The sequence below is a fragment of the Aquila chrysaetos genome, chromosome 3 (assembly GCF_900496995.4).
Source record: "Aquila chrysaetos chrysaetos chromosome 3, bAquChr1.4, whole genome shotgun sequence".
NCBI classification, from domain to species: domain Eukaryota; kingdom Metazoa; phylum Chordata; class Aves; order Accipitriformes; family Accipitridae; genus Aquila; species Aquila chrysaetos.
Window position 1 is genome coordinate 73,348,314 of NC_044006.1, and position 228,303 is coordinate 73,576,616.

Sequence of the window (228,303 nt, forward strand, 5' to 3'; positions counted from 1 at the left end):
GCACTCAGGAGGATCTCAGCTGTGCTTCAGAGCAGGCGATACTGGAGAATTACATCCTTTTGACAGACATTGAGTTGGACCTGTAATCCAAAAGCTGTCACTGCTACAGAAACTGCTACAAAGGAAAAAAAGTCGCGCGGCTGTTACCCTTTAGCACTTTGGCTTTATCTTCACAGTAACTTGCCTTCCTGCTAATATAGATTAGATCAACACTGACAAGGAGCATGATGGAGTCTAACAACGTCAGACAGTCAGAGAGCTGCTCTGATGATGTTTAAACCACCCAGTCCAATGTTTTGGGGTTGTTTTTTTTTTGGTTTAATGCAGAGGACTGGGCCAACCGAAAGCAAATGGCAATAAGGGAGGTACCTGGCAATTTCCAAGCATCTTCACCTATATCTGTATTTTTTTCCCATGCATTTATATATGCATTTAAAGTCTGCAGCCAAAGTGGGAAATTCCTAGAAATTCCTCTTACCCATTAGCATCTTACAAATGCAATCACTAACTCCATGGTATTTTTGCCTGCACAGGGTCACATCAGCAGCTGGATTACATGGAGCTACACTTGGATATCCCACTGCAGATGCAGCCCCGAGCCCTTTCAGTGGTAGAGATTGGCCTGTACAGTAAATTCACGCAGGCTGGTTACCAAAGAGGGAGGGTGGTTGTTCCTTTTGAGCATTAAAAGTGTCCTGGGCCCTTTGAGGGGATCTGTCTATCGTACATTAGGTCAAACGCTCTAATGAAGTTGAACATTTGCTGCCTTCAGAAGAGTTGACTGCAGTAACCAGCCTTGAAGACACAGCTGCCACTTCCCAGCTGGTGGAAGAGGTTATCAAAGATGACCATCTCTAAAGTGTCCATTCAGTGGAATTTGTCCAAGTTGGGCTTCCAAAAATGCTTCTGTGCTTTCTTTGGATTTTAGCCACTAAAGGGAAGATCCAGGTTGGCACTACTGTACTGCATTTAGCATTATTTTGATGTCTGGCTACAGTCTGTTTATAATAACTGTTCATGAAAGATGTGGCCCTGATCATATGTTAGAGTTATTCTGGTGTTGGCCAGTGGAAGGAGGATTAGGACTGGCCTTGGAAACGCTTCTTTTTTATCCTTCTTTGCTGTTACTGTGCCAGGCAGTCTTTGTAAACTCACTCAAAATTTCTGCCCCATCTCAATCACAAGATGAAGATTGCACTAGTCCATCTTTCCAAGATGTGTCCTCTTTCAGTGCTAGGCTTTATTATCGTTGATAATTTTCCTGTATTGTCAGGTAAAATGCTAAAAGGCTACATCTTGGGGGAAGAAGGGGCAAACCTCTTGCATACTCAACAATTGGTGTAATTTAAATAAAAGATGGGGCTGAGGAGAATTCCAGCCTAATTACACATTACAATGGTGCTGTGCTGCTTCTGGGAGAGCAGCCAGGCATCTGGAAAGAGGTTCAACTCCCAGCAGGGGGGAGCTGACAGGACAAAGGAGAGAAGGCTGGGGAATAAGCGGAACAGAAAATACAACTAGAGGAGGGTGGCCCAGCTTCAGCCAGGAAATGGCAATATGACCAACACCAGGCAGCATGGACACTGCAGCCATGTGGCCAATCTCGGAGGTAAATCTGGGCCATAGCAGTTTAAATCCAGATGTCTCAGGCTGCTCCTTAACCTTGCACCAGGAGCACATGCAATTCACAGCTGAGCTTCTCAATTGCCATGGGCCACCTTGGAGGCCTTTTCAAAGAGTCATCCCAACATACTGCCTAAGAGCTCTGCTCCCTTTGGGCCACCTTGGAGGCCTTTTCAAAGAGTCATCCCAACATACTGCCTAAGAGCTCTGCTCCCTTTGGGCCACCTTGGAGGCCATTTCAAAGAGTCGCCCCAACACAGTGCCTAAGAGTTCTGGTCCCTTTGGACTACCTTGGAGGTCATCTCAAAGAGTCACCCCAACACAGTGCCTAAGAGCTCTGCTTCGTCTCCCATCAATGCAACAGCTCTACACGCTCCATGGGAACAGGCCTTGTCTGCACCTCACTCGCTTTCAAGACACTGTTAAAATCACCTCCCAGCTTCTCCCCCTTGGACAGATCACCACTCCTTCTTGCACAAATTCCCAGGGCAGAGGTCCCTGGGACTACAGGACCACCTTCCCCACATTTCCCCCGCATCCATGAGGCTTCCCTGGCTGAGAGCAGCAGCTGGGAATGGTTAGTAGACATTGAACTCATGTCCTTTGCAGACAAGGGGTGGTCTTCTCTTTCTTGGCATACAAAGCAGCAGAAGAGGGTGCCCTGGCAGCTGCTGTTTGAAAACACTGCTTAAGTGACTGTGAAGAGCCAGATGGACTTCAGCCCTGAAGACTCGAGTGCCCTATTTAGCCACAGAGTGGGGACTCAGCGAGTGACTGCAGATTTTGCATCCAGGCTGTCTCAGTATTCTCCAGCCCTGGTTTGGAGGACTCCATCCAGGCTGGATCTCCAGACCCATTCAGACCTGCCAACGAACTGCCGGAACAAGCTTGGGGAGCTGAACAGCGAGGAGCCAACCCATTTCACCAGCCTTCAGACGGTAACAATCCTTCCCAGCCCATGAGCCTGCGAGCAGGAGAGGGGAAAGGTTCCAGATTTCATTCTTAATCCTCCAAGTTATTCATACTACCCCCGTTCCCCAGCATTAGGAAGGGCAACGTTCCCTTATATGGTCAAGAAAAAGTGGAGAATATCTGCAATACATTCTCACATCTGTGCTCAGCCGAGCCTGGCCAGCATGTCCCTGTGAATGCAGAGGCCGTAACTGCCAAGAGCTGTGGAGCAAAATGCCTCCGCCCTGCTGTGAAAAGGCAGGCAAGGGGGATAAACAGATATGGGTGGAAACATTGCAAAATGGATCACATTAAGCAATGCTGCTCATGGGTTTATGGTATCTGATCTGGGATGTTTTCCCGTGCAAGCCTGGAGTCCAGTGGGAAAAGGCAACTTGCAAATGTGAAAACAACAGTAAGAAAATGCTGCAAGGCCAAGTGCTGGAGAAGTAACTAAAACGGGGCATGTAGACCCCCAAAGGACCCAGAAGAAAACTGGTCCTGCTTACTAAGACAAAAACGTGCAGGTTCTTCTAATCAAATTCTCCAACATCTTCTTGCCTGATATGAAAGTCAAGGTTTTAAATTGTGGAGGCTTAGAAGAAAGAAGGAGGGTTCAGACAGGTTCTTCAGGTAAAAAGGGACGAGACCATTGGGAAGATCCTTCCAACAGATAGCATTAGGGCTATAAGGAGGGAGATGTTGCCACGTTTCTCTGTTGGTGAAGAAATAAATGCCATTTTCAAATTTTAAATACCAATACCTGTGCCACCTCGTGTGCAAGAGCATGACCCATCTGAAAGGTTGCCCAGGCAGTGTTTGCCTAATGATAAAGTTTTTAACCACATTGATTTGTTTCACCTAGATGTCCTACTTTCTTTCAGAACGGATCAGATGTTCAACAGATGGGTTTAGTTTTTGCAGGACACTTATATGCACATTAAGGAGAACTAAGCATGTTTTCAAGTGTAATCCCCAAGTCTGAGAGGCCTCTGGGCTAATAAAAAGTCAGTCTGTAGTCCTGAAGACTTGGCATGTATTGCATCCATATAGTGAAACCCAGAGCAATGCGGCCACATCCAAACCAGACTCAAGCATTCCTGGGGTCGTGCTACCCCGGGGCAAAACAGTGCCAGGGTGCATGCTGATGATGAAAATGTGCTTGGTTGTGACCTGCTGGTCTCGAAAAAGGGTCTTACCAGGACACAAGATGTCCTGCTCTGCCCTCCTACCACCTTGGCCTTGGTTCTGTGGCCAAAATCCCCCAAGGCAATGGTGCAGGGAGGAGGCCGTTAGGCAGCAGGGCAGCAACCTGGGCTCAAAGATGTCTTGGTTTTCCTTCCTGCCTCCCACCTCCAGCCCTATCAGAGGATGCTCTAGGCCCAAGGACCAGGCTGGGATCAGAGGTTGCCAAAGTTGGGCTGGGGCTGAGGAAGGGGGGTGAAGCACAGAGAGGAAGAGACAGACACAACTTCATCCTGATTGCCCCACATTTCTTTCTTCTGATGAACATTTGGATTTGACCTGGGATGAAAGAGTGGAGAAGAATCATCTGTTTAAGTCACTAGTAGCTGGCTGAAAAGGAAGCACACAGTTACAGAGCCTGGCAATGCGGCTCACAAGCCCCCTCACCAACTCCATCCCCAGAAGCTATGGATGCTCTGGAAATCAGAGCCTTTCTGTGTCAAGCTCCATATTTGAGAACTAAACAGAGGCACTTTGCTTTTCAAAGGGGCCAAGCACCTTTCGTTTCTTTTTCCCCTAATGACTTTTGTTGCTCCTTTAAAACTTGAACACTTTAAAAAAATCCTTTAAAATGTAACTAATGTTTGGGCAGCATCCTGTTCCAGAACACAGCTTTACACACCAGAAAATGGTGTGATTTTCAGGTAAAACCTTTCCTCCCATATAGCAGTTTCTGCAAAAAAAGCATCTTAAAAGCATCTTGATACAATACACCCAGCACTATCTTTACATCCTAGAGACTGTGCAGCCTCAGGAAAACCTAAAGCCCTACTGTCGTGATGAAAAATACCCCAGTGCTTTGATTTTCTCCTGAAGGTTGTATGAAGAGACATTGCTGGCAGCATGCTCTGTGCCCTTCTCCAGGTCAGCCCTGCTCTTCTTATAAACATTTTGCCCCTTTCCGCCAGCTCTGTAGCAAAAGCATCCCTGTCCAAACACATGGAGGAAAAACTGCTTTCCCCATGGTGAAACAGAGGTGATGGGACAAAGATGCACAGGAAATGCTGGGCACTGGCTAATTGGGCTCTATTTATGAGTAGGTAATTAGGTGCAGCTGCAGTACAGCTCTCTTAGCTGCAATGAGAGACAAAACATGTTCCCATTGCACGGATGTCCCTTAACTCTGTGCTCCTCTGGGGACAGCCTGTCTGGAAACAGCCTTACAGCATCCCTTGGAGGGGGATGGAGGAAGGAAAGCAGACTCCAACACAGGAGACTGCTTCCAGGTCCCAAGAGTGAGCTGACACGGGAAGGGAATATCAAAACTGCCTGTATACTATCACTGCTGTGCAGCTTGGACATCCAGGCCGTTGTTCAGACACCAGGTATGGAGCAATTGGATATAGCAGCGAATAAAAGCACCTTTTACTGCCAGTGTCATGATGTTTCTGTGCACTGCAGGTCAGCCTGGAGGTCAGGGGTCCCGTGGTCTCTATCTCCAGAGCATGGCTGGGATACAGCCAACAGCAGGTAACAACCTTCTCATGAAAAGAACACTAGGGAGGCAATTACCCTTATTAAATGGACACAGACAGGGTGGTTTCCCAAACTCTGGCGGCTTTCTTACCTGTTCTGCCTCCTCCTTGGTGGTGGGGAGACCAGATGTTTGCTGTGCTCACTGCATCCCCTCTGCCGCTGCATCCACTGGGGCAGTGAGTACAAAATCTGTTCCCTCTCCCTTCACAGGCTCCCACCTCCTATTTTTAAACCAAATTTCCCCTGGATCCATCAATTCCATTACAGTCAGAGAGGATCCTAGCAATGCCATTTTGATATGTCTGTGTTTCTCGCAGTGAATGATCCATGACATATCTCAGAGCCAAGCTCCTCTGAGATACCCTCTGAAAAATCTATCACATCCTGAAGTGGAGAGACCCCCTATTTTGTATAAATAAATAGGATTTAATTACTCTGTGGGAGTGTCTGGAACTCCTGCAAGGATGAAGCTCCCTTCAGCTGAGTGCCTTGCAAACACATACGGAGACAAGTTCCCTGCTTTAAAGACCTTCACCCAACCTTTTCCAGCTGATGGGGTGAAGAGGCGAGAAATTCTTGCAAATGAGGAAATGCTCCCCAAAAGTAAGGTGGAAGCGCCCTCTTGTGTCCTCAGAGCAGGCCAAGGGGGTTTGTGATGGAAAAATAGATGGGTGCCCGCTCCTCTTCAGACTTTTTTGCACACGTGGGGAATACCATTGCTACCTAAAAGGTAGAAGATGGGGGAACAGGGAGTTGTCCCAGTGTGACAGCGTAGAGGGAAGGACCATGCACGATCTGCACCACACCATCAGGAATCCCAGTACAGAGCCCACCAAGCTTCACTGACATGTCCTCGAGCAGAGAGGTGCAGGGAGGAAAGTGCCAGATGGAGGACAATAGTGAGGGGATTTGGGAAAACAAACTGCACAGAAAGTTAATTTTAACTGGAAGGTTTTTTTTAAAAAAGCACATTTTTGCCTTCTAGATCCTTTCCAGAATGGGATGTGATTGAGAGACTGGCTTAGGGCATCTTCCAAGGAGCTTTTACTACCTGAACAAGCCAAAGTACTTTGGTGCTTCCCACTCCCCAGATGTTTTCCCTCTGCTTGGTATGATGCTCCTCTGAGGATGAGGACAGCGAGGAAGTGTAGGGCACCAACAGCATCCATCCATGGAAAGGGGCTCTGCCCAAGGTGCCTTGACCCTGGACACACATACTTTTGCAAGCTGGACCCCTGAGCCTCAATAAAAGAAGTACCTCTGAGGCTCTGTCCCCTTTGCTCACCCAGCTGTGGGTGAGATGCACCAGGGAAAGCAGGTGGTGGATGCAGGTCTCCACGCATGGGCAGCGGGCAGCTCTGGGCAGGTGGTTCAGGACAACCCCCACAGGAAAAAATCTATTTGGAATAGATCTATTTGGAAACAATAATTCAACAGTCCCCCAAACTCTCCATCCTCAGTGGACTGCCTTCTTTGGGTGGACAAACTCCCCCGATGCACTTTGGGGGTACCCTTGGCCATTTCACAATAGATCCCTTGAAATTAGGGGAGCAGTGAATCTCAGTCCTTCAGGGCAAAGTGTTTACAACAGCCAATATGGAGGAAAAATACTGATTATGAAAAACACATGTGAACTGCATGACAAACACCATATTTAGAGTATTTACCTTTGAAGATGTGAAGACGAGACAGAGAACAGGGATGTAAACAAGGAAATGAAGCTCAGAAATGGAAAGAGGTCACAAGCAAGGAAAGGGGAGAGCACAGTTTGAGCCTCTGCAGCTGAGGGTTTATTCACAAAACAGCTGTCCACAGGTAATCCTGAGTTTCCCGTACAGACAGCAAAAGTAAGTGGTTGAGCAAACAGCAGCCAAATCTCCCCCCCCCCCACCGTGTGTGATCTGTGCTCGCTGACTCTTTTCCGCTGAAATCCTGCAGTTCCCACGGGGTTTTGTCTTGTCAGAGGCACGTTAAGCTCCTGAGGGCACACGGTGTACCGTGCCTGCCGACACACTCTTCCCTATGTCCCCACGTTGCTGTAGACAGATGACTTCTCTCCTGGTGGGGACATCCCCGGGGCTCCGTGCGTTTGACAGCTGCGGGATGTACACAGGCAGCCTCTGAATCCTTTAATACACCATTTCTCATGGCTGGAGACCACTTTCTGTATTTTCAGTAAATGGTGGCACCATGGGCTGGGAGGTTTCAGGCTTCACAAATCTTTCTCTTTACAGGAAAAGAAGGGCTGGAAGAGATCTCTTATTTTTACCTTTTCTGCCTTTCAGAGACTAGCACACCACTGTTAATAATAACAATAATAATAATAATGAATAAATCTCACTCGGATCCCACTTTGGTATGCAAATGCTTCCTCCTTATTGCATCTTTCCAAAAGACCATGGAGATATGAAGCCAGATCTATTTCTTAACAGTCACATCAAGCTGACAACGTGAAGACCTTCAAGATAAATACACAGGGCTTGGGAATACAGCTCCTCAGTAAGGATTTGCAGGCACTAAAGTGTTATAAAACTCATGCCCAGCCAGTTCACCTATAGCCTGCAAGCCCTCGCAGCCTGCCGCAAAAAAAACCAACACATATCTGCACCTTTCAATCTACGGTTCATCTGATCTTGAAGTTCAGATGAGGCCCAGTGGAAAAAAAAAGGCTGTTTATAAGGCTAGAAAGAGCAGTTTGGAGTCCTGACCCATGCAAGACTAATGCAATTCTGCCCCAGTCCCCTGGCCCAAAACCCTTTCCCTGCTCCTAACCGCGCACCGGGAGGGAACTCGGCGTGGGGACCGAGGAGGAGGCGATGACAGCCGCCAAGCGCCCCAGCCAGCTGGAAAGAGGCTGAAGATGGAGCAGGGCTGTCGGGCTGGTCCCTGGGGAAGTGCCCCACCCCCCCCCCCCCAGCACCGCTGGGTCCTTATGCAGCCGTTTATGCTCCAGATAACGCTCAGGGCCAGACCCCCCCCCCCCCAGCTGAAAGCGATGGAGCGACACACATTTTCCTCCGCCAAGAATCGGAGATGAGTAGAGCCGGGCTTGCCGCTTGCATCCAGCATGGGTTTCGGCAGCGGTGCAGTGACGCAGGACTTTTGAGCTGCTTCTTGGCCCCTTGCCCGCAGTGCCGAGCCTGAGGCGGGGAGCATCTCCCCCTCACCTCGATTTACGCTCGCTCACGTTCCCAAGACAGATCTTAACAGATTTCCCACGCATCTGTTGGAAGGCTCGTGGTCGCGGCTGGCAGGCAGCAGTGCCATTCGGCCAGCTCCCCCTGAGCTGCTCTGCTGTGGTCCCTTTCCTCTCAGTCAACACTTTCAGGTACAAAACTTTGCAGTGCCAAGAGCCTCTAATGCAGGCATGGAGAAAAAAAAAAAAGACACCCTAATGGTCACCAAAGCTTTGCACATCTTCCAAACAACCCACAAACACACTGCAAACTGTACACAAGGGTGCGTTTGCCACGCAGGAGAGGGCAGAGATGCAGAGGGACTGCTGTTGCCTTTCCCCTTCCTCTAGCATCAATCAGGGCGGTGTGTATTCTCCAGCTTATTAAAAAAAAGGGGAAAGCAGAAGATTTTCCGCTGTATTATGGCTGCACCCAGCTCTGATATATGCCCACAGAGTACAACAGCACAGAATATGCATGCTGTGTAGTTTGCAGACACACACAGAGCCTCACAGTGTCTTAGAGGCAGCCAGGAAATATTTCCTCCTCACAAGAAATGTATTTTTGCTGGTTTTAATTTTCAGAGCTTCCCGGGGGGGGAAAAGATACTTTTCAATGAGAAACCGAAGCCTGAACAATCTGTGGTTTCGCATTTTGCTGGGGAGGGTGGAGGAAACATCCACCTCCAAACACTTTCATAAAACTATCTCAGGCAATCACCCCCTTTCACAGGGAAAAGCCTGTGAACAAAAAACATGATCAGCCCGAAGGGACACTGCAGTCCTGTACAGTCAGAATAAGACAGTTTATACACTAAAGATTGAAAAGACAAAGTCTTTCCTTGAGAAAAAGCAGTGCATGAGACAAGCAGAATGCTCAGGGTGAGGAGAGTCACACAGCTTTTAGTTGCATGGGCTTATTCATACTCAGAAATTAAAGGTAACTCTAGTTCTCCCATTTTCTTCTTTCTTTCTTTCTTCCTTCCTTTCTCTCTTTCTTTCTTTCTTTCTTTCTCTCTCTCTTTCTCTCTCGCTTTCCACCTTTTGTCCCACTCCAGCATTCATTTTTCACTGCCACATAAATGGGCAGTTTCTCTTTTGCGATAAATAAGTGAAACGAAGAGTTAGGGGATGTGGCTTGTATCCACAGAAAGGCATAGGAGAAATCAGGGAGATTTGGGGAAGGGTCATTTGCCTTCGAGAGCAGCTCGGGAAAGCCTGGGACGTTGCTCCACAGGCACGGCTGCAATGGTGTATCCTGCTCTGCAGGGGAAAACCCACGTCCCCCTCCTCAGCACCAGTATGGGGGCCCCGTGGTGCAGCCGGTCACATCACTGGGTGCAAGAAGGGCAAATTTGGCTCAGGATTCACCCAGCTGGAGACAGCCATGGGGAAGGGTACAAAATCCACCTGGGAACAGGGCAAAGCAGGTTTTAAGCAGCAGCATTTTGGGGAAATGAGTGATGTCCTAAAAGGCAGAGCTCACACCCCTGCGGTTAAGCTGCACGACGAGAGGCTGTGAGCATTGAGCCCATCTAGGTGCAGCATCTGGCCATAGCGAAGATGACTTCAGGATGTTTCATGCAGAGGTGGATGCTGCAATGTGTCCTGGGGAAGCTGTCGTCGGGCCAGGTAAGGAAACACGACCAGAAAACTTCAGTTTGTCAAAGCAGAGGCCATTTCTGGGAAGGGTTGGTTGCAATAATAATCTTGACTTGAAAATGTATTTTAACAGTCTCACACGATCAAATTGTTTCTCTGGCATCTTCAAAGTGCTGTGGGACCTGAGACCTCATTCCTCTACCTGGAGTTTAAGTGACATTGTTCATCTCAAGAAATCTTGTAGCTGGAAGTTCAGGTTGTTTTCCACCCACAAACCCCATCGGGTCCTACAGGCAATGCCAGTGCTATTCTTAAAATCAGACCCCAAAACTCTAAAATAAAGGCCATCAGAAACCTGTCCTTTTCAGTATGTTGGGACCAGTGTTTCATTTTCTTACAGCCTAGGGTGAACTTCACCTTCACACACTCTGCAGTGGTGGGTGCGCTTACCTATGGCGATGCTGATGTCCTGAGGGCCACATCTTAATTTCAGTAAAGTTCAAGGTGCCCCTAATTTGCTGCATCTCATGTCAAGGTCTCTGCAAAAGCTGAGGCCAAGCAGGAGCTGGAGTTGGCCTTGGATGTCCCCATATCCTCAACCCTACAACCTTGGCTGTCTCTGCAACCCAGCCTCCACCTGAACCTGAGACTATGGAGTCTGAAAAACTTCAACTTTTGGATCTTTTTCTTTCCTTAAGGAAGCCAGAGGCCATCCTACTTCTTGAAGTTGGAAATCACCGAATTTCCTGCCACAGTATGTCCAGCCCTTGTAAAACCCAGCCACTACAGAGGTCTCCCAAGAAAAAACAGTCTCCCAAGCTTTCCACCCTGGTTCCTAAAATGAAAAAATTGGAAAAAAGACTAGTCGGTCTGCAGCAGGAAACATTCAAAGGGTCTGGGCATCCCTGGAGGTTCTTGCAGCAGTTTTCCCGTGCTTCCCCCGCAGACCATGCATTTGTGTTTCAGCGCACTGGGGTGAAACTGGAGCCCCACAGGCACGAGGGGCACAGGCAACCCAGGGCGAGCATGCACATGAGCTTCCTCCCCAGCACATGCCAATGCCGTGGAAACTTATTAAAAATGGACTGAGTGATGCGCCAGCTGTAAATGCAAAGACAGGTCTTTTCAAATAAACCCCATTAGTTCCACATGTGCGTTTGATAGATAATTTTTTGGTTACTTAACATGAAACCAATAATTATGGAAATGACTGCGAGGATCCAGATACTCTCCACAAGAGAAAGACGGAGAGCGGAGAGAAAGCAATACCAGAGACTTTGCAGGGATTTTTCCTCCCCTAATGCACCCATCCTTAGTAAACTGCTAGTGCAGAGCCCTACCCAGTAGACCAAAGGAAAGAAATCGGCTCTGCCAGCATCAGCTCCCTGGAGCTGTGCAGTGCCTTCAGCTACAGGATTAAACGCTCGCTATGCAGCCACACACACAACCCTGAGGCCGCGCAGGCAAACAGCTCTCCTTACTCCCAAAAAATGGGGAAAATACGCTGGAGAGAGTGCAAAACCTGGCTCTTTCTTCCACTGCCTGTAGCTAGTTTGCTGTAAATTCCCTGACAGGGGATCAAATCTGGAGGGCACGCACATCACAACCAGTATTTTTCAGAAAACCATTTATGCATCAATCTGTTTATAACAAATAGCAGATCTCTATTCACACCCAAATTGATTTATTCCCTCTCGTGCTCGCTCGCACCCTGCACCATCCCACCATCCCCGCACACAGCCATCTGAGAAGCGGGGCACACATGCACGCAGCAGAGCAACACGGGCTAGGCACATGGCGGGAAAGAGAGAGGAACGCACACGTTTTTAGAGGGAATACAGCTATCAAAACAACATTACACAACTGCAAAAAAAGAAAGAAGAAGAAAAAAAATAGAGGTGGTTATGTAAACCACTGTCCCTGTCTGGTCAGCACAAATCTCATGTGGGCTTAGGTCAGTCCTTTTGACACAGCTAGAAATAATTGTCTGTGTTAACCATTAGTAGTTCCCAGTTCAAAGTTCCCCGCTAGCTGCTTCTGCGCCCTGCCTGTACTCCCTCTGCCTGCCTCACATGCTGCCTGCCTGCTGCCTACTGCCCAGGCAAGGCACAGGCAGCGTTGCCCACTCCTGCCCACGTCCATTCTGGAGAGCTCAGCGCCTCGGCAGGGGATGCAACGCCCAACTGCAGCGTCCAGCCTGGATGCCCTGCTCTGCCCTGGATGGCCAAACCAAGTGCCCTCAGTGTCCCCACAGGGTGTCTGACCGTAGCAAACAAAACCAAAAAGCAGATCTTATTGTTCCTAGTGTGGCGGTCAGGAGATGTCCTGGGCAGGCAATAAAGCTTCGTAGTGCCTGGAATAAAACTCCAACGCCCTACCCTGGAGAAGGCCTGTGTTGCAATCGCAGGACAAGGAAGGATGGATGGCTCTAACAGGTAGAGTTGTGACCCTACAGAGGAACATGCCAGCGGCATCACTTTGCTGCCCAGGATCATGGAAGCATCTGGAGGACTTTCCAGCTTCGTCCTCATTTTCTGCAGGCAAATTCCCATTGCTTGAGGGAAAATGATGTGACTTGGTCATTTATCACAATGAGGAGAGAAAGTGCAGCCTGGCTTCTTAAAACCTCTCGGCTATCTTCTCTCCCAGGATGAGACCCTATAGAGGGTCCTTGGGATGGAGGCACACGTAAGTAACATGGTTGTTTCCACCTTTCTGCAGGAAACAGAGGAGGTATTTGTGGCTGACTGCTCTTTCTAGCTTGGCGTACTAGGCCACCACATTTTATTTAGAGTTAAGGACATCTCAAAGGCCCTTGCAGGAGCACAGTCAGTGCTGAACGGTTTGCTCCCCTTGGACTACAGGAGCAGAGCAGCCAAAAGAAAATCGGTGTCCCAAACAGGGCAAGGGTTGCTTGGGCTGGTGACTGGAAAGAACATTTGGGGGCCACAAAGGAACATGAACAGAAGGGTCCTCGCAGCACTTCTTTACCCCATCTCCTCCACCTGGGGAAACTGCTGAAACCCAAAAATCACGTCCCATCAAAGCTCCCAGTTTCTACAAAAGACCTCTTCCAACTTCTCCCAAGGCAAGACGCAAACGCCAAGAGTCTTCAGATTAATGATTTCCCTTCCTCTGTTGTGGGAGGAAAAAGTGTTTTGGGGACTGCTACATTCAGTCCCTCCATCCTCTAACTAGTCCCTCACTGCTGTGATTTGGTACCTGGAGGTAAGTCAACCTGATTCAGGCACCTTTCTATGCAAACCAGTGGAGCTACTTACAGCAGCATGAACGTAATGCAATGAGAGGAGAAGGAGGCAATAGGACTTGGAGGATTTTGTCCTGGACATTCGGGACCAAGGGGACCAGACGGTGCAGCTCAGCGGTGGGCAGGTGTGCTCAGCTCTAACCCATTTCTCTGCCTCTGGACCGGGACTCACCTCTTCTTCTCAGCTCACAGAAACTGCTCGGCATGAACAATTAATTCCCGTCTTCCCACAGATGCTTGCCAACAGAACAAACCCAGTGCACTGCTAATAGTGAAGACTAAAATCACTGTGAGCTGAGCAAGGCCCCCAGCAGAGGCAGTAGCTGAAGAAACAGCCTCAGGCACTGTAATCCTGGCAAAAACAGTTTCAAAACACACTTTATCTAGTGAGTGTGCCTTAATGCTATGCAGAGAATTGTTTCATGCAGCCTTTTTCTGGAGAGAGGAGCTGGATAGCAGTAGTCCCCAAAATAATTCACGAGTTTTTAGCAGCCTCTATTACTCACTATTGGATGGACTGCAATGTTCATTGTTTCATTCTGTCAGCCAAATCCTTCTCCTCTAAATTAAATAACTAACAAGGATGCATCCGAGTTTCAGAGCTTTGTTTTGCCCATGCAACTAAAATCCTTCTAGCCTCCATCAGATTTGTCTCTTGGTAGCCCAGCAGCTACTAAAGTCACTGGTATTTTCCCATTACAGGGCAGGGCATCCTGCACAATCCTCCAAGAATTGAATCTTCTTCAGTGGGAAACATCCAACAGGTCAGGAAGACCCTGGGAGCACAGGAGAAGGGTGAAGGGTTCAAGTCTGGCACAAATCTAAGTATGTACAAAGCCAGGGTTGTGCTCTAGGCTGGTCCTTAGGCACTGCTGCAATGAACACGACTGATAGCATGAGAAGAGTCTACCATATGAAATCAGACTCACTGTATCCACAGAATAGAGAATTAAAATCATTAACGCTGCTCAGTTGTTTTTAGATGCTGGAATAAAAGCTGGCTAAAGAGGTTTTGTTTCAGTAAGAAGTTAATCAGAAGACATGGAGAAGCGCGAGTTATTATTTCACAAAGTAATGACAGAGACAGTCAGTTTGTTTATCCAGATCGCTGCTTTGCCCTAACTCACTCACTCCTCATCTCAAAGGTTTCTTTCCTAGCTTAGGCATTTCTGGGTAAATGATTTTCCAGCTTTTGATGTCAAATGCAGCCCTTCTTGTTCATTATAAACCAGCGCACTGTTATCTGCTCTTATTCGTGCACTGGCTTTGTTGCTCGGTCAACTTTCTGATGTGCACAGAATAAATCCCCAGAAAGAACTTCATAGAAACCCAGTTATCGTTCGGTGCAAAAGCAGCTCTGTTTATGGCCATGATGCTTTCTGAGAGGGCTAAGAGGTTACCTTTGCCAGACTGACTTCAAGCAGACTTAGACGTTGCCTAAATCGGATCCCCTCAGACAGCCCTGCCCTTTCTTGCCCCCAGTAGTGAAGCATTTCGATTTATTTCACCTGGACCCTGCCTCCCTTAAGGTCTGGCCCACCTTTCATTTTTGCCAGGAGGAGCAGGGTATTCCTTAGAGCTGCCAACACCCTGGAGAGATGCTCTCTCCTGCGGCTCACGCAAAACCTCCCCAGTAAAGCCACGAGCACAGGGGACCACAAGCTGAGCTGAAAAAACTCGCTGGTTTGGAGGATGAATGTATGACCTGTGCCAGAAGCATCCATTTAAAAATCCCCATGCAGAGGAGCTCATTTCTGCTCCACCTGACACAAGGTGGGGAGATGGATACCAGCAGATTTCCACCTAAATCAGAATCTAGCTTTGGGTCTAGATGGCTGTTGGTGCCCCGGCTGTGATATGAATTTACCCAGTGTTTTTATGGGGAAGAATGAGACCTCAATAATTGGCAACAGGCTGACAGGAGCAGGGAGGAGGCTTCATCTCCTCCGCTCTTCTGTGCCAGCTCTCCAATTCACACCATCCCCATTTGCACATCAGCTTTTAATATTTAATTGCAGCTTTGCCAAGGGACTTTGCCTCCTGTCTTGTAAAGAAGGGGGAGAGGAAGGAGCCAGAAGCGTGGTACTGAAGAGCCCCAAGGAGACTATCGAATGGCAGATCTCGGGTGGAGGAAAGCGCTCTAGCATGTAAGTGATTTTACACGAAACCCCTCCCAGATCACAGAAGATGGAATGAATTAATATCAGAAAAATCCTGTGAACCCTTAGCAACTGGGGGATGCTGTGCTGATTGTGGGAACTGTTCAGGGTGGGCTGAGAAGACTATTTCTATCGACTGCCTGTACTGTATTTAAGCAAAAGGGGGGATATAAATGGAAAATCAGGGAACGCTTCCCTCCTAACAGGCTCATTCTGCCACAGAGTAAATCCCTCGGGGGCTCATCACCTGGAATTGTTTAATGTTAGACACCACCGCAAAAATGGAAAACAATCCCTGGACTGTGGGAGGTGGAAGCCTGTGATCTAACAAATCTGTCTCTTCTCTAACATCATGGGTAATGACCTGGAAAACAAAAAAAGGAAATTTCTAAAACAACTAGTGAGAAATACATCTCCCTTCCTCTGGTCGTGATTTCAGATGTCTTAAAGGCATGAGAGGAGAGGCAGAGATTCATAAACTGCTGAATGATGTCCCTGTCCCCCAGAAAATCTGCCCCTCTTAAGTGCATCTGGAAGCGGACACCCGCCAACACGGGTGGACGATGGCTCTGGGCACAGCCTAATATTCAGGCCAGTGCAACAGAAATCGCTTATGAAACGTATTTTGCAAGCAACATGGCTTTTAAAACAAGTACTTTCAAAATCTAAATACAAGTATCTAATAATCCTGTAGTTCAAATGTCTGTGTCAGTAATTAAAGAGCAATTACATATAACTTGTATGTCCCTAGAGCTCTGTCTAAATTCAGAAAGTGAACCCCAGATGACCTAATGTACTTCCAAGTGTCAGATCAGTTATTGCAAATCCAGTGCCTGAGACTTCTGCTGCACATTTCTGATGCCTGGAAAACAAGAACGTTTTTGGCAGAAGAGGCCAAGAGGTGCTTAATTCTCCAGTTACTGCCTGAATTCAGAGCTGGTTCAGGTCTGTGCAACACTGGAAACGTAAGAAAATTTTAACCAATAATACATATGCAAAATTTCCATCAAATAATTTTTAAATTATTTAAAGCTAATTCTTCAGGTTCTTTCCCTCTCCCTGTCACAGAGGCGAACTGGGTGATCTAAGAGAATTATAAAAGCGGTAGGCAGAGGTGGAAAAGACCCATTCCCTGCATCAGGAGTAATTTAATTTAAATCATGTCTTCTTTAACCCTATTTTATTTTTTCAAAAGTGAATTTATGTGATGAGGTTTGCAGATGTATCAGCGAAGACAGCATTTGTTCCACAGCCCTTTACTGATGCACCGATCCCATGAGTGGAGATGGATGCACTGATTGTTGGCCTCTTTTCCCTGGATCATCACGTCCAGCACCGTAACCTTTACTCTCTCACTCCAATGCCAGCAGACAGAGAACATGGAAAAAACTGAGAAGCTGAGGCCAGCTCAGTCCTTTCCTTTTCTGTGCCATTATGCAAGGAGCAGTCCAGAGCGCAGAGCAGTTTCTCTGAGAAAATCTGTGTCCGTCTCTGAACTGGTTGCCAGGTGGGTGGTTAATCTACTGTTGTAGTTCACCTTAGCCCTGGGGGATTCCAAGGTGGACTCTCCCTCTCCCACCTCCATAACAAACAAACCTCACTCAGATAAGGTCTTTCCCAAGGACAGCGTCTCAGCATGTCAGGTCTTGAGCTAGAGAGAAGTACTTTTCTGTCGTAAGTGCTCTTAGCTTTTATATATTACCAAAGTGTTATTTAGTCTGGGAAGGCAAGTCCTGATTTAAAAGCCAGATCCTCTCGACACACTTCCCCAAATACAATGACGCAGAAGAATTTGCCCTCAACCCCAACGACTGGAGCATTCCCAGATGGATAATTAAAGCTTTTAATCTTGATAGTCTCTAAGATGCCACGAGGGAAACCAGCAAATGAGGGAGAGATGAACTGAGGAGGAGACAAGAGGGGTGTGGGCATCTCATCCCCTCCCGGTTTCTCTCAGCTGTTTCTAACCAAAATGCTCCAGGGAGAGTCACATTTCAACCCAAGCCCTTTAAGGGCTAATTTCTCTTCTGGTTACAACCCGTAACTGAGATCAGACCACAATTCTGCCAAGAGTGAGACAAATAAGATTAGCAACAGTACCCAAAGTGCATCTCCCTCAACATAAGAGTGACAGAGCAGCTGTCAAGACTGTCTCTTGAACTTCCCCTTGGGACAGTTTAGTTCTGAATATCCCAAACTTGATCAGTTTTCACTGTAAAAAGTCGTCTATCTGACAGAATCTTTGGAGAAAGCTGAAAGTGCACTCGCCACAGCAAGGAAGAGAAGGAAGGTGGTTTCTTCTGCAAAGGTCTCACTCATCACTGGTGTTATATTAGGTCAGGTAGTGGCTTAATAAGTCCCTTTACATTAGGTTAAAGCTGAATAAATAAACAATGCATTGACCTTCTAGAAAGTCTGACTTCATCTGCAAGCCACATACTATGAAAGTGCAATAATACACCACTTTCAGCCAATATAAGCCCCCAGCACATCCACCACCAGTGGGGAGACAGGGTGCTCTAGGGACACATCTGCACGGAGCTTGGGAGGTGAGGGCTCACACTGGACCTAGCGGCACTGCACTGAACTAACCCATTAGACCGAAAGCCAATCCTCTTTGGGGCATTTTTCACCTCTCTCTCACTCTTCAATATTGCTTTTGAAGTCTATTGGGTTTGATAATTTCCAGAGGGTAGGGGAAGGCAGAAAGTGCCTGTCTGCTATATAGAAAAATACATTCAGACTAAAAAGGGATTAAGGTGCCATCTCCTGTCTTCCCTACAGGTACCAGAGCATCCTGGACTGTGAAAGCAGCATGTCAAAGCAAGAACATCCCAAGGTGAGAACCAAAGGCTCAGACAAGGTGGCACAGAGCATGTACTAACAATATAATGCTCCAGTTCTTGGCAATTAGAGACTGGAAAAAAAAAAAAAAACCCAGTTGGGGTTTTTTTTTTTGCAATATCTGGTGCTGTTTTGAGGATATCTCAGGGCAGGTCAGATCCAATTTCCTTTTAGTATGTACAGATAGACTGACACATAGAAGATGCTCCAGGATGGGATGGAAGCTTCATGGATAACATTCAGATTGCTCTGGAGTGAATAAATTGTAGGGGTAGAGACTGATGGAAGACCATCAAGAGGTGTAGGACCTGGCAGAGGATTTAGTACCAGTTAGAAAGTGAGGGAAGGATCCAGCCTGAGGCAAATGCATACAAAGTTATTAAGGCACCCAGACAGCCACACTGGGATGACAGATATGACACTGAGGCATCTCTGCCCTCCTGCACCAGAAGCTGGAGGTTTTTGAGGTTACCCTGTGTGCCTCAAATAACACTTAGCACCTACCAAAGAAGGTAGGTGCTTAGTGTCATTTCTGTCATTCTACCCTAGGGTGCAGAAATCACTTTCCTGGTGCTTTTGACTGTAATGGGACTTAGACATCAAGTTCACAAGTAGATTTTGCTCACAGCTGCATTTAGATGTCTACATTTCAGCACCTTAAAGTGAATTTCCCCCTAACTAGAAGCTGTGACTAATGTTCTCACATCATGGCAAAGGTGCACCTCCCACCTACCAGTGTCCCTTATATCATAGTTTGATTACAAACTCATTGGCACAAGGTACAGTTCTCGGCTCTGTGTTTGCATGTTGGGCCTTGCTTTGTGATAAGGGCCTCCTACAACCTGGAATAACAATGATAAAATCACACACTGGAAGCCACATCATACTCTAAACTTCATCCAATTTCCCTGCTGAAGACAGGGTTGATTCCCACTGACCAGAGAAAGCTGGATTGAACCTCATTAAAAAAAAGGCAGAATCTGAAAATTTTTATTTTCAGTCTAGGTTTTTAGGATGAAACTGGAGGTTTCCCATGCAATGATAGGGGGGATTTACTGACTGTTTGGAAACACAATTTCCTAGAGGAAGAGGATGGAGATGTGGATAAAACAATAATCCAAGAGGGAAGACAACAAGTGGTCATATTTTTTCTACTCCAAGGCTTCCTTGCATGACCACGGACAAATCAGGAGGGTGCACTGGAAATAGGCAAGACAGAAACTTCTTCCACACTTCAAAAAGGGCTAGAACATGTTTAGATCATGTCCCTGACATTTATTCTAGAGAACATAGAGCAGAAAGTGATGAGACACTCTTTCATCCCAAAAAGCTAGAAAGTCAACAGATGTGACCTTCCTGAAAAGCAGGAAATAAAAATTTCAGAAGTTTTATTACTGAAGTTAGATATGAGCCTATTTTGATGCTTGTGTTTTTTAGCTCATGGAGAGAAGATATCTGTCACAGACTAATGTCAGTACAATGGGGAAAAACCATGCCTTATTTCAAAACCATCCCAGCGATATGTGCTCAAGCAAGTCCATGGAGCATCTTCCCATCCCTAACATCAGTGGCCCAACAAGGAATCTCAAAGGAATCCTGACCAGCTTTGACACTCCTAAAGCCACTCCACAGTGTAAGAGTTTACATTTTGCTCCACTGAAGACACCAACTCCCAATGGCATTTTGAGGAAGAAGGAGCCTGATGCTAGAATCATGACAACAATCGAACCCCTGAGCACGGAGACCAAACTCCATAAAGACCCATCCTTCCCTTCCTCTCTTCAGAGCATCCAGAAGAAGGCACAGTGGAGTCCTGCCACCATCAAATGGACAGAGTCTCCTGCAAAGGTTAGTAGGTGCTCTTCTTCGAGAGCTCCTGGAAATTTATTTCCTTTGGGTACCCAGAGTCATCCTTATAAGCAGTTGGGCTTCGTGGTGGTGCTTCATCACCCACTGATGCCAATCCCTGGGCCTGGGGACTGCCCTGTGGAAGTCTAACCTTCCATTGTTAGGGAAGGAGGAGCAGGTTTACAGGGGAGCCATGTTGTGACTTCGGAACTACCGTTAGGATAGAACTTGCTCCGAAATGTGGTGAGGGTGAGCAACACAGCCTACTACTGCAGAAACCCCCTTGGGACATCACCTCCCTGCAGCATGGAGGCCACCTCTCTTTCTGTATTATTAAAAGCTGGCAAACACCCCACCAGATCCTCAAACGCATGTTGGGTGTCCCTCAGGCCAGATTCTGCAATGCCACAGCGTCCAGTGGAAAAGGGGTACCATGTGCTGTGACAAGTGGAAGATAGACCTGACTCTACTGTTAAATACCAAAGCGCCAAAGGAGCTGGAAATGGATGTTAGTGCCAATTCATGCAAGCAGCTAACAACGGCTGGAGCCAGGCAACATCTAAAAGCAAGCACAAATTCATAATCACTTACGGCTTAAACTTCCTTCCACCCCTGTTACTCTTCCCAGACACAGCAACACATCTCCCTGGCCCAGTCCTCTCAATCCAGACACCAATCTTTCTTTCTGTGCTCACACATAGTTTATCTCTAGTCCCATCCAGCTCTGGGTTATTTAATGGTATCAGGGGCACAGGTCGTATGTTCAACAAACTATTCCTTGCCATGATCCTTTTCCTGGAGGGAAGGAGCTGGTAGGAATGGGCAGCCTAGATTGGAGAGAGACCTACATCAAGGAAACAAGAGAGTGCCATGAAGTTGTTGTCATCTGAAATATTAATTATGTATGAGATCCTGTCTGAAATGGTCATGTCCATCTCACCACTGTATGATATCACGCCAGTGATTACTGCTCCACAGGAGGGACTGGTCCCTTCACCGGGAGTATAGCAAAGGGCAACACCAATCATTACTGGGTTTGAGACACTAAAATCATTGTGGGAGCTGGTAGAGGAAATGGCTGGATACTCCTGACTCCAAAAGAGCAGCAACTGTTCCTCAAAAAAAAGGATGGGTATAGAAAACATCACTTAGCTCTGGAAACTGGGGAGGGGGCGGTGGGAGAGAAGCAAAAACGTATGCAGCACTGTCCTTGGAGAGAACAGAGCAAAGCCAAGCCTGGGTCAGGTCTACAGGAGAAAAGTCCAAACCACACACAATATGAGGAGGCAATGTCAGGGCCACCTTTGCCTCTGGAAAGTCTCTGGTGCAGTCGCCTTCCCCACAATGGGGCTTTGTGCAGTTCCTCTCCTCTATTTATGGGTATTTACCTGTTTCCACGCTGTCGTTCCCACACAGGAAGGGAAGCTGTTCCGTGAGAGGCAGGCGATCATCTCCTCGGCGCAGGATACAGCCGATGACTCAGCCGCGGGCAGAAGCTGTGAGTTGGATTTATTTTGGTTACCAGTCCATTGCAACTCTGCTGCCAGCTCTATAGTTGCAGCTGGGAAGGGTCTATTCGGTCCTTGTGCAAAGTTGTATTTCCCATGTAATCCCATAGCAGAGACTGACCAGGCAATTCTGGCTGGAGATCGTGTGGGTACTGCCAGGACTGGCCACGCAGGAGCGTGGCCAAGGATAGGGAGCGCAGAGAGCAGACAACCCCACGACTGCAGCCATATCCCTTCCAGCCCTGAGCGGTCCCATTGCACGGAGCTGGCAAATCCCAACACGGTTGGGATCTGGGCCAGTGATGAGTCCACGCTGACTCTCCCTATGCTGTTAACCCAGCATTTAAAAATAGCTGGTATTACCAAGGCAGAAGTACGGCCACATTTAGTTTGGGATGAGTAATATCTCCCTGCACCTCAGCCTTGAGGGTAGGAAAAGGGAGAGGTTCCTCTGTACCTAGTTAAGGAGTCTTGGCTGGGCTCCTTTTTGAATTGGCAGTGATGGTGTATCAGACACAGCCATCCTTGGCTTAAGATAGGACATGTAAGTGATCCCTAACGCTATGATATCATCGGGACTAAAGCAGGTCAGGGATCTTTCAAGGCAAGAGGCATCTGTGAACAGTGAGAGATTCAAGCTGAAGCTTTGCATGGGAAAGGGTTGAATTTTACCAAAACTCACTGTCAGGAAGGTTTTGTAGATTTGGAACAGAAAGAAACAACTCTCCAACAATCCCATGAGTGGATTTGAGACCATCCTGACTGCTTTGGGCCTGGATCAGGAATCCAGGGACCCCATATCCCATCTATCTAGGATTTGTTCTCTTTTCTTTCCATTTCTTCCTTTTCTTTCACAAAAGAAGGAGGGGGAGGGGGGAAATCACATGCTGTCTGGATTTGAGACACTGTATTTAATTACCCAGCTGCATGGGAAAAGAAGTCTCTTACATGAGCACACAGACAAATAAAGGAGCTGAAGCTTCCACAGCGTTGCTGGGATTTTTGTTTAATATCGAAGCGCATGAAGTCACCATGCTATCTTGCTGAACACGATCACAGTATCAGCTGCAGTGTGCCTTTTACAGCGCGAGGAACATCTTTTCTTCTGGCTGACGTACGATGAATCATGGTCTATCTTAGAGCCTTGCACCACTCTCCAGCCCCTGACTCAAAGGCCTTGCAATAGCAAAGACTTCACGTTGTCTCCAGCACGGCTTCTTTGGTAGGGCTAGGGTTTATGTGGTATGGGGTCCTTCTAGGGAGGCAATTGCAGCCAGGGAGCTGGGAATATGACAGCAACCTCTGAGGTAGGTGCCAGATTTGCTCAGAGACAGGAGTTGTAATGTTTCCTAAAAAGTCCAGGAACCAGCTGTCCCTTATCTCTTCTGGGACATGAAGATGTGTCTGGGACTATACCTGTGCTGTGCTTGGTCATTCCCATCGAGTGAGAGGGACATCAGTGCTCCACGAGCCCCAGCAGTGACCAGGGCAGGTCTTCTACAGGAACCTTCTCACCATCACCCAGGGACTGCCCCACAGCCCTTCCCCAGGGCTGAGGAGGGGACACCCAGCCGATGCAGTGACCTGGGATGGGGAAGGCGATGTTGAGTAGTTTGAAGCCACACAATGTTGTAAGGTTCTCAGGTTTGGGACACCGTGACAACAGCTTGGCAGTTTTCAAGACATCTCTGCCGACTGGCATTTGGCTTATGAGCAAACACATGTCCTTGCAACAGGTCAGAGCTGAATAACGACACATGAAGTCAAAGCACTGGTTGCTGTACCTTCTTCCAGACACAGCATAGTCACCTCTGAGACACTGCTGGAGTCCTGAGCATTGCTCAAAGGGGAAGGCCGCTACACCCCTTAGAAAAGCCCCTTTCCAGGCAGCTAAACCAGCTGGGCTACATCCCCAGCCATGCTGATGATATCAGATGATCCGGAGGAAGGTGCCACTAAAGATGTCACCAAGACACTAATTAAAGAGGTCCAAGCGGCTGTAGTTAGCAGTAATGAGATTAAACTGAGCAGTGGAAGACTTACACGGTAGAACAAAACACTTCCTAGGGAGGAAGACTGTAAATCAAGGAACCATTTTCCCCAAAGGGGAATGGTTGAAAGCTTGAGTCCTTTAATATTAAAGAGGAGAAGGCATCAGCTAATTTGCTGCAGGTAGAGTCTCCTGAGTACTCTGGGTTTAAAAATTAACAACTTCTAGATTAATTTTGGCAATGAGAGAGAGGAAAATCATGGCCAAGAATGAGAAAAGAGGGGCATGCATGTGGGCATGCCGGTCCCTCAGCTCACACACATACATATATGCTTGTGCATGTATTTATTAATATAGCTCCATTATTCAGTGCTTTCAGCTGAAGGGCACACGAGGATGTTACCTCAGTGCAGTGCAAAGATGAAATGGGAGTCTGACATGGCTGCAAATTACAGAGCATCCAGACAGCCTCCAAAATGCATTTAATTCCCTCCTCCCCCTCCCCTTTCTATTCTGTACTTGTTTCAACCTCTACTCACGGGGAATTTTCAAAAGCAAGGAGAGGAGGCGAAGGAGAGGGCAGAAAACAGTGGGTTCCCCCACCTTGCATGCAGGGAGACCCAGGCTTGGTGGCAACACTTGCTTGGCAGGGGATGGTTTTTCCCCTGCTCTCTGTAGCACCCACACTTTCTTCTGCAAGGGGGTGCGGTGCCATCTAGCGACAATGAAACCATCCCACTTAGAGCCCAAAATTGGTCACCGCAAGGATGCTGCTGCACAGCTGCCACCCAACACCGTGCCTCAGCCTCAGCGGCGGAGAGAGGCTGTCACCCTCCATCTCTCCATGACCTGGGGCCTTGCAGCCAGCATTCCCTCTTCTGCAGCACACTGTTCAGCAGACGGGTTTGGGTGAACGTCACTAGTGAACTGGAAAGGTCTGAAAGGCAGTGGAAAAATGCTGATTTAAGATAAAAGGCTGTGCTTGTGCTCACAGACGGCTCTGAGTTCAAGGCAACTCTGGCACCGGCAATGATAGAGGCTCCTGCAGTCAAAATATTCCTTAAAGGCTCATTTTCCTTTCAACAGTTGCTTTTCATGAGCATGACAAGCGGGAGTTGAAAGTTGGGACTCCTGTAAGTGCCCAGTCTGCCCAGTTCTAAGTGCTTTGTGCCTCTGTGACTCAGCCAGGAGGGAAACTTGGGGTGTTTAAGCATGAAATCTCTCTGCCCCCCTGACTAGAGCACCCCACATCACAGAAAGAAGGGGCAGAAGCAAGTGTCATTCATCCCCTTTCACCTCTCCCAGCCCCTGTGACAGCCAGTCAGGGATGCTGGGATCACAGGCACCATTTTTGGGGGCTGCCGGAGGAGCGTGCAGTGGTTCCAAGGCAGTTGTGGAGGGCAGGGGAGCCGGCCAAAACCAGGACACCCTATCACACTCTCAGTAAGCCCCAGTGCCCCATTAATTAGAGGGGTTTTTTCATGTCCTGCTTTCTAATTAGTTGCTCTCTTCCAGACAGGAGGAGAAAAACCCTTCCCCGGGAGCTGTGCAGAGCTGTCAGGTAGCTCAGATTGTGCAAGCTTGCAGGGAGATGCTCACAGGAGCGGTTTGCAGGGGCACTGATGGTGGGGACACGCGTGAAAGTCACAACCCATAGCAGACCACCTCCTCCACCTAGGGATGGACAGAGAGACAGCAGGAGAATGAACAGACAGCCATGCGTGCAGTCAGACCACCCCCCGCATACGTATGTATGTTATATGTTACAGTTAGACAGGCGAATGCATGTTGCAGATGAAGAAAGAGCTCCACATAAATACATGCCTGCACCCTGTGTGTTCCTGCTGGGCACACGCATGCCACAAGGACACACACACACGCGTGTCGTGAGCTGCTGACCGAGCCGATATGCTCTGCCCTTCACCTCCTACCTTTATGTCCCTCCACCCATACGGAATAAGTAAGATACCGCTGTCCCCAGGCTGCCGCTGTGTTTGCTGACAGCCCCTGCCACCCCCAGCCCTCTGCCTCACAGCCTGGCTGGTGACCAAAGACCTGTCTATCACCCTCCTAACAACATCCCTCGCTTTCCTGCTTCGCATCGTTGGATATACTCAGCGCGGACCACTTCTGTCTGCACCTCCTTGGCTGCTTAGTGCTGCCTCGCTCGCAGCCGTCACTCACAAGGTACAGTATTCTCCTCAGCACGCAGCAGTAACAAGGGTGGCTGTATTTCCCCCCACCCCCAGAATGTTAAATTTCAGCCCGTTGTAATTTAGCTCTTTTCTCTGATCCTCATTTATTGAAGGAAGCAACAAAGAACATGCAGACCACTTCCAAAGGAGGGGTGATGATCTTCCTAAGCATCAGGTTTAACACTTCGTAGCCTTGCAGGATGTTTAAAGAAACTGGGCTATGGTAGGGAGGAGGCAGGCCCTTCCAGGAGCCTTGGTGAAAGCAGATGGTCGTTTGGAGCTGGACGTGATGTGATGTGATGTGATGTGATGTGATGTGATGTGATGTGATGCGATGCGATGCGATGCGATGCGATGCGATGCTGGCGAGGAAACCTCGTCACATGCTGAACTGCAACCTTGTTAATGTGTAGCATCTTCTCCAGGGACTGATACCTGCAGATCCACAGGAAAAAGAGAGGGGCAGCAGCCCCTCCAAACACCCTTGTGAAACTCCAGCAAAGGTGTTCAGGAGGAGGAAACCAAAAAACTTAGCATCTCAAACTGGAAAATCAGCAGCAGTGAGTTGTTTGGCCCTTTGGAGCAAAGAGGATGGAGCCCCTTTGGGGACTGGGGTCATGCTTCACCTACTCAGCACAATGTTACTGAGATCTTTATGTGACCAGTAAGCCCGGCTGAAATGGGGATGTGCCTGTGCTACACACTGTACAAACACATTGCAGAGGGGCTAAAAGACCTTGGGGAAGTAACCCTACCCTGTATTTCTGATGGTGCATTGGGGAACAGGACGGCTAAGACAGCTTCTGTGCTGGCAGATAACATAGATAAGATTTTTGCCCCAGGACCATCTGGTCGAGCACAGCTCACATCTGTGCATCTCTCTGCCCCGTGTTGTCTGGCATTGGGTGCTGTGGGCCATGGGCATGGCCTGGGAGGTTACAAGCAGGGTGGGACGGAACATCGGTCTCTTGTGGCCCTCGCCCTGTGTTTTGTGATCCTAAGTACCTCTGAGTGAATGTTTTATCTCAGGTGGTGGTGACTTCTGGTACTGGCATAGCCAACCCACGTCTCCTTTCATTGCCACATGGTGATTTAGTCAAGCATATGCTCTCTAAAGGTGTCAGAGAAGTAAACCAGAGAGAAAACAGCTGGACCTGATTCAAACATTACTGGCTACCTCAGCCGTATCGCTATCCCAGACTGGTAAAGGTGGACTGTTAAAATAAGTCCCAGAGCTGTTGGTTATGTTTGCATTTGTAAATCAGCATGCCCAGGCCAGGGTCCCCAGCTCTGGCACACAGATGTACCCACCATTAATGTGCTAAAAATAGCACCCATTGCCCAGCTAAGCCTTGAGGGCATTTAGAGCCCTCTGGGGCTGAGTGCTTTATCGTTATCCCTCTCCAAACACCGTCCAGAGCAGCTACCTGCATTGCTAGCAGAGGGACTGCAAGGATGGGAGTCATTCCCAGCTGACCATAAAGCAGGTAGCTTGATCATCCTTCTTGGCATACATGCTTCCCCTCACTTTCCTAAAATATTTTTTTCTTTCTTTCTTGGTTCTAAAATATTGGAACTGATGAGGAAATAGGGAACTAGAAAGCGTAGCTAATACCTGTCACCCTCCCAGCTTTTCCCTTAAAACTTTGGCTGTGGCCAGAGGCAAAGGGGGGCTGGCCGTGCAGATCACAGCCCGAGGACATGACAGTGAGTCAGGGAAATGCCGGTTCCCCATTGCTCCACAGCCTGGAAGCATCCCCCATCCCGTACTGGGTTACACCAGGGGTATTTTGAATGAATAAGTTCTGAAAATAAGCCAGGCCCCCAGACTTCCTCAGGCTCCGTGGGATTGCTAAAACTCATGATTGACTCAGCCCGGTGGAAGAGCAATTTCACTCTTCCCTAAAAATAGACCAAGTGGTTCATCCTCTCAACATAGCCCAGCGCTCGGTGATAAAACCAGCTGCCAGAGACCACTGGGAGGCAGTGAACAGGACCGAGGGTGTGGGGAGTGGAGCAGGGCTCCTCATAGGATACACTAAGGGCTGCCCAGCTGTGAGTTTCACGTAGATTTTCCACTGGGGCTGTCTACGGCGTGACACAGCTGTTGGGACTACCGAGACCTCCCTGTAAGTAATTTGGGGGTAGATTAGAGAGGGGTGAAGTGTTGCATGAATATGAACTTCAGAGTGATGCTCGAATGCAGGGCAAATGAGGATGCTTAGCGCTTCATGCTATGAAAACGGTGTTGCAGCTCATGGAAAGCCATGGATTTTATTTTGTTGGCCCAGAGTTTGGTAAATCCCACCCTCTGCTGCAGAAGGTGCTGTCTCTGTGTTCCACGGATGGTGGCTTTGGTCTGATTCAGCACCATCTTCTAGGGCGCTTGGGCATGTTTAAGGCAGAAACAGGGCATTGTACGTGTATGTTTTTCCCCTGACCTGAAATATTGAAGTTCCTAGCTTTGAGGCTTAAATTCATGGGGCCAGATCTCGGTGTTTACTCTCTCTCCCCAAAATACTCTTATTTACCATGACTCTGGTCACTGTGACCAGCAACAGGGGAAAGAATCTGTACGGGATTCGGTTGAGCCAGACGGATGCTGGGGGTAGAGGACATCTTCCAGATCTAAACCGTGTCCAGGACTGGTAGGCAGTAGGCAGCAAAACGTGGACTGTTCGGAGGGAAATGAGCTTTGCTTCATCTTACATCCCTAGGGAAGAGGAGGCAGAGTAGGATTAGTTAAGGAGGGAATTTCTTTCCCTCCCTCTTCTCTCCTGGTCTCCAGGGAGGGCTGAGAAATGTGTTTGAGACCCTGAGCCAAATAAAGGGCTTCAGGAGCCTGTTAGGTCAGCAGCATTAATATGGCGATACCATTCCCGATTTGTGCTCACGTATGGAAAGTAACTCCAAAAAACCAGCACGACTGTAAGATGGAGCAGAAATCTCCTCCTGTGAGTGCGTGTGTGCGTCTCATACCTGATTATCCATTTGCTGAAGCCTTTTAGCTCTAAGGTCTGTGTCGTGGCCAGTAGAAGAGAGCCAGGACTCCAGGTCCAGGTCTCGGTGCTGCCCCTCAGTCACTGTGTGATGGCCTGACCCCAACAGCCTGAGCTGAAAGCAATATTTTCCTGCTCATGCATTTGGCGGTGGTTAATGTTTCCTTCTGAGATGCACGTCCTTCTGACTGCTGCGAGAATGACAGAAATTCCTTAACTTTCCCCAATTCCCTCCAGGTCTCCAGTTTTCACCCAAATCTTTGCTGGAAAATATCTGAAGTAGCTTCAGGTTTTTATTAGAAAACAGGGATTTGGGGAAAGAGACATGGAGCTGATGCATCAGGTACAGATAACACTTGATAAGAAGAGGCAAAATATGAAAACCCAAGTTCTTGTCCAGGCAAAGTGGTAGATAATCCACTAGTGGCAATTAAAGGATCCAGCATAGGTGGAAATTCATAGGAACATCCTACAAAGGCCATTTTCAGTTCTTGAATAGATGCAGTATTTTGCAGGATACAAAAGCTTCCTTTTGGGGGGAAACCAGGCGAGGATGCCCTAACCCTGCTGCTAGGGGATGAAAATCCTTCTTCAGCACTGGCAAAAACTCCAGGTCTGGGTCTGAACACGGTAGCAGGAATCTCTGCATTAAGTACTGTACAGTCTGGTATTTTACTCTTTTAAAGCCAACCATTTCTCTCCTCCCCCATATTATTACTGGCAATTTGCCTCATTCAGAAACAAATGGAAATGCCGGGGAAACTTAATAGCTACAAGTGGGTTGGGTTTTTCTCTTTAAAGCATACTGCTAAATTTTTTTTGGCTGTGGCTGTTTCTTCCAAAACAGTATTAAGTTTTCCTGGTTGTCAGTGATAAAGAGCTGACAGCAGCATGGAAACACCATGATAAGAATAGAAAGCAAAGGCAGGGTCTCAACAGCTCCTCAGAGCCGCGCGGTATCCGTGCAATGCCCCTGCGTAAACACCATGGCATGACGAAAAAAAAAAAATGCTTAAAAATGCACGCCACAGCCCTGAGCCCGGCTGTGCTCTGCATCCCAGGCGGGATGTGGAGCCGGTGATGCTCTCAGGGCTCATGCCTGCGCAGACATTCCCAAGGTATCTCTTCACGGTGGTTAGCGAGGGCTTCCCTTAAAAGGTCTGGTATTCACGGCATGCTGAGAAGCCCTCTCCCCAGGCAGAGGTTATTCCAGTGGGTAGCTTGGTGTTGCTTTCCCTGGGAAAGGGGATTTTAGAGGGAGGGAAGCTGCTATCGTGAATGGTCATCCTGCATTGAAGCCTGCAAGCGCTGAGATACTGCTCTTCGGGAGAAGGTAGAGCACACAGAGGACGTGGAGCCTGGCAGAGGGGTTAGGGACAAAAATAGTCCTGCTGCCAGCCAGCGTTCAGGGACAGGTGAAATAGAGAAACAGGGAAATAAAAACAGCTCTCGTTGGATGTCAAGCAGGGGAGTTTATCACCATTTCAGTGAAAAAAACCTGTATAAATAACAGATAAATAGTTACTGGAGAGTACGAGGACGGTGCCGGCGTGAGCGGGGCATGATACACCATCCCCAGCATGTCAGAGGGCCGTGCTGGATACCGAGATCCCAGCGATACACAGCCTGGGGCAGCGATTTATTAAACATCTGCTCGCCCTTTATTAACCCTTTGCAAATAGCAGAGGAGCATGGAGAACGAGGCAATGCTGAACGGATAGTCGGGGCTGCATCCACCTTGTCTAGGCACTTTGTATCCCAAAAGCAGGGGTGCCGACTCGGGTGATGTTGAAGACCCTCTCTAAGGAAAGACAACCCCACAGCAGTTGGCCCACTCGGGAAGGCCACGTCCCCAACCAGCAATGCCACTCGCAGCTGTCTCTCAGCAGAACTTCTTGGCATTTTTTGGTACCAGGAATAGAGTCCTCCACATTCCTGGATTTTTGCAAAGCCCAGAAATAGCCCCGAGCTGCCTTGGGGCAGATACTCAGCTTCGCCTGAGGCTAAATTTTCCCAACTCTTCTCTGGAGCTGTTTAAATTACCTGGGGGTTGTGATATTGCTCCGGCAAAGGAAAGTCCAGCTGACACTGAGGAGCCAAAAACGTTTGCAGAAGTGACTAAAGATCATGAACCTTCAGTTTAGAGGTGCTGGAAATTGTAGAGATCTGATTTTGAAACTCAAGTGCAGGATACAAGACACTCTTCAGTTGCTGTTTTTTCCTTCATCCCCTCCCACTCCCTCAGATCTGCAAATGCAACTTTATACACATGCAAAACGTTAATTGACTATAATTTAGTAGACAATTCCTAAAGCATGAAATGATATTTTAAATCTTATTTCCTCTTCAACACAGCTGCTTTTTAATTACATTATTTTATTTTACTTATTTGTTTAGCACCTTCCTCTGGTTCTGGCGCTTTTCTTTTCAGCCTATTTCCCACGCCAGAATTCATATATTAGCTCTATGCGCCAGAGCTGCTCAAGTGATTGCAACATATGGCTTGCAGACGGCGCAAAATCTTTCTTAAAGCTTTTCAAAAGAGAATGATTTATATTTTTTGATATGCGTTAGTCATTACATCTATGATCTATACCAGAGATGCCCCCCACCTCCAAATCAGGGATCCATTGTACGTGATGCTGTACAAACTTATTTGAAAGGACAAGTTCTATTCATGAAAGTTTGGAAGCAGAAAAAAAGTGTTGTTAATTTGTATGATTTTTGTTAGTTATCTAACTGTAATCAGTGGTGTGCTTACATCTGAGTTGGTTAGGCGAGCCTGTGAAAATCTCAGTTTCCACTTTAAAAGATTGATTCCTAGCCTAGGTACTTACAACAAAAAGGTAACTTGGACCAAAACAGTCAAAAACCAGATGACTTCTTTTAAAAAAAAAACATGTTCACAATTGCCACTCTCTCAAATAATTGGCCAATCAGTGGCAAAAAGAAAAAGCTTGAATTTCAAATCCTCACGGTCCTTTGTAGAACTGAAAATGAGAGAAAACACTGCAGTTTGCAAACAGAGCAAAGTGTGATCCGGGAGTCAGGAGGGAGTACCCGTAAGGATAAACACGATGTTTTGGAGCATCACTGGTTCTCACTCTTTACTAGAGGCTGCCTAAAATCCCGTTGATGCTCCCTGCTGTAGCCTTGTCCCATCTTTTTTCCCCTTCCTTTGGAAAAAAATAGCACATGACATTTTAAAATGCGCTAAAAGCCTCAAGAGTGGGTCAAGAGGCCAATGAGAAATAGCTAGAGATGCTCTCCCTTCCCCAAACCCTCACGCTCTCAGGACTACCCTTCCCCGCACACCCTTCACTGCAGCATCCCGGGACCACTCACCTTTTCGGCAGCCTCCAAACTGGGGCAGCAAGGAGCCTGCCCCGCTTCCCACACCACCTTCGGCGTGTGTCTCCTCTGGCAGAGCTTCCCCACGGACCAGGACCGCCAGCGCAGGGGCTGGGGACAGAGATTTAAACCTTTCCCCGCTGACCGAGCACCCCCAATGGGCTGCCAGGCTCCCAGATTAAGCAGCAGCACTGGTTTCCCAGCCAGCTTTTATGGGTGCTTACCCATCCGCGCAAATTCCCCCAGCCCAGCCATGGAGCGGTGCCGGTATTTAGGAGCCCCTTTTGTCAGGGGACTGATTCTCCAGGGCGTAAAGCTGGGAGGAGGATGGGGTAGGTGTGATTCAGCACATGCAGCTCCTACGTCCAGGGACAGAGGCTCTTAGAAATGAGGTCCCCATCCGCGGGGACAGGTTTCCAGCTTCGTGAGGGGGACGGTGAGTTGCTGAGTTGTCGCCGACATGCACGCTAGGGACAAGCAGGTGGGAATGGGGACACACATCCAGCCACACAGCCTGAGTCAGGGGACTGAACTGGTAGTGACCATCCGATTGGGAGTAACCCACGATCTTCCCAAGCAGGGAGGAATAGAAGAAATGGCCCCAAATTCCCAGGAAACAGCCAGCCCAGAGCAGCACAAACCCAGGAGCATTTCCATGTCGGTTCACCTCCATCCCCTTGGAGAACAGAGTCCCTATCACAATGTGAAGAATTGCTCTTTTCCTGCCCCGATTCCCCCGGTGCTAAGAAGCTCCAGGACACGGGTCCCCTTGCTCCCACTAGCCTTTGAGTATCGGGATTTGGGTCCTGCACCGTGGGATGCTCCCAACATCTTGCAGCACCCAAGCCGTGGCACAGCCAAGGGGTGAGACACGTCTGCGGTCCATGGCATAGGACGTGCCAGGTCCAGCAGCCGTCGTGACAAACCCAAAGCTGATCTGCAAAGGAGCAACATCAGGCAGCCACTGAGCAGGTGATGGAGGATGCCGAATTCGGCTGGCTGGGATGGGATGCTCTCCGGAGCACCGCTCCCTTCGGCGAGCGATGGAGAGGGACGGGACCCTAGCACAATTTGCACCGGTGGGCTATCCCTTTCCCTCCGGCTCGTGCAAGCCCCCGACTGATCTCAGGCCCCGTTACACAACCCCCCCGGTTCACGGACTGCCGTGGGGCACCCACGGCGACACAAAGGGCTTTGCTTAGCAGCTGTGTTTGCTCAGGGCGGCTGATTTTGGGAGCAAAGCCGATGACATGTGGTTGGCCAGGCGACCCGGGAGACTGGTGCTGAGCTTGCAGCTTCCTTTTTTAATAGGTGACTCAGGCGGTCGGTAGCTCACTGGGGTTGGTGGTGGGAGCCAGGCTGCGAAGGAGTGCCAGCGGCAGAGGTGGTGGACACCAACAGGTGGGTAGCGTTGTTTCTTTATAGGATAAAGTGGTTTAAATAGAAAGCCGAGCAAGCCGGAGCTGCTGTGTTACTGGTGAGATGGGGTTTTCTCAGGAGAAGAAAGGGGAAGGGGTTTTGTTAGTGATTTGTTTTCCACTTGTCGGGAGCTGGCTGTCAGATGTAACACGATTACAGTTCAAGAGACCTGCAATATTGTCTTCAGCAGGAGACAGAGCAGTTGAGTGATTTATGGGCTATAACTGAAGAGGAAGTGAGTGAATTTTTACATGAATATTTAAGAGCTTTTTTCCCCCTATTCCCTTGCCTTTTCCCCTTGTGTCTAGAAAGATCAGTGAGTACAAATGAATGTGAGGAATGATTTTTCCCCCATTGCAAGTTTCCAGGTCCCACAGCCCTCCCTGCCCACCTGGGGTGCAGCTTATGGGGCAGAGAGGCTGTAAACTGAGCCCGAGCTGCACATATGTGGAGCAAGGGAAGAGCTAAAGAAACCCCGACAGCTGCTCCCTATGGACAGTCCTAACATTGCAGCCCCTCACATGAAATGTGCAGATTCATCCGGCGCCAGACGCTGGCACGAAGGACATTTTGCCGACAAATCCCAGCGGGGAGGAACATTCCCCGTATCCTTCCCTTAGACAGCAGCGCTGTCGGCCGAGGTGCCAGCCGCTGGGTGGGACGGGAGGAGGGGGTCCTCAGGAGATCTTTCCTTCTATTTTAGCTCACAGGGGATGCTTTAATGCTTGAAGTATCAGGTTTAAAATCCCTGGGGCCGCAGTCAGTGCTAGTCAATCAGCGCCGAGCGGGATGCATCATTCAGCGCTGGGACGGATGCCGAACGTACCAGCAGAGCCCTTTTGCTCGGCAAGGCAGAAACGTGGAGCCCAGCACAGCTCTCGAACTGGACTTCCATGCCCTCCATCTCATACACAACAAATAACAAATAACAAATAACTAAGTCCAGTCTGCATAACATCCTTTGGCTTTGCTTTAGCATCCCCAGCTGGGAAGTTTCCCCCTCCCTCCCAAGGGATGCTGCGCAGCGGCACCGTGCTCACAACTCTTCAGATGTCCTAGGTGCCGCTTGAATGCAACAGCTCGGCTTTCTCGTTAGTGGAATGAACTGTTGTTCTTTTGCTCTTATCTATAATTAGCAATTTAGAGGGTGGCAGCAGCCTGTTTCGTCAGGCAGAGCTGCGTGGTGAGACCAGACTTTCCACAAGCGCAGAGCCAGCCGTCTGCCCGGAGGGTTTGAGCAGCCCCCATCTACGGCAGGCAGTTTTGTGAGAAGCGATAAGCAAACAGAGGGCTGTGCATAGCCTGTGCACTGCAAAAATGTCAAAAAGGGGAAGAAAAAAAAAAATTAAAACAAAGGCAGCAATAAGGGGAAGGCTTTAACAAAAACCTTACATCTAATTACATCCATCATTAAAACAGAAGCCCTGTGGCCTTTCATCCAAGCTAACAGGTGAAGGACTCGGCAGCACTAAGGCTGTGCTATTTTCCACTGCATGGACTGGGAATCTTCCTTCAGCTGCATTATTCGTTCTTGGCTGGAGGGGCACATTGCACTTCTTTGTGCAGCATCTCAACCCATGGGCCCATGGGCCAATGCAAATTATATCAGCTCGGCGGTAATACCCATAGCCTGAGGTGGGAGGAGACCATTAAACTTTACCAGCCCAGCTCTAGGACATGGGGATGCTTTTGCTAAACACTTAGCACCGAAATGGTTAAGCACAGCAGTGCTTGTGTCAGCCCTAGGCAGGGTCCCTGCCTTGCTGTGAAGTGCTCCCATCTCCTAGAGGTAGTTTTTAAGGGAGTTTTTTCAGCGTGGCCATGCCCTTGCCAAGGGCTTGTGTTCATTCACCCAACCAGAAAGGCTGCAAATCTGTGCTTGGTTTTCTTTCTGCTTTAAAACTAGCAAGGCTGACTCTCCCAAGATCTCCCCATTGCTCTTACTGGGAGGCTTAGCCAAACCTCATTACCTTGCAAGGAAGAAAGCTTCTGTTTTCCAGACTGATTGGACCCTTTTGCCTTTCCAGTAGGTAATTCAGCAATGTAAGAGAAAAGAAAGAGATTCCCAGACGAGATTTTTCAAAGCCCTCTTCAAAGCTTTCTGCAGATAATTCAGCACATGCTGCAATGCTCTTCTCACAGGGTACAGCCATAATATGGAAAGACCATGAGATCTGAGGTACCTTTGCTGGCAATTACTTCACTTTCCATTTTTACAGAGTGGGCCCCTTCATATGTGTGCCTCGAGCCTCCAAATGAAGGGAGAAGCTCACTGCAGCAGATAGACTGGTTTGTGTTAGCAGATATTGGCACCAGCTCCTGCAAAAACAGTGTTTCAGCCATGCCTTGACCCTCTCCTCCCCATTTCCAGGGTGGTGTTCGTCTCAAAAAGCCAGGGACCTAGTCAAAGTTTGGGATCTCTTGAGCAGAATGGGGAAAAACTGATGCAATCAGAACATGGTTGCAACCTCGCAGCCCATCTTAAGATGCAGCAAATCTGCCCCAGCAGTGCCACTGTCTCCACTGGCTGTAGATGGATAATTCCTTTTGACTCAGTGTTTAAGCTCTGGACAGCAGAAATCAAGGACAGAGGTCCCATGTTTACACGGTGACTTAGCAAAAGAAGCATGAAGGAAATATCTTCTGTTTCCTCCCCTGGTGTCCTAGTGACCTCTGGCAGAACTGGGCAGCTAAATCTTTATTGCATCCCACTGCTTCCTCATGTATCCAGCCTCAGTTCTGCATCAAAATGCCTGTACATCTGCAGGAGCAGCTGGAACCAAGGACAAAAGAAACCTTGGGGTTTGGCACCTTCCAGCAGCACACTGGCCAGTATCCGACAAGCTCACTGGGGACCCTCTGCTCCTATCTTTGTGGCTTTTCGGTGCCTGCTTGTCCCTGTAGGAACTGGTATTTAATTTGAAGCACCAGCTCCCGGAATCCTGTTAGTATATAACATTAGCTGTTGTCACTTTAAAATAAAACCAGAGTAAATCTCCTTCAGTATTTCAGAGGAAAAACTTGAAAATCTGAACTCAAAATGCAGAAAACAAAGAAAAAGAGTCTTTAGGTTTGTTATTTACAAAATCTCATGATTTAGGGGCTGAGATTTGAGGACAAAAATGCTAGAATTGCTGCAGTGCTTCTAATGTGCACATATTAAAAAGTACATCAGCCCTTTCCTGGCTGTGCAATAGCTGGATTTGTGGAGAGAGAGCCCATTGTTCAAACAGAAAGCATTGCAAATACCGCACTAAATCCGAATGCAGCAGTGCAAGTCTGCAGATAAAAGGAGAACCTTCTCGTGTTTTTACAGCGGTAACAGAGAAATTACAGCTCTGACTAACCTGGAGGACTAAGATGCACCATATAGGTGTAAAGCTCTATATAGGTCTGTGTTGGGAAGTGGAGATGGTCATCCTGCTCACACCTAGCAGAGTAATGCAAAAAAAGAAATTTCTTAGCTAGAATTTGGAGTTGCCTCTTTCTTTGAAAACTGAACCCATCTGCATTAGAGCCGTTAATTTTGACACGAACCTCTCTCAGGGGATGGACACAGCTCTCATCCTCAGAGGGAGGGGAAGCCCCCGCTGTTTAGGGGGATGAGGACCAATGGGGAGGGAGTACAATAGATGGGAATGAGGGAGCATGGCCCGAGCATCATCCGAAAGTACACGACCGCTCCAACCATCCAGCCCCTCTGTGTACATACACCTCAGGAGGTCTGGCTAATAGATCCCCTCCTCCCAGAGCAGCCATTTCTCCATGAACCAGAGAGGGACATCCTCAGCTGTAGTCATCTCCATGGGAGGCATCTGAACAAAGGTAGGAGGAACGCTGAGTATCTCGAATATCTCAGCAATGCCATGATGGGGCCCGGTGGGGGCCCCGTGGGAGCTGGTGCAGCTCAAAATGTCAGATCTCTAAACTAAGAGCAGGGTTTGGTCCTCTGGCTCTGCCAAAGACTCCCTGCTGCATCCCTGGGGAAGTCTCGTAGCCTCTTCATCTCTCCGTTCCCTGAAACAGGCTCCCAGGGCAGAGGTGAAGACAAATAGATGTAACTGCTTGTGAGGCACAGCGACAGGAGAGCGGTGCAGCCACGGAGCAAAAAAAAGTGGGAATTGGTTCAAGCTGAACATGCGTAGCTCCTTCACGTCCTCCTACTCGCTCGTGTTTGGTGACGGCCTTGCCCAAGGATGCAGGAATGGGTGCAGGCTCTGTGCCCCACCGGCAGGACGGTGGCATCAGGTCACTGCCCGATGTGTTACTCTCATCCGGGCTCAAAGTCCGTTTCAGCCATGAAAGAGGTGGAAATGTCCATGTTTTCTCCCTGAACCAAAAGGGCATGATGATAAGTTTTGGGGGACCGGGGCGGGGGCTGCCAGGGGAATCGGTGTGCGGATGGCGGAGGCGCCTGGCAGAGCCCTCGGTAAGCGATGCTCGCGCTCCAGGCTGGCCGTGCCCTCGCGTCTTTGGCGCATAGCTCACCGCACACGTCTGTCCCTGTTTCAGATGAGAGGACGCGGTCATTTTTAGCCATATCAGACGACGCTAGCCACATACCTCACCAAGGACGAGGGAGGTCCTCTGCGCCCTCCGTGAAGGAGCTGTCGGCTCTCTATCTCTCCCAGACAGCTGCTGCTGCTGCTCACGCCGGCAGCCCCGCACAGCCGGTAAGCATCGCGCCGCCGTCCTCCCCCTCGCAAATCACCAGCGGCATCCAAACTATGTCCTGTCCCAGCAAGTGGCTGTAAGAGGGTGAGAGAGAACATGTCTGGTTTCATAAATCCGGAGAAAGACAGCATTTGGTTTTCCAAACATGACCAGCTTCCCTTTGTCATTTGCAAATATTGAATAAATGTTATCAGAGGTGCTGATAGGTATGTATATGATGTATAAGCTGCATATACATACACACTCATACACATATACACATTATATTCACACATGCACGCACATACCAAACACACACACACGTCTACATCCACTAGCCCATAGAAATTTTTATTCTTACGTAAGATTTCCACCTTATTTGCACATACATATTTACACACTCACATCCATGGAAGAAATATTCAGCACACAGCAACACATACATCTCCATGCTATACCCGTTCCAACACACACGCATATATATATATGTCCATATATATCACACACAGGCATAACTTTACAGTGCAGCCTCCCTCTGTTCCTCTGTTTATAGCCCTTGGTCTGGGATCCAGGGATTTAATCACCCACTCCGGGCTGATCATCGGGTCATAGGATAATTCAGGTTATAAGGTTTATGAAGCACTGAGCTATATTTTTCCCCTTTCCCCAGCTCCACTGGTGATCCAGGAGTAACACGGGATGTGATTTCACATCTGGACCTTTCCTGCAGGCATGTTCATGCTCCCTCCCACTCTCAGTCTTTTGCAGGGTCCCTGTCCAGAGATGCAGTCTCTCAAGTGTGTGTCAGGGATCTGTACTGGCAGAGTCCAAACTAAAGCAGTCCCAGTTGAAAATAAATGAGTGGAGACTGTAATTGGAAAATCACAACTGGTTAGAAGTCTAAGGAAAAAAAAAAAAAAAGCCATTTCGGAACAATGCATTACACAATCCATAATGCAATTACAAACGTAGATCAGTTTTATTTTAAAAATATTGAAGTAGAAACAAAAATATAGGCTAAATCAAACTTTGGAGAAATCAGTGCTCGTTTTGGTTTTTCCCCAACTCTAAACAAATATGTTTAGGGTTTTGTTTGTTGACTGAGACTTTTAGAAACAAATATTTTTGATCAACCTGGAATAAGATTGTTTTTCCCAGCTGTACAGAACTGCCAGTGAACCAAAAAAAACCCTCACCTGTAATGGTTTTCAGGTCTCTGTAGCTGATATATATATATATATATATATATATATATATATACACACACACACACACAGATAATGTGTCTTCCTATGCAGTTTGATGTCATTTCTTCTCCTGTCTTTTCCAGAGTACTGTGAAGGACAACTCCACTCACTTTGCCCACAGACAGAAAAAAAGCAAGGTAAGAAATGTTAAAGATAAGCACCATTATCTAACCAAATATTTGTGGACTGTGGTGGAGTGTGATTTAAATACCCGCACAAGGCAGCAAGGAGCGCTTTCATACTGAATATAGCTATCAGCTGCTTGGTTGCCCTTCCCCATGTTCAGAAGTTCTTCACAGATCCAAAAAAAAACTTATTTTAAAAAGTGCATTCAAAGTACATTGGCTCATGTGAAAGATTTGCATTTTACACTTGCTGTAAAATATGCTGATTTTGGTATTCTTGTGTTTTGGGTTTTTTTACTAATGTTCAATACTTATTTTTAGCCAGAACAATCTGTGTGTAACAGAGTGAAATAACACCGCGCGCCATTGCTTTGAGCAACAACTAATAATATTCCAGGCATAACTCTACAGACGTAACTCCACAGGCATGCCAAGGGTCAGCAGATCTGTTTACTGAAAGGAAAGCCACCAGGATTACAGTCTCTTTTAGATAATGATTACAGGCCTCGGCTACCTTCCCTTTGGATAAATGCCAAGCTAGTGCAGGTTGCAGGTATTCAGTTCAGCATTCGGCACCCAGGCTTCCCAAGCTAAGGAAAAAAAATGCAGAAAGTGAGGCTCAAAGGTAGGCTAAACAACCACAGTCCACCCCGTCACGACTGTACCCTCTGTTCACTTCTGTACCAACGCTGCTGCCAATTTTGAGTTGAGCTCAGGCTGACTGAGTCTAAACAGGTCTAACTTTTGCTGGCCCCCAGCTATGGGAATTACCCCAACCTCTGGTCCTTCAGCCTTGCTTTTTCCTCCTAACAGAGCACAGAATTTGGCCTGCTGATTCCAGCAGTTTGTAAAACTTAGTTAGTCTCATGCCTGTACAAGTCTGCAAGTCAAAAGAGCTTTATTTAAGTCTCTAATTGTATAACTGTGCATCTATTCTTATGCAAATGATGACGTGGGGTACTCTCCTGAGTCCAACAGAAGAAATCATTAATCAGACAAAAGCCCTTCCCCAAGTTCTCACTCCTGTGCAGTGGGCAGCCCATGGTGCTAACAAAAGCCCATCATGCTAGCTCACTACCCAAAAATAGGCTGTCCTCATCAGCTCAGTTAGACACTTTGGTTCCCTCTCCCCATTTTCTTCTTGGGACCTCTTCACCAATAGCTCTTTGGCTTTCTCCTGCACCCATAGCCTATGTTCCCGGGCTCTCTGCAGGTCCTCACACTGCCCTGGACACTTGGGAGCAGGGAGGGAAGTTAACTTTTAGCTCACTACTCTAAGAAAGACAGCCTTCTTCATCTTATTCTTGTGATCACTCCCTCTTGCTGACAGCCCAAAGCAGGTATCTCTGTCGAGCTGTAGCTGAACTTAATCCTGGAGACTGTAGACTAACCACCATACATGCCTGGATTAGAGACCTTGCTTTAGAGTGCGTTGCTGTGGCACCGGAGCTAACACCGAGCCTGGAGCGCGTGCAGTGGTGTGATGCTTTGGAGTGCTGTGTGCTACTGAACCAAAGGTATGGAGCTTAGTAGGTGCATGGATTTCCCTTGTTGGCTGGCTTTTTCCTTTGCCGTTCTCACTATTAACAGCCATGGGGTTGGAGGGTAAGAGATGACGCTGACGTTTAAAACTGTTTCCCTAAAGATGTCAGAAGCTCAGCAATCATCTAAAGTTGCCATCAAGAAAATGGAAGACGACTTACCTCCCCCTCCCGCCCTTGGCTCAGTCCAGGTCATCGCTCCGGGGAGCCAGGATCTCAACCCACTCCCTGTGCCTCCTCCAAAGCAAGCCTTCTCCAAGTTCTACCAGCAGCGTCAAGTGAACGAGCTAAAGAGGCTCTACAGACACATGCATCCTGAGCTCAGGAAGAACTTGGAAGAAGCTGTGACGGAGGACCTGGCAGAAATGCTTAATACTGAAGATCCCAATGCCCAGGCATCTGTGAACCTGGACAAAGTTCTTCCAGGGGAGGTTCAGTCCATGCGCTGGATTTTTGAGAACTGGGCACTTGACTCCATCGGGGACCATCAAGCCACAAAGAAGCTGGCAGAAGAAGAGATCATTCCCGGTGGGGATGTGAAAAGTACTTCCCTGAAGTTTGAAAGCCAGTCAATCAACGGGGACAATCTGTCAACTTCAGCCAAGGTATCAGAAACAGACCTTGCCAGAGGGGATGTGCATACTGCCCGATGGCTGTTCGAAACGCAGCCACTAGACTCATTAAACAAACTGTATTCGGATGAAACTGAAGTGCAGGAGGCGGTTCTCAAGGAGCCTGTCCAGGGAGGTGATGTGAAAGGTGCCAGACAGCTCTTTGAAGCGCAGTCCCTGGATGCTATAGGACGCTGCTGTTCAGTGGAGGAGAAAAGCATCCTACAACTCAAGTCAGAAATCCAGGAGCTAAAAGGCGATGTTAAAAAGACTGTCAGGCTCTTCCAAACAGAGCCCCTCTGTGCCATCAGAGACAAAACTGGGAACATCCATGAAATCAAGTCTGTCTGCCGAGAAGAAATTCAGAGCAATGCAGTCAGAACGGCTCGCTGGCTGTTTGAGACTCAGCCCCTGGATACCATCAACAAGGACACTTCCAAAGTGCAAATAATCCGTGGGATTTCGCTGGAAGAAATTGGAAGGCCAGATGTCAGTGGAGCAAGGTGGATATTTGAAACTCAGCCTCTGGATGCCATCAGAGAAATCACAGTTGAAGAACAGGATTTCAAGGCTTCAACGGATTTTGTCACAGGGGCAGATGTCAGTAAGCAGCGAATGCTCTTTGAGACCCAGACTCTTGACTCTCTGAAAGGAGAAGCATCAGAAAGTGTTGTAGCCAAAGAACAAGTCATTGGAGGTGATGTGAAATCTACACTCTGGCTATTCGAAACCCAGCCAATGGAAACCCTGAAAGACAATTTTGAGGTGGGGCGTTTAAAGAAAGTAGAGCTTTCAGCAGAGGAGAAGGGCGATGTGAAGCAAAGAAAACACGTCTTTGAGACCTGTCCCCTTGGCAGCATCTCCAAGGCATTTGAGGAAGAAATTCCAGCCACCAACATGGAAGAGGTAGTGAAAGGGGATGTGAAGTCTTTCAAGACCCTGTTTGAGACTCTCCCCTTAGACAGCATTAAGCAGGCTGATGCTGAGCCCATCACCAAAGAAGAGGAGAAGATTCCAGCTGGCAACGTCAAAGCCAACCAAATCCTGTTTGAGACAACACCTCTGTATGCCATCAAGGATAGCTTTGGCAATTTCCATGAAGTCACCTCTGTAAGCAGAGAGCAAATCATCAGTGGTGATGTCAAGAACTACAAATGGATGTTTGAAACCAGGCCCCTGGACCAGTTTGATGAAAGCACCAAGAAAGTGGATATAATACGGGGGATCACAAAACAAGAGGTGGTGGCCGGTGATGTCAGAACAGCCAAGTGGCTCTTTGAAACTCAGCCCATGGATGTCATTCATCACCGAGCCATGCAAGGTGAGGAGCATCCCTCGGTGAAGCGGGAGATCTCCCAGCGGGGGGATGTGAAGACCTGCAGGTGGCTTTTTGAGACCCAGCCCATCCACACCCTGTACGAGAAGGCTGAAAAGAAGCAGGAGGAGGATGGTGGTGTGCCCCAAGCTGATGTGAAGTCATACACATGGATGTTTGAGACCCAGCCCCTGGACTCCCTGAAAGGCCAGGAGGAGCAGTATTTACAAATCAGTAAGGCATACAGTCAGGAGGAATTACAGGGAGTTGACGTCAAAACTGTCCGGCACCTATTTGAGACTGAACCCTTGGGTAGCAGTGTTGTCGGTGAAGCTGACCGCAAAAAAAACATGCGGTACTCCAGTCGTGTGGAGATACAGTCTGGGGAAGTGTCCAGAGTGAAGGAGTTCTTTGAAGCTAAGCCCTTGGATACAGCCACCAAACCAACATCCCAGAAGGATGATGGGACAATTGAAGCCGGATCTGTGCACAAGTTCACTTGGCTCTTTGAGAACTACCCCATGGACACCCTGAAGGATAGCTCTGAGGGCATCCAGGAAATCCCTCCAGAGAAGGATATCAAGGGGGGAGATGTTGGAGGCAAAAGGTTTGTATTTGAGACCTATTCCCTTGACCAAATCCATGACATAGTGGATGAGACAGAGCTCCAGAAGATCCAGAAAGACACCATGAGCAAAGCTAATGTCAAGTCCTGCACAATGCTCTTTGAAAGCCAACCCTTATATGCTATCCAGGACAAAGAGGGGGGATACCATGAGGTCACCTCAGTGCAGAAAGAAGAAATCATGAAAGGTGATGTGAAAGGTGCCCGGTGGTTGTTTGAAACTAAGCCTCTGGATCAGATCAAGAAGGAAGAAGAGGTGTTTGTGATTAGGGCTGTCACCCAAGAGGACATCAAGAAAGGAGATGTCCAGGCTGCCCGGTGGAGGTTTGAGACAGAGCCTCTTGACTCCTTCTCAGGGGGAAAGACGTCTGTGCCCAGAACAGTAGATGATGTGCAGAAGGGAGATGTTCAGTCCAACAAGCAGCTCTTTGAGTCCCAGCAAGTGGGCCAGAAGAAGTACGTGAGGATGGTCAGTGTCAGTGATGTTCAGCGGGGTGATGTGAGGACATCCACTTGGCTTTTTGAAAACCAGCCTGTGGACTCCCTGTACGGGGATGCAGAGAGAGGATCATCTATCAGTACGGTGCAGAGAGAGGACAGCCAGAAAGGGGATGTAAAACGCTGCACCTGGTTGTTTGAAACCCAGCCAATGGACACCCTTAAGGACCCAGAGGCGATGACCAGTGTTGGGGCCCAAGAAGCGATCCCTCGCGCAGATGTGAAAAGTACAACGTGGCTCTTCGAGAGCACACCCTTGGATAAATTGAGTGCTTCTGAAGGTAGTACAGAAACAGAACTGAAAGAAAGGACCATGAAGGAGACTTTAGAGACACTCTGCACTTGCCAGGCTATTCAGCACGATGGGATCCTCATCGAAGCCAATGATATGGAGAGTGTGAAGATGGTGAAGTACCAGCTCAGCAGCCCAGGTGCTCCAGAGATCCTGAAAGAGGAGATTGTGGGAGGCCATTTGCAAAGGATCATGCTGCAGCTTCTGCATAGAACCAATGTGGAAGCACAGAGTGTGCTGGTGGAGGAGGACAGAGAGGGCAAGATCAAAGTAAGCCCATTGCAGCTACTGGACCAGCGTGAAGCTGTTAAAGGCAAAGAGGACTTCAGCGGAAATGTAGCTAAGGCTTTACAGGGTCTCCTCAGTCAAGACGCTTCCATCAAAAAGGGGATGGTCTTACAAGAGACAAAGTCAGGATCAGTGAAGATGACTCTCTACTCCCTCCTGTTCCATTCTGTCCAGCAGAAAGTTGTCAAGGGGGATGTGAAGTCAACGATAGGGAGCCTGTTGGCTTCTTCTCAGGAGCAGAAAACAACAGCAACCGTTAAGCGTGAGGACAATGAGAAGGGAAATGTCCAGCTTTTTGCGAGCTGCATTGAGAAGGGAGATCTAGACTATCTGAAGAATCTCCAGCAGGAGTCGGAGATACAATCCCTCATCTCTTCCCAAGCAGAGCAGGGAACAGATGAGAGTGCCCCACAGGTTGTGCAGGGGGCTAAGATACATATCTTACCAAATAAAGAACAAATAGAGAAAGTAATTGCAGAGCCAGGGGCTATGGAGGGAGCAAAAAAGGTATTCGCATGTGAAAGCATGGGCAAAGAGGGTGCATTAGAGAGAGAGGCTGTGTGTGCAGCAGGTGTGACAGGCACAACTGTGCAATGTCTTGGGAAGCCCTTGCCCACAGTGATGGGAAAGGAAGAAATTCTGTCAGGAGGGCTTAAAGTGACTACAAAGTCAATCCAAAGGGTTGCAGATGTCAGCAAGAAGGCAGAGAAAGAAGAAGCCACCACTGCCAGTTTGAACGAACCCAAAGCTATGACACAAGGTAAATTTCCAACCCAAGTGACGGCTCAGAGGGGAGAAGTGGCTGGGAAACAGCAGAGTTTGGTGACTGGGGAAGCCAGCCAGATGCAGCCAGAAGAAAAGGCCCTTGGGAGCGACCTTCAGGCTGCAATGCAAAGCCTGAGGCTAGCAACAGCAGAAGCAAAAAACATTCAACACCACGTCCAGAGCAAGCTACAGAGGAACAGGGAGGAGGTCCACACGGCCTGCAGGCAGCAGGCAGCCAGCACACAGGGGACAGTGACCCTTCAGTCAACCGTACGCCAACAAGACTCTTCATCCACCACACAGGAGAGCACCAGCACTGCCATCAGGACCACCACCACCACTAGAGTCCAGGAGGCATCCAAGACCCACACAAGCGTGTCTCAGAAGAGCATAGCATCACACAAAAAGGTCAGTGCTTCAGAGGAAGTACAGGGAGGACAACTATTGAGCCAGGAAAGCCAAGTCATGCCTAGTAGAGATTTTAGCATTAAGGATGGCCTTTATACTGCCACACCCGTGAAAACCTATATAAACCCTTTTGTTGAGTCTGATTACAAAGAGCAATCAGTGCAAGAAGAAAGAGATGTTATTATCAGAGGGGATGTACAGACAGCTATCAGAGCACTGCAAAGTGCCGCCACAGAACAGCGCCTGGTAGAAAAGGAGGATGTTGTCCGAGGTAATTTAAAAGCCACACTTCAGTCGCTGGAAAAGTCTAACGTTAATGTCTCCAGAGGGGATTTTAAAGCCGCTATGATATACAGAAATGCAGGGCAGTCCTATTCTGTGTGTAAAAAGAAAAATGAGACTCCAGTCGTTAGTAACCAGACTGCTGTAGTGGCTTCAGGGTCTCAGGCTGATAATGACTTTCCTCCTCCTCCCTCAGTTGCTGTGATGAAAGCAGAGCATTGCCCACCCTCAACTAAAGCAACAAGAGAAGGTGCCCTTCCACTACCAACCAGCAAAGATGAAGCCCCAGGATGTTCTGCACCACTCCAGACCCCTCTTCTTGCCCTCCCTTCTCTGTCCTGCAAAGCCAGTGATCAGAGTCCTGCAGAGAAGCCCAGGACGCCTCCAAAACCAGAAATTACTGCCCCACCCCGGAAAAAACCTGTTCCCCCTCCAAAACCTGAGCACCTTTTACACGAGGCACATTCTGCCTCTGCAAATAACAGCACAAGCAGATCAACCAAACCCATCCCTCCACCCATCCCTCCAAAACCTTCAGGCCTGAGGGAGATCAGCAAGCCAAAGCTTCCCCCCACAGAGCTGGGATTAAACTGCGTGGAAGTACGTGAACAATCAGGCCATGGGGAGGTTCAGGCAAAATGCTGCACTTCGGAGACATCTGTGAACAAACCTGTCACAGTTCAGGGTACGAGCCCTGACAGAAAGCTGCCAAAAAAGACTGCCAAAACCCCTCTTCAAATGGCAGAGGAACGGTATAAGGCTAGCAAATTAGGACAAGGAAAGGTGGAACCAGAGAGTGCTAAGACTTCAAAGCCAATAAAAAATGGAGTGGTTAGTTTTGAAGTCGAGCATGGAATGATGAACGGGAAAGCAGTAGCTCCAAGGCGATGCCCAGGTGAGGTGGTTCAGAGGCATATAGAGCTGTGCCAAGATGAGAACGGGTGCTCTTCAGTATCACATCCAACCTGCCCTGGTAGAGCTCAGACACTTCACGTGTCAGGACAGACTGAGCCAAGCACCCCCCCTGTGGGCCACACCACTCCTCCAAAGAGAGGAGATGACATTGCACAAAATGCCTCATCCAAGGTGGAAAGGGAAAGTGTGTCTAATTCTTATGGATCGTGGGACAGTCAGAGAGTCGTGCAGCAGGTGAATGAGAGGAGGCAAATGTGTCATTCAATGTCCTTCCATCAGCAGCCAATGAACTCCTTTGAGGAGCAACAGCAGGGGAGTAGTGGGCAATGTCCTGATGGGAGGGCAGAGACACCTGCCCAGGAGAAGCCAGCAGTTGTTATGAGAGAAAAAAACAAGAGAGAAACAGAAGATGAGCGTCGGAAGAGGCTTTCAGTACACAAAGAGGAGATCATGAAAGGCAATGTCAAGGAGGCTATGGAGATCTTTGAGAACCTCAGGAGACAGGAGGAGCTGCAAGAGATCTTGACTCGAGTGAGGGAGTTTGAGGAGGAGACAAGCAAAGTGGACGTGAAAGCTCTGAAGAGCTTTTTTGAGAAGGTCCCTGACTGGGTTGTTCGTCAGAAGGCCCACCAGGCCAAGCAACAGGACAGGGCTGAGACACTGGCAAAGGGGGACACCGACAGTGTCTCCTCAGTGGACCTGGTTTTTGGGGACCTGGAACGAGCAAGTGCTGAGATTATCCACCTGAAGGAGCAGACACTTGCCCGGCTCCTGGACATCGAGGAGGCCATCAAGAAAGCTCTTTATTCTGTCTCTAGTCTCAAGTCCGAGTCAGACATCGATGGGCTTTCAGGGCTGTTCAAGGAGTCTCTGGGGAACACCCAAAGCTCTGTGAGCAGCAGCAATATCCGTAAAATCAGTATTGTCTCAAGCAAAGCCAAGCAGGAAGGAATCACACTGGAGACAGGGGAAGCAGCATCTGCGGAAGGTACAAAGGTGGCAGAAAAGACCGAGGTAACAAAGGCAGAGCTCGAGGTCCCTCACCTCATTCAATCTCGTGTCAGCTCTCCCTCCTCACCTTCTTACATCTCCATCGAGTCTGCTGCCAGAAAACCAGCAGAATCACCCAGGACAGCACATTCCCCCTGGGACATCCCTTCACCAGACTGTCCTGACACTGCAGGAAAAAGGGATGCTTTTGCGAAGGACAGCTTTAGCTCCTTTAACCATCCATCAGCAGGGTCTACTGGGCATGACATGACCCCCTTTGAGAAGAGACCAGAGCCCGTCCAAACAAAAGTTGGGCTGAGCTCAATGAAACAGCACACCCTTGGCAATGCCAACCATCCGATCAGTGAGAAAGAGAGGTGCCCTTTGGACACCTCCAAAGGCAGCTGCCACTGTGGGATGAAAGGCGGCTTTTCGGACTACTGCTCCCTGAATGTCCCCAGCCCGCAAAATCCACGGAGGCAGAAAAGCATCTTGGAGCTGCAGACAGGGCCCGATGGGTCCAAGCTCTATGGAGCCACCCGGACTGTCATGGAGCAGTACGAGGAAATGGACCAGTTTGGAAACAAAATCATCACTTCGTCCACCACAGTCACCAAGCAATCTGAGACACAAACATCTTCCACATGCAATGTGGCCTCTCATCCCCAATATGAGGTGTCTGCCTCACCTGTGTTTCGGAGGTACTTGAAGAGCCCAGGCGAAGACTTCCACACCAACGGCAGTTTTCAGGAGCCGGGAGTGGTCTTTGTCACCTTTGGCAACTCCAAGCCAAAGAAATAGGAGATTCTGGGGAGCAAGAGAGAACTGTATAAGATAAAAAAGAAAGTCCACAATAAAAAAATCTCCTGGTTTATCCACGTTACATACAGGGATTCATCTACACCCTAAGGACTTCTCAGGGTCATCGTCTTGGTGTTTGCGTACAGACAAGACAAATGCAGTCTGCCTTGACACTGGAGGAGAACAGCCCTCACCTGGCCAACCCAACAGACTTGGTGCTGCACCACAACCCAGAGCCCTGACACTGTTAGAAGCACAAGGGAAAAATCCATCCATGGGCAACTTAGGGTAGCTTCTTCCCCCTAGAGTGTTGGGGAAGTGGCAGGGGGCGGTTGTATCAGGCTTCTCTGAACAAATGCAGAAGAAAGGATAGGTAGGATCAATTAAAGAACAAACCAATCTGGTCATTGACGAACACCTTTACGCTAGCTTCTTTTTCTAATTTTAATATAGACTTTCCAAGAAGGGCATCCTAAACACACATATACACACATATACACACATGCTCATATTGATGGGTGAGTTGGATAGGTTTTCTCTTAGCAATTAACAAAAGAAAAGGAAAAAAAAAAATCTCAAATTGCTGTCATTGTTGGGGTTGGGGGAGGTATTTATCAGTTTATTTTTCAGTTCCTGGAAAGTACTCAATGCTACTGAAAATTGTCAAGCCAAGACCTACAGCGATTATCAGTGCCATTCCCCCAAAGAAAGATGCTATGAAAGATTCTCTACTTGAGTCAGAATGGTTACTGCTTTCCTTTCTTTATTTTTTGAATTGTAATTTATTATTCAATACATACAAAAACCTTATTTTAGATTTTCCATGCTTTCATACATGTTTACTGTTTAAATTCATTTTGAGACTTTGTAAAGCAATTTTCTTTTTATTATGACTTTGTTTTGTACATTCTCAACTCAAGATTTTAGATATTTTGTGGCTTTTTTTTTTTTTTAACTTCTATTGCTGCGTTCTAAAGGTAAACATTACCTCTAAAAATACTTTTGTGTGGTTGAGTTTCTTTTGTTAAGTGCTTGGTTCCTTTCAAAGTACCTAGAAAGCATCCCTCAATGAATTAGTTGAATCACATATTGAGAGCATTCTAAATCACTGGAGGGATTTAGTCTACATCTTCTTTACAACGTGGGCAGATTAACGGCCCTGCGGCAAGCAGCATTCATACTCTTGTCTGAAAACTGAGTTGAGTCCAGGATGATATGCACCACCCAATCCAGGACCCTGTGCAGGTGTGTGGAGACTGGGTAGGATGTGTACGCCAAGAAAGGTCTGAACACTTGCCTGTACCCATTTCCTCCATGTGAGAAGGCAGCAGAGGTTTTGTGCCTCCATAAGCCTTACAAGGAGGGACAGTCGATGAACCAGCCATTGCTCAGCGCTGTGCCTCAACCTCACATCACAGGTTGGCCTCAGTTTGGGAATGAGGCGAGCAAACACGGGGTTTGCTCCAAATGTGGGAGAAGGCGAGGAGCCTACAGAGTGACTGGATGGCTTCTCAGGGAGCTGTGTCCTACTGCCTGGCTACTGACCCCTGAGTCTGACCGTAGACCTTCTGGCTGGTCTATGGCAAGCCACTTCATCTCTCAGTTTACTTTTCTGCAGAAGGGGACAGTAACCTTATTCAAAAAACCACCATGTTTCAGTAAGATATTGTGGTTAATGTTGTCTTTTTTTTCCTCCGAGGGAAAAGAGCTCACATTGATGACTGAAGAGCAGGACACTGGGGAGGAAGGGACTGTTTCAGCGTCTACCACTTCACATACCTGAGTCCATAGCTAGGTTTTTAAACAGCAAATAATGTCTCATATCATGCAGTACCTTGTTCAAGGTGTTGCAGACCAAGTAGAAGTTCTGTTTCAACCCCCAGAAAAGCAGGCACATACCCAGAGCTCTTTGGTTTGCCTCTAGGACCCCATAAATTTGAAAGTTAGGTATGCCAAAAGAATATAATTATCAGTTCCACCAAAGAGTACACCGAAGGTTGAGGTAGAAGAACAGATCATCATAAACTGAGTGTATGGTTCTCTGGTTTCACAGAATCAGAAAAAATAACTGCTTAGACCTTCCCAATTGTTTTAGTAGGACCAATTGTAGAAACAGGGGAGAATTAGTAATTTGGAGCTGCTCTTCAAAATTTTTCCAACACTGCTTTCTTATCCTTGATTGTTTCTCATCTTAGCTTGTTTCAGGATGCCCGTAACACATGTTTGTTTCATTTCTTTTTAAGGACAGCTGCAGAGCAGTTTTAGTAAGTTGCAAACAGGTTGCTTGGGCAATGAAAATTATTCCACAGGAACTCAAATAAACCCAAATATCCTGCACTGCCAGTGCTTAAAAATACTGATCTTATTGTTTGTGTTTCTGGTTTTACAGGATTTCTAAATGTCTCAATGAGCCATTTATGAGGCTAAGATCATTTGAGATGTGTTTCTTTCATGGTATTTCCATCAGCCAGGAACTGAAATGTCATGAGGGGACAGATGCTGCATTATTTCAGGACCATACATGGCTCCTTGAAGCACTGAAAGAGCTGGAGAAAAAAACAAATGCAAAGATCTGAAACTCAAATACAAGCTGACGGATCAGCTCATATCCTCAGACTTTGCAATAATAAACCAGCAGAGCACATACAAACTTTCAAATCCCAAATGAGTTGTCATAGTTTTTCTGCGATCTTTGGATACAAGACATGACATTGTTCACCATTCTTTGCCCTAGTGGGTCGCTACATTCTTACATGGTGCTAGGTAGATATTTTCAAGAGCAAAATGGCTGGAAGAATTTCCTGGGCCAGTGGACAGAGGACAGATGGCCTTGTCTTAACTGTACCTCCTTGAGTGGTCAAAGGAAAAATTCAGCTACAGATCTGGTTCTCTTGCAGCAGTAGACATGAAATATGCCACATTTGAAGTGCCTACATCAAGTACTACCCTTCCCAGCTCCATTTCAGCCACTGGTCTCCCTGAGGATACTCAGTCTTAAGTTAGAAAGCTTTGTGGTCACCATCTTCTTCACCTGTCAATAACACAGGCATGTTCAGGCTGACCCCTCCTACTATAAAGATTTTAATTCACCTACAGAAAAAAAGGCAACAACTGATAAGCCATAAGCCAGCTGCAACTTTCAGCATGGCAGTAATCAGCAGTGTGCTAGAAGTGCCTTCTAGGAACACTCTGTAACTGCTTTTCACAGAAGACTTAAGATAATTTCCTTGCCCACAGTGCCATTCAATTGCTGCTAATCACCTCTCTATCTTCCAAACCATTAGGAAGGCTTATTCCTGGGGCTGATAAAAATACCTCTGAAGAGCAAGAGTATTTGCCATGCATCAGACTGTGAGCACTTAAAATAAATCCCCTGGTGAAAGAGACCTATAAAAGATTATCCCACTTTGGAAACACACTCCAGGAGTACATGCACTCATTCCCATCTAAGAGTAGAGAGATCTTGTTTGTTTGCTAAACAGCTCTGCTTCCTTCCTTGGGATGAATAAAGGAAAGCATTTTTTTGTTATGCAACAGAGACATGTCAACCATTACTCTTTTCTCTGCCAGGACACACACCTTCGTGCTGTATGAGAGCTTGTCACTGTCAGAGGAAATGCCTGGCAGAGTATCTAGAAGTAACTGAGATCTGTACTGCCAAATACAGCAAAGTTGATCCATTGACTGAGATTTATTATCGCCAGGACTGGCACTTTGTTCCATCGTCACAGATGATGCTGTGTTCGTGCAGCTGCCCATCACCACTCACTGTTCTTTGCCAAATAGCCTGTTCATTTCCTCCAGTGAAATGACATCCATGCCAAAGGTGCAGAGCTTCAATTTCTCTTGGAGAGACCCACTAACATGGCATCACTTTCCACCTTGTTTCTGCTACCATTTTCCACTTGAAGGACCTACCTTATCTTTGCACAAAAACATATTTCTGCTTCACCTTCACCAGCACTGCCCTCCCATTGGCATCAGCACAGTTCTGTAGTCACATTGGTGAAATTAATCTTGCCTAACTGACTGATTTCGTCCAACTATGTGGGCCTGTTTTAGGATAGATGCATCACCTTCTAGATTCCCTTAACCGGACCTCCACTGAGTACACTGGGAGTTTAGACACTCATTACATATGTAGACACTTACAGAACTACGGTCTTCTCTCTGTAGAGGACTGGAATAGCAGAGGTATGCTGAGATCATTGGAGACTGAAGGAAAGACAGGGGGTTTGTTTGTATACCTCCCTCTAGAGAGAGGGAAGAAACCCAAAGATGTTAAACTCTTCTTCTAAGTGTTGTCATAGCAAAACAAAGATGACCTAACCCTACTGGTATGTTCAGCCAAAATGAAGGTAATTAAAAAAAGATTGGTGTCTGTTGCAAATAAAAGACAGGGTTCTTGTTCCCTTGTCAACTCATCTCTTGAGATACAGAAACACCTTTCATGTTTCATAGAATCAGAATCATAGAATCACAGAATGGTTTGGGTTGGAAGGGACCTTAAAGATCACCTAATCCCAACCCCCTGGCATGGGCAGGGACACCTTCCACTAGACCACGTTGCCCAAAGCCCCATCCAACCTGGCCTTGAACAATTCCAGGGATGGGGCATCCACAACTTCTCTGGGCAACCTGTTTCCTCTGGTCAAAGCTAAAATCTGGCCATCAGCCCACTCCACATAAGAGCAGAAAGTAAAGTTGCCTTTTCTCTGAGCTGACAACGCTGCAAACCAGGGTGACCTCATATTGAACGGGATCAGAGAGCACCAGCAAAACTCTATCGAATCAAACTGTGGCAAATTACCCCTAAACAAAGAGGCAGAGATGCCCTCATGTGAGGGAGTATCAGTACTCAGAGCACTGACCTGGTCAGTCAGAGTTAGGTTAGGCTCAGCTGTGCTTCTTTGGGAGCTTTGGACAGACCTGACTTGCAGATGGACTCACCAGGGAAGCTGAGCCTCTGCTTTGCACCACAGTGAAAAAGAGTGCACAGAGATATCCGAATTGCCACCAGCATCCTCTGGATTACTTGACCGTGAAGACAACCTGGAGCTATTTCAGCAGCTAGGCTGATGTCCAAGATTCTTTATTCCCATCCTCTTTCCACTAATAAAATAGCTGGTGTTGGCAATGCTTTCCAGAGAGATTCTCTGGGCTCTTCACATAAAGTGGTGTTTGGGGAATCAGGTCACGGCATAAAAATACAGTCCACAGAGTAAACCGCCAGGTTTATGGAGCTGTGGAAGCTTTAATGCTGCGATGTGCTTCCTTTTTAGGGTTTGGACTATGTGATCTGTGTGAGCAGCCACATGATATCAGTGATTTCAGGAGCTGCCTGACCAGAGTTTTTGAGTCAGAGCCTCTGAACAACGTTTCTTACCTCACTCAAGCCTTTTAAATGATTCAACTGAGTGAATCATTTGCTCTAATCAAATAAATAAATTCTCTCATCAGGGCTTCAAAGGTGTCTTGTCATTCTGTCCTGACTGAAAATTAATGCTGACCTATCCAAGATGACAAGTAAATTGAGTCAGACAGGAATCTGAATTCTCACAACAGATCTCCAAAAGAACATCAACAAGAAAATCCAACACAAGCAGAGGATCCAGCAAATTAGCTTGCAGCTGCATTTCCAAGTGGTCATGATTCAGAGTTATTTAACTTCAGTTTCTCCTTCTTCTTCAGCCCATGTTGAAAGAAGTGTGTGCCTCATGCCTGCAGCCTGTCTACGCCATGGAGCGGGTGGTCACTGACAAAGTCTGTGTGCACCGCTCGTGTTTCTGCTGCCAGGTCTGTGGAAAGAAGCTGAGGTGAGTGGTAGGACCCAGGTGCATTTATTTTTAAGGAATGTCCAAGTAGTTTCCATCACAATAGTCCAAGGGTAATTCCAAGAGGGCAGGCTTCAGGAAATGAGAAAGGGTAGACAGTTTCCCTGATGCAATCTGCCTCTCCATCACTAGAGTCTGAAGACTGCTCACCTCAAGCTTGTAGACATCTGTGGGTCAAGAACCTGCATGGTGGTGCAAGCGTGAGCTGAAAATACAAGAAATATTTACAATTTGGGAATGATGATATAGAATTTAATTGGAGGAATCATTTGAGTGCGTCACATGTTCATGGAGTCAGGTTTGAATGGCTCCAAGGATGGAGATTCCACAGCCTCATGGGTGGGACCCCTCTTTCAAGATTTGACCACCAGTGAAAAGGTTTTTACTTATATCTCATCCCAAATTCCCATGTTACAACTTGTTCCCATTGCCTCTCATCTTGTCACTGCCCACCTCCAAGAGCACTCCAGCCCTGTCTTCTCTATAACCTCCCATAAAATAGACACACACAGCTATAAGTTCCTCCCTCTTAACCTTCTCCTTATAAGACCTAGCTAACTCAGCTCTCAGCTTCTCCTCAGATGACACATGTTCCAGGCCCCTGCCCTTTGCTGGACTCCTTCCAGTATGTCAACGGCTTTCTTGCACTGAGGAGCCCAAAACTGGACAAAGTACTCCACACATGGTCCTACAAGTGCCAAATGCAGAGGAACAGTCACTTCTCTTGATGAGTTGGCTGGGATCTTGCTAATGCAACCTAGGATGTAGTTGGCTTCTTTATCACAAGGGCACACTGCTGGCTTGTTTTCAGCTTGTCAGTCACCGAGACACCCCAGTCTTTTTCTGCGAGGCTGCTTGCCATCCTCTTGGCCCCCCAGCTGTACAGAGACTTTCTCCCACCATGCAGTTGTTGTATTATGGGAGCCCTGTGCAGTTTTACCCATATGGTCCATGCTGTGCATACAGGGGGAGAGATGAAGTGCTGGTATGAAGCCCGGCCCATAAATGAGGAAGGGATTGCACATAAGCTGGACTACAGCTCCCAGAGGTACTGCAAGGAAATGTTTAATTTTTCACTTTTTGGTTTTTGAAAGAAATATCAAACATATCCTCAAAAAAATGACACTACTTTTGAAAGGTTTCATTCTTCAAACCCCCTCCCTTCCCCAACAGTTTCCACTGAAGAACAATTTTGCTGAAAACCTGTCCATCAGTGCTACTGTTAATCCTTCCCTCCCACACAGCTACTAACAGCTATGCCAACGTGTGTTTTCCAGCTTGCAAAACTATGCTGCCCTCCATGGGGTGTTTTACTGCCAAGTCCACTACAAGCAGATGGCTGGAGCTAAAAGCAGAAGTGAGACAGAAAGACTGGAGCACTGGCTAGGAGACCAGCAGGTTCAGCAAGTCACGATGGTAGGCAAAGGACCACAGCCCCAGGACTGGTCTAACAGGGCCAAAAAGAAGACTGAAACAAGAGAGAAACTCACACCCTTCGATGCACGGTGCAGCTTGCGGCTGACTGAGCACAGGCAAGAGCTGAACAACAGGTCTGTCCTCTTAGGGAACAAGCTCAGAACATGCTGGCCGCCTTCAGAAACAGCCTTGTTGGCTGTAGATGGAAAAGCTGGAAAGGGATCGTGTTCCTGGGAAAAGCCCACGCTGAACCTGCAAACCTACCAGGCTGCAGGCAGGAGGATGCTCAGGGGTCAGGAGGGAAAATCAGCGGAGGAGGCAGCAGTGGAGAAGGGAAGCTTCTTACCTGGTGTCACCTATACCAAGGAAAGAAAGCAAGCGAGTTCCTGGCCCAAGACCGGAGAACAGAAAGACAGTGACAAGATTGGGGATGGGGACGTGCCCAAAGGGAAGCGAGGGGGCAAGGTGTCCCAGCGAGTGGCTGCAATCCAGCAGGGCAAAGCCCAGTTGAAGAAAGGACGTGCCTCTGCCTCCTCCCCTCTAGTCCTGGAGCCTGTGAAACCCCTGCCTCGTGGCTCACTTGCTGTCTACCACACCACACGTCAAAGCACTAAACCCACCAACTGGAGGTACCTGGGGGGCACAGGGGACTGCATCCTCTCTGCTGCAGAGCTCCCAGTGAAGGAAAATGAGGTCTGTGGGTCTATGAGCACATCCAACGAAGGACGCATAATGCCCGCAATGACAGATGACGAGCCTGAACTGACCACAGCCACTCCAGCTACTGCAGGAGACAAGCATCATCTTGGAGAGAGAATGAACAGCCCACAGCCCATCTGTGTGCCAGGAGAGCCCGAAAACAGAAACACTACAAGTGTAGAGCTAAAACGTGGAGCTGAGGGTGTTGATCCCCCTGAAAATGAAGCTGAAGAAGCCCATTGCCTCTCCAGTGTGTCAGGGACCCCTTATGTACCTCCTGGCTCCCTGGAGCCAGGAGAGCTGAGTGTATCACCTGAGATCGCTGAGCTAGTGAATAAGAAATCAGAGGCAAACACCAATGAGTTCCCTGGCAAAGAGATACCAGTAACTTTGGGGGAAAACATGCAGCCATCCAGCAGAAGTCATTTGCGTGGAATGGAGAGCAAAGGGGCAGAATTTGAGAAGACAAAGGAAGTGATACCAGTAAGTATGTCAGGGTTTCTGGAAGAGCCTAGTCCTGAGCATACATCTCAGGAAAACAAAGCAGAAAAGAGCAGAGTCTCTTCACCTGGTTTGCCAGATAAGACAGACGACCACAATGTGTCCTGTCTACAAGAAACAGAACCTCAGGGCACAAGTGGCCCACTGATAACTAAGCCTCATGAGGATATTTTAAGACGTGATATAAAATCACCTGACAAGGATTTTCCAGTATCAGCAGACACACCTCTGAAAGGAATCTGTGCCACTTGGCCCTCACATGATGAAGTCAACAACTCCAAGCCAAAGGATCCCAGAGAAGTTCTTAGTGGAAACTTCTTTCACATTTCTGAGCAACCAGCCAAGACATTAGACTCTTCCAAACCAAATTTATCCTTAGACAAATCCGGAGGTCATCCAGTGGGTGAAGAAAAAATTGGTCTGAAATTCCCAGGGGAAAGCACTGTGCATGCCTCAAGGCCTGGTGCCCAGAGCAAAGAGACCAGAAGCAGTCAAGCCTGCAGAGAGATGCTAGGTAAAGGTTTCAGGCTTGGGAAAAACCCCTTCACTACACTTTTTGGTTCTGAAGATACAGGCAGCACTCCCAAGAAGGAAACAACAACCCAGAGGAAACCCACTAAGCCCCAGTCAGCCCTTGTCACTTTGTTTGGTTACTCCTCAGAGAAGAAGCAGAGTCAACAAGAAAAAACTGCAATGTCCTCAGAAAAAACAAATACTGATGACAGGTCAGAAAAGCCCCAGGTCCTCCTCAGCCCCTCCAGCCAAGCAAAACAAAAGGCCTCCAAGAATGATCAGCTGCCACAGCCAGGAAAGATGGAGGTCTTCCCTAAACATATCCAGGAGAGCTCTGGAGGCTTCTCAGACTCTTCTGAGGGCAAGGAGACTGACGTCCTGTTGTTAGCTCCTGGCACAATCATTTCAGGTGATGACAAACATGAGAGAACTGAACTTGACATTCATGATCAACTGGTTTTAAATAGTCAGGTTCAGCAGCAACAGGACAGCTGTTGGTCCTCTCTCATGCCAGCACAGGAAAATCAGAAAGAAGCTGCAGTAACCTTGGAAGGTGGAACAAACCCTCTACATCCTCGTCCAGAGCTTATGCCTGCAGCTGATAACAGCAAAAATCTCATCAGGGAAGGAAATCATCATGATGACCATCTACTAGAAATTCAGAACCTATTGAGTTTGGATGTCCAGGATGCAGTGATAGAGGGTGGGATATTTTTTTCACCAGGCAATTCAGAAAAGTTAGCCAAGGAAACTGAGCTTCAGTTAGACAACATGGATTTTCTGGAGGACAATAACTTGTTCTTTTCTGGAGGACAAGATTTTCCCAGCATAGCAAGTAAAACCCCAAATTCAGCCTTGCAAAATTCAGAGGCAGAAACTCCACCTTGCTTTGATCCAAATCCTTCAGAATTGTGCCAGGAAATCCCAGCAGAAACAAATGTCCCACTAGTGCTGTGGGATACCTCCAGTCTCTCACTTCTTCCTGCGCAGGGTGAGACTAATATTAGAGACCCAGAAGGGATTCAGAGCTGTGCACTGCTGCAGCAGTTGGATCCACAATGCCGGGCTCCAAAGCCTGCAGACGATACATTTGGATTGGGTCTCAGTACTGAAGGCTCAACAAACAAGCATCTCTCTACACAGGAAGACAATTTTCCCCCAACGTACATGTTCCCCAGCCATGCTTCTGAAACCTTTTATCAGGGTGTCTTTGATCCTTTCAATGTTGATTCAACCAAAATGGGCCAGGAGGCTCCTGAAAAAATGAACACGAGCAGAAAAACATCAGCTGAAGATTACAAAAGTCTGTCTTCTGCAGACCTGAATGTGTTAAATGATGGCCTTTTAGACCAGGAGTTCTTTATATAGTTGAAAAAAAAAAAGATTAAAAAAAGCACCTACCCCTGCAGCACAAGTTAGCTGATATGGGACAAAAATTGATTCATCAAATCAGTTTAGAAATCCCTCACTCCTCTGGCACGAAACAAATTCAGTTGTGCGTAGGCTGGTTTATTAATGGCTTAAGGAGCTAAATTTAAGATCTCTATCCTGGTCATAGTGGGTCAGTGCTCAGTGCCCGAAAAAGAACATTGCAAGAACTGGCTTCACTGTGAGGAACCTCCAAGGAGACACCAACCAGCACCCCGCTCTCTGCACCCGGGGTCTTCCGCAGAGGGGATCTTCTGCAAAATCTACTGCTGAGGTCCCTCAGAGGATGTCTGCATGGCCACCGTCTGCATGGCAGAGGGGAGACAGACCTCCAACCAGCAAGCAGCCATGAGCAACAAGGTAATCAAAAACTAGAAACTCAAATGAGAAGAGAATGCCATTATCAGGAAGGAACCGAATCCTTGGCCACAAGGAGCAGAGGCAAAGCTGAGAGGGGCAGGGTGAAGATTTGTCTCAAAATTAGGTTTAGGTGTCTGCAATATTAGTGTTTTAATGTAAACCAGATGCTTAAGCCTGCGTCAGAGTCAATGGAGAATTGGTAAGTACAGTCTGGGGAGTGATTCAGCCCACCCTAAAACAGACAACTGCATTCAAAAAGCTAACAGCTCTCTGGACTCTATTAACTGTGTCGATCCATCTTCACTAACTACAGTGCAACCTTAAGTATCTATATTTCACATATAGACAACTACATTTAGACATCCAGAGATTAATCCAACCCAAAACATCATACACCTTTTCACCATATGGCTTGCCTACACTTAATAATAATGATATCTCACTCCCCTCATTATATTTTTTCCTTCAGTACAGTAGACTGCAAAATCGCTTCACATAGGAGGTCGCCATCATTAGCCTCGTTGTAGGATGATAAGCAAAGATAAGTGAAATGACCTTGCCAAGGTCACACGGTCAGAAGGGCAGAGGAGGAAAGGGAACCGAGGTCTCCTGAAGTCTTGGGGTGTGGGGACATTACTACATCTGCTCTCCCTGTGCGGTTGCACTCTGACCCTCCCTGACTGCCCTTTGCTGTCATAACATAAATGTTATAGGAGTTAACAATTATACTAATAATAACCAAGCTCACCAGAAACCTCAGAGGGTCAAAGAAAGAACACATGTATTATGAAAAGGATTGTGTAGCTTATCACTTCACCTGTTTTAATCAGCTGTCTGTAAAAAAAAAAAAAAAAAGATGAAGATGTTAAAATAATTAATTTTTAAAATAAAAATTAAAAAAACCCAAACCTTCCTGCCTCTCCAGTTCTGAAATAACCCCGGCTCTGTCAGATCTGCTGGAGGAATAAAGCTGCTTAATGACTGCCTCTGTTGCAAAGCAGTGTGTCAGTGTTCTGTGCAGGGAGACTGTTCAATCAACATGAATCAGGGAAAAGAGAGATGTCCTTGAAAGTTACATGACTCATTAGATGCTGAAGTCGGTCTCACCTTGGGATGGGGCAAGAGACTTGAGACAGAGATGCCATCGCACAGACCTGCCTGAAACCTGGTGAAGCTGTGTTTAGGGATGGAGAAATGAGACCTAAAGGCTTGCAGGGATCAAGCACCTTTCGCTGAAGCAGTGGGGAGGGGGTGGCCTGTTACAGGGGTGCCAAAGACACTCTGAGTGACACCCCAGACCAAGTTGTCACTAGCGCATGACACCCATAAACCTGACCTCTCCCTGCCAGCACTAAGAGGAAGAGGGAAAATACAGGAGCACCACAGCTGGTGGGTACGAATCCATTCTGGCCGCGATTCACCCCAACATGTAGGTGTCCAAGTCGGTCTCCAACCACAGTCACTCCTGATGTTCAGAGCTGTGTAAGAGAAAAGCCAAGTCCGTGAATTCGTGCATCAGTGCCCTACTGCCCTCACCAGCCTTCCTTCCCAGGCAATGGTTTCTTTTTCTGAACAACTCTCTTAGGTGCACCCTCTCCCTTCCCCTAGTCCTTGACATTTGTATGTGGATGTACAGGCTTTCCAGTTGTCCATCCGAAGTCTTCCCTGAGACCTGCTGATTTCTCAAGCCCTCTGATAGAGGCTTTTCCATTTTCAAGAGGCTTTGGTGCATTAGTAATCCACCTGGGCAAAACTGTTGGCCAGAGAAAAATAAGCACAGAAACTCTAGCAGCGGGGCTCCAGGAAACAGAGGTTTGCAGGGCTGACCCAGCCTTTCTTTGTCCCTGAGAGATCTCCACCATGCAGGATTGACCCACTCAGCCCCAAATGATGAAGACAGTCATAAGAACAATGTCTTTCAATGAGAAATGTCATTTTAGGGTGACAGAGTTTACAAGGGACTGAAGATTTTCCAGGGCTTCAGAAGAGGCAGTCTGGTGACGTTAGGAAGAACAGCCTCAAGAAGTCACAGCTGTGTTAGCACATGAGACTGCAGTCATCTCTGGGTCACCCCCAAGGAGTTTTTTTAGTCAAAATCTGAACTCTTTGCCACAGGAGATGCTGGTGGCTGAGGAGTGGGAGGGAAGACCATGAACCACACACAACAGGGTAAGCTTGAAGACTCCAGCTTGTTGCACACTGATGGAAAAGGCACCTACTCCCTGTTCAGCAGGACAGGGTCAAAATGCCCCTGCCAGGGTGGATTTCCTTGGCCAAGTCATCCCATGACCCGGCCAGTGGTGGATTTAGGGTAAAAGGAACCTCTGGAGGTTGCTTAGCTCAACCTCCTGTTCAAGGCATGTCTCTGAATAATAGCAGGTCTTCTCATCCAAGGACATAGATCCAGAGCCCGGTGATATGCTTGGGTGTGTGGAGCATGCACATGATACAGGCGCATCGTTGGTGCAAATTTACACAAATCTAAGTAACATTTAATCCTCTCTTCCTTTACTCCCAATAGCATCAACCAGTCTGACCTCTCTCTCCCATGCCAGCTTAGGGGGTGATGTTTTAAGACCCTATCTTCTACCCCTCTTCCCACTTCCATAAGCATGCCAGTGCCATACCCACTCATGAAACACCAGCCCAGACTTGTGTGATCCTTCAGTGACTTTGTTGGGGGCTCAGACATACTATCTGGATTGAGACTGAAGGACAAAGAATTTGAGAGGAGACATGAAGTGAGCAGGTCAGAGTCTAGTGACGCACCCTTATCGCTCTGGTGAAAGCGGCCAGGAGACCTTTGCCAAATTCCATGCTGAATTGCATACACTGACGGCAATCCAGCTTTGCCGTTTCCACGAATAAAGATATAAAACACTCAGGGAGTCTGTCCAGGAAGCGGCTCAGACATGCAGCAGAAATCAGGTCAATCTGCTTTTCAAGTGACATCAGAACCTCGGGTAAAACCAAGCTGGTGTCATTTCTTATGCCCCAATCCTGTGTGCTCTGTATATCTGTGTGCATAACGTGCTATGTTTTTCTTAAGGGTACTCTCTAAACCAAATCTATTTTAGGATTCTCCCCAAGACACTGTAGTTTAGATCTAGTTTTATGACTAACCAAGGTTTCTACATGGAGCAAATGAAACTGACAGCTTGGGGGACAGTTGTCAAAGCCAAGTCTTCTTGATAGGAGAGGGTAGAGCTGAGCCCGGCAGCCCAGCTATTAGCGGAGTTGTCCTCTGCTCTGCCTCCTCTTGCCCGAGACCCGTGGCACCGACCCGGCGGATGACACGGGGGATGGCTGCCCCCCACCACAGGTGGGGACCCGGAGCTCTGAATTTAAGGCAAAAAAAATCCAAAGCTGAAAATTTAAGGCAAAGAAAAATATGTCAGAAACCAGGATGGATACAATATCGTCTCTTCCTCTCTCCTTCTTGTCTTCAGCAGCAAGAGACTGGAAATTTTGTCCAAGAGAGACACCAGAGAGGACGGAGTAGACTTGGAGAGGGATGTCTACAGATGCTCAGAGAGCAAGTGATGAATGGACAGGCATATACTAAAGTTTTAGTCTCACCCAATCTTTCTTTAAGCAGACCAGTGAGGCATTGCTGTCTGGAAGCTGGTCTTTCAGATGATCAACAAAATATTTGTGGTCAGAGGGAGAGGAGATCTGTGTCACTCTGCGTTTGGAAAAGATGCACTTCGAACTGTTCCTGAAACCCGGTCTGTTATGCCTGGCTGCGCGAGTCCTCCTCCCGATGTGTTTCCCAGTCCTTTGCAAACTGGTACCCGTGGAACCATCCCTGTCATGTTTTACAGCAATAAAGAATCGCCAGTAGAGTGGTAGTACTGGGCAAGCGAGCACCGGGCTGTGTCCCTCCTGCACTAATCGCTTGGGTCGTCAGCCTTCTCGTCGGTCCAAGCCTCGACGTTTGATCAGGATGTCACCGAAACCCTGTCACACACGTATTTAGCTTTTATTTCTATGTGGTGTTGAATTTGAGGTTCTACATGAATAATATAAACTATACTCTGAGTTTGATAAGAGACACTTGTAATGCAATATGCGAATAATAAATGGTGTGGATTTTTTTTTTTTCCCTACTGTTTCACAGTTGGCCTTTGTAACTGCTATTGGCTCTGGAGTGTTTTCTACACAGAAATTGTAAGCCTGTAATTTAACACACAGATGGAAACGTGTTTGGTTTCCATCAGCCACACACAATGCAGAAACAGAGTGTTAAAGCAGAATGGCTGAGTTCAATTAGGACTTTTTTTTTTTCCAAGTCTTCAGATGAACGATCTATATTTATTTGCTCTAGTAGCGGCTGTGGAAGCTTCCTGAACTGTGTAGTGCACACTACAATTCAATGTCAGTTAAACTGAGTGGTCATCTGGACAGCTTTCCCCAGTCATGGCCAGTCTTTAACAGTGTCTTTGGTTGGCTGCTGCCAGCTCAGCCGCAACATTTTAGTGTCATCTAGTGCCACGCAAAAGAAAGAGAAGGTTGGCCCCTTCTCCTGCGCTACTTGTTTGCAAGCAGAGAATGTATTTGGTGTCCATTCATGAAGCTATCTCCTCAAAACACAGCACTGCTCTTGGTCAAAGAAGAAGGCTGGTCAGTCAGGCTTGCAGCAACATCCTTTTGTTTCCAATTGCTTTGCGCTGTAGTAAATGGTGTTTTGAAGGCTGCGGTGTCCCAAGTCCGGGCTGGACGTGCCTGGAGGTGATATTCATTTTCTGCTTTGGCTTTGGTGCACAAAATCTCCCCAGTGTCACGTGGGACCTGGCCATGGCTGGAGATGGGCCAGGGCATTTGCAGGATCTGGGCTTTGGCACTGACCCATTGCACAGCGTCATGAGAGCAGCACGAATGCTGCTTCTCCTCACCTCCTCAGCCATTCCCTGCTGGGTCCCTTTCTGCAAGCTTTGCTCTTGTCATGGACCTGGGACCTTCCCAGTACGGGGTCGGGAGGAAGGAGAGGACAATGTCCTCTAGTCAAAGGGCAAGGTCCAGGATCCTGACACCTCTGCCCCACAGCCAGGAGTCAGGGTTGCAGCATCGTTTGTTGGTGTCACTGACACCGAGGATGCGCTGATTGTCTCAGCGGTCCCTGTGGGACTCCTCTGGCAACAGGAGCTGCTTCGCCCCATAGCTCCTCGCCTTACCTCAGGGAACAGGACCAGGCCAGGCTCTGCTGCCCCTCCAACGCCTTAGATACCTCTGGCCTTGCCTGACCAGCTTCATCGGCAGTGGGGAGGTTCCGATACATGAACCCGGGTCTCCTCCGAAGAGGCGATGGGGGTCAAGGGGTTCCGACGTGAACACAGACAGGCATAAGTGAGGGTGTAAGCACAGGAGCAGGGCCTCGCTCTCATGTCTGATATAGAAGGGCCTGAAGAAGGCTTGGACGTTAATCGATATGCTTTAGCAAACCCTTCACGGTGTCTCTGGCATTTGCTCACCGCTGCCACTTTCAGCACCTTCCCACAACTGGCCCTCCAGTCATGGCTTGGTAAGCCACTCTACCAAGGTCTTGCATCTGCTTTTCCCAGCTAAACCTCGCTACCCCATTTTGTTCTCACCTTCTCTTCAGCCGTTTGGCTCCCTCCCCTTGGCTATGGCGTCATCCTCTTCCCTTAGTTATCCCTTCAGGTCACCTGAGGCACTTTTTACGCTTGGCCCATAGCCTCATCATGGTGAGAGCCCCAAACATCCAATTTTATATATGAAAAAGTGTATTTGCATTCTTACATGCTATTCCACCACACCTAGCTCAACCCCGTACTGTGAGGTCTATTTATTACAGTGCAAGACCGTGCGTGGACCAGGTAGCAGTGACATTAAGGCACAGCAAAACCTTTGGATATCCTCCCATTTCTGCTGAGCTGGGCAAAACACCATGAATCAAGCTATTCAGGTGCTCTTCAGCCAAAAGTGCACCGTCCAGTGGTCTTCAAACTAACCAGGTGCAGTGATCTAGAGAAGAGCAGATGAAATGGATCTTCAACCTACTGGACGTATGAATGAGATGGAAGCAGAAGTACATCAGATGTGCTTGGACACCTTTATTTTTGAGGCAACCTGAAACAGAGCATCTCAGAGCAGAATTCCCAAAAGGAGCCGTGGTTCACTCCTTTTGCTCCAAGCTCTTCCCTCAGCCTTTACCCTCAACATTTTATTTTCCATAAAAGCCCAAAGGAGCCAGCCCTCAGCCTTTGCCAAGGAAAAAGTGCCCTTGGGCAAAGGACCGAGCTCCTCTATACTCAGGGCCACTGAACAGGAGCACCACAGCAAATCCTTTGAAAAGCAGTGCCAGAGAGAAGATGGCACCACAGACAGCCCCTCCTGGTGGGGCATTGTCCCATGTCACTGACTTTATCCAAAACTCTGTCTTCATCAAACTGCATATCTGTGGGGTACTTTGATCCATGGAAAACATGCAGGCATGACAACAGGGAGAAGAAATAAAGTCTGCTTGAAAAGCTTCTTGACACTACCAGAAAATAGCCTTTGAGCTGTATACAGACAAAGCTGGAACACCACCACTGCCTAACTTCTGGGCTTCATCTGTACCAAGCCAGTGGTAAAAGAAAGTCATCTTGAGGGACAGGAGACAAGAGGAGGGGAAGCACAGGAAAAGCACGTGTTTTTTCATCACAGTATAAGACAAAAGTGGTCCTAAACCGTTTAAAGACAGAAATGGATACAGCAAGAAGCAATAGACTAGAACAGAGTAGGATAGACCTGATAGTTCCCAGAAAGATTTGCACTTTCTTCTAAGAGACCAACTGCCACAACATCTCTCGGTTTCCTGGAACAGACAAATTAATGCTGTCCTACACCACAGCCCGACAGCGCAATTTTCCGTGCACAAAGCATCATGACATGCTTTAATTCAAAGCCACCAGCACTAAGGTGAAAATTCTGCTGCCTGTTAGACATCCTTGCTCACTGCTTGTTGTTTCTTCCAAAGCATCTCTTTTTTCTCAGCTGAGTGTCTCAAATTTAAAAAAAAAAAATAAAAAGGAGTGTTTTTAAGAGAAGGTGAGAAGATCATGCTAGACAGTCAAGAGAAATCACTCCTTCTTGCAAGTGTGAGATTGTTTTCCGTGCTGCATCTGCTCTGGCTTTCTCTTTAGTGAGCACAGCACTCTGTTGCAAGTCTAGTCAATGCTCTAGCATGTGTCTCGCTTGGGCAAAGTTTGCAGACTCAAAAGGAAGATAAAATGTTGCCTCCACCCTGGTTTCTGATTTCTTTCTTTTTTCCCCTAAATGAAAAGCATCAGATTTTCTCCAGCGAGAGCACTGTTGAACACCAGAGTTAGCATGCAGTGCCTGAGGACAAGCTATAGAGGGAGATACAGGAAGGCAAAAAAGAAAAGGAAAACTAAGAATTGGCAGTGACCGCTTGAGAGGTGGTGGTGTCCTGCAAACGGAGACCTGCCTGTCCTCAGTGCCAGCCCAGCACTAGGCTGCCTTTAGCTACAGCTGCTTGCAGGCCCAGCTAGAAGTGAGTGGTCTTTGTGCACTCATTGTCTCGGCCACCTCCTTTTCCTTTTATGTGTCCATTTTCAGAGCTGCTGTTGGCATTTTCACAGACCTAATGAAAGGGAAAATGGTTTAAAAGCAAAGAAAGACCCATTATGAGCTGATGGCAGCCTTCTCTGACACACGCAGCCTTTAGCAACCTGGCTTGCCGTTCAGCACTCGCTCTCTGGGCCCCCGTGGACACCCTTCTCCCAGCACGACAACAGAAGTATCGGGGTGCAGTTCCACCCGGTCCCGCAGGGAACGGGAGCTGGGAGCGACTAGAAGCCAAAAGCCAAGAGGACATGGCTCCGAGCACCGGCCCTTCCCCGGGGAGGGCAGCGGGAGGCGAGCGAAGCACCGGCCGTTCCTGGATCCCCTCCATCCCATGGGCAGGACCAAAGGGATGACCACCGTGGGCACGGTTACGGGGCCTCCTCCTCTCCCTCCGCAGCGGGGCGGCCCCGCTCCCTGCCCTCCCACCGCCGCCGGCCCTCAAAGGAACCCCCAACCCACGCGGGGCTGACGGCCACCCGCGGCACCGGCACCCCACATCCCTGCCCAAGAGGCGGCACGGGCGCCGCCGGGTCCCCACCTGCGGCGGGGGGCCGCCATCCCCGGTGTCGTCCGCCAGGTCGGTGCCGCGGGTCTCGGGCAAGAGGAGGCAGAGCAGCCCCCCCACCACAGGGGCGCTCCCGAAGATGGCCATGGGGACGGCGCGGTGGTAGCGGCCCAGGAGTCGCGTCAGCGGGGCCGCGATCCCCGCCAGCCGCGCCGACATGGAGCACAGTCCCACGCCGGTCTGCCTGGGGAAGCGAGGGGCGGCGGGAGGCGCGGGAAGGGCTCGGCGTTCCCCCCACCGCCCCGGGGCCGCCGCGGGACCGAGAGGAACTCAACCGGCCTCGGAGGGAAGCTCCGAGGCGGGGGGTAGACCTCACCTGACCACCGTGGGGAAGAGCTCCGCCGAGTAGACGTAGGAGGTGGAGAAGGAGGCCGAGGCGGCGAACTTGCCGAGGACGGCCAGGACGGTGGCGGTGGCGGGCTGGTCTGAGGGGAGGAGGAGACGCCGGCGCTGTGGGACGAGGGAGGACGCGGCACCGCTCGGGGACGGAGGCTGGGGACGCACGGCAACAGGCCGTCGCCTCCGAACGGCGCCTGAACGCGGGCCGGGGAGCAGCTCTGGCCTGGGAGCCGCCTCCAGCGCGCTTTGCGTCCGTCGTCTCACCGCCCCAACGTGGCAGTTTTCCCAGAGGACAGCTCCGCTAATAGCTGGCCTGCCGGGCTCAGCTCTACCTTCTCCCACCGCATCGGCAAGCGATAACAGCTCGCTGATCGGAACGGGCCTTGGGGAGTCAACCAAGTCACCCGTGGCCATGGCACCAGGGTCAGCTCAAGCCCTGAGAGAGGCGAGCCGGCCTGGTTGGGAGGACAGGAGCTGCACCAGCAAGGGAAGGGCTGGGGCTCCGTGCCTCCCTGTCCCAGAGGCTGTCCTTTCAGCATGGGAAGAGGTTGTTCACCTTCAGGGATGACAGTGATGATCAGGCACACCAGGCCGCTCAGCAGCAGGAGAACAGCCTGGCTTTTCTTCCTCCCGAACCACTGCAGAATGAAGATACAACCAATACGGGCTGGGATTTCCACTCCTCCGAACGCAAGCTGAGTCAGGTAGATGTCCAGACCAAAATTTGTCACGTTCAGACTCAGCCCGTAGTAGACAAGGCTGTTCACAAACCTGAAAGATGGGCACAGTGGCACTGAGCATGCATATCTATTGGCCATGAGCAAATACAATGTTAATCTCCAATGACAACATTTTGACCAAGCCACGGCGTTTCCAAGGGGACATAAAGCCAGACAAATACCACAGGACTGCCAAAGCTGGAATGGCTCTAACCTTTTGCACAAACCGCATAGGATCTTGAATAGCCAGAAGCAGAAACACCCATCAATAACACCCAAAAACCACAAGGTGAATTTACAGTTATGACTAACCATCAATCCCTTCTTTTCTTCGCCTAGAAGTTAGGAAAGAGGGGACCAGGGGATGTCTTACCAGGCGCACGACATGATTAAAGTCACCTTCCGGAGGTGTTTCTTCCGAAAGAGATCCAGAGGACTTCCAGACTTGGTCTGTTTCTCAGGCTTCAACTTCAAAATGCAGAAAGTCAAAGAGTCAAACCAGGCAAAGGAAACCCATGGCTAGCTCCTTTTCCATCTGCAGTCCAAGGAAAGCCTCAGCGGGACAGGCTTGTGACCCCAAACTGCTCCGGGAGGGAGGGCAGCCCAGTGGGACTGGGCTCCTGCATCTGCGCTCTGGGTCCCCAATGCACTGGTTTGATGACTAAGGGGTTCCTAGGGAAGAATATTTCCCCAATGCAGGGACTTCGAGGTGAGCAAGAAGGTAAGACCCCTTCAGGCATTTATGCATGGAAAACCACAAACTAAACAGAGACCTCGTGCTCATCTTCAACACTCCTGCAATCCTGACAGAAGGAAAGCCAGGGAAGCATTTAAGTCCTTTCCGTATCCCAAGGTGGACTCCAGAAAGCTCCAGGCTCAGCCTCAGCAGAAGCTGTGCCTCTTCCCTGACCTTGTCTCTGTACAACGCAGCTGAAGCTGGAGTTGCCTACAGTCCATCCCCAAATCATCCCCAGCAGGCATGGGAAGATGTTTATCAGAAGACCTCAGCTCCAGGGGCTGCTACAAACCCAAGCGCAGAGGAGAAAGGCTCTGAAGACAACAAGCAGTTCCCCATGCCATTACAGGTACCTGCTCAAGGAGTCCTGGTGAGATGGTGCGCTTGTTGATGGATGCCGCCTTCTGAAGGACCTTCTTAGCTTCTTCTATTCTGCCTTTTGTCACCAGCCACCGAGCTGATTCTGGCAGCACCCTGCCGAGGAGGTGACATCAGGAGATGCTGCTGTGACCTGCTGAGTTTCCCCACAGCCCATCTCCCTGCAACTACATCCAGCAAGCAATGGGCATCACATGTGATGGATGGATCTAAATACCTCCTCAGGTCAGGTTTTCCAGGCCTACATTTAGGCTTCAAAGGCCACATTTGAAGACCTGAAGCAAAGCAGCTGCTGCTCTCAGAGGTCCAGTGCCCCAGGGAGATGTGCTGAGCTCCACAGAAGCCCCTCCAGCATCTGCACTCTGATGGGAAAGACCCAACCTGCTCCTGAACTGCTGCCTTCTCACTGCCATCCCTCATGCTTGCTGCTGTTGTGTCTGCAAAGAGCTCTGCCCACATCCAACTTACCAGATGTAGAAGAATAAGGCAAATATAGGAGCAGATCCCGCAATCTCCAGCAGCCTCCAGTTGCGAATACCATAACTCAAGCCGGCCAAAATCATCTGTCCGATGGCGAAACAGCAGTGAGAAATAAGCACTGCCTTTGGCCGGGAGGAGACACCAACCCATTCTGTGGCTGAAAAGAAGAAAGAAGGTTCAGAGTCATCCATGCAAATGATTTCCCCTGTTGCAAATAGGGTGTTTCCCCTGCAGAAGAGCTCTCCTGGAGGTGAGGAGAGATGGGTAGTCAGAGCTCTGGCATCAGTCACACATGCGAATCACCAGTGTTTCATGAGATGCTCACCTCTCCGTATCGTCAGGGTGTCCTGGTCCTCTGCAAGAGGACATGAAGCTCAGGTATGTCACCACTTGGCTCTCAGTGTCCACAGAGCCCCTCACTGGGGCAGAGCTGGGGCCCAAATCAATCGTGTCCCAGACCCACTGGGCTCTCTCCCCGCACTGACCTCCTGAGCTGGGAGGCTGTCCCCTTGCCCTCCTCGGAGCACTGGCATGGGAGAGATTCTCCCTTGGGGCTCTCACTTAGGGTTGAGGAGATGCCAAAGTGCCAAAGGACAGCGCAGAGCAAGACCTGTCCTCACCGTGGTGTTTTTCAAGTCACACATGATGATTTTTATTTCTTTACAGACCTTTCCTGTTGCATCTTGAGAGGCCACATCTGTCTGCCTCAGGGCATGGGCATCCTACTCACCTAAAGCCAGTATCGTCATGGTGATCCCTGACACAGAAGCCCCCACGACACATCTGAAGGCCATGTACACATAGAAATGGGGCACAAAGGCAATTCCTACGCCAAACAAGCCCTGGAGGAAGATGGAGATCAGAATGACTGGCCGGCGGCCGATCCTGTGAAGGAAGAAGGAGGACACAGTCAGTATCTGGAGAGACCCTGTGGAGATGGGGACGAGCTCAGCGGGTTACTCAGCGACTGTATCCCCCGCTCTTGAGGGTGGTAAGGTTCAGACTAGACCCTGGGTTGACTTGTGAAGCACCCTGCGTGCACGCTGTGCCCTTCTCCCTTCTACTCCCTGCGTTGCCACATCCTCACGGGACCTGAGGACTTTGGTCAGCGTCCCTGTTAGTGAGGAGCGGTGACAAAATGCACGGAGCGCAGTGCCCAGGCAGGCTCGGAGCAGCGTGCCGCTCTGTGCACCGCCGGCTTTGCACAGACCCCGGACGGGTGGTTGCGTCTCCTTACCTGTCACTTAGTGGCCCAAAAATCATGGATCCCAAGAACAGGCCCATCATGTAGATGGACTGGGAGATGTCGTTCAGGTCCTTCCTGTCACACACCAGGTCAAACTGGAGGAAGGAAACACAGATGCTTTTGTTCTTGACAGGCTCCAGATGCTTTCTGATACCACCTCCAAGGATGCAAGTCTCCACAGTATGCACATAGCCCAGAAGTCAGAGGTGGGACAAGCCCATGGGACAGTCAGTGGTGACCTTCTCCCAAGCACTGGGACCCGCAGAACTAACCCCCCAGCCCAGGCACCGCCAGGGGAGCCTCCTGGTTGGAAAATTTTGCTTAAAGTGGGACTTGGGACAGAAGTCCTGGCAGATTGCTTCATCCTGGACTGCCTGCCCTCGCAGAGGAAAAAGGATGCGTGCAACACTGATTCCTGGGCCGAGCAGTTTCTGTTAAAGAGATGTTCTGCAACTGCCAGCATCCAGAGGGCATCTATAGAAAGAGTCACATGTATGGGAAATACAGAGAGGTCAGCATGCACTGAAACAAGTTTAGCGTTGCTCACTGGAGCACTGTTGCTGTTGCTGAAGCTCCTGTTGACCTGTTAGATGCGTGGCTTTGCAAGCTTTCCTCTCCTTGTCAAACCTGGTGGCTCCGCACAGAGCGAGGAGCGGTGAGGAACTCAGGCTGTTCGCGACAGCCCTGAGCTGGAGTCGCGACATCGAGACCCCGCGGCAGACACCCCACAGCTGCTCGCCCTGAGAGTTCCCCAGCGTGCGTGGAAGCAGAAAGCAAGTGCTGAGCTCTGCCTCCTCCTCCCCCTGGCCAGGGTGTCCAAAGCACAAAGCTGGGCACAGGGACAAGATGGAAGGTTACGCCCTGTCTGCAGAGGGGCAGCTGGGGCAGGGAGACCCAAACCATCCCACCAGAAGCGAATAATCTCTCCGCTGGCTCTGCCTGTGGCATCGCTGACATCTATATTGCAGCCTGCTTGCATGCAACCCCTCCATGACCACACCTGGGGGCCGGGTGGTGGAGCCAAGGTCCCCAAAATACACCTGATCTAAATCTCAGCCCAACCCAGCTGCACCATGGCCGGCACCAGCTTTGACTGAACTCCAGGACAGGGCGGCCGTTTGGGTGTCCCATCCCTTCCACATCCCCAGCGCGTCAAAAGGCGATTACAGACCTCGGTCAGCAGGGACGGCGGTTGCGCTGAGGGGTACACCCAGCCATCGCTGCACTTCTCCGTGGCGTTCAGGCCGTACAGCATGATGGAGCCAAGGTCCCAGTCCACCGGCGAGTACATGGAGCACTGCTCGTACGCACCATCCGCATCCCGGGGCAAGGTGAGGTTCAGCTGCTCTTCCTCCGTCAGGTTGGGGCCGATGGCACGGATCCAGCTGGTGTCGCAGCGGTGCGGCACGTGTTGAACCATAAAAAGTTGGCAAAACTGGTGGAAAGCCACACTGAGGCAGGGAAACAAGGTGAGCAGCACCAGCCATTTCTGAAACGGCCCAAAATCACCAACCGCTTTCCAAATTTCCCCGACGCCTGACATTGGCAGCTGCATCTGAAGCGGGACAGCGCTCGGACAGACTTTCCACAGGGCTTCAATTAATGTTTAAACCTAAGATAAGCTCTGCGGTCGTAGGCAGCCACCACAGATATGTAAAGTCAGGATAGACTTGATGTTTTACCTGTCCTAAGTACACTGTGTAATACATTAATCATCTCTGTGCAACTCACAAACATACGGTGCTGGCTGGAACAGAAAGACCCCTGTTTCAGGCAACCTGGGTCATCGCTTCTGCCAGGGCCAGGTGGCATTGACAGGGGAAGAGACTATTCTCCAAAGCAACTGCAGGAGCTGTATTTGCTGAACCGCTGAGACGGTCCCCAGCGGTTCCACTCGGGCAAGCAAGGTTCAGAGAGGCCGAGACAGCTCAGCAAGATGCAGAGCTGGGAAAAGTCCAGGGGAATAAAGGGAGTGATGCTAACGGATGGGCAGAGCCGGAGACGAGGAAGGGTGGCCAGTTGGCTGTGGCCCCAGGTGACAGGGGACTCCATTTCCTTCATCTTTTGCAGCTTCCCTGTGCAACCACGAGCAAGCCATGGACGGGACATCCACCGTTCCCACCAGTTCTGGGCCAACCCACAAGCTGGTGGGGGCTATATGCAGGGAAGACTTGGGGAAGGCCTACAGGGGTGGGAGAAATCTGACATAGGGCTCATCCACTCTTCTCTGACATGGTTTAAATGGGGAGGTCCAGGAGGGTCAGTCAGACACCAGCCATGGGGCTCATGGATCTGGAGAAGCAGGAGCCACAGGACTGGCACAAAACGCTGCCAGAACTTAGGAGAGAGAAAATGGGGTCTGTTCTGCTCTGACCGGCATTGGAGAGCCTGAGCTGGGCATCACACTTACAGGAGGCTGGAGGATACCGAGGACCAAAGGAAGGAGCGGGAACCCCATTGCTGGAGGTTTTCAACAACAGGTGAGGAAGCAGCAATGGTTGATAGGAGCCAAGTCACACCTCTGGGCTGAGATGGCCTCCTCAGGACCTGACCAGGGCATGTGTCCAGGACACACCTTTCCATGGCTTTTGGTAAAGATCAGGAGGACTCGATCGACCTGCTGTAATTTGGGAAGATCTTGTACACCAAAGCCAAAGCACAGAATGAGAATTGCCTCCAGGCATGCCCTGCTTGAGCTCAGCACGCTCCAGCCTTCAAAACACTATTTACCACAGCACAAAGCAATCGGAAGCAAAAGGATGCTACAAACCTGAGTGACCAGCGTCACCTCATGGTCTGAGGGGTACACCCAGCCATTGCTGCGTTTCTCCGTGGCGTTCAGGCCGTACACCATGTCCCAGTCCACCGGCGAGTACATGGAGCACTGCTCGTACACACCATCCGCATCCCGGGGCAAGGTGAGGTTCAGCTGCTCTTCCTCCGTCAGGTTGGGGCCGAAGGCACGGATCCAGCCGGTGTCACGGCGATGCGGCACGCCTTGGACCATAAAAAGTTGGCAAAACTGGTGGAAAGCCACACTGAGGCAGGGAAACAAGGTGAGCAGCACCAGCCATTTCTGAAACGGCCCAAAATCACCAACCGCTTTCCAAATTTCCCCGACGCCTGACATTGGCAGCTGCATCTGCAGAGACAGACTTTGCAGAGGGTTGGACCTGGAACTTAAGCCCAAGATAAGCCCTGCAGCTCTAGGCAGTCACGAGTATGCAGATTTGAAGAAAAAGCAATGTTCTGGGTTGGGATTTGTAACCACGCTGCATTCCCATTAAGTGAAACAGAAATTTCAGGAGGTGCGCACCGTCCAGGGGAGGTCACTTCCCATTTGGAAACTCATCAACTGGGAGGAGAGACTTTGAGAAGGTGATCGGGATGTGGTAAGAAGAGCAGGGAAGCCCACAAGCATGGGCAATATGAGACACCTCGTGGTGAGCACCCACAAAGGGAAACATCCAAGGATGATGGTAACTGGAGTGAACTATTCAGTCACAGGAGGACTGTGAGGCACTGGACTAAGGCAGCATGGGAAGCCTTTAGGAGAGTCCATAAAGGAATTTCCTACAGAGGCAGGAATGGGAGACAAAACTGGGATATAATTCTCTGGGGCTTTTTAAGCAGGGTTTGGCCAAATACTGGAAAGATAGCAAAGAAGTTGGCTTAGATGCAGAAGATGGGGTTCTGGAACTCAGAACGTCCCTTACTATCCCACGTCTTAAACTTGGAAGTTATATTCACCCAAGATAAAAGTTTTCTGGGTTTGGGAGTAAAGAGGAACACCTTAAGAAAAATAAAGAGCCAGAAAATGGCAAACTAAGCCCAAGAGCCTTAGAAAGGTGAATGGAAGAGTCAGCTTAGAAAGTGCCACCGTCCAAGACCACAACTTTCTGTTTTGGTGGGGTTTTTTGTTTGTTTTTAAGCAAGAACATGCATATGGGTGCATCCCAGCCAAAATGCCTCGGGACCATGCCTAGAACTGGACCATCCCTATCCCCTCGCAAAGGACACACACCTTGCCCTTGACAGTTCCTGAAGCTTTAGAGAAACTTCTCTGTTCCCACACACTGAGCAGGGAGACCCCTTCTGCTTCTGTTAATGGAGACATCATGACCTCGCTCAAACAAAACCCCACTAAGCTCTGGGTAAATGATGTCAACAAAGCTGTCAGAGTTTGAATGAACGGGGCACCTTAGGAACAGAAGCCATATATTAAGAGAAAATTTTCCAGGAGGACCTCCAGTGAGAAATACTAGGGTTTTTTACTTCTGTGTTAACATTTCCCTTCATTTCTGAAAACTTCCTTCCTTTGTGGAAGATGGGCAAGAAATATTGAAGGATGTGAAGGAAAACTCTAGGGTTTCTCCAGTGCAGTGCTTCAGGGAATTGGCTTTCCAAGAGGCAGTCAGGCAGTCTGCTTGCAACCAGGCACTTCTCTTTTGATGACACTAAAAGGTTGTGGCCAAGGTTGCTGTTAAAGGATGACCACAACTAGGGAAAGCTGTCCAGATGCCCACTCAGTTTAACAGACATCGAATTGCAGCATTCGCGGTGACAAATCTATTGCCGCAACCATGGCAGCGGCTCAGTGCCAGGTCACAGAAGTATTTTCAATCTCATTGCAAGAGGTTTACTGACAGTCTGCCAACAGCCTTGTCACCTGCACGCTTGGACAAGACCTTTCACTTCAGGCACCTCCTTGCTCTTGCGGCTCAAAGCATGACCACTGGCGCACAAGTATGCTGCAGCAAAGGATACTGGTGCTTCCAGAGAGGAATGGCCTAGCTACAGCTAAGAGCTGTCAGGATGACAAGATGGCAGCATGCCTGTGTTCTACCTCTCACCACCAGTGCATTTTCTTGAAGTCCTGGCTCCACTACAAATGTAAAGGGAGAGATCTCAGAGGCACCTCTGGATCACAACCGCCCTGAAGCCTCAAATTCAGAACGAAAAAGTATTGTGGACATGGAGAGGAGGGAGTGCAGTTCATGCTCCAAACGCTTCTCAGGGTATAAATCATCCCACTTTAATACCAGCCTGTGCCACCCTGAGGTGTTCCTGGATGGGGGAAGCTCATGCCCAGCTGCACAGGGCACACAGAGCTTCGAGCAAACTGTTCAACCTGAGACAAGCCCTCAGGGTACAATCCTAATTGCCATCCTGGCTCCATTTCTGCACACAACTCCTGCAGAGCATCCTCACCCCTTCCCCACTGAGTCCTCCTGGGGTTTGTCAAACCTCCCACCTCCCCAGACAGAAATGCCCCAGGGGCTGCAGACACCACTCAGACAAACCCCTTCCCCAAGATACACCATCCGACCCAATGACACGTAAACCACACACCAAACACACGGCAATGGACAATTTGTTCTTTATTGATTAAAAATTAGAGACATGCAGTAAAATACAAAGTCCAAAAAAGGAAAAAAGCCTGAATATTTTACATCTTTCATTATAATCTACAATACACCAAAGTTGTGAAGAGGATCCGTTTTCATTAACAGAGCATTGTCCTTAGAAGTAGGAACTAAAAATTACTACCTGCTTCCAGGTTCAAATCAGAAATTTGCACAAAACCCAAATTCTTAATGACACTGGAAAACAATTATGAACAGCATTGGCACTTACTGAACAACATCAGAAAAGACAGTTGTCTAGAACTGTAATAGCCCAGGTAAATATTTTGGATCCCTACCCAAAACATCTGGAGCTCTATAGAACAAAAAACATCAGTTTCTTCCTTACTTATTTTCTCCATTAAAGAACTACAGAGCCTTGGGTTAGTTTGAGCTCAAGCTCTCTAAGTCCTGGCTTTGGGAAGGTGGGGAATAACTTAATAAATAGATGCTGCATTGTTCCATTTGAGCAGTTCAAGTCCTACCCTTCTCAGCACCAGTACACAAATGAACAAGGAGGTCCCCATGGCATGCGGGCAGAAGGGAAAATAATACTGTACCAAGACTACTTTGTCTCTGTATCCTAAGGGTTTCCAAGACATCCATACCGACCATAGGGTGACCTGAAAATCGAGATGCCAGCCTGCTCTTCCCAAGCCAAGAAGCTTGATGGGGGACACCGCAGGGAGTGCTTTGTGTCAGACAACAGGAGAAAGTACCAGAGGTGTCACACACACGTGTATGCACGCACTTGGCCAAACCCAGCCACCACCAACTCCCCGGTATCCAGCACCCACTTCCTGGGCTCTTGAGAGCTTCTGCTCAGCACCCTGGGATGCTCTTGCTCCAAAACCCTCTTTCTCCTCTCCCTCCCCTTCACACTCACCAGCCATGGGGCTGCAAATAGCCCATGGGGACATACCCAATATCCACCTATAGGCTAAAAGCAACAAGGGCGGTATAAAAAGAACATGCACAATTCAGGAAGCTTCCACAGCTGCTCATAGAGAACAATATATAAATACAGATTGTTCATCTGAAGACTTGGAAATAAAAAAAAAGTCCTAATTGAACCCAGTCATTCTGCTTTAACACTCTGTTTCTGCATTGTTTGTGGCTGATGGAAACCAAACACGTTTCCATCTGTGTGTTAAATTACAGGCTTACAATTTCTGTGTAGAAAACACTCCAGAGCCAATAGCAGTTACAAAGGCCAACTGTGAAACAGTAGGGAAAAAAAAAAATCAACACCATTTATTATTCACATATTGCATTACAAGTGTCTCTTATCAAACGCAGAGTATAATTTATATTATTCATGTAGAACCTCAAATTCAACACCACATAGAAATAAAAGCTAAATACGTGTGTGACAGGGTTTCGGTGACATCCTGATCAAACGTCGAGGCTTGGACCGATGAGAAGGCTGACGACCCAAGCGATTAGTGCAGGAGGGACACAGCCCGGTGCTCGCTTGCCCAGTACTACCACTCTACTGGCGATTCTTTATTGCTGTAAAACATGACAGGGATGGTTCCACGGGTACCAGTTTGCAAAGGACTGGGAAACACGTCGGGAGGAGGACTCGCGCAGCCAGGCATAACAGACCGGGTTTCAGGAACAGTTCGAAGTGCATCTTTTCCAAACGCAGTGACACAGATCTCCTCTCCCTCTGACCACAAATATTTTGTTGATCATCTGAAAGACCAGTTTCCAGACAGCAATGCCTCATTGGTCTGCTTCAAGAACAGACTACATCTAAGATGCAGAAATGAAAGACGTTTTGAGGAAGGACTGCTTAATGTAAATTAAAAGGTTCAGCCCTCATGCCACGCCTGGCACTCATGTGGAGAGAACCAAAATGGTAAAAAATAAAATAAAATAAAATAAAATTAAGGCAGTTTACAAAGGGAAGCTGACTTCTAACACCTCAAAGTCAAGGAATTTCTCAAAAACACAAACATAAGGGAAGGCAGCTCTCCCTCCCGTGGGTTAAGACTTGGCTTGCTTTCTCAGGTGCAAGCGTTCAAACCAGCAGTTTTGAAAAACACAGAGGAAGAGAAGCGGATTTCTCAGCACTCCAGGTGACCCAAACAACATGTACATTGGTGTTTCAGATAGGAGAAGCAGGTAAAGAACAAAAAAGATCCGTTCAGTATTAAAACTTGTGCAAAAATAGCAAGTGAAAAAAAATGAAACCACATGTAAGCAAACATTTAGGCAAGATCATCAGAGCAGTGGAACCCCCTGCTTCGTACTCAGTAGTATTTTTCTTTAAAGTAAGGCAATAATAAAATGAACATGCAGGCAATGACATGTTGGAACTGCATGTTTGAGATGACAGATACAAAAACATGAGAGTTGTTTACAAAAGGTGTAAACGCCATCGGTAATTTCAGGAAGGTTTGTGATCCTATTAAGGAAAATGTTAAAGCTTCTAGGAAGGGGGCTGTAGTTCAATTCTTTGGCAGTAGTGGTTTTTTTTAGGCTAACAGAAGCATTACGAATATGCACATGTGGGTTCTCAGTTGGGAAACATCTCCTGGGACCATTGTTTAGCTGATGCTGAGCTGTGCAAATCCTATAAGTTTGCCATCATCAGGAATATCTGAGCCTTCCACACCAGATGCCTGAAACACAAGGAACAGAGATCCAAATAGCAACACGCATGCTCTACCCTCAGATACATACCATGCTACATATCGCAACAAGGTGTACCAGATACAGTCTGGGGAGGGAGCAGTCACAGGACAGCTTTGCACTGTATTCAGCAGCTTGTACTACCTGAAGTTAAAATTGAGCATGTTTTTTTTCTTTTTTTTCCTTCTTTTTTTTTTCCTTCTTTTTTTTTTTCCTTCTTTTTTTTTTTTCCTTCTTTTTTTTTTTTTTCCTTTTTTCCTTTTTGAAGCTAGGAAGGGCTGGGACTGAAGTTTTGCCGTGCACTAACTGGGGCAAAGCAAGTGAAAACTCCTTCAGAAAGAGTCAAAAATAATGGCACTCACTGCTTCACTACCAATAAACTGGCTACACCTTCATTTTGCCACTATAACTACCTCTGAATTTCACCACCTCTGAAGGATTCATCTGCCTTTCTTTCTCCTCTCCTAGCCTATCTTCTCTTAGTTTTTGCTCTCTTCTTTTGCCCCCCCCTCCATTCCCTGCCAATCCCCTCTTCATTTCCTCATTTCCTCCTCAGAGACAGCGTATCTGGACCCTCCCCATTCTCCTCTACGAAAGGAGTCCGTGGCATTTCTTAGGCCACTTACCTGACCTGAAGTATTCCTGCCCTTTCTGGGCAAGTGTACATTCCAAGCCCAGAAAATACCCTTTCGTAACATTTTGATATGCTTATTAGCCAGGATAATGGAATGTTTGTATTGGCACATCATCTCACACTTATTTAACCCCGGTGCTGCTCAGAAGACACAAGCAAGGAGCCTGCATTGCCTACTGTTAGACAACCAGTAGGAAGCTTTGGGAAAAAGGAAGGATTTAGAGTGCATACATTAGATGCCTACAGTAGACATCACAGGCATCTATATGCAATGTCTTCTCTTTGCAAGTGACAACTTGTTCAATTAGGGAACAGGAATAAATACCAGTTTGAAAGTGACGGATCTGTTTGCTTGGGGCTCTTCCACAATTTTCTGCAAATTAGCTGCAACTGAAATCACACACACACACAAAGAAAATGGGCAAATATTAGGACAGGCTAGAGAAAAACATCCCAAACTCATTAGGCCTCTTTCTATTACTCAGCAAACTTAGAACTTTTTTAAATGATAAAAAAGTTTAGGTCTCAATGAGACTCAAATCTACTTAAATCTAAAGCTTTAAACTGTGAAAATGCTGTCACTTGTTACTATGCTTCTTTTTCAGAGGTAGATATTTTTTCCTGGATGTGGTGGAATTAGTAATAATAAACTGCCCAACTGCACCTGGAAATTCAGTTAATTTTGCACTAGCAGCCTTTCAAGATGTTGCAGCCTGTGTACAAGGAACAGTTTTGCTTGCTGTAGTTGAAAATATGTAGGGATTGCTGACAGTTTAAAAGTCTCACCTGCTGCACAGAAGGACACATTTATTTAGCAAACTGTTGCTAGAGGTAGCTGTTCATACTCATACAACATGTGTACTTCACGCTTCCTTCCCCAGCCCTACTTAAAACAAAAAAGCCTGGCTGATTCCAGTCCCAGACCTCTCTTGCGCAGGACCTGTGAGCAGTACAGGCTTGTGCAGCAATTTAGCAATGCATATATGTCAGATGATAATGATTTAGCTAATGCATCGATTAGCCTTCATTTTGCATTACAAGGAACATTTGCTTCATAATGTTTCCAACTAGATCACATTCTTGTGGACTGAGGGTTGCCTAAATGTACTGGTACAGAACTGTCACCAGAATTAACAGCAGTTTTGTAGAGCCACCAGGGTAGAAAACCAAGGCCACAGCAAACTCTCCTAATACCCACTAATCAGGTCATTTTAAACATGCAAAAAAATGACTGAAATGGTTAGAGCAGAAAAAATAATATGTAATTACCTATTACCAGATCTCTGCCATCAACAAGACCTGCTGAAATGAGTTCTTGAGACACACCATCAGCAGTATCTGTTGGGGATAAACCCAAGAGCCAGTCACCACATAACAGAAATTGCCAACTGATGAAGGCATCACATAGAAACCTAAAGGAGGTTATACAAACCAAACAGCAAAAGCATTGTTTACACAAGACAGACATTAGGGTGTACACCAGGTGCAGTCAGACAGTTCTGAGCTATGCTGTCAAACCTGGAGCTGGAATTCATCAAAGGGCTGCACTTTGGTCATATCCACAAACAGTTTTACAAGAAAGGTCTTCTCAACAGCAGTGCTCCAAGCCCAACCATAAGGCAAGCCCTTTAGGAAGGCACTGTGGACACACTCATACAGGGTTTCCATACACACAACTGCACAACACCAAACACAAAACATCCCCTTTACCAAAACCACCTTCACACACTGGAATTTCCCACCAGCTCACCTCTCCCCGGGGTAAATTCAAATCGAATATCATTGAGCTCTTTTTTTGAATTCCTGTGGAAAGAAGAGATTTTTATATAGAAGAGACCATTTCATTGCACTGATAGGTGCCCCAAAAAAAGTGCTGTCATTAACTAATCAGTCTGTAGAGTGAATTCATTGCACCCTTCCCCTCAAAGGGCAGAAACTAATCATTTGGGTGTGCATCTGGAAGCAGGGCTCTTGGCACAGTCTGCCTCTCAACTTGACAGAGTCCAAATGGGCTGAAGTCCAGGATAAGCAAGTACCACCTCTCTGGTATAATGCCACACTGTTCCACTGTCTTAGCAACTCATATCTGTCAGCAGATATATCCTTGGAGCACATCTTTCAGAGGAAGGAAACACTCACTGACAGCAGATATACACACATTATGCAGTGTCCAGGTATGACTGGGAGGTGATGCTCAGAAGTCCCCATCCAATGCCTATCAACAACCAAGATGCCTACAGAGATGAGAGGCGAGTTCCTTATACGAGAAATGTCAATATGTGTAATGATAGTAGAATGCGCTAACAATCCTTTTTCTACCTATTTCTAGGGACGTAGACCAGAATCTGTGCCTAAAAGCTCTTCACTTTCAGAACTGGCTGAAGTCTGAAGTTGTGCCTGAATAATAAGATGGTCCATCCCAAGGCCAGAACCTCTGGATTCCTGATCCCCTTTAGGGAACCCAGCTAATTTCTCCTTCCCACCCCATTAGAGTTTAGGAATATTTATACAAATATCAAAACGTCTTTGAATCTACAGCTCTTGCCAAACCGAAGAAGTGGATGAGATAAGCTGCGTTTCTGAGTCCCAGTTTCGGAGGAGCGGTTGAAATCCAAGCTGACAAACAACATATAACCACGACCCTTTTAACTAAAAGGCAGATGGCAAGACGCACTACAGCAGTCTTCCAGTGTCCCTCTCTACAAAGGCTCGCTTTCACAGAACAGGTCAGTTTTGTGTCCTTACCTTAACCTTAGTACAAGGCTGATAGGGACTTTCGTATCTTCCTGTACCGGAGCTGCAGCAGGGGCAGGTGGGGCCTGCAATAGGATTACATCATTTTAAAGCAGATTAGCACTTCCTTTCTCTGGTTTTAAAACCAGAGATAACCTTGATCAACTATAAATACAAATAAAAGTTTAACTCATCACTGGAATCATGACACTACAGTGAAAAAGAAGACAGACTAATGAAACAGGAGAACTTCACGCTTAAATAGTAACCCAGGAGGTTCTCTCCGCAATTGTCTTGAAAAGAGTAAAAGCTACACAACTTCAAGAAATGTCAAAATGTCAGGAGACTTCAGAAGTGCTAAATGTACAGACTGCTTGCTTTGCATCAAAACTCAAGGTTTTTGGGCATTCATGACAGCCTCAAGACCTCCTGTGTTTTAATCCCTGCCCCAAACATCTGATTTAAAAACCTGATACAATTGTGAAGAGCAGCTAGGAAATAATTTAATTGCCAGATTAGCATATACTCTCAGTTACTTTTTTGTGAAATCAAAGGCTTTAAGAGCATCTAGCAGCAATTTTATAGCTGCCTATTTTCACTTCTAAATTACTTCTGAGTAATTACTGGAACATGTAATCAAAGCATCTTATATTGGTCAGCAGCAGATTTCCAGTAGGAAAGATCCAGGAGGTGTCCATCTTTATAGTACTTGTGATACTTCCAGTAAAGGGCTAATTGTTAATCAATCTCCACTAAAAAAAACCCAAACAAAACAGAGAAGGGTTGGTCACTCTTTCACTGTGCAAGTCATCTGTACTGCACACGTTGAGGCAGGGATTTTAAATCTGCAGTAACAAGACAAACACAATGCTAGGCTGATAATTTAAGCCTAGAAGTCTTGATCAAGTTTTTTCATCTAGATCACTTGCTTTTTCATGAGAGAAAAAAAAAAATAACCCTTTGTTTAAGACTAGTATTTTACTCCATCTGTTGGTGCTCTTGTGCCAGCAATGCAGCTCAGGGCTTCTGATCACAATCTTGTTTCTGCTGAAGCTGAAAGCTTTACCAGGTCAGTGAAAACAAACAAGAGTTCATAGAGAAGCCCAGAGGTCTGCAAAACAGTAACCAACGAGCTACAAGAGCCAGAGGGGAGCTACAAAGAATAACACACTGATACAAATAGCTGTAAAGAAGAACATACTGACACAAAGAGCTATAAAGAACAACACACTGACACAAAGGCATGAAGTTCACCTTAGGACAAGCTACCAACAAATAAGCTATTGGGCACTAGTGGCAGGGAGCAAGACACTCTGCTAGTGCAAATCAAAACACTTTCACTGAGACCAACACTGCTACATCATTTTACCAAACTCAGAGTCCTGGCCTTCACTGCTGCTGGTGTTTCAACTGCTGCATAAAATTCAGGGATTAAACACTGGCCCTTTTTCAAGAGATTTGAAGGGCTTTGATTTAAGCATTAAAGCTACTTTTAATGTAGCCAAGAATATGTCAGACCCCAACTCCACTATTTTTCTTTAATGACTAATGCACTGTCTTTAACGCTTTTGTAAACAGGAACATGAGCTGTCTGCAGTGAAGTGATATACGTATCTTTCTACATTCTTTACAATAAAAATAATGAAACATTTCTAGGAAGGAGTAAGTCTAACAGCTATTTTTCTGACCAACACTGCCAAGTCTCTTCCCCTTGGATCTGCCAAAGGATGATGGTAGCTTGGCCCCCTCCAATAGTGACAACCTCTCCCCACCAATGAATATGAACATCAGTGTCTGTTTTTTAAAAGAGGTACCATCATTCAGGAGTCTGGCAAACTCTGCAATGCTTTACTCCAGCAAACCACAAGACATGTTCCAAGTGTCTGAGTAATGATTTGGGTTGGCCATTTTTCTCTTTTTAACACAAGTCAGAGCTTTTTCTTGACTTTGCTATGCCTGCCTATCTGATGTATATCCTACACTTTGGGGTGATGCAGCTAAGAATTAAACACAAACTTGTCAAGTTTTCACATTCCCTGTACTTCCCCTCAAAGGTCCATTTTCCCCCTCTCTGCTTGAAATGGAAGTGTTTGAAAGCACCACAAAGTTCAGAGCTTCCCAAAGATGGAGTTTCTCCGCAATTTTTGACTGCTATGAGGACCATTTTAACCTAGGCTTCATGTCTCTCTTCTGAAGTCTGGAGAACTTGCACGTTCTAGTTTCTTCCTCTGACTTTTCTCTCCACTCTTATCCCAGAGATGCCAGTGATGCTGAGACACACAATCAGAGCCTGTTCTTGCTGCACCTTAAATACCAGGAACAAGCAGCTGCCAACTGAATGAGACTCTCCTTTTTTCTTACCTTTAACCTTGCCTCAAGCCAGAGTCCACTCTCTAAACAGCATAAAAAGTCACTGCTCACCCACAGAGTAAGAATGAAAAACTATCACACCCACATTGACTGTCTTCCTTTTACAAGCCACCAGGCCAGCTGTCACTTCTGCATAAGCAGCAGCACTAAATCAATTCCAGACAATTTCATGGCTTCAGATCATTTTAGCATGTCTGGAATAGAACAGCTAAGTGCAAAGCTGAAAGCTGGTATGTAGGGTTTCTGATCTTACCTGGGCTGCTGCTGGGGCTGCTGGAGGAGCCTGACTAGGTGGAGGTACAGCAGTTTGAGGTTGTGCAGGTACTTGTCCTGCAGCCTGAGGTAGTTGACTAGGTGCCTGTGCTGGAGCATTGAGTGAAGGACCTGGAGGCTCAGCTGATGGGAATAGCTGCAAGCAAAAGAAGCATTTTAATGAGAAAAGGAACTCAAGAGTTATGACTCAAGCACCAGCTTTCTAAAAAGTGCTTGTTTGCCACATAAATCACTTCGAGAACTTCAATGCCAAGGGCATTCCCAGGCCTCCAGGACGCTAACACTGATCCTAAGTTGGTGTTCAAGGAGTTTAATGTTTTCTTTTGTCCAGGGAGCCCTTCTGCCCTGACATTTGCAAGTTCTACTCACCAGTAAAGAAGGATAAGAAACCAAGATAGCAGCATGACTGTGGATGTTGGACAAAGTTACACTCTACAGCTAGCAAGGCTGGATGCATACAGATCATATCCTAGCTGGATGAGAGCGCCCTATCCTTTATTTTCCCCCCTTCCCGGAATCCGAGTCCTATTTATATTTCCAAGCAGCCATGCAGCCACAGCAGAACAACTCTGCTTTGACTTAGGCTGTGTTCTCTGAAAGGAACCACATCAAAGCATTAAGATAACTATCAACAATTTCTCCATTTGTAAAACAAGTGTCAGAGTCAGAGCTATCTGGATATTCAACTGAAAAGTAAATTCAGATCTTAAGTTTTTCAAAACACACAAGACAAGACTGTTTAGGACTGGACTTAAAGTTAGACCCTTGCAAAAAAAAAAAATCATATGCAATTAATCTGAGGGTGAGGGGAAAATAGCTAAATGAAAGTTTGACCTTTTTTACTTCTTGTATTATTCAGAACAAAGAAACTGATTTTGGCATGGTAGCCAAAGAACTGTAAGCTTGATGGCACTTCTTCAGTGTGCCCTCCAACTTACTCTGCTAAGTTGTAGGAAATATAAATCACCTTGAATATTGAAAACCTGGGCAGAAGACCTCCAAATCACAATATATATTAAGGGATGTATCACAGTGGGGAAATTAATCCCAAAGGGATTCTGGTTTTCAGCTTTTTCTTTGAATTTAGAGTTTATGTCAAATTACAGTGCCAGAACTGCAGTCTTTCTTAAGATCTCGCTTTCTAATCAATCCTTGGAAACAGATGAAGGAAGAACAGGACAGCCTAACCCAAGACTAATTTCTAGGAGACAGCTCTGTTTATCTTTCCACACAGATAGGGAAAACAAAGACATAACACAGTCTTTAGAAGATAAGAAGTCTCTATCACTGAAAGATAAGATATACTAATATTCCTAACGTAGGAAACACAGGACAGAACTGAAGGCAGATTATAAATTACAACTGAAGTTTTGTTTGCTATCAAATACTACTACAGATTTATTTCACAATTCTGAGCATAGGTTCCAAAACAGTGAATTAGACTATGCAAAACACACATCTTAAAACTGTGTTTTGTTGGGTGTTTTTTTAAAGAGGAAATTGGAACACCATTGTTTTGCTTAGAATATTTTTGTGACTATTTCATTATCTTACAACATACAGACTTTTACCATAGCAAGTAAAGCTGAAAAGATATACACCAAACTTACCTCAGGAAGACCTCTTGGCATTACACAGTGATTCCTTTTATAGGGAGGTTTTCAAGCAGAGCACAGCTAGATACTAGTTTCTACTTCACACAATATTCTTTTCAAAGGCTAATAAAAACTTGTTCCTTGAAACAACAGCAATAACTAGGAGTCATCATTTTGGGAATTATAACTTACCTCAGAATTCTGTACAGGTTCTTTCACTCTGGGAGACTGAAAAACAGAGAAAGAGCTGTCATTGCCTAGACAAAAGTGAAACTTATTGACTAGAAGGACTTGTCAGAACCATACTGAACATATGAAATCTACATAATTGCTTTTAAGTTACATATATGTATTCAGATGCACAATAAAAGGGACATCACACAATTTGTTGGCAACCTAATCATATCATACCACCCAGAAACACACAGTCGTGTTTCAGAACTTGCAGTTGATATTTACACAGTGGCATACAATACCCTAAGCTGCTATCATTGTTAACCATTAGCAAAAGCCAGTACTCTTGAAGATCATTCAGACTGGATCAAATTACTTGCGCACCAAGATGGCAGAACCCATTTTAAGCTACTGAAGTCTTGCAGAAAAAGATAAGCCACACAAATCTGCCTTGCAGAATTCTGCTAGGAAACAAATCTCCTTTGTATACTTAGGGTACTAGTTTGCAAACCAACTTGCTTAAACCACGCAAAACCTTGGGGGCGGGGGGTGGGGTGAAATCAGCCTTGCTTGTGCTGCTTTATAGAAAGAAATCTCTCGCCGGCTCTCCTTGCCCTTGGACACTGCATTATGCTATGCTGTCTGTGAGCGAATGCAGAAAACTGACATCTGTACACAAGTTCAGCAGTGAAACAAAGAGATCAGTGGAATGGAGGGGAAAGTGCAGTCAAAGTAATGCAACCAATCTTTGCTTATCAGTAAAACAAAGATAACATGCATTAGCTATTTCACATGAGCAGGAAGGAATTGCCAAGTACTCCTGGAAAGCCCTGCAATTAAGAGAGCCTGCAGCTCTGACTTCTAACAGGTCCAATTACTATGTGGAGATAGACAGGTGGGATGGCTTGGTCCATGCTGGGATTAATAAAATAGATGTTCCTTCTCCATATAATGGTCTAAAAGACAGGTTGCAATTAGGACAGTACAAGTCTCATCATGCCACTACCCTGAGCCAGCTTATGCACTAACCAATGCCACTACCTTAACAAATGCAGATCAGAGCATTTTGTAACATATGACCCAGAGGCTTCTCATGAGAGAAGGTTAAAGAGTCTTACTCTCAGAACGGCATGCTGCAATAAGCCCTCTGGACAGCAGGAGAAGGAACAGTTCTTCACAATGACTATGTGCAGACAGTGTCAGGAAAAAAGTCATGCAGCTGGAAAGGTAAAGCCTGAAATCCATCTCAACGTGCTGAGCCTTCCCTTGACAGTTACCAGCCAAGATGAAAAATGTGGTATTGCTCCCAGAGATAAACAGCCGTGCTCCACATCTGCAGGCCACAGCTGCAGCACTGTTCTTTCAGGCACAAAGCTCATATCCAAGAGTACCTGGATGCTTCAAGGAATAACTCAAAAGGAACTTGTCTGAAAGATCACAGTGTGCTAGACACTGTACAGACAAGTATGGAAACACTGGCCCTGCCCCACAGCTAACAACTAACCCAGATAAATGGCAAACAGAGGTAAACTAAGGAAAAACAGACAGAAAGGAAACAGAACAAACATTAAAAAACATTTACCTAATTAAGGCACGAATAGGACAACTCTGGGTATGTGCTGAAATATATTAGTTCTAACTTATTTTTCCTTGTGTAATCAGAGATGATGTGAGTAACCAGTGAAATGTGACCACACGGCATACCACTGCATGGATTTATTGAGTAACGGAAGGTGATTGATTTAAGAACCCACATAGCACAATTGCTTTAATTTGAATTCCAGGTTTTAAATGCAGAGAGGAAAGAAGTTCAGTGAGGCTTTATATCCAAAAGGTAATGTTGAGCCAGCAAGTCACCATATTCAATGAATTGAACAGATATTTCTGGCTCTGTTTATAATAAATATTTGTCTGCTTCCAAGTGCAGTCCTAGGAAGAGACTCATATAATGCACATTTGTACACATTAAATTCACCCTATTTTTTCTGTAAAGTGGAGACAAGCAAAAAAGACAAACTTTTCATTTATGTAGATGCTTTTATGCAGGTTAATACTTAAGCATTTTAGCAAATTAAGTCAATCTGCAAGGCATACTTTTACTTTAAGGCTGACAGCAATAAAATGCAGATATAGACAAATCATAGAATCACAGAATGGTTTGGGTTGGAAAGAACCTTTAAAGATCATCTACTCCACCCCCACTGCAATGGGCAAGAATAAAAAGTGACACTTAGTTAACGTAAGTTATCCTATCCTACAACTTGGTTAAAATCGCAGAGGGATTACAAACAGGTGGGATTTATACCCTGTGTTTGAAATATGGCCAAAACCACAGGATAAACACTACTCCTCGATAACACCACCATATTCATGCCAAACACTGGCAGTCTGGATACCTTTTCAAGTAGTCTTAAGATGTGTATCAAACACAAGAGGTGCACAGTCGTTCCTATGCTTTTATCTTTGGGTTGAAGAAAATGACTCAAAAGCTGTGCGGAGGAAAGCCACCCAGGGCAGGATTCAAGCACCTAGGCAGACATGTAGCAAGGTCTAAGATGCCATGGTGCCCTTCCATGGTCTCCCAAAGTTCTGTGTTGTATCTACACAGGGTGCCTCCAAAACGGCAATATATGTCTACATTTAGGTAACTGAATTGAGACCTACTGCTTGAACACCCATCCTAAAGGTTTCTTGAATGGGAGACCTAGAAGTAAAGGCCAAGCACAGCCCAAATTAGACTGATCAGAACACAGACAGCAGTACAAGGAAATATGCCAAAGCTCCAAGGAAAAAAAAAAAAAAAAAAAAAAAAAAAACCTGGCTTGAAAAGGAGCTTGTAAACATATGCAGAAAAAAGCAGATTGACACACAAGAGGAATGAAACAAGTTAGTACTGTTCAAAACACAGTAAACACCGTTAAGTCTTAGTAGGCTGAGCTTAGAGACAAGATAGAACAAGTTCTAAGTAATCTCTGAAATAGAGTTAGGGTGTTTTACAATATTGCCACCTAAAATTTGACTGTATTTTAACCTACAAAATGAATTTAGAAGATTTCAGCTCATAAAGCATCAAGAATTTCAGTAGTAGCCACCTGGTACCAATAGTTCCTCCTTGACCACGTAATACAAAGCTGGATATAGTAAGCTCTTTAAAAAGTCACAACAGTTGTTGCCACAAAGTATGGAATTACTATATCAATAGTTGCCTTTAAAATCCCAAGCATTTGAAAGGAAGCTAAAAAGATGCAAAATCTTGCGTTTAACATTTAAGTGTCTATACAGAACACCAGTAGAAGAAAGACCGATGAAAGAGAAATGAGAAAAGTTAAAGTTGTAAAGTGATAAATGCTTCAAACCAATACTGCTTTTTCTCCCTTTCATACTGAAAAAGCTTCCTCTAAAAATCCTTCACTGCCTCACTAATTCAATTACAGAATGATTAAAACACATAGTCTGCTTCAAGGTACCTGCTGTAGTGAAAAGGGAACAGGTAAGCCATTACAGTCAAAATCCACACTGCTGACTACCAGGGGAAGACAATCTGGAAATTTATTGTAATCTTTTAGCTGATCTTTATGCATTACTCCTCCGTGTTTCTGGGGGTTAGTCTGGGTTTAGGGTTTTTGTGTATGTGTTGGGAGAGGGGGAAGTATTGGGTTTTGGAGCATTTTTCAAGTGCTAGACCAATCACTCCTTGTGACTTCAGGGACGCCGTAACATTTTCTACTAGACTAATCGATTTCAGTGTAACTGAGGGGACAGAACCAGGCCCTGTGTGTTTCAGATGTCAGCCACAAGCACAGGCCCTATTGATTTCAGCTCCATCCTGGAGAGGGCAGTAGGACAAAACCTCTCCTGACACTTCCACAAGAAAGCATCTCAAACAGTCAGCACCCTTAAAAACAAAGAGAATATCCTAGCTCAAGTGAATTAGTATGCTGAACTGGGAGCAGACCATCTGAATTCATGTCCCCAATTATGCTCAACATCCCTGAATGAGACCAGCTGTGCCCCAGAATGATGACAGAAGAGAGATCAATACAATTTCTTCAACCTTCAGTCTGCTTTCTCTGGTTTGGCTACAAACTCGAGGGCAGGGATTATAACTTACTGTGTATCATACTTAAAAAACAAGGCCACATGCTTCCCAGGGATATTTAGATATACCACAGTTAGAAAACAAAACACAGACAGTAGAGCTACCAGAGTTTGAGGACCCACCCTGAGCTGTGAAATTGCTGCTCTGCCTTCCTCACTTTCTTCATCTAGTTCATCATCACTCCATTCCCAGCCACCATCTTCAGTCTTATGAAGACGTCCGCTGGAACCTGGAACTCTCCGGACCTGCTCAGCAAAAAGAAAGAGAACTAGTATGTCAAGCAGACAGTTTCTACAGTTGATCTTTTTTAGGAGAAACAGCACAAGAGCATCTTCAGGTCGCATCACCTACCAGGGTGCTTGAGTATTTTATTGAAACATCTAGCTCTGTATCCAGAAAATGCCATACTACAGTAATTATCATTAAAAATATGAACACAAGCATAAAAAACCTAGTACAACTAACAGCAAGAGCCCATGAGGTTTTCAGTACCTTTTTGGATCTTTCGGTGATTGTTGGTGCTCTCTGCAACATCTTCTCTTGTAAAAACTCTTTATTCTGCAAAAGAAGAAATACCAAACATTTGCATTGCTGAAAATGCCCTTTGATTCCTTCAGTGCCTCTGATAAAGAAACTGTTAAGCTATTTCTAGCAGAAAGTGTTTTACATGTTTCATCCCCATTCTCCCAAAGATATTAACCACTTTCTTCCTTTGCACTACAGTATATGATATTTCATCCTAAATACCTTTTCAGTTAGTGGTGGCACTTTCCCTATGCAAAGTGATATGGAATTAACAATCGAAGAGTTGTATACTGTTCTGTCTGATTTACTGGGGAACATACTTATTATATTGCAGCATCTGACACCCTGCTGAGACATTTGGCATTCTTCCATTTGCAGATACTACACCACCTGGATCCAGCCCCTTTGCTTTATCTTACCCCTAAATTTATGCCTGTCCAACTGTCAAAGGCAAACCTCAAATGTCAGGCAGGCCAGGATGCAGGAACCCCTCTATGCTGGAGTAATAAGACTGAGGAATTGGGGCAGCAGGATTTAAAGGGACTGAAAAAACATACAGCACGTATGATGTTTAGAGAGAAAGTAAATGCAGTGATCACAACAGATTAAATACCGGGAAACTGCTGTGACGCATTACGGTACTAAATTTCCTCTTCAGCAAGCTACTCTGGACTGGCTAACATGTGTGCTCCTGAGCATACAATTTTCCAACCGCTTGACTGCAGAGCCAAACTGCTGGCGGCAGGGGAAGCAGACCAGGCAAGCACCCTGGCATAAGCACTGGGATCTGGCTGCGTATTTCACACCACACAAGTGAGGTTGGATAGCCCTGCCATCTCTGCCCATGAAGTGCTCCCAGAACTTCCCTGTAATGGTTTCTTGCATGCAGGATGGAGAGCCTCAAGACACACGCTGTCCCTTCCTGCTAAGTGGCTCTCAGCATTATCAAAACATACTTTTACATAATACAGACTGTATTTAAATATAAGGTTCAATATAGACATATAGAAGTTGGACTCTTCTGTCCTCAAGTTACAGCTGTCAGTTTGGCAGTGGCTGATGTAGGAAAAGTAATTTAACACTGTTAACTGGCACACATTTTCACTTTGGGTGTCGATTTAAGTATTGCCTCGCTTACAATAATGTTAATTTTCTATCACCACATATGCTAATATGTTACTCTGTGGAAGCTTAACGAAAGCATGAAGGAGATTTTACACACAATGAAGTATAACATGAACCAGAACTCGCACAACCAAACGGAGAAAGGTCAGCAATGTGTAAACCATCTTGTCACTTTGGACACCAAGTGTGCATCCAGTATACAGATGCAGAGTATTCAGCTGCCTAAAATCCCATCATGGACAACGAAAACCTAGTTAATACTGTCAAGAGCCCAGACATCAGTTAAACTTGCCCTAAAGCAAACTCCTACATTTCATAAACTGGATCTCTCTCTAGACTTCCTCGGTTGCACTTGTTAGATGATTTCTGTCAACTTTAATAGGACATCCAGCTCCTGCACAAATACCTAGATGTGGCCACTTCCATTTAAGCATCTTAATCTGGGAGCTGAAAACTACTTTGATTAATTGGTGATGCTGCTGTGCTATCCCAGGTATCAGACATCTTTTTGACAGTTTAATCTGTGTTGTGCTATAAAACCCATGTATTTTGATCACAAATATGCCACAGAAAAAATAAGCAAACAGAAAACATCTTCTTATTCCCATGGAAATATAAATTCTCCCTTGTATTATTTCTGTCTCCCTCAATAAGACCTTGCACATTGCATATGCACTAATCTCCAGGAAGTAATTACATAAATGCTCACTGGCAGCTCACTTCAAGGCTAGAAATGGGAGTTTCCTACTATTTTGTATCACAGGATCTTCACTTTCCGTAAGGCAACACAGGGTGAAATAGTTTTATGTAGCCCTCTGCACAGTGGGCCTCATTCACTGCTTTGCATACAGACCGATTATAGAGTTTACTAAAATATAAGTTACATTTACTGCCACAGAGACCTTTACGGTTGGACAGGCAGCCAGAATGGCACCATTACAAGAGAAGAAAAAAAAAAAACAAAACGCAAAAGCCACTGAAAGACATTTAAATGCTCAAGAATTTCTAGGTAATTTCTTTTAATAGCAGCATACACAAGGAGGTACAGAAGAGGGGTTTCATTCTGTTAGTTCACAATGACCCATTCAACTCACTCAGCTATGCTGCCCCTAAGTGAAACAGCCCACACTCATGCCAATAAAGCTGTCACCATACTTATCGTACTTCTGAAAAGTCCTCTCCAGAGCCTCTGCACAGATCAGTTTAGGAAGCATTTTCTTACCTTTGCTTTCGTGAAAAATTTGTGTCTTAAGAGTTCTGCTGCTGTCGGTCTGTCAATAAAAACAGATGTAGAAAAGACAATTAAAAATGCTCCCTTTCAACACAACCATCTTTCAGGTTGCTGCAGCTTGTTGTAACATTGCATAAGGGCATCGGCTTCTCCTGCACAATTCCCCTAAAAATCAGTCAAGGTATTCCAAGTAAACTTCACATCACCAGTCTTTTAAATACTCAGTGTATTCTGATCAAAGCCTATTCTGTTCAAAAGCAGTGAATAACTTGAGGGTGGGGGGGAGAAGTTGCTCTCATTTTGATGCTGAACTTGAGCCTCTCAGAGCCAGTTCGATAGGATCACAGAAACAATTTGCTCAAAATTGAAATGAAGGATCATCACCTATAGCAGGAGTGCAGTACTTGCCATGTGCAAGTAAACAAAGTTATTTCAGAGATACTTGATTATATGTGTGTAATTAGTTCTATTAAACACAAGTGAGACAATCAACCTTTCTCTAATAGAAAAGTAACAAATACAAACTATTCTCCCCTTCAAGTTAGGCTTTAGGATAAATACTGGAAAGTAAAAGACATCCCTTGGTCATTTTAGAAGGAGTTTTCTAAAGACTCAGGCCTACATGAGAAAGTACCAGCTTACAGCATTTCCACACTGCAAACTGTGCTTAAATAGTAACAGAGTTTAACTAATGACTTGCAAAGGCCATTCGTAACAGGGTTTATTTCACCTCGGACTACTCTAACAAAAATCATCCACCTGCAAGGCAGCCCCCAAAATAATTAAAAAGCAACTGCACTAAATTCTCCTCTTTGAGAACCTGTACAATATGCATAAGCATTATCTGATTCTGCTAGTTGCTCCTTATGGGCCGACCTCCTGCTCCCATAGTCAGGATGATGACAGTGGCTGTTAGTGGTGCTTGAGAAGAGAGAAGGGGTATGTCACAATTCAAACTGATTATGTTTAATTCTGATCAGCACACATTCTAACCTGCAGGGATAGGATATGCTTTAGAAAGGAGAAAAAAACATCATGCTGGGAAAAAAAATGCCTGCTATCAGCATTTATCAAGCACTCCACTGGATTCATTAAGCATTTCAAGTGTAAAGCTTGTTAGAAGAGAGAGATCCCATCTCACAATGCATGAGAAGCCTTTGTTCCTGGATCTGTCACAAGAGGGAACTGAAAAATGTCTTCATTATTATTATTTTATGAAGGGACTTTTTCCTTTCCAGAATTAGTTTGCTTACTGAGTAAAAAAGAAAACTAAGAGGTATAAAAACTGATCTGTGGGAATGCTTGTTTCTTTACCTTTGCATTTTAAGGAACACTATTTTTAATGCAGGATGAATATTCCTTTAAACAGCTTCACTCACAGACTGGCAAATGCTATGACTGTCCTCCACAGAAATATATCTGAGCCATCCTATGTGACAGGCTGTGGATTTTAAACAGTGCCGTAGACAGCCAGACCCTCGTGCAGCTTTGAACAGCGCCATAACATAATGATACAATGCTGTCCTGGGAACGACAACATATGCACCACCCCCTTGGTAGTATTTCTAACATCACTGAGTAGTCAAGCTACCATTAAAAGGAAGACTGAAAATGTCATCAGGTCACTTAAGCAATCTGTATTGATGAAAACATGTTGGTAAAATTCACCGGTGTTTTTCCTGATTTTCCCCCCAAACCAAATATTACTTATAATTAAGCAAGTCAAAACTACACTGAAAGCCTTCTTCGCACTGGCAAATTTTAAAAAGTTTATTTATGAAGCTTTGCAAGTAAACACATATTGCCCAACATGTAATTTCGGATTTATAAACACAGAGCAGTTTTGACTGGGAACAAAACATGAACTGCAGTCACCTGCTGGAGGTGGCAAGGGGGAGAATAGCACTACACACACAGTGGACTGGGATGCACTCTCATTAACCCAAATGGAAGATATGTGCCCCAGCCAGGCACAACGCCAGACATTTATCCTTAAAAATAAGGACAGCCAAGAGAATTTGCTGCCACACAGCAAGATTGCTGTGTTCATTGTGACTGAAAGGCTGGATGGGCAGAGAGCGTACCGGCTTAAAAAAATATGGAATACAATGAGGTTTGCGGTTTTGTTTTAGTTTTTTTTTTATTTAGTTATTTTAGTGTTACCTGTTCTTACCTTTTTTCAGGGTCTTTTTGTAGGCACGATGAAATCATCTTCCTAAATGATTTCCCATACTTCTTCAGCATCTCCTTATCTTGCACACCAGTTTCCAAAGATGGAGGATCATTTTGTAGTGTCAGCATTAAAACCTGCAAGAATTATGTCTATTGGCAATGAGATTTTTCTTGACCTTTGTTAGAGGCAGATCTTGGGAACACTGTATTTTAGACAAGCATTTTCCTCAAGCATCTGAGTCAACACGGACTGTTTCATTACAACAGCTCTCTGAGGGTAGCTTGAACTCAGAGTGAAGTTTCTTACAATTTAGACTGTCTCCTCGCATTCACCGGACAGCAAAAACTCACCTACCTTTTCCTCAGGGCAGTTACAAGGTCCCTCCTCTTCCCTCTGCTTCCCACATTCACTAACTTTATAGAAACAATTATTTTCAAAACCTTTACACTTCTGCAAATTCTGGCTGTCAGCAGAGAGGTTCAAGACTCGTACAACAGGATCTAGAGAGCGCTACCTCCACCAGCTTTCCTTGGGAAGCCAGGCTAATTTATACCCAACAATTTAAGCTACCGTTTTCCATCACATGTCCTGGCCCACAGTGCAGTCCACGAGCCAAACACAAGGTTGGAATGCACTTTCAGGCCTGTCTGGTGTGATTAAAGGTGTAAGCATAGCAGAACTTCTACCAGCCTTCCTCATTTGAGACAAGGAGTTGTGCAAGGCATTTGATTCAAAGGCTCTGTTTAGATCACCCTGCAGGTATTTCTTAGCTAAAAATGAAACTAACGTACAAGCAGAAGGGCAACATAAAACAAAAAATATGAGGGTTCACTTCCATGTACCAATGCAACAGCAGGTAAAGACATTTCTCACACAAACACCCATCAAGCCAAACTGATTATTTCTTTCACATCACTCAGATATTCTGAAGGAAAGGAAGAAAATTACTCATTTCCATTTTCACTTGTCACCTACATACAGATGACTATCTATTTTTAGAAAAGGAAGCAGCACATAGCACATTTAAATAGCTTTCCACAGCTATATCGCTTAGGGCAGCAAGAGCCCATCAATCTAGCTGAAATTATACAGTCCATGACAGAATTCCCTGCTTTTTTTCCCCCTCTCCTTGGAGGTTCACTTAATGCATGGGTCATTTTGCTGCGTAACAAAACTAATTTGCAATGAAATACAGTTACATTCAATAAATAAGACACAGAAGTCCTCTTGCAGGCTGCACGACTGGAACCCATACCTAATAGAATTGGAGACTCAGAATTATATCTACCATATGACAACACACGATACTAAATAGGTGATCTTTGTATTCAAAGCTACAATCCATATATTCAAAACACAATAAACAGAAGTACAGCTTGCAGAAGCTACTGCAAAATGCTACCAATAGTCACAGCACAGAAGGAAGTATCAATGAAAACAGCAACAGCTAAACCAGCAACACATTTCCCTGAACTCCTCGCTGCTCTGCCACAACCACTGATACAGTATGAACTTTAACAGCATTTCTAAACCACTCAGTTATTCAACAGTCCCTGCACAGAGATGACACAAATCTTAAAATTAATTCTGTTCCACAGGAGTTAAACTAGTGCAAAGTCCTGGCATTTAAAGCAACACATGGATGAGCCTATTCTAATGAGTTAGGAGCTACTGGATTCCCAAATGCTACTGTAATTGCAGGGTAGGAGGGGATGGACCCAGGTCCTAAAGAGGTGACACCCAACTTGCATAGCACTCCAGCAGTTAAAAGACTCAGAAAAGGAAAGCTTGACCCATGGTATGCCTAAAATTGAGGGACTTGGCACCCATAGGCCTCATATCCCAGGTAACTAGTCTAACCATAAGCTATGGGATTACTGAAAGGGCTCTCCACCCCCTCCTGTTTGATCTGAGTGAGCATGCATCCCAGGAGTAGAGGCAAAGCGGCCTTCAAGAGGGTGGGCCAAAGAGGCTCAAAGTTTTGTGACTGAGACAGGACCCCATCAGATCTCACAAAGGGGCTAAGGAAGAAGATCTCAAAGCTCAGCAGAAGGGCAGGATGCTTCAGACCTTAACTGACGGGGTCAACCCAGTTAACTTTAAGATGTAGCCTCCCTGAAAGAGCAGCATGCTGGAAGTAGCTCCTGGTTCAAAAGTCAGGAAATAGGAAAAGTTAGCCAAACTATAAGGCGATCTGAAGTTCAAGATACTTAAACAAGATTTTTTGAAGTTTTGTCAGTCAGTGTTTAAACAAGAACATTTCCTCCACCTCAACTTCAATAAAATATTTATGTTGCCAATACCACACCATTTCATACTGATGCGGTACTTTCCACTGGTTCAGTAATTGACAGGACTGTTGGCACTAAACAAAGACAGACATTCTTTTGGATAACTGGTAACGTGATTTCTGGGAGGTATCAAGAAGGATTATCAGTGCAGGAGAAGGAATGGCTCACCATCCCAGTGTCACTGGATGCCAGATAGCATGCTCTGAATCATTACTTATAGCCTTAAAAACATCTGCTGCCTTCAGAGGCTCCACGATTAAAACACACAGCACCTTCCTCAAGAACGGCGACTCTGGCAAGACTCAGGACCTAAATAAGAACTGCACAGTTTCAGACAATGCTGATTAAGTTGCATATTTTTAAAAGGTGACTACAGATAAATCCAAGAACATTGTGATCCACAAGTGCAATTTGAGCGGACAAACTCTTCAACTAAGCATGCTGGCCAAATTCTTGGAAACACCCAGAGAACACACTGATCCTTTATCTTGCACAAGTATCTGGAGACCTGCTCACCTTCATGGGCGGGTATTTATGGTAAGGAGCTGCCCCTGTAGCCAGTTCAATAGCAGTGATCCCAAAGCTCCAGATGTCTGCCTTGAAATCGTATCCTCTGACCTGAAAAATATTAGAGGATGTTAGGATAGCAAGAGGCACATGCTACACTACAATCCCTTTCTTTAGCCTATTACACATCCTTTTGCCCTTTCCTTCCTTGCCCCTCGAAATTGGAAAGAGCAGCACTATAGCGTTAAAGAGATGGAAAGAACATTTTCTCCCTCCTCTCCGCCCAGCTCCTTATACCTTCAAGAAGGTGTTTTTGAAGTCATAGTCTGATGAAAATTATGATTGTAGACTGTGCAACTAGGACGGCTCTGCCATAAACCTCTCCATGTGTAGAACATAAAGGGGCACTGGGTTAACCCAGACTCCGACTTCTACACAAAGACACAGAGAGTCATTAAACAGTATAATGAAACTCTCATAGTTAATAGATGGACTGTTATCCCCTTGGGACATATGCCTCACTACACTTTTAGTCAACCGCTTAATCAATCTGACTGCAAACATGCTCAATCCTGAAACTTCAGTACACACCAGCTCAGTAAAAATCCCCTCACTCCTGTCTACCGACTAGTATTTCCCTCCACTAATTAATAGTAGCTTCTGTACTTGACATTAAACACAGACTTGTTCAGGAAAATTTATAGCATTTACTTCCCCTCATGCACAGGAAAAAATATTTCATATGCCAAAGCGGTTACTTCCTCATTATCATTAGGTAATATTTTGGCACTTGTTCTCTCCACTGCAGGAGAGAGACATTATGTACTAACTTCAAGAGCAGCTACAAAAATCAAAGCATTTTGGCTGCTTAGAATGGTTTGTATTTCTTCTCGCTAGACTCTGGAAAAATGAATACTGAATCAGAGCAAGGCTAATAGGGATATTGTGTTCAGCTAACCTAACAAGCTTTAGAAAGACGCTCATTGTGATAAAGCAAAAATCTTTACCAAACTACCTTTAAGATGATCTTTAATTTTGACAAACAAAAAACCCTCTTGCACTGTTTTTCATATAATACTATAGTTGAACTGAAACTTATTACAGCAACAGGAGTTTTTATCTTGCACTAATTTCTTCAACTCTGTAGACATCATTTTCATGAGCCTTAAAGGTCTGAAAGGTTTCTTGAAGTGCCTCAGTTTATGGATGCAATGATTATGAACAGATTTCAAGTCATTTAACTGAAGAAGCACAGATATCTAGTATAATTTAAAAGAACATAGTAGAGGAAGAAATACACTGTAGGGGTGGCGTTTTTTTCCCCTCATACTATTTTTAGGTTTTGAGAATAACTTTGGGACATTACTTAGCTTTATCTTTCAGTTAGTCTTGCAGCACATCTATATATACTGTGCAACTCCCCATTCCCCACCAGGATTTTAACTGTTCAGTGGTTTGGGTTTTTTTTTTCAATTATATCATATAATCCTACTTGCAAATGAAAGCTATGAAGTTCAAAACTGTCTACAGCAGTTCATCTTGACATCTGTCCAATCCACATTAGTCACCACCCTGCAGTTAGTTTATATCAACAACATTTATTTTTCTCCTCAGCTTTTTTTTTTTACCATAAATCTGTCAAGTGAACGAATGTACATTAAAAGACAATGCCAGGCTATCATGTATTAACATGTTAAAGGAACTTAATGATGCTGAAGTAAAGCAAATGGAATTGGGTCGATAATATCTACATAGCAAAGGCTAACCTACAGCAACCCCTTCGTCCTTTTTCCCGGGTTGGATATAGTGGCTCAGAGTGACACCTGCTGGAAGACAGCAAGATGATATAAACGGACATTGAAGGATTTCACATCAGCATCCAAAATACCTCCTCACCATCTAATATTTGCAACAAGTTAGATGTGCACAGCCCTCATGGAAGTACTGGACTCCCTAGAAAATCTACCTCCTTCGGAAACACATCTGTTGCATCAAGAACCTCCGCTTTGTCACCAAAACCTTCATTTCCCCTTTTTAGCACCCTCCTTAAGATCTTTTTTTCCCTGTTGTCCTGCAGACTGCAGCCACCCTAACTGCAATGAACCTGGAGCAGCACCATTAGGTCCTGGCCAGCCTGCTGTGCCCTGTTTACCAGGACAGGACACAAAGGACAGAAAAGCAAGGGACAACTCTGATCTGGTTTTGGAAACACTGAACACTCTATTTTTTTATTCATTTTTAAATCAACATAACAAAAAAAAAAATCCAGAAGTACATGACAGTGAAGCAGTTCAGAAGCAGGTTTGCAAAGACAGCTCCTGACTTGGGGAGTGTGTCTTGTACTCTATGGTGTTACGACTTGTACTCTGAGGAGGTTGCAGGAGTGCTTTAACGCACCAGCCCCTCAGTGCCACCACGGGGAGCCACTGAAAAGGCCAAACATTGAAAAAGCCGTTCAGCAATAGTATATTTAAGCTACTCCAAAATTATCTCAATCCCTGAAGAAGTTTTAGATATAGGAAAAAATGCATTAATGTTCTACCACCGTTTTAGCTGCATTTCATTTTAAAGATATATATATTTGTTGGAGTCCTACTCAAGCTCCTCCTAAGCTTCAAAATATTTTATTGTGAACAGCAAGGAGAAAAGTAACAAGGCGGGTTTACTTGAGTAAAAACAATGTTTTCCCAAAATATTCTTGTTAAAAAGATTTTTTGGAAGGAAAAAAGGAAAAACAGAAAAACATTTATAGTCAGTTTTATTTCTGCTTGGCACACCTGTCAAAAATCAAACCCTGACTCCAGCCCTCTGTCAAACTGTTTTTAAGGGGATGAGGGATAATTTTCAGAATGCTTATGGCAATGAACATCAATGCAATAGACAGCTACTGCAAATGCCCTGTCAGGACTGTAGCATAATTTTGTTTGTGGATCTTGCTCAGAAATGTGCAAAGATATTTTACATTAAACAAAGTTTCCAGGTGGCCTTCATCAGAAGTCATGCAGACAAAGCTTCTGTAGTTTAGTCTAGAAGTAGTGGAGGACAAAAAGTGATATATCTCCACCCAACGGGAAGAAGTATGACATCTTTTAACTAGCCAAAAGAGCAGAGTAGGAAGGGGGAAGAAACAAGCATTCCTCAGCATTTACAATCCAGATTCTCACAAGCCAAGAGAAACTGAACATCCAAATAAAGTCAACTGCATGTTATTTTACTGTAATAACTCCCCACTCTGACATCTTGCAATTAGCTACCCCAAATTCTTCTATTTACAAATGCAGAAGAGCACATTACCAACCCATATATGTGCATATTCACCATGTGTGAAACTATTTATATTCTACCTCACATTTATGCAAGAGGGAGGGGCAGGTTAATCATCTTTATGCAACAGCTGAGCTGTCTCATCCTCACCTTAGGTAGGAGCCTGAAGAGAAGCAACAGGGCAAAAATCTACTGAACACTTAATATTCCCCAATACAAGCCTGGCTGCAATAGGCAAATCGAAGAAAATCCTGAAGTTTTAAGAAAGCCTGACAGGATGCCAAATTATCATCTTAGCTTCAAGTAAATATAGCCCTTGCTGACAACAAGGAATTCCAGGTGCAGATCAGCTAAGAGGACACTAGGAAAAACAATTCACCTGTTCCATAACTTCTGGTGCCATCCAGCAAGGTGTGCCCACAAAAGTTTTCCTGACTTTATTTCTGGTAATGTCGCCACCAGTGGCCAGAAACGCGCTAACACCAAAGTCTGAAAAGAAAACAAAACCAGATTGTATTAAGAACACATCCCGAGCAAACTGAAGGGTTGTCCCCTCTTTCCCCTCATATTCCCAGCCATCTATTAAGTACTAGACCATAAGGTTACGCATGAGGAGTTTCCTAATAAATGAAGAATGATAAAACAGCTAGCTAGGAGTGCTGGTACACGAACAGTGTGTAGTCCACCATTCAATTACTGGGGACAGCAGAGCTTTCAGTGCTGGCCGGCAGAGAGGAAAATTCCACTTTCCATTACGGCCCACTGGTCACATTACAGCATGCCTGCACTCCCCCCCAGCAGACCTGCTACTGTACAAACCTGCCTCTAACAGCCAGTCCTTTATTTACATTTGTATACATGCACAACAAGTAAGAACTGAACTTCTATTAGCATCCTGTTAATATCTGCAGCAATGAAGTCTGGTACATAAAATGTTACTAGACTTTATAACATTTAACTATCCTAACTGCATCCTGCAGACGGGAGGTATCAGCCCCTAATTCTGAATGGTTTATTATCAGAATATGCTTTGCTTGGTAATATTCCATCGCTGAGATGCTCAGTGCTTTAACAGGAACTTGGACTGGCTCCCAGTGATACAGCAGCGTTACTGAATCGAGCAGCACATGCCGCTAACCAGCCCAACCATCCCAGAGGGAGCCTTGCAGAGAGGTATTCACACCCTGCACAGCATTATCCCCACTTGAATCATCTTTCACAAGCTGAAGGACGCTCAAGGATGCCCCATGCACTTGCTGGTAATTGTCTTAAAGTAAATCATTCTTTTACATGAAAACTATGCTTTCAAAGATAACACTGATGTTTTATGCAAATAAGAATGACATGGAAAACAGGATCTGTGAACAGCAGCAGTAGTGTGCAGGGATAGCAATGGCGTACAGTATATTTGTTCAGAGAAGAGCATTAAAAAAGATTCGGCAACCAAGTCATTCAAGAGAGGATGACAGACTCCTTGGAGAAAGAAAAAGAAATAGATCAGGTGACAGGGAAACTGTAAACACAAAACTGTAGAAGTATTTCTTCCTAGTTTGCTCCAAACTACACTGCTTATGTATTGCAGAATTATAGACCTGCAATGGGTCATTCTCCATAACTCAATTTTATCCACACACACACCTGCCTTTTTTTAAACACAGTACAAGCAATCAAAATCTTGAATGCCATTTTTGAGATTGGTGACAGGCTTGGAGGATAAGTCTCTGAAATTCAAGGGCTATTTCACATAAAACCAGAACATTATTGACCACAATAGGTTTGAAAACTTTTGAAACTCAGCTGACACAGTTAACTGCAAATGCAAAGTCTTATTGAGAGGAGCCATAGAGTTACTCCATGGCTTAAGGGTGTTATCCTAACTGAGGAATCAACTGCAACAAAAGATCCCTCTTTACAATTTTCAGGCAATGGCATCCAAGTGAGGACAGTCCCAAGCTTCCTTCTGTATCATGCCAGCAGTGCAATGAGCCCCTTCTCACCAGTCTTTCCATATTTGAGAAACACCACTGAAATTATCACTCAGAAGAATAAGATGCTGAAAGCTTCCAGCTCACTTAGGTTAGAGGCTTCCAAGTACAGGAACTTAACGCTCACTAAAATACAAGACATGGATTAGTGAAAGTTGACATTAAAGAAAGTTGCATAGAAATCACAGGGCTAAAACAAGCACTAGCAAATGCCTATCATTATGGCTCAGCTTCTCCCTGATGCGCTGTCCTGTTCTCTTCCCTGTTCCCGGAGGCATCTTGTCTTCCTGCTAGCCTTGAAGTTTTAGCACGTTTAGATGGATCGCTATCCCCATCAGCACTGCAATCTGTATTTTTCTGAAAACCCACTTTTTGCAACAGTGATTTTGCTTTGAGATCTTCCATGTGTGTATCCACCATTCTTGCTTTTCTCAGAAAACCACATGAGCTTCCTAAAAAGTTCAGAGTAAAATTACTTGCATTTTACCGCTCATTACAGGAAGTCTCGCAAGATCTATTGTTCTAGAGACAAAAGCAATTAGAAGTTCTTTTAAATAAGATAATACTAATAGAAACTTGTCCAAGTGCCATCAGCATATTGTTGTGATGTGCTGTATTTGAACTTGTGTATATTATCTTACCTCAAGTTTCCATGCAGTCATTTTGAGGGTAAAGGAAATGCCATTCAAAGCAAAAGCATTCCAGCAGTAAAAACACAAGTCCTTTACACAGCGCACACAGCATTCACCACATTTCACATCAAACGTGGGTTTATAAATTCCAGTTGGAAATTGTGCCCCTACATCTGCTATCTGAGGTCAGCAGAAAGCTTAAACAGAATTAAATTGTATTCAGTTACATGGTTGATTTATTCAATGTTTTCCCAATTTCCCTCATTTACAGTGGGCTAAAATAGGCACAACCAGTCTGTGCTACTCTGCTGCAAGGAATGACTTTGAAACCATCTTCTCAAATGTCATCTTACTAACTTTATCCAAGTCCCAGCTATTAAGATAAGAATGTGCATGCTCTCAAGAAATATCTGTAAAGCAATAAAATAAAATCCTAACCACAAGTTAGCGTTCAATTCTTACTTCTGAGCAGTTGGTACAACCTGTGTCTCATTCTCTCTGCCACTGTTAACTACCCTCAAAAAGGCTAAAATGGCACTAGGTTATTGCAAATTAATTTAAATCTAGAAAATAGGAAAAGTAACAAAATTCAAGAGGCACGATAGCTCAGAAGTGCTTACATTCATACTCTTCTTTAGCAGCTTTTACTTTATATTGGCTCACTCTGGTGATAACTGGAAAGGACTGAATCACCAGAAACAGGGAGGAATTGGAACTGTTTGGACCTAGCTTGCAATACCAGTAACCACCACTGCTGGGAATCCAACGACTGTCACATTCTAAAGGAGCCCAAAAATTGAAGACTTCCAGCAGTCTGCTAGCAAATAATAGTCTGCAAGATGTCTTGATACAAGTTGTAGGATCATTTTTTTAGTAACTTTTCTGAAGCAATGTACAAAAGATTCATCTGCTGGACCTGTTTCAGTGATATAAAACAAAGACGACTTTAAAAAAAAAAAAAAAAAAAAATATATCTCCAGACTCTTGTATCACAGCAAAACCAATCCAGAATGGAAATGACAATTCTGCTGATGCAGGCTCTGCAGAAAATACGGCCAACTTGTCTTTTTCAGTAGAAAGATCATGTGTTGCAAACCACATACCCTACAAAACACTCTAGTGGCAATGAAGTTGCAGGCTAGTGTTTGAAAAAGCATGGTATTAGGCAACAATTCCTGCTATTAAGGTATGCAAGTTGTCAAACTTGAAAACTATTCTAGCCACTCAGGAAATGCAAAAGCTGAAAGGAAAATTTCCTCTTACTATTCTGCGTTGCAGAAACAAAGACCCAGTCTAAACAACTCACCAGTGCAAGAACGCTTTGGCAGGACCACATCACAACAGGCACCATTGCTGCTATGTATGTCAGAAGATACATTTCTACAGTATCATAAGTTAGATTGTTTTATCCAAATCCAGGAAGTCAGCCATTAAAAATCATCTCTCCTTGGCCGTCTCATAGTGTAACATTACCTTAATCCTAAAAAGCCTAAGTACCTGCTACCTTAGGTAGCTACCTACAAGGTAGGAACAAGTGAAAGAAGACTGTGCACTAACTAGGACCCAGGACCAAAGCCTACTGACATCGGAAAGGCTCCTACAGAGTTTGGTGGGTTTGGATCAGACCCTAACGCAGTTCCCAACTTCAGTGGGACAGAACAACAGAATAAACCAATCTTGACTTCAAACCACTCAGAGTTGTTTTTAAACTCGTGTAGCCAAAATATTATCTCTCCTCAAGCAAAAATAAAAGTACTTCAGAAGACAGCACTAAGTGGTTTTTTCACTGGTCACCTTCCTTCTTGTTCAGTTGTTCACCATCAGAAAATATCCGCAGTTGTCCTTAGTGTTTTTCTGCAAACCTTACAGCTTTTAGAGCACTGAAGATGAATAAAGGCTGGCAGGAAGAGGAGGAAAGCAGTAGTAAATAGCAATTTTGTGCTGAGAATGCAGTGGGTGGTAAGACACCAGAGAAAAGGAAGATTAGTAAAGTACGAGAATCAAAAGCTTCTTTCCTTTTAAAGATTATTTGGTTATACAGTGGTACTGGATCTATAAATACACACTTGTTCTCCCAAATTCTCATTTGGAAAGGTAGTTCTCTACAGTCACATATATTTCTAATCAATTCACATGCAGAACGGCAGCTTTATTGTATCACAAGTTCAGCCTTTTTGCAATAATGTCAAGGCACATAGAAGGTGTATAAAATCCCTTTGCCGAGTAAACGTAAAGATCAAATCTGAAACCGAGCCCCAACAGTATTTTAATAAAGATACACTAATACTGCACAAAGTAACTTAAGGATGACACAGTCCAGGCCAGGTGAAGCCACCGCCCTTGGAGAAGTTCACAAGTGGTTTCAACAACCAAATAGCGCAACATCTCTTCAGGAAACACAAATATTACAAGTGACACACAAAAAGTTACTTCACATCATGCTGCTGCATTGGAGGCACCAAAACTCTCCACCAACCACAGAGAAAAATACTTTAGCCCCTTTTTTGAAAGAGAGAAGAGGCTCAGAGGTGTCCGTGATACAACACCAAGTGCTCAAGTCAGCCCTGCAATCGGCACTCCTCTCCCTGAGTTAGATTTGTGTCTTGTCCTTTGTTAAGTCAATTTAATCTCTCAAAGTTAGTTTCCTAAGGGAAAGTGGGGGAATGACACTGCCTGCATCATAGCTCAATGTTTATGTAGAGCGCTATTTTAGTACAATGAATTAAGAGCAGTCAGGAACACAGCGAACCGGTGACAAGCTGGCATGGATTTGTGGAAAGTTACACAAATTCAGTTACACAAGTTTTGCCTGGCCTTAACTATCCCCATTTTATAAATAGATAAAACGAGAGGGGTTAGGCAATTTGCCCAGTATCAATTAGCAAGTCCTGAACGACTTCGTGAAATCTTAATCTACTTCAACCGCTTGGCAACACGGCCTGCCTGGGACACGGCAGGCACACTGAGCGCCTCTTGGAGTACATGTTAATAATCCCAACTGGTTTTAAAACCTGAAGATATCGTGTTATAGTCCCTACAACAGAAATATCCCACACATGGAAGGATGTGTGCCTGTAGACCCTTGCTTCTTCAGATTCAATCATGGAGGGGTGGGTGACAGCATTATTTAATATCCCAGTGGATAAAATCAGGGAAAAAAAGATTTAGCGTGCACCCAGTCTCAGTAGGATGCTAATATTATGCCATGGTTGGAGAATGGTTCATACTGAGCAAGTCTCGTGCACCCTGGGGAGAGTTTCCCCTCAACCTCTCCCACCCCTTCCCAGCCTATCAAGACTCTCACTTCATTTCACAATAATTTATAGGGCCTGCACAGTTAAATAAACTGAAGAATATTAAGCCTCGCTTACTGTGAGAAGTCTCCTGGTTTATGCAGCAATATTGGTGCCGATGCAGTTTATATTGACAAAGAATGTTTTTATGCATGCAGCTCTCAGACTCCAGGGAGCCAATAAATGCTAGGGCAAAGAGGTTTTATGCTCTGATTAAAAAAAAAAAAAAAAAAAAAACAACTTTACAATAATTGCCATGTAGAGGCTGGAACACAAAAGAACACTGCTATCTCAATTTACATTGCAACCACCGTCAGCACGGCCCAGAACAATGGTATCTGGGAAAGAGTCCTGCTCTCTCCAGAAGATAGATTAATTCAATGTGCAGGAAAACACTTCAAACTGAGAAAGCAATACTCTCTGAATTGTAACAGGCTCCAAAAACTTGGTGCCAAGCCACAAACCCAAGCCAGTGCCCCTGGGGGAAAAAAATAAATAAATAAATTAAAAGATGTTAAGATAGAAGCAAATAGCCTCAGTTTAGGTCTCCCTGGTCAGCTAGATCTGTTAAAGGCAATTTTATGTCTTGGTTCAGTGGATGCACATTTTGAAAGCAAAAGGAGCTACATAGTTAAAAATAGACAGAGCTGTGAGTAAAAATACCAAGGCCCAGGACTTGGGGAAGAGTTTGAAGCTGAGAGTTTGTACAGGCCTTTAGAGGAATTTTTAGAATTCCTACTTCCAGCAAATGCCCCTGAGCTCACAGATTTCTCCTCCATCGCTTTACCTGTGCCCACCTCAGCTCGCAGTGCTCCCACAGCGGCTTTCACGTCCGATGCACAGCCACCAATTCAGAGTTACAAACAGAACCTGAGAAACGTCGGACACACATTCATCAAGTTGCTTTTTCTGTTCAGCCTTAACAGAATTGTACAGCCCAAATTAACAGAAGAGGCTTTAGTTTTCACTGCTTAGAACTTATAATCCTGCAGCAAAATTACTACCATGAATTCTATACACTGAAAGTTTCCCACGTGATTAAATTCATTGACATGTTGTGAAGGTATAGCCTGGCAGTGGGGTTTCCTCCACTACAAGGTCGAGCATTTTTTGATAAACCTTGAAAGCAGCTTTTTTTTTTTCTCTCAAAGGATTTCCAGTTTGAGATTTACATTCCTCACATTTACATTTAAGATTTACATTTCTTCTGAGACAAGAAACATGAATTGTGTCAAGTAGTAGGAAACATGCAGGAACACAAGGTTGCAAAGGCCAAATATTGAATAAGGCCTTTTTAAAAAACTGTTCACAGGCAGTTTTGATAGAGGGATGGCAAAAGAGAAAGGAGTTGTTATAAAAGAATTGAACTCATTCTTTCCTGCTACATTATTTGCATTTTTTTATGTACACCAAACCAGCACCTTCAAGGGAGGTGCCCCATTCACCCTCAGGCTTCATTCCACAGCTGATCGATCTTTTTTTTTTTCCTCATGGCATCACTTTGCAGCGAAACTTAAACACATTTGTTTCATGGGAATGCAGTGATGTCATCCAGCTGATAACTGAAGCACTTAATGATCAACAGAATTATCCAAAATATGCATTAATATTATTGTCAAAGCCAAGTGCTTTGATCTCGCTGAAACAAAACTCACTTTATTGGGATTGGTCTGCTTCCAGCATTTTTTCCTCCTCAAAAAATTCACAAGAAATTCTGCTATTTCATCCTGGGTCAGGAGGAAAGGAAGCTGAAGTGTCAGAAATTCCCACAGAAACAGAATCTCATGTTATGACCAGGTCAGGCTCTTCTCTAATATTCAGTCATTTATTTTTGTTTCTTTCAAGTCATCGGCTGCCTTTGCAGAAATGAAAAGTGCTTCCTGCCACAGTGGTGAACTTGCTGACCTTGGTTGAGTTGAGTCGCTCTGCTGTGTCTCATGAAAGGTTACAGCGTTAGACGTTTCGCACGTTCAAAGAAAAAATTTGTAAAGAGGGAACTTTGCACATCTCGCAATGTTGCTTTCACAGGATATGCAGAGAGGTGGATTTCATCATTTAGATATTGCACATATAAACCACTAGTAGACATTTCAGTCCAGAGGAACGTGTACAAATCACAGACAAAACAAATCCTCTGAAATTCGTACAAGTAAGACTAGTCAACTTTAAAACTACTTATCAACTAAAAATTACTCAGCAGAAAAAAAAAAAAAAAAAATATGCGAACAGGTACCTATTACCAGTGAGCCTTAATAAAAAAAAGCCAAGACCTGGCACCCTTGTGGAGAAGAAACACAAGTAGACTTCTGCTAGCCTGGCAGAAACACTTGAAATAACACTGCACTGCTCTAATGCAATGGCTATTTGCAGCCTCTCCTGGAACACAGTCTAAAGCTCCATACAATGATAAATCAGAAGTGTTACATCTTGGCCCCACTATGGAAAAAACTGTAGGATTTTACTGTATAAATTTTGCTCCTTTGAGCATTTTAGAAGCCACTCCCTACCTTCCATCAGCTGCTGCATGGGATGAATTATTTACACCTCATGAGAAATATAACAGCAGTCATTAAGAGCACTGGGAGACTTAAAAGCAAAACCAAAGCAACTTCAGGTTTTAGACAGAAGTCCTGTATTTTAGGTGTTATGTCCTGCAAAAGGGTTTATTGCCTTCTGCAGAGGGAGAAGAGCTACCTATAAAAAACCATGCATTGCAACGCATTCTGCCTCCTGGTGGAAAATCTACACCTTCCATTCCAAGATGCAAATCCAGGCATAGATATACCAAAAGAGTCTGTATCTCTCAGCACTATACAATGCAACACCCACTTCTGCCTGACATGACAGTCATTGCCACAGGGCTTTGTCCCTTAACCCCCAGCACACTGGCTTGTCCCACTGCTGTGCCTCCACCATCAGGACAGGGCGCTAAAAAAAAGAGACCTTATCACAAACAGATATGGCTCTTTCCAATATGGGACTGAAAAAGTTAAACATGTACAAGGATGTTTTTTTAAAGATGGCAGGACCAGACGTGAGCTCTGCCCTCCAGCTAGAGGTGGCACAAGGACTGGGAAGGCACCACAAGATTCGTGGGAAGAGCACAGTCCTGAGAGAAAGGACAGTCGGAAAGGAATTGCACTGAGGATAGGAAAAAGGGGACACTGGAAAGAAGAGGAAAAACAAGCCCCAGGTTCTAAATGTACTCTCCAAAGATCTTGTCTTACTTAATAGTCTACAATAATAATAATAATTATTGATTTCTGGAAAGAATAGCGAAGTCTGTAGGAACATGTATGAAATAAAAGACTAGAAGAGTAGTATCGGCGGGGTGGGAACCAACAAACCACACAACACCCTTTTCCACAGACATATGATCCATCCACACGAAGGACTGTTTCTAACATACCTGTGTTGAAGCAGCTCGTGACAGCAGTGACTACAACAGACATTTTCTCCAGGCACATCTGTATTAGCTAAAGCAACTGCCTTTAACAGTTTTCCCTACCCTTTCCCTCAGCTTGCACAACTGCTTCCAAGACTTTTAGTTCATCCCAGTTTGGGCTGGGTTAGGGCAGTCAGTTAAACATGCACTCTGCCGCTCATTCAACTGAAGCGGACTAGGGAGCATCCACACGAGCAGTTTGACCAGCGGATCTTTGGTTAAGGCAAAGTTGCAAGTGACTTTTACCATCAGACATACTAGTTTCCTTCTGATGAATCTATTCACTGATCACCACAATCCTTTTGAAAACCACCTTACACATCGATGATAAATCAGTGACGTCTGTGCAGTCCACTTCCAAGCCTATGAACTTGCTGTTTTAAAAAACTGACTAGCTTATGCCAAGAATTTTATCTATTCTATTGATTCTGAGGATTTAACAGTCAAAGGATTTATTCATGCTGACTGCCATAATTCCAAAGAACAGTAATTTAAGATAACAAGATGTAATAAACTCTGGGTTGGGGTTTTTTTTTGTTTTGGTTTGTGGTTTGTTTATTGTTGGGTTTTTTGGTGGTGTTGGTTTTAGTTTGTTTGTTTGTTTTAAGAACTGTGGGGCTTCTTGAAGCTAACATTTTCATGTAGGCTTGTTCTTGATCATTAAACTGTCTCCTTGGATACACAGTTACACCTAAAGTTTATTCAAAGCTACCAGGAAAGTTACCTGCAATTTGCACTGAGCCATCTTCTCCAAGAAGAATATTTCCTGCTTTCACATCCCTGCAGAAAGATAAAGCAACAATAAGTGGAAGTCATTAAATCTTTCCTTCAACTAACAAAAATACATTATAAGGTTATCATTTCTTGTATTTCATTTCTGGCATTAGCACCTCCTGCTTCCAATCATGCGGAAACAGTAGGGACTTAACAGCAATTGTAACTTGAGTACACAGACACTAAGTGTTATTTGTATGATTTATAGCTGGTAGCATTTTAAGTACTATACACAGAAAAAAAATAATTAAAAACTTAACAGAAGGTACCCTCAAAAATACAAGGAAAGTGGTTTGTCCCAGGTTCTTAAATTAGCTAAAAATGTGAAAACAGAACCTAGCACTGGTCTCATACTATGTACTCATACTTTTGGGGGTGGGGGGGTGGTGCGGGGGGGAGACTTGAAGAGACGGTGAGTTGATCTAGTCTCACTACCACTGAATGCATCCTATTCTTCCCCAGCCCCATGTCTTGCTACTCTCCAGCCCTGGAGAAGTTCACATACTTCCTCAGGAAGTCAGTTTAGCCCCATACACTGGTGAAAATCCAGACAGAAGAAAAACGTCGTTTGCTTGTGGCTTAGTGAACTGAACCACATTACCAAGGGTCAGGTGAGCAGAGCTGGTACAACAGAGATGGTGAGAATGGGAAAATAGGGCCACTCAACTGTTCTGTGAAGTCTCAACTTTAGTAAAAAAAGTCTCCCTGATTTTTTTTTCAACCAAAGTCCACAAACACACAAGAACATCCAGCATGAAAGTTATTGTACTATCCCCTTTCTACCCCCAAAAAAAGCCCTGGTTTGTTAGGTTAACAGCAACACTTCTCCATCCTCAAGGGGAACGCTACTTTCACTCCAAATATGCTTTGAAGTTTTACAGCTTATTTCAACAGGCTGCTACCCATGCAAAGCCAAGAGAAGCACCTTTGTAGTTGTCACCCACTTTCATCAGCATGGCTGCTAAGCTTGCACTGGCTAGGAAACCATGCAGACCCAGAGCACATGCAGGTGCTGCCTCAAGAAAGGCTGCAAGAAAAGCAGCTGCCTGGGGAATGGATGCCAGTGAATAGATAGCAATTCAAAATGCACCTCAGCTTAATGGCAACTACCTGCATGGAAGAGAAAAGAAAAAAAGAAGAAAAAAAACCACCACCAAAACAAGCAGACTCTCCCTCCACTGCCTTCTGCAAATATTCCAAATCCTTTCACACACACACCAAAAAAAAAAAAAAGGTCAAAAGCTATTTTTTCTCTCCTCCCTCGTGCATCATGAGAACAGAACTGGCGTGATGGCCTGGCCAAAGAGCCCTGGTCAACCCCTGGAAATCTCCTCCTTCCTGGCTTTGCTCTTCTGAAGAAGAGCCTGGGCCACTGCCAGTTCCAGGCCAGGATAATTTTAAACACATGCTCTCCAGCATTAGCATTTGTTAGATTCTTCCCAATACCCAGTCTAGGACATTGGCATGGCAAGGCTTTCCCCCAGCATATAGCAGAACAAAAGTGAACAAAGACTGTCGATAAGACAGTCCCACTAAAGATTACTTTAACAGCAAACCCTGGCTGACAGCAGCCTTTAGCCTTCAAAAAAGTATTTAAAGTCCTGCCAAGTGTACACCTCTTGCTAGCAGTGACCACCTTGGAGCCTAATCCCTGTTTAAAGCAGAAGTGTAAGAACAAGTACAGGAAAATACTAATTTGCCTTAATGATTGAGAACACTTGGATAGATCTATATGGAAACACCAAAGTTGTATGGCGAGATAGCCTTGAGAAGCTGACTTAATAGCAGAATAGGATTCAAAGCACTACGGAGCTCTGACCGTGATGCCGGAATAAGTAGACAAACATAAAACAATCGCTGCCAGTCAGCTCCAGTCCTGCTCATTTTACATTGGCCAAATACGTGAACATCGGTTTAGGGGCAAGTTGGCTTCCCCTCCAAGAAGCATTATTCTGTTTGCATCCTGCAATTAACAGCTACAGCTGTTGCAGACATGAAAGCATCAGCACTGCAGTGGATGGAGACTCTTAAGTAGACAGAGGGACCCTGAAGGGATTAAATACAACATTAAGCACATAGCTACGCTACCCCCGCTTAGCATCCATTGGCCAAATCCAACACAACTGGAGTTGTAGAGAGTTAATCGCCACGAGGGATACAAACCTGGCTAACCCCTGCACTCCCACAAAGCGTTCACAGTCCGTAACAATGAGGGAGTGGAAAAGCTCCTTGCCAATATTTAGGTAGAAGATGCCTTTAGGATCCAACCCCATGACCACGTGGAGCCATGAGAGCACAGCGCCCAGGTCTGCTGCTTCCTAGGTAAGGAGCTGGCTCACATGGTGTGAAATGTGCTTGGCACAGGCACAGCCATCTCCCGGAATCCCCCCTCACGCTAGCACTAATTCAGAGGGAACAGAGGGTGTTCAGGAAACTCTCCAATCCTACTGGAAATGTTTATCCAGACAGTCGGTTCTCCTGCGACAGCCAGGACGCACGAGGCCCTTTCAAAGCTGCCTGCCAGTTCCAGGTTATGGGGAAAGGAATAGCATGCACCAAGGTTGCCTGTTGAAGTTATTGTTCCTCTTACTGAAGACGGATGCAAGTAACAGTAATTTCCTCTTCCATCTGTATTCCAAGGAAGCCCAGGATGCTGGCGCGTTGCCCCAGTAAGCTGGGCCATGCAGTATTATACAGCCTTTCCAAACTTCCCCTGCCGGCACGACGGCGTGTGCAGCTCACCGAGCCCCCTTCAGCAGTGAAGGAAGTGCCAGGGAAGTTTTTAAGCAAAACTAAGGATGAAGTCTCAATCATCATGCATTTCAGAGTCCAAAAAAACTCAGGCAGGTTTCACTGACGCAGCAACAGCGGCCAGAAAGCAGCACGCATTCAATACCACCAGAGAATCCTACCGTAACAGAGCAAGCTGGACAAACTTGGAGTGCAGAAAGCAGTAAAACAAGCACTCAGATTGAATCCCATAGAAAAAAAGAGCCAAAGGACTCCAGTCCCTTAACCCCCTCCAATGCAGAGGCTTGTTTTCTTTTTAACTTCAGCTTGGATTAATTAAAATTTACGTATTTTCTCATTGGAAACAAAAGTCAGTAAATATGGTGCTTCAAGTTGGTTCAAAAAATTAAAACAAGTCGTTGCTACAATAAGAAATCCAGGAGGCCAACAACAGCCACTGCCAAATATCCAAGTCAAACTGCAGAATTAAATCACCACTTGATGTGACATTTCCTCCCAGTGACCAACCCTCTGAAAAGGCCATTACTCACCCCAGCCTGGTATACTCCACCCCAGAGCAGCAAAATGGATAGGCAGCAAGCTGTTTGGGGACACTGGCTCTGTTTAGGAGTTACTGTACCAGAGAGGCAACTTCCAGCTTTCCCATTCCTCACCCCAGTGTATTGGCATCACATCACCCACGACAACAGCTCCAGGTGAACATCAAGCAGCAATAACACTGGGTGAACACAGATCCCTTCCTTTAGCACATGCTGGTGTCAGCAGTAGTATCTTCAAATTAGGTCCTCCTTTAAAACCATCTTTAGGATTAATTAATTGCATTTAAAGCAATGAGGTGAGGGAGAGAAGAACAGTGCTTTCCTGTTTATTCTCATCAGGAGATGCTTATAAACTCCCAAGCTGAATGGCAAAAAGTTTGTTACTCCAGGATATAGTTATTGCCAAGTCTAACAATTTGAAGGTACTTCCTATTAATGTGGTAAAGACCATATCCTGGGCTGATACACTCGCAATAAATGGTGTGCCTCTGGCATTACTACTACACTGGAAACAGGAAGCAGCTTTAGGCTGTAGCGTAAACAGCAATTATATCACATTTAAAATGAAGTTACAGAATGCTGGAGTAAACTCTCTCTTGCCAGTAGCTTAACAAATGCTATCGTAGTTCTGGACATTGCCGCGCCGTAGCTGTCATCTTCCTCCCTTCTAAAGCCTCCAAAAGCCCTTCCACAAAAAAACAATTATGTTTTTATTTACCTCATACTTCACAACCAGAGTGGGAAGAGGGGTTTGGACTGGCTCCAGTACAAAGCTGGATTCTCCACATCAGCCTTGAAAGGTTTCGCAGCATGGCAGAAATCCCTCCTCATCTGCATTTCAAACTGGTTTAGCTTCCCAGTGCGATCAAACACTAACGATCAAACACTAACGTACCAGTTACATCACATTAATGCCTCGAGGTTAGGGCTGGGCCATAGGCATTAGAAGCTATATAACCAAAACTGATCACGATCTAACAAAATTACAATCAAGCATCCAGCTACAGGAGACCTGGGAGGACAGGAAGGCAATAAGATGATGCTCCCCAGTTTTGAGTGCAGTGTTCCCACACCTTCCCACAATTAATTTTTCAACGGGGCAGGTGGGGAACTACAGGAACTGTATCTTAATGGCTTGTTCCCACTACAAAAAGCCTACAGGAGTCCTTAAAATCCTGCTAAATTTATCAGATTTACCTCACCCATAGCCCTCAATCCTTGGCACTACCATATAATGGCTGTCGTTGCAGTGACAACACTAAGGGAAAAAGAAAGACTTGCTAGTCTGTAATGGAAAGCAGCGTTATCAATAATCAGCTGCAACTTTGCAATCCTGGCATACGCAATAAAACTTCATATTACAGACTTAAAAGAACTAGTGTTTGTGTCGTGGTTTAACCCCAGCCAGCAACTAAGCACCACGCAGCCGCTCACTCACTCCCCCCCCACCCAGTGGGATGGGGGAGAAAATCGGGAAAAAGAAGCAAAACCCACGGGTTGAGATAAGAACAGTTTAATAGAACAGAAAAGAAGAAACGGATAATGATAATGATAACACTAATAAAATGACAACAGCAATAATGAAAGGATTGGAATGTACAAATGATGCGCAGTGCAATTGCTCACCACCCGCCGACCGGCACCCAGCTAGTCCCCGAGCGGCGATTCCCCGCCCCCACTTCCCAGTTCCTATACTAGATGGGACGTCATATGGTATGGAATACCCTGTTGGCCAGTTTGGGTCAGGTGCCCTGGCTGTGTCCTGTGCCAACTTCTTGTGCCCCTCCAGCTTTCTCGCTGGCTGGGCATGAGAAGCTGAAAAATCCTTGACATTAGTCTAAACACTACTAGCAGCAACTGAAAACATCAGTGTTATCAACATTCTTCTCATACTGAACTCAAAACATAGCACCGTACCAGCTACTAGGAAGACAGTTAACTCTATCCCAGCTGAAACTAGGACAGTTTGCAAGAACCAATGAAGCATGTTAAGTTACTGCTTTTTAACAAGCCTCTTAATATTGTTTGGAAATCAAAAAGGATTCACTTGGCTTGTGTTCAAAAGTCTACATTGGGAGCAATAGCTAGGACAATTTGTTAAGGGCACTGCAACCGTGATACAAGTGACCTGAGCAAAGAGTGGCATCCCAGGACTTCTGTAGCCTAGCACTGAGAAGAAAACTGTCACATGAAGGCGGAAATGGAAGATAAACCCTGTTTATTGTGCCTTTGCTTCTAACCTGCTCATATGTGCCTTTAGGATGCAATGCTGGCTGTCAGCACAGCCATGAGTCATCTGCCCATTAGATGCAATTTACATCAGCTATAACAATAAATTTTCATGGACTGAACTCTATAGTGCGTAATCTGGCATGAAGAAAGAGTGGTTGGTCCTGCCAAGTTCCATTTAAAAAAAAGAGAAGGTGCAAGATACAAGAATTACTATTTTCTGTTAATGGTAATGAATAACTCAAAATATTTATACTAAATGCAACCAATTGCTGGAGTTGACATTGTTCCCAGTAATTTGCAAAGTACTTCCTGGACAATATCTCTACCTACAGTTAAATATGAAGCAATTTGTGACATTATACACCAAATGAGCACTATTCTCTCCACTATCAAACATTACTCTCCCTTCAGTGATATGCTGTTACCTATGTCACCTCTTCCCTTTGCCTTATAAGCCAAGATACAAAAAGCTGGCTATATTCAAGAGCTTTAAGATTTGAGAGAGCTGCAAAACAGAAACTAAGCTTGGAGAGTGCAAGCAGAGTAGTATTTTTACACCCTCAAATGTCAGCACGTTCAGTACAGCATAGGAGAAGGTATTCAAGACGACTGTATTAGAAGTGCTGTACATTAGCATGCTCCCTGTACCTGCTCAGTAAAGCTGTGTGTACTAACATTTTCATGCCACAGGGTTGAGCCTTAAGTCCCAAACTCCTGGGTGAGACGCAATTACTGTTTGTTACAGTGCTGTACTTAACTCTGCAGAGCTGGACCTGGGAACATCTCCCAAAGCTTGAAGGTCTTCCAATGGCAGAGAGCTGGCAAAGCAGCTTCCATACCCCTCTCTCCAGCCTCCCTGCTGAGGCAGGCATAAGCAGGGGGAAGAGAGAGCCAAGTCCACAGCTTGCTTCATCCCTGCTCATCCACAGCCCTCTCAGCAGGCCCTTGCAGCCCCTGGCAGCCAGCACCAGCAGCAGCAGCCAGGCTGCTATAAATTACAGTGGGGGACCATCCCAACGACACGCTTTACTGCTCAGGATCAGGGAAGCACAGCGACTGCTTCTACCCTCCTCTGAGCTGCTCTGCCAGCTGCTGGGCCATGGTGAAAGATGAGGGCCTCAACGCAGGAGCTAAATGCCAGCAGCACAAGGCAACTCATGATTTACTCCGAGTCTCAAACAGTAGATGCATTTTTAAAGCCCCAACTTCATGGGGGACAGGTAGGTAGGAATATTTAAGGCTTTTTAACTGTCATTTTAATGTCTGGAGAAGGTTAGACAAATAATCCAGTGTTATCAGGAATTTTAAAAAGTTCTTTTTGGTTCTTTTAAGCAGCGTGAAGCAAGGCTTTGAAAGGCAGAAGCGACTGACAGACTGGCTTTGCAAACAGAGGGGTGTGTAGGCAAAGCCTACTGGAAAGGATTGTCAGCTTCCAACAAGACAAGCTATACAAGTACATCTAGTACTTGTTTTCTCCATGCCCTACCCTTAACTTCCAGGCAGATCACGCTCAGCACAGTGAAGAGACCTCTTGGGAGAGATAACTGCATCCGGTCTCCTGGCATAGGCAAACAGAAACCCCAGTAAGGGCTACATGAGAAATGAATCTCCCATTGTACTTTATTTTAGCTAAAACATAAAACACGTTTCAGAGGATCCACGATGCACTTGATAGGTACAATTCCTCCTGATCATTTGCCCTCCAACGCTGCAGAAGTAGACTGCTGCTTTAAGTAGAGGGTTTGGGGCCCAAAAAACCATGACTCAGAAATTTGATTCATTTTAGGTTAAGTCGCTATGTCAGCTCAGACAAGGGAGGGCACACCAAAGAAAGCTGCAGGACATCCTCCCAAAATTCACTCTGTCATCTTAGTTATCTGAATAGCTCCAGGGGCTGGTAAGATGCTGAGGCAGTGAAGAAAGAGTTGCAGACCTTAGGCTAACTTGGTGCGAGTCTCTGACATGAAGACAGACAGCAAGCAGTGTGTCACATCACTTACTGCATTCCTGTCTGTCACACAGTCGCTGTTATCACAGCGCCTACAACTTTCCTTTATCTCAGCAAATTATGTCCAGCTTACACTTTTTGTTCCTGTGCCAACTTCGTCTTTGATGGTTTTGTGCTCTCATTAATTCTTTCTCTTCCCACATGTTTACAAGCCTAACGATGGTTAAAGGGAGGCATGGCTCAATGACAGATCCTGTCTGCCTTGGACTTTACCTCCCATCCAACACCATGCCTCCAGCCCAGTGCTCAGGTAACCTCAACTACACACCAGTATGGGGGAAGTTGCTCCAGCTAAAACCACAACCTTAAAAAACAGTTTTCAGACAGATCAGCTCCTTCAGCCAGATAATAAAGTACTACAAACACTAGACCTAGCCCTATCTCCCAACACGGAGACTACCTAATCATACCAACCCTCATGGCCTCACTTCTTCCTCCTACAAAAGAGGCTGTTGCTTCACATATTCACCCCAATGCACATCATTGTTGTAATATCAGCTTATGGCAAGGTGGATTTGCCAAGCAGCTAGGGCTTCTGACAAGCTTCAGCCCTTCAACAGTCAATGCAAGAGAGAAGCTACATCTCTAATCTCATACACCACTTTTTAAAGTTTCCCCTATTCAGTCAGAACTTCATTTATTTTCTCTTGAATCCCCATTCAGGAAAGGGCCCTACCCAGCAGGCTTTAAAATCAAGTTTTCATACCATTGAACAGCAGCTAAAAATGTACTAGGATTTCTTCCACAAATTCACCTATTCAGCCCTTCCTTTTCCTGATCCTACTTCCTAAGGACTGCAGTGGGGACGAGGCACAAAGCTCCTTTAACAGCTACTGCATGAAAAGCAACACACACAGCAAGCTCTGAAGTCACCCCTGGAGGCCCAGATATTTTTGGGAAGCCCTGACTTAGTCATTGGTAACAGAGGAAAATAGTCAAGTTATAACATGGCCTTATTTCAATGTTTCATTGTCAAATTATTTAACATTCAAAGAGGTGGGCACGCTTCATGTGGCAATACTAGTGATGCATGCCACCATGCTGCAGTATCTCCTGCATGCTAAAACATGTTCCTAGTGTGCTCAGAAATAGGAATTTCCCCAAAACTACCACATGCAGATCACCCCAGTTTGAGTACAAGATGGATCAGGGAGCAGATGAAACAGGAAAGCCAGTGATTCACTCATCTCCCTGCCTTGACCCTGCCATGATGGAGAGATGAAAGTTCATTCCAGTAAACACAATCAATTTGGATCAAATAAGGCCCCAAAACTCTGATATAGGGCGGCTCAAAAAGGTGTTAATTTCCAAGAGGCAATAAGCACCCCTGTTCTGGAGAAGCGGTATGTATATCTATACACACACAAGGTCCAAGGCATTCCACTACACAGCCAAGAGCCGTCCATATCTACAAAGCCACCCACAGCTCTTGCTCAGAAACATTTGCAACATGACACAGAAGGAGAAATTCAAGACAACCAGGACTTGTGAGAGACTTGCCAGCTCAACTTCCCTCTCCAAAATCTAGAAGACGACAGTTTTAAGCATGGCCAGCACAGGAAGAGGAAAGAAGATATCCTTATTTCATCCAGCTATTCCTATAAAATGGAGAAAGCAGTTATAAAATTGGGTATCTGTACAATGGAAACAGTCCTCCTGGCACTCACAGCCTAACTTGGTGATGCTTTCCAGGCTGCCATGATATGATAGATTTCTCTGTGGCAGTTCCCTATTTGTTGTCATAAATGTGTGTGGGGTTTGTCTCGCTTTTGTTTTTGGAAGTATTAAGTTTTACTTTTCAAAGTTTTATAAGAACCCTGCAAGACAGGATATAATTTGATTTAGTAAACATGCAAAAATAATTTCTGATGCAGCCTCACAAAGTTTTCAAGAGTGCTTAATATGTTACCACACGAATTTAGCAAGTGACCTTTTTCTCATGCTTTAGCATAAGACATGAATGAAAAGACTGCAGTGGTCTGAATAAATGCTTAAGGCATCTCCACATATGCAGCTTTTAGGATCTACAAAGGCCAGAAAATCTGCTGCATTACAACAGGGGACAATATTCAAAGCCATCTTTTTGGAGTGGGTTATTCACTTGATGCATCACAGTAGAAAGGATGAACACCAGTGATTTAAACAATTACTCACTCTACTGCTGGAAAGATGCTGCAGGAGCCTATACTGGGTGATCTAGTAGTCCCAGTAATCGACACCAGATAAAAGCATCAACATGAGAAGGATGTCACAAACAGAGCAGTTGTTTGTACGTCCAAATGGCACTTGGTCTCTTCAAAGTCGAAAGCTAAGACAGTCTGTTATATTTTCACCTGATACAATTAATACTGCAGTGAATGAAGATTATTCCCCTGGAAACACATCAAATCCAAATACTCCTGACAACTTGGCAATTGCTAGAAACCGTATTACTTGAGTGCGCAACTCAGTCATGGATCACTGACCGAAACCTGTCATTGCTCTTGAACCTTTCAGAGATCACCCCGACCTCTATCTCCTGCTCTTCATGATATTTTTCCTGCTTCTCATCTCCACATAACAAAGTGGGGAGAAAAACCTAAAAACTTATCTCCTTTTTAATGTGGTACATAGTAGTTATACCAAAAAGTTGTTTTTCCCTTGGACTAAATTGAAGTTACTTTGAGTAACTGCAGGACATCCAGTGACAAAGTCCAGAGACAGCACCTGGGTCCGAGGACAATGACATGGGGACAGACACCTGAATGCGACAGTCATACAGCAAGCGCTCAGCTTCAGGCATCACTCTGCAAGCCACTACATGGACCCTCGTAACACACGGAGCCCCTGAGAATTGGAGTACTGACATTAGCCTGGAGACACTGCAGGGCCCCCAGCACTCCTGTGCTTTCATCAGCAGTGATATTTACCATCAGAGTTTTAATTGCCAGGTTTTTAGGCTTTAGAGCAGACACTGTCTTTATCCACTTCGAGGAAAACTGTCTCCACAGGAGCTATTGTTTCTGGCTGTCTGCAGATTTGGGATTTACATCTGGTTCATATTTTCTCTCTGTAACCACAGGGAAACTTTTTTTTTTGTTAAACAATGAGTTTCTGGATGATGCAGTGGAAGAAACAGCCACCAGGAGAACATGCTGGTTCGCTAAGCCACCACAATATGCCCCAGTCTGACTGCTGTGTACAGAGTGGAGATTCATTGGTCCTTGTGCCCTTGGTGCTGCGCAGCAAGGTGTTTATTTGGGGGAACAAATTGCCCAGTACCATCTAGAGCAGCATCTTTTCTTCCTTCCCACCAAGACACCAAGAGTAACATTTCTATTGTTCTGGCTACTGTTTACAAGTGAAAGCTTTAAAATTTATATTAACTACCTCTAAAGGTTACTTGTGCCCATGCTGTACTATGAGAGAGAAGAGACCACAGTACACTTCGAGTATAAAATTCCACTTCCCACAGCTGAGCAATAGCTAGCTTTCAAATTACTAGTCTCCTGTCTTAAAATCAAACTGGCAATTAGAGATGAAAGGGTCCACATCCCATTATCCATTCCTCAATCCTCCCCTACTAAAGTTCAGTTCCAAAATGCACTCCCCAAAACAAGATTATAGCCCTGTGGAGAGAAGGGCTGTGAAGTTCTCCTGCAGTATTGCTACAGAAACAAATAAGTACAGTATTTCAGTCATCAAAATAATCAGAGGCATACTGGAATCCAGTTTAACCACAATAGCTGCCAGCACAGCTATCAATACATTAATCAGCTACATGAAAATTAAGCTTGAATCCTGTAGGACAGCTGAGTTCTGCCAAAATATATCCATCAGCTCCTTCATCTTAAATCCGAAACTTGCTACTGGAGGAGCACTCCTGCAACCCCCCCCAAGTGTTGGTGATGTGTATGTGCTCACATAGAGGTATCCATTTTTCAGAAATTATTTTCTCTTAATATAGGTAGAAGAGGCAGACAAACTTTGATCCTGTGTCAAAACCATCCTAAGGTCCAAAAAAATAAGCTAATATATGTAGCATAAAAACACAGCAAGAATATTGTTTCCAGGGTGTCTTCAAAGCAACATTCAAACAGCTGCCACAGCACCCTGCTGCCCCACACTCAGAAAACTGATTTTGAAAAGACACCAAAAAACCCCCGAAACATTCTGTATGGGGGCACAAGCTGATCTAACTCAGCATATCAAACATGTTATTGCACCTCCGACCCCCTAAGTAGAGCAGCAAACAAATTAACAGCTGGATCACTGCCATGCCAATATTTCAAGTGCATGCAACCCTAAACCACTTCCTAAGCTTTTTTGTTTTTACAAAAAAGCATACGAGTATCACATTTATTATCCTGCAATAGGAGAATCTGATTATATTTGAGCAGCATATCATTTCACCTGGACTAACTGAAATATTCAGTTACACAACAGCTAATCATGAACAGAAGATAAGCTCAGAGATAAAAATAGGGAGAAAGACAGAAAGACCTTGTAACAGTTAATCAGCATGATTCATTTGTCAGACTACCATAAAGAGCACCACCTGAAAAAGCCTTGAACTTCCCTCCAACAAGTCTTTTTAAGCAATAAAACCCCTTGGGTTGGTTTTGCTTTAGTTTTATTTTCAAGTCATTCATCAAACTCCTGCTAATCCCCAAATACACAGAGAAATCAGAGTCCAAATGGGAAAGAGGTGCAACATACCCTGTGTGTCACCCAGACAAGATTAGCCCAGGAGCAACCCCTTGCAGCACGTCAGTCTTGCTCGACTTCCATAAAAAAAATGGGTCCGAGCAGATTCCTGCAGGACAGCTTCATCCGAAGGTTTCTGAGTCTGGCCCTCTGTCCTCAGCACACTGGCTGGTGCCCAGGTATTTAACTCACTTAACATGAGCCGGATCACTAGGATTTCAAATTGTCATTGGGATCACCATGCTACACAGAAAACCGCAATGGGGACAGTGGCAGCTGCCACAGGAGAGACAGCCAGGGACAGGCACATGGCAATGAAGGCAGAGAGCTGCCAACTCTGAGATACAGGAGGCAGTGGTGATTTTGGAGGAAGACAGAAATCATTTGTAATCATTACCTTGGTATAGAGTGTTTCATGAAAATAAAACTGATTCTGCCTTCTCCTTCGTCTTTTCCATAAGGCCTCAGACTCTGTCCCCAACAGCCCTTGCAAGACAAATGCAAAATAAAATATCGCTTTGGACATTGTGGAAGACCTAAGCATTTGTGGCTGAACAATGGCATCTATTCAAGTCTCCGCCTTGCTGTGGTTGTTAATTAGGAAAGTAAACAAAAAAAATTATAATTTAAGCCTCCACTAGATATTTGGCTTTCTAATCTCCTCTAGAGAATACCGTCAAGCTACTCTCCTGTCCAAAGCAGGGATTTACACTTCCACACGAAGCCAGCTCCCCAAACCTTAATTGGAAGTGGCATTAAGTTCAAGGCAGGCTTACGCAGAGTAAGATTCAGCAGCAGCAGAATTTCATTAAGCCAGTCTTCCACGTGCTAACTTAATTTACCCATTTAAGATGATGCATAATTTAAAAGAATCAAGCAGCTCCACTGTCAGACATATATTCTCTGAACTCACTGATGATTTACAGCAGTAGCAAGCTGTCTCTGCTTCAGGTCAACAGCACCCACAAAATTACATCTGGGTCCAGATATTCATCCTTCAGGCTTTGCCATCAGCCTGGTTGTCCAACTTCAGATGTGCTAATTACATTCATTCACCCATACCGTGTCTCCAACTTCATTGTTTTCTCCTAGGTGTAATACAAATGGAGTTGGGATATTTTGTGTAACCAGCTGAACACTTTGCTCTGCTGGATGGCTGCTTGCTTTGGGTTGGCTGTTCCAGGTCTAACCCAAGCCCTTCAATTTTGACCCTTTACAGCTGATCTTGCTTTGGCCTGAAGTTCACCCCAAATGCAGCTGCCCCACATTGCAGACATTATATTCAGCAGTTCAGCCATCACCTGATGCGGTTTCCTTTAGAGCCAGATACTTTAACATGACCCAGGGGATCAAAGTTTAGTTATTTTAAACACTTCCTCTCAGAGCATCTCTGGCACAACTGCAAGATTTCCACCTGCCTTTCCCATTAGGCATGACCAATAATATGACCCCTAGCATTAAGCAAAATGGGAAAACCATACAGATATTCCTATGTATGAGGAAAGGTCCCATCTGCACTACAACTTTAAACTGTGTATTTCTCAGTGTACACACATCTGGATAAAATATGCAAGACAGCACGATTAACTCCATTAGGGAAACATGTTTCATCCCTCAAAGGCATGTAAGCTTCCTTTCTGCCAACAGTTAAAAACCCATCCTTTGCATCACAGGTAGGAAACTACACAACTTTCTGTATCGTGAATATTACCACTTCTCCAAATTTCCCAGACCACCATGCCCCAACACAATGAGGTAATCCAAACGCATTGTTCTGATAAATCATTACACAACTGTCAGAGCAGCCCCAAAATTTAGGGATGCAACAAATGCAAAGTAGCTGACACACAACCGCAACGTTAAGCTGCAGCAATGACACAGCTTTGATTTCTTTGCTGAAGTTCCCTAAATATGGGCAAAATGCTTCAACAAGCAGGACAAGAACGGTCACAGCAGGTTTGGTTCAGTCCGCTTCCAAATGATTCAATATGAATCACATTTTCTTCAGACCAAACAGTTTGAACTTTCTGTGAACATCATATTTTTGCTGAGTGCAGTAAAAAAGCCACACCCCACACATGAATATATCCTCTATAATCTTTACCACAATTACCAGTTTTGCTTTTTCACTACAGCAAGTCAAATGGAGAACCACCTCTCTTTCAATACAGAAATCACTGTGACATCTTCAGAAAAACTGAAATGTTAACAGGTTACTGCTGCTTTAACATACATATTTTGATTTCATTAGACCAGAAGATGAACCAAATCAGCCAAGCAAATCAACTGCAAGTCACAGATGAACATGGTTTTGTCAATTACTTATGGCAAGGGTGAAAAATTACCACATCCTCAGCAAGTTAAGTTGGTCTATTACTTTACTCTAAATTCCCAGAGCTGCCTGAAGTCTTATCTCTAAAAAACAAAGTTAAGCAACTAGCTATGAAATCAAAACTGTCTTCAATGAAGACAACCATTCTTGTTAAATCGGAATTTTAATGGAGACTGGAAACCGAAATCTGAGACTTCTTTCAGGGAAAAGAATTCCACCAGAACTGTTTCCAACTATTTTTTTCTTTTTAACCCAAAATAACCTATGAAAGCCAGTCAGTTTGACTAAAAATATGAAATAAATATTTCTTGGATTTTCTAATTAAAATAACATTTTGGCAAAAAGAGTTACCTCTTCTTCTGCAGCTGTCATAAGAGGACAGAAACTTACTCCAGCACAGCAGCAGCAATGCTTTTAATGGCATTGTACCAGAAGACAGCCAAGCTCACAAAATTCCCAAGAAAGAAGAGGCTGTTGTTCCCAGCAGCAGTCTGTGGCTGGGATGATGTATATTACCCGCAAGTAGTATACTCTATTTTCAGCACATATTTAGGATTGCAAATCTCATTCTTTTTAACAGCAGAACATACTGACTTAGTATCCTCTCTTTCTGAACTACACCACACCTTGACAACAGGGGAGAGGAAAACATAATTTAAAAATATCTCCCAAACGACATAGCAGCAGAAACCCACACATTTCAGTGATCCATCAAATCACAGGCCATTAGTTAACTGGGTTTTGCCTACAGAGGTTTTTCCACTAATTTTGTTTCCATCTTTTTTTTTTTTAATTAAACTACCCAAATTCAAATTTCATGATGTTGATCTTGCAACTAGACTTAAAAAAAAAAAAAAAAAAAAAAAAAAAAAAAAAAGCAAGAACAGCTTGAACAGCTCCTTATTAAATTGCTCAACACCTCCTATGCAGTGCTCTTGGTCATTTATAGCTCTGCAAGAAACAAAACCAGCTGAAGTTTTCCAGCTCCAACAGCTATACTTCACAGCTGGATGTTGACATTTGGGAAGAGGTTCTCTATATCAGAACTTTCAATACCCCAAAGTTTACCCAAACTTGGCCTAGTCATAGTATTTCCTAAAGCAGCGGCAACTATATACACATTTAAATTCTGAGTTTTGATTAAGCTCCCACCTTTACTTTCCTCCTTCCATACCCTCAGAGCTGGTTGTGGGATGAGACTGCATGTGCTCAGCTACTCTGTTTCAGTGACACACATTTCAGGACAAAGATGAGAAAAATGGAAAATACCTGTGGATTTGTCCGTTTTTATGCAGGTAGTCCAGCCCCTCCAGCACCTCCTTAAGGATTGTGGCTATACAGGCTTCATCCAGGACACCAGTCTTGTGTTCTCCTTTGGCCACAATGTGCTTTATAATATCCAAAACAGAGCCTAGAGAAAAAAAGAGTTAAACACGCTAGTTTAAACTAGAAGAACTGATTCACAGCTAAGTGTACTTTATAATCACTTAATACACAAGTCCAAGGAATTCACTGGGAGAGGAAGCAACGATGGTCACGATCAAAGTCAGCAGCTGAAGTCCTTGCTGCAGGAAAGCAGAGGCAACGATGCATGCCTCACACATGAGTCTTAACAGGGGTGCAGATCTTCAAGGTGGGCTGTAAAATCCCTGTGATCACAAGTAACCAAGAAGTTATTTAAACAAGCCAAAATGTAAAGTATACATACACAGGACTCTTGGAAGGTTTTTAAGTAGATACTGATGCTACAGCTGTTTTAGTACTGAGTACTGGAGAAGCAGGAGGGGGAAATGGAAAAAGCAGGGCACTGCCAGGACTCACAAGCCGAAGGCAACAAGCTTGATAAAATTAGACTCTCTCTTTTAGCTCTTACAAACTCTGTGCAGAGGAATAGCAGGAAAAATCTAATATGTTAAGGGATGACAGAGCCCTAACAGAAAAAAAGTGGAAATAATTAAATAGAGAATAAATGAGGCTGAATTCTGACAGCAAGTCTCTTCTTCACTGTGTACAGAACTGGAACAGCTTAGATCCTTCCTTAGAAACATCACGCTTAGTCTCTCTCCCAACCATGGTGTGAATTACATCATCTTGCATGACCAACCACGCTTTATAGAGCAAACCACCTTTGAATTGCGCGCAGGAATAAACAGAATCAACGACTAGTAACACGCCTCCCATGCAAGGTCCTGTTTTCATGATATATTGGGTACTATATTCTTGATATTTGCATCTGGACTGAAGACAGTCTTCTCAGAACTGTATTTTTATTGCTCCAGTATGGGATGTCTAAGCCTGTTTCCAGGCCTGTGCTATTTAGCCCCTTCGAACTTGGGTTTCTATGGTTTAATGACTGGATAGTCAGCTAGTAGGATTTTTACAGCTATGGGCACAAAGCAATGTCAGCACTACTGGGAAGTTCTTAAGAAATGAGAAAAGCAGGCATGACTGCAAAACAAATTCCAGCTTTGATTGTCTTTGAACAGTAAGCTTCCAGGAAAAGAATAATTCAGTACTAACTCAGCTAGTTTAGAAAAGCTGAGTTAAAAGTTTTAGAAAAGTTTGGAAAAGTTCATTCTTCCTAACTCGCAATCAAAAAAAACTGTAAGAGAAAACATTTTTTTTGTATGTGAAGAACAGCAAAAGCTGAGAAACTTACTCTCATGAATTTGGTCAATGGGGAAATTACAAGTTCCACCTTGTAAATTTTTGAAGCAAACAGAAAAATACAGTGGAGGTTTTTGGGTTAGGTTTTTTCTTCTTTTCATCCTTCAGCTTCAGGTAGACAAAAAACCCTTCCCCCTTTAAAATTTATTTTATTAACTATCCTATTTGAATTTCTAGGCCAAAACAATTGCATGGATAGGTTTTTGCTTAGCAAAGTATTTTATTTTTGGATTCTCACGTGAAAGCAAAAAGGCTTGCAAGGTTTGAATACGAATACTATGTGGAAAGGCTTGTTTTGCACAATTCAAACTGCACAGGAAACAATTACATGGGTGCACGGTGTCCCTTGGTTTGTGGGAAACGGTATGTGCTGAGTTCATCTAACAGCTTGCTGCAGTCAGGAGAGCCACTATTCCCCACTCTGCCGAGCCGCACACTTTCCATCTTGTCTGGCCCACCAGCACCAGTCCTCACGCTGTACACCAAGCCACCCACTAAATCCACCAAAAAAATAAACAGGGGCAGGGAGAGGCAGGCTATGCTTGGTTGGTAGTGAGCGTAACCTCCGAACAGATGTGTTTCAGAGCCAATGAAGAGGAAAAGGAGGGTAAGAAGGAGGGAGAACACATTTGTGAATGGGGGAGGAAACCCCTTTTGTCAGCAGCAAGTGATTAGACCAGCTCCCTGGCTGCCCTGAATGGCACCTCCAGCTTCCTCTTACCTTCCTCTTCCCAAAAAACCTTTGCCTGGTTAAAGGTATTTGCAGAAGACACAATCTTAACACACAGACAGTAACAAAACAGAAAAAAACAAGGAAAATTAAGAAATATAGAAATGAAGTTGCATAACATCCCCCCCAACATTTTATGCAAGAATACTCTTAGCAGTGTTCAGCCTTCCTTTACCCTATTCAAGCATAGAAACACACTCATCTTCAGTGAGTTTTGACACGCATCTTAACTACTTAGCCAAAGGTTTCACCCAGTCGTCACTCAGGTTGTTTTGACATACGCTGGACTTCCTGCATGGGACCAAGATTATCTCTACCGAATGAAACTGTAAAACCCCAGACACCAGAGTATGGTCCTCTTCACTGAAATCTCGCCTTTAGGTTCTAGAGTCTGAGAAAAGGATCCTCTGTTTTGTGTCATGAGGACTCACCTGGGATTCAGCCTGTCACGCATTCATATTTGAAAAGTACGTGCTTACAAGCCTCGATGCTTCTTATTTTGGACAAGAATTTTTGTGACACCTAAGAAAAAACCACCAGAAAACCACTCTACTTTCACTGTTCAGGTTTTTCCTCTCAAATGTGCCTTTATCTGAAGAACAAACTGTCACTTGTTTTAGAAGTCCAGTGAAAATATGTGGTTCTCCACGTACTCGTTTTGTCCTCTTTCCACCCACAACTCTGTTAGCAGACTTTGTTCACAAACATTTCCCTTCTCCTGCAAAGGGCTCAGGGAACATGAGGAGGCAGATCATATGGTGCTCAAATTCATTCAGTCAAAAAATCCTGTATTTAGCCATGTTAGAGGTTGTATTTAACCCAGAAAAGGGGGTGGGGGTTAGACAGACAAGAGGTCAAGCACATAGCCAGCCTTCGTCGTGAAAAGGCTGATTCACACCCATACTATATCTGCTGCCAGTCTAGCCTAGCACTTTTTAAGCACATTTTTTAAAAACCACTTTCATATTGAGATGTTCAAAGAAGTGGAGGAATTTGCCAGTCTTCTACAGAAAGGAGAACAGCAAAAAGGCTATCAGCAAAATGCTTAGTTCGGGAAACAGCAGAAAAGCAACCCAAGAGCCACCTTCCTGTTGAAGATGGATCATCCCCACTTAGTTTGCGGGGGCAGGGGGGGAGTTTTGTTACTGGCACCGCAACACAATAAAGTCGTGATTTTTTCCACCTCACAAATCAGTAAGTTTGGGAGTTGGTACAGACTCCCAACTCAATTGCAACTTCATAAAGCACAGCACCACGGAAAACAAAGAATGAAGCCAAGCTGCATTTCCACACACTGCTTCGTGCTGCATTCAAAGTCTTCTGGCATTCTGGCTCAGAAAGCCTGACATGGAACAACCCATGTCAGATCCCCAGATCCAATACCCAGATCCCCAAACAGAAACCCACAGCTAAGCACAAAGCTACTTTGAAAGCAGAAGTCATGGGAATTTAGCTATTGAGGAAAACACTTTCTGCTAGAAGATAGAGATTGGATTTCAGCATCAGCCTGATAAATTCAATGCAGAGTTGTTCCCAAGGTTCTCAGTTAAGCATGTGACACACTAGGGTAAGACCTCTACTGCCTTAGGATGTAGAAAAATTTTCTCACTTACAACAACTGTGTTACACTCAAATAATAGATTAGCAGATCAGAGCCCTATCCTTTGCCTAAGGGGAAAAACGACTGTTCTGCACAAAGTGGCCTGTTCCTGACCCAGCAATACATTAACTGCTAGAAATTAACTGGAAACGAATTCAGCTGAACTGGAACCAAGATCCCATCTACACAAGAGCATGTGCTTTACAGACTGATCATACTGTTTCAAAACATGATGATTCCAGATACAGTCAGTTTCTGAGCCAGCTACCAAACCAGTTTAAGAATAACTGGGGAAGTGAGAGTACATCTGAACATAGTTAGATCTCTGCTTAAATGCAGTTTCGATATGATACGGATTTGTGCTCCATGCGCAAACTGTTCAATCTCATTGTGTAAGACAAAAAGTCTTCCATAATCTAGTGGCCAGAAGATGAGGTTCACACTGAAAATAAGGCACCCAACTCCATATTAGAGAACAGTTACAAGATTTTCAAGAGGAAAAAAAAAAATCCATTACAATGTCTTTAAAAAAATTTTTTTTAAAAAACATTTGACTCCTCCCTAGAATAAAACTTTCATTTTAGGTAACGCTGTGAAGTACTCTGGTGTGTATTATATATGGCACTAGGTTTGATTACAACAGTTCCCTCCTGATTTTTCTCATTAGAAATGCATGAGTAGAAGCTACAGATACACAGAACAGGAGGGTCTGCCCAAGTGAGAGAGAAAAAGAAATTAAGTTTTGCTGAGGCTGACTGGAAAGCTCTTCTAAGCCCAGAAAGGGAAGCATATCAGGAAAAGACAAGACAGAGAGAAGAGCCATAACTGGAGCCTAAATGTAAATATAAATAATGCTGTCATTAATAAGGATGTTTAAAGAAGTCTGGTCATGAGCAACTGATCTCAAAGCCAAACAGAAGACAAAAGAAAAGAGAGGACATTTAGAGATTGATGCGGAAAAAATGTGGCTATAAACAAATTCCTGCCCATCAAATATACACTGTACAGCATACCAACAGGAAGCCTACAAGATATTATGCAATCTGATAAAGCATTTAACATTATTTATCATTCATCATTAATTAAAGTGTCTCAGTATATTCTGACACAAATCACAAACCATATTACATCTACTTAGTAAAGCACAATCTCTCAGTTCGAACTGTACAGCAATTGGAAGTTAAGTGGTTTTCTGCTCAAACTCACCAGCTTCCTGGACTGCTCTGAAAGCTGCTAATGTAATAGCTCCTCATGACAGCGAAAGTCACCGGGATCTAGCTGTACATAGACTTACCCTCACCTTATAAAACCCAACCTGGAACTACTGCGGGTCACAGACAAACATGCAGCAAGCGACTTTTTCTCGAGTCCTTACTGCTCACACCAGTTCCGCAGCCAACAGACTGATGTCTGTCTGGCTGCACAAACGGAACAGACATCCCATTGCTCCCTCCACTGCACCCCAGCAGTGAAGAGCAGGAAGCCCCACAGTTCCCCTTTCCCATTTTGACATGGTTAGAGAATATCCGATTAGGCCTGACTCAATCCACAGAAGCCAGTTCCAACTTCCCAGAAGCAAGTATTTGATTTCCACCCACGACGGCAGTATCTGAGCAATGAAGACACAAGAAACCTCCGGGCAGGCCAATATCCTGAATTTGTAAGAACGGGATATTCAGGGTTTGTATATTGACATCAGGCAGACCATTTGCAATGGACTGTCTTGAAACCTAGTAAATATAGTCCTGTCTTGCACTCCACACACGTCCCCAGTAAAACTGTCTCCTTCAACACCCTGTACTATGAGCTACTCCAGTGTTTTCTTCAACAGCAATCGAGATTTAAAAGAGTTCCATGGTTCACCACCTCCCTGCTGTGCCAATGCATCTGCTTACGAAGCCATACTGTAAATGAGATCACTGCAGTAATTGGTAATCCAGTTTTCCAGGCAGGGTGGAGACCAAGCAGCCAGCAACTTCTTAAACCAGCTTTGCTGCTGGAGAAAATTTTTGTGTAATCACACCCTCGGGGCAAGAAGTCCTAATTGTTCCACTGATTCAGTTTCAACAGCAAGCCACTGCAAACATCGATGCTTCCTGTTCCAAATCCAGAGCTCGTTTCTTTGACCTCACCTACATCAACAAGCATGCATAATGGCATTTAGGAAGCCTGCTTCTGATGTTCCTCCTCAGGAGAGGAAGAAAGTATCCACGTGACAGTCATCAGCCATGCTGCTTAATGCTTCAGAGCATGGGGCTGACATGGAGAAGGGTACGAAAACCTGAGCAAAAAGGAAAGCTTGTTTAGAACAAGATTACAGATAAATGCAGGGCTATTATGGCTGGAATTTTACATGCCCCCAGAGGCAAAAGAAATGTACAGCAGAGCTAGTTGCTGTGGGAACCACATCTTGCATGTTATACTATAACCTAAGTGACAGGACAAAGATACAGGATAAGTTAAATGCAAAGAAAACTCCTTTAAATTTCTCTGGCAAGCAGAACAAGAAAATTTAATACTCGTAACTAAATTTCCAACAAAAAAAAGCAGGTAACAGTACCCACATTGATTTGCCATTTAGAGGCCTGGCATAAATAGGCTGGAAAACAGTACTGGGGATCACCACACAATTTTGTGAGAATCAAGATCTGCCCCAAACCTGATGGACACTGATGCTGAACATGCTGCATCTTTGAGAACTGGGAGTTGGCAAGATTCATTGCTGCTTCTTTTAAGAGATTTCAGCAGAAGCCAGCAGTTTCAGTGAGCCTGATTTGCCATCAGAGCCAAGAATTAAATCTGCATCTTGTCAGCCTCTGACAAACAGAGGAAGAAAACGCAAAAGAAGGAACAGCTGCTTGGATTCAGTACTTCTAGGGCTGAGGAATACAGATACAGCAAAAGAGCACCGAAGTAAAGGAAAGAACAAGTTACACAAAACAGAGGAAAAGACATCTAAGCAGATTGCTGGGGTTTCTGCTTTTAAAGTTTCTTAACCCTGGATAAACCACCTCAGTACAGAGGGAGAGTTAAGGAAACTTCCGTTTCTTGCCTCCTTCCCTCGAGAGCACTTGCATGGATGCATAAGAAATATGACAAGATTAAGGCAGGAAGAAAGATGATACAATAAAGGGGGCAAAACAGCTTATTAAAGTTGAGACTGAGACATTTATAGGAGAAAATCTGAAGATAAACTATTTTTTTCATGCTCTTCCTATTACAGCTGGGAGTTGCAATGTATCTACACACTCCGCATTCTGCAATCATGTACAGTCCCTACCATCTCCTGCTTCTGACTTAGCCCATCTTTAACTGTTAGAAATTGTGTCTCTACAAATAAAATTAAAACCACTCCAGATGTACTCAAATAGCATAGTGTTCTCCTAAAAAATACTTCAACATAAACACGAGGATTTCTATGAACCTGTGGCTTACGCTTTGATCATAACTCATTGCTGAATTAGGAGTGGCCAGATCACAGATTAACATGGCGGAAGTAGAACAAGATGTCCTATCTCCCTGGTGGAGACCTAAGACTTGCCATACCTCCCTTTTGGTCTGACTGAACTGCTGGCCAAGCACTTCATCAGATAATCAAGATCAAAGGTTGAAGTAAGAGCTTGATTACATAACCTGAAAAAATTTGGGAAAATAAAAGGTTTAACTATTTCAATACAGTAATCTCCTTAGATTTAATTAGGAGTCTTCAAGAAGGCAGAAGATGCAAGAGCCCTATCTGGAAATGTTTCAATATTTAAAAGATTTACAGAGTTTAAAAATATTTTGGAGGTCTCAACTGCTGTAGGCTAGGTCAGTAAAAATTGTTGTGTGGTGTAGCAAGCCACCACAGACAGCTGTTTCATACAAGCAACTGTTTTCTAGAGTTAGCCACGGCCTTGGGTCACCTGTGAAATGAGAGCTCTTGTTAAAAGCAGTGAGAATTTAGAGGGGCACACAGGTCACAATCAGAAAAAGCACAAGAACAAAAGGACAGCTGCTCCTCTTCCTACTAAAAAGCCGCAGGAGTTGGAAAGCGGGACTGGGCTTCAGATGGCTTTAAAAAGGCATGAGTAAAATTCACGACAAGGAAATGCCAGCGGGACACAGAGCAGGTCAGCAGTCATCTAGAAATAGCCATTGGGAGTTTAGTTTGGAGTAACACTGGACCAAAAGGCTGGGGTGCCAAGTTGACATTGCTAAGCTTAGATCCCTACAAAGCGGTTTCGTCATTGGAGGAAAGGGTCTGAAATTTCTACCAAAGGGAACAGAAACAGCAGATACTTCACAAACCTGACTCAGGCACACATCACCAGATCTGAATGAGGGTGCCAGAGTAACTGGACACACCAGCACCTCTTGTCACTACCAGCTGGACATCATCACAGCCACATTTCTGCCATCAGCAACAACTACGCTCTACATCTGCTTCAGTGTCAAATCTGCCAGTTCAAACTGCTTTCGGCAGTGACTTCAACCAGCCTGTCTGACTTGGCTCTGATGCAGATTAGCATTTCATGTGTTACTCCCCAACAGTACGCTACCTCCTTGCTGCTGACGGCTTTCAAAGATGGAAAACAGTATCTTCCACCACGACAGTACTTGCAAAGCAGAGACAAATAGTTCAGTTTCAGCAACAATGCTGGTCAGGCAAGTAAGCTACCTTTGAGCATACCGGCTGGCTGCTCAGAGGAGCAAGGCACTGTTATCAGACAATAACGCTTCATAGATTTAGAGTATTTTCCCTTAGAGACATTTCTAAAATACTTGCATATATGACTATGTTAAGATTTCAACAAAACGACTGCAACCAGAAAATAGATTAAATTGCACTTACAACAACAACAACAACAAAAACGCTTGCATTACAGACCAGTCTGTCTTGTGGGCTGTTTATCAAAGTAATAAGGTCAGTGTAAGTAGGCTGAAATTAAAACTAGTTTCAGCCTGAAAACACATGCCAGCATAGACTGACACTGATGGAAGAGAAGCAGAAAGATCCTGAACTTTTACCCAGAAGAAATTCTCAAGTACAAAAGCCACAATCAACATGCAGAATGGACATCAAAAAAGTTCATATGTGCTTACTGGGATGTACAAGTCTCAGTCCATGCTCTCTGAATAGTTAGATGGAATAGAAGAGCTAGGCTGCAGCCTGTTAATTTTTTTTCCTTTCCGGTTTATAAAAACAGCTCAAAGGTTTTTCCTGTTGAGAAACTCAGATCATTATTTTTCCCACTGGATGACAGATGACCACAAAACTAGCCACTTTATTACTGATAAGTAAGCTGAAAGAAATGAGAAGCAGTTTTAAAAGTGTCTCTTGTTACATAAATCACTCAGCCTAAAAACAACTGGAAATAGCCTCATTAAAAATGAATGAAAAAGCTCTTCAGTCAGAAAGCTCCAATACACAAGTTTCTTCGCCCATCTTCAAGATTGTCGTGTAGAATTTGCCTATGAAATCTAAAATGAGATTTCTGAAGTATAGCCATGAAAAAAGTATAAAGTGAAAACAGCTCAAAAATACCTCTCAAGGTATCCTCCTGCATAAAAAGTAGTGACAGGTCATTCTCAAAGTCCTTCCGTCTATTTTAGCAATTCCCCCAGACCCCAAATGATTCACTTTAAGTGAGAAAATTTAACACTGGCTCACAGAAATGTTAGGGGGGGCGGGTGGGTTTACACTGCTACTAGTGCCTCTTTTATTGTATGACCCTAGGCTTCAGCATATACAACAGAGTAAGCAGCAGTGAGATTTCATAGCGCTACTTTACTGAAAGTACCCTACTTAATGCCAGAGCTGCACAAGGGTCAATTATCAGTCTGTATAACATAGAAGCCCATTCAGAGTGAATATTAAATGAAAAGCAGGTCATCATTCACATAACCAAGAGGCTGGTTCTGAAGCAATGATTATTTTTCCAGAAATATTCCAGTGTGGTCTTTACATTTATGGTACATTGATATGAAAAGATGGTCCATAGTTTGATTTTTTCCCAGTGTACATACAAAAAAACGACACAAAAATGAGGACAAACAGAAACAACATTTGGAGTTTCAAGGATGAGCCTAATCCTGACTTGGTTCTGACAGAAAACCACTGTGAAAACACTAGCTAAGGCAGCTGTGCATTTTCTTCAAAGAGGTTGTGTACTCCCCTGAAAAAGGCGAAGAACATTGCTGCTGCCTCTCCTGCACCCCTGAAATGCTATTTCCTTATGTTGTGGAAACCTTCCCATAGATACACTTTTTATACACACAGCAAAACTACTTGCACTAAGCTGGCAAGGGATTCTTTTCTACACACAAACAGCCATTGTATCTTTAATGACCTGTTATATATCCCTCCAAGAATAGAGAGGCTATTGCTTAATGACACATGAGCACATGAGACATTAAAAAACCTTTAAGACAGACTTAAGCTGGCATGAAATTTCATTGTCCCCAAGAGAACTGCTAAAATTCTCTAAAGAATTTCAAAGACACATGTTTTATGGTCATTGTCAAGCTCTTGTGGAAAAAGCCAACAGGTTTAGCCAGATTTTTCCACATCTTCTTCTGGCATTTTACAGTCCTCAGTATTAAGCCAAGAACAGAGAATCCAAGAAGGTTTTTTTTTAAAAAGCAAGAAAACAGGGTTTGGTTTTTTTCAGCTTTCAATTCATTTTCACTAGGGTGCCAGGAAAATCAAGTCTTCCTAAGGACTGTTGCTAAATCTTAGGCCTGTCTTCTGTGTTATCATCCAGAACTTGATTCCATTTCTTGTCTCGACTGTAACTCAAGCAGGGATCCTGGAAAATATTATGACATCAAATAAAGCATTACTGATAAGTTTTCAAACTCTCTTTCTCTCTCTCAAAAAAAAGTGTTTCTCCAGTGTCAGAGAATAAATCCAGAAAGGGGAAGTTTCCCTAGCTCTGTGTTAACTAGGCAGTAATTTGGAATTGCCCCAAGTATTCGCAGTTATTTTGTCAACTAGAACAAGTGTGCAAAGTAATCCAAGCTCTAAGGATTGACACTATACAAATCAAGCTGCACCCACACTGATGTTCTCCTCCCTTTTTAAGGCCATATACTGACATTATAGGAGTAGCTCTGCCCAAAATACAGGTGATTTAAAGTTCCTCATAAGGGCAGCCAACATGTAAATAAGTTAAAATCAATAGAATGGCTGGTTACCAACAAGCCATCAGCACCATGCAGGCCTCCAACCTGGAAGTGAGAAAAAGGTCAAGGAACCAGCCTTGCAAGAGGAGTTGCAATTCTCACGATAAAGCTAGTGGAAATGGTTGGGCTCAGTGGAGTTAGTTGCACACTTCTCTAGTTCAAAAGCTTATCCTAGGCTTACAGAGCAAGATGAAGAAACTTTTGCTAACATGACCTGAGAAGCACTGTTTCAGATCCATCATTTGAGAAGATGATAGTGAGATTTATTTTCTAGAAGCTTAGGATGGTTTCAACTACTACACCTGCACTGAAGTTTCTCTAGTCAATGTCTGAAGTCATACACTCCAGTTTTCAAATATTCAAGTGAGTCATTCAGCAAAAAAATACAAAATAACTCTACGAAATACTATCAAATATACAAAATAGGAGGGGAAAAAAAGCTAGCACCAACATGTAGTTAGGTGATACTACTAATGTACATAACATGAGAAGCTATTTCTGAGCTGAATGGGTTGAAGTTAAATATTGTTATTCAAATATTTATTTGAAACATTTATTTTATTAATATTTACCCAGCCTCCTGAGCTGGAAGACAGGGAGCAGAAAGAAGCCCCCATAATCCAAGGGGAAATGGTTACAACCTGCTACACCACTTTGACACACACAAGTCGTGGGATCCATCCAAGGGTACTAAGGGAGCTGGCAGAAGTGCTCACCTAGCCACCCTCTTTCCATGATTTATCAGCAGTCCTGGCTAACTGGGCAGGTCCCAGTTGACTGGAAGTTAGCAGATGTGACACGCACCTGCAAGAAGAGCTAGAAGGAGGATCCAGGGAACTACAGGCCTGTCAGTCTGACCTTGGTGCCAGGGAAGGTTATGGAGCGGACCATCTTGAGACCATCACATGGGACATACAGGACAACCAAGTGATCAGGCCCAGTCAGCATGGGTTTATGAAAGGCAGGTCCTGCTTGACTAACCTGATCTCCTTCTATGACAAGATGACCCACTTAATGGATGAGGGAAAGGCTGTGGATGTTGTCTACCTAGACTTTAGTAAAGCTTTTGTCACCATTTCCTGCAGCATTCTCCTGGAGAAACTGGCTGCTCAAGGCTTGGATGGGTGTACTCTTCACTGGGTAAAAAACTGGCTGGATGGCCAGGCCCAAAGAGCTGCAGTGAATGGAGTTAAATCCAGCTGACAGCCAGTCACAAGTGGTGCTCCCCAGGGCTCAGTATCTTTATCAATGATCTGGACAAGGGGATTGAGCACACCCTCAGTAAGTCTCCCAATGACACAAAGCTGGGCAGAAGTCTTGATCTGCTCGAGGGTAGGCAGGCTCTACAGAGGGATCTGGACAGGCTGGATCGATGTGTCGAGGCTAATTGTATGAGGTTCAACAAGGCTCAGTGCCAAGTCCTGCACTTAGGTCACAACAACCCCATGCAGCGCTACAGGCTTGGGGAAGAGTGGCTGGAAAGCTGCCTGGAAGAAAAGAACCTGGGGGTATTGGTCGACAGGGAGCTGAACGCGACCAGCGGTGTGCCCAGGTGGCCAAGAAGGCCAACAGCTTCCTGGCTTGTATCAGAAACAGTGTGGCCAGAAGGACTAGGGAAGTGGTTGTCCACCTGTACTCGGCACTGGTGAGGCTGCACCTCGAGTAGTGTGTTCAGTTTTGGGCCCCTCGCTACAGGAAAGACATTGAGGTGCTGGAGCATGTCCAGAGAAGGGCAACAAAGCTGGGGAAGAGTCCAGAGCACAAGCCTTATGAAGAGTGGCTGAGGGAACTGGGGTTGTTTAGCCTGGAGAAAAGGAGGCTGAGGGGAGACTTTATCGCTCTCTACAACTACCTGAAAGGGGGTTGTAGTGAGGTGGGGGTCGGTCTCTTCTCCCAATTAACAAGCGATAGGACAAGAGAAGATGGCCTCAAGTTGCGCCAGGGGAGGTTTGGATTGAATATAAGGAAAAATTTCTTCACGGAAAAGATTGTCAAGCATTGGAACAGGCTGCCCAGGGAAGTGGTAGAGTCATCATCCCTGGAGGTATTTAGAAGACGGGTAGATGTGGCGCTTAGGGACGTGGTTTAGTGGTGGACCTGGCAGTACTAGGTTAACAGTTGGACTTGATGATCTTAAAGGTCTTTTCCAACAATTCTATGAAATGCCTTAATTCACAAGTGGGAAGCTTAGGAGGTAAACAAGGGAAAGGGTATTACAGGAAGACAGCATTTTACATTGTCTTTTAGGGTAAAGAAATTCGATCACTCACCTCCACTAAGTAACTTCATCACCAGCCAAAGCTCATCTTTCACCACGAACGATGTGTAGTAAGATACAATGTTGGGGTGATGGCACTGACTCATGGCTTGAATTTCTTTCTGCAGAGACAAATAAAGTATTAGCAGTTGGACCCAGTTATTACTGTTCCTTGGGCACAGAAGTTATCTTCCTCAAGACACAGCGTTCAAAGAAGGTACAAAGAAAAATTATACCTAGAACCTATAAGTAGAAAATCCAGAAATACTCTTAACACTCAGCCTGCATTGTACTAGGGCCCAAAGGTATTTTAGGGTACTCTTCCCATCTGTCTAGAAGAAAGAAAAAGCTGACCAAAAACCCCTTGGCAAGGGCAACAAAGTGGTCGTAACCAAAACACCTGCATGGAGCTACAGCAGAATATTCCCGAAAATTCACACCAGTTTGTTACCCAAGAAGTTCATGATGACTCCTTTCAGCGAGATATTACACAACAGATGCTTAATCTGTTGAAGTCTATCATTTGGATGAGAAAGGGAAATATTTGCCTCTGGGAAAAAAAAAGGCCTCTTGTTCCTAATGTTTCTTCCCAGCAGGAAAGCAGATGGCTTAGCTCAATCAGGTTGAAGGCACAAAGGACAGCTATATCTTTTGTCATACTGGAAAAGAGAAATCAGTTCAAGATTAGAAAGTTGTTAGCTACTACAGATGGCATACAATATGAAATATGCTCAGATGTTAAATTGTTTGAGTTTTGACTGTGCTTATTCTTAGATTTGGTTATGGGTTAAGGGTTGAGGTTTTCCAAGTTATGAGCAGAACAACACCACAGAAAGCATTGACTGATTTTTCATTATGCAAGCACAAATCACCAGTTTGGACAGAAAGCCTCGCAGTTCCTTGACTGTCCGTAGACAAAAGCCATGTATTAAGCCAAGCCTGGCACCCTGCACTACACCCAGCTGGGTCTTTGTGCTTCAGCCAAGCTGGTAGCTTCAGCCAAGCCCCCCAACCTGTCAAGTTGTACCCTCCAGCATCACCCATGCCAGACACTCATCCCCTGATATCCTGAACTTCTGCTCTCAACTAAGGCATTCCTTCACTGAACACGTGGATGCCACTTTTCACTGTTAGCCCCCTTCCCATGACACAGACTCAGCCGAGCGCCATAATCCCAAACACACAGGGAAGGAGGAGAGCAAGGGCCCTTCACACCCTGATCCTTTCCTCCCTCTAAGCACAAGACCTCCCTGGTACCAAAGTATGACAGAAAGCTCTGAGAAGGATTCACCCATGTCTAGGACACCCCACAGATGCAGCATATACTTCTCCTGCTCATATGCAAAGCTCTGCTTGTGACTAAGTATAGTGTAAAGGCACATTGCTTTCCCAGCTAAACCCTTGCCAAGGGGGATCACAGCTACAAAGAAACATGCTAATGTTGAATTATCCACTTCAGTATTGTTTTTCAGGGAGCAGGTACATTTGAGGAATCAAACACAATTAATTCCTCCTTCTGCTTTCCCCAGAAGCACCAACTTTCCAGGAAACTCCAATAAGCAGATTAAAGAAGAGCCCTTCTAAACAGGAACGGATATTTGAAGAGTAGGGAGTAGGCTATTCACCTCAGTGTAGCATACTCGCTGACTAAAAACCACTCCGTGAAAATAAATACAGCCTGAAACAATATCCTTTGCGTGCTGACAGCTCCAGCTCCCTTCCTTGCAAGCACTCACTTGTATCAAGCTATTTTTCTAAAAGGAAATAAATCAGCACCTTTGGAGTTTTCTAATGCCTTCTAGTTAGGGGTTTTCTTGCATTGTGAAGAAACCTCGACAGACAAAGCTGGCAACAAAAATGTTCTTTTTACTTCCCTGCTTCAAACTCCTAACAGGGGATGGATGAGAAGTGGGGCCATGGATACACAGGTCAGACTCAGTGTTGGTTTGTGCAACACTTTTGATTCACACAACCTTTCAAAACTCATTAGGCTCAGAGTTTTGAACTCATGCGCTTACCCTAGGATCATTTTGGACTTGCTCAGAGCACTGGACTGAGTCCCTAGTTAAGGGATCCATAAGCCTGACACAATCTTTGTCCCTGAGCCTGAAATTAGCATTCAGCCTAAAGGTTTAAATTAATTTTAAAGATTTTTTTTTTTTCCTTTTAAACATGCAAGCAAATCCAGGTGCCTAACTTTTCTCTCCGACAATTAAAAAAAAAAAACCAAACCACACATGCACAAGTGACACCAGAGTGGAAAAAAGCAAGCAGGACACCGACGGGTTAATCATCCCATCAGCCAGACCTGCCCCAAACCCACCACTCAGAAATGATCTAGAAGAGCTGTTTTTATCTTTTCTTAGATAGACCACTCACAATATTTTGAACCAGCTCCCTGGGAGATCAAGAGAGTAGTACAAGAAATATACACAAACATTGCATATTTTATACATATTAGTGTATCCCACCAGAATTCAGGAGTCAGTGAGACAAAGTCTGGACCAAGTTTAGTTAAGAGCCTAGACCTGGATCAGATCTTTGCCATTCGAGCAGCTCTGTACTACAGCATTTTGCAGGCATTCTGTGATGCTTAGTTAGTATTTTATTGTTTTCCAAGAACTTCCTCTCCCGTTCATTACCATAGTCTGCTCCCCCAGCTGCGAAGCACAGTTTAAAAAAAAAAAAGCTCAAGTCCATCATATGCTTTGGTGCACAAAGAGGGAAAATAAATAATCACAAACTCGATCTATGCAATTAAACACCTCCATCAGCTAGTGGATGTGTAACACAGGCAGATTAAACCATTTCTCACACAGTGTAGCACAGCTCTGAATAATTAATTGCATCACAATTCCAGTGTTTTTACATTATTACCAGTAAGAAAGAGCAGCAGTCAGGCAGACTTTCCCCTCTCACCCACAGACCCCCACCCCATTTTCAATAGTTTTCTAGGCTAATCTCCCACCAGGCTACATCAAAGCTTCATACCTCTTCACCCCCATAATGGGTACCAACATCCTGGAAGCTAAACACATACAATTGTTTCAACTGATCGTGGCAAATCACAGTGGGCTTTGTGGTTAAAATGCTTCCTCGCATAATTGAAACCAAGCCAATTCTGTCATACATACAACAGTCTGCGCTACGGCAGTACAAATGCAAGGTCTGAAGAGCTATAGTTAAGGCAGGAATCCCAGTCAAGGATCACCAGGGAGCTCTGCTCAAAGCATACTTACAGAAAAAGGGAGCAGGAAGGGATAAAATGCAGCAACAGCCCTTCCGTGTGTAGTAAGCACAGCTTTAATACTATTTCCAAAGTTTTTCAGAGAGTTGGCTGCTCTTCAAACATGACAAAGTCATAGCAGGCAAAGATTTCCTCTCCCTACCTCCTCCCTAACAAGACTGCTATCCCGAAATTACACAAAGAAGAAATAACCAAGTTACAACTCTGCTCCCCTCATTTTGACTAGCATCAAGACCACACTGGAAGACTCCTAATAAAAATCTCAACGATTTCTACACCTCTGTAATAATGTCAGGCTAATCATCAGAATTTATTTGGGCTGCTATATACAGGTTTTAAGCTGGAAATGTTGCTTTATTCCTGCTCTGCCAACAGCCATGGGTTACTTGATAAAGAGCCCTCAAACTATCCACAGATCCAGTAGATGGTAGACAGCTCTTCCATCCAGTTGCTTACACACCAACACCCCTCACACTAGATGGCCTCAGTTATGAGCCTTACTGCCAATTCCCCATTTCAGGATCCATAAATTACACTGCCTTCTGCTCAGCTATGGAGAATGAATTACTGATAAAAACATGTCTAGACACAGGCAATGGTTTGGAGATGGTTACATGCTCACCCTGGGCTAGATATTAAAAATATCTGCACTGTCAAATACCAAAAGCAAATAGACTGGGATTAGCTATAAAGGCCTCCATGTCTTCCATTAAGGGTTCTGATGAATGCTTTCAGTACTTCTGCAGGCAATAAAAGAAGCATTTCAAGGCTTCTGAAACACTAATAAAACTGCTGTGAAGTATAATTTAGAATCATAAGAAACCTATTAGTCTCCTGTAAGTCAGACATACTTCTGGAGATCTGCTATTTTGGAAGTGCATTTATTTGCCCGCTGACATACAACTGAAGTTGAGTTAATAGGAGCAGAGATACAAAGCAGGCAAGGCTGTGTTTAAGCGACCAGCTGAACTTTCTTACTGGTATTTTCTGTTCACGTTATCACCTTTTACTCTTCATGTTTATCTGCCCCTGAGGCATGTTTCAAAGACACTTGCTCTCAAATACAAGGATGAAAATAATGCTTTATTTAGTTTTACTTCCTACATGTATCTCTTGAGTTCACGTCAACAACACAGCAGCAGTCTGCTTTTATGTGGCTACCTGCAAGTTCAGAGGAATCCAGAAAGCTGTCAACTTGGCTACCCTATTTGAAGACAATCATGACTGTAAGAGAACTGGGGAGGGAAAGCATGCCTGGGGGAAAATAAAAGCAGGTCAGATGTGATCTCCCCCTTGAATACACCAATGCTCCAACTATGGCTGGCAAAGAACTTAACTTGTAGCTGAAATCTCGAGGTATAAGGCATTAGAACTCTTCTTCATCCTTTTAAAGTAGGATTTAGAGCTCTGTTCCTACAGGCAGCCATAACTTCAGATTTTGCTGCAAGTGAAATTCTAATGGTTTAACTAAAAGGTTGTAAAACTGAGAATATTAATTCATCAGCCTTTCTAAACATCAGCAGAAAAAGCACCCATGTTCCCCTACTACAATCAACTTGAGAGGCATTTTTTGAAGGAGATGGGGAAAAGCACAGAGCTCAAAATCAGACATTCTGATCCAAATTCCATGTCTAGATTATCCAGTTCAACTCCTTACCTCAAAATGCGGCTACAGGAGATAAGACTGCCAGAATTAAAAAGGCGTTAGATTAGCCCACCCAGAGCAACAGTGGAAAAGACACAATTCTGAAAGGGATATAAAGTTTTCATCCATAAATTAATCTTCGGTGATGGGAACAAACCACCCTCGTGGCAAGTCACTCAGCAGTTGCCCATTTCAATGGCTATTCTTCAGCATCATTCAGTGGTCATCCCCTCTTTCAAAGTCCGCAGTATTAGTGACAAGGTACTGAAGGAAGCAGATGTTTAAAACTGCTACGGTGTAGCAATGCATAGGTGCCCATTTTTTATTGGTTTCAGCCACAAAGTGACCGGGCAAGTGACTGACTCATCTCAGATACAAGCAAAGCCAGCTTTACCCGCTTAGCCAACTAACATATCACTGGCCCTTATAGTTGTTCAGATCAATACCCAGTGTTTACAGTTTGACAATGCTTCAAATTTGTGATTAGTACACACAGTCAGTTGCAAACTCTGTAAAATTATTTACATGCACCATCTCATAACTCATCCACTCCAAGTGTAGAAAGACATTCTATGTTCAGGATTTCACCCACCTTTACCTTAATGTTCATACTGAACTTTACCCTCCAAAAAAATCCCCACCTTCAACCAGCACAGTAATTAAGATTTCTGTTGTTGCTGCTTTGAGAAACAGTACAACCAAGCCATACACAGCTTAGGTTTAAGTCTTCTGTAAAGCTGCAATCCCATCATGCAAGAAAACACTTTACATAGCATATCAAATAACCATGCAGAAGCCACACATTATACATTGGACTCTCTGGCGTTGACACTTACAGACTTTTTCCCCTGGAGCAAGTGTGAAGGTCCTCAGGACTGGAAATGGATTTATAATGGCAGTTCCCATAAAATGACAGGCATGGATGAAACGTCTGTACTACTTCTACAGCAGCCTGCTGCTTTGTTCCCAACAACCTTATAGTCTGCTTAATCCACTTGTAGGAACTACTCTGACAGATCAAAGCCAGTTCAATATCCTGTCCAAGTCTTCAAAAGAAGGTGTAAAACCCTATAACAAGCAGTTACACAATTATCTGCCCAGAGGGAAGACTTCTGAGTAAGCTAGGGCAGTTAACAGTTGGCTTATGCTTTAAACCAGGGAAGTTCATAATCCTTTTTTTAAATCCTATCTAATTTAACCTTCTCAGCTATAGGTTGATTTATTTAATCTCATGCAATGTTTGATCTCCATATTATTGGCAGCAAGCTCCCCAGGTTAATTCCATGAAATTCAAAACAACGGGGTTTTTTATTGCAGTTAAACTTGTTCCCTCGGCTTCCTTAACTGCTCTCTGACCATAGCAGTGGAAGAGTAGTACCTTCACTTCACTCCTCATGTGTAGACCTGTCAGGTCCAGTCCTATCAGTCTCTGGACTAGGAAGACTTCGGAGTATCTTCCTAGGAGCAGCAACACCACACCTCCCATGCTCCTTCCTGAACCCATCTCCTGTTGAATCACCCTAGGAACTAACAGGCAGCAGTTCCCCCCCAGCTGGGAAAGCCCAATGTGAAATACCCCATAGCTTATGTTCCCATCTCTGCCATTCAACATTCCTCCTAACCACTAAGCTGACAACCCACATCATCTGCTACTCAAAGCATGGAGGAAAAAAAAAAAACATCTGATGAAAGAAAGCTAACTCAGCTTTAATTGCATGAAAATGAAGCAGAGTTTGCTGGACAGAAGGGAGATTCAAAGCCTTTTAGACCAATAGCTCCTTAAAACAAGAAAACACTTGAAAAAAAGCTTGAGGCATGGTTATTTTGACACAGATGTTACACCACTGTTTCAAGGATCAGCAACAGCAGCAACACAATCAGCATCCCACAAAGAAAAAGAGAGGTAAGAGCAAAACACAGCAGTGAACAGTGTCCAGCTGTGAAACACACTGCATGAGCAGACTGTTTTCAAACACACACCAAACGCTGCATAAGTTTGTTAACTACTGTGGGTTGCAATACAAGTAAGAAGTGCAACTTCAGTAACAAATCAAACAGTCCAAGACCAATTGTACACAACACTGTATTTGACCACCTCTCCTTACACTCCACTCCCAGTCACACCAGTGAGTAAGAATCATTATAAGCTATGTTGTACTTCCCTTCCAGCTTCCCCACATGCAGTCTAGGAAAGATCTGGGAGCATTCAAAAAATGTTCAAGGAAAAATATAAAAATCAAGCACTGAAATAAATTTCTGACTAACATCACCTAATTTAGCAGCTGGGCTAGAAAGAGCCACGCCTCTGCACTGCATTACTCCTGCCTATGTTCTTTACAGCAATTAGCACTTCTGCTGAAGAGCTGAATGCCCTTGGACTTGGTTTGCTCACAAAGCAACAAAATCGGTCCTTCCTATGTTTCTGTACCCTGTAGCAGCAATAAATTAATCCATTGCATTAACCTAGAATGTCATGCAGTGTTTGCAAAGCATGCATGTTATCCCTGACCACCCACACGGCTCAAGTGTATGTTGAGATACAAGGATCAAGATCAATATAGCACTTAATCACCCTAAGCATGGCACCTCCACGAGCTAGGAGGTGGTCCCAGATTCCCTAGCCTCTGGGCACCTGTGAGAGACTGAAAGAGTTAATGTCTCAAACATTGTGGTGGGGCAAGTTCTGCTTAAAGACAAACCCTGCACAGCAAGGAACCAAGGTGAAAAGCCCATCAGCTCAGACATCAGCAACAGGAGGGGGAGGGCGTGCTGGAGGGTGCGCAGCTCCCTGGTCTGATAAGCTGTTCTGATACAAAGATCAAACAATGGCCCTGTCTGCAGGGAAGGAGAAGTTACTCCACAAGGAGAAGTTACTCCACAAACAACCCCCAAGCCCAAAGGCTCACAAACCGCTCATTAACCTGACAAGTTCAGGTGCCCACCCAAAGGAGGGGCAAAGATGATAAAAGGACACAAACTGAAGCCCCGGGCGCGCAAGCCCACTGGGACTGGACCCCTCAGCTGTCTGGACACCTCAGCTGACCGAACCAACCCTGGACCCAGGACGGTGAAATCTTTCTCTCTTCCTTTTTCTCTCTCTTTCTTCTTCTCTCTTTCCTTTTCCACAATCCCTACACCTCATCCGTTTCAAGGCATAAACCGTTGACCAAGTCTGGACTAAGAGTGGATCCAGCTACCCCTGGGCCATTCTCTGAGGAGGAGTCTGGAAAGCAAGGGGGTCTGCTCTGAACCTCGTGACTCAACGGGAGGGATCTCCTTATTCCCTGAATTGATGTATATGGTCACACGGTTTACAGAAGTAGTCCTATGCCAATTCCTGTTGTGAGAAACCCTGCCACCTACTACCACGCCTCCCCAGTTCAGTTTGCTTTTGTCATGAATAAAATCTTGTAACTGATCATTTGGTGTCGTTTCACCTTAATTTAGCCCGAGGGAATTTCTAATTAAACACAACTCCCTGGTCTGTCCAGTCTGGGTCATGACAGCACCTGCTCCTATAGAAGCTCAAAGGAAGCTCAAGGCCACTCAATCATTCAGCTAGCGGAAGAGTCACTTACTGCACATTTCCAAACCCCACTCCAAACTAACCTTCCTCTTCTTCTTCATCCCAAGAAATACAAGCGCCAGCCATTAAGTGGCATGGACACTGAAAGAGTCATAGAAGAAACAAGTCATCCTTATTGATGGCAGAACTGTTTGCCGATCTCCCTACGCTCTCCCAAGCAACATCACACTGTTTTACCCTCTTTAGTAGGCAGATTCTGGGAATAAACAAGTTTGCTTCAACAGAGAAGTCTATGGGTCTGAAGCACTGTATAAAAAAAAAATTAAAAAAGAATTTAAGCACAATTTTCCCTTTTCTATCCCACTGCCTGATGACTGGGCAGCGCTGTAACACAAGAGCATTGTCTTGACCCCAGGCAGTACATCAAAGTTTACCATAAGCTGACTATTGTGCTCAGACACCTTCAGCGCCATAGAAGGATAATGGATCTAACAAAAGCCCAAGTTCATGCTTTTAACTGCATTGGGGAAGAGGAGAAAGCAAGGAGGGGGTATAACATACCCCAGCATGAACTCATCGTATTTCTCTTTGCACTTGCTTCTTAAAACCACCGTATCTGCAGGGACTTACATTTATGTTTTTTGGAAGAAAAAAACCCTGATCCTCCAATAACAAGTAGTTGCTCAAAAAAGGTAATTAAACTGATTGGGGAAACTGCCATGAAGGGAGACCTCAAGCTTTTCAGCCTTGTAAATATTTACTTTGGGGAAGAAGCAAATATGGAGACAAGATATAAAGTAGGGAAGGTAAGAGCAGAGAGCAGGGAAATCTGCAGTTTCCATCCTTTCGGCTCTCTCACTGGGAAACAACATCCAATAAACTGACAAATTCAGAACAAACCCAGGAAAAACACTTTTTCACCCAACACATCTACCTTGGCAACCACTGCCCCAGGAAGCTACTACAGCTCAGAACGATCCTCTTCCCTCCTCCACCTCTCCATGATTTTAAGTTCAAGAATATCTAGTTCTGTACACAAGCCTGCAGAAGGACCCACACTAGATCTGGTCACAAAACTGGAAGCTTAAGAGAGCTGACAACAGCAATTCATTGCAGTCCTACCCATAACAAGAAAAATCATTGTCAGGAAGGGGTCAGCCAGAGATTTAAAATACGCAATTAGAAGTACTTATCTAAAATTACATGCCAAGTCTCCGCAGCATATCTTTCTGAACCTAACCCTTTTAGCTGAAATTGGCAGTTACTCAAAGACTAACAATCTCAATTACTACGTCACAACAATACAGTTCGGAATACAACTGAGGCAGAGCAGTACGGACAAACCACATAAAAGACTTGAAAAGAATACCAAGGGTTGGTATCAGGACAAAAAGACCAACTGTGAAGAGGGAAGAGATCTCAAACTCCTACACTAGCATGAGCCATAAGAGGATTTGAACGCAGGTCATCGTAAGAGTCCTACACACAACCCTTCACAGGCACACTAAAATGTGACAGCTTGGATAGAGCCTTTCCTCTTTACAAGAGCAGATTTGCAGATACCTATAATGAAAAAATAGCATTAGTCACTAGATGGAAACTGGAACAGTGCTTCAAGTGACTTGCTGAGGATCGTACAAGCGTAGAGCTAGCCAGGACTCCTGAATTCTGTCTCTGTTCTACTTTTTAATTGCAATCACCAAAACAAGTGCCTGAGGTAACATTACAGAAGCTGTCAAGATGCAAACGGAAAGACAGACAGGTAGGATTAAAAAAAAAAAAAAAATCCTAGAGAGTTGCTTTAAAAGGAAAGGTGGTACATGGCCTCATCTCCCTGCCTTTCCTCAACCCCTGCCAGAAAGAGATTAGTAACAAGAGCTAATTCATTCAGTTTTTCTCTTTACAGGTGAAAGGGGAAAAAAAAAAATGTAAATAACTGCAGGAAAGGTAAAGAAACCATTCCCTTGAATTTCAAAGATTCTGGAAGCATGTAGCTCTGGATCCCCCTCAAACTGCAGAGCTCTTGTGCAAGTGTGAAGCTCAGCTCTACCCATTTTAACTCTGTTCAAAACAAAGGGATTATACAAAGTGCTTAGCTCTAAACAAATAGTCTGAAGTTCTCCAACAGTTGATCTTCTTAACATTTTAAGTACTGTGTCCCACAACCAGGACAACTGAAGTGCCTCTAGTGAAATCAGTCAAGTCTCCTCACACTCACCCCACCTCAAGAAATCACAGAAACATAGAATGGTTTGGGTTGGAAGGGACCTTAAAGATCATCTAGTCCCAACCCCCCTGCCATGGGCAGGGACACCTTCCACTAGACCAGGTTGCTCAAAGCCCCATCCAACTGGCCTTGAAAGAAAGGTTGTTTAAGGCACTTAGCAAACACAGAGATTATGCTAACTGAAATACAACTCCCCAGACAATTTTGATTGCATACCAGGAGTTCATCCATGCTTGTCTGACACTTCTCAAGATTGATCCGTTTAATTGCCACCTTCTCCTTCTTTGGAGTGCAGAAGGCTGCCTGCACCACTGCAGTTGCTCCACTCCCTGTGGGTGAAAAAGACAGACAGTTAGCATCATCTTACAGGACTTCAACAGAAAGGAAGGGAGGGCAGACAACAAAATTACAAGTGCCAGTTAGTAAAGACAGCAGAGCCAGGTGAAAACCCAGTGAGGGCAACCCCAGACGCACTCTCCACTCCAGGTCTGTGCAACTCAGCAGGTCAGCTCAGCTGCAACACTGAAGTGCTGGGCTAACCAAACAAAAACAAGTGGATCTTTATGATCCCTTGCAGGGATCATTACAGCTCTGCAGACAAAAAAAACCTCCAGATTCCAGCTTACTTATAACAGAGGAGTGATTCTTCTCATGTGCTTTTAAAAGAAAGGCCACTGAGGTCACACAGACTTTTAACCTGATGTGTTCACCCAAAGTGTCGAAACAAGCCACACTCTTTGCTACCAACACTAATGAGATTTTTCAAATATTTTTATGTACTAATTGCTGTTCTCGTCTCTCCTCATTTTATGCAAAGACACGACGTAGGCTTCATTCAAGCCTGTTCAGCTCCAGTTCTCACATAGTAGCACACTGCCTCAGTGTCTGGGTTGAAAACCACAGCCAGAGAACGTTAAATTCCAACAGGGCAAAAATATCACATTTTAATGTACAGTTCTTCAAACTGCTAGAAGTAGGGATAAGAGTTCTGGATTTAAAGTGCTCAGAAATATCATATCCTTTGATATCAACAGGGGTTTGCAACAGTGAGACTTAAAATCTAGTTGATGTTAAGCCTGTATTTGTTGGCCTCCAGAAATAGTTGCAACATTCACATTTCATCAGTAGGACACCTTGTTGCTTCACCTTCTACCTTCATCTTGGTTCCCCACATTTACACACTTCACTAGAAAGGAATAAATTCAAATTAATAAAAAAGGGGGCAAGATAGGTGGAAAATAGCTCAAGAACTTCCTATTACCAATACCTAAAAAGACGCTATTAAAAATAAACCACGGCTATTTTGTTCATTATCTCGGGCATAACTCTTGAGCCCGTTTGGGCTGATGAGGGAGACAAGAACAGCTATTCTGCATTTTGGAGTAACACTCCTATTTTACCAGATTCTCCTATTCTTAACACTATAAAAACTACTTCCAGATTCTGCAATAGAGGTCAAGCACATTTTTGCAAACTATTTTTTTCTAGTACATTCAGATAAACTGGAGGCAAAAGCTTTCAATTTCATCTTCAAACAAAGGCTACTGAAGCTCCCTACAACCACCATCAGTAGCCTTCTTGCAGCAAGTTGCACCAAGTAACAGTCAGACTCGAATAAAGTGCCAGGTCGGGGAAAGAGCTTGAAATCCAGCCCCGAAAGATACAGGAAAAACCTCCATCCAGAGTCACACTGAAGTAAATTACAAAGCCCTGAACTGTCGGACTCTGCTCCTCTAACCTTCAACCAGTACCTGCTACAGTGGAGCTACAGGAATTTCACTTCACTTTATATGGTATTGAAAGTGTACCCTGGACAATAGCATCGGCTTGCCAGTTGATTCCCTGCACTTAAAGAGTTTACATTTTAATGGCAGAAGTCAGCTACGTGCAGAGCACAAAACAGCAAGGTTGCGAAAGCTGTACTATTTCATGAAGTAAATGGGTTTTTAAGAATGTCAAGAGTGAGGCCATTTATTTCTTGCACGCATATTAATTTTCAGAGACTATTCATAGCACAGGGCAAAACAAAGCCACCAGGAGAAACCTGGGTGGAAGAAAAGGATAGCAATAGGGGCAAGAATATTTACAAGGGACTTTGAAAACAAAGTTTGCTCAAGACTGTGCTTATGGCACTCAAAGGATGAGATGATGGAATAGTCTAGGCAGGCATTTAACAAAAAGAACTCAGAAAAAGCAAGGGGAGGAGGTTTTGACAGCCAAGTTCAGCTAGACTGCCAGAAGCAGGGCTGAAATACACAACATTAAGCACAGGACAAACATCCCAAAAACAAGCCTCCACATACACTCCCTGTTATCACTTTGCCCAGCAGGTAGCAGGTGCAGGACTCCAACACAAAAGCAGCAGCCCCAGCACAGAGATATTCCCACACACTGGGAATCCTGGATTGCGCTGACCTGCTCCTCTCCACCCAGTACCTGCTTCTCTCAATTTTTCTGCTGCTTCTTTGGGGGGAAAAAAAAAGTGAAAACACACAAAGTGACTCAAGATAAAGGCAGCAAAGCATACAGAAGTGGTGACGAAAGGCAGAAGTGAGTTTGCATTTCCTAGCACTGCTGGTCTCCCCCTACAGCAACAGACTTTTGGAAGTCAGAACAAAAAAAAAAACCAAACAACAAAAAAAAAAAAAACAACAAACACTTGTGCCTGTATCATTCCTTTGGAAAGAGTTAGAACCTGGAAGAAATGTTGCTGCTGACACGTTCAAAGCACCACTCTTATGATTTCCTTCTTCAGATGTCTTGGTGCACAGTAATGGAAGGAGCCTGAAAAAACAAGCCAGATGCTGTAAGAATATATGCCTGTGCACCTCAGAGGACTGTTTTGTCCTTTTCACTCTTCAGTTAGTTTTGTGGTGCATATTTTCATCTCCAAAGCTACCTGCATGATCTTTAGCAACATAAGAGCATCTGTGCCCAAAGACTGGATATCTCAGACACTCAGTAGTTTCAGCGTGTATCTGTTTCCCCCACAACATGACACACCAGGATTTCTGTGCCAGTTAAACCCAGTTGGTGTAAGCATGACTGTCAGAGATGGTTCTTACAGTCCAGACATGATACAATACCACTACTGTAGACCAAATCTTTCACAAGATGACAGTGAAGTCCGGAGTTTTATAGAAGCGACTACACAAAGAATGGCTTTATGGGGTTTTTTTGTTTTAAGATGTTACTGCCAGAAACAATAGATGCAGACTAATTAAAAGCAGGATGATGCATGCTACAGCTCCTTCCCAGTTCTCAAGCCTGCCCGATCGATGCTTGCTAGGACTTCAGGGCAAAAACTGCTTCTTACTAAGTGTTTGGACAATGCCCCAGCCTACAGGGACCTGATCTGTTATCAGTGTATGGCATTATTTGAACAGTAATGAAATCCCAAGCTAAATCCTCTGGGCGCATGGCAGGGAATCATCCGAACTCGAGACTCCTCCCGTTTAATTCCCTGCTGCTCCTACTTTTCTGGCAGCTCCCTTCAGTTCGATCACCACCTGCTCTCCCCACTCCCCCCTCTCCCACTAATTCGTCATTTCTTTCAGCTCCTCTGTAGCACTTAATTATAGAGAAACAATGAAATCTCAAAAGCGTATCAAGCAAGGATTAAGCCAAGCTGCAGGACGATGTGCCACAAGCAAGCTGCTCTTTGGTAGCAGCAGCAGCAGCGTGCCGTGCTTCTGGGACCAAACAAAGACGGGTTTCCATGCTTCTTTGAAGAGTACAGAAAACATAGCAACATGGCCACTTCAGGCTTTGCAGCCATACAATTGGTTTATGGAATTCCAAGGTGGCAAGAGAAGGAAAAGGATAGAAGCTGCAGCAAGGATGCTTAACGCATTGCTAAGTGAAAACAAGCATAGATAGAGGTGATGACAGCAATGGAGAGAAAAAGAAAAAGCCTAGCAAGGAACTTCTTTAAAGTTTAGGAGCGGGTAAAAAATACATGGGGAAAGGTGGGGAGAGAAGTGATTTCCCTAGCTGCTATGAAGCACATTCGATGAGCAGAAAAACACAAGGGTAGCTTGTGCTATGGTAGCACAACTTAAACCAACTCTCCCAGCAGACACAGATCTGCTGCGATCAGAGCCAACTGCAGTCCCACACACTGCTCAGCTGCAACACTGTGGGCAGCACCTGGTTAATGTTCCTGTGCTCAGTTCATGCTTGCTCCCCACCTCAAGACACTTTGATCAAGGTCAGTGCCGCGGCTCTTCCCTCCACCTCCCTCAAGATCAGCTTTCGGAGAAAATTCACTCCCTAGTTAATCTCTTCCAGCATAACAGCTTAGCAAAACAATGAAAACTGGGCACAGCCAAATGCTTGCTGCTTTATTCCTGAAAAGCAGGAGATCATTTTGTTGAGGGCTGGGGAGGAGGAAAGAGACCCCCAAGTGGGTATTAGGATCTGTCTAATACCCCCTGCTTTCCCTCTGTAGGCTCTCAGATAGAGTTCCAACCCTTAGGATAGCAGCTGCAAAATTCCTGCATAAGAGGGTCACGACCTGCTTTAGGAAACACTGCCTAAGGAGGAAAACATACCCTTTCTAACCCTTGCTTCTTTCATGTTTCTATGATTAAATGGTTCTTTCTGAAATAAAACCAACCTCTGAAAGGATGAAAACAACCCAAACCAAAAACTCCCCAAGCACTCAGTTACTGAAGCCTGATTTTCCACATTAACTCCTCTGGTCCCCTGGATCCATGCTCCCTGTACGTTCAGCACCCAGAGCTCCAGCCTGAACTTCTCCTTAAATTCAGATGAACTCCCCACAGCAGCCCACCGCCAGCCTTCAAGGGAGACTGGATGCCACCTCTTCTGCAGTCACTTGCTGTCACATAACTTATATGAAGCTTGCTTTAAAAAAAACAAAGAAACAAACAAACAAAAACCTCTGAGATCTCTGTTAAAGTTAATGGAAACCAATGATTTCAAGGCTACTTGGAGGAGCGGAAACACGGGACTGACCTGAAGACACAGCACATTCATACACACTTTGTTTCCAAAGATAACTGAATCTTTGCAGCCACATAAGGACATCCCAGTAAGACTGGGATGAATTGCACTGATGCCTCCTCCCAGGCAAATGCAATTGAAGCCAGAGGTCCTTTTGGCAGAGATAACTGCTTAAGCAATGGGAACAGTCATGCCAAATGGTCACAAGACAAACATCAAATCCTGGCTCTAGAACAGTATTCCCCCACCACGTGCAATGGCAATTTAAGGTAGTGACATAGAAACAGTGCTCACAAAACAGTATTGCCCAAGCTTTAAATCCATCCCACTACTGGAAACTGAGTTTCAGGTACCCTGGGAGATGTGAAAATTTCCCCTCAAGGTAACTCAGTTGCTCACAATGCTGTTTCAATCAACAGAGGACATCTTCCACAACAGTCTTGGAGCATCGGCCTTTATCTTAATGTGGTATCAAATGCCCCCTGTTAGAGAAAATACTCTCTTCCAGGGTCAAGTGAATGTTACAAGCAATTTAGGTCAGAAGGAACCTCTGGAGGCCTCTAGTCCACTCTCCTGCTGAAAGCAGGGCCAAATCCTAAGTTACATCAGGTTCCTCAGCATAAAATTCAGTCTAATTTTGAATATCTTTTAACAATAGATATTTCTACAATCTTTTTGGCTGGTCCTGTGTTTGACCACCCACATGGTAAAGCTTTTTTCCACCGCACTATCTAATCAGATTTCCCAACATCACTCACAACTATGGCCTTTCACCATGCACCTCTGTAGAGTCCAGCTTCATCTCTTCTGTAACTTCCCACTAGATAGCTGAGGACAGCAACAACATCCCCCCTTTAGCTCACTCTTCTAAGGCTGAAGAAACCCAGCTCTCCCAGCCTGCCCCCATAAGTCATATTCTCAAGTCTCCTTTAGCATTGGGCCATGCTCAGCTGAACGCCTCTGCACAACCCTGCCCTCTCCTTTCACCATTCTCCAGCACACACACAAGCTCTCTATTTTTAAGCAAGATCTGGAATCCATCCTCCACTATCTGGAGCGCAGTGCCAGAAAGCCACTCGTGACGCAGGCTCTGTTTATAATTGTGCCCCCGGGTTTTCCTCTTATGAACAATGCACACAAAACACTTCCCTGCAAGGCTGCTCTGGACCAAGCAATGGCTCTCGGGCTCCAGGTATCCAGTTTCAGGTAAAAAAAGATATAAATTCAGAACCATGTCCTGTGGGCTCTGGCATGATCTCTCAAAGGGTTTGTCTTACACCCTGCTGGCTACACCAACCAAAGAAATCACCCTGTTGTGATTAGCTGCAGAAGCAGCAAGAGAAGTAGACACGTTTGCTTCACTCCACATCTTTTTATGGGATTACACATCTATAACAACGAGCAGAAGATGCAGTCGTGGAATCACACACACACGCTAAGGTCTCTTGGTCAAGGATGCGACATTCACGGTCCTCACTCCAGATCACACAAACAGGACACCCAAAGCCCAGGAGACCTTTAATGCTTTAAAACACAGATTCAGTATTCGCGCCTGCCACTGCAGGCACAGGGACAGTAACCTCCATCTCTGGATGCTTCAACTCTTTGACAGCCTCATGCCAAAGAGCTGCGGGAGCCCTGCTCTGTGGTTACTTGTTCCAAGGACAATACAGCAATAAAACAAGAAGCTACAAGACTAGGAATAGAATTTCTTAAGCGCTCTTACAGACCACAGGGCAGATACAGATCTAATTAAACCAGACATTAAACACCAGATTGCAAACTCAGACTGATCTTGCATTGTTTGGTCCATTTGCTATGAAGGCAAAGTTATGCCTCTATTTTCTCCACCTCATTTGAGGTTTCTGGTGAGAAGGGAGCCCTCTCGCAAAGAATGAGCCTCTTCTAAAAACAAGCTAGCAAAAAAGCCTACTCTTAAATTTGTAGCCAGCTCAGTACAGGATGGGAATACCCGTTTCCCCAAGCAGGACTTGGTAAGAAGAGTCCACTGGATGTCAAAAGTCTTCTGGTGCAAGCCCCAGGATTCAGGAAGAATAAAGTTATGCAATGTTGATGGTCCTTGAATACAGTCATAGTTCTTCAAGCCATCTCCCCACTACTTGTCAAATTCCTTCTACAAAATGGAAGATGCAATCCACACTGACAATTACAAACACCAGCAATAAAACCAAAGGGAATTTGTAATGGGACTCAGACATATTCCTAGTACTGCCACAGAGGGGATGAAAAAAATCTGCTAACCCATAGTGAGGGGAAAGCTTTCACAGGAAAGTGTCATCTACTCAGCCCAGTACTGCAGGAAGAGCATTGCAAATATTAACAATGTTACAAGTGAAGTTAAAGCCCTGAGTCAGCAGAAGACCACTCTGGTGCTTCTAGCACTCCTCAGAGCGAACCCAAACAGCAAGCCGACTCCTAATGCTGCTGTTAGAAAGACTGCAAGCAACAGCGAACCCAGTAAGGGAGAATTCAGTCAGTTTTGTTCTGTGCCTGGTTGGAAAACCTGTGGGAAACTAAAGCAGCAGCAGAACAATCCATGGCCAAGATGACAAAAAAGCTACAAAATCACAAGAGTGAGCAGAGCTCCCCACGCCCCAGTAACATGGGGAGTACAGACATGCACCTACCCCCAGGAAGCTCCAAGAGCTGCACCAACACAGCCACGCTCACTCCCAGACACCTTTCCACCACTCATTCCTGATACAGTTATTCCAGTATAGCCACAGCTCAAGTAGTTTGCGATTCTGTGCAAGTTGTGAGGCCATTTATTTCAAATGGTACGCACGCACAAGGGATTTATGTTGTTAAGACTCAATTACCTGTTTTCCCCAAAGCCTTAGAATCTTTGCTCAATCATTTCGTGTTAGTACCTGCAGTGTCCAACACACAACTAATATTCCAGCATTAATCCAGCATGTTCAAAGAATTTCAGAAAATAAGAAGCAGATTTCTGAAACTCAACTATTGAATTAGAAATACAGCCAAAATATTTGAACTGCACATAAAACTTGCTGACAGTGAATTATTCACCATCTTGATGAGAGCTCTCGCTGTTGACAATATCACTGAAAACCATGCAGCATGTTCAGAGGCCAGAGGTTTCTGTCCATGTAACACAATGTCTTTCTCAGGACTCCTAATGCTTCGGGTACAGCAGAAAGCGATGGTAAGCCAGTAAAGATCACACAGTGCTGCCAGTACTTGTTTAGACATGCTTCCCCTCCAGTGGTCCATCAATACTGAAACACTCGATGCTGCAGACTTATTGCCCAGGTCTTTAATTCAGTTCTCAAACTCAAAAAGAGGAATACAAACCCATATCCTCTCACTTGTAAGAAGTCCAATATCATTTTCAGAGCCATCAGCAACTGATAGGCAATAGCCATGGCTGGGTACATCTCCCCATGGCCCCATCAAACTCTACATTATAAATAAATTACTCTTATTTCTAAGCTGTAGAGAGATCTAGCTACTGTAAACTGCACGACTCAATGCCAAGATTTCTGAGGAAAGGAAGGGGAGCCTTATGGAAATTTTCACCCCACCCCATGCTGCATTGTTCTCTCAAAACTCTTTCGATATCTCTTAGGCTCTGAACACAGAAAAACATCATCTGTTTTCCCATGTTCAGCAAACATTCAGGTTGGGAATCCTTACAGACTAAGCACCAAAGTGACAGGTTTCGAGAGAAAACGGTCAGCCTGTCAATATAACACAGGCCAGGACTGGAACGGAGGGTGAGGAATAGGGTTGGCCATGCAAAGCACATCAGCAAGATATCTGACAAAATTGTCACCAGGTCACTTTGCTGTTTCATTTCGCCAATGAACTGCTTCACCTACAGCCACCGGCTTATGGTGCGTGCAGCTGAGCCAGGCTTTCAGCTGCCTCCCTACCACCAAGCAGCGCTGAATACAGCAAAGAGCTGCAGCTGCCCAGCCATCAGACTCTATGCTAGAACAAGAGATGCAAGAAAAAAAAAAAAGACGAGAAAAAGCCACTGGTCACAGATGGTATTAGTGAAGAGAAGGATTAACAGGGACAAGTACCAGCCCATCCGATATTCTCCCCAACCTTTCCACTGCAAACACCAAAGCATGGAAGAGAGGGTGCTCGACGGTGCTGCTGCTGACTGTACACCTAGCCTCCTGCAGCCCCTAGGATATCCCAAATTAGTTCAAACTAGCATACACCCCCATCATACCTTTAAGCAGGTATGATTTAACCTGAAGCCCACCTCAAGAAAAGGACAGACGCACTACTGACACACTGGCAGTCTGCATGGAAGTGATCAGAACCTCACCAGAAAATACAAACACCCTCCAGTTGCACAAGGTGCCCTGGTGATTTGGGGAACACCTTTGAGACCATTTTCCCCACGGCAGTAACTACAGTACGCTCCAAGGGCCAGTTACACAAGTCCTGCGTGACCTGCCACATTTACTTAAGATGCTATTAGCATGCCTAAATTAGATTTTCAGTTTGAAACCAATTATATTTATTTGATTTCGTGCCAACATCTCTGGCTAATTTAAAGGGCACTGCAGCTATGCAGTGTTAATTCTACACGATGGAAAGCAGGCCTCAAACATCTCATTTCCAAACACAGCAATATTACTGGAGAAGGTTTATCCTTCCCTTTTAATCACTGTCAGTTTTCTTTATGGTATATGCAGCAATGTAAATATCATGTTGGCTGTCATCAGGTATTACCAAGGTTCAAAACACAGCCCTGGTACAGTAGCCAAGCCAGCATTCTCCTTTCTTCCCTCCCAACCTTTATCTCTGAACTCTGTCTCAAATGTAATTGTCAACTGTAGAGGATATTTTATTTGGCCAGGATTCCACTAAACAGAACAATCTGTCTGCATACAGTGCAGATGTTTGATAGTACAGAGGTTATTTTAGGTAAATAAGCTTTTAAGTATCTGATATGTCCTCTCTTCAAGGCTATTATCCTTTCTTTTCAGGGAATAGCTTGATCTAATAAGTCTTTTCTGCATCTATTAGTGTGTTCAGCACACAAGATTAGCCCACTGGTTAAAAATTACATTCTTTAACCAGATGAGTAATGAGAACCATCCTGAGCCTTAGGAACTAGACAAATAACTATGCTCAGGCTGCTAGTCCATCAGCCACTCAGCTGTTCAAATAGAGATTTGCATTGGTGAGTTGTTCAACAGGAAAAGAGTTCATGCTCAAGACACTTTTTCCAGTGAAGTACAGTCTGCTGGAAGTCAATACCAAGGTATTTCTTAGCTGTTAATACCAAGTTATTTATTAGACAGCACTTGGCATCCTCAATGACAATTTTTACTTTAGTGAAGGGATGGAACTTAACAGCCTCAGCTTTCAACTTGCTTGGTGCCCTAGCTCACAAGGTAAGAGACAGAAAGAGGTTCACAAAGAGGCCTAGGAGGTGAAGTTCTTACCAGCAAGGACATATAACACATCAAGTTTCCAAAGGACTCAATTTCCACTTGCAGGTCTTAAGGAATCACAAATCAGAGATGTTTGTAGTCAACATGTTTAAGGTTAGGAGACAGCACAAATGCCAAGCTGCAGCTCTCCCATGCCTTTGCTGGGAAGCGTCCTTGCAGATACAGCCTGAATGTAAAGCAAGCCGCGTAAGAAAAACACCGAGCTATAGACACATGCTATAAAAGAGAAGGCATTGTTACTTCCTACTGTCGTAGGGAATCCATTAAGCAGCTGTTTCATACAGCGATGACAGGGTCACACAGAGGTTTGAGTGTTTAACAGAATGTGTGCCTGTAATTCCCCCATGCACCATTTCAAACACAAGCATTCATTAATTTGGTGTAGGGATTATACAATTTGGCATCAGCTATAGCAGGGAACTGGACTCCACGACCCCGGGAGTCCTTTCTGGCTCCGCATCTCAGCAAGTTAAGTGACAGTAGCTTCCATTTTTGTTCTGAAAATTGACATAACTAAATCTATCCCTGGGGATTTTGCAGGAAAGGTGTTTACCCCATGACAAGAAGCACTGTTTTTAATTTATGAGTTTTTAAGCCATCAAGATAACCTAATATTGTGTTGCCTGCCTGAAGCTAGAGATGGCCTGAAATGCCTGACTGCTATTTCAGCTGCCCCACTTACCTTAACAGGTATCAGTTCTGAGCACGGCCACCTAATTTTCTTAAGAAAAAATATTCTGTAAATGCTTCCATCCCACAGCCATTAGCTTGCTCTCTCACTTTCCAAATGCCATCATTTTCCACTACACTCTGCACTGTTTTCAAAGCTTCCTTTTCAGAAGAGCTGGAACAAACCCTGGAACCCAAGAAAATGGACTTACAATCTCCTGAAGACCAAAAATGAGCAAGAGCCTAACTTAATCAAAAATGAAAATGCACAACCTGTCCAACAGTAATTATGGAGCTTTCATCCAATGTTTAGGAAAACTTCAGTTTTACAAAACATATGTTGAATTGCCACAATATACAATAATGACACACCCTGACCACAAGCACGTCAATACAGTTCCATGTTCACAACTAGTTTTTTAGAACATTTTCCTACTTGACAACACTCTCCCCTCTAAAGAACTGCAAAATTTGTCAATTAACTCTGCTCTAAGACGAAAGGCAACCTAAATTCTTCCACCCAATAAGCTAGCAGAGGATACCACAGGACAAGCCACATGCTCAGTCAAATCTCACCAGAAGCGAGGTGGGGTACTCAAGGTCAAAATTTCACTCTGCAGTTTTAAGTTAATTAACAATTCTGTGGATGGATGAAAAAGAAACAGAGCATCCTCCCACACAGCTTTATTAATAGCAAGGTGCTAGCAGTAAAGAGAGTAAAGTTTATGCTTAAATTACCATTCATGATTATAAAGCGGTAAAATTTTGGCAAAACCCAAGGAGAATTTACTACAGTAAGAGACGATCACTGAAGTATTTCAACTCGCACTATTCTTCTTTAACAGCTGCTCATACCTTTTCTCTCCAGGATGAATTTACTTAGGCTCGTTTCCTGTCTGAAGGAAATATCCATTTGGGAGAATGCTATAAAGTCAGTTTAGCATGAAACAGTGAAATGAAACAAAACAAGAAATTTTTCTCTCCCCCACCCCAACTCAGTAGCTCTCAAGACAAAACGGGTGGAGCAGAAAATTGAAATTTGGCTAGAAATTAAAACTTCATTCAGAAGAGCTTTTCCATATTCCCTCAAAAATGCATTTTAATTCAACTGAGTTATAAGAGTTTGAAAGTGTTCTTTCACAAGCATGCAGTACAAGCTGTATAAAACTTTCATGGATGGGAGGTAGAAGGAAGATTCGGCTAATTTGGCGATTTGGTGAGAAAGTGAATCAGTGCTCTGAATTTACTCTGTACTTCTTTCACGGATGGCATCTATGAAGCCTTTAAGACTTGAAGACAGCTGTCCCCTGCAGAATTCTCAGCGCGCAGAACCAAAGAGGTCTAAGAAATCCTTGCAAGGCATGTTACAACTCTAGTTTGGTGGAGGTTGCTACATAACCAAATTTTTTTTTTTCCAGGGTGGAATTTCTCTTAAGTGCAAGAAAAATCTGTGTTAAGCAAAAATTCTATGTGCAGTGACACACATCAGGAAACAACAATCTTTAAGAACCTTGAGGAATGGTGAAAGAAAGGACTTGAAAAAAAAAAAAGAAATTGCTGGATGTTGTAGCTATTGAGTAGGGGTGAAAAGAAATACTGGATTTTTCCTTTTTGCACTTAGATCACCACAAATCCCTACCTGCTTGTACTATGTGATGGGACCACATAATATGGTTAAAAACAAGGAATATGCCGGCTGTGATGATTAATACGAGAACCCCCACGCATGAGCAGTCTTTCAAAGCAAACTACGCACCCAGATAACCTAAGGGACCAAACTTAAGGTTGACAGAATCCCACACTTAAGGTCAGTCTCTTCGTTTGTATTCATGCACAAGAGGAACATGAGAAATACTGAAGCTGTATCATGGACCTAGTCAGGTACCTGTATCCCTGTTGTCATTTAGCTGTATTTACACCATTTGTTACAGTGATCTTGTCTGACTCAAGTCATACAAGTTTGATTTTGTTCTTAGATGGCTCCCTTCATTAACATATGCATTATTTTGCACATCAGAGGTACCACATCTCTCCTCTCATACACCAGGAGAGATGACCTTCTGGTAAAGAGCCTGGACTGCCTGTCAGGCAGGGACCTAACCCTGCCTCCAAGTTTCCCATACGACTGCCAGAAAGATAGACAGAGTTTAATGTTTTTTTTATAAATGTCAAGGCTAACTCCCTTAGGTGAAGTCACAGGAAACTGGAGCAACTTTGAGAGCCAAGTTCTTCATATCTGCATCTCTGTTGTTTGATTCTAAAGGGAGTGCAGGGTAATAGGCTAAACTCATCTATAAAGTCCCAGGATCCTGATATTTCAAAGATTTTACAATGCCAAATTCCACTACTCCAACAGCTATTCTTCCACACCCACAAAGCTCTCAAGTCTGTCTCTCCCTATTAAGAAAGTTTAATAACACCGAGTTTACAAGCACTCCATCAGCATGTCCACAGCTAAATTTACTGCTACAGAGATTTACGATGGATATCATGCATTTTAGGGGAAATCTTCCAAGAAAGTTTGACCAAAAAGCCATTTTTCGCAATTCGCTAACACAATTAGCAATAAGAACCAGCGTTATTGCCCATCATTTTAAATAGTTCCAACTTTTAGTAAAAGATTACATCTCCAGACATGGACTTGGTGGGCAAGCTGCTAACACTCAGAAATAAAATAGATGCTGCCAAGTTTAAATAGACAAATGTTCTGGGGAAGAGCTGATTCTCTCCAAGATTTCATCAGTTGCAGAAGGAAGAAGCCTCCCAGACGTGCATTTGTCAGCCAGCATATGCACCCCTCAGGTGTGCTCAGGAGCACAGCACATCCAAGTTTCCCAGCACTAGCCAAGATACTTGCATTAAATTGAAACTATTTAAATAGTATTCTTGAGAAATGAAAGTGTTAAACATTAATCAGTCCGGGAACCTAGCAGTACTGGAAGCAACTGTCACATAGAAACCAAACATGGGAAAGTGTGAACTACTTCCACATGAGACACCCCCTATGGTTGTTTTTTTTTTAATACCCCAGAATAGCTGAAAGCAGTGGGAACCCTCTCTGCCCTCCCCCCAAATCAGCAGGAAAAGCAGCCACACCACTTCGATAACAACAATGTATTCTTCCCAGCCAGCCTCTTTCACCACCACTTGGCTTTGTGTGTCCTAAGTCTGCTTCCTTGTGCATTTCATCCTCCTTCCTACCAGAGAGCAAACAACAGAAACACTAAACAAAGACACACACACAACTAAACACCTTTTTGCTTTCACTTCCCAAGAGGTGAAGATCGACTTAATTTAGCCCTATCCTAGTAGAGCAATGGTATCAAAGGTCTTGCAGAAATGAGATGTGCCAAGTATTCAAAGGAAAGCTAGCCTGGATGCAGGAGTAACCTCGCTATTCAGTCTCACTAAGGAATACACAAGATATATTTGTGTATGTTCAAGCAGCTGAGAAGCTGCGGTACTGAGCATTACTCACTTCAGTGCTCAAGCAGACCAAGTACTATGAATGACTGCTGACTTTTTTTTTTTTTTTTTTTAACAGATCTACATTTGCCCAAAGTTAATTTTATATAAGCTTTAACATAATATAAAACAACGAAAAGGCTTTTCTACCAACTTCAAGTGGAAAAAGTCTACAAATGAGCACAAAAAGCAACTCTTCAAATGAATTAACCAGCCTGAATACTGGGAATACGCTGTAGGAATCAATTTTGTTTAGCTAGGCTGGGGGAGAGGAGTGGGAATCCGCGAGGAAACGCTAAAACAAAACATATGGCACGAAGACTGAAGTCTAAACGCTCAATTTAGTTCTCAAGCAGTTATATTTTATAGAGTGTAACATTTTTCTTGAATGGGTTTTAAATAGTTAGGCGTATGAAACTGGCTGCAGCTAGCACATAAGACTCAGAGGTAAAAATCAACACCACGCTTCAAAAAAGAAACCTAAAAAGTAATCATTGGACAAGAGCCTCCCATTCCAGCCTGGTTTTTACATCCAAAGATTTCAATCGCACCTGGTGAGTACTTACAGGCTGCTCTTTTCCAATGGCCATGCTTTTTCAGTATATGCGATTACTACCAAACACGAGTGACCACAAATGTTTTGATAAAGTTTGGGGAAGCAGATATCTTAATTCTAAGAGGTTCTCCTATGCCTGCAAAAGAAAGTTTCTGCCACACAGGCATGCATACACTCACATGCTGAGCTTGGGAAGAACGTGGCTAGGAATCTAAATATTCAACTGCAAAAGATCAGCGTGTTCATAGGCAAAGCCCAACTCAAAAGCTACACAAACCGCAGTCATTAAAAACCCTAATCATTCAGTAAATGGTGACTTCAATTTTCAATTTAAGCTTGATTTCTGAGGGGAGAAGAAACTCCCACCACATCTGTTCACACAGCCTGCACCGTCTTCATCGCTACGAAGGAATCTGTCAGGGGAGAAAGGGCACAGGAACAGAGCAAGGGAGCACTCCCACCACTAATTTATCTTCTGTTTCTGGCACAGACTGTTCACAGCAAAGAGGATGCTCCTAAATCAAACAGCCACAGCCAGCACGGCTCTCATCTTTCCAAAAAAGTAGCAAAATGAGAATGACCCAGTTCCAATCATCTTCACTACCGCTACCAGCATTTCCAACAGGAATTGTGAGATCCAAGGGAACCTGCATGTGCAAGTATCTGATCAGCACAAGCAGTATGAGGTCGAATTTTTTTTTCAGGCTTCAAAAAGACGACTGCCATGATTTATATGCAATCCACGCTTCGAAGACCACCTTCACAACCACCAGCACAGACTACACCTCTCTTTTTAGATGAAAATTTAGATGTTTCCAGAGGCAGTATTCACCTGCAAAGACAATCGCTACTCTGGGGGTACATTTCACAGAAATGCTTTATAAATTGCTTCTTCTACCCCACCTCCATTTTATCCTTTTTTGAAATGAAAGTCAGGTTCTGATCCTGAGCAAGGTTCCTTGACTCAGTGGAACAGAAGTTATCTCACCTAAGGAGGCTACTCAGCAGTTACTAACACTAACCAAGCATAATAAATGCAGGCATTAATCCATACCTTTATAATGGCATGAGTCATTCCCAGTGCTGAGTAATCCTTTTTTTAGTATTAGCCAGAATCAGGAGGGCAGTTTTACAGGAGTTCCCTTTGCAGGTAGAAAACTTGCTCTTCCAATTCCTGCACCAGAACGGTATGGAGCCATCCACGTCAAATGAAAGCCACATATGGCTACTTCCAGGCAAAACCAGCACAAATTAATGAATTGGACTACACATCGATTTCCTTTATTCTGATGTGGAAAAATAGCTGAGCTGGTAATCTACTGAATGTTGGACTCTAAATGTAAAGAGCAATGTTTTTCATCAGGAAACAAGTTAAATCCTTTAAAAGCACCGGTGCAAGGTTCAACTCTTTCCACATCAGGACGTCTCTTTGTTCCCTGCTGAAAGACTTTTACAGCTCTACAGAAGTAAAGAGAGCTCAAAAAAAAAAAAAAAAAAAAAAAACAACCCTTGAGGTTTACAGGAGACATGAAGCAGGAGGTATTGCAGTCCAGCTCAGTTAACACAGTGACATTTTGTCCCACAAATCATATACGTGCTAGGAAACTTGAGTCACATCTCCATCCAGGACGCTAGCAGACACACCAATGTTTGAAATGAGTAAGGGGAGGGCGGGGGATGGGAAAGTTAAAAAGAGAAACCATATGTTTGCAATATACACATTTCAGTGTACACTCCATCACACACCAGAATGCCAACACAATCATTCAGTGAGCAGGCAACGTCCAGAAACACGGTTTACAGAGGGACAGGGAAACTATACGGAAGAAATTAAATACTTATTTCCTGATTTCTCTCCAAGCTCTGTCAGTTAGCGTGAAACAATGACACATCTCTGTGCTGCTCATAATACTTTGAGGCTGTAGGATGTGCGTCTCCAGCAGCAAGTTCTCCTAAGAGCAGAAGTGCATTTACATTCCCTTTTGTTCCCATCCCACCCTGTTCCCCAGCTACAAAGAGGCAGATTGTCCTGTTTGCTCCTGTCGTTGGATGCTCAAGCTCAAATCCTTGCTTTGTGCTACCAGAGCACCCCTTTGCAGGCTCCCAAAGGAAAAAAGCATTTCTTACACACATGGATCCAGTTTCCTTCCCCCGGGAAATGGGTGGCATGTTCTCCCCCTTCCTCCCTGCACCTTTATCTCCTGCTCCTCAAAGAGGCTGAACATCATCCTCCCCAGGGCGCATTTTGCAAAGGAGGTTTAAAGGGTTGATCTGTACGATTACACCTTCCCCATCTTTACAGGGAGTTTGTCTCCTGCCTAAAGCACGGCTGCTTCCACTGAGCAAAGGGAGAGGACAAAGCCTGATCCCACAGAGCAACACGGATTTCCAGAAGGATTTCCCCCCCCTCCACAGCTTTAGTTCCTTCCTACTTTTAAACAATGCCAAGAATTTAATCTCTTAAAACAGCATTTTCACAAACTCTCCCACCCTCCTTAACAGAAAACAAGTCTCCCCATGAGGCAGAGATGGAAGGCCTGGGAATGATAGCGCTATGTCATTTATAAACTTCAAATAAAAGCACTCCACAAAGATTACTCTAAAAATTAACCTCCTTCCTAAAAGCCTTTGGCCAGGAGCCTGCCCTGCCGCCTCATGCTTTATTTCATGCCTCCGGAGAGCGAGACAGCAGGCACTGACCTTAGAGTCACCTGTGGCACCACCTCAGATGTGTCACATACTCGCCCTAGAGCAATATATCCCTAAAACACACACCCCAACAAAATGGTTGAGACAGCCAATAAATCAGCACAGCGGGAGGTCTTTGGTAACTGTGCAGTTTAAAGTCAAGAGAGAGTGGCGGAGGGGGGGAATCATTTAATGGAAAGAGCAAGGGCTGGGGCCTCGAGCTGTGAGGACAATGAATGAAAATTCACAGCAGCAGCAAAAACCCAGGATAAAAGGCTTGTTCAGCGGCGCTAAAAAACCCCCCGTCCCCTGCACGGACCAAAGCAACGTGGGGTTCCAAAACTGCTAAGAGAGTCATTCCCCCCAGAATGAATGGGGGTGCCCTAGAAGGACAGATCCCACCTACGCTGTGGAGTTTGCTCCTGCAGACCGCCTCACGCCCAGCACATCCAGATTCGCACGGTGACGGGTGGACAGAAGAGCCCCCACAGCGTGGACGGACCCTGTCCCGCTCCGTGCCTGCTCACCCCGCCATGAGGACATGCACACCCCCGTGCAGAAGAGGGAAGCGGAGACTGGAGATGAGCCCCCCCCCCACGATTACCCCATGTCTCTGCTGCGGGTGAGGCAGACCCACGCCCCCCCTCTGTGGGTCCCGCACACGCGTGAGGAGGGGGAGCAGCCCCCCCCCCCGCACCCCACAGAGAGGCTGCAGAAGTGGAGCCCCAGGCCGGCCCCCACCCAGCCCCTCCTTGAACACGGACACCCCACGGCGGGGGGACCCGGACCCACAGACACCCCCTTGGAGGTGAGGGGGGGGTAGGGCGGGGCAGACCCCAACCCCATCTCCGTTGCGAGAGGGGGCAGACCCCCCCCCTCAAGTGAAGGGGTCTCCCAGACCCACACACCCCTCGGGGTGGAGGGGAAGACCCCCTTTACACCCTCCCCACACATACATCGCTACGGGGTGGGGGCACACACTCCCGCTCCCTGACGGCGGGGGTTGTGACAGGACGCCCCCCCAGCCGAGGGGTGACAGGGGCACCCCCCCTTCCCTCAGCCGAGGGGTGACAGGACACCCCCCCCCTTTCCCTCAGCCGAGGGGTGACAGGACACCCCCCCCCCTTTCCCTCAGCCGAGGGGTGACAGGACACCCCCCCCCTTTCCCTCAGCCGAGGGGTGACAGGACACCCCCCCCCTTTCCCTCAGCCGAGGGGTGACAGGACACCCCCCCCCTTTCCCTCAGCCGAGGGGTGACAGGACACCCCCCCCCTTTCCCTCAGCCGAGGGGTGACAGGACAACCCCCCCCTTTCCCTCAGCCGAGGGGTGACAGAACCCCCCCTTCCCTCAGCCGAGACACACACACATACACACCCCCCCCCCCCCCCCCCAGCGAGGGGACACCCCCCCCCGCGGTGCGCACAGACGCCGGGGGAAGGGGCCGAGGGTCCCCGTCCCACCCCGCCGCCGCTCACCGATGACCTCCTGCAGCTCGTAGTCATCCTTGTTGATGGACCAGGGCAGCGCGCTGGGGTCCTCGGCCATGGCCGCGCCGCACCGCGCCGCGCCCGCCCGCCCTCCGCGCCGCGAGGGGGAGCGCCACGCAGGGAAGCGAGGGAACGGAGAGGCGCTGCGCTGCCCCGAGCGGCCCGGCTGCCCCGACCCCCAGCCGAGCCCCCGCCGGCAGCGGCACCCGCGACCCGGCCGCCTCCGCCGCCGCCCGCCGCTACCGCCGGCCAAACTTTGCCTGCTCCCTCCACCTGCCCATGCCCAGAGCGCCCTGACGTCACCCGCGCACGCCGCCGCTCGCACGCCACGCCCCGCCCCGCCCCGCCCACCGCAAGAGGGGGGGCGCCCGCCGCCATCTTGAGCGTGGCGCCCGCTCCGCCTCCGCCACACCACGGCTTAGTCGGTTGCCGCCACCGGCCTCGGGGGACGGGCCGGTACGGCGGGCTGCCGAAAGCGGACGGCGGAGGAGGGAGTCCGTAAGGAGGAGAAAGGGAAGGGCGGGGATGCCACACACAAGATGGCGGCTGCCCACATCGTCCCCTCCCTCAACCAAGAGGCGGGAGGGGCTGCCGGCTTAAGACCCACCGCGGGCTGCGATTGGCTGCCAACTGCCCGATCCGCAGCTCCTATTGGAGGGGAAGCTGTCAATCGCGTCTTGTCCTGCTGAGGGGTCCCTCCGGCTGAGGGGCCTCTGGTCGGGGCTGGGAGCGAAGGCCGGGGAGCGGCGGGAACGGGCGGCGGGGCCTGGGCCTGCCTTGAGGGGGACTCGGAGCCCGGCGGGTGGGAGGTGGCCCCGGGCGCAGCCTGCCAGCAGCCCTGTGGTGTCTCGCTGGTGAGCTGGAGACATGGGAACCCACCGGACGGGAGGGTGGAAAGCGATGGCGTGGCCTTGCCCGGATTTGGTCCGGGAGGGACGTGTTAATCCCGAGGCAAAGAGGGCCGAGCCACCGCCTCCAGTCTCCCATTTCCCCACCAGCTGCAGCCCTGCAGTGAGCAGGTGTGGAGCCCGGCCCAGGCGCTTCGGGGATCCACATTCCACGTTTAAAAATAGGTCCCGGGGTTACGATAGGTATGGAGGGATCAGGAGGTCTGGGTTTCTCTTTGCCATCTCTGAGGATGAGCAGTTCTCCAGTTTCCCAGCTGCCGGATGCTTCGGCTTGCTCCAGGCTGCAATGTCAACATTCGTGGATATGTCCAACACCCTTATCCTATGGCTCGTGGCCCACAAGTCCGTAGCTGGAGCTTTGTTGATCTGGATGCATTCAGGAGTACATCTGGTGGTCAGTGGGGAAAAAAAATTCCTGATTAAAAGAGAGAGGAATATGTGGCTAACTGGTGCCATGAACCCACGGAGGCTGCTGCCTATATATTTAGGCTTAAAGTGTTTGCAGTTTGGGGATCTATTTTTTTTTGAACATAAAATAGATAAAATGGCACGTCTCTCTATCGCCAGGCACGATAGTAACCATCAGAATTGACTGGGAATTTCTGTATCAGGTTTTATTCTTCTTTGCCAGTCATTGTTCTTGTAGCTTGATGTCAGGCACTACTGTGAGTCAAAGAACATCAGTTATACATATTTTTAGCTTATTAGGACAAATTCCTGAGATGCCTCTGATGAACCAGGCTTTGTAGAGGGCCACGGTACCCTGCCAAATGCATGGTCTGACTCCAGTATTTTCTCTTGCGCTACCTAACACAGGACACTGACTCCTTCCTTCTACTCTTTTTTTGTCCTACAGAAGCAAGAGGCCCACAGTCCCATCTCGCTGCTGTGCGGCCACTCAACAGCGATGCTCTCTGTCATAAGGCAGAACTTCCAACTGAAAAGCTGTTTGTTTTTCTTACTTGTCTGTGTTAAACACTCCTCTGATGAGCGATTTTTAATATTTGCTAAATATGCTTTAATTACTGCTCGGAACTGTCTCTGTGATCTTTTAACTATGTCATAAAAGGAGTTTATATAGCAATTAAAAACAGGTTTTACCCCAGAGCATGCACCCGGGTAGCCAGTGTCATATTTCTGATAGCTAACAGCATGTTAGAAATGGATCTGAGCCAGGCATCAACAAGAAAAAGAGACTTATATATGCTTAATTTTACCACAGTGTTTTTAAAGTCAGAACCGTATTTTGAATTCTCTTAACTTTGGGCCAAAAATCCTCCCCCTGAAGGCAATGCTAAAACTCTATTGATTTAGATCAATGGGGCAGGATTAGGTCCACAATGAGCCTTGTTCTTTAAGAATTACCACAGACTTTGATCGAAATTAAAATTTAAAATGTGCACTGACAAGACCACCAGTGGCCACATGAGCATACACAGAGGAATGCCGTATTTTAGTTTTCCAGCTCTGCAGTGAAAAATGCATCTCCGCATTTTTAAACCAAAATCTCTCGTTCACACAGAATCCGGGTCCCACAAATTTTGTGTTGTTTTTTAAATGAACTCAGCATTCTGAATCCCTCAGAAGTCAGGCGTTGCTGTTGCATTCATTCATTCAACTGGTTGTTTCAACCCGAGTCCAATGAGGGATGAAAAAATGGAGCTGGCTTCCATGACGATCTTGATCCTTAGCCCCCTTCAGATCTCCAAGCAGCACCTTCTCCTGTTTCATTGTTAATATTCTGCTCATCCTACTTTTCCTGATTTGCTTTGTCTGTCTCATGTAGGTTGTAAGCTCTTCAGGGCAGAGGCAATGCCTCTATTTATAAAAAAGCCTGTGAAGTGGTGCTGCTGAATCAAGTGGTTTGTTGTAATAACAAGAAATTTTAGTAGAAATCTGAAGTGGAAAAGCTGTTTCCTGGTGTATCCACCTCTGCTCTGGACCAGGCTTTAGGAGAGACTGAGAAGTGGAAAAACTCCAGACGTCTTTCAGGCCGGAAGGCTGCAGTCTGAGAAAAAGTCTCAGAGCTGGGTGTCCCGTATTTTTTGACTTTGAGTAAAACACCACGGTGATTAGAGCAGGCAGTGCCCTCCTCCCATTGATTCTGCTGCAGAGTAAAGGCTTTTTTTCTGACACCTGCATTTCACTGATGTCCCCGGGGCTGGTGTTCCCCGGCAGCTGGCTGGGAGCCTTTGCACAACAGGCACACAACGCATGCATTCGCACAAAATGCTCTCGTTCTTGTAAGGCGCATGGTTTCCTGCCTTTGTGGGCCAATTACTGTTTCAATGAAACTTACTGGCACTATCCAGCTCTTTGCCTTTTTTTTTTTCCATTCATCTAATACTGGCTATCGTAAAACTGATGTTTAATGCATAGATTGGTGATTCTAATACTCAGCGCACATATGTTACTAGCTTTAGTACCTGTAAAGGATCCTTGATGGCTGATGTATTTTATCATCATCACAAGCATGAACATAAACTAACCTCATTTACACTTGGGTTGTAGAAAACTAGTCTAAACTCTAGTTTGCGTATCGAGGCACTGCAGATTTCATCTTTCTATTCATGTAGACTCTCAGACACATAATTTTCTTCTTGTTACAGTTAAAGCCGAAGTTGCTCTTTCAGAACAGCCATGCAGAGGCATTTGCTCTCACAGTTCGGTAGTGTTGGGGGCCATGGCATTTGTTGCTGCGTTTCTAGTTAAAGGCTTTTTAAGGCATCATAAACCGCTGTTTGTAAGTGCCTGTGCATTAGCTACCATGATTCTTGCAAACAATAGCAGTTAATGTGCTTATTGAACTGCTTGGTACGGGCATGGTTTGCTAAAGCGAGGGGGGAGCCCAACAATGCCTGTCTTATTGCATTCAGAATAGGGCGAGTGCGCGTCGGCAAGCAGAATGCCTGACCTTCTTTCACTACAAAATTTGCCCGCTATTCTTTCTTCATGGAAACACTTCCAGGTTTATTGAAGGGACCTTACTCTGTGAAACAGCAGCTGATTATTTAACAAGGTACACTGTACTTTATCTCCGGGGATTTCTCCTGGCAGCTTTGCTTTGGGTTTTGAGAAATAAGGCAAGAACCATGCAGTGGAGGAAGGAGCAGTGATTTAAAAACCTCCAACTGGGGCAAGTTTTTAATAATAGTTGTTTTCAAACCACAACTCGAATGCCAGTCTAAACCACAGCAGCAGGTTTTCCTAAGCGATCCTGTGTACTACCACGTACCTCCACCCCGTCATTGAGTGCCGGTGTGCTAAGTCATTCTAAATTCATCTTTGAGGTCACTTTGAAGTCAAGTAGCTGAAGGCCCGGTTTTAACAGGTGAATTCTGGTTCTCACAGTATGTTTACTGAAACTGGCTTTCACTCTGCAAACACACTTCTTATCCCATCACCACTGCCTCTCAACAGAAGCACTGTGCTGTTCTCTTACTTCCTCCACCAAAAATATCCCCCAGATTTTAAGCTCCAGGAAACAAGCGAAGGGCTTATGACCAAGACAAGTTCTTCTTACTCTTCTAAGTTCATGACTTTTTAGTATACAAATTGAAAGCCAGTTAACCCTCTCTGTAAGAAATTATAGCTTTACTGCCTCCTTCAAATCTAATATAAAATCAATGCTAGGATTAAGAAATAGTAAGATCTTGATTACCACATACCTGAACCACAGTTTAATAATCAGCTTTTGCTCTGCTCTGGTTTACAATAATGCTTTCTTCATACTGCTTTGTCTTTACAGAAGCTCATGAAAGACACTTCACATGCCTGCACCTCTTTTCGCCCTGGGAATGTTGCAGCTCCTAAGGACAGAAGGGTTTTCCCACTGGCCTTTTCTGTGGAGGGTAAATCTCCATCATAAAACATTTTCTAAGCAGCTGAGCAGGACAGGGGGGTTGAGAATGTGTTTCAGAGCTTTTTCCTTTATTGTTGAAAGTGCAGAATAAGCCTGATGCAAGCATCCAGACCCTGATGGACAAGCAGGTACACCTGGCCTGACTCCTCTTTTGCAGTTGATGAAGGGTGGCCAAGGACTGTTGGTTCTATTATGCAAAGCTTTGTGTGTGTATTTAAGACCATTTCGGACATTTTATTATTCAACAAAACTTTTTTAGAAAAATACTCAGTCTGAACACAACTGACACAACCCAGCTTAGCAATACCAGAGAAGATCCCCTCCTTGCCACTTGCTGTTCCGGCAGAGGAATCCCAAGTGTCCCTGGGTACTTAAATCTCCTTCTGAGGGCTGGCCATGGCAGGACTGAACACAGAAAGCAGCTTTTGGGGGAGACATTGCTGCTCTCAGGTGATACAGCATGGATACTCTGTCAGCTGGGAGTGCTTGGACCCAATTTACAGCTGGCAAACTTTGAAGAAATAAAATAAGACATCTTTTGTGACATTACAATGAAGCAAGATGAATTCTCTTAAAAGGCAGTGAGAAGAGAAACCTTAGGAATAGAAAGATAGGATTGGATAAGATTTTGTTCCCTTCTTGCCATCTGGGAATAAGATTTGTGAGGGAATATTGCCCTTATCCTTCTAAACGGCCAATATCTTCTCGAACCCCGGTAAGCTGAGGGCAGGCAAGGTTTGTGGTTCACATTAGCAGATTCTAATGACATGAGTTTACAATAATACTCTAATAGTTCAGTGTAACACTGACTCATAGCTTATTACTATGGCAATAGGAATGTAAAAAGATCTCATTTGAAAAAAAATCTATTTGCATAGTTCACATCCTTTCCTCCCTACTCATGGATTCCTGTGTCATTGACTGCTGGCTGCTAAAAATAGGATCCTTTTTGTGTATCTAAAGTAAAGGAAAACCTAGAATCAGAGAGACAGTAGGAGGGAACCGAGGTCCTTACAAACAGAGCCTTCAGGAAATATATTTGTAATGAAAGCCCTCTGAGAGCGCAGGAATGTTTCAAAAGATAGGAACAATCTAAGAAGATATTTTGCAGGAAGAAGAAGAGTTAATGAATCGCACCAGCTCCCAGCTTTGATATTTTGCACCATGGGGATGGGAGGATTCATCTCTCTATTCAACAGAGGACCAAGCCCCAGTTTTGTCTTGCAGAAGCTGTCCCACCTCAGCAGCAGGAGAGGAAGCTTCAGGGAACAGCCCAGGAGCAGCCCTGTGGGCTGATGAGGAGCCAGAGAGAAGCCACAAGAGAAGGAGACTCACCAGGAGTCACTTGAAGGTGTACAAATCTCTTAAGGACAGCAGTAGGAAAGGGGAACTGGGAAGACGTGAGTAAGGTGTCTGCAAATTAAATGGATTACCACCACCCCCCCTTTGAAAAAAAAAAAAACAACCCGCATGTCACCTCAGAAACAAACCGCTGAAGTGTGAAATCATGTGGCAGGGAAAGCTGTCACAGAGAATCAGAAATTGATTTAATAGAGAAAAATTGACTGCTGCATAATTTGTGCAGATTGCTAGCTGAAAGAGAGATATCCACAGCTCCTAAGGGCTTAGCTGCGGGCACCGTCTGGCGAAAGGTGCGGAAAGCAAAATTTCATAGTTGGTAATTCTACGTGTACTGAATGCTTCCTCTTCAATACCAAACAATTAAAATCGATGACAGGATGCTAGGTAACAAAAGAAAATGACTGATCAATATGCATGTCTTGGAGCTGAAGAAAAACCCGTCTGCCAAGAGCAGCATGCTGATGAGGCAAGATTTCTGAGAGCTCAGATAGAAAATCTTAAAAGCTTCCATTCCCGATGCTCGATAAAACAATGTAGCTAAGCAGATGCCAGACGCAGTGCTCGGAGAGGTTAAGTCACCAAGGAGGCTAAAGAATAACTGTTAGGAAAAATAGGGAATATTCATTTTTAGACTAAATAGCTTTAGAGTGAAAAATGTGACGCTTCTTTTCTTTGCCTTTCTTTCTAAAGATCTCAAAAGCCTGTTACTGATATTGAAAAATTATGTTCTTTGCATACCCATGTGAGGCTTTAGAGATGCTGAGACACTGACATTTTAAGGTCAATGTCCATTTTAGTCCTCAGCTCAAAGCACTTTAAATTTCATTTCCACATATATTTCAGTTGGGAATGTCTGCCAAGTGCTGCCAAAAATCAAACACTAAATCTTCCATGATTCAGTAGTTTCAAATCAGTCACCCAGACTGCTGAACACAGTTGAAGACGTTGCTGTAAAGCAGTCCGCAGGGTCCACCGTGGCTCAGGCACAACAGGGAACGGCACGTGGACCTTCAGGTTCGCTTACCCAGGTTTTCCCTCCCGAATGGTATTTTTGGTTTCTGAGGCAACAGATTGTAAACTGGCACACAAGCAGTTAAGCACCTTAGGACTTGCGGCTCTTACATTTAGTTCTGCTGACACAAACAGAAGGCAAACATAGCTGAAGATTAGAGCCAGAAAAATGCTGCGAAAACTTTGTGAAAGTTCACTTCATCATAACCCCCACATTTGCCTGAACATACTTCCTGTGAGTCCATCCTTTTCCTAACTTCAGCATCCTAAACAGTGGATAAAGACCCGTTGCATCGCCTCGTGACTTTGATTTCATTAACAAAACAGACAAGATTCATAGCGTTGAGCCTGCGCGTTCTCACTGGGCTTGGAGCAAGGGTTCTCCTCCTCCTCCCACCGTCTCGCCTCTGCAGAGCCCTCCTGCTCCCTCGGTGCAGGTGAAATGAGCCGCCGTCCACCTCACAAACCAGCAGGACCCACTGATCCTTTCCCCCGCGGGCTGGCACCCAGCCTGGCACGCTACTCTGCTCTTTCCCCGCATGAATGCACGGTAGGGCTGAGAGCCGTACAAAATCTGTCCAGTCTGGGGAAAGTCTGGATACTTGGCTGTTGAGGAAACCCTGGCACGTTCCTCCCAGTGCCTCTGTGCTTCCAGCCATCTGCCACCTGCCTCCTCACCCTGGGGGGCTCTGCGTTTGCTGGGAAGGGGAGGCTTGAAAGCGCAGCGCGGAGCAGTCGTGCTGTCCCCGGGCTCAGCCCCAGGCACCGCGCTCGGCTGTCCCTGCTCCGCAGGGCAGCGGGAAGGCGGGTGTGAAACAGCAAGAGGAAAAAAGTTCCAAGCAACCTCCTGTAAAGAGATGTAGTTAAGCGTTTCACGGCCAGTGCAGACTGTGTTCGTTCCCTCCCTCCAGTCCAGCCCCACCAAAATCCAACTTAAGCAAGCCTAGGAACTGGGGAAATTGGAATTGAAGCCCCTCTGCCAGCTGCCAGCCAGGAGAAACTCCAGGTACAGCTGACAAAACGTTCATGCTCTGCAGGGATGCATCCCACGCAGGGCAGGACAGCAGTTCACCATCCACAGCCCACTTTGTGGAAACACCTTATCCAGCTGAGACAGAATAAACCGCTGTCCGGTGGGCACGGGCAGCCCCAACCTCTGCCACTGCACGAGCGGCTTGATCAGTGGAAACGGGAGGAGGGAAAGGCACGTTGCTAAGCCGGGCTTTGCTACAGAACAGAAAATGCATTGTTTGTAAATCGGACTTTGGAACAGCTTAAGACTTAAATACACCTTCAATTAATTAAATCTTTCCAGAGCAGCACAGCTCCAGAGTGGATACAACAATATTCATTCTCCAGACTGCAGATTTTGCTACAAAATAAACAAGTTTTCCAGGCTGGGCTTGACAGTGCTTATCAAGAAGTTGGGTTGGGTTCAAAGTCATCTCAAAATCCTAGTGGGTATCGGCTGAACCAAAAATGGTTATAACATAGCACCTAGAGAAAATTACCTTCAGAGAAATATTTGTACACAGCGCATGTCTGGTTGTCTAGTAAAACCCCAATAGGTCTGACAGAGGTGTTTTTTAATAAGCTCTATTAGCATGCTTTCCAGTAATGTGAACCTTGTGGGTTTTGTTTCTTTTTATTGCCTTATTAAAATACATTTCCAGGATGCTCAAACAATTTTCCCAGCTATTTTTATGCATAATTACATTTTCTTCCCTATGCTAATTTTCTTCCTGTAAATGTGCCCTCTGGACCAAGCAGTGCCTCAATCATGATAAAGCAACTCTTTTCATGTCAGCGTAATAAAGAACGGAATTTGATCCGTCAAGGGGCAGTACTTCATCTCTCACCCTCCATCTCTGAAGCTTAGAACATTCTGCAGCGGTTACTGAATTTCACCAGGTAAACGCCATCTTCCAGTAAAGGAGGGAATGGTGCCGATGTTCCTGCATCGAAATGAAATAGAGGACTGGGAATATTTCTTCTGGCACAAGAGGAATGACGGCTAGAAAAGAGCTACCGCAGCTGGACGCCCTGACCCTGAGCTACTGGCAAATACAGGCAAAAATCATTAACTGCTCAAAAACACGCAAAGAGACGAGAGGCGCAAAGATGCACTGAAAGTGATGGGATGCCAGCGCTTCTGGGAGTGGGACTCTCCTGGCAGGCTGCTCTTGCCAGCAATTTCTATCTGGAAATGCAGGGATGGTTTCCATATCACTGTCCATATGTTCGCTCGTAGTAGCCATAGCAAAGACATTACTTCATACGCTTTATAGGGAATATTGTCCTCCAAGCGGCTTAGCATACAGCCCCTCCTGTTGTGAAGCGCAGCTCATCCTTGACCTCCAGAAATTCCTTCCAACCAACACTTCCATGATTCAGTGATCCTCCGTCTTTTCCTGTGGCAGGTCCTTGGCCCGACAGCTGCTGGGTTCATAAGTTATTTCCCTGGCTTGGACTGCCTCCGAGCCAAAGGAAATAAAGCTGGCAAAATCCTCCAGATTGCTGCGCTGCAATATATACCTTACTGGGGCCTCTAGGAAGGATGTGGAGTAGGAGCTAACCGCCCAGCATCCCTGCTTCCCGGGGACAGGCAGCGGAAGCCCTGGCTCCATCCCCTCCAGCCTGCTGGGTACCAGGGCTGAAGCAGGTCCAGGATGGCGACAGACACAGACCGCAAAGCCGAAAACGAGACCTGGAGAGGAACCACGCGTGTCTGAAGTACAATTTCTTCTTAATTTTCCTCCTGGTGTGACACAACTCTTACCTCTCCCTCCTACAGGCACGGCCAAAAACCTCCACTGAGGAAGCTGTTTAGGCAAAACATGAAAAAAAAAACCCACCCAAACCCAACTAGTCTGTATCATTTCTCACTAACACTTCATTTTGAGACCTGGTATTTATTCTCTGAGGCCCAAGAAGGAGATTCAGCCTGCTGGGTTTTAATTCTTTATTTTAAAATGTTTTCACAAGTAGCAAAAGGGGGTTTTTTTTGAGGAGGAAAAAACACACTGAATCATTGACTATTTTCAGAATGGCTATACAACACGTATGCTTTTCCACAGATTCATATCAGGATAGAAAGTAATATAAATATATATGTATATATATAAAAATAAATGATTTGGTACTAACAGATTCAACTAGGACAACTTCAGTGAGGGAAAGAAACAAAATGGAAAAAAAATTTAACATCACAATTTTCTAAGTCCCTTTTTTAAAGGTGTTCATAATTTTGACCTTCCACTGGGCGTGAAAGAGGGGAGAACCACAACTGCCACTGAAATGTGTTTATCATAACTAGATTTTATATCATTCATAGATGTCACACTTCATCAAGTCACTGTGACAAGACAGATATGAAAATGTCAGAAGTGCATAAACTCTGCTTTTTGCATAGAAGAAGATACATATTTAAAGCACATATTTTCCATTTTAGGGCTGTTACCCCACTTTACCCGAAAATAATTATTTTAGCCTACAAGACAAATGGTAACTGGTTGCAATGAAGCAACAGTCTGACAACAGTAATACTTGCCTGGCATCCGAGCCAGGCAGACAGAAAGGCCAGGGCACAGAGAGCAGGGTGATAACGAGATCCCGCCAAAGCACTGACATCTTTCACAATTAACTGGAATATTGCATTTATCTACTGCACGTCAGAAGATTTAGAAATTCAGCTCTTGTTTTTGTTTTCCCTTCCAGAAGCAGCACTTTCCCTGTTCGGCGATCACCAGATCATCTATTACAAACATAATTATTTTTGCTGCTATTATTTTTTCCTCATTTGCAACATCCCCAGTCCCAAACCACCCGTCAGGAGTTGCGCAGAAGACACTGCTCGAGGTTCAATCCGCCAAAATTCTCGCTATTTTTGGTATAGCCTCCTTAGAAGAGGTTGCAAGGGGCAGAGGAAGAAAACCCACTCCTCTCTTCTGCGGGTCACGGTGCAGCTGGTCCATCCCACCCGCAGGCAGGATCCCTCGCAGGTGCCAGCGTGGGCCATTGCCTCCCTCTAGCGTCTGCAGCGCAGCCTCTGGTGCCCGTGCTACCCCCTAATTAGTTACCAGAGTCCTTTCAGCTCTCCAAACGAGGAATCTGGTTTGGTCCTGCGAGTAATGACCCATAATTAATGTTTATAGACGCTCCAGAGTATGAGAATTCACCGAGCCCCAGGAGCGCCTGGGGATCAAGCAGCCTCCAGAAACTCTTCTATAATTAACATTTAACGATTATGCAGAAACCCCGAGGCAAGCAGCTGTCTCCGCTTCTGCAGGAGAGGCCTGAGGGCAACAGGACATGAAGACAAACTATTTAGAAAACCCCTTAACTTTTCTCCTCCCATGCCCACGGACTTCTCACTTGTTCTAGCGAGAGAGAGAGGTGTAAACGTCACCTTGGCATGATGGCAGCAGTTATATTTGTAGGAGGGACTGAAAAACACCCAGCTCGTGGGCCTATCCAAAAACGGCCCCCGACGCTAACGTGATGTGGGTGAACAAGCTTCACACTGGACAGGACAGGGCTTTGCAGCCCCCCCTGGTAAGGGACCGTTCATTGACAGGGTGGGTGAGGGAAAGGCAGGAGCACCCATTTCTCTCTGCACCTCAGCCCTGGTAATGCTTTAAAACAAATCCTAAATATAAAAAAAAAAAAAAAAAAAAAAAAAAAAAATCACATCCAGATGCAACCTTAGAAATGTAAACTAGTAAAACATTAAGCAGTGAAATCAACATGAGTCAGTGGCTGAAGTCATGAACAAAGTGGCAGAGTCCAAGCAACTGCAGATACATAAGCAAGATCCCTCTCTTCCCAATTTAGAAAGTAAATATTTACTGTAAATCTGTTTAATACACCAGCAGGTCACTTTAAAACACTACTTTGGGCAGAACTCTTGCCCCCCACCCCTGAGCACTGAGAACTGATGAGATCCACTAGTCACTCTGCAGGATTCAAGGCTAAATCTAACAAGCAGAGCAATAGCAACGTTGCTCCTAGCCTTAGTCAGAGAAATACAGTAATTATTGTGGCGGTTAACTAAAATATGCTCTTTCCTATTAATGTAACATTAGCCTTTATATTTTAAACAGCTCAAGTGACCATTTAATACGCTACTCAGCATTTATCGCTGTACCTTTGAGGCATCCCAAAAGCTGGTATGTTGGAAGGCTCTTAAAGGTGAAACAATTTAAGATCTGGACCCACTTAGGTGCACAGCCCTGTTCCTGGTCAAGTCAATGAGCAACAGCAGCCTGCACTTCCTGTAGTAAGGACTTTCACTAAAAATATATATTGTAAGACTGAATTTCTATAAAAGGAAAGCTCTATTGCAAACATTTAATAAAATCTGGGAATGTAAAATGCTGGTGTAACGTTGCTTAATCAAATATGACCTGAACAGAGACAGACATGACAAACATGGTACAAGAGTGTGTCTTTCCTTACACCTCCTGCTTTCAACGAGCAAAAAATAACCACTTAAAGCAAACCTGAGGGACTGCCTCAGAAAACGCTAGTGACAAGGGATCTGCCCTGTAAATGAACACGGGACAGGAATATTGTGATATAACTCAAGGAGGAAAACATCCCCAGAGAATAAACCAAGCTCAGCAATTCTGCATTAGTCATAATTACATGGTTAATTGCTCTAATTTTGTAGATATTGCTACGAATAACAGGAGAACCATTCATTTCTTAGCAGTGCTTTAACAATTAAAATATGCTTTTGCTTTTCTCAAAAGAAGGACTGAAGGAGACTGTCTACCCTCAGAACAAGCATGGGCCAGGGAGAGCCCACATGCGTTCCCCCGTGCTGCCCAACAGCGGGGCTGCAGCGCAGGGCAGGGGACATCGTCCCTGGCAGGGCAGGCTGGGCCCCCCGGTCAGGGCTGCCAAAATCCGTCATTCTCATGGCACTGGCTGTTCACAAAGCAGGAAACACAGTCTGAAACCTCAGTTCCTGCAGATCACCAGGCAGCCACGGGATTTCACTGGGGTTTTAAAGAAACACCAACCCTAGATATTACTATAGCCACTGAACAGCTTTTAAAATAATAGGAAATATTTAAGATTAAGAACGCCTGCAGTTTGAGGCTCTAAGGTCTTATTAAATGCTTACAATTGAGCGTTCTTGTATTAGACACTCCACCTTCAAATGTCTATTTGCCATATTTTCAGTGAGAATGCTTACTACACAAAATGCTAGAAGCTGTTGCTCACTGACTTGAACAGGAAAACCCACACAGTTTCTTTATTTCTCCTTCTGAGTTATAAAAAAGTGCTAGAGAAAATTCTTTGCTCCCAGTCGCAGGCTCCAAACATGGACTGCAAGGATCCAGGTTCTGAAGTGGTAAAAGACCCTGCGTGAACGACAACATGGTCCGAAGGCACAGCCAGGACAGATGACAAAAGAGCACCTAGCTCTCATGACTTTGCATCACGGCAGCATGAGGGATTTTGCCAGTCTCGTCCAGAACCATTTTTTGGTGCAAGGATTGGTGTAATCACAAATTGTAATGAACCGTAAGATACTTGGAAACTCATTCTTCATGGTTTTGCACTTGACTGGAATCAGCCGTTTGAGACGGGCACCTGAAAGACAAGTCACACAGGCAGAGGATTACACAGAGCCACAGTCAGATCCTGTATCCATTTTCTCCCCACAGCAGCACACACATCACAAGATGCAGGTTTACTCCTGATTTTGTGTCATCTCATTATAATGCAACTAGCTCTTACCCTGGAGAGCAAGTTTCTGAATCCCAAGCCCTCTGCTAAGAACATTTCTCTTAAATACATAGCAGGGCCCCACCTAGCATGCGTAGGGCAGCCTGTGCTGATCCCAACTGGGAGTGATAAAGGCCTAACGAACTGCAGATATAAAACAACAGAGCACAGTTTCTTGTGGAACGCAAACAGGATTATATAGTCCTAACTACTTCCAGGTGTGTGTGAAGACAAAATTCAGAGACTAAGTTGCTTCTAGATGGTCAGCTTTACTGGGTTATCTCCATTTCTTTTTCTTCCAACCCTGATGTACTGATAGGCTGCAGATGTTACCCAACAAGGGGCTGCAAGGAATCACTCTGCTAATGTGACTGAGGCATGCACAACATGAGACGACTCTCCCTATGATTGCTACTGCTTGAAGGAGCAGCTCTTCTAAAGAGGAACCTCTCCTCTTATAATTCTCCACAGGGACACCTGCTACCAGCTAAACTGTGCTGCCCAGTGCAAGTGATGACGCTGAGACCTGGATGAGGTAAATAACCCAAGATTTTGTAACTGCAGCAGATGCTTAAGCAATCCGTGGAGCTCCCAGAACTTGCCACCAAACTTTCTGTGCGTTAGTTACCCCACGCAAACAAGTACCTGTGTGATTTCTGGAAGCCTGTACTTACATGCATGTTTTCAATGGTAGAGCTCAGGTTATTACATACAGATGGACATTTCTTTTCCTGTTGTTCTAATGAAAGGTATGATGCCAACAAATAACTGGTGAAGAACTAAAAGGACTTTGCTGCAAGTGTTGATGATTAGGGGCTGATACAACATGCTAGGGGTGTTCAGTGGATTAACAGCCATCATATGAAATTATTGTGTCACGGAAGATGGAGGTAATTCCTAGCTCTGCCACTGGCTTCCAGTTTAACCTCTGGCAAGTCATTTATAATACCAAGTCGGATACCTCATCTAGAAAAGAGACTTTACATGCAGACACTCCTATTGATATTGCACATCCTCCATACTATTAGGCTGTGCTGCCCTTACTCCCCAGCAACATACACAAGTGCAGGATAACTAGTAGTTAGAGAAAAGCAGTCTGAACAGACTTGACAGAAGTAAATTGATGGCTTTTCAATTCAGAACAAAATATGTAACAGATTTTTTCCAATCCAAGGTGAACATTCACTCCATATTTTGTTTACCTATCCACAATACTCAAGGATCTCTGCAAAAAGCTGCATGTTCATTACCTGCTACCCTATTCCCAGCCTCTACTCACACCCTGAATTTATTATAATACTTTTCTCTTTATGGCATATTTCCCGTATGGATCTTGAAGCACTTCACAAGCCTGACATGCAGCTACAATGTCTCTGAAGCAGGCAGTTAGCCCACTTGACAGCTGGAGCACTGAAGCATAGACAGCTAAGCTTCTCGCTCTCGGTCATGCAGAAGGTCAACGGCAGGGCAAGGAACCAAGTTCAGGTCCCTGCCTGCACAACAAAATTATAAAGCCACCGTTAGTTTTAATGGCTGCTTCTAACAGCGATAAATCTCTGTTTGCCTAGTGAAGGGCATTACACCCAGGGCAAGCCCTGTGCCTGGGTGGACTTTAACACACGTGAAACATAGGTCAGTGTTGAGAACCCAGGTCTGAGACCAAGTTACCAGTTCTGTAACTATCAGTTATTTTCACCTTCCTCACCAGTATTTACCTAATCTGTTTAAACACATCTGAGACTACCCTTCATTCTGCATTTGTGCAGTGCCCAATAGCACAGCACTGATCTCAGCTGGAGATGTTACTGAAATAAAAATTGGAATGTTGATATGCAATTTTAGATGGGATATTTGTGAGATCTTACCTGGAGAAAGACTAAGAGCAAATTTGGTCTGAAAATCACATTCATCGCTTTCCAGGTAATCATCTGAAATGACGACCACCATCCTCCGACACCTGAAGATGAAGCAGTCAGGGAAGAAAGAAATAAAACGTCACCAGAGATGCTTCTCCTTCTCACTGGTAGAAGTCTGTATTCCTCTGAATTGCTCCAGTGGAGAAATGAACCTGCCAGTTTTGTTCCAGCAGGAATTAACTAGAGAGCAAGGACTACTGACAGACAGGTAGCTACGTTGCACACAAAAACCTGATTACAGATACACACTCATATACCAAAAAATTAGGAAATAGCGAAATCCAGATTGTCTGTGCAATCTTTATTTGATCCTCTGTCTATATATTACAAACAATGCCATCTTAATTATCTGCTTACATGCTGCCTTTATTGACTGAGCATAACTGGTACTTTTTAATATTAGGACTAACTGGACAGAGCTTTATTGTACGCATATTACTGTGAATTCACCTGGTTTCATAAATTTGAGCTTTATTGTCCAATTTATTGCTTACATTCATTTGAGGTGCCTGGTTGTAAACTACATGTTAGGCTCTTTATGGAAGGCTACGCTGTACCACAGCCAGGACAGTGAGGCCCTATGAGGGTCTCTGTTAAGGCCAAGCTACCTCCCTCTGAAAGGCTGATGTTTAAAACCCAAACACCTGCCCTGGGATTTTTCACTCCCTGTCTGGGGAGTTGCTTTTGTCTCCCACAGCTCCCACCATGCCCGAGTCCCACATAGGCCTGAAGGATCCTTGAAGTCAACGCCAGAGCCAACACCAGTGCTGTCCCCTCAAACTCCACACTGTGGGGTGGAGCTAACTCAGCCTGGAGCTGTATTCATTTCCAGATCACCTCCAAGGATGTGACTGCACAATATTCCAGCCAAAGAAAAGCGATCAAACGTAAGCAGCTTCACTACAGTGGCATCTGCCTTGTGAACACAATGAAGCAACATGTTTGGGAATGCTTGAGTCTTCCTTCTTGAGCAAAGAGTGTAAAACAAACCCCATAAAGACATCCTTGTGGATTTTTACTGCTTCACTGGCACCACACTGCAGATATCATGGTAAAATGAACGGAATGTTCCATTACACTCAGCTGTCCCAAACAGCCATGGTTCACTTACCTCCTTTCTATAAGTTCTCCGCTGATGGACCACACACACGTTCCTGGCAAGACATCCCGATCAAATACACAGAGCTTCAGTTTGAACTCTGTTTGTTCCAGCTCCCTGATCATCTCCTGGACAAACTGAAGGTCTTTCTGACAGTAGCAGATGAAGGCATCAAACATCTCTGTTCCATTCCCTGAAACCATTAAAAATTTAGTTGTCATCTTCTACTATAAATGAAGTTAACTCCTGTAGTGAACTTTCACTAACTCCCACAGAGTTTGACTCGGAGCTTTGACAGACAAGCTCTGGCCGAACTTGCAAAGGTAATTTAACATTTTACCGGCCTAGTTACCCTTCAGCCCAGACTCCTGTCCATCATAGGGCTGGCAGGAGGTAACACACGTCTGTGCCTTGACCGCTTTGGTTCACAGGCCAGGCTATTCGCATAAACCCACATTTGCTGGCAGTGGTTAGGGAAGTGTAGCCGAGATGCAGACATGCAAAATCTGCAGAGGCAATAACATCCAGCCCCAGGGAAGGGGGCGAGACAGAGTCTGGGAAGAGCCAGAGGGAGCAGAGTACCCCAGAGGACACAGCTCAGAGCCCCAGTGCTCCGGGATTTCACTGGGACCTATGCATCTAAAATATCCCCGTGGCTCTGGCAACTAGTTCTCTAGTTTAGGTCACAGAGATACAAACTCCCAACCAAAACCTTCCTACAGGCCCTTCATCTAGCAATGTCCTGGCATCCACTGTCTACCGAGCTATGAGGTAGGCCTTGAAATTAGGAAAGGGCAATTTTTATGGCTAAGATATCAAACTTGGGTACCTGAAGTCATATCCTAAGTAAATGGCCCTGTTTTCCAAAGATGTTAATGGCTAGCAGCTCTTGTTTATTTAGCACTTACCCAAATATTAAAGTACTCTATTTTAAGGGCAATGTCCCTCGTAATTAAGTGCCTTAATACTGCTGGATAGTTTCCCACTGTGTTATTTTTTTTCCCGTATCAATGTCACTACATATATTTTCAAGTTTTTATGCCAGTTAAAGCCTACCGCGGTGAAAAAATAGGTCAGGCTCTAAAAGCTGCTGGGAACAGTAGGAACCCGGCAGGCAGATCCAGCTCAAGAAGCATCCAGTCAAGCAGAAGGGTAACTGTCTGCCAGGTCAATCAAACTGAGGGTACTGCTTTAGGGGCACGCACTAACTTGGGGGTCACATCAGGCAAAGCTGCCACGTAAAAACACCAGCGTATTGGTCTGTGGACATTTGGGGAGGGTTAATGATGCCCCCACGTACAGCAAAGGTGGCCACCCAAAGTTGGACTAGCCAGGGGAGCATACAAAGAGGTGAGCTGACAGACCTCCATTCAGCCTTGGCTGCTGCTCCATCTGTCACAGAACCTTGTAGGATGTCCGCTTCCTCAGCCCACAGCTGCGCACACAGCCCAGCATGCACACATACAGCTGTGTGCGCAGCCCGGCACGCAGCTAGAAACACAGAAGACTGCACACAGAGCCCAGCACGCAGTTGGACACGCACATGGCTGCACACACAGAGCTGCACGTGCAGCCCAGCAAGCACACACACAGAGAACTGTGTTTCCTCTCTCCCCCCACTTCACACCCAGCCGTACTTCAAACCCTGCTTCCTTTTTATTCAAGATGGTTAAATCTGCTGAAGGCAGGGCAGCGTAGCCGAGGCAATCGGCTTTGACATCCTTCCCCCTTTACTCCAACCCACTGTGCTTTCAGCAGCTGTTGCTCTGTGCCAGGCTGTGCTAAGGGACACATTTCTGGGAAGTCTCCTCCCACGCGCGTCCAGTGGGCTCTGCGCCAGCCTGTTTCTGGGTACGGCGTTCCCCAGGGTTGCTTTTCCTCTCTGCCCTAGGGAGCAGGAAAAATGAAAGTGCTAAAGCATTCCGGCCTAGGCTACGAAAAGTCACAGGGAGTAATGAAAGCAAACAGGTTTTCTTTACTTCTCATGGGGATCTGCTGCAGTTGAAGGCAATTCCAACATAAGGTATCAGGCAGCAATGTAATCACAGGCACTTACCGTACGGATCATCCCTGGTGGTGATGCCCATCAGTTCTGATGTCTTTGGCACGCTGCTGTCCACTGCTGGCACTTGAAGTGGCTGGTCGGCCTGCTCCTGCTTCCTTTGTAAGTATTTCTTACAGTCTTCCTCTGCAAAAACACACAACCAATGCAAGAGCCTCCTGTGATGGTGGTTTTACACTGCCAGAGTTCTTTAAAACAGGAATAGCTATTTCATAGATCAACGATATCAGATGGAAAACCCGTCTGGTTTTTTTGGTACCTAGAATTTCTCTCACCCCTTCCTGAACCTCTCGATGCTGTCTCAACCACCTCCTCTAGCAATTAATTCCTGAAGCTCACTCTTGCTGTTTAAAGAAGTACCTTCTTTTATTCATTTTAAACCAATCTCCTCCTATTACCCTTAGTTCTAGTATATCCCAGTACCCTTTAAACAGCATGCATCATGTGTGTAACAGGTCCCAACTCTACTGTCTGCTCTCATTGTTATGCACTTTGGAGTATTTAAAACCATCAAATAATTGAGGGGGGATTCTCAATTAGAAGTCTCCATATTGTCTTCTACTAATAAATGTAGACACACACCAGCCTTTGTCAGACAGAACTGTGGGTTACAATGAGTACATACAGTCACCACATACAGGAGCACCACATAAAATTCTAGTGAGCCCCTGAAACAGGCTTTATATTGTGCAACAGCTAGTGGAGATCCTCTTTATCTCAGGTAGAGTAGGGGTGTGCCTCCCCTCCGGGATAACTGAAGGGCAAGCAGGCCTGTCACATTCACTGCTGTGAACCTCCCAAACAGGGCAGTGACGGACACAGATCTATTATGAACAGATTTTATTTAAAAATGAATGATAAATCTAAATGTAAAGTCTTTGTAGAAGTGACAAAAAACGCTGCAGCCTCTGCCACTCTGCAATATGCAGTTACAGAAGAACTTGAAAGTAAAAGGAGATTTGAAATGGGGAATTAACAAAAAGATGAAACCCCCTAGAGCGTTCTCCTTTACTTAAGATTTAAAAAAAACCCCATCAAGTATCAATCAGGAAAGCAGCGATCACTCAGAGGGTTAGGCTAGCACAGCTACAGAGATCGCTGGTACAACAGCTGTAGCAAAGGATCTCCTGAAGTGCAGGATGCGGGTGGGAGCCCAGTAAGCACTGCTGTGACACAGCCCTAGTCGGTAACTAGCGGGTCTGCAGGAAGCCCCTGAAGCCCCATCCTCGGCTTCCACCTCATAGTTTTGCATCTGGTGACTGGATTATCCCCAATCTAACAAAGTGTCAGATCTGATTAAAGCTTTTCATGAAGCTGAGGCGTTCCCCATCTACCTCTCTCCTCCCCGTTCCTCCCTAGTCCTGCAGCGGAGAGAAGAATCAGCCACATTCTTGACCAGCCAGAAAGTTCAGATTTCAGGTCCTTCCTCACTGCAGCACAGACTCGGGTCCCACCTCTCTGCCAGCTGCCTGTTGCCATGAGGCGTGCCCATTTCATGTCAGGTAAGTCAGTGCCTTTGAAATCATGACTAAAGCCACTCTGAATTGGCCAACAGAAGTTCAGAAGTTCCTCAGGAAGGACTAGCATGCAGGCACCACCTTGCATGTGCTGTGGTCCCCTACGTAGCCAGCTTCATGATCCAGAATATTGCTAAACAGGCAAGAACAGGCAATTATTTAAAGGCATACTAATACTACCGCTCAATACAGAAATGTTCATTTTAAGTGTATTTCCTCCATGTCTTGTCTCCTTGCCTCTCCCTCCTGAAAAAGTGGCATCTATGCTGCCCTGACCTGCGTTTTTCTAGATTGATGCCCAGAGCTCACCACCACACCACTCAAGGCTGACACACATTCTCATTAACATACAGGGTTCTCCTGATTCATCTAGTCAAGCCTAGTGCAGAGTTTTGATGGCATCATGCTGTAATCCCAGATCCCATTTATCCCTACAGGATAAACCTGAGAGCTGGGCAAAGCTTTCAAAACAAAACACCGGAGCCTCATGGTTTTATGACAAGCGCAAACTGGGGGGCCCTATCGCACTGAAACTGCCAATCGGTCCAGTGAACCTGAAAGAATGAAAGACATTCACAAATTTGGCATGGATTAGTCCCCAGATGGAAACAGTGCTGGACTGTACAGGTTCATGAGAGCGAACGAGGGTCAAAGATGACTTTGCAGGCCTGTAAAGAAAAAGGATGCAAACCAACGCAATGAAGTAGCAAGAAACTCCTCCAAGCTAAGTTGTCCCACTTCACCCAGCACCTAACAAACACAGTGCAGGCTTTACATTCCTCCAATGGTCAAACAAAAGCCTGAGGTATTGGAAAGAAAGAATAAAAACATGAAACCTAAAGTGCAAAATGATTAGCACGATGAGAAGAGAAAGAAAACAAAGTAACTGTCAAGCAGGAAAGCAGCACTTTTATAATGGGTCAGGCGGAAACAAAAATCACCGAGTTTCAGCGGGAAAGAGTTAGCACAAACGTACCAAAGCAAAGAGCTTCACAACCCTAAAGATGACTGTACAACGAGGTAGGCTGCTGAGAAAGATCACACTTAGGGCAGATCTGCTGGGATGGAAAAGCTGCATCCTGCAAGCATCTGTACTCCAGACAGTGCAACAGGGGAGCTGCTAAATACAGCCCCACTGTACAGAGCAGCCAAAAGTGGAACTACTCAAGGCCACAGGAGACACCAATTTCTAGCATCCTAAGCATAGCCAGGAATGGAGCACATGATGAGATGACAGGGAACTGGTTCTGCAGGAGAAATCACAAACCAAACATATCCTCTGGAGCTGCACAGCACCAACGAGTTGTGTTTAACGGGGATGCTGTGTCCCGAAGGAGCTTGGCTCATTTGCCCACACAAGGGCATCAGGTGTCATTCGAGAGACCCCAGAGTGTCCGAGACACCTGTTATGGGCTGGCAGGTATGACACTGGACCTACGAATGACCCGTGTCCATCAGGAGGTAGAGGCCGTGTGAGATACCCTGACGCCTCTCAGATGACTTGAGATGCCTTTGTGTGGGCTGCCGAATCGTGCCCCAGATCTGCACCTCGTATGATGAAAGCACAGACCGCAGAAACCTCAATACTGACGTTTTCAGGTTCTGAGCTGAATCCCAGTGCAGGAGTCCTAACGGCGTACACAAAGATGCCCTTGGCACCAGGAAATACCATGCTTAAGAGTGCATGCAACTGTCCATTTCCTTTCCTCTTACAAGCGTAAACACCTCTGACTTCTGCAAGAGCTCGGAGTGCTAGCAACAGGTCACAGGGTCTAGCTGCAATCCTCAGCCAAAAATAATAAAAGATAGGAATGGCCATGCTGGGTCAGGCTGAGGGTCCATCTACTCTTAGCATCCTGTCTTCAGCAGTGGTCAAAACCAGATGCCTGGGGAAGAACATAAGAATAAAATAAGCATACAGTGATATTTTCCTAAAATAATCTATTTTTTAAGTATAATCTACAATCTATTTTTATAATCTATCTTTTGGAGAATTTGCAGTTAAGGAACTTCCTGAGCCAGAGGCAATATTTTTGTGTTGAATAGCCCTCAGTGGGTCTTTCTTCCAAGAATTTATCCGTCTCCTCTTATCAGCATGACCTACCACCGGGCTAAACTTGTGACTTTCCTGAAGCTCAGGTTCCTCCCACTCGTTCTGCTGTTGTCTATCCAGGCTCTGACAAAGACCGTCCACCACATTCCCTTCCAGCGGGCCAGCTCCTGAATTCAGGGCCAGAAGCAGCCTAGGTGATGCCCAGTGTTTTCAAGAAGCCCCAGCTCTCTTGCACAGCTGGAAGCTTCTGCTATTTGTTATGAACCTCTGATCAGTGGATCACGAAGCACACTGATTTTTTTTTGTCTTTCCCAATACTGAGTCTTCAGAGTGCATTCTTGAGTACGAAGAACTGCAGGAGTATGGGAAAGTCCTCCATCGCTCCTTGGTCAGGCTCTCTACATAGATGAATTTCTACGTCTTCACTTATCTCCATGAGTAACAGGCAATGAGATTCATTATTTCTTCATCACTAACCCGGTAAGCTATATTATACAGCACAGGCCTTCAGCGGAGTCTCTGGCTTTGCAGATCCTTTGGCAATGAACTTCCCCTTCCAATGTCAGCTAGCTTCCCTCTGAATTTCTGTGATTGTGAAAAATACGAAGAGTCTACAAAGAACAAGTTATCAAAACAGCACCAGGACCTCCACACTTCTCACTGACCTATCTCAACTTTTTTCAGTGTGCAAGGCAATTTTTTTCCCTTCCATTATCCCGTTAATTATTTTTCCCTTCCACTACCCAGTTCCACACATCCATCATCTCTCCCTGCAAATATCTTCCTATCACACTAGACCTACGCATCATAATTTTCACACCGTCCCGTGTCTGTGCAAGCTGTCTCCTGGCTGACCTGGCCCAAAGCATGGTTTGACAAGCAGAAACTTTACTGTTGAAGGTGTGGGATAAGACGGGGCTCCAGATTGCTTTGCAGGGTTTACGGTTAGCAGAAATACAGTGGCAGAAATACAGAAATACAGCTTCTCCCTTCTGTCCGGGAAGCTACGTGAGGCTCCTACACCACCACCACCGAGGAGGTCACCCCACAGTCTGGCAAGGGCTTTCCTCCTCGCGTGGGATTCCTCCCTAACATCACCTCCCCTGGACACAGCAGCGAAGACCGACACAAAGGGCATCCCCTCCCGCCCAGGCATCAAGGAAGCACCGAGCCTGGCAGGGCCCTGCTGTCGCAGAGGGCGGCAAGAGCCGCAAGGCAGCGTCCGCGGGAGAACCCCCCAGCCCTGGCGAAAGACGGGGCCCCTCCGGCCCGGCCCACAGCAGCCCCACGCAGGACGGGAAGGGGCAGGCTCGGCCCCGCTTCCCCTAACGAGCGCGGCCTGCCGACACCCCGCGCCGCGGCAGGCCCTCGCCGCCTGAGGGCCGAGGGAGACCGCTCCGGCCTCCCCGTCCCCTCAGCGCCCTCGCCTTCCCTCACGCCAAGGGCGGGAAGGGCTCGCCGCCTCCAGGGCCGGGGGCGCGGGTGGGAGCCGGGCGGGCCCCCCGCCCTGAGGGAAGGGAAAGAAAGGAAGGGAAGGGGCGGGTGGGGATGCCGCCGCGCCTCACCCACGCTGTCGGCCAGGTCGAGGAGGACGTCGTGGCGGCCCAGGCGGCGCAGGAGGTCGAGGAGGCGGCCGACGGTGGCGCCTCCGGGGCAGCGGCACTGCCAGTCCTCCAGCAGGGCGGCGGTGGGGTCGGGCCGCGCCTCCAGCCGCCGGATCTCCAGGTACTCGCAGCCCAGCTCCTCCGCCAGCGCCGTCCAGTCGGCGGCCGCCGCCGCCCGCGGGTTGAGGTAGAGGCCGAGGCGGCGCCGCACGCCGTAGTTAAGCGCCACCATGGGCACGGCGTGGAGGTCGGGCGGCGACGGGACGCGGCCCGCATCGGGGCCCGCCGGCGCCGTGGCCATGGCCGCTCTCGCAACTTCCCCCCCCCCCGCGGCCGAGCCCGGCGCCCTCTCGCTTCCCGCCTCGCCCCGCCTCGCCGCCGCCTCCCGCCCTCCCCCGGCGGGCTCTGCCCGCCCTCCCCGCCGCGGGGTGCGGGGCAGCTTTCGGGGTGCACGGCGGCGCGGGGGGGGCCGGGCTTTTCCCGCTGCCTGCGCTTGAGGCCGGGCTGCCTCTGAAAGGGGCGAGCTGCGCTGGCTTACCGCCCGGTCCTCGGGCTCCGCTCCGTCCGTAGGGGAGACGTGGGGCAGACGCCGGACCCGCGGTGTGGGTCCGGGGAGACGCTTCTGCCACAGAGGGAACAGTGCTGTCCCGAACGCTTGATTCGTCTCCTTTTGTAGAAGAACCTGCTTTTGTGTTCCTCGTCAGTTCTTTTCTCAGTCCGGCCCTGAACCGACGTACCCAAGTAAGCATTCAAAGAGATTTAACAGAATTATGGTAGTCTTCTTTACGAAAGAGGCCCAAATGGATCCCTAGTGGTAATAAATCCAGAGCCACGTCCTGTCTGCTGAGAAAGGGCTGCTTTTGGGACTGAGGAGTTCAAACCCGGGCTGTCCATCGGGTGACAGTGCTCCACGACAGCACAAACATGGCTGTCCCCAAATTCCCAAACTCTTCCAGCAAGTACAACATTCTGCATAAACACAAAATGCTTAAAATGGCCAGGGAACCATTTTAGACTGCTTTTTTGGTGCCAAGGACAAAATACAGTTCTCAGCTATGAACTGAACGGTTTCCAGCTTCCAGGCTGGTACCAAAACCAGCCTGGGTGCTGCAAGGACTCCGGGGCAGTTTTCACGAGGAACTTAACTGTTTCTCCAGAGTACTGTAGGAGACACAGTAAAAGAACGTCCTCCGAAGCCTCACTCTGCCTGTGGATCTCTGTGGAAATGAGGAAGATAAAATATTCCAGTAGCAAAACTTTTTATTGCACAATGATCGGTAGTTTTAAAGCCTTAAAACATGAAATATGAGGATAAGAAAGTTCACTAGAAAGAGTTCTGACTGAACACCTGCCACATAAACCATCTGCTCCAGTTTGTAAAGAGGCGGAAATTTAGCTCTAACAGCTGTAAGCACCAGTGCAAAGCAAGAGGCACTGGAAAAGCAGCCACACCTCCTCCAAACAGAAAGGCCATGCCATTTTGCTTAATTAATATTAGTTAGACAGCCCCTTTCAACCACAGGACTTTACAGAGTTGAGAGTGATACACTGTCTGTGGGGGTCAGACCCTCAGCACTGACGGGAAACCACTCCTGGAAAGTGACAGGTGAACTGCCTAGGAGCTCACAGCACCAGCCTAAGCACCAAAGGGAAAATACCAGACCCGATCACCATAATTAGTGCTAATACACAACCTCCAAATACACACGTCCAGCTCATGACCCTGGAAAGAATGAAGAGGCAGATCCCCACTTTCTTTGTTGTGGCCAGACTTCTATCATTGGCTTGGCTCAAGGAGATCAACTGTTATCCTGGCATCTTCGGCAGTGAAAGCTCCCACTGAGCGCTTCTCCAGCACGCACCTGAACAGCCTTCATCACACATCTTTCTTGTGAGAAAAGTAAAAATCTATCCCTCTGTCCTTGTGCTGCATTGGTGTGTGTGCAGGTCCTCTCCTGCCCCTGGGATGGGGACTTCTTCCCTGCTGCAAATGAAGGATGAACAGTGAGGTATTTGCTGATGCTGCAGAGTGAATCTGATCCCAAAGCAGCCTTGACATGCAGAAAAATGTGCACGTGGCACTTCTACCCCCAAGTTCACTAAAAAGGCGGAGAGGCCTGACAGGCACGGCTCTAGGCTTGGACTTAGGAAGCTAGGGTTTCTAGTAAGGTGTGGGCTTGTATTTTCAAAGGTATTCTGATACTCAGTTTTGAGGGGCTAGGAGGGGAGGTTCTTCTCCAGGCCTCAGTAACACTGGGCCAACAGTCCCTCCCAGCAGTATTTTAATTTCACAAGCACAGTGTGGCAGTGCAGGTCCACAGAGACCCAGGTGAGCTGGAAAGTTGTTCAAAGTGGAACTCCTGCCTGATGGAGGAGCTTTTGGGTTCAAGTTTCATCACTGCCTCAAACCAGTGTCTCACCGAGGGGCTCCTTCACAGAGTCCTGTCTCTGATCTCAGATGCCCTCTTAAGCAGAAGGGTAATAATCCAGGCTCTTCAACAGCATGGCCAGAAGTGGAAGGCTTTGCTTCTGCAAAACTTTTCACTCATGCAAAGGAATCTGGCCAGAGATATTTGGTACTACACCCTGGGATTAAAACCCAAAATGGAGACATGCTTCATTCTTCATTAAACATAGTATGACAACTAAATTTGAGCCTCCATAAAGTATCCTTACTCAGGAGGAGGCAGGGAGGATGCATGGGGGAAGACGAAATGCTGAAAACCCCTTGAAATACACAACTGTTGGTTACATCCATTTCCTTCTTCCCTTCCAGCTCCAGCGTCACTGACCCCACCCAGACCTACAGAGCACTTCCCTTCCATACACATCTCCTCCAAGAACAGCAGCCCAGTCAGCAGATGCAAGTCTTGACATGTCGCAGGATCCACATCTTAATCTGTTCCCATTCTAAAGGGCAGATACACCCAAAAAGCAAAGTGCAAGGGCCAGTCCCCATATTCACGGGTCTTGCTGACTCCAGTTTGGATGCACTCAAGCATGGTAGGAGTTCCACCTCATGAACAGAGAGGAAACTGAGCATCAACCGGGGCTCCCTTCTGTCCATCTGCATCGGGGGGTGGTTAGGCCAGCGGAGGCCTTCAGAGGTACCCCATCCTTCCACTCACATCTGGCACTATGTATATCCAGGAGGAAAAAACCCGAGTAAGAAGAGCTACCTATGAAACATGCATGGGTTCATTCTTCAGCCCTAAAGCCAACTGGCCTGGCACAGTTTGTGTCCGTATGATGTAGGGTGGCTTTGTCAAGACTGTATTTTGTGACAGTCCTTAGCACGTGGTACCCTCAAATTGTGCTTGGACAAGGTTCTGGAAGGTGCTTGCTGGACCTGGAAAAACAGTGCTGGGGAATACACTAACAATGTAACTGTCTGGATGACAGGAGGTGGGTACTTGGGCTTGTGCCTCAGACCTATTTAGTTCCCTAGGCCAGACACAGCTAAATAAGCCTGGCTGCACAGTCCCTGTGCAGGGCTGGATCCCCCTCTGCTGTGACGTAACGTGACTTTGCATTAAAGCAATTTTTTCCCTTTGTACCTGAGAAAGAAGAGCAGAATTCACAGCCAGTCCTGAGGCCCTCCCACACCATCTGAACCTTCCCAGTACTCACGGGCTTCTGGTTGATGTGTCGGCTCCACTCTGGGGCTGTCACAACTGGCTGTGGGTAGGTCTCACCTAGAGATACTCCTGCCTGGGAGAGAGCAGCACTGTTCAGTGCCCAGGGGGTGTGGATATCTGCTCCCTTTATGCCCTGTAGTTCTGGGACCCACAGCCGGACATAATCCCCCTGCAAACAGAACCAACAGGAGACAGATCTATTCAGCAACAATCTGTAAGTGCTTCCCAGCAAGGGTCTTTCTTAACATGAAAGAAAGAAGCCTGATTTCCAGGTAAAGAAGCTGGTGTACTACAGCATCAGTTACCTCTATCCAGTCTTAGCCCCTCCTGCTAAACCCTCTACCCAGAATTAGTGCCCAAACGCAGAGACCTGGGTGCTGGAGCTCTTCTCCCAGGCTCACTCTGCAGGCAGAGGAGGGAGAGAGAGGTGCTTTTTCGGTACAGTTCACCTGCCCTGTTTAGGACATAGTGTCACTCACAAGAAGTCCTTTTTTCTTTCCAGTGACTGAAGGAAACTAGCATGACTAGCTCAGCTGCACACTCTTGTGCTTGGCAAGATGAACCCCCCTTGCCCCTCAATCTCTCCCATTAACTTTACTGCTGTGTCCCCTGCTAGGACTAGTTTCTGATTCCTTGCAAAGTCCTGCCAGCTACAGTGCCGGAAGGCAACAGCGTAGCTTGCCATGAAGATAAGGAACAGGGTGGAAGCAAGTAATCTGGTATGTGAACACTGGTTAAGCGGATGGAAAAGGTGATTTATCTGCTCCCACCACTTACAGAGGATAGCCAGAGGAGTCACAGGTTTAATCTACTCTCCGGGACCTCCCAAGGTGCCATGTGAGCAGCAGCATCTCTCTTGTCACTTCTGAGTTCTCCAAGAAGCTGCTCTGTGCTCAGGGAAATGGCTGTGTCAGATATGGGTGGGATGTGGCTGTTACCCGGAAGAAATGGTGATGAAACACTAAACACACAGACCAACGGCAGGGCAGGGAGGGCGTACAGAGCACCAGCCTCTTTGGGGACAGCAGCAGATTGTAAACGTAAGATCTTCCTGTACAACAGTGAGGAATCTGCCTAACTGTTGGCAAGGAGATCACAGAACTATTTTTGCAGCAGTATCCACACAGCAGATTGATGTCCTCTGTTCCCTGAAACTATCACATAGGCTTTGCTGCACTATTCATTGTAGGGCAGCCAAACAAGACTTACATTGCTGTCGTAATCCAGGCCTTGTTTAATCATGTTAAACTTCCTGTTCTCCCGTGGGTCATTGCCAATGCCAGCGCTGTATAACCAGTTGCCATAATTGCTACAAACGTCATAATCCACCTTTAGAACAGAGGAAGAAAACAATGAGGAGAGCTGGGCCGCCCCTTAATGAATCTCCTCTCCCCATCCACCCTTTATCTCAAGGGGACAATTCCTTGCATGGGAATCAGTCTGGCCACACTGGGGTAGTAAGAGCTCTCCCATGTAGGTACAGCCGTCTGGCTCAGAAGAGGACCATGCTGCATGGCTGTTTTGTACAGCTGGGATCAGCTTCCCGGGCTACTTCACTTTGTGGTCTGTAGGTCAATAAGACAGGTAAAAGTCCAACCAAATTCCCTCTCTTTCTCAGTTTCCTCTTTTTAAAAAAAAAAAACTCCTTCTGCCATCACCTGGCAGACTTCATGACAACTAGCCCTAGCTTTTGAGTGCTCATATTCCAAGAAACAGTAGCCCAGTACATTTCAAATAGGAGAGAAAATTCTTCCTGACCAGTTACCCAGAGAACACAGACTAACAAAATCATCTCTGCAGATCCTATTAGGCAGACTGGAGAAAAGTCTAACTCAGACTGTATGGAGTGACCACACAGCATGTATGAAGATGCAATCAATACAAACACTGCAGTTTTTTCCCTCCTATACTCAACCTTCATCAGGGAATAAGCCTCAACTCACAGGGACTTGGCAGAGAGAGGTGCTTTACTAGGGGAAACACTAGAGCTCTCATGACGTACTTAGTAGGCTGCACGTCGTCAAGTTATTCTACATCTGAACAAATACAAAGCTCTCAAGGATGCTTATGTAAAATGGAGCAAGGCTCCTGAAATGGGCACAAAACAGAGCAGAACATGGTCCAGTCCAAATGCTCTTCAGCTGGGCAGGGTGGCTCAAATCCAATATCAGAAGCTTTCCAGTTGTAGGACAATTCAAACATGGCTCAGGAGGGGAGTGGCAGTGATAGCAAAAAGGGCGTGGGATCTCTGAGCATTCCTAGGAGGGCTGTCCGCATTGCGAAAGCGTAGTGCTGGCAGCTGCGGCAGAGTTTGCAAAGACACGTCACTGAGCAGGTTGAGTGCTGTTCTCTTCTCCCTTTACTGGAGCCACAGCAACAACCACTCTACACAGTGATGTTTCCAAAATCTCAGCCACTCCTTAAAGCGAGGAGCTCAATGCACCCAGATGGCAGAAGGCACAGGGGAATGGGCTCTGCCAAGTTCCCTCCCCCCTTCTCTGCAAAGCCAGCCCAGAGCTGGGGTCAGGGTGATCAATAGCGAACTATGCTCAGTGTGCACCAGGCTTCCCCTTCCCAGCAGCACTTCCTCCAGTGAGTGAGATAAGGAGGGGAAGAAAGATGCCATCGGAGGCCTGATTGTGCGATTAACATGCAGGAAAGCATGTGTGGGAGGTGAGGGCAAATCCAAGGGGGACTGGAGGAGGCAGGCTCATTTCCCCCTCAGCCTTGCCCCTTCCTGGCATTCTCTTCTGTTTCTTTCTCTCCCTGTCCTTGGGGCCTGACCCTGTGAATTAAATCATAGCTGAGATATTCTCTGTTCAGGACACCAGAAGTCTCTGGCCTTTCCCCTAGCTTCAGCGAGTTGCGGAGAGCTTCCCTTAGTCTCCCTGCCCATCTGGTGTGGATGACAAACACCCTCTTCTTCACAGACACGTGCAAACACTCAGTGGGCCTTTGCCGGAAGTATCAGAGATGAAATACGCATTGCTTTCCCTTTTTAGAGGCAAGCGAGACCAGTTTCAGTTCTGTACTGTCCTCTACCATTCTATAGCCATATCTCCCCCATCAAACTGATGTCTCCTGCATGTTACTCTGGGGATGCCACCAGGTTAAAGTAACAGAGCTGTCTAGCAATGTATTAGTGTGACATAAGCTGAAAGGAAGGGACAGGACACCAGGATCAGCCTGTGCCACACCAACCTACAGTGGCAGTCAGCATCTGGGGCTTCCCGAGATGACAGGGCTAGTGCAGAGTGCTAAATCCTGCTTCCAGCAAGGCTGGTAACATTCATGCCCATGTGAATAAAGGTAAGTAACCCAGGGAGCATCTTTCTAGTGTGAGACCTTCCAGGTCTTCCTCACTTGGGGAATAGGACCTGGAATCTTCCGTGGCCCTCTGTGTCTGACTGCAAAGTGAACCAAGCTCCTATCTGAGGTAGGCAAGGCTGCCCCCCCATCAGAGCAAAGCCTGGATTCCTGACTCCCAACTCTTAATCCACGGGTGACTTTGAGTACAAGGCTTGCCTGTACATGAAGCAAGCTGCCCTCTCTGTGAAATGAAATCACCTTTGTAACTGCTCTGAAAGCCATAGCTGATAGATGCCATCCAAAGCCAGATACTACAAAACATTCAAAATGGTCCTAGAGGCTCACTCTGCAGGACAGGCAGGCACAGATGTGTGTGTGCATTTGCGTGTGCTGTACCATTCTTCTGGAGGGCCACTGTGTGACATACTCAGGCTACAGAAGTTAGATCATCCATACTGAAAGGCAGCCCCTCCTTGGCAAGTCACTGCTACGAAGCTTAGGGCACACAGGGTATTAGCTATCTTTTACAACCCACTGAAACTGCAAAAGAAATGCACTCAGTGTAAGATTTTTCATCCTAATTCCAGCTAGGATATGAAGGATAAGGCCACCGCTTTTCCGATACAAGTTCTCTGGTGCCATTTGCTGGGGGCTCTCGCTTTTATCTGGAAAAGCATCGCTGCATGGAGCTACCAACAGCACTTTCTGGAGGATCCTGCAGAAGTCCTGCACTGTGTTACTGTGCAGGCCCGCCACTGCTCACAGCCCTGGTGTGAGATGCAGCAATGGGAAGAGCACCAGATCTTCCTGTAGATCTCTGCAGCCAAAGCCATGTCAGAGCCCAGCTCCAAGGAAGATCAAAAAAAAACATTACATTCACAAAAAAGGCTTTTTTAATTACAGATAATGGTGAGGTGACTGGGCTTTCTCTGTACCTCCAGCCATCCTAGTGACCAGAAAGTTTCCTGATTAGCAGTAGCCTCTTATCTACCCACAGATAAGATCTTTAATGTGAGGCTGGTATTAGTATTTGGTCTTTTTCAGTCTGTACCATTCAGTCTGGTGAAGAACAAATGCACGTTCACCTCCTCAGCCTCAGTTTTCACCGCTCAGCATGGTGCTACTGACAGTCTCTCCATCAGTATTGCCAGAGATAATGGCAACCGAGCAAAGATGCACAGGGCTGAACTGGGGACTGCCAGCCTGTTCAGACCTTCCTGGAAGAAGCTATGGGGACTGAGGATGGAGAAGCAACCCAGCTATTTAACTGAGCTTGCACGGCTGCTGATTGGCATATGAGAAACGAATGGGTGCTCCAGCTGCCAGGGAGGCCTGTGACTTACCAGAATGAAGAAGGATGCCTCCAGCCAGGGTGGAGCTCTCTGGAAGCTGATCCAGCTATTGTCCATACTCGCCTGTTCTTGACTAGATGACTTCCCTGTCCACAGCAATCAATGCAAAGATGCTGTGCCAATGCTGGCTTCAGTGGCCAGAACACATTTCTTTTTATGTTCTATTTCTGGGCTGTCCTCCTCCCCAGCCTCTGGGGTGAGCAAATCAGAGCATTGTTAACATAATTTATGTTTTGAGTTTTCTCAAGTGTAACAAATCTCTGGCTAAAACCATACATGGAGGATCAAAACTTTCATTGCAAATTTCCTAGCTACATCTTGGTTGATGGCATCTTCACTGTGGCAAAACTCCCTTTTCTTACGTGAGCTTCGGGAAGTACATACCATGCAAGCAGTATATATATGCACTTATATCAGCCTGAAAATTACTGATCATCTTCTGTATCCTTCCTTATTAGGCAGAGCTGTCCTCCTGCCTTTCACTCAGGGCAGGGAGCACAAAGAACTCCAGATACACAAAGGGTTCAGTCTTACCAGCAGGTACTTGAACCATTCTGCCCCCATCCTCCAGTCCAGACCCAGGTCCTTGGTGAGAAAGCTGGCGACATTCTGCCGCCCTCTGTTAGACATGAAGCCCGTTGCAGCCAGCTCTCGCATGTTGGCATCAACAAAAGGAACCCCCGTTTTGCCTTCTGCAGAGACAAAAGACGGAGCTGGGACATGATGACATTTTTGGGCACTCATAAACCAACCTGTGGTCATGCATTCACAGCCATCCAAGCAGGTAAGACATTGACAGTGTACAGTGGCAGGGAGAGATTTCTGTGAGGTTTAGCTGGCATGCAGCCACCAAGATCCACTAGAAATTAAATGGGAAATAATACTGAAAATTAAAATGAGGAGAATTTTTGGCAAGGAAAAAAACAAGGTACAGAAAAATCTCAGACTGGAAAAACCATCAGGTGGATTGCAGGGAATTTTGCAGAGCAAAATAAATATACAGACAACAGTGAGATGGGCCAAGAACAGAAAGATTCTTGACAGGTGACTAACAGCAGAAAGGGATGTATTGGACAAGTCCCCAAGGGTTAGTACCTGAAAAGTAAAGAGCCTTGTTGATTGTTAAGGAAAAGATTTATTGTACCTGTGTGCAAATTGATACAGATGGCATTAACGTGAAGAAAGATATACAGGTGTGTATGTCATTGATTCTGATAGTGTAATCTGTTAGTCCCTCCAAGTTTTGAGATATTGTGCTTGCTATTCATGTGACAATAAAGTTATAAAAGCTAAAGAAAAGCAAGGATATTAAAAGGCTGTGGCATAACAAAAGATGTGATTTATTCTAATGCTGTTTTAACCTTCTAACCAAAACCAATCAGAAGAACAAAACATAGCAGGCATGGCAATCTAGCATTGATAAGAAGGGCTGGTCAGCCTCTGTGTGACTAAACAGAAGGGACCAACAGGTCATAAACACTTCCACCTGGGCAGTAAAATGTAACTGCAGCACATCTCACAAAGTGTGTACCAGCCGGACACAGCCTGGCCATTCATGATACGCTGTGGGCCTGCTCCTGTACGGCGCTCAGTCTCAAGGGAAGCCAAGTATCCTGCACTCACACTGGACCAAGGGGTTGGGTTCTTGTTTGGTGGTAACAGCTTAAATGACAGGCCCTGATCATGCTGACAGTTCCCCTATGTAAATCTGAGTTAGCATTAGGCCACATGTTACCATGCAGACACGTGGAAACCAAAAGTACACTTAGCCAAACCTGTGGTTTCTACTGACCTTTCCAACAGTCAAAGAGCTGAAGGTCCTTTTTCCAGGGGACCTCTTTATTTTGAAGCCCTATTGAGGAAAAAAATGAATTGTTAATGAAGACAAATGCTGACACAGGCAGTTATTAATAAAACAATGACAGCGAGAGGCACCTTGGTTGACACAAGATGTTTGGATGAAGCTAGCCCTCTGTATTGGCTTTGTGTGGCAAGGTTTTGGTAGTGGGGGGGGGGGCGGTTACAGGGGTGGCTTCTGTAAGAAGCTGCTGGAAGCTTCCCCTGTGTCCGAGAGAGCCAATACCAGCCGGCTCTGAGACGGACCCGCCGCCAGCCAAGGCCGAGCCCATCAGCGATACTGGTAACGCCTCTGTGATAACATTTTTAAGAAGAAAAAAAAGTTGGGATGGACGGAAACGGCAGCCGGAGAGAGGAGTGAGAACATGTAAGAGAAACAACCCCGCAGACACCAAGGTCAGTGAAGAAGGAGGGGGAGGAGATGCTCCAGGCACCGGAGCAGAGATTCCCCTGCGGCCTGTGGTGAAGACCATGGTGAGGCAGGCTGTCCCCCTGCAGTCAGAGGTCCACGGTGGAGCAGATCTCCACTTGCAGCCTGGGGAGGACCCCACGCCGGAGCAGGTGGGTTCCTGTGGGTTCCTCCTGAAGGAGGCTGTGACCCCATGGGAAGCCCATGGGAAGCTGGAACAGGCTCCTGGCAGGACCTGCGGATCTGTGGAGAGAGGAGCCCACGGAGCAGGTTTTCTGGCAGGACTTGTGACCCCACGGAGGACCCACGCTGGAGCAGTGTGCTCCTAAAGGACTGCACGCCGTGGAAAGGTCTCACGCTGGAGCAGTTCATGAAGAACTGCAGCCCATGGGAAGGACCCACGTTGGAGAAGTTCATGGAGGACTGTCTCCCGTGGGAGGGACCCCACGCTGGAGCAGGGGAAGAGTATGATGAGTCCTGCCCCTGAGGAGGATGAAGCAGCAGAAAATAACGTGTGATGAACTGACCGTAAACCCCATTCCCCGTCCCCCTGTGCCGCTGGGGAGGGTTGGTAGAGAATCCGGGAGTGAAGTTGTGCCCGGGAAGAAGGGAGGGGTGGAAGGAAGGTGTTCTGAGATTTGGTTTTATTTCTCATTACCCTACTCTGGTTGATTTGTAATAAATTGAGTTAATTTTCCCCAAGCTGAGTCTGTTTTGCCTGTCACGGTAATTGGTGAGTGATCTCTCCCTGTCCTCATCTCGACCCACAAGCTCTTTGTTATATTTTCTCTCCCCTGTCCAGCTGAGGAGGGGGAGAGACAAGAGTGGCTTCGGTGGGCACCTGGCATCCAGCCAGGGTCAACCCACCACACCCTCTCAGTGGTATTACAAACAAGCCATGTTCCTTCTGCAAAGGTTTAGAGATGATCCATTCCTCCTTTCAAGTGTTGCCAAGGGGTGTCTCATGCACACAGAGGATGCTTAACCCTAATGGATTTTGATTATTTGTTTTGTTGGTGTTTGCTCTTTTGTTTTTTAATTAAAAATTACTCAGACCTCACAAGTGGTCGGAGATGTGCTTTGGCCCAAGCTAGTATTTTCTTGTTCACTTTTACTCCAGGACTATGTTTATGTGAAATCTGTTTCTGTAGCAGATACTAAACCCAGAATTACCAAGCAGAAGTCCCCGGTAACACTGCTCCTGCAGTGGGGTAGGAGCAGATGAGGGAGATGACTATGTTTGCAGGTGTCTAGTGGCAATTACAGTCCTCTGTACGGTGGAATGGAGGCAGCAGGGAGGACTCAGCTGTCAGCTCCAGACATACAAGGTTAGGCCCACCACTGGCATCCAGTGCCACCTGAGATGCTGTAGGGCATTCGAAACAGCCACATAGGCCTGGCAGATGTGACACGGGCTGGATGCCAGACAGACTGCCCTAGGGCATCTGAAACAGTGCTGGATGCTGAGGTGTGGGCAGCTACATCACATGGAGAACAGCTCACCCAGCACAGGCATCAGCTGTAGGGTTTCCTGACTATATGGACTAGATATTTGTTGTTGCACTGAGAGTCCAGACCCCCATTTCATGTGTAGACACCTGCACGTAAGTCACTGGGTCTGGAGCTGAATCTCATTCTGATTTGTATGTAGTGCAAGGCAGAAAGAATATCTGGTTTCTTGGGATTCATGTTACTGGGTCAGTTCCTGCTCTGTCCCAGATTATCTGGTGAACTTGGGCAAGCCTGAAGCCTGGATTCTCTCCAAAGGTGGAATGTCTCCGGAAACAGCATCTTTACTCTTATTGTGCTGTTGTTTCCCACTGACACATTAACAATACTCCCCGTATCTAATCAGATTTGGGGCAAAAGTCTCAGTGTCTACAATGTCTAGCATCGTAGTGTTGAGGCACTTCTGTGCCAACGGGAAGTCCCCAGCAACATCCCAGGGTGGTGACACAAGTGCTATGAGAAGAACATTTGTACAACCCAATGCCGACAGCCTCTTCTCTTTACTTTCCCTTTTGTAAGACTGTACCTTTCCTCTCCAAATATGGTGATCCATACGCACCTCTTAATGAGAAAATTCTTCTGCCATACTTCAGGGCCACAAATCGAAAGTAATCCCGCCACAGCAGTTCAAACAGGACCCTAAAACACAAAGCCATGTCTGTACTGCACTGTGGGTCAGACAAAATTACTGATTCAGGATTTTGCTTCCATAGCACCCATCATTAACACCGTGAGGTTTATTCACAGTGCGCAACTTCACATACCTTCCCATGATACCAGTTCTTGCCTCAAGCCTACTTATCTAGCTTGCACCTGGATGACTACAGTGAAGGCAAACTTTGCATGAATCACATGGGAAGCTTTCCTTAACTCAAGTGCAGGAGCAGAATTTCAGGAAACCTGTTCCTCATCCATCCCTACTGGGATGTAATTCTCCAAAGAGCAGGGTGAGGACCCGATTCAGCTTCATGCTTCCGCATGAGCAAGCATATCAGCACATTCCTAAGAGTTTTGCGTTGATTTAAGCAATAACCTTTATAAGGGACTTGAAGGCACCTTTCAAAACTAGGTTTACATTGGTCTAGCTCATGAGATCAGGTGCTAGGCCTGCAGAAAATAGTTTTATATAAAAACTTTTATATAAAAACAGCTTCTTATAAAATGTTGGCACCTCAGCCTCTGAGACCTGCTTCAGCGATCTGGCATATTAGAAATACTCTGCTCGGCTGATGTTTTTGCTTACAAGATCTTTCTGGAAAATCTGATTACAAAACAGGACACTGTCCAAATGCTAAAAACTAGTGTCATGACACTGAGGTTCAATCGGTCCCTCATGTGCAGCCACCACAACCTATACTTCACTGTACAGTTGACTACTGTGCCTAGGAGCTTGACAGCTTCTTTTTTATAGTTATTTATTGCTTTAAAATGCTCAGATCACCATGGCATCCCAGCTGCAGGCAGGCTGGCTGACTATTAGATGGAAAAACATGAGTATGTTCATTTCTTGAAATCTTTCCTTTCTTAATTGTCTTTGAATTAAAAAAAAAAGCAGCATATATTCAACAGGCAAAAGGTCGATATTTTATCCATCATTTGAATTTTAATGAAATTGAGTATTTTGGCCAGAGTTGTTGGCAATGTTCTGCCTGTTCTTCACCAACCACTGTGCTGTTTGACATGTTGCAAATGTAACAAACCAATACAAAAAACAGTTCTACATTTTGCACAGACTTTCTGGTTTGGGTTTCTTCCCATCCAGGTCTAGTGTTAGGCCAGGCTCTAACATGAACCTGCTTCTCCATAAGAGCTTCCTACCAGGCTCTAATTCACAGTGTCTGGGCAGATCAGAGTGCATGAGAAGTTCAAGGCCAGCCCAGGGATTGATACGCTGACTCAACTGTCCCCCAGACTCCTTCAGCACAACCAGCAGGCAGGTGAGCAGTCAGCGGTGAGGTGAAGAAGAGCATGAGTGACAAGGCAGGATGCATTAAGCCCACTTCCTAGTCCCCTCTTCCCCATTGCTATGGTGGTGTGGTCATGGCCAGGCAGCCGAGCAAGCAGGGGGCCATTTGCTGGACTGTGGCCAGAGGTGGTCCTGACACCATTCGATTTTTAGAAGTTGGACAGTCACTGAGACTTTTGGGTGAAACCCTGCTCATATCCTTGGCATGAGAAACCCTTTGGCTTTTATTTGTAAATCATTCTTCCTTATCATCTAGCACATAATAACAATACAGAGAGGGATGGTGCTGATTTACAGAGATCAGTTTTAAAAATCATGAACCACAATTTGCCAGCAATAATAATGACAACCAGCATTAATAATTTTTACTTATAAAGAGCCTAAAGCCTCTGGATGTCAAAGGCAGACTAATAAATCCACACTGAAACAGAACTGCAATGCAACCCAGAGGAACCAGACAGAAGGCACAGGAAAAACAAATATTCATTAAGGAGAAAACTAACAAATCACTCTCTCCTGTGCATGAGATGCCAGTTTCCTTTTTCAGAGAAAACAAGCCACGGTGATCGTGTAGGGACATACCAGTATGTGCTCTGATTTGCCGTTCTCTCTTTTTCATACTTCTGGATCTGCTCATAGATGTATCGAGGTGAAATGCAGCCCAGCGCCAGCCTGAAAGCAGAAGAATGATGTCCTGAATGCAATGTGGGACTGACAGCTTGATGTCTGAGGGAAGGGAGTGGAGGGGCAGTTTTGTGTTTCGAGTTGCTGTCTGAAAACTTTGCTCAGTTTGCAGTTCTGCCACTGACTTCCCAAATGGCTTCCTAAAGTCAAGTTGTGTGACTTTTTTGCAACTCTGCAATCTGAGAATCAAAATCCTCCCCCCTTCCAAGTGTATCACTGTTACAGGAGTCTCCAACCTAATGAGATAAATCATTTTACAGAAGTTTGACAAGTTTCACCTAGAAGACTTTGATCAGCTGGTGACTTAGCACACCAATGACAAATCCAGAAATGGATCTCAAATGTCAACCTCTGCATCAACTGTCCTAGCTCTTCAACAGCCCTCCTTTTACTATAAACCTGTTTATCATATGCCCAGGGCTCCTTTCCCTGCAGTACCTTAGTGTCTCATTTGAGCAACCACAGAAGGCAAGTGACTTGCTGAAAATCTCAGGCAGAGTAGGAAAACTAGGGAATCAAACCCAGCTCTGGCATTCCAACCCACTGGGCTCCTTCCATTTGTTCCAAATCAGTGCTGTGCGAGACAGGAAAGAGCTTGTAGATGCCAACCCCATCACAAAGGGTGATAAAGAACAACTTTCACCTTGATTTTCCTAGAAATGTATTTTACTGCAATTTCCCACTAGGGCTTGTGGAAACATTTGAATTCTGGAAAACAGGAAGAAAGGGCCTGAAGAGTTTTTCCTTAATTGTTGACTAGCTCTAACACATAGAAATGGCCAGTATGAGATGTGAATGCCTGGCTGCAATCTGACCCGGCCTGATTTTCATTATCTGACAGAGGAACACTTTGGGGCAGGCAGATCAGGACTGTCTGCTCTGGGCTAACGGCCAGCTTGGAAAAACCAGAGTGGACGCCACAAATAAATAACTGCAGTGCCAGTGGTCCTGGGATCCCAAAGTGCCACCAGGTGGAGCCATACACTGCAACCATTACAGAACAAAGCCAGTTGAAAGTAAGAAATCCTGACCTGTAACAGCCTCAGCAAATTGTTTCACATTGCAATTATGACGGGAAAACACTCCAGATGTTCTCAGCATTAGGCTGAACTAGGTTCTGCTGCTGCAGTTTCAGTCTGGAATTAACTGTCCCCCTTCCAGCACCAGAGACTAAAACCCCTGATTAGAAGTCATCATATTTACCCAAACAAGAAATCCTTTTGCAATAGGAATAATCAGAAGTGTCTCTTCACCCCACAGAAAAATGGAATGGCCGTGAGGTGAGGCAACTTGTTCCACAGTATTCAGCAAACCAGGACTGGATCAAGTTCTGCTTACAGCCCTATCAACACGCTGAAGCTACCCTTCTTCCTTGGCTGCTCTCAACCACCCCAGCTAAACAAAACAGCACAAAGCCAAAGACAAGTTGTGTGTCTGTCCAGTGCCCTGTTCACATCGCTGCTCCCAGCACACTGGGCTCTTGGCACAGTACTGCTACACTTCAGCAATTCCTAATTGCAGGAATGTTCCCAGGGAACCGCTGCCTGGAAGCGCAATAAAGAGCAGCTCTCTGAGGCTGCTCTACCCCAAGAAAAGGGCAAGGGAATCACACCTAGGCCCCTACCCATGCCCAGTGAGCACTCAGCAGACACCTAACATCAGTTCGGGATGGGAGCAGAGAAGGAGCTTCCAGCCTCACAACAAAATTCTTTACCATGGTGCAAATTTAGTTGAGTAATCCATTCCCACCAGTCCATTCCGAGTCTCCTTGTAAGATGCAACCAGGTTCTGTGTGAGCAAAAGAACAAAAGGTTTTAATACTTTACGTGCAACCTGCTAAATATGTTTTCTTTCATACTGGAGCCAGGGCAATCTGGCAGGGCTGGGCTCCCTCTCATGGCTGCCTGCAAGGACTACAGAGCTGCCAAATTACTGCCTCCAGTGCACAGGAATTAATCAGGCCAGCAGTTTTCATTATAGCTCTGGGATGCGTGTCACAAGCTATGCTCCCCGCTTCAGCCTGTAGCACATTCCTTTCTACAAGCACTATGAACCTGGCTGTGCTGCTCTCTGCCCATACCCGCCTGACTCCGGGTCAATAATCCACTTAAAAGCTCCAGTAGCACCGGCAGCCAGTTCTCTTGTCCATGTGGCTGCTTGTTTGGGTTTGAAAACCACAGTGTCTGACAGCACCCAACACTAGCTGCAGGAATCCTGATCACTGTTATTTCTGGGCCACCCACATTTACAGCAGGGTGCAGACCTTCCATTTTCTGAGCACTCCACTGACAATGCAGAGGACATAGGGAAGCCTGATCTCTCCTTGATTCCCTTCACTGCACAGGTTACAACTGCTAAAGGGCTGTTCTAGCTCACCAAGGAAGACAGTATTTGCGTAACAAAAAAGAAGGAACAGGTTTTCCAGCATTGATTGTATTACTGTTTGATCAAGAGTAGAAGCTACGCATGCTTGCACTGGTTTTGGTGGGGATAGAGTTAATTTTCTTCATAGTAGCTTGTGTGGTGCTATGTTTTGAATTTGCGATGAAAACAGTGTTGATAACACAGGGATGTTTTTGTTATTGCTGAGCAGTGCTTACACAGAGTCAAGGCCTTTTCTGCTTCTCACCCCACCCCACCAGCGAGCAGGCTGGGGGGGGCACAAGGAGTTGGGAGGGGACACAGCCGGGACAGCTGAACCCAACTGACCAAAGCGATATCCCACACCATATGATGTCATGCTCAGCAGTTAAAGGTGGGAAAGATGGAGGAAGCCAGGGGGGAATGTTCGGAGTGAGTGCGTTTGTCTTCCCAAGTAACTTAGGTGTGATGGAGCCCTGGAGATGGCTGAACACCTGCCTGCTGATGGGAAGTAGTGAATGAACTCCTTATTTTGCTTTGCTTGTGCACGCAGCTTTTGCTTTGCTTGTGCATGCAGCTTTTGCTTTACCTATTAAACTGTCTTTCTCTCAACCCATGAGTTATCTCACTTTTACCCCTCTGATTCTCTCCCCCATCTCACTGGCGGGGACTGAGGGAGCGGCTGCGTGGAGCTGAGCTGCCTAGTGCGGTTAAACCATGACAATGCTCCCCCAACAGCAAGAGAATGCAGGAACTTCTGTAGCAATCCCTGGGGGGGCTGTCCCAGTGAGTGCACTGGGCACAGCACACTTCTTAATCCATCTCAGCTGGAGAGATGCTACCCCCTTTATCCACAAAGCTGCATAGGGTCTGATGCTGTTGGAAATCAGCACATGTGTCTTCGTCTAAATTCACACAAGGCAAATTTAAGGCAGTTCCTCAAACTAGACCAGGAAAAAGTTCAAAAACGGTCAGGATGCACACACAAAATGCAGTCAGCAGCAGCTTCACTCCACCAAAGCGAGGGAGCAAAAAGTAGCAGTACTTACTGGCTGCAAGTTTTTAAACCGCACTACTAGGAACCTCCTACTATTTTTAACTGCAGGCAGCAGCTTGGGTCAGTTGTTCCTCACCCCACCTGCAACTGCAGCCCTTCAGGCCACTTTTCACTGCTCCAAAATGGAGGACCTACATTGCTGATGATGTGGGACAGGAGAGTAGAAAGGGCAAATCAAGGTAAAGGAACTAAAAAATTGTCCTGATTCCTGAATGTTGATGGAAAAAAAGACTTAAGAGGGATGGCCACTAAACTAGTTCGTAAGTATTTGGCTTACATTCCCAGTTCCTGGATGACTTCTTTTTTATTTAGTTTGTCTCTCTGAAAAACTGAAATAATGCTAATTCCCTCCTTTGTAAAGTGTTATACAGGAGCTAAGGAAATATTATTAGGAAGTGAAATTGCAGCCTCACCCACTTGCACAGCCATATGTACAAGTGGGAGGATGTAGACGAGGAAATATAAGAGTTACCGTGTCCCAAAAATAATACTGCAGTCTCATTAAAGCCTGTCTCTCTCCTCCACTGCAGGGGAAGGCTGTTCGTGGATCAGTCACAGGATCTGCCACAGAAAACACCATCACCTTGTTACTCCCTTGGAAAGCATCTCAAAGGTAGGGAGCTTAAAATCTAGGGATGTTCAGGAGTAGAACTGTCTGCTTTGGGGACATAAAAGATTTGTGCCCTGGTCTTCCTTTAAAACAAGGGCCACATCAGACATTTTAAAAAATACTGACTAAGAGCATGTTTTCTACCCAGCTGCAGGGCAGCTCCCCCATGCAGGGAATGTACCTTCATTTGCTGTATGAGTGAAGGGAGGCTTAGTTACAGTTTGAAGGGCAACCACCGCCTTTGGGAGGGGTCCATGTTTTGATTGTCAGTAAGAAACATCTCTAAGTAGGATTTCATGGGAGCAATGGCCAAATTAAGTTTTCTTACCCTTCTGTCCCAAATCCTCCATTGTAGGAATACACCCTTCTTCCACCCCTGGAGCCAGAGGCTTTAGCTGATCTGCCATCCGCAGGGTTGGCCGGACCTTCGCCTCAGATTCCACCGCTTTTCGGAAATGGGTGTAGACATCAGGCAACCTGTGCAGATTACAGCGCAGTCGGATCTCCGCAGGATGGCTACCCTGGCCCCTCCACACAGCACCACATAGCACCTTCCACAGATGGAGGGTTAGCTTTCCAGGCTGCACTCTCCAGAGGCAGAGTGCGTATTTGTGATGCATGTTTGTACACTGCCTGGCACAATAGATGTCCCTGGGGCTAGAAGTAAACGGGGAGTTCAGTCCTTCACCCAATTTCTTTCTGTTTCTGATGCAAATGGTGCCTTTTCAATTTAAGGTGTACCCTGATGGGGCAACCCAAGAGGTTCAGATTTATCTCACCTAACTTCTGATTACCCACAAGGCTGACCTCAATGTAAAAACTTGCAACCTCCTGCTGCCTTTTCAGTCAATGGAGAGAAACAGGCATTTTTATGGCCTGACTCTTTGGCCCCATTTTATACATTTTCTATAGGATACCGTGAATCACTCAACTCCATCCACTACACCTAAAGTGACTATTGAGGGAGCTATGAAGAGCCCACACGCAAAGGGCTACTGTCATAGGCAGCTGCATTTAGACAGATGGGGTAATGGAGCAATCCAGCCCAATGTCACAAGGACTCCAGGCACTGCAGACTGAGTATCCAAACTGTGCTGGTGGAAGGGCAAAGAGAAATCAGTCCCTCAAGTCAATGGTCAAACAAACCCCTCAGATTTATGCATACTGAAGTGTAAATCCTACTAGTAGAAAGGGATGAATGTGCCCCTTCCCCTTGATGTGTATGAGCATGACAGCACTGTTCCATAAATGCAGATGGACTAATAGGTCCCTTCCCTGTGGGATCAGATGACTAAGACCCCTCCTGAGCAGTTTACTGGTGTGAGAAACAAATGAGACAGTGGAGGAGTGAGTGACACCATGGAGCAGCCCACCTGGCAATAGGCCTGAAGGGAAGGTCATCCCGATGATACAGCGTAGATGCCCAGAATGTGTGAATCTTCACCCCGTGCTGACTACACACCTGGCACAGCTCCGTCTCCACATCCAGCTCCTCCTGCGTGGCCTAGGGAGAACAAAAGGCAGTGAGGCCATGCCTGCACAGCCTCAGCTCCCACATGCACGCTGACCCTGGTCCCTGGTCTTGCCTTCCTCTCTCATCTCAATTAGCTTCATCTCTTTAGAGAGAGGTGCACACAGACAATCTCTGAGTATTTCCCTCTGCCAAACCCAACAAATGTTTTCACTCTCAATTAGTAGTGCCAATGCCAGAATAAGGAACCCCTTGATGTAGGATGTTGCAGATCTTTTAAGTTTGCATGGACTGGAAGGGTGACTGGACAAATATATGTAAAAGAAATCCACTGAGGGTTATTGAGTATCAGGATAGCATTCCTGTTTCAAGAAGTCCTTGAGCCACAGATTCTTGGAAGCTGGGAAAGTACTCAGGGGAAGTATCTTTACAGATTTGTCCCGCTCCTGTGGTCTCCTCTGGGTCAATAACCAATCTGTTACTGGTCGCTGTCAGGAAAAAGGTTCTGGAGTTAGAAGAAGCCTTTTGTCTGATCCTCTGTGGTTGCTTTTAGTGCTGCATGGAACAAGACACTATGAGATGTGTAGGCTGTCGTTACAAGGGTCTTAGGCCTGACAGCAGGAACACCTGAAGTGCAGGTCACAGAGTGATCCTGCATTAGACAGCTCTGAGGTCCAGACTTGGCTAATACCGAGTGCATCTATGCACATACATATGTATGTGTGTGTACACAAAGCCCCCAGACCCAGTGGTTTGGATCCAGAGCCCTCCATTGAATTCAGCAGGCTCTGGATCAAACCACTTAGTTAGCTCAGTGAAAACAGGTTAGTGACACACCAAGTCCATGAGCAGTCTAAGACTGGACTCATCTTTCATTCTTCAACACACTGGTGGGCAACTGCCTAAATATGGGTGCTGTCAACTCACTGTGGGCTTTTTCTACACTCGATACAATATGCCCCCTGACAGCTAGCTCCCTGTGCAAGAAAGGTGCCAGGAAGAGGCAGCTTGATGCAAACAGAAGGAGAAATGGACTCAGCTGACCTAAAAATGCCAGTTGCTAGAAACTCCTCTTCCTCAAGACACAGCACTTTCAAGTGATCAATCACAAATAGCTGCTGTCATCCAGCAAGGACTCCCACCCACACACCTACACCATCCCCATCCCAGGAGCTAGCCAGTTTCCCCAGGGTTAACTATACCATGGACAAGAAAGGCTCTGAACACACAGGATCTGCATGACTATTTGGTTGTGGAAGAAACCTCCACAACCTAATTTTATCTTTTAACAATGTCACTCAAATATTTCCCTTACCTCTTCATGGAAAACCACAGCACTGACAGAGCCCAACTGCGTAATCAGATCACAAACCACATCTTCTGGCTTCCCCTTCCTCACAACCAGGGTACTGCAAACACAAAATATTGACCTGAATTAGGCTTGATGTTATTGTTATTTATGTGTACAGGAGGCCCAAGTCCTGGCCCAGTCACCCATGTACTAGTTCTCTACAGAGCACAGAGAGCATATGGAGGCAGACAGACGTGATTTGACTAGCCTACATTTTTTAGGACCCACTGAACACAGTTTGTAAGCCTCTGGGGCTGAGTTTGTGTCAAACACATTTCTACCACCTTGGATGACTTAGAAAGGATGACTGGGCAGAAAGCCAGGCTGCTACCTAAAAGTAAAACTGTCAGATCTGTTCATCCTCACACACTAAGGCTGAGATGCAAGAACTTGTTCCTCTTTCAATCCCCTTCACAGGTAGTGGTGGCCTGTGGGCAGACCCCTCTCCACCTTCATGTGGGAGTATTCAAAGAAATTCTTTCCTCAGAACATTCTGTGTTTGTAACAGAGTCAACAGAACTTCCCTCCCACCTTGCAACCTAACCAACTGCCCAGCTGTGTACCCAGGGCACCAGACCAAAAGAGAAGCTGTAGTGAGAAAGCTCATCAGAGGTGGGTGCAGAGTTCTGTGAGGAGCCTCATACGTGACTCTATCCCTTTTCCTGTCTCTCACACACATGCACGTGCGCATGCATGTACACACACACCCTACTGTGTCATGTAACAGACGCCTGTGCTGGAGAATTTCTTGAAGGGGTGATACAGTGTTTTTCCCAGAACAATTTAAAGCATAACTGAAAAATTTCTTCAAAGGTGGGCTGGGTCTGATGAAGGCAGAAGCAATGGGTGCTGCTGAGAGAGGAGTTCCCCTTACTTCCCACAGAAAAGCAGAGACCAAGCTGCCCACAGGGAACACCACAGATTGGACATGGAGGAGATTTCTGTCCACCACTACCATGAAGGTACTTCATGGTTGTGGAAATGGAGCCTAGGTCTTAGCTTGGCTTTTCCACAACCACACGTCTATCACTGCAGAAGACCAGTCTCTTATCAGCCACTGACAACAGCACAGCAGCATTCAAGCAGCTCTGAATCTTTTCACTGTGGGGTGTGGGTGCAAATACCCAGTGATCAGTTCTTTCAGTCTCCTGTAACATTCACCATCTGCGTGGTCCACACTGCACTGCAAACCCAGAGCCATTCCTCTTGCTTCTACTACCACTGTTTTGCTGCTCTCAGAGAAGACAGGCTGGCTGACACACCTTCTGCTAAGCAAAGTCAGATGTTATCTGGTAATAGGATTCTTCAGCATGTAGACCTTCAGGCCCTGGCCTACCCCAGTTATGGTTTCTAAAGGCATAGTGAAGGAGGAATCCCTGCAGACTCCCTTCCCACAGTGTAGCCTACCAAAGAGATTGGGTTTAGCAGGACAGGGCATGAGCAAACTTAACTCTCCAGTCTCATATGCCAGGATCCATGATGGTCTGTCTCAAGCCAACTCCTAGGGCAAACTCGCTAGGAACAAGGACACATGCCACAGTAGCTAGTGTCATTGCCTAAATCTCAGAAGACTGCCGTTCATGTCACCAGTCATCAGGACTCTGGGCAAAGCGCTCAAGGCTGACACCCATCTGTGGTATCTGAGTTCGAGAAAGCAAAACCCCGAATGGCACGCAGCCTGCATGGCTCTTTGCTCCCTTGCAAATGCCACAGCAGGTCATCTGAACAGGGTTATGTATGGGACCTTATTGTACCTAACAGAAGGGCTGTAGCTCTCTGAAGCGAGCCATCATCAGAGCCCAGAGTATCTGACATGATTTGACTCATAGCACAGATATGTGTCGATAACAAGTAGGAAAATAAAAGTGGACATGTTATTTGCACAGTGGTTTCTCAACTACCTTCCTTTTTTCTTGAGTGTTTCTCTTAGATCCTTCACACTTTCCAGCAAAAACCTGAGCCGATGGGGCCCTGTCTTCGGGAAGCCGTAGCAGGGGGTGCCCACGTAGTGCCGTGGGTCGAAGCAATAGAGGGGAATAACGAAATCTGCGTTACTCTGAGCCCAGTGGAGCACCTAGAAACACAGAGAGGGCCATGGCAGCTCTCGGGAGCAGGATGCAGTGTGCACCTCTCCCCAGCCTACCCAGGAGCAGGGTTATTTCTAAAGACATACCCGGGGGGCCGCTGGCCGAGCCCTACCTGGTTATCATGGGCGCGCAGGTCGCAGCGCAGCAGGCAGATGGCCGTCCTCGCCGCCCCCGACATGGTGCCTCGACGGGGCCGGTCCCGCCTCACCCGGCTCAGCTCTGTCCTCCCTCAGCCCGGCCCGGCACTCCTCCCTCAGCTCGGCGCCTCTCAGCCCGGCCCGGCCGCCTCAGCCCGCCCCGTTCCCTCCTCGCCGCCCCGCTTCTCCCTCAGCGCCTTCCCTCCTCACCGCCCCGCTTCTCCCCTCAGCCCCTTCCCTCCTCACCGCCCCGCTTCTCCCTCAGCGCCTTCCCTCCTCACCGCCCCTTCTCCCTCTCCCTCCTCACCGCCCCGCTTCTCCCCTCAGCCCCTTCCCTCCTCACCGCCCCGCTTCTCCCCTCAGCCCCTTCCCTCCTCGCCGCCCCGCTTCTCCCCTCAGCCCGTTCCCTCCTCGCCGCCCCGCTTCTCCCTCAGCCCGTTCCCGCCTCACCGCCCCGCTTCTCCCCTCAGCCCGTTCCCGCCTCACCGCCCCGCTTCTCCCCTCAGCCCGTTCCCGCCTCACCGCCCCGCTTCTCCCCTCAGCCCGTTCCCGCCTCACCGCCCCGCTTCTCCCCCCCATCCCGTTCCCTCCCCCGCCTCCCGCCCCCTTCTCCCCTCAGCCCGTTCCCGCCTCACCGCCCCTCTTCTCCCCTCAGCCCGTTCCCGCCTCACCGCCCCGCTTCTCCCCTCAGCCCGTTCCCGCCTCACCGCCCCGCTTCTCCCCTCAGCCTCTTCCCTCCTCACCGCCCCGCTTCTCCCCTCAGCCCGCCCCGCCAGGGAGGAGCCGTCCCGCCTCCGGCTCCCTGCGGCCGCCCCCGCTGTCTCCCTGCGGGCCCGTGGGACGGGCGGGCCCCGTCCCACGTCCCGGCGTGGCGGCGGGACCGGGACGAGCCCTCAGCGGCGTCGGTCGGGGCTGCGTGGGCACGGAGGGAGGCGGCGGGGCAGGAGGCCCGTTTCCCTTGGGCTGGCGTCCCCGCGCCTTTCGGCGGCAGCCTCTCACCGGAACCCTGCCCCGGCCGGTCACGCTTACTGCTGAATTTGTGGTGGTTTTTTTAACCTCCACAATCTCTTTATCTTCCACATAACAGCAGCTGGCAACCACTTCACGCAGCAGCGTGGCCCCGTTCGTTGTGCTGGGGCACAGCCATGGTGAAACCACTCGCCCAGCTCTGGCAATTAATAATGATTAGTATTTGTAAGTGCCAAGGCTGCGATATGACCGCACCCTTGCCCGCTGGCATGTGAACCAGCTTTGTGGATAGCTCCCTCACCTGCTGACAAACAAAAGGTAAACCGTAGATTAGCAATAATTGATGTCTTTGACTCCCAGCACTGACAGCAGCAGCCGAACTGAAAAGGCTTGTCTCATCCTATAGTTTCCGTAAGTCGACGTTGGATGCCAGTGATCACACATCCCTTACTCACTGAATTGTCCCTCGGGATCCTTTTTTTTTGGTTCGACAGCTCTCATAATCAGAGGAAATGCAAAAAAAAACCCTGCTTGGCTCAGAGGTCTCCAGCCACATGCTCCCCTTGTGTAACTCCACTGGTTCTCCTGGGGTGGGAGAGGATGGGGAAGGGTTTAACATGTTGCAGCAAGGAGTTGGTGATGATTGAGGATCCAGGTTTACAGAAATGAATTGCTGCAGCTCATTTAAGTACCTGAATTGCTGAAGCGGAGCTTTTGGTGGAGCCACGCGGACTCCTAGATGCTCACCAGAGATTAAATGTGGTACCCAAACCCCAGCGGGTCCTGGGGATTCCTGGCTCTATTTCCATCTCCTCCAGGCCTGCAGGTCCTCTGCATGCAATCTGCATTGGCTGGCTGTGGGAAGTGATGCCGATTCCCTGTGTGACCCACATGACACATCATCTCCTCGTTCCTTTTCTGTGCAACGAGGGCTCCTTTTCCCGGCTCAGCAGACTGCAGGCCGCTATAAGAACCAGTGACTCATTCCAGAGGGCTCGTGTTTGGTAAAAGGAAAGTAAAGCCAAGACTTGGGCTCGTGCCCAAGGAAAACACTGTTGTCGGCTTACAATTCATATGCCATAGAAGCCAACACCTCTTTTTATCGTATTAGAAATAAAGGGATTTTACAAATCCAGTTTATAAATCTTCCCTGTTTGCCTTTGCCTTCATTTGGACAAGGACAAGCAGTTGGCTTCACTTTTGCTTGCAGTCAGGTCCCCCCCCCCCCAATGTCTTGGTTGACATTAAGCTTGGCCAAGTCTGGCAATAATGACATCCTCTTGTAACTTACTCATAGCTGCTAGACAGCCACCCACTTGCACTGCAACTTCAAGAGGTCTTATTTAATGGGCATGCAAAAGAGAGATGCCCTACTGCCTGAAAAGGGTTTATTTCCCATTGGCAAGGAAGGCTGGTTTCCACCAAACAGAAACCTCTGCAACATAAATGCAGAGAAGAGAGAAGATTTGAAACTCTTGATGTGCCAATGAGGAAACAAAAGTGGGCTTAAGAGCAAGTGACTCTCTGCCAGTTTTCTATTTGTATAGATGTAAAGGATGCAAGTTGTCCAACGTTGCGGTAGTGGCAAGGGCACCATGACAGACTCTGCACTAACACGGCTGTTAAATGTGATGATCTAGGCAGCAAGAGCAGGCAGGAAAAACAGATGTCCGTAAAGGATGAACAGTTTGCTCAGGCCCAGAACTCTGACCTCCTTACACCCAATACTGTACCCTTTCTGTCATGTGGTTGGAGGTCAGTTTTATTTCCTTTGCACTCTTGCAGGAGAGTACAAATCCTGTTGCACGCTTAAGGCAGTGCTTTCTAAAATAGTGCTGATTGCATCCACTCTGTAGTCTACCCTGATAGTAAAGGATGATAGTTTTTTACTTACACAGTTATTTCTCCTTACATTCCGCACATACGTCTGCTCAGTCGCTGCTTTTGTGAGACCTTATGAAATCATCCTCTGAAAATACGTGTAGTGGGGGCGTTTAGGAAAAGTGGTGGTGAGGAGTACTTTGTTCTAAAATGAGAAACCAGGAGACTTGGCATTGTGAACTGCAGGCTCTCCTGTCTCCTTGCCTGGATTTTCCATTCAGATGAACAGTCAATGAGAACAAAAGTTTTGTATTTTTTCCACTGACACCTGTCTCTTTACTCAAGATGGTGTTCCAGCTTTCCGTTCTCCCTTTGGGACGCAGAGAAGCATTGCCAACAGGTGCGGCAATACCAGCAGTCTCTATGCCAGTATGGAGGGGAACAAGCTTTCCACTGTCATTTTTGTTCTTTTAAGTATCCTCCAAGAAACGGCTTCCTTCCTGGAGCCCTGAAGTTGTTAGGTAATTCATGGGACACAGGGGGATGTCTGTGAACTTTGATGAAGTTCCACAGGGGACCTGTAATAAAAGAATCGGATAGCCATGGACTATCCAGACCGAGGGGAAACCCAGGTACCAGGCTAGACAGTATCTAGCAATTGCTTCTTGCAATGTGAACAGCGGCATGTGATCCCTTTGTTTCTCAGAGACAACCTCATGGGATACCAGGTGTTGGACAGACCTCAACTCCCAAGTCAATAATCATTTAGCGGTACTTTTCCCCTTGCTGCTTTGGGTGTCCTTTTTCACTCATTAAAGCCATTTATCATCTCTTGTTTATTCCTGGAATTGAGTGTTACAGTCAGAAAACTCTGTTGTACCCATCTTGGATAACAGAGCCAGAGAATTGTACCTCATCATCCCTGCAGTAAGCTCTCGTTTTATGGCTTATGCAGAACAAATCTGTTAGAAAGCCATTTTTTTGACAGAGCAACTGGAGGTGGGCCAAGCTTCCTCCTCCTCCTCTCCTCTCCTTTCCTCTCTTCTCTTCTCTTTTCTCTTCTCTTCTCTTCTCTTCTCTTCTCTTCTCTTCTCTTCTCTTCTCTTCTCTTCTCTTCTCTTCTTCTCTCTCCTCTCTCCTCTCTCCTCTCTCCTCTCTCCTCTCCCTTTCTACAGCTAGCTTGCTGTGATGGAAGTTCAACAACATATAAACACTTTTTTTTCCTAGACAGAAACAGGCTGCAATGAAGCACTGGGGGAAGAGAAGGCAGAAGTCTTCCTCAATAGTGATAGCCTCCTGTTGAACAGGAACAGTGTTTAAGACAGCAGATACAGCGGCAGCAGGTCCACCCATGCACAGAGCGGCACTGCAAACAATAAGGTAGAAGGTGACTATCACACATAGGCTGTGTATTCTTTTGAGAAGTTTTGATTATGTTAAAGGCTTACATTTGATGACCTTCCCCCAGGTCAACAAAGCTTTTGTCTGCTGGACAGTTTGCCTCCAGCACTGCTGTGTCATTGCATCACTGATTACAGTCTTTGAGATGTCATCCATCGATGACCATGTTCATAAGCATCTGTGCCCAACTTCATGATGCATACCACCATCTTCATTCAGATGGGTGTTTCACACGTGTCTAAAGTAACAAATTGGCCTGAATAATTTCCTCTTTCATTTTGGAAGCAAATCCCAACTGTTGCTTATTTTAAGTCTCTGTGAGAATGACGCTTTTGCATTTCGCTTGTCATGCATGAAAAGTTTGACATCATTATTTGATGTTTTACTGAGCCTCCCTCTGAGCCCTTTACAGAATCTTGAATCGTGTCATCATTAGCTGTTTTCATAAAAGCATAAAACCTTCATGATCAACATGTAGTGCAGCACTGCTCAGAGACAGACTGTAGTGATTCTGTTACCAGTCCTGCTGTGTCCAAGCATATGCTGTAATGTCTCTTTGACTATGACAAGTACAATCTCATTTTCTTAGATTTGAGTAGCATACTAAATCCTGTCCACCAGCATGAAACACCTCTTTCTTTTCATGCATATCTGATACTCCACCTAGATCTATCTTTCAGCTTTTTGAACCATTAGTAACAGTGGCAACCTGCCTTTCATGCCAAGACCTCCCATTCCAGAGACAATGCTTTGATGTTTTGACTGCAGAAGACTTGGCACTCTCTTTTGTGGTGGAAGTAGGACATAGCCCTGCTCAAAGAGTTCAGTTCACTGCCTCCATAAATACAGCCACTCTTCCTACTGGTCAGAGACCTTTCCCTGGTGTCATTTGTCATGCCTTCTGGTTTGGAGGGGTCTTGCCATCAAGTACTGTGCACGGACCATCTAGCCTTGGTTCTGCCATGATTGCTCTTGTAGGAAAACATACAGACCAATTGCTATTTGTAGTTCAGCTTGTGACCACTATTCATTAAATCTGTCATTTCCTCCTCTGCCTTTCAGCATTATTTCCTCCATCAGGAACCTAATGACCCTCTGCAAGCTCTCATCCACCTACAATTACTGGACCTGTCTGAAGTTTGCCAAGTGGCTTAAATATTGCTTAGCACCTAGTGTCAGCTACTGCTTATGGCTGTCATACAGGTTTGTAACACACTCTCATCTGACTTATGTTATGCCCTCAAACTACCAGAAAAAATATCTACCCAGGTAAAGGATCAGACATGCATAACTGCAACTGAAGTAGCTTAATATCAGTTAAGTGTACTCACATCCTTGGCTGATGTAATTCAACAAGGCTTCAATGGAGCTAACGAAGGATTTGCTTCAGCCCTCAGTTGACTAAAAATCTCAGTTCAAAAGGCTTTTAAAGCAAAAAAAAAAAAAAAAAAAAAGAAACTGTGGTTTTGTGGTCACAACTAGACCTGGGAACATCATGTCTTTGTTGTGTTCTGATACATGCTTCTCCCTATGTTCTTGGAATGGATCATTTCAACCCTCTATCTGCAGCAGAATTTCTTCTTCTTTAAAATGGACGTAACATCACTTCACTATCGCACAGGGCATTTTGAGTGTTGACTGCTTTCATATTAGAGACCCATCTGTAACGATGCTAATTAAAGCACAGAATATTCTAGACAATAATATTTATAGAAGGATACAGTCAAATCACCTTAGACATTTAAAAACACAGATCCAAATGTTACTGTCCGCTGGGTTAAATCAATAGTCACTAGGCCATTTCTGACATGCAGGCTGTGATCCAGGACAAGAACTGCAGCCTGGGTGAGTCTCAGTACCTACCCAGCTCAATAGCATGTCTACAGCAGATACAAGCACTGTCTGGGACAGAGGTTAGAGTCCTGCCATGGCCACTGAGGAACAGCTGTCCTATACAGCATTTTCTTCTTCACATCCCCACTGGATAGAGGTTGGTTAATGTTGAGTTTTGTTTTAAGGGAGCAGTAGTTTAGTATGCAGTATTTCTGGGAATCATGTAAACATTTTTGCTGGGTAATCATCAGAAAGAAATGCCTTTATAAGGGCCCCTGTACAGGTTTCACATCTATTAGAATTTTCTCTCGGTGACAAACCCCAAAGTCATTGTGGTTCTGCAGCCACCTCCTCCTTCCTCTGCAGAAAGTAAAGTTCTTTGCTGGCGATGGGAAGAACCAATATTGACCAAGGATGTGAATGAAGCATTGGCCCGCAGGCTCAGTGTAGAGAGCTTGGTACTGATCCTGCAGTTGACACTGGCATCATGGTCTGGCCACGTGTTGCCAAGGAGAATGGCAAATGAGTGGAAACCAAAAAAGAGTCAAGAAAAAAGCCTTCACTTTCTCTACTCCTCCCCAAATCATATTTACTGTAGTCCCCGCCAAATTATACCTAAAATAGCTTTTGTCTGTTGCTATTTAGCCATTCAGGTTGGATCTACCAGCTGCATTAACTTGCCCCTATTGTACTATTGCAGTTGGATTGTTGCCATCCTCCCCCCATGGGTTTTCTACAGATCTATATTTCAAAGTTATAGCTCTTGCAAACCTCTGCTGTGTGAGTTCAGACAAGCTAAAAAAAATTAGTCATGTTTCCTCTGGTCCTGCTGCTTTACTAGGCTTCCTATTTGCAATCAAATTATTTTTAATTTTGACCGTGTTCCTATTGTTTGCCAGGAAGATAATCATCTTATCTCGCCACCGGGATATTTCTCTCCTTTCTCATGTAGTTTCAGATGGATTAAATAAATACCCCTTACACAAAGCACACCAAGCTGGGCAAAAGGGCATTTCACCGTTGCTGGCTGATCTGAAATTTAGGAAATGTCTCCCTTTTGGAAAAAAGAAAAGATTGGAAGTACTCAGACATGCCATAATGGCAGCTGTGCTAATTGTACACACTCAGTTAATTTTTATCCATCTCAGAGTAGCTTTATGGAACCATGTGGGCGAAGTTAGAAGTTAGCGAGTGACACTGGCTTGGCTTACCAGTGCTGAACAATGGCCACAGATGACAGTTGTCTGAGTTTTTGGTAAGGGAGAAGCCAAAAAAATGTCTGAGTGATTCTGTGAGATCCTTCTGCTCCTTCTTCCCAGGTGAAACCGTATTATCTCCATGCAGGGAACGGGGGATCCCCCATTGTGTCATCCAACTGATGAGAAGGATTTTCACAGGACCATCCATGGATGCTCTTCTCCCTGTCTACGTGTCTGGAGATCGCATCAAAGGGACTTAAATGGGAGCAGGTCAGTTCACTGCATTTTGAGGTTGGATTTTGAGTCCTTTTCAAGGGAAGGATAAATGCCCAGCAAAGGTGAGCAACCAGGCTGCCAGCTCAGAGCAACTAAATGGGGAAGATCAGGCACCTCTCAGACCCTTCCAGTTTCTCCAGTATCCCCTCTGTGGAGGAACTGGCTTGTTAACACACAAACGACAGTCACAGTCACGCAATGGAAAGTTGTATGGACAAGTGACACCGCTTGAAACCAAACTGCTCTGTTTTGTGTTTTGTAACCTTCACCCGTATACACTTTCCTACTGCTGGATGCTGAGTGGTTTACCTCCAGCTTCCTAATTATCGAAGTGCCGCTGCTTGCATTTTACCGCAGATGAGGAAATGAGGACATATGGCTTTTGTGATAAGAGATCTATGTGAGCTGTCTGTGCAACAGTGCTGCAACTTTCTATACAAGTCCATTTATAAAACAAAACATGTGTAAACAGTCAGGTTTTGATTGTTTCGGTGATTTCTTCCCCCTTGTGACAGATGTAAAGGAAAAACTGTAGGTTTCCACTTGATGTCTGCAGATAAGTTTATGGCCAATGGGAGAAATCCTAGTTGTGGTAAATCAGTCTCTACTTCCCTTGATTTCTGTCACCTAAAATCCAGCTCCACGTGGGTTGATGGGAGGAAATACAAAGAAACTTGGGCTCGATGGCTGCTCACACATGATTGCCTTTCAGCTGTAGGAGTACAAATATGCCTGAAGGGTTCTGGTAGGAGCTTCTTCATCAATAATACAGTAAGGAGTGCAAAATACCAATTGAAAAGGCAGCTGTAATCCAGTGATTATAATGGGTGGCTTTGACTACACACCTGCAGGTTGGTTACTTTTCAAATCAGGAGAGGGATTAGAGAAATAGGGTCATATTCTCAAGGAGCAAATTCCTATTGAATTCAGCGGTGTCAAAGAACAGGGCAGGCTGGATACACATACCTAAACCCATGTCT

General features: G+C 45.8%; 5 protein-coding genes and 2 long non-coding RNA genes across 22 annotated transcripts; 3 read left to right on the forward strand and 4 right to left on the reverse strand.

The window, feature by feature from the left end:
* The first annotated feature begins 15,384 nt into the window (after positions 1 to 15,384).
* XIRP1 (xin actin binding repeat containing 1) lies at positions 15,385 to 49,811 on the forward strand. 3 transcript variants are annotated; one of them, XM_041122172.1, is made up of 8 exons: positions 15,385 to 15,487; positions 16,867 to 17,006; positions 18,284 to 18,338; positions 19,781 to 20,191; positions 21,608 to 21,689; positions 38,166 to 38,326; positions 39,637 to 39,690; positions 41,324 to 49,811. In XM_041122172.1, the coding sequence occupies exons 2-8, from the start codon at positions 16,879 to 16,881 to the stop codon at positions 49,007 to 49,009; spliced, it is 8,577 nt and encodes a 2,858-aa protein (XP_040978106.1). In that variant the 5' UTR covers positions 15,385 to 15,487; positions 16,867 to 16,878; the 3' UTR covers positions 49,010 to 49,811. The 3 variants fall into 3 exon arrangements, with proteins under 3 accessions (XP_040978106.1, XP_029866011.1, XP_029866012.1); XM_030010151.2 differs by lacking the exons at positions 15,385 to 15,487; positions 16,867 to 17,006; positions 18,284 to 18,338; positions 19,781 to 20,191; positions 21,608 to 21,689 and adding an exon at positions 27,866 to 28,013; XM_030010152.2 differs by lacking the exons at positions 15,385 to 15,487; positions 16,867 to 17,006; positions 18,284 to 18,338; positions 19,781 to 20,191; positions 21,608 to 21,689 and adding an exon at positions 33,565 to 33,635.
* A 12,949-nt stretch (positions 49,812 to 62,760) lies between these two features.
* On the forward strand, positions 62,761 to 80,245 carry LOC115339079. The gene is made up of 3 exons (XR_003922634.1): positions 62,761 to 62,771; positions 64,811 to 64,812; positions 80,130 to 80,245. It is a non-coding gene; the product is annotated as an uncharacterized LOC115339079 (long non-coding RNA).
* LOC115339076 (solute carrier family 22 member 13-like) lies at positions 65,552 to 73,414 on the reverse strand. Of its 4 annotated transcripts, none has more exons than XM_030008429.2 (10): positions 72,988 to 73,414; positions 71,808 to 71,911; positions 71,301 to 71,455; positions 70,559 to 70,727; positions 70,066 to 70,186; positions 69,350 to 69,444; positions 68,814 to 69,028; positions 68,235 to 68,368; positions 67,892 to 68,102; positions 65,552 to 65,745 (listed from the first exon to the last, which is right to left on the reverse strand). In XM_030008429.2, the coding sequence occupies exons 1-10, from the start codon at positions 73,369 to 73,371 to the stop codon at positions 65,723 to 65,725; spliced, it is 1,611 nt and encodes a 536-aa protein (XP_029864289.1). In that variant the 5' UTR covers positions 73,372 to 73,414; the 3' UTR covers positions 65,552 to 65,722. The 4 variants fall into 4 exon arrangements, with proteins under 4 accessions (XP_029864289.1, XP_029864291.1, XP_029864288.1 ...); XM_030008431.2 differs by having other exon boundaries at positions 68,235 to 68,343; positions 72,988 to 73,409; XM_030008428.2 differs by lacking the exon at positions 65,552 to 65,745 and adding an exon at positions 65,820 to 67,369 and having other exon boundaries at positions 68,235 to 68,343; positions 72,988 to 73,409.
* Positions 77,181 to 172,194, reverse strand: OXSR1 (oxidative stress responsive kinase 1). 2 transcript variants are annotated; one of them, XM_030008432.2, is made up of 18 exons: positions 171,883 to 172,194; positions 152,815 to 152,927; positions 141,967 to 142,075; positions 128,802 to 128,943; positions 112,935 to 112,990; positions 103,235 to 103,344; positions 99,601 to 99,702; positions 96,794 to 96,927; positions 94,612 to 94,660; positions 92,232 to 92,297; positions 91,862 to 91,984; positions 87,659 to 87,694; positions 85,852 to 86,007; positions 83,241 to 83,314; positions 82,246 to 82,298; positions 81,765 to 81,833; positions 80,821 to 80,885; positions 77,181 to 79,851 (listed from the first exon to the last, which is right to left on the reverse strand). In XM_030008432.2, exons 1-18 carry the CDS (start codon positions 171,950 to 171,952, stop codon positions 79,777 to 79,779), a joined length of 1,602 nt encoding a protein of 533 aa, XP_029864292.1. In that variant the 5' UTR covers positions 171,953 to 172,194; the 3' UTR covers positions 77,181 to 79,776. The 2 variants fall into 2 exon arrangements, with proteins under 2 accessions (XP_029864292.1, XP_029864293.1); XM_030008433.2 differs by lacking the exon at positions 80,821 to 80,885.
* Positions 172,195 to 172,600: 406 nt separating this feature from the next.
* On the forward strand, positions 172,601 to 173,909 carry LOC115339605. Its single transcript, XR_003922776.2, has 2 exons — positions 172,601 to 172,748; positions 173,659 to 173,909. It is a non-coding gene; the product is annotated as an uncharacterized LOC115339605 (long non-coding RNA).
* Positions 173,910 to 183,734: 9,825 nt separating this feature from the next.
* Positions 183,735 to 196,369, reverse strand: MYD88 (MYD88 innate immune signal transduction adaptor). Of its 2 annotated transcripts, none has more exons than XM_030009278.2 (5): positions 195,988 to 196,369; positions 190,847 to 190,978; positions 188,803 to 188,983; positions 187,641 to 187,732; positions 183,735 to 185,640 (listed from the first exon to the last, which is right to left on the reverse strand). In XM_030009278.2, the coding sequence occupies exons 1-5, from the start codon at positions 196,325 to 196,327 to the stop codon at positions 185,486 to 185,488; spliced, it is 900 nt and encodes a 299-aa protein (XP_029865138.1). In that variant the 5' UTR covers positions 196,328 to 196,369; the 3' UTR covers positions 183,735 to 185,485. The 2 variants fall into 2 exon arrangements, with proteins under 2 accessions (XP_029865138.1, XP_029865139.1); XM_030009279.2 differs by lacking the exon at positions 195,988 to 196,369 and adding an exon at positions 195,278 to 195,670.
* Positions 196,370 to 197,268: 899 nt separating this feature from the next.
* LOC115339370 (cryptochrome DASH-like) lies at positions 197,269 to 220,016 on the reverse strand. Of its 9 annotated transcripts, none has more exons than XR_005932083.1 (15): positions 219,800 to 220,013; positions 219,502 to 219,674; positions 217,565 to 217,658; positions 216,152 to 216,282; positions 215,107 to 215,255; positions 214,641 to 214,729; positions 212,465 to 212,538; positions 210,649 to 210,738; positions 208,660 to 208,739; positions 206,118 to 206,177; positions 204,860 to 205,017; positions 204,317 to 204,411; positions 200,874 to 200,993; positions 199,657 to 199,833; positions 197,945 to 198,010 (listed from the first exon to the last, which is right to left on the reverse strand). XR_005932083.1 is itself a non-coding variant. In XM_030009276.2 (14 exons), exons 1-14 carry the CDS (start codon positions 219,863 to 219,865, stop codon positions 197,903 to 197,905), a joined length of 1,566 nt encoding a protein of 521 aa, XP_029865136.1. In that variant the 5' UTR covers positions 219,866 to 220,010; the 3' UTR covers positions 197,269 to 197,902. The 9 variants fall into 9 exon arrangements, 7 of the variants coding, with proteins under 7 accessions (XP_029865136.1, XP_029865135.1, XP_029865137.1 ...); XR_005932084.1 differs by having other exon boundaries at positions 197,957 to 198,007; XM_030009276.2 differs by lacking the exon at positions 204,317 to 204,411 and having other exon boundaries at positions 197,269 to 198,007; positions 219,800 to 220,010.
* Positions 220,017 to 228,303: the final 8,287 nt, after the last annotated feature.

Excerpts from the sequence above, each read along its gene's own strand:
- LOC115339370 (XM_030009275.2), bottom strand. The coding sequence starts at position 219,865 with ATGTCGGGGGCGGCGAGGACGGCCATCTGCCTGCTGCGCTGCGACCTG. Across the intron at positions 215,256-216,151 it reads CCCTTCAGGCCTATTGCCAG|GTTGCCTGATGTCTACACCC; the intron begins GTGGGCTGCTCC and ends TAATCTGCACAG. Across the intron at positions 208,740-210,648 it reads GCAAATCAGAGCACATACTG|GGTCCTGTTTGAACTGCTGT; the intron begins GTATGTCCCTAC and ends TTTGTGTTTTAG.
- MYD88 (XM_030009278.2), bottom strand. The coding sequence starts at position 196,327 with ATGGCCACGGCGCCGGCGGGCCCCGATGCGGGCCGCGTCCCGTCGCCG. Across the intron at positions 190,979-195,987 it reads CGACCTGGCCGACAGCGTGG|AGGAAGACTGTAAGAAATAC; the intron begins GTGAGGCGCGGC and ends GTGTTTTTGCAG. Across the intron at positions 187,733-188,802 it reads GGAGAACTTATAGAAAGGAG|GTGTCGGAGGATGGTGGTCG; the intron begins GTAAGTGAACCA and ends CTTCATCTTCAG.
- XIRP1 (XM_041122172.1), top strand. The coding sequence starts at position 16,879 with ATGGAAAAAACTGAGAAGCTGAGGCCAGCTCAGTCCTTTCCTTTTCTG. Across the intron at positions 21,690-38,165 it reads CTCAGCCGCGGGCAGAAGCT|ATGAGAGGACGCGGTCATTT; the intron begins GTGAGTTGGATT and ends TCCCTGTTTCAG. Across the intron at positions 38,327-39,636 it reads CCGGCAGCCCCGCACAGCCG|AGTACTGTGAAGGACAACTC; the intron begins GTAAGCATCGCG and ends TGTCTTTTCCAG.
- OXSR1 (XM_030008432.2), bottom strand. The coding sequence starts at position 171,952 with ATGGCCGAGGACCCCAGCGCGCTGCCCTGGTCCATCAACAAGGATGAC. Across the intron at positions 142,076-152,814 it reads CAAGCATGGATGAACTCCTG|AAAGAAATTCAAGCCATGAG; the intron begins GTATGCAATCAA and ends TTGTCTCTGCAG. Across the intron at positions 82,299-83,240 it reads AGCCTTGTACTAAGGTTAAG|GAATTCAAAAAAAGAGCTCA; the intron begins GTAAGGACACAA and ends TTCTTTCCACAG.
- LOC115339076 (XM_030008428.2), bottom strand. The coding sequence starts at position 73,371 with ATGCAGCTGCCAATGTCAGGCGTCGGGGAAATTTGGAAAGCGGTTGGT. Across the intron at positions 71,456-71,807 it reads TTTGGGCCACTAAGTGACAG|GATCGGCCGCCGGCCAGTCA; the intron begins GTAAGGAGACGC and ends CTTCCTTCACAG. Across the intron at positions 70,187-70,558 it reads GCCTTATTCTTCTACATCTG|GGTGCTGCCAGAATCAGCTC; the intron begins GTAAGTTGGATG and ends CCTCCTCGGCAG.